Source organism: Dendrobates tinctorius, unplaced genomic scaffold (genome assembly GCF_039654945.1).
Source record: "Dendrobates tinctorius isolate UK_male_01 unplaced genomic scaffold, ASM3965494v1 ptg000017l, whole genome shotgun sequence".
In the NCBI taxonomy this organism is placed as follows: Eukaryota; Metazoa; Chordata; class Amphibia; order Anura; family Dendrobatidae; genus Dendrobates; species Dendrobates tinctorius.
The window spans coordinates 2,738,651-3,027,008 of record NW_027361685.1 but is presented as its reverse complement, the minus strand read 5'-3'; the positions used below and the strand labels follow the sequence as shown (position 1 = coordinate 3,027,008).

At 44.6% G+C, this 288,358-nt stretch overlaps 1 protein-coding gene, 1 long non-coding RNA gene, 1 other non-coding gene and 1 pseudogene across 3 annotated transcripts; 2 read left to right on the top strand and 2 right to left on the bottom strand.

The window, feature by feature from the left end:
- Nucleotides 1-19,519: 19,519 nt before the first annotated feature.
- On the bottom strand, nucleotides 19,520-64,260 carry LOC141082245 (uncharacterized; annotated as a pseudogene).
- Nucleotides 64,261-91,706: 27,446 nt separating this feature from the next.
- On the top strand, nucleotides 91,707-242,120 carry LOC141082384 (uncharacterized). The gene is made up of 6 exons (XM_073566323.1): nucleotides 91,707-92,063; nucleotides 92,193-92,370; nucleotides 92,453-92,576; nucleotides 92,660-92,757; nucleotides 232,555-232,645; nucleotides 238,410-242,120. The coding sequence occupies exons 2-6, from the start codon at nucleotides 92,347-92,349 to the stop codon at nucleotides 240,020-240,022; spliced, it is 1,950 nt and encodes a 649-aa protein (XP_073422424.1). The 5' UTR covers nucleotides 91,707-92,063; nucleotides 92,193-92,346; the 3' UTR covers nucleotides 240,023-242,120.
- TRNAL-CAG (transfer RNA leucine (anticodon CAG)) lies at nucleotides 126,078-126,160 on the bottom strand. Its single transcript has one exon. It is a non-coding gene; the product is annotated as a tRNA-Leu (tRNA).
- An 18,011-nt stretch (nucleotides 242,121-260,131) lies between the features above and the next one.
- LOC141082246 (uncharacterized) lies at nucleotides 260,132-260,721 on the top strand. Its single transcript, XR_012230479.1, has 3 exons — nucleotides 260,132-260,251; nucleotides 260,345-260,432; nucleotides 260,631-260,721. It is a non-coding gene; the product is annotated as an uncharacterized lncRNA (long non-coding RNA).
- The last annotated feature ends 27,637 nt before the right edge of the window (nucleotides 260,722-288,358 follow it).

Genomic DNA, 288,358 nt, shown 5'->3' with positions numbered 1-288,358 from the left:
TGCAGCATGCTGGTATAGGAAGATGGGAGTGTTCCTTCAGGTTGTGCACAGAAGCAGGTGTTAGGGCAGGAGATTAGCTCAGGCAGGAGAAGAAAAAAGAAAAAAAAATTCAGGAGACTGCTTTTATATATGATAAACATACACACAAAAGCAGCCTATTTTGAGGCCGGATATAATGTGACGGCCGTCTGCGGTTCTGGGCTGCAGTAAGACAACACCCCGAGTAACCCTGATACCCTTTACCCCTATACAGGGATCTGGATTTATAGCAGAGCCCAGGAGGTCGCCGTCTGAATAAGAGCAGTGGACCAGAGCAGGACGGTCGCCAGAGAGGTGTTCCAATACAGAACCAAAAACGTAGTGGGATCTGAGTCTAAACCAGGCGGGTAGCAATGGTACAAAAATGGCAGACAGTAGCAGAGTCAGATTCAGGCCAAGGTCAGAGTCATTTACCAGGAGGGCGGCAGAGGTACAGAATCATTAGGCAGAAGCAGAGTCAGAAATCCAAGCCAAGGTCAGAGTCATAAACCAGGAGGGCGGCAGAGGTACAGAATCATTAGGCAGAAGCAGAGTCAGAAATCCAAGCCAAGGTCAGAGTCATAAACCAGGAGGGCGGCAGAGGTACAGAATCATTAGGCAGAAGCAGAGTCAGAAATCCAAGCCAAGGTCAGAGTCATAAACCAGGAGGGCGGCAGAGGTACAGAATCATTAGGCAGAAGCAGAGTCAGAAATCCAAGCCAAGGTCAGAGTCATAAACCAGGAGGGCGGCAGAGGTATAGAATCGTTAGGCAGAAGCAGAGTCTTTTAGTACTTTTTAGTTCAGGATATTTGTGTTTTTTGCTTTCTGTTTTCTCTGGTTAATGTTCATGTGTTAATATGCACTTACATTGTGCATACACATTAACTTACTTTTTTCAGTTCCAATTCGTTTTTTATTCAGATGGTGATGCAGCAACCCCCTGACGACTGACAGAGGGGCGAAGCCTGCGCCCACCAGATGCCTGCGCAGGAGCCCCTTCTCTGTCACCACCATAACTCACGGGTGAACCATGGTGCCTCCTAGTGACCGCGACCGGAACAGCAGACCCAGAATCTAACGGTGATGTGACAGACAGGCGCCTCCTAGAGGCTAAAGCCGGGACAGTACGCCATAAGTCTGACGGCGACGTGACAGAACCACGGCGCCTCCCAGTGGCCGAGGCAGGAACAGCCGTTCCTGAGTCTGACGGCAAAGTGGCAGTCCAGCGCCTCCTAGTGGCCGTGACCGGAACAGCAGGCCTCAAGTCTGATGGCGACGTGACAGAGGGTAAAACAGTGTGGCAATGCTTTATTGAACCACAAAACAGGCAGATAACACATAGAACATGTTGTCCCAGCAAAATACCCAACAGAGTGCACATTACAGAGTCTCAGCCTTCAGCTGATTTGCTCCCAGGGTCGCTACCCCACCTGTGGCATGCACAGAGAGGAGGTAATGACAAGCGTAGGAAGATGACAATCCATTCAGTCCATACAAGGTAAAAAGCCAGTTGATGCGAGGATCACAACCTGGCTTCTCCAAACGTATCCATGGTTCAGCGATGGTCAATGGAGCAGATCTGTATTCTTCCAACCGATGCTGAAAACCCCTAGGTTGTTTCTTATAGAATGATAGATCTGCATCCCTCGTGATGTAAAAAGCATACGAAGTATATAGTTTGAAGTCTGGGATCTGCCTATATGTGGCTAGTTTTCTGACTGTTTCGGATAACATGATACATGATTTTAGTTTTTTTTTTTCGTTTAGTCTCGCTTGAATATAGGTCAACATTAAAGTCTCCTGATGAGTCGCCTTTGGTGAGGACGATGAAGCCCATAGAAATGAGAGGCTTGGAGAGTGAGTGTGTAAATGTCACCTCTCCCTATATACTGAGATGTGGGGTATATGTTTTTTTTTCTATTAGCCACCTTCTGACTAACCTTCAGGGGGTGAATTATGGGAATAGTTTTACATTTGGAATTAATAAAGTTTAGTTTTATCATTTTGTCAGCAAACATGAGGAATGACAAGAGACAACCCATTTAAGATTCAATTGTGGTTAAAACTATTCCAACATTATGAACATAAAAAAGGCTTCTCCCCTATGTGACGTCTCTGATGTTTATTGACAGTTGATTTCAAAGTAAAATATTTCCCACATTAAGAAAATGAAAAAGGCTTCTTGTCTGTGTGACTGCTCTGATGTCTAAGAAGAAGAGCTTTCCGGTTAAAATATTTCCCACATTCTGAACAGGAGAAAGGTTTCTCCCCTGTGTAAGTTCTCTGGTGAGGTGGCTCAGTGGTTGGCACTGCAGCCTTGCAGTGCTGTAGTCCTGGGTTCAACTCCCACCAAGGACAACATCTGTAAGGAGTTTGAATGTTCTCCCCGTGTTTGCGTGGGTTTCCTCCCACATTCCAAAGACATACTGATAGGGAATTTACATTGTGAACCCCATGTGTGCAAACTGTAAAGGGCTGCGGAATATGTCAGCGCTATACAAAAAAGAAAGATTATTATTAGTAAGATTCCATTTCTGGTTAAAACATTTCCCACATTATGAACAGGAAAAATGGCTTCTCTCATGTGATCAATATTTATTTTCCATTTAACATGAAAAAAGTTTCTCCCCTGTGTGAGTTCTCTGGTGCCTAACACAATCTGATTTAGTGCAAAAACATTTCCCACATTCAGAACATGAAATAGGCTTCTCTCCTGTGTGAATTCTCTGGTGTCTAGCAAAATATGATTTATGTGCAAAACATTTCCCACATTCTGAACAGGAAAAAGCCTTCTCCCCTGTGTGAGTTCTAAGGTGAGTAACTGATTGTGATTTCCAGTTAAAACATTTCCCACATTCTGAACATGGATAAGGCTTCTCCCCTGTGTGAGTTCTATGGTGATTAACCAAATATAATTTCAGTGTAAAACATTTCCCACGTTCTGAACAGGAAAAAGGCTTCTCCCCTGTGTGACTTCTATGGTGATTAACCAAATCTGATTTCTGGTTAAAACATTTCCCACATTCTGAACAGGAAAAAGGCTTCTCCTCCCCTTTCTGAGTTCTATGGTGATTAACCAAATCTGATTTCAGTGTAAAACATTTCCCACATTCTGAACAGGAAAAAGGCTTCTCCCATGTGTGAGTTCTAAGGTGAGTAACTGATTGTGATTTCCAGTTAAAACATTTCCCACATTCTGAACATGAATTAGGCTTCTCCCCAGTGTGAGTTCCATGGTGCTTAACCAAATATGATTTCAGTGTAAAACATTTCCCACATTCTGAACAGGAAAAAGGCTTCTCCCCTGTTTGAGTTCTATGGTGATTAACCAAATTTGATTTCTGGCTAAAACATTTCCCACATTCTGAACAGGAAAAAGGCTTCTCCTCCCCTTTGTGAGTTCTATGGTGATTAACCAAATCTGATTTCTCGTTAAAACATTTCCACATTCTGAACAGGAAAAAGGCTTCTCCCCTTTGTGAGTTCTATGGTGATTAACCAAATCTGATTTCTCGTTAAAACATTTCCCACATTCTGAACAGGAAAAAAGTTTCTCCCCTGTGTGAGTTCTTTGGTGTGCAAGAAAACGTGATTTCCACATAAAATATTTTTCACATACTGAACATGAAAATGACTTCTTTGCCTTAGGAGCAGTTTGTTTTCATAGGATCAGATGACAGATCTTTGCTGTGAATGGATGATGATATATCTGGAGTAATGGCATTCACTTCAGTTGTATCTTGTAGGATCTCAAGATCATCAGATTTCAAAATTGAAGATGTCAGCTGTCCCTCTGATCTCCTGGTACAGTCATCTGCTAAGATAAAGAAAAACAAATATTTTTTAATAAAATATCCTTGAATTTTATAATTTTGAACATTTCTCTTTAAACTGTCCATAAAAATGGCAAGCTATGTAAAAAAACTTTAATTATTTACCAAGACAATGCCAGTTCATAGTCTAATAGAAAACCTTGTTGGATGAACCAGTAGTGTGTGGTGTTCAACTGTTTGTTCATTCTGCCTCCCAAATATCAAATATAAAGAAACCAATCAATGTTATGTAGGCGAAAATAATACCAATTCTCATCTCACAAAAAACAAGTCCCCACTCAGGTCCATCATCTGTCAATGGAAAAACAGAGGTTCCTACACTATTAGTGGCTCAAAGGCTGCTGAAAAGCAACAGAGTTTTTATAACCCAATCCAGCAAAATCCGCTCTCACTTCGGAGTCTTGCAGTGTGCGCAAACAACATTTAGGATCCCTGTATTTAGTAATATTACAGTGAGAAGAATCCACTTAATTTGCGGTGTGTGTCTCCTGGAGCACAATCTGGGCACTATGTGCTGGGTAATAAAATGGCAAATGTGTAATTTTCACTTTCCAACATCCACTGCGTGTTAATTTCTGGAAAGAGACTCTGAGGAGTCAAATTATTCACTCCTCCTACACACATGGTTAAAGTTGTTGGTACCCCTCGTTTAATGACAGGAAAGCCCACAATGGTCACAGAAATAACTTGAATCTGACAAAAGTAATAATAAATCAAAAAAATCTATGAAAATTAACAAATGAAAGTCAGACATTGCTTTTCAACCATGATTCTACAGAATTTAAAAAAGTAAAACTCATGAAATAGGCCTGGACAGAAATGATGGTTCCTTAACTAAAATATTTTGTTGCACAACCTTTTGAGGCAATTTCTGCAATCAAATGATTTCTGTAACTGTCTATGAGACTTCTGCACCTCTCGACAGGTATTTTGGCCCACTCCTCAAGAGCAACTGCTCCAGTTGTATCGTGTTTGAAGGTTGCCTTTTCCAGATGACATGTTTCAGCTCTTTCCAAAGTGGTCATTAGGATTTAGGTCAGGGCTCATAGAGGCCACTTCAGAATAGTCCAATATTTTCCTCTTAACCATTCTTGCGTGTTTTTAGCTGTGTATTGTGTCATTATCCTTTTGCAAGACCCATGTCCTGCGACTGAGACCAAGCTTTCTGACATTGGGCAGCACATTTCTCTCTAGAGTCCCTTGATAGTTTTGAGATTTCATTGTACCCTGCACAGATTCTAGACACCCTGTGCCCAAAGCAGCATGGAAGCATGGCTGAAAAGCAATGTCTGACTTCCATTTGTTCATTTTAATAGATTTTTTATTTATTATTACTTTTGTCAGATTAAAGTCATTTCTGTGACCATAGTGGGTTTTTCTGTCATTAAACGAGGGGTACCAACAATTTTAACCATGTGTATAGATTATAACCTTCAGTGAATTAATTTATAAAATGGAATCACTTTATGGGGATTTCGACTATTCTGGTTTCCTGTCATTTAGTTATATTAGGGCTTCTGCATATGGTGTGTCCAATCTCATCTGGGATCTGTTCCTGCTGTCCAGCTGGAGTAATCTGCTCCCTACTTCAGCCAATTGGAAAGTACCACACCCTACTAAAGCGCAAAGCACATGGCCGGAATCTGCCAGATACAGCGTTGTTCTTCTCTGGTTCAGTCCTCTGGGCTCAGTTTGCGGATTGTGTATTTGCTTCCTGCTGTGACTGTGGCCCATTTACTGACTACTCTTGTGTCTTCTGATTCTGTATTCTATCCTTCTGGTTCTGACCCAGCTACCTGACTATTCTTCTTGCCATCTAACACCACAAAATAGCAGGTAACACCATGGTCCAAGCCTAGGGGTCCCTGTGTAAGTCCAGATCCATGTAACAGTGTTAAAGGGTGATGAGCAAGGCAATCCTTGGGATAAGGAAAGCAGATAAGATAGAGCCAAGCATGTTCAAGGTGGACATATTTTGAGCTGCCAGGTGACGCAATACATTGTGTCTAGCGATGAGCGAGTATACTCATTGCTTGGGTGTCCTCTGTTATGATTGAGTCACCGTAGGAGGCAGACACAAAAATAGAAGCTACGTCCAGAAAACCAGAGAAGTTGGCAACTATCAGATTGCAGACCCCTGAACCTATCAACACAACTAGCAGTAGCCGTGGGGGGTTCCTACGATGTCCTAGACCACTCGATCACAGCCGGAGAGATAAATAGCCTAAAGACAGAAAAGGAAATCTAAACTGCCCCAGAGCAGACCCCAAAGTAAAAGGCAGCCCCCAACATATAATGACGGTGAAGCAAGATGAAAAAACACTCACACAGATAGAAAGATAGGCTGAGCAAACGATGGGGCCCAAGCTAACTAAACAGAACAGGAAAGGAAGGTTGCTGTCTGCAATCTGCCAAAACCCTATCAAAGACATAAGCCAACAAGCTGATATGGAAAAAGACCCTGAAGCAGCTAGGCTTCAAAAACTAAATCAGCACTCAGGTATTTTCAGAAGACAGAGCTAAAGGAATTCAGCACACCCCAGCAGGGAATGGCAGAAATCCAGAAAAACAAAGCAAAACAAAGTCAAAGCACAAATGCAAAAAGCCGAGCAGAAAACTTAGCTTTAGAAGAGCAGGAATTCAGACTGGTCTCCAAAGATCCCACAGAGAAATCACCCGCAGGGCAGAAGGGCGTCGGCAGCCTTATATCCAGTCAGTAACTCCACTCAGCCAGTCATCATCATCAGACTCAGGTGTTTGATAATCAGGCTCACTACCTTTCTTTACCAGAAGAGTTCCTCGGGCCTCAGTAGTGAAGGGGAAAATGAACTCACAACAGTACCTCCCCCTTGAGGAGGGGTCACCGAACCCTCAACCACGCCACCAGGGCGATCAGGGTGAGCCCGATGAAAGGCACGCACCAATCTTTTGGCATGAATATCAGAGGCAGAGACCCAGGAATTATCCTCCTGACCATAACCCTTCCACTTAACCAAATACTGGAGTCTCTGTCTAGCCAGACGGGAATCCAGTACTTTCTCTACCTCATATTCCATGTTACCTTCAACCAATACAGGGTCTGGAGGTGCCACCCCCAGAACAACAGGTTCAACAAACCTCTTCAACAAAGATTTATGGAACACATTATGGATTTTAAATGTGACAGGAAGAGCCAAACGAAAAGAGACCGGATTAATAATCTCCAAAATCTTGTAAGGTCCAATAAATCTAGGTTTAAACTTAGGAGAAGCCACCTTCATAGCAATATTTTTTGATGATAACCACACCATATCACCAAACTTAAACTGGGGACCAATGGTCCTATGTCGGTTGGAAAACCACTGGGCCTTTTCCTGGGAGAGAGATAACTTATCCACCACTTGGTCCCAGATCTGGTGCATTCTCTCCACCACAGTGTCAACACCTGGGCAGGCAGAGGGCTCCACCTGCCCTGAAGAAAATCGAGGATGAAACCCAAAGTTACAAAAATAAGGTGACATCAAAGTGGCAGAACTAGCTCTATTATTTAAAGCAAATTCGGCCAAGGGCAAAAATGAAACCCAATCATCCTGATCAGCAGAAATAAAACATCTCAAATATGACTCCAAGGTCTGGTTTGTTCTCTCTGTCTGCCCATTGGTCTGAGGGTGAAAAGCAGAGGAGAAGGACAACTGAATTCCCATCTTGGAACAGAAAGTTCTCCAAAATCTAGACACAAACTGGACTCCTCTGTCAGATACAATGTTCTCAGGAATCCCGTGCAAGCGAACCACCTGTTGTAAAAACAGGGGCACCAACTCAGAGGAAGACGGCAACTTAGGGAGTGGTACAAGATGAACCATCTTAAAGAACCTATCACAAATCACCCAAATAACAGTCATCCTTTGAGAGACATGCATATCAGAGATGAAATCCATTGAAATATGGGTCCATGGCCTCTTGGGGACAGGCAAAGGCATCAACAACCCACTAGAGCGAGAACACGATTTAGACCGGGAGCACGTCCCACAGGACTGCACAAAATTCCTGACATCACGAGACAAGGAGGGCCACCAAAAAGACCGACTCACCAGATCTCTAGTACCAAAAATACCTGGATGACCAGCCAAAGCAGAGCAATGAACTTCAGACATCACTCTCTTCTTCCACTGGTCAGGAACACACAACTTTCCACTGGGACAACGCTCAGGTTTGTCCTCCTGGAACTCTTCCAGAGCACGTCTCAAATCGGGCGAGATGGCAGAAAGAACTACCCCTTCGCCTAAGATGGTAGCAGGCTTGGTCACCACAGGAGAATCAGCAAAGAAGCTCCTAGAGAGGGCGTCTGCCTTGACATTCTTAGTTCCAGGAAGAAAAGAAACCACAAAATCAAAACGTGTAAAAAACAAGGCCCACCTAGCCTGTCTAGGGTTCAAGTGCTTAGCCCACTCTAGGTAAATCAAATTCTTGTGGTCAGTGAGGACCACGACTTGATGCTTAGCTCCCTCCAACCAATGTCTCCACTCCTCAAATGCCCATTTCATGGCCAACAGTTCCCGATTCCCCACATCATAGTTACGTTCAGATGGAGAGAACTTTCGGGAAAAGAAAGCACAGGGAATCATTTTAGATGTTACAGGATCCTTTTGGGACAAAACAGCTCCTGCACATATCTCAGAAGCATCCACCTCTACCTGGAACGGAAGTGAGAAATCAGGTTGCCGCAAAATCGGGGCGGAGATGAATCTTCGCTTCAGCTCCTGAAAGGAAGAAACAGCCTCCTGAGACCAATTTAACACATCAGCACCCTTCTTAGTCAAATCAGTCAATGGCTTGGCAATACTAGAAAATTTTGCTATAAATTTCCGATAAAAATTAGCAAAACCCAAAAACTTCTGGAGGGCCTTCAAAGAAGTGGGCTGAACCCAATCGTAAATGGCCTGTACCTTGGACGGGTCCATTTCAATAGTTGACGGGAACAAAATAAATCCCAAAAAAGAAATCCTCTGTACTCCAAAAAGGCATTTAGATCCTTTGACATACAGGGAATTCTCCCTCAAGATCCGGAACACAGTCCGAATATGTTCCACATGAGAATCCCAATCCTTGGAGAAGATCAAAATATCATCCAGATAGATAATCAAAAATTTATCGACAAAATCTCGGAAAATATCGTTCATGAAGCACTGGAAGATAGAAGGGGCATTAGTGAGCCCAAAAGGCATCACCAGGTACTCAAAATGTCCCTCCGGAGTATTAAACGCCGTCTTCCATTCAGCCCCATGCTTAATGCGAATAAGATTATATGCCCCCCTGAGGTCAAGCTTGGTAAACCAGCAAGCACCTTTAACTCTGGAGAATAGATCAGAAATCAGGGGTAACGGATACTAATATTTAACAGTAATTTTGTTGAGGGCACGATAATCAATAAAAGGTCTTAATGATCCATCCTTTTTGGCTACAAAAAAAAACCCGGCACCTAAGGGTGATGAGGATGGTCTAATATGACCCTTCTCCAACGCCTCCTTAATATAGGATCGCATAGCCTCGTGCTCGGGTACAGATAAATTGAAGAGCCGACCCTTGGGAAATTTACACCCCGGGCTCAGTTCAATTGCACAGTCATAACTCCTATGAGGAGGCAGAGACGCAGACTCATTCTCACTAAATACATCATAAAAGTCTGCCAAATAATCAGGAACATCATGCGACTGAGGAGAGGTGGAAAACACCGGAGCCTCACTAAAGGCACACCGACAACCCCAACTCACCACAGACACAGATTTCCAATCCAAGACTGGATTATGAATTTGTAACCAGGGAAACCCCAGAACAATAGTATCATGCAGATTATGCAACACCAAAAATCTGCAATTTTCTTGATGGTCTGGGGTGACCCGCATTACCACCTGGGTCCAAAACTGAGGTTTATTTTTAGCCAAAGGAGTAGCATCAATCCCCCTCAAAGGGATAGGCGTCTGCAGAGGTGTCATCGGAAATCCACAACGTTTAGCAAAATCCAAGTCCATTAGGTTTAGGGCTGCTCCCGAATCCACAAAAGTCTTGGCGGAAAATGTGGACAGGGAGCAGATCAGAGTAATAGCCAGAAGAAACTTAGGTTGAACACCACCAACAGAAAACGTGTGTCCAAAGCGTTTCTCTCGTTTAGGACAGACAGAAATAATATGCGAGGCATCTCCACAGAAAAAACACAACTTATTACGCCTTCTGAACTCCTGACGCTGCTCTCTGGAAAAAACTCTATCACATTGCATAGGTTCAGACATTTGTTCAACAGGTGGCAACACCTCTCGTGCAGCTTTGCGTTCGCGCAAACACCAATCAACCTGAATGGCTAATGACATAGAATCGTCAAGACCAGAGGGAACAGGAAATCCCACCATAGTATCTTTTACGGCTTCTGACAACCCCTTCCGAAAGAGAGCAGCCAAGGCATTATCATTCCAGGTAGTAAGTACTGCCCACTTTCAGAATTTTTGACAGTACAATTCTGCAGAATCACGTCCCTGGTTCAATGCCAGCAGGGTCTTTTCAGCCTGATCAATGGCATTAGGTTCATCATACAACAACCCCAAGGCCTGAAAAAATGCGTTCACATTAGTCAGAATAGGATCATCTGGTTTCAAAGATAACGCCCAATCCTGGGGATCGCCACGCAGCAAAGAGATGACAATTTTAACCTGCTGCGCAGAGCTCCCTGACGAGTTAGGCTTCAAGGCAAAAAATAATTTACAATTATTTCTGAAATTCAAAAATTTAGACCGATCCCCAAAAAATACATCAGGTGTAGGAATCTTTGGTTCAGCAGCATGTGAATGAGCAAGGTAGGCGGAAATTCCCCGCACTTCCGCAGCGAACTGCTCCACACGATCAGACAATTGCTTTATCTCCATTGAGAGAAAAAAAAATTCCCCCTACGGCCTCAGAGATATAGAGGAAAAAATATACACCCTTTTTTTTTTTTTTAACAATTCTTTCCTGCTATTGAGTACTCTAGGATCTGCGGTATGGCGGGTGATTCTGCTATGATTGAGTCACCGTAGGAGGCAGACACAAAAATAGAAGCTACGTCCAGAAAACCAGAGAAGTTGGCAACTATCAGATTGCAGACCCCTGAACCTATCAACACAACTAGCAGTAGCCATGGGGGGTTCCTACGATGCCCTAGACCCCTCAATCACAGCCGGAGAGATAAATAGCCTAAAGACAGAAAAGGAAATCTAAACTGCCCCAGAGCAGACCCCAAAGTAAAAGGCAGCCCCCAACATATAATGACGGTGAAGCAAGATGAAAAAACACTCACACAGATAGAATGATAGGCTGAGCAAACGATGGGGCCCAAGCTAACTAAACAGAACAGGAAAGGAAGGTTGCTGTCTGCAATCTGCCAAAACCCTATCAAAGACATAAGCCAACAAGCTGATATGGAAAAAGACCCTGAAGCAGCTAGGCTTCAAAAACTAAATCAGCACTCAGGTATTTTCAGAAGACAGAGCTAAAGGAATTCAGCACACCCCAGCAGGGAATGGCAGAAATCCAGAAAAACAAAGCAAAACAAAGTCAAAGCACAAATGCAAAAAGCCGAGCAGAAAACTTAGCTTTAGAAGAGCAGGAATTCAGACTGGTCTCCAAGGATCCCACAGAGAAATCACCCGCAGGGCAGAAGGGTGTCAGCAGCCTTATATCCAGTCAGTAATTCCACTCAGCCAGTCATCATCATCAGACTCAGGTGTTTGATAATCAGGCTCACTACCTTTCTTTACCAGAAGAGTTCCTCGGGCCTCAGTAGTGAAGGGGAAAATGAACTCACAACAGTCCTCCGAGTATTTTGGCGTGCTCGGAGATTTATTTTTTGTCATCTCAGCTGCATGATTTGTGACTTATAGACAGGCTGAATACATGTGGGAATTCTAAACTAACGAAAATCTCCGAGCATGCCAAAATACTCGGAGGACACCCGAGCATGCTCAGGAAAACCCAAGCAACGAGTATACTCGCTCATTAATAATTGTCTCTGCGAATTATTCCAGCTAGATCTGCATTCCAATAGTTAAATGGCGCTCCTTCCCTTCTGAACACTGCCATGTGCCCAGACAGTAGTGTACAACCGTATATAGGGTATAGTGTGAAGCTGGAAAATAATTTGTAAGATCCATTTGTTTTCTATTATCCTTTGTGAATAATTTACCACCACATAAAGTGTACGGAGCAGAGTCGCATATGTACGAGGTGTACGGCGCGGAGCCATGTGTGTACGAGGTGTATGGAGCAGAGCCGCACGTGTACGAGGTGTACTGAGCAGAGCCGCACATGAGGTGTGCGGAGTGGAGCCATATGTGCATGGAGCGGAGCCGCGTGAATTCAGGGTGTACGGAGGGGAGCCGCATGTGTAGGAGGTGTATGGAGTGGAGCCGTGTTTGTACGAGGTGTACGGAATGGAGCCCTGTGTGTACAAAGTGTACAGAGCTGAGCTGTGTGTTTATGGAGCAGAGCCGCGTGTGTACGAGGTGTATGGAGCAGAACCGCGTGTGTACGAAGTATATGGAGCAAAGACGCATGTGTACAAGGTTTACGGCGTGAAGCCATATGAGTAGAAGGTTTACAGAGCGTGGCCGCGTGTGTACAAGGTGTACGGAGCAGAGCTGCATGTGTACGAGGTTTACCGAGTGGAGCCGTGTGTGCAAGGTGTATGCAGCGGAACCGTGTGTGTACGAGGTATACAAAGCAGAACTGTGTGTATGAGGTGTCCCGGATCCAGTGGGACAGTCGCGATTTTGATAGTCGGCCCCGGCCGGGAGCTTACTTTTCCCCGTGGACACAGGAGTACACGGCGGAGCCCCAAAGAGAACTTTAAAATTCACACGTGACATTCCACCGGAAGCGATGTGCTAGAAGCTGACTGGAAATGAGGTAATTTCGGGAGGAGACTGTGACGGAACCATGGAGGCACTTCAGGGAATGCTTCAGATCCACCACCATGTCCCCCTCCGATAGCATGGACAGCGGGATCACCTTGGACTCAGGGAAACCGGCCATGTGAGTGGATCATGATATGTCCTGCACCGGGAGGCTCAGGTGGGCATTACAATGGGAGCCAGGCTGCTATAGTATCTTTATAGAATCTTTCTTTCTCTGTTTCTTTCTTTCTCTTTAATCTTTCTTTCTTTCTCTGTTCTTTCTTTCCCCTCTTCCTTTCTCTCTCTCTGTTCTTTCTTTCCCCTCTTTTTTTTCTCTCTAATCTTTCTCTCTGTTCTTTCTTTCTTTTCTTTCTTTCTTTCTTTCTTTCTTTCTCTCTGTTCTTTCTTTCCCCTCTTCCTTTCTCTCTCTCTGTTCTTTCTTTTGCTATGTTCTTTCTCTCTCTGTTCTTTCTTTCCCCTCTTTCTCTCTCTCTAATCTTTCTTTCACTCTCTGTTCTTCCTTTCTCTCTCTCTGTTCTTTCCTATCTTTCTCTTTCTGTTCTTTCTTTCTCTCTGTTCTTTCTCTCTCTGTTCTCTTTCTTTTTCTTTCTCTCTGTTCTTTCTGTACCATCTTTCTTTCTTTCCCATCTCTCTCTGTTCTTTCTTTCTTTCCCCTCTTTCTTTCTCTGTTCTTTATTTCTTTCCTCTCTCTCCATTTTCTTTTCTCTCTCTCTGGTCTTTCTTGTCCTCAGTACCAGCTACTGTGCCCTCAGTACCAGTCTGTGTGATCAGCAGTGCCAAATGGGTGTGTTTTGGGCATGGACATGGGTGTGGCTAGTTGTGAAATGGGTGTGGTTGGGGCATGGCCTAAAATTTGCTGCAAGCCTTTGTCCCTCTTTCCCGTCTTCAAAAGTTGGGAGGTATGGTATAAGAGCAGGCCTCAAGGGGATCCTTGCCTAGTTTGGGTATGACTTTAATTTGTTTCTTTAGATCTTTCTGGTATGACCCTCGTTAAGTGAATGGTGTTGTAATAATTTGTTAGCAGAGGGGAGATATGCTCCCTGAGGGCCCTATAAAACTCCCCACTAAATCCGTCTGGGCCTGGTGCTTTCCCATTTTGAAGATGACTTATGGTTTGTTTCACCTCTCTTGTTTTTCTGCATTAATTACATCTTGTTCTTGTGTTAGCTCTGAAAGAGTGACTTGTTGGAGGAATTCTTTTGGTAAATTAGTATGGGAGGGTTTATATAATTCTTTGTAAAAGTTTTGTAGTGTTTCATTGATTTTTCTGGGGTCGGAGGTTACAGTTCCCTGGCCATCTCTTAATCTATCAATTGGATTCACCTGCAGACGCCCTTTTGCCAGCAATTTTCACGCTTTTTTCCTTTCATGAACTGGGGGTGTTTGGTTGCCTCTAGTTCATCATGAGATTTATTAGATCCCACTTTCTAGTTCCGGTTTGGAACTTGCAGCTCTCTGGCACCCCCCTTAACCTCAGTTCAGTCAGAGAACTACACCTAGGATAAGTAGTTGCCAGAAGGGCCGCCTTGCTGTGCACTGGCTATTGGGTACCCTGCAGTGAGGGTGCTATAACTATTCCCAGTCTCAGGCAGGAAATCCACTTATGAATCTCCGTCCATCACTGCCAGAGTCTCCCCAAAGCCCAGAACACTTTGCTGCCACCAGCTCCTGATTTTATGGTTAATAATGGGTCAGGAGCCAACCCAATCAGTAGCACTGACTTAGTCAGAGGTAGTGGCAATAATTTATTAGATAAAGGAAAACAAAGCTAGTAAATATTATAGCTTTTACTCCAAAAAGAAATAGGCAGTGTTTACAAAAGAATAAAGATATTACAAATGAGACAATTACAATATATACAGACAATTATAAAACAAAAGGGATTAAAGTGAAAACTTACATATTTCAGTTACTGACAAGCCATGTGGAGTGTGGGAGGGGAGACGTCCCAATGCATCAGGTCAGGTTGCACAGCCTCTGGCAGCTGACTTCCCAGGCAAAGACCCTGTCCTAAGTGAGCTTCAATATATTTATGCCCTCTGTCCATGACATCTCTGAGGTAGCGGAGCTATGGAATGTACTCCCCTTTTCCAAAGTTACTAAGAACTTACTAAAATCTCATAACCGTCATAACTTGGGCTGCTAGGCTCGTAGGATGACAGCAAGACTATCAGTTTTCCGAGTATGAGATTGGCGTTAATTTGAGCCCAAACATGAAGTAGTTGTATGACCCGGATCAGGAGAAATCCATTTCTTGGATTCTGCTGATCCCGGGGCATAGAAAACTCACTGGTGTGTAGTTCTACTGATGCACATTCCAAAAATGTAACTTTCACCACTATATCACTTAATCGGTGCCATTATATTTTAAGTTGAATGACACTGTCCAGAGACAAAGAAACAAGTGCTTCCGGGTAAACCGGATTTAGCTGGTCATAGAGCTATTCTTTGTGTGGCTGGCACACACTAGGGTCTCGCGTTACAGCTGTATACAGGGGAGAGTGAGGGAGGAGGAATTCTAGCAGGGAGAAAGAGGGGCTTGCAGACATGTGCCTGCAGGGCTTTGTGTGTGTCCTCTATGCAAACCTAATGGGGGCAGGGAAGCGTCTGTGTGCTGAGCTGGCATGTCATTTACAAAACCAAGAAGATGTAGCAGAGCTATGTGTGCGTGGCTAGCACAATAAAGAAAAAATAGATCATATTTCCTCAGTTCCCATATCTCAGCAATTCAACCTCCTGCCTAGAGTGGAACAGATGCTCCCTACTATCAATACACGCTTCAAACTCTTGTTTGGCCAGCTTCCATTGTCCCCAGTTTTGAGTTGTAGGGCTCTGCAAGAACTCTGTATACAGATTTCTAAGCTTTACACTAAAATCTGAGTATTTTTCCGCTATTCTTTTTCTTTAGTGAGGCCACAAACATCATAATTTTGCCTCTTAGCACCCTTTTTGCCATATTTGATCCTTGTTATCCCACTGAAATTCTTCCCTCCAGCCCCGTAATTAATTTGTCATTAAATCCCTCATCTTTTGTAAGTTAAGCTGGAAATTTAAATATGTAATGTGTTCCTTTTATCTGGTTATCCACCAATTCCATATCCTCCGGAGCATGGTCAGATATGACCAGGTCATGGATCTCCATTGACTTCATTCTCTTTAATAGTCTCTCCGAGATCAACAGATAGTCTATCTTTGACCAGGATTGGTGGGCTTGAGAGAAGTAGGTAAACTCTCTATCCTCTGGATGTTACCAACACCAAACATCTCTCAATCCAGTTTGTTCAAGGAAGGAGGGGAGAACAGTCTCTCTATTTGGAGGGATCAGACTCTGGCTTTTTCTGTCCTCCTCCTCATTGTGAACAGTATTCATGTCTTCCCCAGGAATTATCAAAGGGGAGTTGTCCAAGACAATTTTCCTCTCCAGGTAATTAAAGAAGACTTTGAACCATTAGGACCATATACATTGTAGATTGAATAGATTTCTCCTCCATGCTCTATGGTCATAGAATCATAGAGTTGGAAGGGACCTCCTGGGCCATCTGGTCCAACCCCCTGCTCAAAGCAGGGGGTTGGACCCAAACCCATCTCCCCTGATCATCACACTCCTGGGACAGCAGATTAAATGCAAAATTACGATGGAATAGTATCACTTCCCCTGCGTGTCTACCTTGAGCTGCCGAGCCCACTACTTTCCCCACCCACAACTTGCTGAGCCTAAAAAAATCCACACTAGCGTTTATACGACGCAGCGCTTGGCGCCACTAAGCCCCGCCCCTTCTGGTATCACCGCCTACTATCGCACATGCACGCATGCGATCGGCGCACCCTATCTTTAGCATAGGGTGCGCAGATCGTGTGCTGGCCGTGCGCTAGTAGGATTTCAGCATGCGCTGCGCACTTTTGAAAGTGTGCCGAGCACGCCAAAATGCAACATGGTGCGTTCGGCGCACACCGGCGCACCTTCAAAAGTGCGCAGCGCACGCTAAAATCCTACTAGCGCACGGTCAGCGCACGATCTGCGCACCCTATGCTAAAGATAGGGTACGCCGATCGCATGCGTGCATGTGCGATAGTAGGTGGCGATACCGGATGGGGCGGACAGGGAGCCGGCAGGGTGCGGGGCTTAGCGGCGCCGAGCGCTGCATCATGTAAACGCTAGTGTGAAACTAGCCTTAGATGGGTTTCTTGAAGCAATACAATATCTGGTGAGATATTCAGATGCCTCACTATACCACTAATAGCGTTGTGGACTTTGCTTTTTTCTGAGGAAGTAAGAACCACCAAAAATAAGGGGGTCTGAATACTTTCTGTACCCACTGCATAAATAGAGGGAAGTCTCCACAGGTTAATAGAATCTATGGTATATATGTACATCAAACACATGAGATCACTTATACACAGACACACTGTTCACTATAATTATATACAATATACTGTATATATTATAATTATAGTGAACAGTGTGTCTGTGTATAAGTGATCTCATGTGTTTGATGTACATATATATACGGTGGATTCTATTAACCTGTGGAGACTTTCCTCTATTTATGCAGTGGGTACAGAAAGTATTCAGACCCCTTTAAATTTTTCACTCTTTCTTTCATTGCAGCTATTTGGTAAATTCAAAAAAGTGCATTTTTTCTCATTAATGTTCACGCTGCACCCCATCTTGATTGAAAAAAACAGAAATGTAGAAATTTTTGCAAATTTATTAGCCCCTTAACCTCCAAGGGTGGTTTGCACGTTAATGACTGGGCCAATTTTATACAATTCTGACCACTGTCCATTTATGAGGTAATAACTCTGGAACGCTTCCATGGATCCCCGTGATTCTGACATTGTTTTCTCGTGACATATTGTACTTCATGTTAGTGGTAAAATTTATTTAATATAACTTGCGTTTATTTGTGAAAAAAATGGAAATTTGGCCAAAATTTTGAAAATTTCGCAATTTTCCAACTTTGAATTTTCATGCCCTTAAACCACAGAGATATGGCACACAAAATACTTAATAAGTAAAATTTCCCATATGTTTACTTTACATCAGCACAATTTTGGAACCAAAATTTTTTTTAGGAAGTTATAAGGGTTAAAAGTTGACCAGTGATTTCTCATTTTTACAACACTATTTTTTTTTAGGGACAACATCACATTTGAAGTCACTTTGAGGGGTCTATATGATAGAAAATACCCAAAAGTGACACCATTCTAAAAAACTGCACCCCTCAAGGTGCTCAAAACCACATTCAAGAAGTTTATTAACCCTTCAGGTGCTTCACAGGAATTTTTTGAATGTTTTTTGAAAAATGAACATTTAACTTTTTTTACAAAAAAATTAATTCAGGTCCAATTTTTTTATTTTACCAAGGGTAACAGGAGAAATTAGACCCCAAAAGTTATTGTACAATTTGTCCTGAGTACGCTGATACCCCATATGTGGGGGGAGCCACTATTTCGGTGCATGGCAGAGCACAGAAGGGAAGGAGCGCAATTTGACTTTTTCAACGCAAAATAGGCTGAAATTGAGATCGGACGCCATGTTGCGTTTGGAGAGCCCCTGATGTACCTAAACAGTGGAAACCCCCCACAAGTGACCCAATTTTGGAAACTAGACCCCCAAGGAACTTATCTAGATGTGTGGAGAGAACTTTGAATTTCCAAGTGCTTCAGAAGTTTACAGCCGTAAAATTAAAAAATCATATTTTTTCCACAAAAATGATCTTTTCACCCCCCAATTTTTATATTAACAGGACCCCAAAAGTTATTGTGCAATTTGTCCTGAGTACGCTGATACCCCATATGTGGGGGCAAACCACTGTTTGGGGCGCATGGCAGAGCTCGGAAGGTAAGGAGTGCCGTTTGACTTTTTCAACACAGAATTGGCTGGACGCCATGTCGCACTTGGAGAGCCCCTGATGTGCCTGAACAGTGAACCCCCCACAAATGAAACCATTTTGGAAACTAGACCCCCCATGGAACTTATCTAGATGTGTGGTGAGTACTTTGAACCCCCAAAAGCTTCACAGAAGTTTATAACGTACAGCCGTAAAATTAAAAAATCATATTTTTCAACAAAAATGTGCAAATTGCCTCTTCAGAGAAAAAGAGGACTTGAACTCTATAGTGCCACCTGTTGGTAGTAGCAATCCTGCAAGTCACAATCAAAACTTTAACGAGTCTTGTAATATGACTTAGGATAAAATGATCTTTTCACCCCCAATTTTTATTTTCCCAAGGGTAACAAGACCCCAAAATTTATTGTGCTATTGTCCTGAGTACGCTGATGTCACGATCCCGCCGCTGACACCATTAAGTCACGGACAGAGGGATGCGATGCACTGCCAACACACGATCACAGGCACAGTGGGGCTTATCTTAGTTATCCCACCGCTGTCACCATGTGATAAAAAAACAGCAAGCTAGGCTTGCCCTAACAATTTATCACATGGGGGTTATTTTGGTTGTCCCAACACTGCCCACAATACTTCACAAAACTTTTCAGTTCCACTTTGGAACTCGCAGCTCTCTGGTGCCCCTTACCCTCAGGTCAGCAAGGGAACTACACCTGGGATAATTTGTCACTGGCCGGCTGCTTCAATGAGGTCTGGCCACCCAGCATGCTGCAGTGAGGGAATTATAAAATGCTCTGGCCACAGCCACCCAATAGCTTATAAAACCCCTTCCGTCACTCTCAGCTGTACCCAGGGCCCAGATCACACCTTGCTGCCACCAGCTCCAAAGCTTCTCTGATTAAGTTATAAACTTAATAGAGGGGTTTGAAGCCAACCCAATTCAGTAGCAATTATCTTAAAGGCACGTGTTCGTTTTTAGAGCATGAAGACAGACTAATAAAGTTATCATTTATTCCCCAAAAGGGGGCAGTGATTACACAGATAAAAAAAGTTATAAATTTGAGACATTAGGTATGTATAATACAAATATAAATGGGATTAACATTGGGATCAACACTTACAGTTGCTTAATGGTCTTTAGGCTAACCATGTGGGGAGAGGCATAGCCACAAATCTCCCTGCATCTGGGGTCCTTTCAGCATGGGCTCTGCAGTTCGAATGCCTGATTTTTGGGAGGGAATACCTTATAGCTTTGAATTTGTGACATCATAAAAGAGGCGGTCTAGGGATGTTCTAGCTATAACTTTTATTTTTTTTGCTAATGACACTGTATGGCGGCTCATTTTTTGCAGGACAAGATGACGTTTTCAGCGTTTATTTATATCCATCTTTTTGATCGCATGTTATTCCACTTTTTGCTTGGCGGTATGATGATAAAGCATTCTTAGCCTTGTTTTTTTAATGGGTTCAATAAAGGGGTTAATTAGTGGGAGTTTTATAGAGCGGGTCGTTACGGACGTGGCGATACTAAATATGTGTACTTTTTTTATTTACATAAAGAAATGAATTTATTGAGGAATATTTTTTTCTTTATTTAGGAATTTTTAAAAAATTATTTTTACACATGTTAATTTTTTTTTTTACTTTTTCACTTTTTCCCAGGGTATAACATTACTATATAGTGTCAGAGTGTACGAGGCTTCTGACAAGCCACCTCCCTGCAGGACCCCGCGGCCATCTTGGACCCAGGGACCTGTAGGGAGGAGGCCCAAGGAACAATGTGATCATATTGCATTGGTCTGAGGGTCTCATGGAAGCACGCAAGGAACCCCTTCCCTGCGCGATGCTTCCCTATGTCACAGGAACACTGCGATCATGTTTGATCGCAGTGTGCCAGGGGTTAATATGACGGGAGCAGTCCATGACTGCTCCTGGCACATAGTGCCAGTTGTGATAATCAGTTGACACTCGGCTGCGATCAACCGCACTTTCTCTGTGAACGTGGCTGATCGCGTATGATGTACTATTCTGTCCATGGGAATGATCATTTCCGGTGACTACCTCTTGAAGCTCGCCAAGGTTGTGCAAAGCAGTCATCGAAGCAAAAGATGACTACTTTGAAGAACCTAGAATATAAGACATATTTTCAGTTGTTTCACACTTTTTTGTTAATTATATAATTCCACATGTGTTAATTCAAAGTTTCGATGCCTTCAGAGTGAATCCACAATTTTCATAGTCATGAAAATAAAGAAAACTCTTTGAATGAGGTGTGTCCAAACTTGGTCTGTACTGTACATCACCTCACTCTATACATTGAACTTTGGGGTACATGTTTTTTCTATTAGTCACCTATTGATTAACCTTAAGGGGGTGAATTATGGGTATAGTTTTATATTTGGAACTAATAAAGTTTAGTTTTATCCTTTTAGCAGCAAACATGAGGAATGACAAGAGACAACCCATTTAAGAAGATTCTATTTTGGTTAAAACTATTCCAACACTATGAACATAAAAGACTTTTCCCCTATGTGACATCTCTGATGTTTATTAACAGTTGATTTCCAAGTAAAATATTTCCCACATTAAGAAAATGAAAATGGCTTCTCCTCTGTGTGACTGCTCTGATGTCTAACGAGAATTGCTTTCCGGTTAAAACATTTCCCACATTCTGAACAGGTAAAAAGGCTTCTCCCCTGTGTGTGTTCTTTGATGGCAATCAAGATCTATTTTCCATTTAAAACATTTCCCACATTCTGAACATGGATATGGCTTCTCTGCTGTGTGAATTCTCTCATGTGTATCAAGACTTGAATTCTGAGTAAAACATTTCCCACATTCTGAACATGAAAAAAGCTTCTCTCCTATGTGAGTTCTCTGGTGATCAACCAAATTTGACTTCTGGTTAAAACATTTCCCACAATCTGAACAGGAAAAAGGCTTCTCCCCCGTGTGAGTTCTATGCTGAGTAACAAAATGTGATTTATCTGCAAAACATTTCCCACATTCTGAACATGAAAAAAGCTTCTCTCCTATGTGAGTTCTCTGGTGATCAACCAAATTTGACTTCTGGTTAAAACATTTCCCACAATCTGAACAGGAAAAAGGCTTCTCCCCCGTGTGAGTTCTATGCTGAGTAACAAAATGTGATTTATCTGCAAAACATTTCCCACATTCTGAACATGAAAAAGGCTTCTCTCCTGTGAGTTCTTTGGTGCTTAACAAGATCCCCTTTCTGGTTAACACATTTCCCACATTCTGAAGAGGAAAAAGGCTTCTCCCCTGTGTGAGTTCTATGGTGATTAACCAAATCTGATTTCTGGTTAAAACATTTCCCACATTCTGAAGAGGAAAAAGGCTTCTTCCCTGTGTGAGTTGTATGGTAAGTAACAAAATGTGATTTATCTGCAAAACATTTCCCACAGTCTGAATAGGAAAAAGGCTTCTCCCCTGTGTGCATTCTCTGGTAACAAAATAAGATTTCTTGTTAAAAAATTTCCCACAATCTATGATGTTTATTAACAGTTGATTTCCAAGTAAAATATTTCCCACATTAAGAAAATGAAAATGGCTTCTCGTCTGTGTGAGGTCTCTGATGTCTAACAAGAATCGCTTTCCGGTTAAAACATTTCCCACATTCTGAACAGGAAAAAAGGCTTCTCTCCTGTGTGCGATCTTTGATGGCGATCAAGATCTATTTACCATTTAAAACATTTCCCACATTCTGAACATGAATATGGCTTCTCTGCTGTGTGAATTCTCTTATGTGTAACAAGACTTGAAATCTGAGTAAAACATTTCCCACATTCTGAACATCAAAAAGGTTTTTCTCCTGTGTGAGTTCTTTGGTGCTTAGCAAGAACCCCTTTCTGGTTAAAACATTTCCCACATTCTGAACAGGAAAAAGGCTTCTCCCCTTTGTGAGTTCTATGGTGAGTAACAAAATGTGATTTATCTGCAAAACATTTCCCACATTCTGAACAGGAAAAAGGCTTCTCCCCTGTGTGAATTCTCTGGTGTTTAACTAAATTTGATTTCTGGTTAAAACATTTCCCACATTCTGAACAGGAAAAAGGCTTCTCCCCTGTGTGAGTTCTCTGATGTTTAACAAAATGTGATTTCCGGTTAAAACATTTCCCACAATCTGAACAGGAAAAAGGCTTCTCCCTTCTGTGAGTTCTCTGGTGTTTAACAAAATATGATTTCTGCTTAAAACATTTCCCACAATCTGAACAGGAAAAAGGCTTCTCCCCAGTGTGAATTCTATGGTGATCAACCAAATCTGATTTCTGGTTAAAACATTTCCCACATTCTGAACAGGAAAAAGGCTTCTCCCCTGTGTGAGTTCTCTGGTGTTTAACAAAATGTGATTTCTGGTTAAAACATTTCCCACAATATGAACAGGAAAAAGGCTTCTCCCCTGTGTGAGTTCTCTGGTGTCTAACCAAACTTGATTTCTGGTTAAAACATTTCCCACATTCTGAACAGGAAAAAGGCTTCTCCCCTGTGTGAGTTCTCTGGTGTTTAACAAAATATGATTTCTGCTTAAAACATTTCCCACAATCTGAACAGGAAAAAGGCTTCTCCCCTGTGTGAGTTCTCTGGTGTTTAACCAAATTTGATTTCTGGTTAAAACATTTCCCACATTCTGAACAGGAAAAAGGCTTCTCCCCTGTGTGAGTTCTATGATGATTAACCAAATCTGATTTCTGGTTAAAACATTTCCCACATTCTGAACAGGAAAAAGGCTTCTCCCCTGTGTGAGTTCTATGGTGAGTGGCAAAATGTAATTTATCTGCAAAACATCTCCCACATTCTGAACAGGAAAAAGGCTTCTCCCCTGTGTGCATTCTCTGGTGTGTAACAAAATGAGATTTGTTGTTAAAAGATTTCCCGCAATCTGAACAAGAAAATGAATTTTTTGCTTTAGGAGCAGTTTGTTTTTTAATGCCTCTTTTGTGACTTTGAGTTTCCTTAGTAGTCAGTAATGAATCAGAAGATGGGACCTGTTTCATAGGATCAGATGACAGATCTTTGCTGTGAATGGATGATGGTATATCTGGAGTAATAGCAATCACTTCAGTTGTATCTTGTAGGATCTCAAGATCATCAGATTTAAAAATTAAAGATGTCAGCTGTTCTTTTGAACTCCTGTTACAGTCATCTGCCAAGACAAAGAACAATTTTCTTTCATGAAATATCATTGAGTTTTATATTTTTGAACATTTCTACTTAAAGAAGTTGCCCACTACTGTAATTTTTTTTCATAAATCTTGTTATTATGTGCCACTAAAAACATCCACTGTGTTTATTTTAGCAATATTACCTTTTATGATGCTCTAGCAGCACAATTTCAGTGCTGGCTCCAGGTCTCATGGGCTTAATCGACAACTTCCTTTCTCCCAACTTACTGTGCTCTAATACTACAAGTTCCATGATGCATTGCACTGGCCTGTAAGCCAGCACCTAGCACACCCAAACCCCTCCCTCCTCTCTCTTCAATCTGAAGCATCTTATTGTAAGGGTCTGTGCACACGTTGTGGATTCTACTGTAGATCCGCAGTGGATTTGGCCCTGCGGATCCGCAGCAGATTCTCCTGCGTTGTACAGTACCATTATAGTCAATGTAAAACAAAAACCGCTGTGCACATGGTGCAGAAAAATCCGCAGCATAAACGCTGAGGGTTCATTTCTGCAGCATGTCAATTCTTTGTGCGGATTCCGCAGCGTTTTACACCTGCTCCATTATAAGAATCTGCAGGTGTCAAAAAGCAGGTGAAAGCCGCACAAAATCCACTATAAATCCGCAGGTGAAATGCCGGTCATTTTACCTGCGGATATAACAAAATCCACACAGAAAAATCCGCAGCACAATCCGCCACGTGTTCACATAAAACACATTGCAAGCATCATGAGCGCACACACACAGGAGCGTGCACAGACACAGACGTTCTTAATAATAAGTCCCCATGTACACACCGTTATAGTGCTGAGAGCTATAAGGCTGTGTGCACACCGGGCGGATTCCAGGGCGGATTATTCCAGACAGAATCCGCAGCTCTTGGCAGATAATGCAGGTGCGTTATTGATGCGTTTGTCATGTGTTTTTTCATGTTTTTCACATACAGATTGCTATGAGTTTTTGTAAGCCAAATAAAGGTATGTTATTTAACAAAAAATGATTTGTGATGTCATTTCTGTCCGACCTCCTCTTTTACATTTGTCCAACCCACACTCCATTACACACACAGATAGAGAGATATGGGATAGATAGATATGGCATTGATAGATAAATAAATAGATACAGATATGGGATAGATAGATATGGGATAGATAGATCCATATATCTATCTATCCATATATCTATCTATACTATCTATAGATATATCCATAGATATTTCCAGATATTTCTATAGATATTTCCATATCCATGTTTATTAATGAACAATGTTTCATTTTAAAAAATAAAAAAAAATGGCGTGGGCTACCACGCAATTTTCTGTGCCAGAGGGTGAAAGCCGACGGCCAGGGGACAATATTTGTAGCCTGGGAAGGGGATAATACCCATGGCCTTTTCCCAGGCTATGAATATCAGCCGGCAGCTGTCTTCATAGCCTTTACTGGCTATTAAAATAGGAGACCCCCCAAAAAATGACATGGGGTCCCACACAATTTTATAGCCAGAAAGGCTACGCAGACAGCTGCGGGCTGATATTCATAGCATAGGAAAGGGCCATAGATATTGGACCCCCCTGGCTACAAATACCAGCCCGCAGTCACCCCAGAAATGGCGCATCTATAAGATGCGCCAATTCTGGCACTTAGCCCCTCTCTTCCCACTCCCATGTAACGGTGGGATAAGGGGTAATAAGGGGTTAATGTCAGCTTGCTATTGGAAAATGGCCCGGTTAATAATGGAGAGGCGTCAATAAGACACCTATCCATTATTAACCTTATAGTAATAAAGGGTTAAAAAAACACACACACATAAGAATAAAGTATTTTAATGAAATAAAACACAACATGGAATTCATATTTTTTTTGCACACCCAGATCCAAGCGATGCCCTTGGTCTCCTGTAATAAAAAGTAATGAAATAAACAAGCAAACCGTATACTCCCTGTCCGACACAGTCCAATTAATAACAAGTGTCCCACGACAATCTCCCCTACAGAACAGTGACATCAGGTGAGTGGGCCTCCCAGTGATGAACTGACAGGAGACAATGGCTCCTGCAGTGCATCACTGAGGTTACATGAGTTCAGGCTCTCACTTTACAGCAATGCTGCATGAGAATTAGGATTATGGTTAGGGTTACGGGACCTCTTTCCCGGCGGCGGAGGGATACACAGCGGAGGATTACCTCTGCCTGTCATTTCATTGCTGGGGCCCCTGGAGAGCGGTCGTATCAGCTGATGCGACTGCTCTATATGGGAGATAGTCTTTGGACCCTCGTTATTACCTGGACTACAGCGGAAAGGTGAGTATAGGTTGCTTTATTATTTTATTTTTATTACAGGAGATCGATGGCTTCATGTAATTAGGTGATTGTACTCTGTTATGTGTTAAATGTTATATGTATGTTCTATATGTTGTATGTTCTGTATGTGTTTTTTTTTACATTCAACACATTAGCCGGAAGATGTGACTACTACTGTCTCATCATTGGCTAATGTGTCACTCACTGACAGTGTAGCAGGCATAACTCGATGGGACTTGTAGTCCCATCGGACAATGCCTGCCTGCATAAACACACATGCACACACACTCACACACACCCGCACAGCCCCGGCACCACCCGCACAGCACGCAGACCCCCCCGCACAGCCCTGGCAAAACCGCACAGCCTGCCCACCCACCCGCACAGCCGGCATAAAGCCCGCAGACCCTCACAAGGCCGGTCCACCCCTTGCACAGCCAGCAGACAGCCCGCAGACCCCCACATGGCCCGTCCACCCCCCGCACAGCTGGCAGACAGCCCGTAGACCCCCACATGGCCCGTCCACCCCCCGCACAGCTGGCAGACAGCCCGTAGACCCCGCACGGCCTGCCCACCCCCCGCACAGCTGGCAGACAGCCCGCAGACCCAAACATGGCCCGTCCACCCCCCACATAGCCAGCAGACAGCCTGCAGACCCTGACACGGCTCACCCACTCCCCCCCGCACAGCAGCCCGCAGAGCCCCGTGCAGCCTGTCCACCCACTGCATAGCCGACAGACAGCCTGTCCACCCCCTACACAGCCCTGTCCACACCCTGCACAGTCGCGTCACTCTAGATGGGTGAGAAGACAGATGCTGCAGAGTGACGGGGCTGTGACGTGTGGTGCAACACCGCCCACACACTGCTGTGACTCTTGATGAGTGACAGCAGTGTGTTGACGCTGGGTCACGCCTGCTGATGATGTCACATCAATTTCCAGAGTCAGGAAATTGACATGACATCAGCGGATGTTAGCGGCGGCTGCAGTCTGGGGGTCACGTGACCCGGAATCAGCTACCTGCATAACGCCGCTCACAGGCAGAATTGGCAACGCAAGGTAATTACAAAAATCATTAGGAGCCCCGGGGGATACAATGGGGGGTTACTAAAAAGTAAACTGTCCATAAAAATGGCAAGCTATGCAAAAAACTTTAATTATTTACCAAGACAATGACAGTTCACAGTCTAATAGAAAACCTTGTTGGATGAGCCAGTAGTGTGCAGTGTTCAACTGTTTGTTCATTCTGCCTCCCAAATATCAAATAAAAAAACAGATAAGGCAGGTTACAGTTAATGCTATAGTTAGGGTTAGTGTTGGGGCTAAAGTTAGGGTAACTGTTAGGCTAAACTTAGGGTTAGGGTTTCTTCTAAAGTTAGGGGTAGGGTAAAGAAATAGGTTTTACTCAATTGTCTGCCCAATAATTTGGTCACGTCAGTCACGTTGCAGTTTTGTATTTTTGAAAAAAAAATGAAAACTTATAAAATGGCCCTTCAGTTTTATAGTGGAGGAGGCTTATGCACTTTTATGTTCTGACAGCGAAGAAAGCATTGAAGAAAGCATACAGGATAGTATTACATACATAAGTATACATTAGAGTACAAATTATAATACTGTCCCCATTTTTTAATAAATGCAAATACACCAAACACATCCCTCCCCCTTCCCATAACAAGAACCCCCCCCAATCACGCATCTACACTCCTTATCCATGCATTACAATGTTGTACACTTTTTTATAACCCTAATATCCTATTTTTGATGAGTTCTGCGGAAGCCAATCCAGGAAAGTCCAACCAGCCCCCCCAGATATTCTCGTAGTGGTTCATCTTTTCAAGTAGACGCTTCGCTCCATAAGGATTACAAAATTAACTCTTTTTTACAAATTCCTTCCTAGTAGGAGGATTTTCATCTAACGCAGTGTTTCTCAACTCCAGTCCTCAAGACCCACCAACAGTTCATGTTTTCAGGATTTCCTTAGTATTGCACAGGTGATAATTTCATCACCTGCTCACCTGCTCAAGCATTAATAGCATCACCTGTGCAATACTAAGGAAATCCTGAAAACATGACCTGTTGGAGGGTCTTGAGGACTGGAGTTGAGAAACACTGATCTAACCAGTGCAGTGTGATAGTCTTCTTTGCAACATAAAGCAGTCTGGCTATTGCTGGCCTACCCCATTCATCCAACGCCACCTCCTCTACATGTCCTAAAATACATGTCAATGGATCTCGAGTAATATTTGCTTCCGTCACTCTTTCCACTAAATTTAGGACCCCAAACCAAAATGCCTGTAATCATGGACAAGACCATAGCATATGAAGGATATCAGCTTCATCCATCGTACATCTCGGACATTCAGAGTCTGCCCTTAGTCCAGCCTTTTTCATCCACACAGGTGTCCTGTATACCCCATGTATAGTGTATAACTGCGACCCCCTCCCAGATCCACTCATAGATATTCTAGGGACATATTGTAAAACCGACTCCCACTGCTCATCCGATATGTCTCCCAAATCCCTTGTCCATTTGGATCTAGCCATCAATGGGTGTCTATCCAAAAAAATATCCAGCAATCCCCTGTGAATTATCGATATAAGACCCCTAGTGCCCCTCTGGGGGCCAAGCGTATCCAACATACTGTCATTCTGTATCACTATCGGTGACTTTCTCCACTGTCTAGAGAATGCGTGTCGCAGCTGCAGATACTGGTAAAACATAGTATGCTCCAAAGGGAACTCTTCCCTAAGTGTTTCAAATGTTTTAAATGTCTCACCATCTAGCACAGCGGTGGGGAATCTTTTTTCTGCCAAGGGCCATTTGGATAATTATACCATCCTTCGGGGGCCGTACAAACTCTGCCCACAAAGTACATCCTGACTGTGGTACTGGCTTAATCTTTCATTGCATGCCCTTCAATGTTCAGTAGTGAACACTGCGTGTATGTGCTCACAGAGCAAGAAAAATTAATGAGCTTGTGGCAATCAAAATACAGCTCCCTGCCCAAGAATGTAGTCCCTGAGAATCTGCTCGGGGGGCCTGATAAAAGGTCATCGAGGGCCGTAAATGGCCCTGGGGCCTGAGGTTCCCCACCCCTGATCTAGCAACAGCGACACATACCATATACCTATTCTTCTCCACTGTCCAAAATTCCGTAGACTTAGCAGTTCAGTCAGCCGGGGGTCAAACCAAATGGCTTTGTATCTCGGGTATTCCCCTATACCCCTCCATAGCTTTATTTTTTTCCACAGTTTCAGATTTTGGCATTTTAACGACACTAGTCAATGCCTGCCCAGAAATGCCCCAGAACATGACAGACTATTCAAAATCAGACCCATCATCGAAGACTTGACAGAAAAGTTCTTAAAGCTTTACACCCTAACAGAAAACATTTCCATTGATGAGTCCCTTGTAAAATTCAGAGGAAGACTGCACCTCAAGCAATTTATTCCTTCTAAGAGGGCAAGGTTCAGAATAAAGTTCTATAAAATGTGCGAGAGTTCAACCGGATACACATCAGCTTTACACATTTATGAGGGGAAAGAAAGCCAACTAAACCCACCAGGATGCCCTACTTATCTGGGGACATCGGGAAAAATGGTTTGGGAGCTGATAACTCCATTTTTACAAAAAGGCTACAATCTGAATGTTGACAACTACTACACCAGCATACCCCTATTTAAAAGTCTGGTTGGAAATAACATAGGGGCTTGTGGGATCATTCACAAAAACCGTCAGGGGTTTCCACAATCATTGGTCAGCAAAAAGTTCCGAAAGGTGCAGTCAGGGGCTTTACACAATGGAGAGCTGCTTGCCATTAAGTATAAGGATAAAAAAGATATTTTTATCCTGAGCTCGATCCACACAGATGCCACAAGGGCCCCTGCAGACCAACAGGGATCCACTACTCCAAAACCTGTGTCTGTCATTGACTACAACAAATATATGGGGGTGTGGACCTTGCAGATCAGGTTCTACAGCTATACCAGGTATCAAGAGAATCATATACCTGTATATACTTGTGTACAAACCGACCTGTGTATAAGCCGACCCCCTTAATTTTGCCACAAAAAACTGGGAAAACGTATTGACTCTTATATAAAGGCCAAGTGATAATGGTGGTCCAAGAAGAAACTCCATAGATAAACCCCCCCATATGCTGCTGCACAAGGGTTAATGCTGCCCTATAAGATGCTCCATACATACCCCCATAATATGCTGCTGCACAAGGGTTAATGCTGCCCCATAAATGCCCCCCATATGCTGCACCACAAGGGTTAATGCTGCCCCATAAATACCCCCATATGCTGCTCCACAAGGGTTAATGCTGCCCCATAAATACCCCCATATGCTGCTCCACAAGGGTTAATGCTGCCCCATAAATACTCCCCATATGCTGCTCCACAAGGATTAATGCTGCCCCATAAATACCCCGCATATGCTGCTCCACAAGGGTTAATGCTGCCCCATAAATACCCCCCATATGCTGCTCCACAAGGATTAATGCTGCCCCATAAATACCCCCCATATGCTGCTCCACAAGGATTAATGCTGCCCCATAAATACCCCCCATATGCTGCTCCACAAGGGCTAATGCTGCCCCATAAGATACTCCATAAATCGCCCTTATTTGTTGCTGCAACTGCAATAAAAAAAAAAAAAACATACTCACCTCTCCGTCGCTGAGGGCCAGGTGCCGGTGTCCTGAGCCCCTGGCAGTGGCGATATTAGCCTGTCCCCTTTCCAAGCCGTGCCCCGCTGTGTCCCCTGGATCTCTGCATTGACAGCAGAGGGAGCGCACTGACTATGTCATCGCGCCTTCTGCCGTCACAGCAGGAGGACCCGGAGACACAGTGGTGCACGGCTTGGAATGGGGACAGGTGAATATCACTCTGCCCCCATCATACTCACCCCTCCTAGGGCAAGGTCTTCTCTACAGCGGCAGCCCCTGCGTCTCGCTCTGCCATCTGCTTCCTGCATTCAGATGGTCACATGGTACCGCTCATTAAATATGCGCATATTCATGAATTTAATGAGCGGTACCACGTGTCCGCTGAATGCAGGAAGCAGATGGCAGAGGGAGACGCAGGGGCTGCAGAGAAGTGCCAGGAGAGGTAAGTATGGTCTCTGACACCCCAGCTCCCCCTCCCCGCCCACTCCCCCGGTATATGATTCTGTCACGGGGGCTTAGTTCAACTAAGGCTGAAATACCCGGGGCCCCTGTGGTGTCCCTTTACTAGGGGAAACCCTGTCTGACCCTCAACCCAGGGTTTTTGCTGAAGGTGCAAATGCCTGAGCCTCCGACCTTTCCTTATCTCCTGCTCAGCCCTGCACTTAACCCTCCACCCTCCACCCAGTGAGAAGTCACCACCAAAGCTCCCACACAAATAATGACAGACAGGGAGAACTTAAACTGCACTGCGCCGCACACACACAGGAATAAACAGTAATGTGAACAGGGCACAACTAAACACAAATATGGGAAGGAGAAAGGATAACGACGGATCATACGACACCAGATATGAATCTCTCTCTCTTGAACACCTCCACTCCAGACCGGAACCACTTGGTATGAAACACAAGCTATAATCGGCGACGCCCATAGGCCAGCATGACTATTTAAAGACCGTGGGCGTGACTAACCATCCAACCTGGTCTCCAGCAGGATTAACCCCCGAGAGCCTGAAGATCAGGCCGGCGCCACTGAGGCTATAGTGGCTGGAGGTGGAACTACCTCTGCCTGCCGGATGCTGTGGTGTGAACAGCGTCCGACATGACAGTACCCCGTCTTCTACGAGGGACCCCAGGGCCCTCAAGACTCATAGGACCCGGCTTGTCCGGATGACAACGGTGAAAAGAACTGACCAGCCGATCCGCATGTATGTCTGAGGCTGGAACCCAAGACCTCTCCTCTGGACCATACCCCCGCCAGTGCACCAAATACTGAAGAGTACGGCGTACTACTCGAGAGTCCACTACCTTGGCGACCTCGAACTCTAACTCGCCATCCACATGACTGGAGGTGGCATCGGCGTCGTGTCCACCAAGCCTACCACCTTTTTCAATAAAGCCCTGTGAAACACGTTGTGTATCTTGTACACCGCGGGAAGTTCCAACCGATAAGCTACTGGGTTAATGATGGCAGAAATCCTAAAAGGCCCAATAAACCTTGGACCCAGTTTTAAAGAAGGGATTTTGAGTTTTATGTTCTTCGTAGCTAACCACACCCATTCACCCACACACAGGTCCGGACCTGGCACGCGTCTACTGTCAGCCACCCGTTTGTACCTGGCACTCATGCTCAACAAACGCTGTTTCACCCGCCTCCAGACTGATGACAATTGGGCTCCTAGCTGATCCTCCTCCGGGACACCCCCGGAGTCACCCTGACGTAAGGTACAAAACTGAGGATGTTGACCGTACACACCAAAAGAATGGAGACTCTCCTGATGACTCTTGGCGGTGATTATTTAATGCGAATTCGGCCAGAGGAAGGAAAGTAGACCACTCCTCCTGGTTGTCGGACACAAAGCATCGTAAATACTGTTCTAGATTTTGGTTCATGCGCTCAGTTTGTCCATTAGACTGTGGATGAAACGCCGATGAATGTGACAACTTGATCCCCAACCTTGAGCAAAAAGCTTTCCAAAACCTCGCCACAAATTGCGTACCCCTATCAGATACTATGTCAGACGGTACTCCGTGGAGTCTGACCACCTCCTTCACAAATACCTGAGCCAACGTCTTAGCATTGGGCAAAGAGGACAACGCCACAAAATGCGCCATCTTTGAAAAACGGTCAACCACCACCAGGATGACCGTGTTCCCTGCCGAGGCTGGCAAGTCAGTGATAAAATCCATGGAGATTTCTGTCCATGGCCTATTGGGTACCCCCAGAGGCTGTAGCGTGCCAGCAGGACGGGTTCGGGGTGACTTAGCCCTAGCGCACGTGATGCAAGCTGCCACGTACGAGACCACGTCCTGCCGGATTTTGGGCCACCAGAAACGACGCGATACCAGCTCTAAGGTGCCCTTCACCCCTGGGTGACCAGCCAGTACCGAATCGTGGTGTTCCTTCAACACCTTAGGCCGAAGATGCAGGGGTACAAATGATTTGTTGGCGGGAAGTCCTGGTGGTACCTCCTCTTGGGCCTCGGCAATCTCCGCCTCTACCTCAGTCGTGAGAGCCGAGACCACTACCCCTTTCTGGAGGATGGGTACCGGCTCTTCCCGAGGTTCTCCCCCCGGAAAACACCTAGACAAAGCATCCGCCTTGGTGTTTTTAGCCCCGGGACGGTACGTCACAAGAAAATTGAAACGAGTAAAAAACAATGCCCAGCGAGCCTGCCTAGGAGACAGACGCTTGGCCGACTCCAGGTAGAGCAGATTCTTATGGTCGGTGATAACTGTGACCTGGTGAGCCGCCCCCTCCAAGAAGTGTCGCCATTCCTCAAAAGCCAGTTTGATGGCCAACAACTCCCTGTTGCCGATATCATAATTCCGTTCGGCCGGCGACAACTTCTTGGAGAAGTAGGCGCATGGATGCATCTCGCTCAAGGACGAGCCTTGAGACAGTACTGCCCCCACTCCCACCTCCGACGCATCAACCTCTACCACAAAAGGTTTAGACACGTCTGGTTGCACCAGAATGGGGGCTGAAGCAAAACTATTCTTCAGACGCTCAAATGCACGTATAGCCACCTCAGGCCAGTTCGCCAGATCGGCACCCTTTTTTGTCATGTCCGTGAGCGGTTTGGCGACAGTCGAAAAGTGTTTTATAAATTTCCTATAATAATTCGCAAACCCAAGGAACCGCTGGAGTGCTTTCAGACTCTCCGGCTTCTCCCATTGCAACACCGCTTGCACCTTAGCGGTGTCCATTTTAAAACCAGCTGCGGACACAATATATCCCAAAAAGGGCAACTCCTGGACAAAAAATAAACATTTTTCCAGCTTAGCATAGAGCTGGTTCTCCCGGAGCAACTGTAACACCTGCCTAACATGCTGCAAATGAGTGTCCCGATCGCTAGAATAAATGAGGATATCATCCAGGTATACAATCACAAATCTCCCCAGGACATGAGCAAAGACATCATTAATAAAATGTTGGAAAACGGCAGGCGCGGTGGTCAACCCAAACGGCATAACCAGACTCTCAAAATGACCCTCAGGAGTGTTAAACGCCGTCTTCCACTCATCCCCCTGACGGACCCTTATGAGGTTATACGCCCCCCTGAGGTCCAGCTTGGAAAACCATTTTGCCCCCGCTACCTGGTTGAACAAATCCGGGATCAACGGCATTGGGTAGGGATCACGGATAGTAATCTGGTTTAACTCTCGGAAATCCAGACACGGGCGTAACCCCCCATCTTTCTTCTTAATGAAGAAAAACCCCGCGGCTACAGGCGAGGACGAAGGCCGGATGTGACCTTTGCTCAGACTCTCCGCGATGTAGTCTTTCAGAGCTTGTCTCTCAGGACCAGAAATATTAAACATCCTGGCCTTAGGTAATTTGGCCCCGGGTTTTAACCTAATAGCACAGTCATAGGCTCTATGTGGAGGCAGTTCTGAGCAACCCTTCTCAGAGAAAACATCCGCGAAATCCTGCAAAGCCTCCGGCAGGCTGGGCGTCACGGCGGACACACATGTGGCCAAGCAATTGTCTTGGCAGAAACCACTCCATTGTACTATGTCCTGAGTTTTCCAATCAATTACCGGGTTGTGCCTGGACAGCCATGGAAAACCCAGGACCATTTGAGCTGGGAGATTACGGAGGACCCTACATGTAACCGACTCAGAATGTAGGACCCCAATGTGGAGTTTCACCTCTGCCACAAACTCAGTAATCTCCCCTTGAGGGAGGGGAACAGCATTAATGGTCACCACCTGTATGGGGTGAGGAAGTTTTTCAATCTTAAACCCGGCGGTGTGTGCAAACTCCTCATCTATGAGATTGGTGGCGGAACCGCTATCCACAAACACTGATATAGGTAGCTCTCTGCCGGCGACAATAACCTTGGCAGGGAGCATACATTGAGATACCATCATGGAGGATATGCATACGCTCAGTTGGGTCTCCTCCATACCCTCTGAGCTTAACAGTTTTCCGCCGGTGTGACCCTCTTAGGTAGTACCGGGCAAACGTTAACATAATGACCTCCTTTACCACAGTAGAAACATGCTCCGGACTTCCGGACTCCCGGAGCGCGAGGCTGAACCTGTGCCACGCCAGCAATCTGCATAGGTTCAGGGGACTCATCTACTTCAACCACACCTGCACCTCTGTTTTCCCCCAGAGGTAGCGTCTCCTGTGCCCCCTGACGAAAACGGCGATCAATACGTATCACCAAACTCATGGCAGACTCCAATGATGCCGGAGTCTCATACATCAGGAGGGCTTGTTTCACCCTCCCTGATACCCCATGAATAAACTGGCTCCGCAGTGCTGGGTCATTCCACTGTGTGTCTACAGCCCAGCGGCGAAATTCCGAACAATAGTCTTCTGCCAAGCGCTCCCCCTGGCGGAGGGCGCGGATTTTAGATTCCGCTAGAGCCAGTCGGTCAGGGTCATCGTAAATGAGCCCGAGGGCAGAAAAAACATTATCGACCGAATGAAATGTAGCAGAGTCAGGTGGTAAGGAAAATGCCCATGCTTGGGGGTCACCACTCAGTAATGACAACACCAGCCCTACTCGCTGGGCCTCATTACCTGAGGATATTGGCCGCATGCGGAAGTATAATTTGCAGGCCTCCCGAAATACGACAAATTTGCTGCGATCGCCTGAAAATCGTTCTGGCAGCGGAAACTTCGGCTCTGCACCGATACCTGCAGATGCCGTTTGCACCTTTGCTACTACCAGGCCCTGCTGCTGAACTGCCCCATTCAACTCGGAGACCTGTATGGACAGCGCCGCCAACTGGCGGGTTATGGAATCCATGGGATCCATGGACTCCTGAAAAAATGTGGGCCGATTATAATGTCACGGGGGCTTAGTTCAACTAAGGCTGAAATACCCGGGGCCCCTGTGGTGTCCCTTTACTAGGGGAAACCCTGTCTGACCCTCAACCCAGGGTTTTTGCTGAAGGTGCAAATGCCTGAGCCTCCGACCTTTCCTTATCTCCTGCTCAGCCCTGCACTTAACCCTCCACCCTCCACCCAGTGAGAAGTCACCACCAAAGCTCCCACACAAATAATGACAGACAGGGAGAACTTAAACTGCACTGCGCCGCACACACACAGGAATAAACAGTAATGTGAACAGGGCACAACTAAACACAAATATGGGAAGGAGAAAGGATAACGACGGATCATACGACACCAGATATGAATCTCTCTCTCTTGAACACCTCCACTCCAGACCGGAACCACTTGGTATGAAACACAAGCTATAATCGGCGACGCCCATAGGCCAGCATGACTATTTAAAGACCGTGGGCGTGACTAACCATCCAACCTGGTCTCCAGCAGGATTAACCCCCGAGAGCCTGAAGATCAGGCCGGCGCCACTGAGGCTATAGTGGCTGGAGGTGGAACTACCTCTGCCTGCCGGATGCTGTGGTGTGAACAGCGTCCGACATGACAGATTCGCGTATAAGCCGAGAGGGGGACTTTCAGCCCAAAAATCTCGGCTTATACACGAGTATATACAGTATCTGGTATAAAAAGTTAGTCATGTATTTGTTTCAGGTGGCCACATATAATTCTTTTGTGTTATACAAAAAAGCCGGAAATGCAGATACTTTCCTTGATTATCAGGAAAAGGTCACTGAAAATCTTGTTTTTGAAATTTTTGTCCCCGCCAATCCTTTAGAATGTGAAGATGTTAGAAGACTCACTGAGCGACATTTTATTGCACTCATCCCAGTAACTGAAACAAGAAAGAACCCCAGAGAAGATGTCGTGTATGTTCCTAGAGAGGAATGAGGCATGATCCCCGCTATTATTACCCACAATGCCCATCATTGCCAGCCTTATGCCTCCATGACGGCTTTACAATCTTCCACAGAGAACCACGTTTTTGAACTGTTTTGACATTCAAGCATTTGGATTATTTAGTGACAGACACATTTGAGTAGAGCTGACGTAACAATTTCCGGGGGTAGGTGGGGGGAGGTCTCCAGAGACACAAGCTGGGCACAATATATTGGGAACTACAATGACATTTCTGCAATTTTTTCTAAACCTTCCACTACAAGTTTCTGGAAATTATCCTTGTAGTGAAAATGGTCGCTATATCCATAGATGAATTCCCAGTGGGGTGTCATTTCCAAAATGTGCACAAGAAATATAATTCACCGCACACTTTTCTTGGATATTATGTAAAATTAGTGAATTTTATTCAAAAACATCCAGTCCACAGAAAAAAAGTGCCAGAACAGAAAAATTAGTATATACAGCCTAGATTCCCATACCCAACGTTTCTATCCTCCCGGATCTTAGTAATGGGGTACTACAAAAACAGAGAGAGGACAATATAAGAAAACATATATGACAATATATACATATGACTAATACATAAAAACCATATATACAAAATGGTTATGTACAAAAGAGGGACTGCTAATACAAGATGAAGGGAAACCACGGTTTAACCAAGGATTTTTAGTGATAGAAATCCAGAATTTGTAAATATGGAAATAAATACAGCAACACAAATTATGGAGCATACGTAGAATGTATTGTATTGGTAAACGAACGCTGTAAGCTAAAGCACAAGGAAGAAGAAAAAAGCAAGAGGCGATTCTGTTACCTTGGTAACTGTTTGTCACTCATTGTTGGCAGTGGTGGGATAACTAAGATAAGCCCCCGGCCCATGTGATTGCTGTGTACTGGCCAAATGTCATACAACCCCTTTTCCTGACAATGTCTATAATATTGTGACTATTGTGAGGCTTAGAAAAAAATTGCATCCAGCAAAATGACACCATCGATGACGGCGCCTGCACAGTAGCGTCTATAAGTAAGACATAGAGGTTACTGGACAGAGGCCGCTGGTGACATTGTGCTGGATGTAATTGTTTTTCTAAGCCTCACAATAGCCAAAATATTATAGGCATTATCACCAATAATATCAATGCTATTATATGCATTATGTAATAATGGGGGGCAGGTCAGTGACCTGTCATAAGCCAACACAGATGAATATGTAATCAGAGCACCACATAAAGCCCCGCCCACAGCCCCACCCACAGCCCCGCCCCAGAGCACGAGAATCTCATTAACTGAAAACTACAAATACAGATTACACAACAGTAAACCAGAGTTGCCCTCATTTATGGTGGACCATTGGAGCTACTATGAATCCTGAGCAAAGATTAGAGAAAATAATATTGCTCCCCATTTCAGGAGAGATTGTACAGTAATCTGAATTCCTTAGGATCAAAAACAATGTAATTTATGACACGGAGTGAATCCATGAAACCAGGGCTTGAGCCATGCCAACACATCTCCTGCAGGCAGGGCCGTATTTGCCATTAGGCACTGGAGGGCCCGTGCCTAGGACAGGGCTTAGTGGTGTGGCAGCACCTGAGCGAGTGTTTTTTTTTTTTTGTTTAAATTTGGTCCGGTGTCGGCCCTTATCCTCGTTTACTCCCCCCTGCTCCATCCCCCCGCCATCATACTCACCTCCTCCAGGCTCCAGTGGCGTATGTTGCAGGCAGCTCCGATGGTCCTGCACGACTGCCAGGATGTCTGTCTTCTTCCTGTCTCAGCGTGCGGTCCAGGGGGAGAATGGGGGCCAGGGGGAAGACTGAGCAGCGGGGCGGGGGGCAATAAATGATCCGGGGGGAGAATGGCAGCCGGGGAGAAAACTGAGCAGCGGGGGAGGGGGGGATGAGCGCCAGGGGGGGCAATAAATGATCTAGGGGAGAGAATGGGGGTCTGGCGAGACTGAGCAGTGGGGAGGAATGAGCGGGGGAATGAGTGGGGGGGTTTAATGAGTGCCAGGGGGAGAATGGGGGCCAGGGGGAGACTGAGCAGATTTTTTTTAATACCTGCAGTAGCGGCAGCAGCAGTATATGGAGGCATAAACTGTGGGGCATCTTATTTGGGCAGCATATGGGGGCATAATCTATGGAGCATCTTATGGAGGCAGCATATGGGAGCATATTCAATGGAGCATCTTATGGGGGCATATTCAGTGGAGCATCTTATGGGGGCAGCATATGGGGCATATTCAATGGAGCATCTTATGGGGGGAAGCATATGGGGGCATATTCAATGGAGCATCTTATGGGGGCAGCATATGGGGCATATTCAATGGAGCATCTTATGGGGGCAGCATATGGGGGCATATTCAGTGGAGCACCTTATGTGGCATATTCAGTGGAGCATCATATGTGGGCATATTCAGTGGAGCATCTTATGGAGGCAGCATATGGGGGCATATTCAGTGGAGCATCTTATGGGGGCATATTCAGTGGAGCATCTTATGGGGGCATATTCAATGGAGCATCTTATGGAGGCAGCATATGGGGGCATATTCAGTGGAGAACCTTATGGGGGCATATTCAGTGGAGCATCATATGGGGGCATATTCAGTGGAGCATCTTATGGGGGCAGCATATGGGAGCATATTCAGTGGAGCATCTTATGGGGGCAGCATATGGGGGCATATTCAGTGGAGCATCTTATGGAGGCAACATATGGGGGCATATTCAGTGGAGCATCATATGGGGGCATATTCAGTGGAGCATCTTATGGGGGCATATTCAATGGAGCATCTTATGGAGGCAGCATATGGGGGCATATTCAGTAGAGCATCTTATTGGGGCATATTCAGTGGAGGATCTTATTGGGGCAGCATATGTGGGCATATTCAGTGGAGCATCTTATGGGGGCAGCATATGGGGGCATATTCAGTGGAGCATCTTATGGGGGCAGCATATAGGGGCATATTCAGTGGAGCATCTTATGGAGGCAGCATATGGGGGCATATTCAGTGGAGCATCATATGGGGGCATATTCAGTGGCGCATCTTAAGGGGGCATATTCAGTGGAGCAGCGTATGGGAGCATATTCAATGGAGCATCTTATGGAGGCAGCATATGGGGGCATATTTAGTGGAGCATCAAATGGGGGCATATTCAGTGGAGCATCATATGGTGACATATTCAGTGGAGCATCATATGGGTGCATATTCAATGGAGCATCTTATGGAGGCAGCATATGGGGGCATATTCAGTGGAGCATCATATGAGGGCATATTCAGTGGAGCATCTTATGGGGGCAGCATATGGGGGCATATTCAGTGGAGCATCTTATGGAGGCAGCATATGGGGGCATATTCAGTGGAGCATCTTATGGGGCAGCATATGGGGCATATTCAATGGAGCATCATATGGGGGCATATTCAGTGGAGCAACTTATGGGGGCAGCATATGGGGGCATATTCAGAGGAGTATCTTATGGGGGGCAGCATATGGGGGCATATTCATTGGAACATCTTTTGGGGCAGCATATGGGGGCATATTCAGTGGAGCATCTTATGGGGGCAGCATATGGGGGCATATTCAGTAGAGCATCATATGGGGCATATTCAGTGGAGCATCTTATGGGGGCAGCATATGGGAGCATATTCAGTGGAGCATCTTATGGGGCAGCATATGGGGCATATTCAGTGGAGCATCATATGGGGGCATATTCAGTGGAGCATCTTATGGGGGCAGCATATGGGGGCATATTCAGTGGAGCATCTTATGGGGGCAGCATATGGGGGCATATTCATTGGTGCATCATATTGGGGCATATTCAGTGGAGCATCTTATGGGGCAGCATATGGTGGCATATTCAGTGGAGCATCTTATGAGGGGCAGCATATGGGGGCATATTCAGTGGAGCATCTTATGGGGGCAGAATATGGGGGCATATTCAGTGGAGCATCTTATGGGGGAGCATATGGAAGCATATTCAATGGAGCATCTTATGGGAGCAGCATATGGGGGTATATTCAATGGAGCATCTTATGGGGCCTATTCTATGGAGCATTTTATAGGGCATAATCTATGGAATGTCTTATGGGGCCATAACCTTTATGGAGCAGCATATGGGGCATATTATTCCATGGAGCATCTTATGGGGCCATTATTAACCTCTGTGCAGCATTATATGGGGTGCATTTTGTATGGAGCATCTTATGGGGACATCATGAACTGTATGGAGCATTATATGGGGCTCCTGATTCAATATGGATATTCAAAACATGTAACCTACTGATGTTTCAATTAATTTTACTTTTATTGGTATCTATTTTTATTTTTGAAATTTACCAGTAGCTGCTGCATTTTCCACCCTAGGCTTATACTCGAGTCAATAAGTTTTCCCAGTTCTTTGTGGCAAAATTAGGGGGGTCGACATACTCGGGTCGGCTTATGCTTGTGTATATACGGGTAATCCTCCAATGTCTGCTGGACATGGTATGGGGATAGTTTATAGTTCAGTAAGTACAGGCACCATACTTCTTGCTGTTAACCAGTTAATGCTTTCTTGTCCACCACACTGCAGTGTCAAAAGAGGAAGACAGCGAGACAGGCAGCAACATCGCATCAGAGAGCTCGTGACCTCGAAATAGAAGATCCTCAGATCCTGGTATTGTGACATAATATTAAGAATAATATTTGTACATTGATATTGCGCTATTAAATCCACTGCCGGATCTGCCGTGAATGGCAAAAATCGCTGATGTGAAAGTAGCCCAAGTCACTGCTGACAGTGTCTGCATTAGTCATACTCGCCAATGGGGGGCAGCACAAAAAGCGCCTAGGGCAGCACAAACTCTAAATACGGCCCTGCCTGCAGGCGTGAATAAATGTATATTACAGCCATCAGCCACGCACAGCTTAGAGATATATTATGGCACAGGTGGAATGTTTGTCCTGTAGATTATCACAATCCTCCTTGAAGTTAGTTGGTTTTAATACAAATTGAAAAGTCAGGATAAAGGGAAACTCTGCTGTTATTGTACAGAAATTCACACTTGGTCTCACTGCACATTTACTGTTGTTGATCATAAAAGGGAAGTTTGGCCAGAAAGACTGGACCTGGTCTTGTAGGGACCATGAGACATTCAGCAGCACAGAAGGGAGAGAAGATTCATCCGATAAGATCTCAGGGATCTAGGAAGCCAACAGCATCATTACCCTCCGCTTTCTGTTACAGGCCCATCATAATACCTTTCTTCAAGTGATTTTGTAACTTGTCAGCACATTCTACGTACGCTATCATTTGGCTTTACAGTTACAGATCTGGGCAGGTAACGGTCAGCGTCTCCTAATGTGAAGGAGAGAATGGCTAATGAAATCAATTATTAAACCTTAAATAAGTCAGTTCAGATATGGTGTACCAAGATGGCGTCTGTGTCTTCAGACACCTTGGAAGGAATCCTTGGAATGCAGAAGCTAAGATACTGGATACAATATATGGAAGTGAAGTTGAAATGGACCTATCATAGACTGACACTGGCTACTCAGAAGATTGTGTGATGCCCATTTCCTGTCTCTTTGTCTTGAGAATAAACTTCAGTTGTGTGCGAGTCTTTGCTGAGAAAGGAGTAGACATCTAACTCTGTGTTCAGTGTGACTCTTTAAGAGCACACTGCCTATATTGGATCAGGTGCAAGCAATCATATAGATCTCTCTTTAAGGTATCACCCACACACTAATCCCAGGGGGTAGGTGGATCCTCCAGGTTGTAAGGTCTATAGAAAAGGGCTTTCAATGCCCAAAGTCATTTGAACAGTTTTGGTGGAGGAGAATGTTGTGATCTAGAGGCAAAATGGTGATCATGGTAATACGGCCGGACTACACCACCGATAAAGCAGCCACAGCCGGTGACTGAGAGGAATCTGTGACTTCTCTGCATTCAGTGGTTACTACTCACCTGGGTAGTCATATGTGGGAATCTCCTCTTTACACCGCTCATCACCCCTCACATATGTCTCTGTAGGATTAATATGGGTCAGATCTTCACCCTGAAACAAATATTGTAAAAGTCACTGACAGATGGAGAAGTCCCATCTATGATCAGCTCTAATCCTGCCATCTCCACCGTTCTCATTACACAAGTATAAAACATATAATACTGGTGGATAAAACAAGACTGAGCACAAGACCTTCACAGCCGTCTACACATCATAGGGGAGATCTCCTGACACCTTCTCTACATCTACCTGATGATCCTGAGGAGCACTGGGATCTTCTTGGTTACAGTCCTGTGGAAGAAGAAGACGAGGACATCTCTCTGGTGTTGTCCTCTTACTGGATAGATCTGGAGGAAACACACACAGGGACTGAATTCATTCTCTACATACAGATAATTATAGGCCGTGTGTATTTAGTCCTGTCTATTACCTGGTGATGTGAGGGGCTGGGGAACCTCCATTATGACGTCCTTGTAGAGATCGCTGTGTCCTTCTAAATACTCCCACTCCTCCATGGAGAAATAGACAGCGACATCCTGACATCTTATAGGAACCTGACATATACAATGATACCGTCATCCCCCCGATCCCTTCATAGTGTTACTGTATAATGTCCCAGTATTCCCAGCAGTGTCACCTCTCCAGTCAGCAGCTCAATCATCTTGTAGGTGAGTTCTAGGATCTTCTGGTCATTGATGTCCTCATGGATCAGGGGGTGAGGTGCAGGCCCCGTGATTGGGCTCAGGGGTCTTCCCCATCCCTCAGACATAGGGTCCTGACAGTGATCACTAGAGGTCTTCTTCACCACTGTGTAATCCTGGTTATGGAGAGACACATTAATAAATCTCACTCCAGACATTTCCAGAGTCCTCACCTCTCCAGTTCTGTCCATCTGTTCTTCCCATAGATAAGAATGATGTAATGTGACGTCATCAGAATCTCTCACCTCTCCAGTGAGATGGAAGAGGATCTCTAGGGTGAGGTGTAACATCCTCTCCGCCATCTTGTCTCTGTCCATATCCATCCTTGATGGGTAAATCAGGAAAATTCTCTTTTGTAGAAGATCTTCACTGAGAGGATCCGATATTGAAGAGACCTGAATGAGAAGAAGATGATCCGATGTAACATCATAAGAATCCTGTGTAATAATACAATTACTGGAGATAATAAGGGAAACATATGAGGAGATTTATTATCTTACAGGGTTTAGTTTTCTTCCCTGACATATACTAATAAAACCTATATATTTAGGCCACAGACAACAAGCAGTTTCCTCCTCGGAGTCGGCAGCTGAACACGTTCCTCATAGACTCATCTTCCATAACGCTAATTCTCGTCTCATTACCGACACTGGAATCGGCATTAGCAATACTGCAGGAGAGATTCATTACACGCGACATGAGAAATAACTACTTCATGTTGAGGACGACATCTTCATCTTCTACTGCGGCTCTAGAGACAGATGTGGCCAGAGTCGGTCACTGCCTCCATCCCCACCGGCCGTCTATATGAAGGTTTCCCGTCTTCCCCGCACTGGAATCTTCTATCACGTTAGATCTCAGCTCTGAGTCACACACAGAAGTTTGAGGCTTTTAGAAAAGATTTTTAGCTTCCACAATCAACGTGGACAGAAATGATCTGATCCCAAAGTCTCCATGTACAGTGATTTATGGGGATTATTTCTGGCCTTAGGCTTTCCTATATTACAAGAAAAACTCCAGAAAAAGCCAAAATTAAAATGTTTCTAAAGAAAAATTGGCTCCAACAATTCTTGTAAGAAGAAAAAATTATGCAAAAAGCAGAAGACACATTTTAGAATTTTTAACATGTTAAACTTTTATTAAAAAGAAATTAATCTGTTTGGGCCCCAGAACATAGATGTACACCGCAGGGACGGCACAGATGAGGCTTCAACAAAACCACTTGCTGCTGTGAAAAGCAAACATGACATCTAAGAAGGTGTGACAGAGTTTGGCTGAATGCCCCCCGCCTCCAAGTACTCAATAGTATGGGGCGGCCTAGTTACTACGATACTTACATGCCTAATAATGGGGTCTGGGCTGCAATGTATGAAGGTCTATTAGGCCGGGCCAGAGGCAGCGTCCAATAAGTTACCTTATAACGCCCCCATACACATTAGACTAAAGTTCCATGAAAACACTGATTTCGGGGGGTTTGGCCGACCATATAATGTATTTGGGGGCCTCCCGACAGATGATGTCAGGGCAGAGAAGGATCTGACATCCTGAATTTCAGAGGATAATCCGTTTGTTCTTCCTGTAGATAATCCTCCTCTAGAGGAGTCTGGAGGTGACTCTCTCATACAGACCACACGAAAGCTGGAATATTTGTGTGTATGGGGGAGTGGGGAGAGATCGCCGTCTGACAAATGACCATTCAGCCAACTCTGATCTCATGTGTATGGGGCCGTTAGCATTACACTGACAGGCAGTGATGATACACGTCACTACAGGAGTACAGGGCATCACCGGAGCCATCAGAGGCTTGTATGTTGTGTGATCGCACTGATCAGAGGGGTTTAAAAAAGGTTTAAAGGGGAAAAATATCACAGTTTCAGCAACAAGAAATATCCATCACTATATGGAAAGCAGAGTCACTGCACAATGTTAGTTACGTCACGTCCATAACTACTTTATTATACTCTATTATCCTGTACACAGTGGAGTAGATAGAAATCACAGATCCCACAGCAATAGCTGGAATTGGGCCCTCCAACGTAAAGAAAAAAAAATCTATCTATCTATATACACTGTTCAAAAAAATAAGGGGAACACTTAAACAACAGAATATAACTCCAAGTAAATCAAACTTCTGTGAAATCAAACTGTCCACTTATGGAAATTATTGGCAATTATCAAGACACCCTCAATAAAGGAGCGGTTCTGCAGGTGGGGACCACAGACCACATCTCAGTACCAATGCTTTCTGGCTGATATTTTGGTCACTTTTGAATGTTGGTTGTGCTTTCACACTTGTGGTAACATGAGACGGACTCTACAACACACACAAGTGGCTGAGGTAGTACAGCTCATCCAGGATGGCACATCAATGCGAGCTGTGGCAAGAAGGTTTGCTGTGTCTGTCAGCGTAGTGTCCAGAGGCTGGAGGTGCTACCAGGAGACAGGCCGGTACACCAGGAGATGTGGAGGGGGCTATATGAGGGCAACAACCCAGCAGCAGGATCTCTACCTCCGCCTTTATGCAAGGAGGAACAGGAGGAGCACTGCCAGAGACCTGCAAAATGATCTTCAGCAGGCCACAAATGTGCATGTGTCTGCACAAATGGTTAGAAACTGACTCCATTAGGATGGTTTGAGGGCCCGACATCCACAGATGGGGGTTGTACTCACAGCCCAACACCGTACAGGACGCTAGGCATTTGCCACAGAACACCAGGATTGGCAAATTCACCACAGGCGCCCTGTGCTCTTCACAGATGGAAGCAGGTTCACACTGAGCACATGTGACAGACGTGACAGAGTCTGGAGACGCCGTGGAGAGCGAACTGCTGCCTGCAACATCCTTCAGCATGACCGGTTTGGCAGTGGTCAGTAATGGTGTGGGGTGGCATTTCTTTGGAGGGTCACACGATGTTGGGCTGTGAGCACAACCCCCATGGAGACACAATTGTGCCTTTACCTGGAGATAAATTCCCAGTGGGGGGCAATTTCCAAAATGCAATAACTTAAGTGGGGAATTCAGCTCTTTTCGCACTTAAGGGATCTGTATACGGAGTCTACAAGCTACAGTGGGGGAAATAAGGATTTGTTACGCTGCCAATTTTGGGGAAAAGTCACATTTTTGTGAGGAAATAAAGTAAAATTGACATTTTTTCCTTCCACATTGCTTATATTCCTCTCACACTATCCGAATTCAGATATTGTCCTGTCAGAAATGAGAATACAGGGAGCGAAAGGGTTAATAGGACTCACAGGAGGAACCGGCCCAGAAAGCAGAAGATCCAGGAGTGTCTGCCACATATATGACTGCTCTGTGCACACAGGACCTGTGATGAGGTCACAGGAGGGGAGGAGTCAGGGGTCACATGATCAGGGGCCTCAGTGTGTGCAGGACTCAGTGTGCTGGAGCGCTCCCGATAATCAGCTGCGTGTGTCGCGCTGTGTGATAGTCACAGCACCTGCATGGAGGGCGACACATGCAGCTGATTATCGGGAGCGCTCCAGGGATCCGGGGTCCTGATGCAGCTATTCGGTAAGTGATATTAGCCAATAACAACTTCTCCGACGATATTCACTCATCTCTAGTAATAACAGCTCAAAGAAATTCACCAAACTTTTCATTAAGTTTAATAGTAAGACCCAATGAAATATTGAGCACCAGCGGGACGAAGCATTGACAGCGGCATGTAAAAGTGTGGGCGCCCCTGGTCAAAATGACCGTTATTGTGAGCAGTAGTAAGATGAAGATGAAATGATCTCTAAAAGGCCGAACCTCTAAGATGACACATGGCCTTTGTATTTTAGAGAAAAATAATAATAGAAAAAAAAAAAATATATATATATATATATATAGAGAGAGAGACTTTTTTACAATTTCATAATTGCAAAAAGGAAAAAGGGGCGATGCAAAATTTTAGGCACCCTTGGAGATTTGTGTACTGAGATCATTTTGATCAAGATTTCACAACTTAATTAGCTTGTTAAGGTTATGGTGAGATCACATGGTGACCAGGAGCTACAGTCTGAGGAAAGGGCTAAAAAGCCTTCACTAGACCCCTGTACAGCTGTATAATGAGGCCCAGGCTTTATAGTGAAGGGACAGGAGTGAGGGCCTGTTCCCAGGAGCTACAGTCTGAGGAAAGGGCTAAAAAGCCTTCACTAGACCCCTGTACAGCTGTATAATGAGGCCTAGGCTTTAAAGTGAAGGGACAGGAGTGAGGGCCTGTTCCCAGGAGCTACAGTCTGAGAAAAAGCTAAAAAGCCTTCACTAGACCCCTGTACAGCTGTATGATGAGGCCCAGGCTTTATAGTGAAGGGACAGGAGTGAGGGCCTGTTCCCAGGAGCTACAGTCTGAGGAAAGGGCTAAAAAGCCTTCACTAGACCCCTGTACAGCTGTATGATGAGGCCCAGGCTTTATAGTGAAGGGACAGGAGTGAGGGCCTGTTCCCAGGAGCTACAGTCTGAGGAAAGGGCTAAAAAGCCTTCACTAGACCCCTGTACAGCTGTATAATGAGGCCCAGGCTTTATAGTGAAGGGACAGGAGTGAGGGCCTGTTCCCAGGAGCTACAGACTGAGGAAAGAGCTAAAAAGCCTTCACTAGACCCCTGTACAGCTGTATGTTGAGGCCCAGGTTTTATAGTGAAGGGACAGGAGTGAGGGCCTATTCCCAGGAGATACAGACTGAGGAAAGGGCTAAAAAGCCTTCACTAGACCCCTGTACAGCTGTATAATGAGGCCCAGGCTTTATAGTGAAGGGAAAGGAGTGAGGGCCTGTGCCCAGGAGCTACAGTCTGAGAAAAGGGCTAAAAAGCCTTCACTAGACCCCTGTACAGCTGTATAATGAGGCCCAGGCTTTATAGTGAAGGGACAGGAGTGAGGGCCTGATCCCAGGAGCTACAGTCTGAGGAAAGGGCTAAAAAGCCTTCACTAAACCCCTGTACAGCTGTATAATGAGGCCCAGGCTTTATAGTGAAGGGACAGGAGTGAGGGCCTGTGCCCAGGAGCTACAGTCTGAGGAAAGAGCTAAAAAGCCTTCACTAGACCCCTGTACAGCTGTATAATGAGGCCCAGGCTTTATAGTGAAGGGACAGGAGTGAGGGCCTGTGCCCAGGAGCTACAGTCTGAGGAAAGGGCTAAAAAGCCTTCACTAGACCCCTGTACAGCTGTATAATGAGGCCCAGGCTTTATAGTGAAGGGACAGGAGTGAGGGCCTGATCCCAGCAGCTACAGTCTGAGGAAAGGGCTAAAAAGCCTTCACTAGACCCCTGTACAGCTGTATAATGAGGCCCAGGCTTTATAGTGAAGGGACAGGAGTGAGGGCCTGTGCCCTGGAGCTACAGTCTGAGGAAAGGGCTAAAAAGCCTTCACTAGACCCCTGTACAGCTGTATAATGAGGCCCAGGCTTTATAGTGAAGGGACAGGAGTGAGGACCTGTTCCCAGGAGCTACAGTCTGAGGAAAGGGCTAAAAAGCCTTCACTAGACCCCTGTACAGCTGTATAATGAGGCCCAGGCTTTATAGTGAAGGGACAGGAGTGAGGGCCTGTTCCCAGGAGCTACAGTCTGAGGAAAGAGCTAAAAAGCCTTCACTAGACCCCTGTACAGCCGTATAATGAGGCCCAGGCTTTATAGTGAAGGGACAGGAGTGAGGGCCTGTTCCCAGGAGCTACAGACTGAGGAAAGGGCTAAAAAGCCTTCACTAGACCCCTGTACAGCTGTATAATGAGGCCCAGGCTTTATAGTGAAGGGACAGGAGTGAGGGCCTGATCCCAGGAGCTACAGTCTGAGGAAAGGGCTGAAAAGCCTTCACTAGACCCCTGTACAGCTGTATAATGAGGCCCAGGCTTTACAGTGAAGGGACAGGAGTGAGGGCCTGATCCCAGGAGCTACAGTCTGAGGAAAGGGCTAAAAAGCCTTCACTAGACCCCTGTACAGCTGTATAATGAGGCCCAGGCTTTATAGTGAAGGGACAGGAGTGAGGGCCTGTGCCCAGGAGCTACAGTCTGAGGAAAGGGCTAAAAAGCCTTCACTAGACCACTGTACAGCTGTATAATGAGACCCAGGCTTTATAGTGAGGGGACAGGAGGAAGAAGAGCCGGACTGCCCATCACTAACCTGCAGAGCCGCACTCCACATATATGGCTGCTCTGTGCACAGGACCTGTGATGAGGTCACAGAAGGGGAGGAGTCAGGGGTCACATGATTTCCGGAGTGAAGACGCTCCATGGAGCCTTCTCCTCAGTCAGTGACATTCCCGCCATTATTTGCCCCTCACTACTGGCACAATTACCCCGCGCCGCCTTCTCTACACAGTGTTATGTGTGGAATGTGACGTGTGGTTTCTCTGGAGGGAAATAGACCCCACACAGGAGGGAATTATCACCAGTTACCGGCCGTCTACTATATGGCGGCATATGATTGTGCTATCGACTCCACTCCAGGAGCTAAAATGCCCAAATCTCGGTTATTTCCCCCCTTCCAGAGTCCGGCTGAGGCCGGGGTCACACTTGGGAGAAACTCGCCCGAGTCTTGCTCCTCAGTGCCCTTGTGGATTAGCCTCTGTAGGGGAAACGACACAGGCTGTCAGGGACAGGGGGCCCCAACATAAATCCAATATTCGTTGTAAGAAAACCCAACCTGATGCCGCCATTCGGGGTCACCAATGCTCCGGCAGTCTGTGACAATGTCAGTAATTATATTTTTCTCACTGATTGGTAGATTTGTGGTAATTTTCCTGGATGATATAGTGAGTTACTCGCGTCCTCTGGAGGAGCATGCTCAGCATGTCAGACAGGTTCTCCAGTTTCTACGTGACAACTATTTATTTGGTAACCTGGAGAAATGTCAATTTGTTTTTCCAGCAGTTCCAGTTCTCAGGACATGTGGCTTCTGCATTGGGGTCTCAGATGGACCCCGTTACGGTCCCAGCAGTCCCTTCATTGGTTTTATCCAAGTAACCTGAAAGTGTTACAGAGATTTCTTTTAGTCGAGATACTGAGGAACAAACAAGCGAAAAATAGGGTCTTACCTGATAACCAGATGTAATGAGAGTAGGGGAGTATTACACTCACCTGATGGAGCGGCTCCTTTACACCATGCTCAATGCATAAATCAGCTGCTGCAGGACCCGGGGCCAAAGACCGAGCAGAAGAGCTGATCCGGGTATAATGTGTCTGTACCTGCGCTGCTGATGGAGACGATCGGAGATGGAGATTTTCCTTAAAAATGTTTATTCACATAGTTTTTCAAAGTCAACGCGTTTCACAGTCACGCAGGATGTCTTCCTCAGGACGTAACCTGATAGCGGATAAACATGTCAAGCCTGGAACGTTTTATATGCAGTCTTTATAATAATAATAATAATCAGCGCCAACATATTCCGCAGCACTTTACAGTTTGCACACGTTATCATCGCTGTCCCCGATGGGGCTCACAATCTAAATTCCCTATCAGTATGTCTCTGGAATGAAAAAAGCCAACAAAGCACAAGATGTCAAAGTTCATGAGAAAGTCCGTCACACAAAGATAAATTATAGATCATGAGAAAACAGAACACACTTACATACAATAATTATATTATAAAGTGCCTATGAATGAAGTGAGGTCACCTAAAAGAATGAATAAAAATATACTGTATCTTCTGACTATAAGCCGCACCGGACCATAAGACGCTCCCCAAATATTCAGAAAGATAATAGGGAAAAAGTTAATGTGTCAAATGGGGGTCTGTCCCATAGTCCAAATTCAGTAAACCCGGGGGGGGATCGGCAGCGCTGGTGGAGACGGGTCACAGGAGGTGTTCGGGGATCCAGCGATGATCTGACTTATCCCAGGCTGGTGCAGCAGGAGCCTCTGTAACATCTGTAATCTCACTGAGCCCATTTGGAGTAAGGGGGTTTAGTTTATAAATCCAGAAGATTTCTTCCCGATGTAGTTGTCCAATGCGATTCTGATCCTGTGGGGGAATCTCCTCTGTGGGGAATATTCTGTTTTGTGGAATCTTTCTTGTGTTTGATGGTGCAGTGACGTGAAAGCCCATGTTGGAGAAAACCCTATGGAGTATTGGAGCGGTGTGAGTTCAGCCTTTTGGGGAGGGGTTGGGTCGTCCTTCCCACATATAATGTCTGGTATGAGCATATAATCACGTGTGTAACATAACTGGTGGGACATGACATGGGAGTTTTGATCGGGAAAGTTTCACCAGTAGAAATAAGGGTGAATTCAGAGAGACCATGGCAGATCGAGTCACAACAGAGGCAAGTTTTCAGATTGCATGTAATGAGTTTATTCGGGAGACAGGCGATTTTTAGCAAATCTTCCTCCTTTTTTATGTTTCTTGGTGCTAGGACATTTTTCAATGATGGAAGTCTTCAAAATGTCAAAAAGGGATTGCTGGGTAATGTTTTTCCCACTCCAGCTGTCTGACATGCTCATGATGCTCCTGCAGAGGATGTGAGTAACTCAATATATCATCCAGGTAAACTACCGCAAATCTACCCATCGGGGAGAAAAAAAATGACATTTTCAAAGACTGCTGGAGCATTGTTTAATCTGAATGGCATCACCAAATTTTCAGTATGACCCTCCGGTGTATTGAATGCGGCCTTTCATTCATCACCATTGTGTATACGTATAAGAGTAATCATAAGGAATTGAAAGAATTGTCACCCAGATCCTTCTTGCAATTTTATTCCATGGTGAAACGTGACATCAAACCATATTAGAGTGCGGCGTGCAGGTAGCAGGGAGCTATACAGATGAGAGAGCCTGACGGACTACGGCCGTTTCGCACTTGCTTAGCGCTTCTACCGGTCCATGCTTGTCAGGGGGTTACACTACTTCCTCTTAACAAGGGTTAGGGAATGGTTAACTGAGAAGTGCAAAACATTTACAGTGAGTACAGTGAGATGATTAATATAAAAAATGTAAAGAAATATAACATAGATCACAGCCACACAGACATATTCAATGTATCACTGAGGCCAAGGGGAACTTGTGCATCGCAATCCACCATCCATGCTGCTTCTCTTGTTAGTAGTAATCTATTCTGGTCACCGCCTTGTACAGGATAATCACCGGGCTCAATTCCTGCAGATCTCAGCACATTGGGGTCCGCATTATGGACCTCTCTTATATCATTAATGTCACAGATCCTTTTCCTGTGTAACTGAATGGAAATGTTCTCTGAGCCTGATGTGCCGCGGTCTAATAGTCTGGGCAATATAAGAATCGTCCTGGGCAGTATATGACATAAAGCGCTTGCTCTGTGCGGCCCGTGATTAGTTTATCTACCGTCATCACCCCGATCCTCAGATTTCTCCTGTAAGATGGAGATGACAGAAGGAGCAATCCCCACAATGGAAATGGCCTCTTGGACGTCTTCCATGTAACCAGGTGACTTTATTGTTCTTCTCCTGGAATCTTTCCTGTAGCGATAAGTCATCTAAGTCACCGCTTCTTCTAGAAGAAATCCAGGGTTGTTCTTTGCTGCTACGGCTAAATCTTCATCTCCTCACAAATGCCAATTCCTGTTTATCGCTGATTTTATTACATTCATATTGGGATTAGGTGTAAAAGTAACAATAAACCTTTTATTATCTCGTCCTTTTTTCTGCTCTTCCTCCTGGATCTTGTAACTAGACCCACATGGGTTCCTCCATCGCTCTAGCACAGTGTAATAATGTTGGCGGATGACCTCTGTGTAATAAGTCGTCTGTCAGGTCATTCGCTTGTTGTAGGAAACCTTCTTCTCTACTATTCATTGTTCTCAGCCTCAGATACCGGCTGTATGGTCGGCCTCTGTTAGTATGTTCCAGGTGCGCATTATTAGAATGGAGGGACATATTGGTGGCTGCAGGTTTTTATAGGTGCTGGTTATTATTCTACCATCCACTATTTTATTATTCATATCTGAGAAATCTAAGTTATTCTGTCCAAATTGTGAATAAATCTCATATTAACCTTATTCTCCTCGTTCATATATGTAATGAAATCATTAACCCCTTTCTGTCCCAGCCCACACCAGAAACACATCATCCATGTACCGGTGATCCACACGGAGGTGTCAGGTGGGGGTTTTACACAATAAATATATTTATTTCCAAAGTCTGGCAAGAACAAATTAGTGAAACGGCAGCATCCGGCGCCCCCATCGCTGTCCCCGTCATCTGGGTGGACCAGCTGCCCCCAAAAGAGAAGGCCTTATGGGACAATATAACATTCAGGCTTTCCAGGATGAATCCAATATAGTCATCTGTTTCAGCAGTTTTTTTCCATAGATTTTTTATTGCTTCCAGTCCTGTGATTTGTGGAATTCGTGCGTACAAGCTCCTGACGTCGATCAAAGCCAATTTATAACCCTCCTGCCAATCTATACCGGACACAGTTCTCTATAAATCTCCGGTGTCCTTGATGTGAGCAGGTGCTATTCTCAGTAATGGTCTCAGACACCGGTCTATAAATGTAGATAAAGATTCTGTTACTGATCCGACCCCGCACACTATCGGGCGGCCTGGTGGGGGCGCTGCGTCTTTGTGGACTTTAGGAATATAACACCAATGCGGCTTGTGTGGAAATTCAGGGAAGAGTTTCTCTGATATTAGACAATCGTCCCTTCTCTATGTGAAATCTCAGAGAAGATCTTAGTTGTTCCTTCTCGTTATTTGTGGGATCAGCGCTTGTTTTTCTCTGTGCTGCTCTCTGATCGCTGTCTTTCTGCTCCTTACTATATTGTCCATTGCTACTAACACTACATTATTGCCTTTATCGGCTTCTCTAATAACAGGATCTTGGCAGTTTTTATCTCCTTCGGTGCTCGCTGTTCTTTTCTGTTACATTATCTGTTGTTTTTGTACAGCACTGCCTGTGTGTCTTTTACCCCTCTGTAAAAAACATAAAAACAATTAACCCGATCAGTAAACACCGGAAATAGGAAAAATGTGAGAATGACAAAATTACGTATTTATGGATGGCACAATTCCACATAAAATGCTGTAACGAGCGATCACAATTGTACTAATAAAAACGTTATCTCGTCCTGCAGAAAATAATCCATCATACAGCTCCACCGGAGGAAAATAACAATGTTACGGGGCTCGGGAAATGGAGGAACTGCTCCAAAAATGTTTCTTTCCAAACCTCAGATTTTTTTTCTCCACTAAAAGAATAATAAAAACTGGACATGTTCGGTGTTGCCGTAATCATAGTGATGAGGAGAATCATATTACACGGTCAATTTTACCACAAAATGTACAAAAACAATTCACAATAAACAATGTCAGAATTGTTTTTTTCACAATTTCACCGCACTTGGAATTTTTTCCTCGTTTTTGAGTGCACTATGTGGTAAAATTATGGGAGTCATTGAAAAGTACAACTCGCCCCGCAAACATCAAGCCTCATATGTCTATGTGGACAGAGAGATAAAGAGTTATGGATCTGGGAAGAAGGGAGGGAAAAATAGAAACCAAAAAACGAAAATGGGCCGCAGCATGAAGGGGTTAATTGCGTCTTTCTGCCGCTTACAGGGAAAGTTAGAAATTAGTTGTGTCAGGTCAGCGTTATGTTCATGGCTTCTGATTTAGAGGAGTTGACTATAAAACACATACCTGTGATTCCAGCTTACTCCGTGTCTCTGGCACCGATAGGGTCCTGGTTACCAATAGGGGGCGACTGGGAAAAGATCTGGTCACAATTAGAGACTAAATGGATCCGGCAATTAAATCCCTGACATCCCAATGGTGTAGATGAAGTTCTCCGCTTCTCCCCTTTCCTATAGGGGGTTTGGTGGAATTCGTTCTCTACACTCTTTATTACATAGAACAGTTTTCTCTGATCTCAATGTGTCTTATTTGTTTCTTATTTCCCCATAATACAACGGTCACAAGATCGCCGATCTGCACTTTACTCTCCGATGGTGACGATCCTCTAGACATCCGGACAGTCAGGAGCATTGGACCCCATCTGTGTCTCCCCACTATTCTAACAATGGACGCTCTCTCCGCGATCATTTCCTCCTCTATACGGTTATTACGGGGAATGACGCTGTGATGACTTCTCTTCTGGGAGAGACACAGATCACATGTGACTAATATTGCAGTGTGAATAGAAACTTATATTTCCGGTATTTTTCTGTCCTTACATTGTGGGTTATGAGGTGTTTGGGGCTTGTTTTTTGTTCCGCCCTTTTCCCTTTGTTGTTATCTTTCCAGTTGGTAATTGGGATTCTAATATAAGCCCATATATCCCGGGAAGTGTCAGGTGCTGGGATCTCATTATATTATTAATAACAATTTCATTCCCGATTATTCCCGTCATTTATTGCTCATTACATTCTCTCTATATAATAACAGATTCCTCTTTGTTACACGTCCTAATACTGATCATTTATATCTCTATACTGTAGAGGAAACATTTCTAGGAGTGTATACACTTCACCACAAACACTTCCCATAGATTTTATTATCATCACTGTTATTAAGCTGCTTTTCTCTTTATATCTTTACCATATCACTGTTTATTCTCTTTTCTTACCCGTTGCACAGTTGCTCTCTCACTGGTCACTTGGTGAGGTCACATTTGGCTCTTTTCACCTGCATTGTTCTGTTTCCGGACCCCCCTCACTATCACTTCACCTGACTGATCGCTACCAGATGGCGCTATGCAGCATTATTCATCTTGGTCTTACCAACAGGTTTTCATCCTGAACCTCCTGCTTCACTGGGGAAGATGTGACCGGGGATCAGCCCCAATTCCTTTAGGAACACCCCCACTTTACCCCAGAATTACTCCCCTTGCCTGGATTAGTGCAGGACCTTGGTGTGGTGGAAACACTTATCCGTACCCTCTGAGGAAGCTGACGTGGCGAAACGCCCGTAAGAGGGAACAGTGGTGAATCTGCCATCTTTCTCTGTACACTCCCGGCATGTCGTCTGTAGGATCTGTAATCTCTTGTTAGGATGGTTCCTCCTTTACACTATATGGGCTGTGCTGTATTCCTGGGATATCCCATATAGCACTGGCTGCACTTTATATCTCCTCTCTGTACTCCAGGGATGTAATGCGCTGTCAGCTCTGTATTCTCTCACTATTTATACCCTTTGCTCTGTGTCCTCTCATTATATAAGCTATTCATCTATAAGTGCACAGGATCTATTCCCCTTATACACTGATATCCAGTGATAGATCTACAATCCGGTTACATATATCTATGGATGGATTTATCTTACACTCAATAAATACGGAGCACTTATCTCATCTCCACCTTGATAGTGATGCTCTTAGGATACATGTTACTCTATGATGGCACTTCTGCACATGGCCACTAGATGGAGCTATAACATTTGACATTTGCCTGAATTTTTATATCTACACATGGTTTACACAAATTATATTTTCTTGTGGTAACTCTATACTATTTACCATTAGAAGCTGTGTATTTCTGTAATTATTTCTATGTATACATGATTGATTACCACTTCTGTCTCTGTAAAAATTATCCCCTTTAACCCCTTTCTGACATCGGGTGTAAATGTACTTCCTCCCTTTGATGCGGGCTCTGGCAGTGAGCTCACATCCTTTCCGCAACATGTCAGCTGTATTGCACATCTGCCATTTGCCCCTAACAGCCTCTGACAGCGGCATTTAATGCGCACTTCCAGCAAGCACCGGAAATCCCGCCCATCAGTGACCCCGTCACATGATCATGGGTCACCGATAGGTTGGCATGAGAACCAGAGGTCTCCAGCAGACCTCTATGCTTGTCACTGCCGGAATGCTGTGAGCGCCGCCCGCTAGACAAAACCACATGGACCAGGGATCATCCTGCCGAACTCCAACTCTCCTTTTAACATGGGCAAAACACTACTCAGACAACACAGGGTGAGGGTAACACAGTGTGGGCAATGCTTTATTGTACCACAAAACAGGCAGATAACACATAGAACAGTCCCAGCACAGGACCCAAGATGGGGCACATGACAGAGTCTCACCCTCCACTGACCCACCAGGATAATAGCTTCTGTGACTTCATATATTCCAGGGTCACTACCCCACCTGTGGCACGCACACAGAGAGGAGGTAATGACAAGTGTAGGAAGATGACAGTCCATACAAGGCCAGTAGATCTGAGGATCACAGCCTGGCTTCATCTTCCAGGGTCGACTACTCCACCTGTGGCACGCACACAGAGATGAGGTACCAATAAGTGTAGGAAGATGACAGTCCATTGAGTCCATACAAGGTACAAGGCCAGTTGATCCGAGAATCACAACCTGGCTTCTTCAAACGTATCCATGGTTCAGTGATGGTCAATGGAGCAGATCTGTATTCTTCCAACCGATGCTGAAAACCCCTAGGTTGTTTTCTATAGAATGATAGATCCATGTCCCTTGTGATGATGTTGTGGCTGCTGTCCTGTCTCTTGTGCTTTGGATGTATAGATGTCTTGGCAGAATCTCTCTGGCTGTTTCTCTCAGTCTCTTTATACAGAGGCATGTAACCTATTTTTAGACTTAACAAGTGTCCCTCATTCAGTATTTACATAAAGGGTAAGAATGGAGATGAGATTATTATAGCATTACTTGATTATTTAAACTATTTACATAGTTTTTCCCTTTCTGCTTTAGAAGTCAACAAACTGGCTCCATAACACAATGTATAATTAGCATATCAGCAAACATCACCAGTGATCAAGGATAAGCGCACAATAAAAGTCAATATTCCAGGCTTACACAAACAAGTCTGTTTTCTTGACCAACTAGAAATCAACACTTAAATTTAAAGCCAACATACAGATAACATTCAATTATTCTTCATTTGCTAAAAAATAGTCATCTGGTTAATTAAGATACAATGCTGTATGTCTTCACAATGCCAAAAGTAAAAAAAAAAAATGTTTTAAAAAATATAAAAAAATATAAAAGTTCAAGTCACCCCCTTTCAAAATAAAACGGTGAAAAATCAGACAAACACATATTTGTTATAGCCATATTCAGAATATATCAATATAAAAAAGAATTAACCTGATCACTAAATGGCGTAATGAGAAAGAATTTCAAAACGCCAGAATCACTTTTTTTGGTCGCCGCAACATTGCATTAAAATGCAATAAAGGACGACCAAAAGATCGTATCTGCACCAAAATGGTATCCATTAAAATCATCAGCTCGGCACACAAAAAATAGTCTTTCACCCGATCCGAGATCATGAAAAATGGAGACGTGACGGGTATCGGAAAATGGTGCAATTCTTTTATACTTTACCTAATAAAGATCAGTTATTTTTACTGATACAGCGGGTACGGAAAGTATTCAGACCCCTTTATATTTTTCACTCTTTATTTCATTGCAACCGTTTGGTAAATTCAAATTCATACTATCTATTCCTGACACTGGAGTGGCTTATAAGCTTCCAAAGTATATAGTTTGAGGTGTGGGATCTGCCAATATGGGGCTAGTTTTCTGTTTCGGATAACATGATTCATGATTTTAGTTTTTTTTTTCTGATTTAGTCTCTCTTAAATATAGGTCAATATTAAATAGTCTCTTAATGAGTCACCTTTGGTGAGGACGATGAAACCCATAGAAATGAGAGTGAGTGTGTATATGTCACCTCACCCTATATACTGAGATGTGGGGTATATGTTTTTTCTATTAGTCACTTTCCGACTAACCTTCAGGGGGTGAATTTTGGGTATAGTTTTACATTTGCAATAAGGTTTAGTTTTATCCTTTCGTCAGCAAACATGAGGAATGACAAGAGACAACCCATTTAAGAAGGTGCAATTTTGGTTAAAACTATTCTAACATTATAACATTATGAACATAAAAAAGGCTTCTCTCCTGTGTGGATTCTCTGGTGCTTAAGACATTCTGATTTAGTGGTAAAACATTTCCCACATTCTGAACAGGAAAAAGGCTTCTCCCCTGTGTGGATTCTCTGGTGCTTAACACAATCTGATTTATTGCTAAAACATTTCCCACATTCTGAACATGAAAAAGGCTTCTCCCCTGTGTGAGTTCTCTTGTGGGTAAGAAAATGTGAATTCTGTCTAAAACATTTCCCACATTCTAAACATGAAAAAGGCTTCTCTCCTGTGTGGATTCTCTGGTGCTTAACAAAATCTGATTTAGTGTTAAAACATTTCCCACATTCTGAACAGGAAAAAGGCTTCTCCCCTGTGTGGATTCTCTGGTGATTAACACAATCAGATTTAGTGTTAAAACATTTCCCACATTCTAAACAGGAAAAAGGCTTCTCCCCTGTGTGAGTTCTCTGGTGGGTAACAAAATTTGATTTATGTTCAAAACATTTCCCACATTCTGAACAGGAAAAGGAAAAGGGCATATCCCCTGTGTGTGCTCTCTGGTGTCTATCAAGAACCGATTTCAGATTAAAACATTTCCCACATTCTGAACAGGAAAAAGGCTTCTCTCCTGTGTGGATTCTCTGGTGCTTAACACAATCAGATTTATTATTAAAACATTTCCCACATTCTGAACAGGAAAAAGGCTTCTCCCCTGTGTGAGTTCTCTGGTGAATAACAAAATTTGATTTCTGTGCAAAATTTTTCCCACATTCTGAACAGGAAAAAGGCTTCTCCCCTGTGTGAATTCTCTGGTGAGTAACAAAATGCGATTTCGATGCAAAATATTTCTCACATTCTGAACATGAAAATGGCTTCTTTGCTTTAGGAGCAGTTTGTTTTTTAATGCCTCTTTTGTGACTTTGATTCTCCTTAGTAGTCAGCATTGAATCAGAAGATGGGACCTGTTTCATAGGATCAGATGACAGATCTTTGCTGTGAATGGATGATGATATATCTGTAGTAATAGCAATCACTTCAGTTGTGTCTTGTAGGATCTCAAGATCATCAGATTTAAAAGTTGAAGATGTCAGCTGTCCCTCTGATCTCCTGGTACAGTCCTCTGCTAAGATAAAAAAAAAACTTTTTTAAAATAAAATATCCCTGAGTTTTTTATATTTTTGAACGTTTCTACTTATACCGCGCATAAAAATGGCAAGCTATGTATAAAACTTTAATTTTTTACCAAGACAATGACAGTTCACAGTCTAATAGAAAACCTTGTTGGATGAACCAGTAGTGTGCGGTGTTCAACTGTTTGTTCATTCTGCCCCCCAAATATCGAATATAAAGAAACCAATCAATGTTATGTAGGCGAAAATAATACCAATTCTCATCTCACAAAAAACAAGACCTCACTCAGGTCCATCATCTGTCAATGGAAAAACAGAGGTTCCCGCACTATTAGTGGCTCAAAGGCTGCTGAAAAGCAACAAGGTTTCTATAAACCAATCCAGCAAAATCCGCTCTCACTTCGGAGTCTTGCAGTGTGCGCAAACAACATTTAGGATCCCTGTATTTAGTAATATTATAGTGAGAAGAACCCACTTAATTTGTGGTGTGTGTCTCCTGGAGCACAATCTGGGCACTATGTGCTGGGTAATAAAATGGCAAATGTGTAATTTTCACTCTCCAACATCCACTGCGTGTTAATTTCCAGAAAGTGGCTGTGGAGTCAAAATATTCACTCCTCCTAAGGATTATAACCCTCAGTGAATTAATAACATGGAATCACTTTATGGGGATTTTGACTATTCTGGATTTCTGTCATTTAGTTATATTAGGGCTTCTGCATATGGTGTGTCCAATCTCATCTGGGATCTGTTCCTGCTGTCCAGCTGGAGTAATCTGCTCCCTACTTCAGCCAATTGGAAAGTACCACACCCTACTAAAGCGCAAAGCACATGGCCGGAATCTGCCAGACACAGCGCTGTTCTCCTCTGGTTCAGTCCTCTGTGCTCAGCTTGCGGCTTGTGTATTTGTTTCCTGCTGTGACCGTGGCCCGTTTACTGACTACTCTAGTGTCTTCTGATTCTGCATTCTGTCCTTCTGGGTCTGACCCAGCTACCTGACTATTCTTCTTGCCATCTAACACCACAGAATAGCAGGTAACACCATGGTCCAAGCCATGGTCCATGGTTCGTTCAACTGGACACCATGACCCCTAATGGACTCAATGAAGTTTTGAGCTTCGCCCCATTCCTATAGTCTTTGGGGATTTAACAATTATGCATCAATTGGTCCCGGATATTATTTTCTTTTTTGTTAATGGATTCCCAATGGGATGATTTGCATTATTCTCTTTATAGTATATTCCATATGGATATCTGGGTATATTTATAGGCATATAATATATAGGTAATGAGAATTCCTCCTGTCCTTTTTCCTCCACAGGTCTATATCACACTCCCTCCTTTTTTCTGGCAGTGTGTTGTTTTTATATTGTTTTTAATTTTTACTCTTTATTTTCACTAATCTTTTCTTGTATGTCAATAGTTTATAGTTAGTGACCTTGAGGACACCATATGTCTCCTTGGACCCTCACCCTGTACCATATCTATGTGAACCGCATCCAGCAGTCTCTACAGTTGTGGGAATCATGACCATATATTGTATTCTATGTATTTTATGTACTTAGTATGTGAGATTTTTTCACTGTTTATGTCATATACGATGTACATTTATATACATGTGATGACTTTTTTTACGGTCATGACCCGATTAGGATTATTGTCTGCATGGACCTTAGGGTTCTTCCCATGTATGGGATATAATTATGAGCATATTATATCAAACATGTGAATCGGATCTAGTGGCCTTTATAGTTGTATGTGTCATGACCATATATTCGTTTTATGCATTTGATGTATTTAATATACGAGATTCTTTATCGCCTAGGCTATATGTGATGTATATCCATGTATGTATGTGATGATTGTTATGTATGGCCATGACCCCTTTAAAAATCATTCATCTTCCCGGTATGGATTTTTGGGATTTCCATTTACCCTATATATGGGATACAATTATGGGCGGCTGTGCGCATCTCTCTGCGGTGGTAATTGTGCTGCTGACAGATGGGCGTCTTTATGTTGTACACGGGCGCCTTGGTCTTTTGACCGGTGTCCTGTGTTCAGCATGACGCCTGTTCTGTGCAGCGGTGCTTGCCGACCTCAGAGCGCATGCGCCGATGAGGCCGCGCTGATTGGTTGATCCCAGTCACGTGACCGCAGTCACAGGGTATATGAAGGTCCTGTGGAGATATGGTTACTATCTCCTTGATAAAGCGGCCTTTCTGCGCCGCGAAACGCGCGTTGGGGGTCACTGCCAGACGCTTCCCCTCTTCCTCCTGCATCCTCTGGTAAGATTTTGATCTGACATTTATTTCTGTCTTTCATTGGTGGTCGCCCTTGTTTATGTCCAGATTCAATGCACCCTAAGGACATTATATGTCTCTCCTCCTTACTTTTTGAGCTTTGCACAGGGGATTTACTTGAAGTAATCTGGGCCATATGGCCATTGATTTTTGTAGGGAGGTATTATATTTTGGGCTTCCACTTTATAGGCATGATGTCTAAAATACATATATGAGGACATTATTTCCATCTTGGATGGACGAGGGGATGGTCGGGTATGTGTTCATCTGCTTTATATTGGCACCTCATCATGATTTTGTGCACTTCTTTGTACGATATTTAACAAAAATTAATAATATTTTTGCAATCATTGTTTTGCTCCCTTTTTTCTCCGGTGTTTCCACGTTTATAGGAGCTGATGTGGCTTGTGCCTAGGGTGAACAAATTGTTTTGGTATCATCCATAGGCATTTTAGCATTTTACATGGGATTCTTGTTATTAATCCCAGGGGGTAGGTGGATCCTCCAGGTCGTAAGTTCTATAGAAAAGGGCTTTCAATGCCCAAAGTCATTTGAACAGTTTTGGGTGGAGGAGAATGTTGTGGTCTAGAGGCAAAATGGTGATCATGGTAATACGGCCAGACTACACCACCGATAAAGCAGCCACAGCCGGTGACTGAGAGGAATCTGTGACTTCTCTGCATTCAGTGGTTACTACTCACCTGGGTAGTCATATGTGGGAATCTCCTCTTTACACCACTCATCACCCCTCACATATGTCTCTGTAGTATTAATATGGGTCAGATCTTCACCCTGAAACAAATATTGTAAAAGTCACTGACAGATGGAGAAGTCCCATCTATGATCAGCTCTAATCCTGCCATCTCCACCGTTCTCATTACACAAGTATAAAACACATAATACTGGTGGATAAAACAAGACTGAGCACAAGACCTTCACAGCCGTCTACACATCATAGGGGAGATCTCCTGACACCTTCTCTCCATCTACCTGATGATCCTGAGGAACACTGGGATCTTCTTGGTTAAAGTCCTGTGGAAGAAGAGGACGGGGACATCTCTCTGGTGTTGTCCTCTTACTGGATAGATCTGGAGGAAACACATACAGGGACTGAATTCATTCTCTACATACAGATAATTATAGGCCATGTGTATTTAGTCCTGTCTATTACCTGGAGATGTGAGGGGCTGGGGAACCTCCATTATGACGTCCTTGTACAGATCTCTGTGTCCTTCTAAATACTCCCACTCCTCCATGGAGAAATAGACAGCGACATCCTGACACCTTATAGGAACCTGACACATACAATGATACCGTCATCCCCCGATCCCTTCATAGTGTTACTGTATAATGTCCCAGCATTCCCAGCAGTGTCACCTCTCCAGTCAGCAGCTCAATCATCTTGTAGGCGAGTTCTAGGATCTTCTGGTCATTGATATCCTCATGGATCAGGGGGTGAGGTGGAGGCCCCGTGATTGGGCTCAGGGGTCTTCCCCATCCCTCAGACACAGGGTCCTGACAGCGATCACTAGAGGTCTTCTTCACCACTGTGTAATCCTGGTTATGGAGAGACACATTAATAAATCTCACTACAGACATTCCCAGAGTCCTCACCTCTCCAGTTCTGTCCATCTGTTATTCCCATAGATAAGAGTGATGTAATGTGACGTCATCAGAATCTCTCACCTCTCCAGTGAGACGGAAGAGGATCTCTAGGGTGAGGTGTAACATCCTCTCCGCCATCTTGTCTCTGTCCATATCCATCCTTGATGGGTAAATCAGGAAAATTCTCTTTTGTAGAAGATCTTCACTGAGAGGATCCGATATTGTAGACACCTGAATGAGAAGATGATCCGATGTAACATCATAAGAATCCTGTGTAATAATACAATTACTGGAGAGAATAAGGGAAACATATGAGGAGATTTATTATCTTACAGGGTTTAGTTTTCTTCCCTGACATCTACTAATAAAACCTATATATTTAGGCCACAGACAACAAGCAGTTTCCTCCTCGGAGTCGGCAGCTGAACACGTTCCTCATAGACTCATCTTCCATAACGCTAATTCTCGTCTCATTACCGACACTGGAATCGGCATTAGCAATACTGCAGGAGATATTCATTACACGTGACATGAGAAATAACTCCTTCATGATGAGGACGACATCTTCATCTTCTACTGCGGCTCTAGAGACAGATTTGGCCACAGTCGGTCACTGACTCCATCCCCACCGGCCATCTATATGAAGGTTTCCCGTCTTCCCCGCAGTGGAATCTTCTATCCCGTTAGATCTCAGCTCTGAGTCACACACAGAAGTTTGAAGCTTTTAGAAAAGATTTTTAGTTTCCACAAACACAACGGACAGAAATGATCTGATCCCAAAGTCTCCATGTACAGTGATTTATGGGGTTTATTTCTGGCCTGAGGCTTTCCTATATTACAAGAAAAACTCCAGAAAAAGCCGATATTAAAATGTTTCTAAAGAAAATTGGCTCCAACAATTCTTGTAAGAAGAAAGAAAATATACAAAAAGCAGAAGACACATTTTATAATTTTTAACATGTTGAACATTTATTAAAAAGAAATGAATCTTTTTGTGCCCCAGAACATAGATGTACACCGCAGGGACGGCACAGAGGAGGCTTCAACAAAAACCCTGACAGTTTAACCACTTGCTGCTGTGAAAAGCAAACATGACATCTAAGAAGGTGTGACAGAGTTTGGCTGAATGCCCCCCGCCTCCAAGTACTCGATAGTATGGGGCGGCCTAGTTACTCTGATACTTACATGCCTAATAATGGGGTCTGGGCTGCAATGTATGAAGGTCTATTAGGCCGGGCCAGAGGCAGCGTCCAATAAGTTACCTTATAACGCCCCCATACACATTACACTAAAGTTCCATGAAAGCTCTGATTTCGGGGGGTTTGGCCGAAAATATAATGTATTTGGGGGCCTCCCGGCAGATGATGTCAGGGCAGAGAAGGATCCGGCATCCTGAATTTCAGTGGATAATCCGTTTGTTCTTCCTGTAGATAATCCTCCTCTAGAGGAGTCTGGAGGCGACTCTCTCATACAGACCACAGGAAAGCTGGAATATTTGTGTGTATGGGGGAGTCGGGAGAGATCGCCGTCTGCCAAATGACCATTCAGCCAACTCTGATCTCATGTGTATGGGGCCGTTAGCATTACACTGACAGGCAGTGATGATACACGGCACTACAGTAGTACAGGGCATCACCGGAGCCATCAGAGGCTTGTATGTTGTATGATCGCACTGATCAGAGGGGTTTAAAAAAGGTTTAAAGTGAAAAAAAATCACAGTTTCAGCAATAAGAAATATCCATCACTATATGGAAAGCAGAGTCACTGCACAATGTTAGTTATGTCACGTCCATAACTACTTTATTATACTCGATCATCCAAAAAGCAACAGGAAGCCATGTCTAAAATATAGCAATCTTTATTGAAATATAGTTAAAAAAGTTTTATGTAAAACTGACAATACGGGTATTAAAAGTGCGGGCACTACAAAAAATCACCACATCAAGAGGAAAACCGCACAAAAACATCCAAAATTTACATATGCAAAAAATGCTTGAATGGTTGCAAAATAAACAAGTGTTTATACATGGGACTTGTGACTTATTTCAATAAATTCCAGTGCATCTCAAAACAAATTTTTTATAAGTCAAAAAACTGCAAATGTGCAAAAATATAAAAAGGATTGAAGCATTGTATAATCAGCATATGAGTGTCTTTAAAAATGTGACAAAATAAGCAATCCAAAAGTATGCAGATTTGCATGAATGAGAATATACAATTAGGGGATCATATAGCCAGTGTGTGCCTGTGCAAAGTAAGGCAGCAAAAAAACCCTAAGAAGCATTTCCAAGCAGAAGGTAAGTATAAAATAAGACAATATGATCAGTGCATTTTACCTCAGGGTGCGGGCAGGAGGACCCCGACGCGCGTTTCGTGGCAGCTTTATCAAGGCACCCTCAATAAAGGAGTGGTTTTGCAGATGGGGACCACAGACCACATCTCAGTACCAATGCTTTCTGGCTGATGTTTTGGTCACTTTTGAATGTTGGCTGTGCTTTAATACTCGTGGTAACATGAGACGGACTCTACAACCCACAAAAGTGGCTCAGGTAGTGCAGCTCATCCAGGATGGCACATCAATGCGAGCTGTGGCAAGGTTTGCTGTGTCTGTCAGCGTAGTGTCCAGAGGCTGGAGGCGCTACCAGGAGACAGGCCAGTACACTAGGAGATGTGGAGGGGGTCGTATGAAGACATCAACCCAGCAGCAGGACCGCTACCTCCACCTTTGTGCAAGGAGGAACAGCAGCAGCACTGCCAGAGACCTGCAAAATGATCTCCAGCAGGCCACAAATGTTCATGTGTCTGCACAAACGGTTAGAAACTGACTCCATGAGGATGGTCTGAGGGCCCGACGTCCACAGATGGGGGTTGCGCTCGCAGCCCAACACCGTACAGGACACTTGGCATTTGGCACAGAACACCAGGATTGGCAAATTCGCCACTGGCGCCCTGTGCTCTTCACAGATGAAAGCAGGTTCACACTGAGCACATGTGACAGACGTGACAGAGTCTGGAGACGCCGTGGAGAGCGATCTGCTGCCTGCAACATCCTTCAGCATGACCGGTTTGGCAGTGGTCAGTAATGGTGCGGGGTGGCATTTCTTTGGAGGCCACACGATGTTGGGCTGTGAGCACAACCCCCATGGAGACACAATTGTGCCTTTACCTGGAGATAAATTCCCAGTGGGGGCAATTTCCAAAATGCAATAACTTAAGTGGGGAATTCAGCTCTTTTCTCACTTAAGGGATCTGTATATGGAGTCTACAAACTACAGTGGGGAAATAAGGATTTGTTACGCTGACAATTTTGGGGCTAAAGTCACATTATTGTGAGGAAAAAAAATAAAATTGTCATTTTTTCCTTCCACATTGCTTAAATTCCTGTCACACTATCCGAATTCAGATATTGTCCTGTCAGAAAGGAGAATACAGGGAGCGAAAGGTTTAATAGGACTCACAGGAGGAACCGGCCCAGAAAGCAGAAGATCCAGGAGTGTCTGCCACATATATGACTGCTCTGCGCACAGGACCTGTGATGAGGTCACAGGAGGGGAGGAGTCAGGGGTCACATGATCAGGGGCCTCAGTGTGTGCAGGACTCAGTGTGCTGGAGCGCACCCGATAATCAGCTGCGTGTGTCGCGCTGTGTGATAGTCACAGCACCTGCATGGAGGGCGACACATGCAGCTGATTATCGGGAGCGCTCCAGGGATCCGGGGTCCCGATGCAGCTATTCGGTAAGTGATATTAGCCAATAACACCTTCTCCGACGATATTCACTCATCTCTAGTAATAACAGCTCAAAGAAATTCACCGAACTTTTCATTAAGTTTAATAGCGAGACCCTATTAAATATTGAGCACCAGCGGGACGAAGCATTGACAGCGGCATGTAAAAGTGTGGGCGCCCCGGGTCAAAATGACCGTTATTGTGAGCAGTAGCAAGATGAAGATGAAATGATCTCTAAGAGGCCGAACCTCTAAGATGACACATGGCCTTTGTATTTTAGGCAATAATAAAAATAAAATATTTATATATATATATATAGACTTTTTTACAATTTCATAATTGCAAAAAGGAAAAAGGGCGATGCAAAACTTTGGGCACCCTTGGAGATTTGTGTACTGAGATAATTTTGATCAGGATTTTACATCTTAATTAGCTTGTTAGGGTTATGGTGAGATCACATGGTGACCAGGAGCTACAGTCTGAGGAAAGGGCTAAAAAGCCTTCACTAGACCCCTGTACAGCTGTATAATGAGGCCCAGGCTTTATAGTGAAGGGCCTGTTCCCAGGAGCTACAGTCTGAGGAAAGGGCTAAAAAGCCTTCACTAGACCCTTGTACAGCTGTATAATGAGGTCCAGGCTTTATAGTGAAGGGACAGGAGTGAGGGACTGTGCCCAGGAGCTACAGTCTGAGGAAAGGGCTAAAAAGCCTTCACTAGACCCTTGTACAGCTGTATAATGAGGCCCAGGCTTTATAGTGAAGGGACAGGAGTGAGGGTCTGTGCCCAGGAGCTACAGTCTGAGGAAAGGGCTAAAAAGCCTTCACTAGACCCCTGTACAGCTGTATAATGAGGCCCAGGCTTTATAGTGAAGGGACAGGAGTGAGGGCCTGTTCCCAGGAGCTACAGTCTGAGGAATGGGCTAAAAAGCCTTCACTAGACCCCTGTACAGCTGTATAATGAGGCCCAGGCTTTATAGTGAAGGGACAGGAGTGAGGGCCTGTTCCCAGGAGCTACAGACTGAGGAAAGGGCTAAAGAGCCTTCACTAGTCCCCTGTACAGCTGTATAGTGAGGCCCAGGCTTTATAGTGAAAGGACAGGAGTGAGGGCCTGTGCCCAGGAGCTACAGTCTGAGGAAAGGCTTAAAAAGCCTTCATTAGACCCCTTTACAGCTGTATAATGAGGCCCAGGCTATATAGTGAAGGGACAGGAGTGAGGGCCTGTGACCAGGAGCTACAGTCTGAGGAAAGGGCTAAAAAGCCTTCACTAGACCCCTGTACAGCTGTATAATGAGGCCCAGGCTTTATAGTGAAGGGACAGGAGTGAGGGCCTGTGCCCAGGAGCTACAGTCTGAGGAAAGGGCTAAAAAGCCTTCACTAGACCCCTGTACAGCTGTATAATGAGGCCCAGGCTTTATAGTGAAAGGACAGGAGTGAGGGCCTGTGCCCAGGAGCTAGTCTGAGGAAAGGGCTAAAAAGCCTTCACTAGACCCCTGTACAGCTGTATAATGAGGCCCAGGCTTTATAGTGAAGGGACAGGAGTGAGGGCCTGTGCCCAGGAGCTACAGTCTGAGGAAAGGGCCAAAAAGCCTTCACTAGACCCCTGTACAGCTGTATAATGAGGCCCAGGCTTTATAGTGAAAGGACAGGAGTGAGGGCCTGTGCCCAGGAGCTACAGTCTGAGGAAAGGGCTAAAAAGCCTTCACTAGACCCCTGTACAGCTGTATAATGAGGCCCAGGCTTTATAGTGAAGGGACAGGAGTGAGGGCCTGTTCCCAGGAGCTACAGTCTGAGGAAAGGGCTAAAAAGCCTTCACTAGACCCGTTTAGCTGTATAATGAGGCCCAGGCTTTATACTGAAGGGACAGGAGTGAGGGCCTGTTTCCAGGAGCTACAGTCTGAGGAAAGGGATAAAAAGCCTTCACTAGACCCCTGTACAGCTGTATAATGAGGCCCAGGCTTTATAGTGAAGGGACTGGAGTGAGGGCCTGTTCCCAGGAGCTACAGACCGAGGAAAGGGCTAAAAAGCCTTCACTAGACCCCTGTACAGCTGTATAATGAGGCCCAGGCTTTATAGTGAAGGGACAGGAGTGAGGGCCTGTTCCCAGGAGCTACAGTCTGAGGAAAGGGCTAAAAAGCCTTCACTAGACCCCTGTACAGCTGTATAATGAGGCCCAGGCTTTATAGTGAAGGGACACGAGGGAGAAAACTGGGGAAAGGAGCCAGAAGAGCCGGACTGCCCATCACTAACCTGCAGAGCCGCACTCCACATATATGGCTGCTCTGTGCACAGGACCTGTGATGAGGTCACAGGAGGGGAGGAGTCAGGGGTCACATGATCTCCGGAGTGCAGACCTCCATGGAGCCTTCTCCTCAGTCAGTGACATTCCCGCCATTATTCGCCCCTCACTACTGGCACAATTACCCCGCGCCGCCTTCTCTACACAGTGTTATGTGTGGAATGTAACGTGTGATTTCTCTGGAGGGAAATAGACCCCACACAGGAGGGAATTCTCACCGGTTACCGGCCGTCTACTATATGGCGGCATATGATTGTGCTCTCGACTCCACACCAGGAGCTAAAATGCCCAAATCTCTAATGTAACCGCTATAAGAGAAGATATAACAAATTTCCCCTAAACTCACACAGCGGAGGAGGCCTCACTTGGAGCAATGTGACTCGCGCACAGAAAATCTATTCCCGGTTCTGTGATAAGTTATCGGCCGACAGGAAGAAGAAAGGTCTGAATTACAGCCCAGACTGGAGGAGAAACTGCAGGAGTTAGAATTGGCCAATCAGCGCTCTTCACCCCTATACTTATCTACACAAATACAAGATATGAAATGACAATTAGACGCCATTCTCACCACCAGAACGGAGAGGCGCTAACTTGGAGTAAAGCCGCGTTTTATCACCATGCCAATAAGCCTAATAAGATGCCGCTCGTAGGCTCAGAATGAGAGAGTCACTGCATATAATCTCCTCTATAAAAGACCCTAAGGGTCAGACCTCAGCCCACCCCGATGTCATGTATAGCACTTATAATGAATACTCCCAGAGTTTGTATTCCCCCCACAATCACCCCCCCCCCCTCACTACTGGAGTCATTCCTTCACACACTACATCTACCTAACCTGACTGAGTCCGCGGCACAACAACTCCATTTACACATCTCTGAGGAGGAAATAGTTTCATCAATCAAAAAACTAAAAAGAGGAAAGGCCCCGGGGCCGGATGGTCTTACAGCAATATATTATAAAAAATGCAGCGATGTGCTGACACCACATATAAAAACCTCTGTAATTCACTACTAAATGGCTCACAGCTGCCCCCTGAGTTCTACGTGGCGCATGTAACCGTAATCCCTAATCCTAAGAAAGATCATCTCACAACAAATTATAGACCTATATCCCTCTTATACATTGACTTCAAAATCTTTACATCCATTGTGACAGGATCAATAAAATCCTCCCTCACCTCATCCATCGGGATCAGGGTGGTTTTATACCAGCGCGACAGGCCCCGGATAATATTAGGAGAGCGTTAAATATTATTCATACAACTAACCTACAGCGAAAGCGACTTCTCCTGCTTGCATTAGATACTGAGAGGGCTTTCGATTCGGCGTCCTGGACGTATCTCTTTACGGTTCTATCGGAAGTCGGATTCTCCCCTAAACTTATAAAGTGCCTCCAATTGTTATATGATAGCCCTATCGCTTATGTAAAACTCCCGTCACCACATCCCCCTCCAATTAATATTCAGAGGGTACCAGGCAGGGCTGTCCTCTATCTCCGGATCTTTTTGCACTTGCAATGGAACCCATTGGGGAAGCAATAAGGAGAGATCAGAATATCCTGGGCCCTGAGAATATGGGAGACCAATATAAAGTCAGCCTCTTTACGGATGATCTCCTGCTAACATTAATACGTCCCCACACTACACTCCCTCACTTGTTTTCTCTCCTTCACGAATTTGAGAAGATTTCAGGGTTAAAGATTAACATTGATAAATCCGAAGCATTATTTGTAAATTTTCCTAAGAGCAAACTAATATAGCCTCCCATTTTGGGTTTATACACAAAGAACATTATCTAACATATCTGGGTATCAACTTAACAGCCAACAGGTCACCTCTGTTTAGGAGGAATTACACTCCACTGATCCAAAACTTCCAGAGGGACCTGGATAGATGGGCTCCCTCAAAGTTACCCTGGCTCGGCAGAACACATGCATTAAAAATGGTGTCACTGCCTCGCTTCTTATATCTATTTAGGTCCCTCCCAATTATGGTACCAGCCATAACGATCACTCAGTTACACTCTATGATGTCTAAGTTTCTTTGGCTCGGAAAACAACCCAGAATTGTGCAAAAACTTATGTTCCGTCACAGAAAAGAAGGTGGTTTATCCCTCCCTAATTTTACACTTTATTACAAGTCGGCACAGATTGCTCCATTAATAAGTGCGTGTTCATATCCCAATAGTCCGAGATGGGTTATTCTGGAATCATTTCTCTCCAAACCATTCTCTTTATCAGGCCTAATGTGGACCACAGACCGACTTCCACGGGGGTTAATGAATGTGGCTCCTTTTACAGTCCACTCGTTGCTTCTTTGGAGGAAAGTCCGGTTTAAATATAACTTACAATCAAGCCCTTCTCCCCTGACAGCTATATTACAAAACCCCATGTTCCCGCCAGGCCTTGAGCCACAAATGTTTTCTGTCATTGCAAAATCAACTGTGTTGGCTGGATGCCATTTCAGCTGACTCCATTGATGAGAGAAGGAGCATTAGGCTAAGTGCACACGTTGCAGAAAATTTCTGCACAAAAACCTGAATCCCTTCCCAGAAACCGCACCTATTTTTCCGCGGCGGTTTTTGTGTGTTTTTTGCGCGGTTTTGATGTGTTTTTAATGCGTTTTTTTACCGCAGCAGTTTCTAAAAGCATGGGAGAAGCCTAAACCGCAGAAAAAAACGCAACATTAATATGCATGCTGCGGTTTTTACCGCGATGCGGTTTTTTCGCGGTAAAAAACGCATCAATGTGCACAAAAAGTGCAAAATGCATAGAAATGACTGTGCATCTTATTTTTAGCAGTTTTATAGCGGTTTTATAGTGAAAACCGCGATAAAAACCGCTAAAAAAAACGCTGTGTGTGAACACAGCCTTACGCTCCCTCTCCCATCATCCCCCTCTCATCAGCTTCTGATGTCACTAACGCCAACACTAACAGGGGGTCGCAATGACGTCACTACTCGGAGCCTACAGTCCGGAGATGTGCGGGAGCTCGCAGCAGTGAAGAAACCAGGAGGAAAGGTGAGTTTTGGATTTGTTTTTTATGAGGCTGCCTATGGGGTGCATTATATAAAGGGCTGCATTATTCTATAGGGTCTGCCTATGGGGAGTGCATTATACTATATTGAGGATTATAGTGAGACTTTTCTGGCACATTATACTATATGGAGGCTATCTAGCGGGCCATCATACAGTGTGGAGATTACAGTGTTGGAGCTATCAAACAATTTGGGGAATACTAAGCGGTCAGTGTATATACAGTGAGGGGGGATTAGATTGTGTATAAGAGAGCATCATACTGTGTATAGGGGAGCATCATACTGTGTATAGGGGAGCATCATACTGTGTATAGGGAAGCATCATACAGTGTATAGGGGAGCATCATACAGTGTATAGGGGAGCATCATACAGTGTATAGGGGAGCATCATACAGTGTATAGGGTAGCATCATACAGTGTATAGGGTAGCATCATACAGTGTATAGGGGAGCATCATACAGTGTATAGGGGAGCATCATACAGTGTATAGGGGAGCATCATACAGTGTATAGGGGAGCATCATACTGTGTATAGGGGAGCATCATACTGTGTATAGGGGAGCATCATAATGTGTATAGGGGAGCATCATACAGTGTATAGGGGAGCATCATACAGTGTATAGGGTAGCATCATACAGTGTATAGGGGAGCATCATACAGTGTATAGGGGAGCATCATACAGTGTATAGGGGAGCATCATACTGTGTATAGGGGAGCATCATACTGTGTATAGGGGAGCATCATACAGTGTGTAGGGGAGCATCATACAGTGTATAGGGGAGCATCATACTGTGTATAGGGGAGCATCATACTGTGTATAGGGGAGCATCATACTGTGTATAGGGGAGCATCATACTGTGTATAGGGTAGCATCATACAGTGTATAGGGGAGCATCATACAGTGTATAGGGGAGCATCATACTGTGTATAGGGGAGCATCATACAGTGTATAGGGGAGCATCATACAGTGTATAGGGGAGCATCATACTGTGTATAGGGGAGCATCATACTGTGTATAGGGTAGCATCATACAGTGTATAGGGGAGCATCATACAGTGTATAGGGGAGCATCATACTGTGTATAGGGGAGCATCATACAGTGTATAGGGGAGCATCATACTGTGTATAGGGGAGCATCATACTGTGTATAGGGGAGCATCATACAGTGTATAGGGGAGCATCATACAGTGTATAGGGGAGCATCATACTGTGTATAGGGGAGCATCATACTGTGTATAGGGGAGCATCATACAGTGTATAGGGGAGCATCATACTGTGTATAGGGGAGCATCATACAGTGTATAGGGGAGCATCATACAGTGTATAGGGGAGCATCATACAGTGTATAGGGGAGCATCATACAGTGTATAGGGGAGCATCATACTGTGTATAGGGGAGCATCATACAGTGTATAGGGGAGCATCATACAGTGTATAGGGGAGCATCATACTGTGTATAGGGGAGCATCATACTGTGTATAGGGGAGCATCATACAGTGTATAGGGGAGCATCATACTGTGTATAGGGGAGCATCATACAGTGTATAGGGGAGCATCATACTGTGTATAGGGGAGCATCATACAGTGTATAGGGAAGCATCATACAGTGTATAGGGGAGCATCATACTGTGTATAGGGGAGCATCATACTGTGTATAGGGGAGCATCATACTGTGTATAGGGAAGCATCATACAGTGTATAGGGGAGCATCATACTGTGTATAGGGGAGCATCATACAGTGTATAGGGGAGCATCATACAGTGTATAGGGGAGCATCATACAGTGTATAGGGGAGCATCATACAGTGTATAGGGTAGCATCATACTGTGTATAGGGGAGCATCATACTGTGTATAGGGGAGCATCATACAGTGTATAGGGGAGCATCATACAGTGTATAGGGGAGCATCATACAGTGTATAGGGGAGCATCATACTGTGTATAGGGGAGAATCATACAGTGTATAGGGGAGCATCATACTGTGTATAGGGAAGCATCATACAGTGTATAGGGGAGCATCATACAGTGTATAGGGGAGCATCATACTGTGTATAGGGGAGAATCATACAGTGTATAGGGGAGCATCATACTGTGTATAGGGAAGCATCATACAGTGTATAGGGGAGCATCATACAGTGTATAGGGGAGCATCATACAGTGTATAGGGGAGCATCATACTGTGTATAGGGGAGAATAATACAGTGTATAGGGGAGCATCATACTGTGTATAGGGAAGCATCATACAGTGTATAGGGGAGCATCATACAGTGTATAGCGGAGCATCATACAGTGTATAGTGGAGCATCATACTGTGTATAGGGAAGCATCACACTGTGTATAGAGGAGCATCATACAGTGTATAGGGGAGCATCATACAGTGTATAGGGGAGCATCATACAGTGTATAAAGGAGCATCATACTGTGTATAGGGGAGCATCATACAGTGTATAGGGGAGCATCATAGTGTGTATAGGGGAGCATCATACAGTGTATAGGGGAGCATCAAACTGTGTATAGGGGAGCATCATACTGTGTATAGGGGAGCATCATACAGTGTATAGGGGAGCATCATGCAGTGTATAGGGGAGCATCATACTGTGTATAGGGGAGCATCATACAGTGTATAGGGGAGCATCATACTGTGTATAGGGGAGCATCATACTGTGTATAGGGGAGCATCATACAGTGTATAGGGGAGCATCATACAGTGTATAGGGGAGCATCATACAGTGTATAGGGGAGCATCATACAGTGTATAGGGTAGCATCATACTGTGTATAGGGGAGCATCATACTGTGTATAGGGGAGCATCATACAGTGTATAGGGGAGCATCATACAGTGTATAGGGGAGCATCATACAGTGTATAGGGGAGCATCATACTGTGTATAGGGGAGAATCATACAGTGTATAGGGGAGCATCATACTGTGTATAGGGAAGCATCATACAGTGTATAGGGGAGCATCATACAGTGTATAGGGGAGCATCATACTGTGTATAGGGGAGAATCATACAGTGTATAGGGGAGCATCATACTGTGTATAGGGAAGCATCATACAGTGTATAGGGGAGCATCATACAGTGTATAGGGGAGCATCATACAGTGTATAGGGGAGCATCATACTGTGTATAGGGGAGAATAATACAGTGTATAGGGGAGCATCATACTGTGTATAGGGAAGCATCATACAGTGTATAGGGGAGCATCATACAGTGTATAGCGGAGCATCATACAGTGTATAGTGGAGCATCATACTGTGTATAGGGAAGCATCACACTGTGTATAGAGGAGCATCATACAGTGTATAGGGGAGCATCATACAGTGTATAGGGGAGCATCATACAGTGTATAAAGGAGCATCATACTGTGTATAGGGGAGCATCATACAGTGTAAAGGGGAGCATCATAGTGTGTATAGGGGAGCATCATACAGTGTATAGGGGAGCATCATACTGTGTATAGGGGAGCATCATACTGTGTATAGGGGAGCATCATACAGTGTATAGGGGAGCATCATGCAGTGTATAGGGGAGCATCATACTGTGTATAGGGGAGCATCATACTGTGTATAGGGGAGCATCATACAGTGTATAGGGGAGCATCATACTGTGTATAGGGGAGCATCATACTGTGTATAGGGGAGCATCATACAGTGTATAGGGGAGCATCATACAGTGTATAGGGGAGCATCATACAGTGTATAGGGAGCATCATACAGTGTATAGGGGAGCATCATACTGTGTATAGGGGAGCATCATACTGTGTATAGGGGAGCATCATACTTTGTAAAGGGGAGCATCATACAGTGTATAGGGGAGCATCATACAGTGTATAGGGGAGCATCATACTGTGTATAGGGGAGCATCATACAGTGTATAGGGGAGCATCATACTGTGTATAGTGGAGCATAATACTGTGTATAGGGAAGCATCATACTGTGTATAGAGGAGAATCATACAGTGTATAGGGGAGCATCATACAGTGTATAGGGGAGCATCATACTGTGTATAGGGGAGCATCATACAGTGTATAGGGGAGCATCATACTGTGTATAGGGGAGCATCATAGTGTGTGTATAGGGGAGCATCACACAGTGTATAGGGGAGCATCATACAGTGTATAGGGGAGCATCATACTGTGTATAGGGGAGCATCATACTGTGTATAGGGGAGCATCATACAGTGTATAGGGGAGCATCATACTGTGTATAGGGGAGCATCATACAGTGTATAGGGGAGCATCATACTGTGTATAGGGGAGCATCATACAGTGTATAGGGAGCATCATACAGTGTATAGGGGAGCATCATACTGTGTATAGGGGAGCATCATACTGTGTATAGGGGAGCATCATACTGTGTATAGGGGAGCATCATACAGTGTATAGGGGAGCATCATACTGTGTATAGGGGAGCATCATACTGTGTATAGGAGAGCATCATACAGTGTATAGGGGAGCATCATACAGTGTATAGGGGAGCATCATACTGTGTATAGGGGAGCATCATACTGTGTATAGGGGAGCATCATACAGTGTATAGGGGAGCATTATACTGTGTATAGGGGAGCATCATACAGTGTATAGGGGAGCATCATACTGTGTATAGGGGAGCATCATACAGTGTATAGGGGAGCATCATACTGTGTATAGGGGAGCATCATACAGTGTATAGGGGAGCATCATACTGTGTATAGGGGAGCATCATACTGTGTATAGGGGAGCATCATACAGTGTATAGGGGAGCATCATACAGTGTATAGGGGAGCATCATACAGTGTATAGGGGAGCATCATACAGTGTATAGGGGAGCATCATAATGTGTATAGGGGAGCATCATACAGTGTATAGGGGAGCATCATACAGTGTATAGGGGAGCATCATACAGTGTATAGGGGAGCATCATAATGTGTATAGGGGAGCATCATACAGTGTATAGGGGAGCATCATACAGTGTATAGGGTAGCATCATACAGTGTATAGGGGAGCATCATACAGTGTATAGGGTAGCATCATACAGTGTATAGGGTAGCATCATACAGTGTATAGGGGAGCATCATACAGTGTATAGGGGAGCATCATACAGTGTATAGGGGAGCATCATACTGTGTATAGGGGAGCATCATACAGTGTATAGGGGAGCATCATACTGTGTATAGGGGAGCATCATACTGTGTATAGGGAAGCATCATACAGTGTATAGGGGAGCATCATACAGTGTATAGGGGAGCATCATACAGTGTATAGGGGAGCATCATACTGTGTATAGGGGAGCATCATACAGTGTATAGGGGAGCATCATACAGTGTATAGGGGAGCATCATACTGTGTATAGGGGAGCATCATACAGTGTATAGGGGAGCATCATACTGTGTATAGGGGAGCATCATACAGTGTATAGGGGAGCATCATACTGTGTATAGGGGAGCATCATACAGTGTATAGGGGAGCATCATACAGTGTATAGGGGAGCATCATACAGTGTATAGGGTAGCATCATACTGTGTATAGGGGAGCATCATACTGTGTATAGGGGAGCATCATACAGTGTATAGGGGAGCATCATACAGTGTATAGGGGAGCATCATACTGTGTATAGGGGAGAATCATACAGTGTATAGGGGAGCATCATACTGTGTATAGGGAAGCATCATACAGTGTATAGGGGAGTATCATACAGTGTATAGGGGAGCATCATACTGTGTATAGGGGAGAATCATACAGTGTATAGGGGAGCATCATACTGTGTATAGGGAAGCATCATACAGTGTATAGGGGAGCATCATACAGTGTATAGGGGAGCATCATACAGTGTATAGGGGAGCATCATACTGTGTATAGGGGAGAATCATACAGTGTATAGGGGAGCATCATACTGTGTATAGGTAAGCATCATACAGTGTATAGGGGAGCATCATACAGTGTATAGCGGAGCATCATACAGTGTATAGCGGAGCATCATACTGTGTATAGGGAAGCATCACACTGTGTATAGAGGAGCATCATACAGTGTATAGGGGAGCATCATACAGTGTATAGGGGAGCATCATACAGTGTATAAAGGAGCATCATACTGTGTATAGGGGAGCATCATACAGTGTATAGGGGAGCATCATAGTGTGTATAGGGGAGCATCATACAGTGTATAGGGGAGCATCATACAGTGTATAGGGGAGCATCATACAGTGTATAGGGGAGCATCATACTGTGTATAGGGGAGCATCATACTGTGTATAGGGGAGCATCATACAGTGTATAGGGGAGCATCATACTGTGTATAGGGGAGCATCATACTGTGTATAGGGGAGCATCATGCAGTGTATAGGGGAGCATCATACAGTGTATAGGGGAGCATCATACAGTGTATAGGGGAGCATCATACTGTGTATAGGGGAGCATCATAGTGTGTATAGGGGAGCATCATACAGTGTATAGGGGAGCATCATACAGTGTATAGGGGAGCATCATACAGTGTATAGGGGAGCATCATACTGTGTATAGGGGAGCATCATACAGTGTATAGGGGAGCATCATAGTGTGTATAGGGGAGCATCATACAGTGTATAGGGGAGCATCATACAGTGTATAGGGGAGCATCATACAGTGTATAGGGGAGCATCATACTGTGTATAGGGGAGCATCATACTGTGTATAGGGGAGCATCATACAGTGTATAGGGGAGCATCATACTGTGTATAGGGGAGCATCATACTGTGTATAGGGGAGCATCATGCAGTGTATAGGGGAGCATCATACTCTGTATAGGGGAGCATCATACTGTGTATAGGGGAGCATCATACAGTGTATAGGGGAGCATCATACTGTGTATAGTGGAGCATAATACTGTGTATAGGGAAGCATCATACTGTGTATAGAGGAGAATCATACAGTGTATAGGGGAGCATCATACAGTGTATAGGGGAGCATCATACTGTGTATAGGGGAGCATCATACTGTGTATAGGGGAGCATCATACTGTGTATAGGAGAGCATCATACAGTGTATAGGGGAGCATCATACAGTGTATAGGGGAGCATCATACTGTGTATAGGGGAGCATCATACTGTGTATAGGGGAGCATCATACAGTGTATAGGGGAGCATTATACTGTGTATAGGGGAGCATTATACTGTGTATAGGGGAACATCATACTGTGTATAGGGGAGCATCATACAGTGTATAGGGGAGCATCATACTGTGTATAGGGGAGCATCATACAGTGTATAGGGGAGCATCATACTGTGTATAGGGGAGCATCATACTGTGTATAGGGGAGCATCATACAGTGTATAGGGGAGCATCATACTGTGTATAGGGGAGCATCACACTTTGTATAGGGGAGCATCATACAGTGTATAGGGGAGCATCATACAGTGTATAGGGGAGCATCATACTGTGTATAGGGGAGCATCATACAGTGTATAGTGGAGCATCATACTGTGTATAGGGAAGCATCATACTGTGTATAGAGGAGCATCATACAGTGTATAGGGGAGCATGATACAGTGTATAGGGGAGCATCATACTGTGTATAGGGGATCATCATACAGTGTATAGGGGAGCATCATACAGTGTATAGTGGAGCATCATACTGTGTATAGGGAAGCATCATACTGTGTATAGAGGAGCATCATACAGTGTATAGGGGAGCATCATACAGTGTATAGGGGAGCATCATACAGTGTATAGGGGAGCATCATACAGTGTATAGGGGAGCACCATGCAGTGTATAGGGGAGCATCATACTGTGTATAGGGGAGCATCATACTGTGTATAGGGGAGCATCATACAGTGTATAGGGGAGCATCATACAGTGTATAGGGGAGCATCATGCAGTGTATAGGGGAGCATCATACTGTGTATAGGGGAGCATCATACTGTGTATAGGGGAGCATCATGCAGTGTATAGGGGAGCATCATACTGTGTATAGGGGAGCATCATACAGTGTATAGGGGAGCATCATACTGTGTATAGGGGAGCATCATACTGTGCATAGGAGAGCATCATACAGTGTATAGGGGAGCATCATACAGTGTATAGGGGAGCATCATACTGTGTATAGGGGAGCATCATACAGTGTATAGGGGAGCATCATACTGTGTATAGGGGAGCATCATACTGTGTATAGGGGAGCATCATACAGTGTATAGGGGAGCATCATACTATGTATAGGGGAGCATCATACAGTGTATAGGGGAGCATCATACAGTGTATAGGGGAGCATCATACTGTGTATAGGGGAGCATCATACAGTGTATAGGGGAGCATCATACTGTGTATAGGGGAGCATCATACTGTGTATAGGGGAGCATCATACAGTGTATAGGGGAGCATCATACTGTGTATAGGGGAGCATCATACTGTGTATAGGGAAGCATCATACAGTGTATAGGGGAGCATCATACAGTGTATAGGGAGCATCATACCGTGTATAGGGGGGCATCATACTGTGTATAGGGGAGCATCATACAGTGTATAGGGGAGCATCATACTGTGTATAGGGGAGCATCATACAGTGTATAGGGGAGCATCATACTGTGTATAGGGGAGCATCATACAGTGTATAGGAGAGCATCATACAGTGTATAGGGGAGCATCATACAGTGTATAGGGGAGCATCATACTGTGTATAGGGGAGCATCATACAGTGTATAGGGGAGCATCATACTGTGTATAGGGGAGCATCATACAGTGTATACGGGAGCATCATACAGTGTATAGGGGAGCATCATACTGTGTATAGGGGAGCATCATACAGTGTATAGGGGAGCATCATACTGTGTATAGGAGAGCATCATACAGTGTATAGGGGAGCATCATACTGTGTATAGGGGAGCATCATACAGTGTATAGGGGAGCATCATACTGTGTATAGGGGAGCATCATACAGTGTATAGGGGAGCATCATACTGTGTATAGGGGAGCATCATACAGTGTATAGGGGAGCATCATACAGTGTATAGGGGAGCATCATACTATGTATAGGGGAGCATCATACTGTGTATAGGGGAGCATCATACAGTGTATAGGAGAGCATCATACAGTGTATAGGGGAGCATCATACAGTGTATAGGGGAGCATCATACAGTGTATAGGGGAGCATCATACTGTGTATAGGGGAGCATCATACAGTGTATAGGGGAGCATCATACTGTGTATAGGGGAGCATCATACTGTGTATAGGGGAGCATCATACAGTGTATAGGGGAGCATCATACCGTGTATAGGGGAGCATCATACCGTGTATAGGAGAGCATCATACTGTGTATAGGGGAGCATCATACAGTGTATAGGGGAGCATCATACTGTGTATAGGGGAGCATCATACAGTGTATAGGGGAGCATCATACTGTGTATAGGGGAGCATCATACAGTGTATAGGGGAGCATCATACAGTGTATAGGGGAGCATCATACTATGTATAGGGGAGCATCATACAGTGTATAGGGGAGCATCATACAGTGTATAGGGGAGCATCATACTGTGTATAGGGGAGCATCATACAGTGTATAGGGGAGCATCATACTGTGTATAGGGGAGCATCATACAGTGTATAGGGGAGCATCATACTATGTATAGGGTAGCATCATACTGTGTATAGGGGAGCATCATACAGTGTATAGGAGAGCATCATACAGTGTATAGGGGAGCATCATACAGTGTATAGGGGAGCATCATACTGTGTATAGGGGAGCATCATACAGTGTATAGGGGAGCATCATACAGTGTATAGGGGAGCATCATACTGTGTATAGGGGAGCATCATACAGTGTATAGGAGAGCATCATACTGTGTATAGGGGAGCATCATACAGTGTATAGGGGAGCATCATACAGTGTATAGGGGAGCATCATACTGTGTATAGGGGAGCATCATACTGTGTATAGGGCAGCATCATACTGAGTATAGGGGAGCATCATACTGTGTATAGGGGAGCATCATACAGTGTATAGGGGAGCATCATACTGTGTATAGGAGAGCATCATACAGTGTATAGGAGAGCATCATACAGTGTATAGGGGAGCATCATACTGTGTATAGGGGAGCATCATACAGTGTATAGGGGAGCATCATACAGTGTATAGGGGAGCATCATACTGTGTATAGGGGAGCATCATACTGTGTATAGGGGAGCATCGTACAGTGTATAGGGGAGCATCATACTGTGTATAGGGGAGCATCGTACAGTGTATAGGGGAGCTGTACAGGGGGGAGACTCATGACATTATTAAATGTAAAGTGGGCACTTATTGTTATAGGGAACTCAGGTAACTCTGACTGTCAAAGGGGCACAAATGGCGCTATTACTTTCTAGAGGACAAAATATGGGCACTGTTTTCGAGAGTTGCTTTAGAATTTAGAGGGCACAGAGAGCCACACAGCAGGTCCAGTTAAAGGGACACATACAGCAGCAGCGGCTCAGCATTGGGGTATCAGCAGGGTAAGGAGTTTGTGCAGGTAGGGAGTAGTCCCATTGGTGACAGTGCTGAAAATATGAGACATGAAATGGATCTTTGTTGTAATCTCTGCAGACGAGTCCTGGCTGGAAGAAGTTGTCATGTTGGTCTGGGTCAGAAAAAACGTCAGCTGTAAGTCACCATCTGTAACTGTGCTGTGATCTCTTATACGGTATGTTGTGTAGGACAGGTATCTACCACTCACTATATGGCGGTAATATCAATATTGGTCTTTATTTAGAAATTATATTCAGCAACAGCGCGGTCCTCTGCTGAGGTTCTCCTCCACTATTACTGGGCGTCACCGAGTTGTAATCAAGGTTACCTGGTTGGGGGCTCACTCAGAAGTTTTCCCCCCCTGAACCAAAACCCTAGCTACGCCTCTACTCATTGATCTACTATGCTATAAATTCTCCACAAAATGATAAAAAATTGAAGTATATGTTACAATGGGAGGAGGATTTGGGGGTTGAACAGTCAATTGATGAATGGTATCGTAGCTATGACACCATATCATGAGGCAGTCACCAGACTTCCCTTGTGGAGACCTCCTTAAAACTATTGCACAGAGTCTATTATGTACCAGAAAAAATTCACAGCATTTTTCCTAAAATCTCGGGAGACTGTTTTAGGGGCTGTGGAATATCTGGTGACATGAGACATATTTGATGGTCTTGTATGGTGGTTTCTGGGCTTTGGGAGAAGGTGAAGCGTCTGATAGCACAGATGTATGGTGGACCGGTTGATCTGGAACCTTCTACCCTTTTACTGGGAACCAGGCCTTCCCGGCTTCCAGAAAGCTTTCAGAAGCTAGTAAACTACTTATGTATGGCCACTAAAATCCACATTGTGGCAAAGTGGAAGTCGCCCTCACTGTCAATATCTATGGTGAAAGAGAAGATGAACGACATTATGTTATTCTCATTTGTGGCCCCAGCGTTTCTTGTAGAATAAATCCCTTTCTCACACAGTCCTGTAGTAATGACTTTGTTCTCACGTTTTGTAGGAGGGTTCGTCTGACTCCATCTTATGTTATCAGTATAAGTGCGAGAGATGAGAGACCGACGACCGCAGTTTTACCGTGTGTGTCCGGCGTCAGTTCTACAGTGTGAGAGATGCGGGGTCTGTGACCGAAGCTGGGGGTATACAGGTGTATACAGCATACACAGAGGGGTCTGTGACTGAAGCTGGGGGTATACGGGTGTATACAGCATACACAGAGGGGTCTGTGACTGAAGCTGGGGGTATACGGGTGTATACAGCATACACAGAGGGGTCTGTGACCGAAGCTGGGGGTATACGGGTGTATACAGCATGCACAGAGGGGTCTGTGACAGAAGCTGGGGGTATACGGGTGTATACAGCATACACAGGGGTCTGTGACCGAAGCTGGGGGTATACGGGTGTATACAGTGTACACAGGGGGGTCTGTGACCAAAGCTGGGGTTATACGGGTGTATACAGCATACACAGGGGTCTGCGACCAAACCTGGGGGTATACGGGTGTATACAGAGTACACAGTGGTCTGCGACCGAAGCTGTGGGTATACGGGTGTATACAGCATACACAGTGGTCTGTTAGCGAAGCTGGGGATATACAGGTGTATACAGTGTACACAGAGGGGTATATGACCGAAGCTGGGGGTATACAGCGTACACAGGGGGGTCTGTGACCAAAGTTGGGGGTATACAGGTGTATACAGCGTACACAGGGGTCTGTTACCAAAGCTGGGGGTATACGCGTGTATACAGCGTACACAGGGGGGTCTTTGACCAAAGCTGGGGGAATACAGGTGTATACAGCATACACAGGGGTCTGCGACCGAACCTGGGGGTATACGAGTGTATACAGCGTACACAGGGGTCTGCGACCAAAGCTGGGGGTATACGGGTGTATACAGTGAACACAGGGGGCTGTGACCGAACCTGGGGGTATACGGGTGTATACAGTGTACACAGGGGGCTGTGACCGAACCTGGGGGTATACTATTATTATTATTATTATTATTTATTGTTATAGCGCCATTTATTCCATGGCGCTTTACAGGTAAGGAGGGGTATACATAAAAACAAGTACAATAATCTTAAACAATACAAATCATAACTGGTATAGGAGGAGAGAGGACCCTGCCCGTGAGGGCTCACAATCTACAAGGGATGGGTGATAATACAGTAGGCGAGGGTAGAGCTTGTCGTGCAGCGGTTTGGTCAATCGGTGGTTACTGCAGGTTGTAGACTTGTCGGAAGAGGTGGGTCTTCAGGCTCTTTTTGAAGGTTTCGATGGTAGGTGAGAGTCTGATATGTTGTGGTAGAGAGTTCCAGAGTAGGGGTGATGCGTGAGAGAAATCTTGTATGCGATTGTGGGAAGAGGAGATAAGAGGGGAGTAGAGAAGGAGATCTTGTGAGGATCGGAGGTTACGTGCAGGAAAGTACCGGGAGACGAGGTCACAGATGTATGGAGGAGACAAGTTGTGGATGGCTTTGTATGTCATGGTTAGGGTTTTGCACTGGAGTCTCTGGGCAATTGGGAGCCAGTGAAGGGATTGACAGAGGGGAGAAGATGGGGAATAGCGGGGGACAGGTGGATTAGTCGGGCAGCAGAGTTTAGAATAGATTGGAGGGGTGCGAGAGTGTTTGAGGGGAGGCCACAGAGCAGGAGGTTGCAGTAGTCAAGGCAAGAGATGATGAGGGCATGGACTAGGGTTTTTGCAGATTCTTGTGTGAAGAATGAACGGATTCGTGAAATATTTTTGAGTTGAAGTCGGCAGGAAGTGGAAAGGGCTTGGATATGTGGTTTGAAGGAGAGATTAGCGTCAAGGATTACTCCGAGGCAGCGAGCTTGTGGGACTGGGGAGAGTGGGCAGTCATTTACTGTAATTTATAGGTTCGTAGGGGGGGTCACGTGAGATGGGGGAAAGATGATGAATTCTGCTTTGTCCATGTTGAGTTTCAGAAATCTAGCGGAGAAGAAGGATGAAATAGTGGACAGACATTGAGGGATTCTGGTTAGTAGGGAGGTGATATCTGGTCCAGAGATGTAGATCTGTGTGTCATCAGCGTAGAGATGATACTGAAAGCCATGAGATTCTATGAGCTGTCCCAGGCCAAAGGTGTAAATAGAGAACAGCAGGGGCCCAAGGACTGAACCTTGTGGGACTCCGACAGATAGGGGGCGAGGTGAGGACGTGGTGTGTGAGTGGGAGACGCTGAATGTCCGGTCTGTTAGGTATGATGAGATCCAGGATAGGGCCAAGTCTGTGATGCCGAGGGATGAGAGGGTCTGTAATAATAGGGAATGGTCCACTGTGTCAAAGGCAGCCGACAAGTCCAGGAGGAGGAGGACAGAGTAGTGTCGCTTGCTCTTGGCGGTTAAGAGGTCATTGGTGACCTTAGTAAGGGCAGTTTCAGTGGAGTGGTGTGACCGGAAGCCAGATTGTAAGCGGTCGAAGAGGGAGCAAGAAGAGAGATGGGAGGACAGTTCAAGGTAGACGTGCTGTTCCAGTAGCTTGGAGGCGTAGGGGAGAAGTGATATAGGGCGATAGCTAGATACAGAGGATGGGTCAAGAGAGGGCTTTTTGAGGATAGGTGTGATGGAGGCATGTTTAAAGCTTGAGGGGAAAACACCAGTTGTTAGTGATAGGTTGAAGAGATGGGTTAGGGTTGGGATGAAGACTGTGGTGAGGTTTGGTATGAAGCGGGATGGGATCGGGTCGAGTGCACAGGTGGTGAGATGTGATCTTGAGAGTAGAGTGGAGAGTCTATCTTCTGTAATGGTGGAGAAGTTGGTTTTGAAGGTGGAGGGCTGGGAAGTCGGGAGGAAGGGTTCTGGGGGTTGTTGACCAAAACTTTCTCTGATGTTATCAATCTTCTGCTTGAAAAATGAGGCAAAGTCTTCAGCTGAGATGAGTGGGGAGGGAGGAGGTGCTGGGGGGCAGAGGAGAGAATTGAAGGTGTTGAATAACTGTTTAGGGTTGTGAGACAGGGAGGATATGAGAGAAGAGAAGTAGGTTTGTTTAGCTGTGGCGAGTGTGGTCTTGAAAGTAGTGAGGGACTGTTTGAATGCGATGAAGTGCTCGTTGGAGTGGGATCTTTTCCATCTGTGCTCAGCAGCCCTGGAAGCTCGCCTCAGCTCTTTGGTCAGGCTGGTGTGCCAGGGCTGTCTGTTGATTTTGCGAGCTTTGATATGTGTAAGTGGGGCAACGGATTCCAAAGCTACAGCTATTGTGGTGTTATATAGAGCGGCAGCGTCATCTGCATTGTGTAAGGAACTTATATCTGTGAGAGGGAGAAGGGATTCAGAGAATGAGTGTAGGTCAAGGTGTTTAAGATTTCTGCGAGGGTGTGAAAGTTATACGGATGTATACAGCGTACACAGGGGACTGCGACAGAACCTGGGGGTATACAGGTGTATATAGTGTACACAGGGGTCTGTTACCGAAGCTGGGGATATACGGGTGTATACAGCATACACAGAGGGGTCTATGACTGAAGCTGGGGGTATACGCGTGTATACAGCGTACACAGGGGTCTGCTACCGAACCTGGGGGTATACGGGTGTATACAGCGTACACAGGGGTCTGCGACCGAACCTGGGGTTATACGGGTGTATACAGCGTAAACAGGGGTCTGCGACCAAAGCTGGGGGTAAGCGGGTGTATTCAGTGAACACAAGGGGCTGTGAAGCTGGGGGTATACGGATATATACAGCGTACACAGGGGACTGCGACCGAACCTGGGGGTATACAGGTGTATACAGTGTACACAGAGGTCTGTTACTGAAGCTGGGGATATACTGGTGTATACAGCATACACAGAGGGGTCTGACTGAAGCTGGGGGTATACGGATGTATACAGCGTACACAGGGGTCTGTTACCGAAGCTGGGGATATACGGGTGTATACAGCATACACAGAGGGGTCTGTTACCGAAGCTGGGGATATACGGGTGTATACAGCATACACAGAGGGGTCTATGACTGAAGCTGGGGGTATACGGGTGTATACAGCGTACACAGGGGGGCCTGTGACCAAAGCTGGGGGTATACAGGTGTATATAGTGTACACAGGGGTCTGTTACCGAAGCTGGGGATATACGGGTGTATACAGCATACACAGAGGGGTCTATGACTGAAGCTGGGGGTATACGCGTGTATACAGCGTACACAGGGGTCTGCGACCGAACCTGGGGGTATACGGGTGTATACAGCATACACAGAGGGGTCTGCAACCAAAGCTGGGGATATACATGTGTATACAGCATACACAGAGGGGTCTGTGACCGAAGCTGGGGATATACGGGTGTATACAGCGTACACAGAGGGGCCTGCAACCAAAGCTGGGGATATACGTGTGTATACAGCATACACAGAGGGGTCTGTGACCGAACCTGGGGGTATACGGGTGTATACAGCGTACACAGGGGTCTGCGACCAAAACTGGGGATATACGGGTGAATACAGGGGGCTGTGACCGAATCTGGGGGTATACGGGTGTGTACGGCATACACAGAGTGGTCTGCGACCAAAGCGGGGGGTATACAGGTGTATACAGCATACAAAGAAGGGTCTGTGACTGAAGCTGGGGGTATACGGGTGTATACAGCATACACACAGGGGTCTGTGACTGAAGCTGGGGGTATACGGGTGTATACAGCATACACACAGGGTTCTGAGACTGAAGCTGAGGGTATACAGCTGTATACAGTGTGAGACGCGGGGTCTGTGACTGAAGCTTGGGGTAAACAGGTGTATACAGTATACACAGGGGTCTGCGACTGAAGCTGGGGGTATATGGATGTATACAGTGTACACAGGGGTCTGCGACCGAAGCTGGGGGATATATGGGTGTATACAGTGTACACTGTGGGGTCTGCGACCGAAGCTGGGGGTGTACAGCGTACACAGAGGGGTCTGTGACTGAAGATGGGGGTATACAGAGTACACAGAGGGGTCCACACAAATACGGCTCCGCTCCGTACATCTCGTACACACACGGCTCCGCTCCGTACACCTCGTACACACGGCTCCGCTCCGTACACCTCGTACACACGCGGCTCCGCTCCGTACACCTCGTACACACGCGGCTCCGCTCCGTACACCTCGTACACACGCGGCTCCGTTCCGTACACCTCGTACACACGCGGCTCCGCTCCGTACACCTCGTACACACGCGGCTCCGCTCCGTACACCTCGTACACACGCGGCTCCGCTCCGTACACCTCGTACACACGCGGCTCCGCTCCGTACACCTCGTACACACGCGACTCCGCTCCGTACACCTCGTACACACGCGGCTCCGCTCCGTACACCTCGTACACACGGCTCCGCTCCGTACACCTCGTGCACACGCGACTCCGCTCCGTACACCTCGTGCACACGCGGCTCCGCTCCGTACACCTCGTGCACACGCGGCTCAGCTCCGTACACCTCGTGCACACGCGGCTCCGCTCCGTACACCTCGTGCACACGCGGCTCCGCTCCGTACACCTCGTACACACGCGGCTCCGCTCCGTACACCTCGTGCACACGCGGCTCCGCTCCGTACACCTCGTACACACACGGCTCCGCTCCGTACACCTCGTACACACACGGCTCCGCTCCGTACACCCCGTAGACACGCGGCTCCGCTCCGTACACCTCGTACACACACGGCTCCGCTCCGTACACCCCGTAGACACGCGGCTCCGCTCCGTACACCTCGTACACACACGGCTCCGCTCCGTACACCTCATACACACGGCTCCGCTCCGTACACCTCGTACACATGGCTCCGCTCCGTACACCTCGTACACACACGGCTCCGCTCCGTACACCTCGTACACACACGGCTCCGCTCCGTACACCTCGTACACACACGGCTCTGCTACATCCACCCTGTAAACCCCTCCTGACCCCACACATAAACTTCCCCTCATCCAGCACCATGACAACCAGCACAGCAGAGTCCTGCAGACGCTGAGGCCCCTGATCATGTGACCCCTGACTCCTCCCCTTCTGTGACCTCATCACAGGTCCTGTGCGCACAGAGCAGCTGTAGAAATCTCCGGCCTCGGGGGTCTCACCAGACTTCGCTCTTTTCTTGCAGGGGCCGCAGTGGATTTCATCCTGGATCCATAGAGCTGAATAGAGGAGCGATGTTCCTTCACTCTGATGGGAATTGATGGTGACGTTTGTCCAACGTCCACGTTACCGAGTAAATCCCCCCAGGACTGCAGCCGGTAAAGACCCCGATATCCACAGGTGTCCCCTCTAATTGGGGGAAAGGGACAGAAAAGCCTCTTATCCCGAGGGGAAACCCTGTACATGGAGACATCGGCCTCAGATCTCTCCTGTCCTGTTCTTCCAGAAAAGCCTCAAACTTCTGTGTGTGACTCAGAGCTGAGATCTAACGGGAGAGAAGATTCCAGTGCGGGGAAGACGGGAAACCTTCATATAGACGGCCGGTGGGGATGGAGGCAGTGACCGACTCTGGCCACATCTGTCTCTAGAGCCGCAGTAGAAGATGAAGATGTCGTCCTCATCATGAAGGAGTTATTTCTCATGTCGCGTGTAATGAATATCTCCTGCAGTATTGCTAATGCCGATTCCAGTGTCGGTAATGAGACGAGAATTAGCGTTATGGAAGATGAGTCTATGAGGAACGTGTTCAACTGCCGACTCCGAGGAGGAAACTGCTTGTTGTCTGTGGCCTAAATATATAGGTTTTATTAGTAGATGTCAGGGAAGAAAACTAAACCCTGTAAGATAATAAATCTCCTCATATGTTTCCCTTATTATCTCCAGTAATTGTATTATTACACAGGATTCTTATGGTGTTACATCGGATCATCTTCTTCTCATTCAGGTCTCTACAATATCGGATCCTCTCAGTGAAGATCTTCTACAAAAGAGAATTTTCCTGATTTACCCACCAAGGATGGATATGGACAGAGACAAGATGGCGGAGAGGATGTTACACCTCACCCTAGAGATCCTCTTCCGTCTCACTGGAGAGGTGAGAGATTCTGATGATGTCACATTACATCATTCTTATCTATGGGAATAACAGATGGACAGAACTGGAGAGGTGAGGACTCTGGAAATGTCTGGAGTGAGATTTATTAATGTGTTTCTCCATAACCAGGATTACAGTGGTGAAGAAGACCTCTAGTGATCGCTGTCAGGACCCTGTGTCTGAGGGATGTGAAAGACCCCTGAGCCCAATCACGGGGCCTCCACCTCTCCCCCTGATCCATGTGGACATCAATGACCAGAAGATCCTAGAACTCACCTACAAGATGATGGAGCTGCTGACTGGAGAGGTGACACTGCTGGGAATGCAGGGACATTATACAGTAACACTATGAAGGGATCGGGGGATGACGGTATCATTGTATGTGACAGGTTCCTATAAGGTGTCAGGATGTCGCTGTCTATTTCTCCATGGAGGAGTGGGAGTATTTAGCAGGACACAGAGATCTGTACAAGGACGTCATAATGGAGGTTCCCCAGCCCCTCACATCTCCAGGTAATAGACAGGACTAAATACACACGGCCTATAATTATCTGTATGTAGAGAATGAATTCAGTCCCTGTATGTGTTTCCTCCAGATCTATCTAGTAAGAGGACAACACCAGAGAGATGTCCCCGTCCTCTTCTTCCACAGGACTGTAACCAAGAAGATCCCAGTGCTCCTCAGGATCATCAGGTAGATGGAGAGAAGGTGTCAGGAGATCTCCCCTATGATGTGTAGACGGCTGTGAAGGTCTTATGCTCAGTCTTGTTTTATCCACCAGTATTATATGTTTTATACTTGTGTGATGAGAACGGTGGAGATGGCAGGATTAGAGCTGATCATAGATGGGACTTCTCCATCTGTCGGTGACTTTTACAATATTTGTTTCAGGGTGAAGATCTGACCCATATTAATACTACAGAGACATATGTGAGGGGTGATGAATGGTGAGTAGTAACCACTGAATCCAGAGAAGTCACAGATTCCTCTCAGTCACTGGCTTTGGCTGCTTCATCGGTGGTGTAGTCCGGCCGTATTACCATGATCACCATTTTGCCTCTAGACCACAACATTCTCCTCCACCCAAAACTGTTCAAATGACTTTGGGCATTGAAAGCCCTTTTCTATAGAACTTACAACCAATTACATTGTTTTTGATCCTAAGGAATTCAGATTACTGCACAATCTCTCCTGAAATGGGGAGCAAAACTATCTCTAATCTTCTGCTCAGGATTCATAGTAGCTCCAATGAGCCACCATAAATGAATGCAACTCTGGTTTACTGCTGTGTAATCTGTATTTGTAGTTTTCAGTTAATGAGATTCTCATGCTCTGGGCGGGGCTTTATGTGGTGCTCTGATTACATTTTTTTTTATTATTTATATAGCACCATTGATTCCATGGTGCTGTACATGAGAGGGGGTTACATACAAATTGCAGATGTCACAGTAAACAAGCTAACAATCACAGATTGATAGAGGGGAGAGAGCACCCTGCCCTTTAGGGCTTACATGCTACAGGATGGTGGGTAAGGAGACAGTAGGTTGGTGGGTCGTAGCAGTTCCGGTGTTGGTTGAGGTGATATCCCCGGTAGTGGTGAGAGAGAAGGAGGTAGCGGGGTCATTGCAGGCTGTAGGCTTTCTTGAAGAGGTGGGTTTTCAGGTTCCGTCTGAAGGATCCAAATGTGGTTGATATTTGGACTTGTTGGGGCAAAGAATTCTAGAGAATTGGGGCAGTTCGGGAGAAGTCTTGGAGGCAGTTGGGTGAGGAGCGAATAATTGTGGAGGTGAGGAGGACCAGAGATTACGTGAGGGAAGGTATCGGGAGATTAGTTCAGAGGCATATGGGGGAGACAGGTTATAGATGGCCTTGTAGGTCAGTATTAGTAATTTGAACTGGATACGCTGAGGGAGTGGGAGCCAGTGAAGAGATTTGCAGAGGGGAGAAGTGGAGGAGTAGCGAGGAGAGAGATTAATTAGTCGGGCAGCAGAGTTAAGGATGGACTGGAGAGGTGCGAGGGTGTTAGCAGGGAGACCACAGAAAAGAATTCTGCCGTAGTCGAGGCGGGAGATGAGGTCATGCACAAGTATTTTAGTAGGTTGAGGAAAGGACGGGTTCTTGAAATATTTTTGAGCTGGAGGCAAGAGGAGGTAGAAAGAGCTTGGATGTGAGGTTTGAAGCACAGGGCAGAGTCAAAGGTTACTCCGAGGCAGCAGACTTCTGTTACTGGGGAAAGCGTGATGTCATTAATCGTGATAGGTCAGGTAAGGAAGATCTGTGAGATGGAGGAAAGAAGACTTCAGATTTGTCCACATTGAGCTTGAGGAAGCGAGAGGAGATGGAGGAGGATATGGCTGATAGACACTCCGGGATTCTGTACAGCAGAGAGGTGACATCTGGGCCAAAATGTTGTACCCAAAATGTACCCACTCAGAGAGGTAGATCTGAGTGTCATCGGCATAAAGGTGGTACTGGAATCTGTGGGACTTTGAGTTGCCCCAGGCCAAGTGTATAGATTAAGAGTAGGGGTCCTAGAACAGAGGCTTGGGGGACTCCAACAGAGAGAGAGGGTGGGATGAGGAAGGTAGTGTGGGAGTGGGAGACGCTGAATGTGCGGTTGGAAAGGTATGCGGAGATCCAGGATAGGGCGATGTCTTTGATGCCAAAGGAGGAGAGGATATGTAGTAGGAGGCAGTGGTCAACTGTGTCGAATGCAGAAGACAGGTCTAGAAGCAGGAGTAGAGAGTATTGTCCATTTAATTTTGCTGTAATTAGGTTGTTAGTAATTTTGGTCAGGGCTGTCTCAGTGGAGTGATGGGGGCATAAATAAAGATTGTAGATTGTCAAAGAGCAAGTTAGATGATAGATGGGAAGAAAGTTCAGCGTGGACGTGCTGCTCCTGGAGTTTGGAAGCAAATGGGAGCAGTGATATTGGACGATAGCTGGACATTGCGGTTGGGTCGAGGGTTGGCTTTTAAAGGATAGGCGTGATTGTGGCATGTTTGAAAGCAGAAGGGAAGGTACCAGACGTTAGTGATAGGTTGAAGAGGTGGGTTAGGGATGAGATAAGTGTGGTGTTGAAGTTGGGGAGGGGATGGGATGTGGTCGAGTGCACAGGTTGTGAGGTGCGATTTGGAGAAGAGACAATTAAGCTCCCCTTCAGCGATGTTGGAGAGGGAGGTTATGGGGTTTGGGCAGTGGTCTGGTATACAAAGGGGTTGTGTTGGTTGAATGATGAAGACTTGGCTTGTTTGGTAGATCTTATTTTTGAAGTGTGTGCCAAATTCCTCGGCAGAGATAAGGGAGGTTGGAGGGGACAGTGGTGTGACCTTTGACCGCACACGGCTATCACATGTGCAGGGGGGCTTATCTTAGTCATCCCACTGCTGTCAACAATGTGATGAAAGCAGCAAGCTTGTCTTGCCCCAACAATTTACCGCAGGGGTTTATTGTAGATATCCCACTGCTGCCACAATATGTCACGAACTGCCGAGATTTATGTATATCCCACTTTCCAGTTCCACTTTGGAGCTCGCAGGCGCCCCCCCTTACCTTCAGGTCAGTCAGAGAACTGCACCTAGGAAGTCGCCGGACGGGCTACTTGTTGTGCAATGGCTATTAGGTCCACTTGCAGTGCGGGAATTATAAATGCTTTGGCCGCAGCTACACAATCTGCCTATAAAACCCGCTCAGTCACTACCAGCTCTACCCACCTAGCCAAAACACACCGCTGCCACCAACTTCTGATTCTCTATATTAATATTTAAAATTAATACAGGGGTTCCGAAGCCAACCCAAATAGTAGCGTAATTAGCTTATAGGCACGTGAATTCGTCACAGAACAAGGAGACGGAACTAATAAATTTTATATTTACTCCAAAAAGTAGGCACTGTTTACAGAGATATAAAAAGATCTTACAATGGGAGACAATTAAAATATGTACATGCCTATAATATTGTGGCTATTGTTGGGCTTATAAAAAAAATTACATCCAGCAAAATGTCACCGGCGATGGCGGCGCCTGCACAGTAGCATCTATATCAACTATATATATATATATATCAGCACAATTTTGGAAACAAATTTTTTTTCCTTAGGAAGTTATAAGGGTTAAAAGCTAAACAGCGATTTCTCATTTTTACAACAAAATTTACAAAACCATTTTTTTTAGGGACCACCTCACCTTTGAAGTGAGTTTGGGGGGGGTCAGTATGACAGGAAATACCCAAAAGTGACACCATTGTAAAAACTGCACCCCTAAAGGTACTCAAAATCACATTCAAGAAGTTTCTTAACCCTTCAGGTGCTTCACAGGAATGATTGGAATGTGTAAGGAAAAAATAAACATTTACTTTTCTTTCACAAAAATTTTCATGTAGACCTAATTTTTTTTTTACTTTTGCAAGGGTAACAGGAGAAAATGGATGATACGTTTTGTTTTGAAATTTCTCCTGAGCATGCTGATACCCCATATTTGGGGGAAATCTACTGTGTGTGCGCACGGCAGAGCTCAGAAGGGAAAGCGCACCATTTGACTTTTTGAATGTAAAATTTGCTGGAATAATTAGCGGTTGCCATGTCGCGTTTGGAGAGTCTGAATTCAGCTTACTGGGAGGGATCAGCAAAGGTGCATGAGTGGTCACAGACGTTCGGTGGTCAAGGCTGGTGCGGCGGCAGCGCTCTGTGCTGGTGCGGCGGCAATGCTCTGTGCTGGGGCGGCAGTGCTCTGTGCTGCGAGGGGCCTCCGCCACCATTTTGTCAAAGCCGGAGTCCCCACAGCTCCATTGCTGCGATGCGCCGCAGCATTTGTAAGTATATTCCGACTCTAAAAAATTTTTGGGAAAAAGTGCGTCTTATAGTCCGAAAAATATGGTACATTTTTACCGCTAAAATGTTGTTTTAAGCCCAGATTTTACATTGGAAAATAGGTAGATAAGTATATGGTCAACATAGGTAAAACTAAGGGTGTACATAGATGTGTTGTGAACTCTCTTAATCTTACTTTTGAGGCAGGGCTCCCTCTGGTGGATACTGCTGGTAGTGGAGCTGGTCAATTTGATGTTAATCCAACAGCTGCAGAGGATGATTGGAGAAGTGGGGGTAGAGACTGGGAGTACATAAGCGAGCAGACTTCTCTCAGTGGCTGCCGGGGATACTCCTGTCTGTGCATAGTGAGGATATCTGTCTCCTGCCTGATCCTGCATTTTCCAGCTAAGTGTCATTTGCTAAATCCTTTGCATCTGATTTTGCCTTGCTGTCAGGAGTCAGCTGGCTCCCCCTGGGGCTTCTGGCTCCTGCCCTGTATTTTTGTATCTTGTGTTTGTTTGCTCAGTCACCTGCTGTATTAGCCTGTTGCTAGCCTCCATTTCACACCTGAGTGCTGATTTAGTGGGGGCGAGGTTGTGCTAACCTCAGTATTTTTGTGCTTCAGTCATGTTGGAATTTGTAGGGTTTTTGCGTGATTGCAGACAGTGCCTTTTCTGTCCTATCCTATCTAGTCAGTGTGGGCCCCATCATTTGATCAGTCTATTTTCTGTCTGTGTCTCATCTTGTCTCCCCGACAATATATGTTTGGGGGCTGTCTATTCCTTTGGGGATCTGCTCTGGGGCAGTTTAGATTTCACCTTTCTGTCTTTAGGCTTAGTTAGTCCTCCGGCTGTGACGAGGCGTCTAGGGCATCGTAGGAACGCTCCACGGCTACTGCTAGTTGTGTTGTTAAGATCAGGGGTCTGCAATCCGCTGAGTGACCAACCTTTCTGGTGTTCTGGTGGCATAGCCTTTTGCGCTTTCCTCCTCGGTGACCCATTCATAACATAGATAAATTCGAGGAAGGGTGTCATTTCCAATTCCCAGAGGGGTGTCATTTCCAAAATGGGGTCACTTCAGGGGGGATTCTGCTGTTGTTGCCCTTTGGAGAGCCTCTAAGTGCCAGAACACCAGAATTTCCCCTGAAGTGATCCTTTTTGGAAATGACACCCCTCTGGGAATTCATCTATGGATATAGTGACCATTTTCACTACATGGATGATTTCCAGAAACTCTTAGAAGTTTCAGAGCAAAAATTGCAAAAATGTCATTGTAGTGCCCAATATATTGTGCCCAATTTGTGTCTCTGGAGACCTACCCCCGGAAAATGTTAAAAGGAACCTGTCACCCCTCTCAGGCGTTTTTAAGTAAAAGAGCCACCTCCTGTATTTTGTCAAGCAGTGCATGGAAGTCCATAAATTAGTTCCATAAGAATTGATATATCAGCGGTCACTTGTTTGACCTTTTAGATGTGCAGCAGCTGACTACTAATCATACATGCCTGATCTCTCCTGCAATAGGTGAGTGGATTTCTTTTATATTTATTATTAACCCAGATAAGACCCTATTTGTGCTTTTTTGTTCCTATAGTGTACTATATTGAAAGCTGTCATGGAGGCATAAGGCTGGCAATGATGGGCATTGTGGGTAATAGCAAGTATCATGCCTCATTCGTCTCTTGGAACATACACAACATCTTCTCTGGGTGTTCTTTCTTGTTTCAGTTACTGAGATGAGTACAATAAAATGTCGCTCAGTGAGTCTTCTGACATCAGATTCTAAAGGATTGGCAGGGACAACATTTTCAAAAACAAGATTTTCAGTGATCTTTTCCTGGTAATCAAAACCATTTTTCCAGATGTCCCCAGATAAGTAGGGCATCCTGGTGGGTTTAGTTGGCTGTCTTTCCCCTCATAAATGTGAAATGCTGATGTGTATCCGGTTGAACTCTCGCACATTTTATAGAGCTTTATTCCGAACCTTGCCCTCTTAGAAGGAATAAATTGCTTGAGGTGCAGTCTTCCTTTGAATTTTACAAGGGACTCATCAATGGAAATGTTTTCTGTTGGGGTGTAGAGCTGTAAGAACTTTTCTGTCAAGTATTCGATGATGGGTCTGATTTTGAATAGTCTGTCATGTTCTGGGACATCTCTGGGCAGGCATTGACTATTGACGTTAAAATGCCAAAATCTCATGAGCATTTCATAACGGGTCCTAGGAAGAATGGCAGAAAACATAGGGGTGGCTTGAACAGGGCGGTTGGACAAATAGGACTGAATGATCGTTTTTTAACAAGCCCCATAGCGAATGTAAGTCCTAAAAATGTTTTAATTTCTAGGATATTAGTTGGTACCATAAATTTGACCTAGCATAATAGGATCGTGGATTCTGGCTGATGAATTTGGACGCATATAAATTTGTAGGACAATATGCTCTTGCAAGCTATCTGTCATAAACAAATTAAAAAAATTAATTGGTCCAAAATTTTCCACCTCCACATTTATACCAGGAGTGGCATTAAAATTAGGGATGAATGGAGTAGCCGAATCCGAAGCCTCCCTTCTGAGAAATGCTACATCAAGAGGCAAAGCCCCTTGGACATTGGTGTGCGCCAATTCGCGAGCACTAGGGACAACGCTAGTACTGGGCATTGTTCCCTGAGTTGGTGACATTTCTCCAGAAGCGCTATTTGTCCTTCTTGTTGTACTGGTCCTTGTGTGTGAGGATGGACCAGAATCACTGCTCATTTCTGAGCTATCACTGTGGCTGCTAATAAAGCCCTCGCCATCCTCATCGCCATCTGACACTGCACTTTCTTCACTGTCAGAACATAAAAGTGCATAAGCCTCCTCTGCACTATAAAACTGACGGGCCATTTTATTCGTTTTTATTTTTTTTCCCGTAAGTAGAAAACTACGACGTGACTGATGTGACCTAATTATTGGGGAGACAATTGAGAAAAGCCTAATTCTTTAGCCTACCTGTTATGAACAGGTCACCGAGGAGGATGGCAGGAATAGGCTAGGCCACCAGAAAACCAGAAAGGTTGGTCACTTAGCGGATTGCAGATCCCTAGTCCTAACAACACAACTAACAGCAGCCGTGGAGCGTACCTATGATACCCTTGATGCCTTGGCACAGCCGGAGAGCTAGCAAAGCCTAAAGCAAGAAAGGTGAAATCTAAACTGCCCTGGAGTAGACCCCAAAGGAATAGATAGCCCCCAAACATATATCGTCGGTGAGACAAGATAAAACACAAACGCAGGCAGAAAATAGACTGAGCAAATAATGGGGCCCAAGCTGGCTAGATAGGATAGGAAAGGAAAGACACTGTCTGCAATCACGCAAAAAACCCTGAAAAATCCAACATGTCTGATGTACAAAAAAACACTGAGGTCTCACGACCTCGCCCCCACTATATCAGCTTTCTGATATGAACTGGAAGCAAAGCAAAAGAGACTAATATAACAGGGGATTGAACAAACTGACACAAGCTGTAACATATGGAGCGGTGGTCTCTTACAGCCCCCAGCAGGGAGCAAGCTGAACCCTCACAACAAGCAGAAAGAGACAAAACCAGATCAGATGCAAAGGATTAGCACATGAACAACTTAGCTGAACATTGCAGGATCAGGGCAGGAGACATCAGACCTCAGAATGCACAGGAAAGCAATCATCACCCAGGATTGAAGGAAGTCTGCTGACTTAAATACTCCAATCAGTAACCCCAGATCTCCAATCGTCATCATCATCAGGTGGCAGACCTCTGTCAATCCGGCCAGCTCCACTACCTCCAGTAACCACCAGAGGGAGCCCTGACCCAGAAGTAAGAGAATTCACAATACCTACCCCTAACTTTAGAATAAACCCTAACTTTAGCCCAACAGTAACCCTAACTTTAACCCTAACTATCCTATAAAGAGAGCACGGCACTCAGGAATAGTTTGGTTGTTGGTGCTCAAGTCGGATATCCAACCCATCAATCAAAAATGACAAAAATCTTGGCACTCATTATGTGAAATATTCAGACACTTTTATTTTGTGCATCCAGACAGAAAGGTTTAAACGTTTTCAGTCTTACACACAGGGCAGCCAGACCACGGACCAGGGCTTCACCAGTGCAATTCAATTCTAGAGGTTGTATAACCACTGCTATCAGTGCTGTCTTCACTCCTTATTTTAGTGACCCTAGAGGTCCTTTTTCTGAAGCCCTACGCTGTACAGCTGCCTGTTCTAATTTTGGACGGCTCAGTCCACATACGCTTTCCAGACGCCAGCCATTTAACATTTCCACTGGCCATCCAGGCTCTCTACTTTGTCCTTCTTTTGGCTACCATTGGAAGGATTTATTTATTTCAGTAAACGAGATTTTTCTGATGAAGGTCCTATGCTGGACTGAAAACGTTTAAACCTTTCTGTCTGGATGCACAAAATAAAAGTGTCTGAATATTTCACATATTGAGTGCCAAGATTTTTGTCATTTTTAACCCTAACTATAGCACTAACCCTAACCTGCCTTAGTTGTTTTTTTACTTTATAGCACAATCGCTGACTGACACAGCTGGTGCCAGCAGCACTTGTAACACTGTTTCTCCTCTAATCTCTCACTGACAGGAGATCTGAGGAGAAACAGTGTTTTTATGATGCAGATTGCCCGGGAAAGTTCGCTGCTACAACAAACTTTCCTAGTGATTTGTCTCGTTGCCTGGTGTGATGCTGACATCATAAGGACCTGAACCAACCAGGTCTCAATGAGGTCGAGGGTCACAGGATACGTTGTGCGCTGGAATCCCCTCGTTATAAGGTACATGGGGGCCTGATGAGCACAAAACCGCCGACCGTAGATAAACGTCAGTGCTGCACAAAGCCCTGCTAGCGCCGACATTTATGTACTATTGGTGGTCACAAAGCGGTAAAGTTAAAGGCACCATAATTTCTGTCCAGGCCTAATTCATGAGTTTTATTTTTTTTAAAGTACTGTGGAAGCATGGTTGAAAAGCAATATCTGACTTTCATTTGCTTCAAGTTATTTCTGTGACCATTGTGGGTTTATCTGTCAGTAAACGAGGGGTTCCAACAATTTTGACCACGTGTGTAGGAGGAGTGAATATTTTGACTCCACAGCCTCTTTCTGGAAATTAACACGCAGTGGATGTTGGAGAGTGAAAATTACACATTTGCCATTTTCTTACCCAGCACATAGTGCCCAGATTGTGCTCCAGGAGACACACACCAAAAATTAAGTGGGTTCTTCTCACTATAATATTGCTGAATACAGGGATCCTAAATGTTGTTGGCGCACACTGCAAGACTCCGAAGTGAGAGCGGATTTTGCTGGATTGGTTTATAGAAACCTTGTTGCTTTTCAACAGCCTTTGGGCCACTAATAGTGTGGGAACCTCTGTTTTTCCACTGACAGATGATGGACCCGAGTGGGGACTTGTTTTTGTGAGATGAGAATTGGTATTATTTTCGCCTACATAACATTGATTGGTTTCTTTTTATTTGATATTTGGGAGGCAGAATGAACAAACAGTTGAACACCGCACACTACTGGCTCATCCAACAAGGTTTTCTATTAGACTGTGAACTGTCATTGTCTTGGTAAATAATTAAAGTTTTTACATAAACTGTCCATAAAAATGGCAAGCTAAGTAGAAATGTTCAAAAATATAAAACTCAAGGATATTTTATTAATAAGTAATAATTGTTTTTATCTTAGCAGATGACTGTACCAGGAGATCAGAGGGACAGCTGACATATTCAACTTTTAAAGCGGATGATCTTGAGATCCTACAAGCTACAACTGAAGTGATTGCTATTACTCCAGATATATCATCATCCATTCACAGCAAAGATCTGTCATCTGATCCTATGAAACAGGTCCCATCTTCTGATTCATTACTGACTACTAAGGAAAATCAAAGTAAAAAAAGAGGCAATAAAAAACAAACTGCTCCTAAAGCAAAGAAGTCATTTTCCTGTTCAGAATGTGCGAAATGTTTTGCACATAAATCACTGCTTGTTACTCACCATAGAACTCACACAGGAGAGAAGCCTTTTTCCTGTTCAGAATGTGGGAAATGTTTTAACTAGAAAGGGAATCTTGATGATCACCAAAGAACCCACACAGGAGAGAAGCCTTTTTCATGTACAGAATGTGGGAAACGTTTTAACCGGAAATCAGATTTGGTTAATCACCATAGAACTCACACAGGGGAGAAGCCTTTTTCCTGCTCAGAATGTGGGAAATGTTTTAACCATAAAGGGAATCTTGTTAAACACCAAAGAATTCACACAGGCGAAAAGCCTTTTTCATGTTCAGAATGTGGGAAATGTTTTGCATGTAAATCACATTTTGTTAGCCACCAGAGAGCTCACACAGGAGAGAAGCCATATTCATGTTCAGAATGTGGGAAATGTTCTAAACGGAAAGCTCTTCTTGTTAGACATCGGAGCAGTCACACAGAGTAGAAGCCTTTTTCATTTTCTTAATGTGGGAAATATTTTACTTGGAAATCAACTGTTAATAAATATCAGAGACGTCACATAGGGGAGAAGCCTTTTTTATGTTCATAGCAGGGTGTTATGAATGAGTCACCGTAGGAGGCAAAAACAGAAATACTAGCCAAGTCCAGAAAACCAGAGAAGTTGGCAGCTATCGGATTGCAGACCCCTGAACCTATCAACAACAACTAGCAGTAGCTGTGGGGGGTTCCTACGGTGCCCTAGACCCCTCGATCACAGCCGGAGAACTAAATAACCTAAAGACAGAAAGGGAAATCTAAACTGCCCCAGAGCAGACCCCAAAGCAATAGGCAGCCCCCAACATATAATGACGGTGAAGCAAGATGAAAAAACACTCACACAGATAGAAAGATAGGCTGAGCAAATGATGGGGCCCAAGCTAACTAAATAGGACAGGATAGAAAAGCTGCTGTCTGCAATCCACCAAAACCCTATCAAAACAAGAGCCAACAGACTGATAGGGAAAAAAGCCCTGAAGACGCTAGGCTTCAAAAGACTATATCAGTACTCAGGTATTTTCTGAAGACAGAGCAAAAAGGAATTCAGCTCACCCCAGCAGGGAATGGCAGAATTCCAGAAAAACAAGGCAAAACAAAACCAAAACACAAATGCAAAAAGCAGAGCAGAAAACTTAACTTTTGAGGAGCAGGAATCAGACTGGTCTCCTAGAATCCCTCTGAGAAATCACTAGCAAGGCAGAAGGACGTCGGCTGCCTTATATCCAGTCAGCAATTCCAGCCACCCAGTCATCATCATCCTGCTCAGGTGCTTGGTAATCAGCCTCACTACCTTCCTTCACAGAAGAGGGAGTTCATCAGACCTCAATGGTGAAGGGGAAAATTAACTCACAACAGCAGGGCTGTTGAGTCGGTAAGCCAAACCTGCGACTCAGACTCCTCAATTTCCCTTACACCGACTCCAACTCCCACATATATTGCTTATATTTAAGTGAAAAATTTATTGTTGTACAATGTGAACAACAGACATTTAATCATTTCTATGATCCAATAATCAAGATATGTAGATAGAACATAATATCTATTTATTGGAATACAACTTTATAACACAAAAAACTAATAAATTGTAAATATGTAATACACTGTATACATGTATACGGTACAGACCAAAGTTTGGACACACCTCCTCATTCAAAGAGTTTTCTTTATTTTCATGACTATGAAAATTGTAGATTCATTCTGAAGGCATCAAAACAATGAATTAACACATGTGGAATTATATAATTAAAGTGTGAAACAACAGAAAATATGTCATATTCTAGATTCTTCAAAGTAGACACTTTTTGCTTTGATTATTGCTTTGCACACTCTTGGCATTCTCTTAATGAGCTTCAAGTGGTAGTCACCAGAAATGGTCTTCCAACAGTCTTGAAGGAGTTCCCAGAGATGCTTAGCACTTGTTGGCCCTTTGGCCTTCACTCTGTGGTCCAGCTCACCCCAAACCATCTCGATTGGGTTCAGGTCTGGTGACTGTGGAGGCCAGGTCATCTGGCGTAGCACCCCATCACTCTCCTTCTTGGTCAAATAGCCCTTACACAGCCTGGAGGTGCGTTTGAGGCCATTGTCCTGTTGAAAAATAAATGATGGTCCAACTAAACACAAACCGGATGGTATAGCATGCCGCTGCAAGATGCTGTGGTAGCCATGCTGGTTCAGTATGCCTTCAATTTTGAATAAATCCCCAACAGTGTCACCAGCAAAGCACCCCCACACCATCACACCTCCTCCATGCTTCACGGTAGGAACCAGGCATGTAGAGTCCATCCGTTCACCTTTTCTGCGTCGTACAAAGACACGGTGGTTGGAACCAAAGATCTCAAATTTGGACTCATCAGACCAAAGCACAGATTTCCACTGGTCTAATGTCCATTCCTTGTGTTCTTAGCCCAAACAAGTCTCTTCTGCTTGTTGCCTGTCCTTAGCAGTGGTTTCCTAGCAGCTATTTTACCATGAAGGCCTGCTGCACAAAGTCTCCTCTTAACAGTTGTAGAGATGTGTCTGCTGCTAGAACTCTGTGTGGCATTGACCTGGTCTCTAATCTGAGCTGCTGTTAACCTGCGATTTCTGAGGCTGGTGACTCGGATGAACTTATCCTCCGCAGCAGAGGTGACTCTTGGTCTTCCTTTCCTGGGGCGGTCCTCATGTGAGCCAGTTTCTTTGTAGCGCTTGATGGTTTTTGCCAATGCACTTGGGGACACTTTCAAAGTTTTCCCAATTTTTCAGACTGACTAACCTTCATTTCTTAAAGGAATGATGGCCACTCGTTTTTCTTTACTGCTTTTTTCTTGCCATAATACAAATTCTAACAGTCTATTCAGTAGGACTATCAGCTGTGTATCCACCAGACTTCTGCACAACACAACTGATGGTCCCAACCCCATTTATAAGGCAAGAAATCCCACTTATTAAACCTGACAGGCCACACCTGTGAAGTGAAAACCATTTCCGGTGACTACCTCTTGAAGCTCATCAAGAGTGTGCAAAGCAGTAATCAAAGCAAAAGGTGGCTACTTTGAAGAACCTAGAATATAAGACATATTTTCAGTTGTTTTATAAAAGGGGGGTTAAGAGAAGAAATAATACTCGCATGCATCTGTATTGGCTTATGACAGGTCGCTGATCCCTCACTGACCTGCCCCCATTATTACATAATGCATATAATAGCATTGATATTATTGGTGATAATTTATTGGTGATAATGCCTATAATATTGTGGTCATTGTGAGGCTTAGAAAAAAAATTACATCCAGCACAATGTCACCGGCGATGGCGGCGCCTGCATAGTAGTATCTATATCAACTATATATATATCAGCACAATTTTGGAAACAAAATTTTTTTCCTTAGGAAGTTATAAGGGTTAAAAGCTAAAGATAGGGTGCGCAGATCGCAAGCATCCATGTGCGATAGTAGGCGGTGATGACCGGATGGGGCGGGCAGGGAGTCGGCAGGGGGCGGGGCTTAGCGGCGCCGTGCGCTGCGTCGAATAAACTCTAGTGTGAAATTAGCCTTAGCCTGTTACTAGCCGCCATTTCACACCTGAGTGCTGATTTAGTGGGGGCGAGGTTGTGCTAACCTCAGTATTTTTGTGCTTCAGTCGTGTTGGAATTTTTAGGGTTTTTGCGTGATTGCAGACAGTGCCTTTTCTGTCCTGTCCTATCTAGTCAGTGTGGGCCCCATCATTTGATCAGTCTATTTTCTGTCTGTGTCTCATCTTGTCTCCCCGACAATATATGTTTGGGGGCTGTCTATTCCTTTGGGGATCTGCTCTGGGGCAGTTTAGATTTCACCTTTCTGTCTTTAGGCTTAGTTAGTCCTCCGGCTGTGACGAAGCGTCTAGGGCATCGTAGGAACGCTCCACGGCTACTGCTAGTTGTGTTAAGATCAGGGGTCTGCAATCCGCTGAGTGACCAACCTCTCTAGTGTTCTGGTGGCATAGCCTTTTGCGCTTTCCTCCTCGGTGACCCATTCATAACATAGATGAATTCGAAGAAGGGTGTCATTTCCAATTCCCACAGGGGAGTCATTTCCAAAATGGGGTCACTTCAGGGGGGGATTCTGCTGTTGTTGCACTTTGGAGAGCCGCTAAGTTCCAGAACACCAGAATTTCCCCTGAAGTGACCCTTTTTGGAAATGACACCCCTCTGGGAATTCATCTATGGATATAGTGACCATTTTCACTACATGGATGATTTCCAGAAACTCATAGAAGAAGTTTCAGAGCAAAAATGTCATTGTAGTGCCCAATATATTGTGCCCAATTTGTGTCTCTGGAGACCTACCCCGGAAATTGTTAAAAGGAACCTGTCACCCCCTTCAGGCGTTTTTAAGTAAAAGAGCCACCTCCTGTATTTTGTCAAGCAGTGCATGGAAGTCCATAAATTAGTTCCATAAGAATTGATATATCAGCGGTCACTTGTTTGACCTTTGGACGTGCAGCAGCTGACTACTAATCGTACGTGCCTGATCTCTCCTGCAATAGGTGAGTGGATTTCTTTTATATTTATTATTAACCAAGATAAGACCCTATTTGTGCTTTTTTGTTCCTATAGTGTACTATTTTGAAAGCTGTCATGGAGGCATAAGGCTGGCAATGATGGGCATTGTGGGTAATAATAGCGGGTATCATGCCTCATTCCTCTCTTGGAACATACACGACATCTTCTCTGGGGGTTCTTTCTTGTTTCAGTTACTGAGATGAGTGCAATAAAATGTCGCTCAGTGAGTCTTCTGACATCAGATTCTAAAGGATTGGCGGGGACAACATTTTCAAAAACAAGATTTTCAGTGATCTTTTCCTGGTAATCAAAACCATTTTTCCAGATGTCCCCAGATAAGTAGGGCATCCTGGTGGGTTTAGTTGGCTATCTTTCCCCTCATAAATGTGAAAAGCTGATGTGTATCCGGTTGAACTCTCGCACATTTTATAGAGCTTTATTCCGAACCTTGCCCTCTTAGAAGGAATAAATTGCTTGAGGTGCAGTCTTCCTTTGAATTTTACAAGGGACTCATCAATGGAAATGTTTTCTGTTGGGGTGTAGAGCTATAAGAACTTTTCTGTCAAGTCTTCGATGATGGGTCTGATTTTGAATAGTCTGTCATGTTCTGGGACATCTCTGGGCAGGCATTGACTATTGACGTTAAAATGCCAAAATCTCATGAGCATTTCATAACGGGTCCTAGGAAGAATGGCAGAAAACATAGGGGTGGCTTGAACAGGGCGGTTGGACAAATAGGACTGAATGATCGTTTTTTAACAAGCCACATAGCGAATATAAGTCCTAAAAATGCTTTCATTTCTAGGACATTAGTTGGTTCCATAAATTTGACCTAGCATAATAGGATCGTGGATTCTGGCTGATGAATTTGGACGCATATAAATTTGTAGGACAATATGCTCTTGCAAGCTATCTGTCATAAACAAATTCAAAAAATTAATTGGTCCAAAATTTTCCACCTCCACATTTATACCAGGAGTGGCATTAAAATTAGGGATAAATGGAGTAGCCGAATCCGAAGCCTCCCTTCTGAGAAATGCTACATCAAGAGGCAAAGCCCCTTGGACATTGGTGTGCGCCAATTCGCGAGCACTAGGGACAACGCTAGTACTGAGCATTGTTCCCTGAGTTGGAGACATTTCTCCAGAAGCGCTATTTGTCCTTCTTGTTGTACTGGTCCTTGTGTGTGAGGATGGACCAGAATCACTGCTCATTTCTGAGCTATCACTGTGGCTGCTAATAAAGCCCTCGCCATCCTCATCGCCATCTGACACTGCACTTTCTTCACTGTCAGAACATAAAAGTGCATAAGCCTCCTCTGCACTATAATACTGGCGGGCCATTTTATTCGTTTTTATTTTTTTTCCGTAAATAGAAAACTACGACGTGACTGACGTGACCTAATTATTGGGGAGACAATTGAGAAAAGCCTAATTCTTTAGCCTACCTGTTATAAACAGGTCACCGAGGAGGATGGCAGGAATAGGCTAGGCCACCAGAAAACCAGAAAGGTTGGTCACTTAGCGGATTGCAGACCGCTAGTCCTAACAACACAACTAACAGCAGCCGTGGAGCGTACCTACATTACCCTTGATGCCTTGGCACAGCCGGAGAGCTAGCTAAGCCTAAAGCAAGAAACGTGAAATCTAAACTGCTCTGGAGTAGACCCCAAAGGAATAGATAGCCCCCAAACATATATTGTCGGTGAGACAAGATGAAACACAAACACAGGCAGAAAATAGACTGAGCAAATGATGGGGCCCAAGCTGACTAGATAGGATAGGAAAGGAAAGACACTGCAATCACGCAAAACCCTGAAAAATCCAACATGTCTGATGTACAAAAAAACACTGAGGTCTCACGACCTCGCCCCCACTATATCAGCATTCTGGTATGAACTGGAAGCAAAGCAAAAGAGACTAATATAACAGGGGACTGAACAAACTGACACAAGCTGTAACATATGGAGCGGTGGTCTCTTACAGCCCCCAGCAGGGAGCAAGCTGAACCCTCACAACAAGCAGAAAGAGACAAAACCAGATCAGATGCAAAGGATTAGCATATGAACAACTTAGCTGAACATTGTAGGATCAGGGCAGGAGACGTCAGACCTCAGAATGCACAGGAAAGCAATCATCACCAGGGATTGAAGGAAGTCTGCTGACTTAAATACTCCAATCAGTAACGCCAGATCTCCAATCGTCATCATCATCAGGTGGCAGACCTCTGTCAATCCGGCCAGCTCCACTACCTCCAGTAACCACCAGAGGGAGCCCTGACCCAGAAGTAAGAGAATTCACAACACCTACCCCTAACTTTAGAATAAACCCTAACTTTAGCCCAACAGTAACCCTAACTTTAACCCTAACTATAGCACTAACCCTAACCTGCCTTAGTTGTTTTTTTACTTTATAGCACAATCGCTGACTGACACAGCTGGTGCCAGCAGCACTTGTAACACTGTTTCTCCTCTAATCTCTCACTGACAGGAGATCTGAGGAGAAACAGTGTTTTTATGATGCAGATTGCCCGGGAAAGTTCGCTGCTACAACAAACTTTCCTAGTGATTTGTCTCGTTGCCTGGTGTGATGCTGACGTCATAAGGACCTGAACCAACCAGGTCTCAATGAGGTCGAGGGTCACAGGATACGTTGTGCGCTGGAATCCCCTCGTTATAAGGTACATGGGGGCCTGATGAGCACAAAACCGCCGACCGTAGATAAACGTCAGTGCTGCACAAAGCCCTGCTAGCGACGACATTTATGTACTATTGGTGGTCACAAAGCGGTTAAGTTAACCCCTTCACTACCAAGGGTGGTTTGCACGTTAACTCCCGGGCCAATTTTTACAATTCTGACCACTGTACCTTTATGAGGTCATAACTCTGGAACGCTTTCATGGATCCCGGTGATTCTGACATTGTTTTCTCGTGACATATTGTACTTCATGGTAGTGGTAAAATTGCATTCAAATAACTTGCATTTATTTGTGAAAAAAACGGAAATTTGGCGAAAATTTTGAAAATTTCGCAATTTTCCAACTTTGAATTTTTATGCCCTTAAATCACAGCGATACGGCACACAAAAAACTTAATACATAACATTTCCCACATGTTTACTTTACATCAGCACAATTTTGGAACCCAAATTTTTTTTTGTTAGGAAGTTATAAGGGTTAAAAATTGACCAGCGATTTCTCATTTTTGCAACACCATTTTATTTTTAGGGACCACTTCACATTTGAAGCCACTTTGAGGGGTCTATATGATAGAAAATACCCAAAAGTGACACCATTATAAAAACTGCACCCCTTAAGGTGCTTAAAACCACATTCAAGAAGTTTATTAACCCTTTAGGTGCGTCACAGGAATTTTTTGAATATTAAAAAAAAAATGAACATTTAACTTTTTTTCCAAAAAAAATACTTCAGGTTCAATTTTCTTTATTTTACCAAGGGTAACAGGAGAAATTGGACTGCAAAAGTTATTGTGCAATTTGTCCTGAGTACGCTGATACCTGATATGTGGGGGGGAACCACTGTTTCGGCGCATGGCAGACCTCAGTAGGGAAGGAGCGCTGTTTGACTTTTTCAATGCAAAATTGGCTGGAATTCAGATCGGACGCCATGTCGCGTTTGGAGAGCCCCTGATGTACCTAAACAGTGGAAACCCCCCAAGTGACCCCATTTTGGAAACTAGACCCCCCAAGGAACTTATCTAGATATGTGGTGAGAACTTTGAACCCACAAGGGCTTCACAGAAGTTTATAATGTACAGCGGTACAATTAAAAAATCATATTTTTTCCACAAAAATGATCTTTTCACCCCCAATTTTTATTTTTCCAAGGGTAACAGGACCCTAAAAGTTATTGTGCAATTTGTCCCGAGTACGCTGATACCCCATATGTGGGTGTAAATGACTATTTGGGCGCATAGCAGAGCTCGGAAGGGAAGCAGCGCCATTTGACGTTTTTGGCTAGAATTGAGATCAGACACCATGTCGCGTTAGGAAAGCCCCTGATGTACCAAAACAGTAGAAACCCCCCACAAATGACACCATTTTGGAAACTAGACCCCCCAAGGAACTTATCTAGATGTGTGGTGAGCACTTTGAACCCCCCAGTGCTTCACTGAAGTTTATAACGTCCGGGCGTGAAAATAAAAAAAATCGTATTTTTTCCACAAACATGATCTTTTAGTCCCCATTTTTTTATTTTCCCAAGGGTAACAGGAGAAATTGGACCCCAAAAGTTGTTGTCCAATTTGTCCTGAGTACGCTGATACCTCATATGTGGGAGAAAACTACTGTATGGGCACACGTCGGGGCTCGGAAGGGAAGTAGTGACATTTTGGAATGCAGACTTTGATGGATTGGTCTGCGGGTGTCATGTGCGTTTGGAGAGCCCCTGATGTACCTAAACAGTGGAAACCCCCCACAAGTGACCCCATTTTGGAAACTAGACCCCCCAAGGAACTTATCTAGATGTGTGGTGAGCACTTTGAACCCCCCAGTGCTTCATAGAAGTTTATAACGACCGGGCGTGAAAATAAAAATATCGTATTTTTTCAACAAACATCATCTTTTAGTCCCCATTTTTTTTATTTTCCCAAGGGTAACAGGAGAAATTGGACCCCAAAAGTTGTTGTCCAATTTGTCCTGAGTACGCTGATACCTCATATGTGGGAGAAAACTACTGTATGGGCACACGTCGGGGCTCGGAAGGGAAGTAGTGACGTTTTGGAATGCAGACTTTGATGGATTGGTATGCGGGTGTCATGTGCGTTTGGAGAGCCCCTGATGTACCTAAACTATTGAAACTCCCCACAAGTGACCCCATTTTGGAAACTAGACCCCCCACGGAGCTTATCTAGATGTGTGGAGAGCACTTTGAACCCCCAAGTGCTTCACAGAAGTTTATAACGCCTGGGCGTGAAAATAAAAACATTTTTTTCCGCAAAATTATATTTTTGCCCCCAATTTTTTATTTTCCTAAGGGTAACAGGAGAAATTGGACCCCAAAAGTTGTTTTGTAATTTGTCCTGAGTAGGCTGATACCCTACATGTGGGGGTAAAACACTGTTTGTGCACATGGCAGAGCTTGGAAGGGAAGGAGCACCATTTGACTTTTTCAACGCAGAATTGGCTGGAATTGAGATCAGACGCCATGTTGCCTTTGGAGAGCACCTGATGTGCCCAAACAGTGGAAACCCCCAATTATAACTCCAACCCTAACCTCAACACACCCCTAACCCTAATCTGAGCCCTAGCCCTAACCCTAGCCCTAACCCTAACCCTAGCCCTAGCCCTAACCCTAGCCCTAACCCTAGCGGGAAAATGGAAATAAATACATTTTCTTTTAGTTTTATTATTTTTCCCTAACTAAGGGGGTGATAACGGGGGGTTTGATTTACGATTTATGGCGGTTTTTATGTTTGGCGGCTGTCGCACGCTAAAAGACGCTTTTTATTGTAAAAATAGTTTTTGCATCACCACATATTGTGAGCTATAATTTTTCCGTATTTTGACCCACCGAGTCATGTGAGGTCTTATTTTTTGCGGGACAAGTTGACGTTTTTATTGGTACCATTTTCGGGCACGTGACATTTTTTGATCGCTTTTTATTCCGATTTTTGGGGAGCAGAATGAACAAAAACCAGTGTTTCATGAATTTCTTTTGGGGGGGTGCGTTTACACCGTTCCGCGTGCGGTAAAATTGATAACGCATTTTTATTCTCCGGGTCGGTACGGTTACAGCGATACCTCATTTAGGTCGTTTTTTTATGTTTTGTCGGTTTTTTGCAATGAAAACTATTTTATATAAAAAATAATTATTTTTGTATCGCTTTATTCTGCGAGCTATAACTTTTTTATTTTTTTGTGGATGATGCTGTATGGTGGCTCGTTTTTTGCGGGACAAGATGACGTTTTCAGCGGTACCATGCATATTTATATCTGCCTTTTTGATCGCGCGTTATTGCACTTTTTGTTCAGTGGTATGATAATAAATCATTATTTTTTGCTTCGTTTTTTATTTTTTAAGGGGTTTGCTAAAGGGGTTAACTAATGGGACAGTTTTATAGGGCAGGTCATTACGGACGCGGCGATACCAAATATGTGTACTTTTATTGTTTTTGTTTTTTTTTATTTTGGAAAAATGGATTTATTGGGGAATATTTTTTTTTTTTTTACTAATTTATTTAGCGATTTTTTTTAAATTATTTTTAACACTTTTTTTTTTACTTTATTACCTTGTCCCAGGTGGGACATCACTGTCCTGTGACAGATCGCTGATCTGTCACATCACAGATCACTGTGACAGATCAGCGATCTGACACAGGCACTGCTGAAGGCTTCCTCATGCCTGCGCTTTGCAGGCACTGAGGAAGCCAGCTTCCTCAGGCCCCTGAAGGCCCCCGTCGCCATCTTGGATTCGGGGGCCTGGAGGAAAGGAGCCCCCCGCAGCAGCGCTGCACATTCCGCTGCCGTGGGGGGCTCAGGGAAGCACGGAGGGAGCCCCCTCCCTGCCGATGCTTCCCTTTAACCCCCGGTACACCGCGATCGCGTTTGATCGCGGTGTGCAAGGGGTTAACGTGTCGGGGGCGGTCCGTGACCGCCCCTGACACATTGTGCCGGGTGTCAGCTATGATAATTAGCTGACACTCGGCCACGATCAGCGGCGCTCACCACGTGGGCGCCGCTGATCGCGATGACGTAATATTCCGTCCATGGTAATTAGGTCCATGGTCACATGGACGGAATATTACGTCAATTGTAGGTAAGGGGTTAAAGGCACCATAATTTCTGTCCAGGCCAAATTCATAAGTTTTATTTTTTTAAAAGTACTGTGGAAGCATGGTTGAAAAGCAATATCTGACTTTCATTTGCTTCAAGTTATTTCTGTGACCATTGTGGGTTTATCTGTCAGTAAACGAGGGGTTCCAACAATTTTGACCACGTGTGTAGGAGGAGTGAATATTTTGACTCCACAGCCTCTTTCCGGAAATTAACACGCAGTGGATGTTGGAGAGTGAAAATTACACATTTGCCATTTTCTTACCCAGCACATAGTGCCCAGATTGTGCTCCAGGAGACACACACCGCAAATTAAGTGGGTTCTTCTTCCTATAATATTGCAAAATACAGAGATCCTAAATGTTGTTTGCGCACACTGCAAGACTCCGACATGAGAGCGGATTTTGCTGGATTGGTTTATAGAAACTCTGTTGCTTTTCAACAGCCTTTGAGCCACTAATAGTGTGGGAACCTCTGTTTTTCCACTGACAGATGATGGACCTGAGTGAGGACTTGTTTTTTGTGAGATGAGAATTGGTATTATTTTCGCCTACATAACATTGATTGTTCATTCTGCCTCCCAAATATCAAATATAAAGAAACCAAACAGTTGAACACCACAGACTACTCGTTCATCCTTCAAGGTTTTATGTTAGACTGTGAACTGTCATTGTCTTGGTAAATAATTAGTTTTTTTTACATAGCTTGCCATTTTTATGGACAGTTTAAATAGAAATGTTCAAAAATATAAAACTCAAGGATATTTTATTAAAAAAATAATTGTTTTTATCTAAGCAGATGACTGTACCAGGAGATCAGAGGGACAGCTGACATCTTCAGATTTTAAATCTGATGATCTTGAGATCTTACAAGATACAACTGAAGTGAATGCCATTACTCCAGATATATCATCATCCATTCACAGCAAAGATCTGTCATATAAGCCTATGAAACAGGTCCCATCTCCTGATTCATTACTGACTACTAAGGAAAATCAAAGTAAAAAAAGATTCATTAAAAAACAAACTGCTCCTAAAGCAAAGAAGCCTTTTTCCTGTTCAGAATGTGGGAAACGTTTTAACCGGAAATCAGATTTGGTTAATCACCATAGAACTCACACAGGGGAGAAGCCTTTTTCCTGCTCAGAATGTGAGAAATGTTTCAACCATAAAGGGAATCTTGTTAAACACCAAAGAACTCACACAGGGGAGAAGCCTTTTTCTTGTTCAGAATGTGGAAAATGTTTTGCATGTAAATCACATTTTGTTAGCCACCAGAGAGCTCACACAGGAGGGAAGCCATATTCATGTTCAGAATGTGGGAAATGTTCTAAACGGAAAGCTCTTCTTGTTAGACATCGGAGCAGTCACACAGAGGAGAAGCCTTTTTCATTTTCTTAATGTGGGAAATATTTTACTTGGAAATCAACTGTTAATAAATATCAGAGACGTCACATAGGGGAGAAGCCTTTTTTATGTTCATAGTGTTGAAATAGTTTTAACGGAAATTGGATCTTCTTAAATGGGTTGTCTCTTGTCATTCCTCATGTTTGCTGACAAAACTAAACTTTATTAATTCCAAATCTAAAATTGTACCCATAATTCACCCCCTGCAGGTTAGTCAGTAACATAGTAACATAGCTATTAAGGTTGAAGGAAGACTTTAAGTCCATTTAGTTCAACCCATATCCTAACCTAGCATGTGTGTGTGTGGGGATCAAGCAGAGAGTAGAGTGTGTGTGGGGGGTCAGGCAGAGAGTAGAGTGCGTGTGGGGATCAAGCAGAGAGTAGAGTGTGTGTGGGGGCTAGGCAGGAAGTGTCTGAGGTCTGGTTTTTAATTTTTTCCTAATTTTTTTTCCTGACTTTTTGGAGCTGAAACTAAAGTTTTTGAATTTTTTTTGTTCAATTTTTTCTTCAAAAACTCCTTGAGATACTCATCTTAAAGAAGTGGTGAAATCTTGCTCTTATTCTTCATGGCAGATTTCCATAAATTGGTAATACTGGAAGGGCATCTGTGTATGATTTGGGAGAAAGTTTAAAAAAAATAAAGAGACATGTAAAATAAAACAGCTTGATCTCTGCTTGTTGGTGTGAACAGCTCAGATGCAGCCCTATGGTAACAGACTAGAAACAAATCTGTGTAGTCAGAGTCTTCAGGCCACATTGGTTGAGAAATTACATCTTCCAGAAATCTTTAGATGCGTGGGCTGAGCAGTTCATTACATACTTGTAGATTGTGAGCCCTCGCGGGCAGGGTCCTCTCTCCTCCTGTACCAGTTATGACTTGTATTGTTTAAGATTATTGTACTTTTATTATGTATACCCCTCCTTACATGTAAAGCGCCATGGAATAAATGGCGCTATAACAATAAATAATAATAATAATAATAATAGTGGAATGTGTTGATAACAATAAAACATAATGATCAATGTAAATTACAGTATCCCACGGAGAGCTGGATTTGGAATGATGCTCAAAATCAAGGAGAAAAATCTAATTACAGGCTGGTCCAACTTCAGTGGAAAGTCCTCTAGAAAAAGAAATGATGCTCAGGAATGTGTGTGGCCTCCATCTGCCTGTATGACCTCCCTACAATGCCTGGGCATTCTCCTGATGAGGCGAATGTTCTCCTCAGGGATCTCATCCCTGACCAGGATTAATGTATCAGTTAACTCCTGGACAGTCTGTGGTGCAACGTGGTGGATGGAACGAGATACAAAGTCACAGATATGCTTGATTGGATTCAGGTCTGGGGAATGGGCACGTCAGTCAATAGCATCAGTGCCTTCATCATGCAGGAACTGATGACATTTCAGCCACATGAGGCCTAGCATTGTCATGCAGCAGAAGGAACTCCGGACCCACTGCACGGGCCCATGATCTCACAATGGGTCTGAGGGTCTCATCCCGGTACTTAATGGCAGTCAGAGTACCTCTGGCTAGCACATAAAGGGATGTGTGGCCCTCCAAAATAATGCCTTCCCATATCATTACTGACCCACTGCCAAACCGGTCATGCTGGAGGATGTTGCAGGCAGCAGAACTTTCTCCACAGTGTCTCCAGACTCACGTCTGTAACATGCTCAGGGTGAACCTGCTGTCATTCATGAAGAGCACAAGGCACCAATGTTGAATCTGCCAATCTTGGTGTTCTCTGGCAAATGCCAATCACCGTGCACAGTGTTGGGCTGTAAGCACAACACCCACTTGTGGACATTGGGCCCTCAAACCATCTTTATGGAGTCTGTTTCTGACAGTCTGAGCTAATTATGCAAATTGTCTCATCAGAGAGGAAGAGGACCAGAACTCTAGTGCCACCTATTGGAAGTAGCAATCCTAAAAGTCAATGTCGACCCTTTAACGAGCCTTGTTACATGACTTAGGATAAAAGCCAAGCCAGACAGTCTGAGCAGACACATGGATGTTAGTGGACTGCTGGAGGTCGTTTTGCAGGTCTCTGGCACTGCTCCTCATATTCCTCCTTGCACAAAGGAGGAGGTAGCAGTCCTGCTGCTGGATTGTGGCCCTCCTATGGCCCCCTCCATGTCTCCTGGTGTACTGGCCTGCTTCCTGGTATCTGCTCCATGCTCTGGACACTGCTGACAAACACAGCTACCGTTCTCGCCACAGCTCGCACTGATGTGCCATCCTGGAAGAGCTGCACTACCTGAGCAACTTCTATGGGTTGTAGATACTGCCTCATGCTACTGTACACGCTCTAGAGATGACAGCAATGACAAAACGCAAAAGTGACCAAAACAACAGCCAAGAAGGATGAGATCAGAGAAATGGTCTGTTGTCACCCCCTGCAGAATCCTCCTTTATAGGGTTGTCATGCTAATTGCCGATCATTTCTACCTGTTGTTTGTTCCATTTGCACAACAGCAGGAGGAACTGATTCACAATCAGTGTTGTATCATCACTGGACAGGTTATCTTACAGAAGTGATTGACTTTGAGTTACATCGTGTTGTATAAGTGTTCCCTTTATTTTTTTTGCGCAATATATTATAATATCTACTTAATAAACAGTGCCCTCATCGATATTCTACATCATAACGTATCCTTTCAATATCACATTCATTTGTTTGTCATAAATTACATTTATGTATTTTCTGATTAGTGATGAGCGAACGTGCTTGCTATTCCTCGTTACTCGCCTGAGTATCACTGTACTCGGCAAGCACAGTGCATATCCGGGACTACTCGGCGGGAAATGCTCCACCCAGCATTTTTGGCGGTCTTTAGAGACCCAATCACCATGCAGGGATTGTCTGCCAGGCACTGTAATGCCGCAGCCATCTTTGTTATGGTCGTGCAGTTATTGGCTGGCCACACAGCATCATCAAGGGTATAAGAGACCGGACACCACCCTGATCGGTGCATTCAACTCTGGATTGAGATAGTGTAGGGAGAGCTGCTGCAGAGATAGGGTCAGATTTGGGGAGTTATTAGTCAGTGTGGGGTCTACCATCCTAAATACTCACATCCAGCTAAACCAACAGTCCTTCTAAGGACTAATTCCGGAGTATATAGGTTGCAGTGTTATGTGGACAGGGGAGTGTACGTCGCTCTATACATATTAGTGCAAGGCCGGCAAGCACTCTATGTGTGTATATACATATCATATGCATACAAATTGTGGCAATTCTGGCCAATATTCCACTGTATTTGCTGTCAGATACCCTAGTCCTCTACACTATTTTGGGGTAAAAATACAGGCCACATATTGAACAGTGTGATATCTCGGTAAAAATACTTCTGTTTCAAGTCATTATGGCTGCTTCATGACTGTCTTAAATACTCCAACTACTACCACCATCATCTTTTGCCTAGAGGCATTCATTGCGCAGATAGAAAGTCTGAGGAGCAGAGGGTTAACGCTTGGGCGGTGTTGTACTCTGTCTCTGAATTTAAAGGCAAAATCTTCTAGATTAAATCATGACTGAAAGAGCCAGAGCAAGATCACGCGGAAGAGCAGGACTCGCAACTACTGAAGGCTGCTGTTCCTGGGCCGCAATCTGAAAATCCATTACCTACTAATACTGAACTGGTTGGATGATGACGTAAAAAAGGAGCCCCTGCACTTTCTGTAACGGAGATTTTGACATTTCGGCTGCATTTCAAGAGGTGTCAATTGGAGAGCGTGGTGGTCATAGATGTGACTTCTACACCACCACATGAGCTGCTGCCTCTCCACCAGCTGAGGCACCGCACCCTCGACCTTCTGTCTCATCCCCATTATCCTGTAGAATGTTAGTCCACAAGGACAAGGTCCTCTACTCTCTGTACCAGTCTGTCATTGTAAATTTGTTTACTGTAAACGATATCTATTACTTTGTATGTAACCTCTTCTCATGTACAGAACCATGGAATTAATGGCGCTATATAAATAAATAATTATAATAATACTATATGGGTGTTTCCACTAGACAAACCATCCAACATGTTATTGAATCAAAATCGTTTTTCTGACAACTCTGTTCAGCTGTGCACAAACTGTCAAATTGGTAGCTAGATCCCAGTGGGTCTTGGCACAGTGTCATGTTGACTACAGTCCACAGATGTTATCTAGATCACTAATCTCACCTCTACTTTACCAGCACGATGAATTAATAGGAAAAGCACGTGGTATTGATGGTGCTGTTGTTTTCTTGCCAAAGAAACTCAATAAGATCAATGAGGTGGTTAGCCGCACACGGAATGGAGAAATAGTAAAGATGACAATTCGTTTCACATTTGAGTTAAAACACACTTCACCAACTTGCTTTCACTTTTACATTAGATTCCGAAGCCTTTAAGAAAAAGATGAATATATTGTGAAGCAAATAGGTATGAATAATTATTATCACCCAAATGATGTTACATATGTCAGAACATACCCAGCCTATCAGTGGGGAAATGATTTACCACCGAAATTTTGAAGTATGAGACTAGTGTCATCTTGTGGATTGATATGAGCCACAAAGTCCTTCAAAGTGAAAGTGTTCTGGATGTAATGTACAATTTTCTCTTGAAAATTGGAAGAACATGCCTTCTATGATTTTTGCATTAAAGAACTGATTGGCCAGATATGTACGCAGTCAGGATGACCGTGCTGCGGGTACCTGTGCTGTGCCGGGTTCGGAACTGTCAAGGCTGCGTTTCCCGAGGGAAGTAATAGGGGAATGGACAGGCTCCATTACCCAGGAAGAGGGGGCATGTATAGACAGGGAACGTGGTCGGAAGCTGAGGGAAAAAAAACACAAAGCAGGAGTGAGTCCCCAGCTGTGAGCGTGTGAGCAGCAAGGGGGGTAGTGCACAATGCACTCGAAGTGCCAACGCTGCAGCGAACTGCAGCAGACAGACCCTGTGACCTAGAGGCAGGGGGCCAGCTTAAGAGAAAGGGCACGACAGCAGAGATTTTTGGTGTGGACAAGCAGCGCAGAGGAGGCTGAGCGGCGTGCTCTGTCCTTAGAGCACAGGCACCGCAAAGGACTTCCCGTCAGCTCCTGCCAATACAGTTGTGGCCAAAAGTATTGACACCCCTGCAATTCTGTCAGATAATACTCGGTTTCTTCCTGAAAATGATTGCAATCACAAATTCTTTGGTATTATCTTCATTTAATTTGTCCTAAATGAAAAAACACAAAAGAGAATGAAGCAAAAAGGAAAACATTGATCATTTCACACAAAACTCCAAAAATGGGCCAGACAAAAGTATTGGCACCCTCAGCCTAATACTTGGTTAGACAACCTTTAGCGAAAATAACTGCGACCAACCGCTTCCAGTAATCATCAATGAGTTTCTTACAATGCTCTGCTGGAATTTTAGACCATTCTTCTTTGGCAAACTGCTCCAGGTCCCTGATATTTGAAGGGTGCCTTCTCCAAACTGCCATTTTTAGATCTCTCCACAGGTGTTCCATGGGATTCAGGTCTGGACTCATTGCTGGCCACCTTAGAAGTCTCCAGTGCTTTCTCAAACCATTTTCTAGTGCTTTTTGAAGTGTGTTTTGGGTCATTGTCCTGCTGGAAGACCCATGACCTCTGAGGGAGACCCAGCTTTCTCACACTGGGCCCTACATTATGCTGCAAAATTTGTTGGTAGTCTTCAGACTTCATAATGCCATGCACACGGTCAAGCAGTACAGTGCCAGAGGCAGCAAAGCAACCCCAAAACATCAGAGAACCTTCGCCATGTTTGACTGTAGGGACCGTGTTCTTTTCTTTGAATGCCTCTTTTTTCTCCTGTAAACTCTATGTTGATGCCTTTGCCCAAAAAGCTCTACTTTTGTCTCATCTGACCAGAGAACATTCTTCCAAAACGTTTTAGGCTTTTTCAGGTAAGTTTTGGCAAACTCGTCTCGGGGTAAGAAGTGGGGTCTTCCTGGGTCTCCTACCATACAGTCCCTTTTCATTCAGACGCCGATGGATAGTACGGGTTGACACTGTTGTACCCTCGGACTGCAGGGCAGCTTGAACTTGTTTGGATGTTAGTCGAGGTTCTTTATCCAACATCCGCACAATCTTGGGTTGAAATCTCTTGTCTATTTTTCTTTTCCGTCCACATCTAGGGAGGTTAGCCACAGTGCCATGGGCTTTAAACTTCTTGATGACACTGCGCACGGTAGACACAGGAACATTCAGGTCTTTAGAGATGGACTTGTAGCCTTGAGATTGCTCATGCTTCCTCACAATTTGGTTTCTCAAGTCCTCAGACAGTTCTTTGGTCTTCTTTCTTTTCTCCATGCTCAATGTGGTACACACAAGGACACAGGACAGAGGTTGAGCCAACTTTAATCCATGTCAACTGGCTGCAAGTGTGATTTAGTTATTGCCAACACCTGTTAGGTGCCACAGGTAAGTTACAGGTGCTGTTAATTACACAAATTAGAGAAGCATCACATGATTTTTCGAACAGTGCCAATACTTTTGTCCACCCTCTTTTTTATGTTTGGTGTGGAATTATATCCAATTTGGCTTTAGGACAATTCTTTTTGTGTTTTTTCATTTAAGACAAATTAAATGAAGATAATAATAACAAAGAATTTGTGTTTGCAATCATTTTCAGGAAGAAACTGAGTATTTGACAGAATTGCAGGGGTGTCAATACTTTTGGCCACAACTGTAAAAGTGGTACTGCCATTTAGCGAGGTGCCGTGTGCCCAGTGACCGCCAGAGAGCGAGTCACCGTGCACTCCTTGACCATGAGTACAGCACACATGCGCAGTAGAGAGAGCCAGTTCATGCCACATGTTCAGTGTGTCTGTCTTCTAAAGCTAAGTTTTGCTCTGTTATTGTTCTATGAGATTTTGTCTGATTTGCTTAGTTTTGTGTTCAGGCAGCCCCGACTGGGGCTTTGCTGAATTTCCATTTTTGTCCCTGATCGGTTAAATCTCTTTTGCTCTGTCTTCAGAATATATCGGAGTGCTGATATAGGGATTTTGAAGTCTAGTGACTTCAGGGCCGTTTTTCCTATCAGACGTGTTGGGACATTTTTTGGTAGGGTTTTTGTGGATTGCAGCCAGCATCTTTTCTGTCCTTTCCTATCTAGTTAGTTGGGCCCCATCGTTTGCTCTGCCTTTCTTTCTGTCTGTGTTTGTGTTTTCACCGACAATACATGTTGGGGGCTGTCTATTGCTTTGGGGTCTGCTCTGGGGCAGTTTAGATTTCCCCTTTCTTTCTTTAGGCTTATTTAGTTCTTCGGCTGTGAAGAGGCGTCTAGGACCACCGTAGGAACGCTCCACGGCTACTGTTAGTTGTGAATAGGATCAGGGGTCTGCAATCCGCTAGCTACCAACCTCTCCGGTTTTCTGGACATAGCTTGCATTTTTGTTTTTTCCTCCGGTGACTCATTCATAACACATAAGTATCCATACAACCTCGGAGACCGGGCCCCGGCCTTGCGCTGAGAACCTATAGGCAGGGTTCCTCTTCCAACCCACAACTCCTCTCTGTTCTCTACTCCTTCGTTCCGTACTGTTCTTTCTCTCTCTAATGGAAGCTTAGGTTGCAGTTCTACATCTTTCTCCTTGTTCCTTTCCCATGCCAGCTGTCTCAGATCACTAAGGCAGCTGCAGCACTCCTTCTTCCTTCCCTCTTGGACCCATCCTCAGACTCTCCTGACTGACTGTCCTTCTTTTGCCTGACCTCCCGCCAGACTGACCTGTAATCCTACACTTTCCCACTCTTTTATGTATCTCAACTCCACCCACCTCCCAGCACATCTCGTGTTATAAAGCCAGGAACCACGAAAGGTGCTCTGCTACCCTCTAAGCATGAAGCCGCAATGTGGTCCTGCTGAACTATCGTGTGTGGGATGCAGGTGTTGGAGTGAGGAAAGGAGTTCCCAACTTACCTAGGCGGTGGGGCACTACACCTTAGGAGAAGGTGCAGTACCTCTGTGGCAACAGCCTCAGGGGCGCCACACTTGCGTTCCATGGACTGGGGTGTGGACAACTGAACGCTGCGGTGGGACAAGGATGTGGACGTGCTTGTTAATGGTGCTAGTTGAGTTTTTGTGCAACTACAGATGCAGTGAAATTTAGAATTAGCCTGCACACTGTGAGAATTAAAGTGAGGGGCTGGGGTAATGGACCATATAGGCCCTAGACCAGGATAAGGCCGGGGACACACATGCAAGAAACTCACGATTCTCGTGCGAGTCTCTCGCATGAACACCGGGCACTGCCGCCGACACTCGGACCAGAGTGTGCAGTATGTATTTCTATGCAGCCGCAAGCTCTGGTCCGAATGCCAGCGGCAGTGCCGGGTGTTCATGCATAAATAGAAAAGATTTATTGGGGTTTTCACAAGGGAGCGATAATTTACAATGTGAGGAAGCAACTACAGTTGTTGATGTTTTCACCCCGCCGGGGTCTTAATCATAATGTTGCTCCATCATAATTAATTATTATTTTTATCATTCTATTTTATGTTTTGATTATTTTTTGTTTTTTTTGTATATAGCATTGCAATTTACCCCTTGGGGCTGTGGTACTACCTTATATACACCGACCCGTGTATAAGCCGACCCCCCTAATTTTGTCACAAAAAAACTTATTGACTCGCGTATAAGCCGAGGGTGCACAGTGAGTGGCCCCAGATAATGCTGCACAGTGAGTGGCCCTAGTTATGCTGCACAGTGAGTGGCCCCAGATAATGCTGCACAGTGACTGGCCCCAGATAATGCTGCACAGTGACTGGCCCCAATTATGCTGCACAGTGAGTGGCCCCAGATAATGCTGCACAGTGAGTGGCCCCAGATAATGCTGTACAGTGAGTGGCCCCAGATAATGCTGCACAGTGACTGGCCCCAGATAATGCTGTACAGTGACTGGCCCCAGATAATGCTGCACAGTGAGTGGCCCCAGATAATGCTGCACAGTGGGTGGCCCCAGATAATGCTGCACAGTGAGTGGCCCCAGTTATGTTGCACAGTGAGTGGCCCCAGCTTTGCTGCACAGTGAGTGGCCCCAACATGTTGCTCCTGCCGCTGCCTCCGATACAAGAAAAAAAAACTGTATAGTCACCTACATAGTTACTACAGCCTGAGCCAAGTACTGCTGACTATCCAACAAGTTTGGGTATGTCAACTGAATGCAGGGAAAAAGAAACTAAACCAAAACTGAAACCAAGCTAGAAGTGTGGAATTAAAGGGGCAGTATGAACAAAATGTGGAGGCTATTAATAATTTATACAATTAAGACATGCTGCTTTTAAACACCTACCTATTGCCATATAGTAAAACAAAAAAGATTTTTACTTACTTTGGGGTCCCCCCCTCACCCTGGCGTTAGATCGTTGCCCCTACTTTCGTCCGTGTAACTATGGGCGCACATGCACACTGCTCTCACTTCTCATTTTAATCGTGATTTATATTAAAAAAAAACCTTTTGATTTAAATCAGTGATTTAAATCATGATTAAAATCATGATTTAAATCGATCCGATTTAAATAGAAAAAAATCTTTTGATTTAAATCGTGATTTAAATCATGATTTAAATCGGCGTGATTTAAATCAATCCACCCTGAGCAGCACCCTTGTTCGTTGGGTGAATTGACCTTTTAAGGGAGCCCGACGTACTCACTAAATTGTCCCTATACCTAAGTTTTTTTGGATGCAGATTGCTCTCACACAAGTGTTTTTTTGATTTGGAAAAGAAAGAAATGAGGATGGAGAATCAAAACTTTAAGGCTAAAAAATATACTCACACATATATACACCAACTGTATAGACACACATATAAATATTTATGGTGTATACATTAGGCTATAAGACCTGGAGACTGTTATTACACATGCTGCCACTAGGTTTATTTTCTTTTCTTTAAAAAAAAACAAAAAAAAAAAAACTGTCGCTGTCAGGAGTGGGATTCGAACCCACGCCTCCACGTGGTGACTGCAGACGCTGAACACGCTCCCTGGTGCACAACAGCTTGCACCTCCAGGGACCAGTACTGCTGCTGTCAAGGAGTGGGGTTTGAACCCACGCCTCCACATGTGGTGACTGCAGACGGTTAACACGCTCCCTGGTGCGCAACAGCTTGCACCTCCAGGGACCAGTACTGCTGCTGTCAGGAGTGGGATTCGAACCCACGCCTCCACGGGAGACTGTTATTACACATGCTGCCACTAGGTTTATTTTCTTTTCTTTAAAAAAAAAAAAAAAACTGTCGCTGTCAGGAGTGGGATTCGAACCCACGCCTCCACGTGGTGACTGCAGACGCTGAACACGCTCCCTGGTGCACAACAGCTTGCACCTCCAGGGACCAGTACTGCTGCTGTCAAGGAGTGGGATTTGAACCCACGCCTCCACATGTGGTGACTGCAGACGCTTAACACGCTCCCTGGTGCACAACAGCTTGCACCTCCAGGGACCAGTACTGCTGCTGTCAGGAGTGGGATTCGAACCCACGCCTCCACGGGAGACTGCAACCTGAACACAGTGCCTTAGACCACTAGGCCATCCTGACTGCTGACATTGACATGCTCCCTGGTGACACAAGAGTTTGCACCACCAGGGACTTCAGTACAGATCTGCTGTCCAAATCAGACATTGGGGCCCCTGGTGGGACTTCTGGCAAAGCCAGAGGGGACATTGGGATGTCATTTGAAAGCTAATTACCAGACTGAGGTGAGGGAGCAGTTCTTGGGGCTGTGTGGTGCTCTGTTGGGCATTTGTGCACCCTCAAGCCTGCACCACAAGGACCACTTTTATCCATGGACAGCCAGGCTCTGACCCCCTGAATTCAAATTCCATTTGAATTCAAATACAACACAAAAAACACAAAAAGTTGTGCATACAACTTATACCACAATGAACAGATTACTAATAAAACAATCCACCAGGAGTTAACAGTGGACATGTGGAGCTTTCATGTAGCCTCACTGTGCCCAGTAACATTGGCTGGTCACCCTACATGAGAAAAAATTGTAATATTCCAATATTCAAAACTCTGTCCCTGTCTAATTTCTTTGTAACAAGACATCAGATGATCGTAGATAAAGGCATTTTATTCAACTTTTCACAAAGTTAACAGAGAGGTTGTAAAAACATCAAGAGACATTTTTTGGCTTAAAAAAAAAAAAAAAAATGTAAACTGATGAATCAGCTGGTAAGTGTTTTTGGATGTACAGTGGTCAGATGGATTTGAGAAGGACGTTCTCTCGGCAGACGGGTGCCTGTTATACCCTATAGAATATATTCAGTGTACACGTCCTGGTGTGAAAAGAACCTAATATATATATTTTTTTTTTTTACTCCAAAAACAGAAAAAAAAACAGAGTGAAGGCCATCAGTTTCCACCAGACACAAACAAACCTAAGTTTGCTTCGGCCAGAAATCACTCGAAATAAAAGGGTTTCCAGGACCTTCAGGCCCCTGAAGCTTAAAACTAGTGAAGAGACTGGGGGGGTGAAAACTAAATTATATATATATACACACCACCTGCCCAGACTGGACTGATGACGACCCGACCAGAACCCATGTGAGGCCTAGTCGGCCCCGGTAACTGAAAAGGCCACTACTGTTATGCTTTTAATCCTTTCCCAGTCATATAAAAGAATTTAAAAAAAATGGCCGGAGAGTTGCTATATGGCGCAAGTTCCCCCCCAAAAAAAGTGTCTAACACATTCAGTTACAAATGTGTAATTTTCCTACATCTGAGGGGGGAAAAGGCCACCATGGAGGTGTGTGTAAGAAGGTATGGCCGCTCCCAGGGTCCTCCATCACATACAGAGGCCTAGAGACATCACCGGCCTCACACGGCCCGAACTACGCGCACAGACTGAAGAAGAAGGGGCTCCGCCATTACCGGAGGAGATTGTGCGCCTCCATGCTGCGGTTCTGGAGCACACCACGGCCACACGGAGCGGGGTGGACGGCATTATGGTATCAGGCCGCCGAGATCTCCCCCTCACGAAAACCTCCTGACTCGGCGGAGACACGGTGAGGAGGACCGCAGCCGCTGCTACAGATGGCGGCACTTCCGCCTGTGCTCCGCCACCACAGGAACTAAAATGGCGGCCGGGCGGGGAAGTGACGTGTGGTGAGGAGACGTGGGAGGCCGGACTGAGTCATGGAGGAGGCGACGGTGGTGTCGTAATGTTTGCTGTGGAGAGCGCGCAGCAGAGGAGCGGAGCTGTCAGCGGGGAAGAGCGCGGCACAACACAAAGCCCGGAGGAGGGGGCGGCGACACCCCGCAGAGGACAGAAGGGAGACGGTGTGTGGGGGGAGAGAGTGGGGGGAGCAGAGGCTGAGCATGGGGGGGAGCAGAGGCTGAGCATGGGGGGGAGCAGAGGCTGAGCATGGGGGGGGAGCAGAGGCTGAGCATGGGGGGGAGCAGAGGCTGAGCATGGGGGGGGAGCAGAGGCTGAGCATGGGAGGGGGGGAGCAGAGGCTGAGCATGGGGGGGGGGGGGGAGCAGAGGCTGAGCATGGGGGGGGAGCAGAGGCTGAGCAGGGGGGGGGGAGCAGAGGCTGAGCATGGGGGGGAGCAGAGGCTGAGCATGGGGGGGAGCAGAGGCTGAGCATGGGGGGGAGCAGAGGCTGAGCATGGGGGGGGAGCAGAGGCTGAGCATGGGGGGGGGGGGGGAGCAGAGGCTGAGCAGGGGGGGGGGGGGGGAGCAGAGGCTGAGCAGGGGGGGGAGCGCAGAGGCTGAGCATGGGGGGGAGCAGAGGCTGAGCATGGGGGGGGAGCAGAGGCTGAGCATGGGGGGGGGGAGCAGAGGCTGAGCATGGGGGGGGGGAGCAGAGGCTGAGCATGGGGGGGGAGCAGAGGCTGAGCATGGGGGGGGGAGCAGAGGCTGAGCATGGGGGGGGGAGCAGAGGCTGAGCATGGGGGGGGGGAGCAGAGGCTGAGCATGGGGGGGAGCAGAGGCTGAGCATGGGGGGGGGAGCAGAGGCTGAGCATGGGGGGGGGAGCAGAGGCTGAGCATGGGGGGGGGAGCAGAGGCTGAGCATGGGGGGGGAGCAGAGGCTGAGCATGGGGGGGGGAGCAGAGGCTGAGCATGGGGGGGGGAGCAGAGGCTGAGCATGGGGGGGGGAGCAGAGGCTGAGCATGGGGGGGGGAGCAGAGGCTGAGCATGGGGGGGGAGCAGAGGCTGAGCATGGGGGGGGAGCAGAAGCTGAGCATGGGGGGGGAGCAGAGGATGGTGCTTAGGGGGCGGAGCTGGAGTGTGGTGGACGGGAGATAAAACACAACCTTAGTATGTAGGGCTGTGGAGTCGGAGCTCATTTTGGTGGAGTCGGAGTTGGTATAATATGGACCGATTCCGACTCCTAAAATATATAATAAATTGGGTACAGTAGTTCAATGCAGAATGTGCTGAATATTTTTTCATAGGAATTTGGGAAAGTTATGAAATGTCCTATAAATGGCTGTTCTATTCCTGATCTAAGGCTACATTCACACACAGCGTTTTTGCTGCATTTTTTGAGGATACGTTTTTCAGTTGCAAAAGCAGATCAGCTTTTTCAAAACTGCATCACCTGAAAGGTTTTTGAGCTCATAGATAATGTTTTCAATATCAGAGCAGATTTCTAATCTGCTTTTATTTATATATCTGTCTATCCATATCATATCTGTACCAAAAAGAATGAAAGCCGGATAGCACACAGACTAACACTCCTTTTTTTTAGCACCAGTCAGGTCCACCTCATAGCTGCCCAAAAGGACGCCCAGGACAGGCATTGCTCGTCTTCAGTAACATCAACTGATAGTTGGAATAAATATACTGCATTCACCACCACATCTTCTTAAGGTGCAGGCTTTATTTTCAAGTGTAGGGGTGTGCAGTATGAGGTTCTGCCCCCCCCAGGTTTGATCCTGGCTACGCCCATGATGTGGATGTAGCCTGAGGATCTAGGCTTTGTCTTAGCCGAGATAAGTCATAGTATGTGTGTGTGTGTGTGTATATATATATATATATATACACACATACACACACACACACACACACTACAGACCAAAGGTTTGGACACACCTCAATCAAAGCGTATTCTTTATTTTCATGACTATGGTTTAATAAGTGGGATTTCTTGCCTTATAAATGGGGTTGGGACCATCAGTTGTGCAGAAGTCTGGTGGATACACAGCTGATAGTCCTACTGAATAGACTATTAGAATTTGTATTATGGCAAGAAAAAAGCAGCTGAGTAAAGAAAAACGAGTGGCCATTATTACTTTAAGAAATGAAGGTCAGTCAGTCCGAAAAATTGGGAAAACTTTGAAAGTGTCCCCACGTGCAGTGGCAAAAACCATCAAGCGCTACAAAGAAACTGGCTCACATGAGGACCGCTCCAGGAAAGGAAGACCGTGGGACTGGGAGAGGGAGGGAGCCTCGCCGCTGGAGCACAGCCAGATAACAAGGTAAGAAGAATTTTTTTTTTTTTTTTGAGAGCGGCTATCCAGGGAGCCTGGGGCAAAATGCTGGACATGGGGCATAATGCTGGACACTGGGGGCAGAATGGACATGGGGCAGAATGCTGGACGCTGGGGACAGAATGCTGGACGCTGGTGGCAGAATGCTGGATATGAGGGCAGACTGTGAGACGGGGCAGAATGCTGGACGCTGGGGCAGAATTCTGGACATGGGGCAGAATGCTGGAGACTGAGGCAGAATGCTGGACATGGGGGCAGGCTGTGAGCTGGGGCAGAATGTTGGATACAGATACTGCACAGTACCACTCATCCTGTATATATATACACTGCACAGTACCACTCCTGTATATGTATATACTGCACAGTACCACTCCTCCTGTATATATACACTGCACAGTACCCCTCCTCCTGCATATATGCACTGCACAGTACTACTGTATATATACACTGCACAGTACCACTCCTGTTCTGCATATATGCACTGCACAGTACCACTCCTCCTGCATATATGCACTGCACAGTACTACTGTCCTGTATATATACACTGCACAGTACCACTCCTGTTCTGCATATATGCACTGCACAGTACCACTCCTGTCCTGTATATATACACTGCACAGTACCACTCCTGTCTATATACACTGCACAGTCCCACTCCTGTATATATACACTGCACAGTACCACTCCTGTATATGTATATACACTGCACAGTACCACTCCTGTCTATATACACTGCACAGTCCCACTCCTGTATATATACACTGCACAGTACCACTCCTGTCCTGCATATACACACTGCACAGTACCACTCCTGTACATATACACTGCACAGTACCACTCCTGTATATACACTGCACAGTACCACTCCTGTCCTGTATATATACACTGCACAGCACCACTCCTCCTGTCCTGTATATATACACTGCACAGTACCACTCCTGTATATACACTGCACAGTACCACTCCTGTCCTGTATATATACACTGCACAGCACCACTCCTCCTGTCCTGTATATATACACTGCACAGTACCACTCCTGCATATACACACTGCACAGTACCACTCCTGTCCTGTATATATACACTGCACAGCACCACTCCTCCTGTCCTGTATATATGCACTGCACAGCACCACTCCTGTCCTGTATATATACATTGCACAGCACCACTCCTCCTGTCCTGTATATATACACTGCACAGCACCACTCCTCCTGTCCTGTATATATGCACTGCACAGTACCACTCCTATATATACACTGCACAGTAACCCTCCTCCTGCATATATGCACTGCACAGTACCACTCCTGTCCTGTATATATACACTGCACAGTACCACTCCTCCTTTCCTGTATATATACACTGCACAGTACCACTCCTCCTGTCCTGTATATATACCCTGCACAGCACCACTCCTGTCCTGTATATATACACTGCACAGTACCAGTCCTCCTGCATATATGCACTGCACAGTACCACTCCTGTCCTGTATATATACACTGCACAGTACCACTCCTGTCCTGCATATATGCACTGCACAGTACCACTCCTGTCCTGTATATATACACACTGCACAGTACCACTCCTGTCTATATACACTGCACAGTTCCACTCCTGTATATATACAATGCACAGTACCACTCCTGTCCTGCATATACACACTGCACAGTACCACTCCTCCTGTATATATACACTGCACAGTACCACTCCTGTATATACACTGCACAGTACCACTCCTGTCCTGTATATATACACTCCACAGCACCACTCCTCCTGTCCTGTATACATACACTGCACAGCACCACTCCTCCTGTCCTGTATATATACACTGCACAGTACCACTCCTGTCCTGTATATATACACTGCACAGCACCACTCCTCCTGTCCTGTATATATGCACTGCACAGTACCACTCCTGTATATATACACTGCACAGTACCACTCCTGTCCTGCATATACACACAGCACAGTACCACTCCTCCTGTATATATACACTGCAAAGTACCACTCCTCCTGTCCTGTATATATGCACTGCACAGTACCACTCCTCCTGTATATATACACTGCACAGTACCACTCCTGTCCTGCATATACACAGCACAGTACCACTCCTCCTGTATATATACACTGCACAGTACCACTCCTCCTGTCCTGTATATATGCACTGCACAGTACCACTCCTCCTGTATATATACACTGCACAGTACCACTCCTGTATATATACACTGCACAGTACCACTCCTGTCTATACACACTGCACAGTCCCACTCCTGTATATATACACTGCACAGTACCACTCCTGTCCTGTATATGTACATTGCACAGTACCACTCCTCCTGTATATATACACTGCACAGCACCACTCCTCCTATATATACACTGCACAGTACCCCTCCTCCTGTATATATACACTGCACAGTACCACTCGTGTCTTGTATATATACACTGCACAGCACCACTCCTCCTGTCCTGCATATATGCACTGCACAGTACCACTCATGCCCTGTATATATACACTGCACAGTACCACTCCTGTCTATATACACTGCACAGTCCCACTCCTGTATATATACACTGCACAGTACCACTCCTGTCCTGCATATATACATTGCACAGTACCACTCCTGCATATATACATTGCACAGCACCACTCCTGTATATACACTGCACAGTACCACTCCTGTCCTATATATATATACACTGCACAGCACCACTCCTCCTGTCCTGCATATATGCACTGCACAGTACCACTCATGTCCTGTCTATATACACTGCACAGTACCACTCCTGTCTATATACACTGCACAGTACCACTCCTGTCTATATACACTGCACAGTCCCACTCCTGTCTATATACACTGCACAGTACCACTCCTGTCCTGCATATATACACTGCACAGCACCACTCCTCCTGTGATGTATATATACACTGCACAGCACCACTCCTGTCTTGTATATATACACTCCACAGTACCACTCCTGTCCTGTATATATTCACTGCACAGTACCACTCCTGTCCTGTATATATTCACTGCACAGTACCACTCCTGTCCTGTATATGTACACTGCACAGTACCACTCCTGTCCTGCATATGTACACTGCACAGTACCACTCCTCCTTTATCTATACACTGCACAGCGCCACTCCTGTATATATACACTGCACAGTACCACTCCTGTCCTGTATATATGCACTGCACAGTACCTCTCCTCCTGTCCCGTATATATGCACCGCACAGTACCACTCCTATATATATATACACTGCACAGTACCACTACTCCTGTCCTGTGTATATACGCTGCACAGTACCAATCCTGTATATATACACTGCACAGTACCACTCCTGTATACATACACTCCACAGTACCACTCCAGTCCTGTATATATGCACTGCACAGTACCAATCCTGTATATATACACTGCACGACATCACTCCTCCTTTCCTGTATATATACACTGCACAGTACCACTCCTATATATACACTGCACAGTACCACTCCTGTATATATACACTCCACAGTACCACTCCAGTCCTGTATATATACACTGCACGACATCACTCCTCCTTTCCTGTATATATACACTGCACAGTACCACTCCTATATATACACTGCACAGTACCACTCCTGTCCTGCATATATGCACTGCACAGTACCACTCCTGTCCTGTATATATACACACTGCACAGTACCACTCCTGTCTATATACACGGCACAGTCCCACTCCTGTATATATACACTGCACAGCACCACTCCTCCTGTCCTGTATATATACACTGCACAGTACCACTCGTGTCCTGTATATATACACACTGCACAGTACCACTCCTCCTGCATATATGCACTGCACAGTACCACTCCTGTCCTGTATATATGCAATGCACAGTACCACTCCTGTCCTGCATATATGCATTGCACAGTACCACTCCTGTCCTGTATATATACACACTGCACAGTACCACTCCTGCCTATATACACTGCACAGTTCCACTCCTGTATTTATACACTGCACAGTACCACTCCTGTATATACACTGCACAGTACCACTCCTGTCCTGTATACATACACTCCACAGCACCACTCCTGTCCTGTATATATACACTGCACAGCACCACTCCTCCTGTCCTGTATATATACACTGCACAGCACCACTCCTCCTGTCCTGTATATATACACTGCACAGCACCACTCCTCCTGTCCTGTATATATACACTGCACAGCACCACTCCTGTCCTGTATATACACACTGCACAGTACCACTCCTGTCCTGCATATACACACAGCACAGTACCACTTTTCCTGTATATATACACTGCACAGTACCACTCCTCCTGTCCTGTATATATGCACTGCACAGTCCCACTCCTCCTGTCTATACACACTGCACAGTCCCACTCCTGTCTATACACACTGCACAGTCCCACTCCTGTATATATACACTGCACAGTACCACTCCTGTCCTGTATATATACACTGCACAGTACCACTCCTCCTGTATATATACACTGCAGAGCACCACTCCTATATATACACTGCACAGTACCCCTCCTCCTGTATATATACACTGCACAGTACCACTTGTGTCCTGTATATATACACTGCACAGCACCACTCCTCCTGTCCTGCATATATGCACTGCACTATCCACTCATGCCCTGTATATATACACTGCACAGTACCACTCCTGTCTATATACACTGCACAGTCCCATCCTGTCCTGCATATACACACTGCACAGTACCACTCCTGCATATATACATTGCACAGCACCACTCCTGTATATACACTGCACAGTACCACTCCTGTCCTGTATATATACACTGCACAGTACCACTCCTGTCCTGTATATATACACTGCACAGCACCACTCCTCCTGTCCTGCATATATGCACTGCATAGTACCACTCATGTCCTGTATATATACACTGCACAGTACCACTCCTGTCTATATACACTGCACAAACCCACTCCTGTATATATACACTGCACAGTACCACTCCTGTCCTGCATATATACACTGCACAGCACCACTCCTGTCCTGTATATATACACTCCACAGTACCACTCCTCCCCTGTATATATACACTGCACAGTACCACTCCTCCTGTATATATACACTGCACAGTACCACTCCTGTATATATACACTGCAAAGCACCACTCCTGTCCTGTATATATGCACTGCACAGTACCACTCCTGTCCTGTATATATACACTGCACAGTACCACTCCTGTCCTGCATATGTACACTGCACAGTACCACTCCTCCTTTATCTATACACTGCACAGCGCCACTCCTGTATGTATACACTGCACAGTACCACTCCTGTCCTGTATATATGCACTGCACAGTACCTCTCCTGTCCCGTATATATGCACCGCACAGTACCACTCCTATATATATATACACTGCACAGTACCCCTCCTCCTGCATATATGCACTGCACAGTACTACTGTCCTGCATATATACACTGCACAGTACCACTCCTGTTCTGCATATATGCACTGCACAGTACCACTCCTCCTGCATATATGCACTGCACAGTACTACTGTCCTGTATATATACACTGCACAGTACCACTCCTGTTCTGCATATATGCACTGCACAGTACCACTCCTGTCCTGTATATATACACTGCACAGTACCACTCCTGTCTATATACACTGCACAGTGCCACTCCTGTATATATACACTGCACAGTACCACTCCTGTATATGTATATACACTGCACAGTACCACTCCTGTCTATATACACTGCACAGTCCCACTCCTGTATATATACACTGCACAGTACCACTCCTGTCCTGCATATACACACTGCACAGTACCACTCCTGTACATATACACTGCACAGTACCACTCCTGTATATACACTGCACAGTACCACTCCTGTCCTGTATATATACACTGCACAGCACCACTCCTCCTGTCCTGTATATATACACTGCACAGTACCACTTGTGTCCTGTATATATACACTGCACAGTACCACTCCTGTCTATATACACTGCACAGTCCCACTCCTGTATATATACACTGCACAGTCCCATCCTGTCCTGCATATACACACTGCACAGTACCACTCCTGCATATATACATTGCACAGCACCACTCCTGTATATACACTGCACAGTACCACTCCTGTCCTGTATATATACACTGCACAGTACCACTCCTGTCCTGTATATATACACTGCACAGCACCACTCCTCCTGTCCTGCATATATGCACTGCATAGTACCACTCATGTCCTGTATATATACACTGCACAGTACCACTCCTGTCTATATACACTGCACAAACCCACTCCTGTATATATACACTGCACAGTACCACTCCTGTCCTGCATATATACACTGCACAGCACCACTCCTCCTGTGATGTATATATACACTGCACAGCACCACTCCTGTCCTGTATATATACACTCCACAGTACCACTCCTCCTGTATATATACACTGCACAGTACCACTCCTGTATATATACACTGCACAGCACCACTCCTGTCCTGTATATATGCACTGCACAGTACCACTCCTGTCCTGTATATATACACTGCACAGTACCACTCCTGTCCTGCATATGTACACTGCACAGTACCACTCCTCCTTTATCTATACACTGCACAGCGCCACTCCTGTATATATACACTGCACAGTACCACTCCTGTCCTGTATATATGCACTGCACAGTACCTCTCCTGTCCCGTATATATGCACCGCACAGTACCACTCCTATATATATATACACTGCACAGTACCACTACTCCTGTCCTGTGTATATACGCTGCACAGTACCAATCCTGTATATATACACTGCACAGTACCACTCCTGTATATATACACTCCACAGTACCACTCCAGTCCTGTATATATGCACTGCACAGTACCAATCCTGTATATATACACTGCACGACATCACTCCTCCTTTCCTGTATATATACACTGCACAGTACCACTCCTATATATACACTGCACAGTACCACTCCTGTATATATACACTCCACAGTACCACTCCTGTATATATACACTCCACAGTACCACTCTAGTCCTGTATATATACAGTGCACAGTACCAATCCTGTACATATACACTGCACGACATCACTCCTCCTTTCCTGTATATATACACTGCACAGCACCACTCCTCCTATATATACACTGCACAGTACCCCTCCTCCTGTATATATACACTGCACAGTACCACTCGTGTCCTGTATATATACACTGCACAGCACCACTCCTCCTGTCCTGCATATATGCACTGCACTATCCACTCATGCCCTGTTTATATACACTGCACAGTCCCACTCCTGTATATATACACTGCACAGTCCCACTCCTGTCCTGCATATACACACTGCACAGTACCACTCCTGCATATATACATTGCACAGCACCACTCCAGTATATACACTGCACAGTACCACTCCTGTTCTGTATATATACACTGCACAGCACCACTCCTCCTGTCCTGCATATATGCACTGCATAGTACCACTCATGTCCTGTATATATACACTGCACAGTACCACTCCTGTCTATATACACTGCACAAACCCACTCCTGTATATATACACTGCACAGTACCACTCCTGTCCTGCATATATACACTGCACAGCACCACTCCTCCTGTGATGTATATATACACTGCACAGCACCACTCCTGTCCTGTATATATACACTCCACAGTACCACTCCTCCTGTATATATACACTGCACAGTACCACTCCTGTATATATACACTGCACAGCACCACTCCTGTCCTGTATATATGCACTGCACAGTACCACTCCTGTCCTGTATATATACACTGCACAGTACCACTCCTGTCCTGCATATGTACACTGCACAGTACCACTCCTCCTTTATCTATACACTGCACAGCGCCACTCCTGTATATATACACTGCACAGTACCACTCCTGTCCTCTATATATGCACTGCACAGTACCTCTCCTCCTGTCCCGTATATATGCACCGCACAGTACCACTCCTATATATATACACTGCACAGTACCACTACTCCTGTCCTGTGTATATACGCTGCACAGTACCAATCCTGTATATATACACTGCACAGTACCACTCCTGTATATATACACTCCACAGTACCACTCCAGTCCTGTATATATGCACTGCACAGTACCAATCCTGTATATATACACTGCACGACATCACTCCTCCTTTCCTGTATATATACACTGCACAGTACCACTCCTATGTATACACTGCACAGTACCACTCCTGTATATATACACTCCACAGTACCACTCCAGTCCTGTATATATACACTGCACAGTACCAATCCTGTATATATACACTGCACAGTACCACTCCAGTCCTGTATATATACACTGCACAGTACCACTCCTGTGTATATATACACTCCACAGTACCACTCCAGTCCTGTATATATACACTGCACAGTACCACTCCTGTCCTGCATATATGCACTGCACAGTACCACTCCTGTCCTGTATATATACACACTGCACAGTACCACTCCTGTCTATATACACGGCACAGTCCCACTCCTGTATATATACACTGCTCAGCACCACTCCTCCTGTCCTGTAAATATACACTGCACAGCACCACTCCTCCTGTCCTGTATATATACACTGCACAGTACCACTCGTGTCTTGTATATACACGCTGCATAGTACCACTCCTATCCTGCATATACACACTGCACAGTACAACTCCTGTATATATACACTGCACAGTACCACTCCTCCTGTCCTGTATATATGCACTGCACAGTACCACTCCTGTATATATACACTGCACAGTACCACTCCTCCTGTCCTGTATATATACACTGCACAGCACCACTCCTCCTGGCCTGTAAATATGCACTGCACAGTACCACTCCTGTCCTGTATATTTACACTGCACAGCACCACTCCTGTCCTGTCTATATACACTGCACAGTCCCACTCCTGTATATATACACTGCACAGTCCCACTCCTGTTCTGCATATACACACTGCACAGTACCACTCCTGCATATATACATTGCACAGCACCACTCCAGTATATACACTGCACAGTACCACTCCTGTCCTGTATATATACACTGCACAGCACCACTCCTCCTGTCCTGCATATATGCACTGCATAGTACCACTCATGTCCTGTATATATACACTGCACAGTACCACTCCTGTCTATATACACTGCACAAACCCACTCCTGTATATATACACTGCACAGTACCACTCCTGTCCTGCATATATACACTGCACAGCACCACTCCTCCTGTGATGTATATATACACTGCACAGCACCACTCCTGTCCTGTATATATACACTCCACAGTACCACTCCTCCTGTATATATACACTGCACAGTACCACTCCTGTATATATACACTGCACAGCACCACTCCTGTCCTGTATATATGCACTGCACAGTACCACTCCTGTCCTGTATATACACGCTGCATAGTACCACTCCTATCCTGCATATACACACTGCACAGTACAACTCCTGTATATATACACTGCACAGTACCACTCCTCCTGTCCTGTATATATGCACTGCACAGTACCACTCCTGTATATATACACTGCACAGTACCACTCCTCCTGTCCTGTATATATACACTGCACAGCACCACTCCTCCTGGCCTGTAAATATGCACTGCACAGTACCACTCCTGTCCTGTATATTTACACTGCACAGCACCACTCCTGTCCTGTATATATACACTGCACAGTACCACTCCTGTCCTGCATATACACACTGCACAGTACCACTCCTCCTGTCCTGTATATATATGCACTGCACAGTACCACTCCTCCTGTATATATACACTGCACAGTACCTCTCCTGTATATACACTGCACAGTACCACTCCTGTCCTGTATATATACACTCCACAGCACCACTCCTCCTGTCCTGTATACATACACTGCACAGCACCTCTCCTCCTGTCCTGTATATATACACTGCACAGTACCACTCCTGTCCTGTATATATACACTGCACAGCACTACTCCTCCTGTCCTGTATATATACACTGCACAGCACCACTCCTGTCATGTATATACACACTGCACAGTACCACTCCTGTCCTGCATATACACACAGCACAGTACCACTCCTCATGTATATATACACTGCACAGTACCACTCCTCCTGTCCTGTATATATGCACTGCACAATACCACTCCTGTCTTTACACACTGCACAGTCCCACTCCTGTATATATACACTGCACAGTACCACTCCTGTCCTGTATATATACACTGCACAGTACCAGTCCTCCTGTGTATATACACTGCACAGCACCACTCCTCCTATATATACACTGCACAGTACCCCTCCTCCTGTATACACTGCACAGTACCACTCGTGTCATGTATATATACACTGCACAGCACCACTCCTCCTGTCCTGCATATATGCACTGCACAGTACCACTCATGCCCTGTATATATATATATATACTGCACAGTACCACTCCTGTCTATATACACTGCACAGTCCCACTCCTGTATATATACACTGCACAGTCCCACTCCTGTCCTGCATATACACACTGCACAGTACCAATCCTGCATATATACATTGCACAGCACCACTCCTGTATATACACTGCACAGTACCACTCCTGTCCTGTATATATACACTGCACAGCACCACTCCTCCTGTCCTGCATATATGCACTGCACAGTACCACTCATGTCCTGTATATATACACTGCACAGTACCACTCCTGTCCTGTATATATACACTGCACAGCACCACTCCTCCTGTCCTGCATATATGCACTGCACAGTACCACTCCTCCTGTATATATACACTGCACAGTACCACTCCTGTATATATACACTGCACAGCACCACTCCTGTCCTGTATATATGCACTGCACAGTACCACTCCTGTCCTGTATATATACACTGCACAGCACCACTCCTGTCCTGTATATATACACTCCACAGTACCACTCCTCCTGTATATATACACTGCACAGTACCACTCCTGTATATATACACTGCACAGCACCAATCCTGTCCTGTATATATGCACTGCACAGTACCACTCCTGTCCTGTATATATACACTGCACAGTACCACTCCTGTCCTGCATATGTACACTGCACAGTACCACTCCTCCTTTATCTATACACTGCACAGTGCCACTCCTGTATATATACACTGCACAGTACCACTCCTGTCCTGTATATATGCACTGCACAGTACCTCTCCTCCTGTCCCGTATATATGCACCGCACAGTACCACTCCTATATATATATACACTGCACAGTACCACTACTCCTGTCCTGTGTATATACGCTGCACAGTACCAATCCTGTATATATACACTGCACAGTACCACTCCTGTATATATACACTCCACAGTACCACTCCAGTCCTGTATATATGCACTGCACAGTACCAATCCTGTATATATACACTGCACGACATCACTCCTCCTTTCCTGTATATATACACTGCACAGTACCACTCCTATATATACACTGCACAGTACCACTCCTGTATATATACACTCCACAGTACCACTCCAGTCCTGTATATATACACTGCACAGTACCAATCCTGTATATATACACTGCACGACATCACTCCTCCTTTCCTGTATATATACACTGCACAGTACCACTCCTATATATACACTGCACAGTACCCCTCCTCCTGCATATATGCACTGCACAGTACCACTCCTGTCCTGTATATATACACTGCACAGTACCACTCCTGTCCTGCATATATGCACTGCACAGTACCACTCCTGTCCTGCATATATGCACTGCACAGTACCACTCCTGTCCTGTATATATACACTGCACAGTACCACTCCTGTCTATATACACGGCACAGTCCCACTCCTGTATATATACACTGCACAGCACCACTCCTCCTGTCCTGTATATATACACTGCACAGTACCACTCCTGTCCTGTATATATACACTCCACAGCACCACTCCTCCTGTCCTGTATACATACACTGCACAGCACCACTCCTCCTGTCCTGTATATATACACTGCACAGTACCACTCCTGTCCTGTATATATACACTGCACAGCACCACTCCTCCTGTCCTGTATATATACACTGCACAGCACCACTCCTGTCCTGTATATACACACTGCACAGTACCACTCCTGTCCTGCATATACACACAGCATAGTACCACTCCTCCTGTATATATACACTGCACAGTACCACTCCTCCTGTCCTGTATATATGCACTGCACAGTACCACTCCTCCTGTATATATACACTGCACAGTACCACTCCTGTCTATACACTGCACAGTCCCACTCCTGTATATATACACTGCACAGTACCACTCCTGTCCTGTATATATACACTGCACAGTACCCCATCCTCCTGTATATATACACTGCACAGTACCACTCCTCCTGTATATATACACTGCACAGCACCACTCCTCCTGTCCTGCATATATGCACTGCACTGTACCACTCATGCCCTGTATATATACACTGCACAGTACCACTCCTGTCTATATACACTGCACAGTCCCACTCCTGTCCTGCATATGCACACTGCACAGTACCACTCCTGCATATATACATTGCACAGCACCACTCCTGTATATACACTGCACAGTACCACTCCTGTCCTGTATATATACACTGCACAGTACCACTCCTGTCCTGTATATATACACTGCACAGCACCATTCCTCCTGTCCTGCATATATGCACTGCACAGTACCACTCATGTCCTGTATATATACACTGCACAGTACCACTCCTGTCTATATACACTGCACAGTCCCACTCCTGTATATATACACTGCACAGTACCACTCCTGTCCTGCATATATACACTGCACAGCACCACTCCTCCTGTGATGTATATATACACTGCACAGCACCACTCCTGTCCTGTATATATACACTCCACAGTACCACTCCTCCTGTATATATACACTGCACAGTACCACTCCTGTATATACACTGCACAGCACCACTCCTGTCCTGTATATATGCACTGCACAATACCACTCCTGTCCTGTATATATACACTGCACAGTACCACTCCTGTCCTGCATATGTACACTGCACAGTACCACTCCTCCTTTATCTATACACTGCACAGCGCCACTCCTGTATATATACACTGCACAGTACCACTCCTGTCCTGTATATATGCACTGCACAGTACCTCTCCTCCTGTCCCGTATATATGCACCGCACAGTACCACTCCTATATATATATACACTGCACAGTACCACTACTCCTGTCCTGTGTATATACGCTGCACAGTACCAATCCTGTGTATATACACTGCACAGTACCACTCCTGTATATATACACTCCACAGTACCACTCCAGTCCTGTATATATGCACTGCACAGTACCAATCCTGTATATATACACTGCACGACATCACTCCTCCTTTCCTGTATATATACACTGCACAGTACCACTCCTATATATACACTGCACAGTACCACTCCTGTATATATACACTCCACAGTACCACTCCAGTCCTGTATATATACACTGCACAGTACCAATCCTGTATATATACACTGCACGACATCACTCCTCCTTTCCTGTATATATACACTGCACAGTACCACTCCTATATATACACTGCACAGTACCCCTCCTGCTGCATATATGCACTGCACAGTACCACTCCTGTCCTGCATATATGCACTGCACAGTACCACTCCTGTCCTGCATATATGCACTGCACAGTACCACTCCTGTCCTGTATATATACACACTGCACAGTACCACTCCTGTCTATATACACGGCACAGTCCCACTCCTGTATATATACACTGCACAGCACCACTCCTCCTGTCCTGTATATATACACTGCACAGTACCACTCGTGTCCTGTATATACACACTGCATAGTACCACTCCTATCCTGCATATACACACTGCACAGTACAACTCCTCCTGTATATATACACTGCACAGTACCACTCCTCCTGTCCTGTATATATGCACTGCACAGTACCACTCCTCCTGTATATATACACTGCACATTACCACTCCTCCTGTCCTGTATATATACACTGCACAGCACCACTCCTCCTGGCCTGTATATATGCACTGCACAGTACCACTCCTGTCCTGTATATTTACACTGCACAGCACCACTCCTGTCCTGTATATATACACTGCACAGTACCACTCCTGTCCTGCATATACACACTGCACAGTACCAGTCCTCCTGCCCTGTATATATACACTGCACAGCACCACTCCTCCTGGCCTGTATATATGCACTGCACAGTACCACTCCTGTCCTGTATATATACACTGCACAGCACCACTCCTCCTGGCCTGTATATATGCACTGCACAGTACCACTCCTGTCCTGTATATATACACTGCACAGCACCACTCCTCCTGTCCTGTATATATACACTGCACAGTACCACTCGTGTCCTGTATATACACACTGCATAGTACCACTCCTATCCTGCATATACACACTGCACAGTACAACTCCTCCTGTATATATACACTGCACAGTACCACTCCTCCTGTCCTGTATATATGCACTGCACAGTACCACTCCTCCTGTATATATACACTGCACATTACCACTCCTCCTGTCCTGTATATATACACTGCACAGCACCACTCCTCCTGGCCTGTATATATGCACTGCACAGTACCACTCCTGTCCTGTATATTTACACTGCACAGCACCACTCCTGTCCTGTATATATACACTGCACAGTACCACTCCTGTCCTGCATATACACACTGCACAGTACCAGTCCTCCTGCCCTGTATATATATGCACTGCACAGTACCACTCCTCCTGTATATATACACTGCACAGTACCACTCCTCCTGTATATATTCACTGCACAGTACCACTCCTCCTGTATATACACACTGCACAGTACCACTCCTCCTGTATATATTCACTGCACAGTACCACTCCTCCTGTATATACACACTGCACAGTACCACTCCTCCTGTATATATACACTGCACAGTACCACTCCTCCTGTATATACACTGCACAGTACCACTCCTCCTGTATATATACACTGCACAGTACCACTCCTCCTGTATATATACACTGCACAGTACCACTCCTCCTGTATATATACACTGCACAGTACCACTCCTGTATATATACACTGCACAGTACCACTCCTCCTGTATATATACACTGCACAGTACCACTCCTCCTGTATATATACTCTGCACAGTACCACTCCTGTATATATACATTGCACAGTACCACTACTCCTGTCCTGTATATATACGCTGCACAGTACCACTCCAGTCCTATATATATTCACTGCACAGTACCACTCCTCCTGTATATACACACTGCACAGTACCACTCCTCCTGTATATATATATATATACACTGCACAGTACAACTCCTGTCCTGTATATATACACTGCACAGTACCACTCCTGTATATGTATATACTGCACAGTACCACTCCTCCTTTATATATACTCTGCACAGTACCACTCATCCTGTGTATATACACTGCACAGTACCACTCCTGTATATGTATATACTGCACAGTACCACTCCTCCTGTATATATACACTGCACAGTACCACTCCTATATATGTATATACTGCACAGTACCACTCATCCTGTATATATATACACTGCACAGTACCACTCCTGTATATGTATATACTGCACAGTACCACTCCTCCTGTATATATACACTGCACAGTACCACTCCTATATATGTATATACTGCACAGTACCACTCATCCTGTATATATATATATATATATACACTGCACAGTACCACTCCTGTATATGTATATACTGCACAGTACCACTCCTCCTGTATATATATACACTGCACAGTACCACTCCTGTATATGTATATACTGCACAGTACCTCTCCTCCTGTATGACTGTGTTGACATAGGGCTAAACAACCCCTTGGCGCATTTCCTCAGCCCCACTTAACCATACAAATCAAAACTCAGAGACCAAGTGATGGGTGAAGGTCAGTCACAGCTTTATTAAATGTTTTCTTACCAACCATTTGAAAAGGCACTTAGCTTTCTTAAAAACGCGCTCGCTGCCTAATGCCCTACTCCATATTCGCAGGCAAGTCAGCCAGCAAGCCGTAACTTATGTGCCATTACTTCTCCACCGCCACGGAGGATCCTGTTTCTCAAACAGGACTCCGACCCCCACCCATCAGTAGCAATGCCTGCTCTATGCCATCTTGGAGACCGGATAAGATATCGAGCCCGATATTGTTCAAGTGCACCCCGTCAGGTCTCAATAAAGCAGCATTATCCCCTTCCAGTTGTCTGTGTCTAACAACCAAACCTCTCACGCACCATCTTAGAAATACAGGCGTGTATGGTCCTCCTAGTGCGCTCAACGGCAATACCATCCCTAGCTCCTTGCCACACCGCCCTCGGGACAATCTCAGACCAGACTAGCACCAATTCCTGAAAAAAAAACCATGGAAACGTTCCATATCAGCCCGCATCATTGTGAGAAGCTCTGCCACCTTGTACGATCATAGATCATTCCCCCCCGCGTGCAGAATCCAAAATTATAGGACCCCTGGCTCCTCTTGCAATCGATACCACTTCCGGTAGAACTTGCGGCCATTGCAAGCCCCTGATGCCTCTCCACATGAAGGCCACGTCACGGAAACCTAGATGCCTCCCCCCAGGGCGGCACTCAGCTCGCTGTGCTGCTCAAAATATGTAGGAGTGTCCTAGTAACCAGACAGTCGGTCTAACGGCATCATAGGCTTGCCACGTAGACGAAGTCACCGACGAACGAACCAGCGACATCAAATGCTCGCGACCATCTCCTACAGATGCACCCGGGTCCGCTGATGGAGGAGGGACTCCATCCCCAGAATATTTATCGGGCAATGGGAGGCGGGTAACTGTCGGCGCAAGGGTGGACATGGACATATGTAAAATATCAGTATTTCTATAATATGGATTAATTCTCTCATACAGAATATAGTTAACAGGCTTTGCTTACTTTAGAGAAGTGACTGACTTATTCTGAGTGCCTTGGCTCACACAGCTGTCTCTCTTGTCAAATGTATAGGTCAAAATAGTCAAAGCTGTCAAAATGTGACTATTTAGAGATAATGAATGGTTCTAAAGATCTCAGACTTTAGGCTTAAATATCTCAGACTAAGGTAATGCATAAATAACTGTATGCATATTGTTTAAAATAACTAGGGTTCACTTAATATGGAAGAACTTATGAACATAGTGGCAAGCCACCATATGTGGTTGTAGTTTATAGGTCAGAATAGTATATAAAGCCGGCCTAACTCTTGTTCAGGAGATCTCATATCCCTTGAGACTCTCGAACACCCGGACAGCTGCTCAAGACTATATGTAAGAACAATGCTCGTTTTCTCTTCAAATAATTACTGCATGTCATGAACTTACTTTTCTTCATTTTTGTAATCACTTTTGGAAATGAACAATTAAAAACAAGATTTATTTTATCCTCAATTCAACATTGCCTTTACTTTTGATTCTCAACCGTGCAAGAAGATATATATATATATATTTTTCTACATTTTGGCGAGCCGTAGCCAGCCTGATCTTTTGTGCTAATTTTGGCTGGCATTCCTTCCTCGATTGTGCAAGGGGGGAGCACGAACTCTGCTAAAAAACCACCTGTTGTACAAGCTTCCTCAGGAATTCCACTATTTCACGGCACAAAGGATCACACTGAACCTGAAGACGACGGGTGAGGATCGTAAAGAGCTGCATGCGTCTCATCCAGACGGAGATCTGAGGATTGCATAAGGACACAGAGGACCATCCATTGACGGGAAAGACTCTCAATAGGTGAGAAAAAATATAATGGATTTTATACATGATTATGCTAAGAAAAGTAACATAGATTTCAAGTTTGTTCATAATCATACGGATGCCCAATTATGGTCTAGTTTGTATAATCAATGTGAGGCAGAAAATGTTAAAATTGACAAAAGGTTTTTCTCAGTAAGAAAATTACAAAGGAAACTTCAGAATGTTATGCAGCTAGTTCATGTGTATAATAGCTTAGTCTTTGAGAAAACTGAACCTAACACCTATAAAACATGCATTGTCACACAAGACATTAATCACACTGACACACCAGGTGACACACAAGAGTCTGACGGGGATTACTTTGATTGTCCAAATTGTTTGATTTTGTCAGAGCATATAGAACAATTGGAAGATCAAATAGATACCAGGACAGAGTTATTGTCTAAATTACGACAAGATATAAAAAGGGTTTCTGCTAACACAAGATCAACAGGTAAACAGGAGGACAGTGCTGCTGCGTCATCATTTGTACCAAATATGCAGGATCCAGATGCTTCAGTAGAGGAATTAGAGGCAGTAGAATTACAACGGAAAAAATTACATGACAGAGCAGCACGCATTAATCTGAAAATACACGATCAGCTAATGAAAATTGTAAAAGACATTCCAAATTACAATGATAAGATGGATGCCTTTTATAATGCGGACACTTTTGAATCAAACACAGACAAATACAATCTGAATGATGAGCAAAAGAATAAAATATTCAAAGTTTGGTTACCTTCACATATGGGAAAAAGATTACAGACCACACCCAGATTAAATGATGAGAATGAAATGGCACATAGTACAAAAGAAGACAGACTTAGACAATTAGTATTGTTTACAACTGGAGAAGACATGCCTACAGTTGATATTTTAGGGAGTTTACAAACAAATATTTCTGAAGACCCATTCTCTTTTTTGGTAAAGTTTGAACAGGCCTATAGGATGGTAATGGATCTCGGGCCTCACGAAGAGCCAGCATCCATGATCAAATTTTTTGTAAAGAAGTTCAAGTACTTAGATCCTGCCTCAGTGCAATTGGCTAACACTCAGCCATCATTGCAAGAAGCAACAGTTTTTATTGACAGAATAAGGAGATCCATGAAACAAAATCAGGTCAAGGCTAAAATAGCGGTAGTTCATGAGAAGGAAGACAGTCAACTGAAACCTAGAGCCACAGTAATCTCCAAGAGCAGGGATTACATTGAGCATAGAGGTAAAAATACTACACAAAGGAACAATGTCCATTGTTATTTTTGTGGTATACCTGGACACTTGAAGTGGCAGTGCAGGAAATTTTTGAGAGCAGAATCAGAGATGGGTACACAAGGAACAGGTAAGCTTGGAAGGGAAAATGGACTCATGCCAAAATCATACACCACACCTTCCGCACCTGCATTACAATTATCTGCACCTGCTCATACTGCCAACAGACAAACACAGTCACCATATGCACCATTAATCAGACAGATCAGAGAAATGACAGTGAAGGAAACAGAGTCAAGGGATAGAATTCCAAGGTCTTTTAAAAAGGACACTGGTCTTCTCCCATCTCCTTCATCTTTCTGACAATCACAGACTATTCCTGAACCACATCCATTGGAATTTGTGACTCGAGTTACATTGGATGACTGTGGAAGACCATTTATCAAAGTAAGTTTAGCAGGACAGAATGCTGTATTCCTCATTGACACAGGAGCTCAGTTAAGTGTTACAAACCTTGATTTGAAGCTAAACCCAGATTCACCAGTTTGTACAATTGTCGGTTTCAGTGGAAAAGGTGGAACTAAAGCAACCTTAGTTCCCAATGTGACATTGGAAATGCCTAGTTCTTTCAAAACAGAAATTGACATCTGGTATTGTCGTGATTCTGAAAATATACTTGGCACAGATTTTATGCAGAAATTCGGATGGGTAGTTGACCTAGGAAATCAAGTGATCTGGAAAGATTCCAATGGTTGTAAACCGGTAGTCATTGATCCTAATGATTATAGCCATGTTGGAAGTATTTGCTTGAATGATGTGGTGTCATCTGACCATTTGTGGCCTGACACTAATGATGACAAGGTATTGACAGAAATTGTACAGCTTTTTCCTTCTCTTTGGGCTCAGTTCAGGAATCAGGTTGGAACAATGAAGGAAGTTATCGTGAATGTGGAGGGGCGTGATCCCCCGCCACAGCGTCAGTATAAATTGCCTCCAGAATCAATTGATTCTATGTCAAAGATCATACAGGAATTGTTAGATCAAGGTGTTATCCGAAAGGCTAATTCTGTAAGTAACAATCCTTTGTGGTGTGTTTTGAAATCTGATGGTTCTTATCGAATGATATTGGATTTACGGATGTTCAATAAGCATACACCCAATGTGGCGCCAATTGTGGCAGATACTCATGACATGATGGCAAGGTTAAATGCAAAGGCGAAATACTTCTCTGTACTGGACATTAGCAATGGTTTTTTCAGTATACCTCTTGAAAAGAGTTGTCAGTATAAGTTTGCATTTACTTTCTTGGACGAGCAATATCTGTTTTGCAGGTTACCTCAAGGAGCACATTTGTCACCTAGTGTTTTTCATCAGGCATTGGCAAAGGTATTATCCAGATTTTCGAGGCCTGATTGCATTCTGCAATATGTGGATGATATTTTATTGTCTACAGAGGATAAAGAGACACATGTTTCTCTTCTGACAGAATTGTTTGAGTTGCTGCATGATGCAGGGTTGAAATTGAACACCAAAAAGGTCAAATTAATGCAGACTGAGGTCAGATTTTTAGGGGTGCTGTTGAGTCCAGGAAAAAGGCAGCCACTGCAGGAAAGAATTGAGGCAATTGCTTCCCTACCAATTCCGACATCACACAAGGCATTGAGACATTTTTTAGGTCTTATGAATTATTCAAGGGATTTCATTGAGAATTTTGCAGATAAGGCCAGACCTTTATATGATCTTTTGAAAGGTGAAAACAGTGATTACTTTGGTCCTTGGGGTGATGAACAGCAAACCTCATTTGAACAATTGAAAATGAATTTACAAAATGCACCTGCTTTGTCCACAGTAGATCCTTCGGCTCCATTTGCTTTGCAAGTGCATACATCAGGAACATCTGTTTCTGCTGTATTACTGCAATTACAGGGAGAAGAGTGGAGAATTTTGGGCTATTTTTCAAAACTTCTCTCACCTGTTGAAAAAGGTTTTGAGACCTGTGCAAGACACTTGGTAGGTGTGTACTTTGCAGTCAAAGCAACCGAACATATTGTCGGGTTCAACAAAATCATTTTGCAAACTCCTCATTCTACACTAAAACTTCTCTTTGAGAATAATATCCCAGGTGTGTCACATCAGAGATTTGCTCATTGGTTATTGTCATTGTCTCCCAAACAAATAGAGGTAGATTACAAGGCCAAATATGTTCTTCCTCAGCTGATGCAATATGAAGGACAAACTCATGATTGTTTACAGTCTTTTCAGGATCCAAGTCCATCACTTTTCAGACGGAAAGCAGAGGTGACAGACGAACCAATTTTTGTAGATGGTTCCAGATTCTATTCAGATGGGCACTATTATTCAGGATATGCCATTTTTTATCCCAACAGAGGACAGGTTGTGAAGCACAAATTACCGAGTCATTTTTCAGCTCAAAGAGCAGAGCTAGAAGCAGTAAAAATGGTACTACAGCTGAATGAAGCAGATGATCAGTGTCCCATTGTGATCTACAGTGATAGCTCTTATGTTGTAAGATCACTGACAGATTACTTGTCAGTTTGGGAAAAAAGAGGTTATGTAGATTCATCTAATAAGACTCTTGTTCACAGTGACACACTGAAGACAATTTTCAGGATACCATCAAAAAACCCTAATGGTTTTGCTATTGTCAAGGTTCCGGCCCATAAAAAATCTGATGATGAATTATCTGTTGGAAATGCAACCGCAGATATGCTAGCCAAAGAGGCAGCCCTGACAGGAGAAGAGGTGTTTGAACCTGAACCTCTCGAGGTTTCAGCAGTTCAAAGAACAGACACGCATATCCCTTCTTTTGCGGAAGAACAAGGAAAAGACTCATCTCTTGTTGCTTCCCGGGTTGATCCAAAACCTCCCTTTGTTTGTGAAAACGGGGTTTTGTGTCATGACTTAAACGGGGAGTTGCGTCCTGTTGTCCCAAGACATCTACAGGTTGAGTTCACAAAATACAATCATGAAAGTTTGGGTCATTTGGGCCAACAAAAATTGTTAGGCATTCTCAGAGAGAAATTTTACTGGGAAAAGATGGAAGAGACAGTGCAAAGTGTTGTTCAATCATGTCTCATTTGTGCCCAAATTAATCCAAGACCAAAAGGACAGAAACCGCCACTACTCCGAATCGCACCTGCAGATGGTCCATGGTCTACGTTACAAATCGACTACATTGGACCGTTACCATCAGGTAAAAATGGTCTCAGGTATGCATTGGTTGTGGTAGATGTTTTTTCTAAGTGGGGTGAAATTTTACCTGTCAGGAAAGATGATGCTTTGTCTACAGCTAGAGCATTAGTTAATCATGTCTTTTGTACTTGGGGGATCCCAAGAATGATCACCTCTGATCGAGGAAGTCACTTTACAGGAAAAATCATGCAAGCCGTTTGTGCTATTCTAGGGGTACGACAGCAGTTTCATGTACCCTACCATCCACAGTCTGCTGGTATTGTGGAAAGGATGAATAGAACAATAAAATCCAGAATTGCCAAGATGTTATTGGACAAAGGCAATACTTGGGTTGATGCTGTACCTTTTGTACTGTTGAGTGTAAGAGGAACAACCTCTGCCACAACTCAGTTTACTCCTTTTGAACTGATGACAGGAAGAAAAATGCCATTGATTTTTCCTCATGAACCATTTTTGTCTACACCACAAAAAGATGCTGTTGCAATTGTTGCAGGAAAATTTGAAAACGATTCTTCCACATGCTGCATCAAGAATGCAGAGAATGGAGCCACCATATGTATCCAAATTCAAGAAAGGGGCTCTAGTGATGATTAAAACTTTCAGGAAGAATGGACCTTGGGAAAGTAATTGGGAAGGTCCCTTTGAAATTATCGAAACCATGGGACAAGTGATGATTCTTATGCAACGAGCATCTAAGGTGGTTAAAAATACCCGCAGACAACAAAAATTGTGGGTACATGTTGATCAATGCAAACTGTATATTGCAAAATAATGATACTGCATTTCTTTTAGGAGGAATGGATTCCAATAAGAACTGGAATATGAAACTCCACGTCCTTGATGGAAGGGATTCAACACCAATCCTTCAGGAGGAAAAGACATTTCCCAGGAAAAGCTACTATCTGATGGGAATCACATTTCTGCTGTTTTGTACTGTTTCAACTGTGATCTACGCTGAAGATATTTCACACCATGGAACAAATACTAGTGAAGTGAAGGAACTTTTCAAAGGAACTTTACATCCAAGGAAACCAAGAGGAACGAATCTACAAAGCTTAATAGATGAGGACATACCGGACGATTCAGTAGATATTACTGGAAACATTTGCATGGGTTTTGGTGCAAAATGCTGTATTGAGCTACACTTCATACATGACACTGACATAATATTACATGCAGCCACAGGACCTAAGACGAAGTTCACACAGTTACAAGGAGATTATATACACAATAATAAGACAGGCACATGGGAATGTAGTCCTACAGATGTGTTATTCTGGAATATAGAGATAAGAGGTGAAGAGAAAGCTGTGTGGTCAGGAGATATTACAAATGAGATGATCGCAAAAGGGAAAGTTGAAACATCCAAAACAGATGCTTGGTTAAGAACACAACTTTTTGGGAAAGTTTTAGATCCTGCATTTCTTTCTATTACAGAAGGAGACGAGGATTGGGTAAAAACATGGAATTTTCAGATAACCAGTACAAGTACAGGTATCTGTAGTTTTTACAGTTTCAAATACTATAGCTCCAGAAGTAAGGGTTACACCACAAGCAGTATATAGTCAAGAAAATATGTCTCCTTTATTACTAAAATGCAGCACGAGGTTAGAGCTACCTTCAGAATCTTTGTTAATATGGACCAAAGATAAATCATTTTTGGGAAGTTTTTCAAATGGTCCAACAAATGTTATACACAGAGGTCAATCCGGTAACGTGAGATGGTTAAATAAGGATTTTATTTTTTCTGTAGATAATCCATCTCCTAAGGATTCTGGACTTTACCAATGTTGCATTTTAACGAAATATAACTACAAACAATGTAGAGATGTAAAGGTAAATATATGGTCAGCAGTAGATAATGTATGCACACAGACAAGATTTCAACCATCTACTCCTTTTCAGATCAATCAGTTCCAAATTAAACCTCTGTTACGAGATGGAGTGTTTCTGACCATGGTATGGACTTTTAACATGTCTAACTGGAAAATCTCTTCTAGATATCCCCAGTGTCAGTCACATCTCACTAACATGGAGATGGGAATAGAACAATGGTTTGGGAAAAGAACTTCAACACAGGTTAGAAGTAAGAGGGGAGTGTTTGAAGGTATTTTGGGGGGATTAGGAACAGTAGGAAGTTTAATTAACACTATGGACATTCATGCACTTAAATCAGATCTGGAAAATATTGGGTATATTGGAGGAAAAGGGGTAAAGATTCAGAAAAGTTTGAATCAAGTCCTTGAAAAGATGGTTTTGAACACTGCTACTGTATTGGGATCTTCTGTATCACATCTTCAGGATGCTACTTTAGCTTTAATGGAAAGTGAACAGGAATCTCAAGTGGCCAAAACATGTCTAGAAATTCAGATTGAATATTCCACCAATCTGAAAATGATTGCACAAGCCTTACAAAGTGGAATTACCCCTTTAGGGCTAATAAGAAATTTGCCCATAGAATATAACTTTGCGTTAAACCATACAGATTTGTGGGTAAATAAGTGGTTAGGATGTGAACAGAACATTTGTGTAGGAACATCATTGATTCCAGTGTCAGGAAGAGAAGAAACCCTGGTTCCTATAGGTGTTCTGGGAATTCCTGTCAGCCCTACACAATTGTTATATTATCAATTACAGTACACAGATTTTGCATTTGATGGTACAAACATTGAACAATTAGACATTTCGTCATGCTTAAATTTTGTTTCCAAGGTAATGTGCCTATCTGGACAGGATAAAGTCATTTATCATTCATGTTTCCATAATCATACCTCATGTCATGCCAGAGTTGAGAATGTCCACACGATACATGACTTGGTGACACCAGTAAGCGCTAACAAAACTTGTTTCCAAGTCATGTCAGGAAGAGAAGCAGTTTCTGCATTCTTCTCATCTTGTGTACATGTCGAAAATCTGACAATGGGTTTATATTGTATTGAGGGAAATGTTAAAACTCTCACAAAGAAGGAAGGAAGTATTAATATTACGTCAATAGGCTCAAGATGTCTGAAAATCCTTCCGATCCAGTTCAATTTGTCACAAGTCAATAAATTCCCTTGGGATTTGTGGACAAATGAAATAAAGAAAGACAAGGGTTTATTAAATCTGCTGACAAAACAATTAAAAGAAGCTGAAATTGTATTTAGACATGAACAAGGTAATCTAAATGATATTGAACATGAATGGACGAGTATGTCAGGCTCATCTTGGTGGAGAAATTTAGGAAAATCTGTAACTAGTTGGTCACAGTCTTCAGCGAAAATGGCAGCAGGAAATGTATTGTCTAATCCGATCGTTATTTTATTTATCATAGTTTTGCTGTGTATAATATATCAAATAATTATTATGTGTAAAATTAGGAGTATTTATAAGAATATAAAGATAGAAATGAAAAAGGAAGATGATATTTTAAGAGAGATGTTAAAACGAAAAAAAATATAACTCTCTGATCTAATTTTTGTTTTTACAATAGGTTTGAAAATTCAGATGACATTCAGGGCAGATGTGATACAAGGTTTTCAGAATAAAGAATGAATGTGATACGAATGGTGAGAGAATGAGTTAGGATTAATTATGATATTTCTCAGATCATAATCAGGGGGGACTGTAAAATATCAGTATTTCTATAATAAAAAATATATGGATTAATTCTCTCATACAGAATCTAGCTAACAGGCTTTGCTTACTTTAGAGAAGTGACTGAGTTATTCTGAGTTCCTTGGCTCACACAGCTGTCTCTCTTGTCAAATGTATAGGTCAAGATAGTCAAAGCTGTCAAAATGTGACTATTTAGAGATAATGAATGGTTCTAAAGATCTCAGACTTTAGGCTTAAATATCTCAGACTAAGGTAATGCATAAATAACTGTATACATATTGTTAAAATAACTACGGTTCACTTAATATGGAAGAACTTCTGATCATAGTGGCAAGCCACCATATGTGGTTGTAGTTTATAGTATATAAAGCCGGTCTAACTCTTGTTCAGGAGATCTCATATCCCTTGAGACTCTCGAACACCCGGACAGCTGCTCAAGACTATATGTAAGAACAATGCTCGTTTTCTCTTCAAATAATTATTGCATGTCATGAACTTACTTTTCTTCATTTTTGTAATCACTTTTTGAATGAACAATTAAAAACAAGATTTATTTTATCCTCAACATTGCTTTTACTTTTTGATTCTCAACCGTGCAAGAAGATATATATATATATTTTTCTACAAGGGCCTGTTCCCAGGAGCTACGGTCTGAGGTAAGGGCTAAAAAGCCTTCACTAGACCCCTGTACAGCTGTATAATGAGGCCCAGGCTTTATAGTGAACGGACAGGAGTGAGGGCCTGTTCCCAGGAGCTACAGACTGAGGAAAGGGCTAAAAAGCCTTCACTAGACCGCTGTACAGCTGTATAATGAGGTGCAGGCTTTATAGTGAATGGACAGGAGGGCCTGTTCCCAGGAGCTACAGTCTGAGGAAAGGGCTAAAAAGTCTTCACTAGACCCCTGTACAGCTGTATAATGAGGCCCAGGCTTTATAGTGAAGGGACAGGAGTGAGGGCCTGTGCCCAGGAACTACAGTCTGAGGAAAGGGCTAAAAAGCCTTCACTAGACCCCTGTACAGCTGTATAATGAGACCCAGGCTTTATAGTGAAGGGACAGGAGTGAGGGCCTGTTCCCAGGAGCTACAGTCTGAGGAAAGGGCTAAAAAGCCTTCACTAGACCCCTGTGCAGCTGTATAATGAGGCCCAGGCTTTATAGTGAAGGTACAGGAGTGAGGGCCTGTTCCCAGGAGCTACAGTCTGAGGAAAGGGCTAAAAAGCCTTCACTAGACCCCTGTACAGCTGTATAATGAGGCCCAGGCTTTATAGTGAAGGGACAGGAGGGAGGGCCTGTTCCCAGGAGCTACAGTCTGAGGAAAGGGCTAAAAAGCCTTCACTAGACCCCTGTACAGCTGTATAATGAGACCCAGGCTTTATAGGGAAGGGACAGGAGTGAGGGCCTGTTCCCTGGAGCTACAGTCTGAGGAAAGGGCTAAAAATCCTTCACTAGACCCCTGTACAGCTGTATAATGAGGCCCAGGCTTTATAGTGAATGTACAGGAGTGAGGGCCTGTTCCCAGGAGCTACAGTCTGAGGAAAGGGCTAAAAAGTCTTCACTAGACCCCTGTACAGCTGTATAATGAGGCCCAGGCTTTATAGTGAAGGGACAGGAGTGAGGGCCTGTTCCCTGGAGCTACAGTCTGAGGAAAGGGCTAAAAAGTCTTCACTAGACCCCTGTACAGTTGTATAATGAGGCCCAGGCTTTATAGTGAAGGGACAGGAGTGAGGGCCTGTTCCCTGGAGCTACAGTCTGAGGAAAGGGCTAAAAAGCCTTCACTAGACCCCTGTACAGCTGTATAATGAGGCCCAGGCTTTATAGTGAAGGTACAGGAGTGAGGGCCTGTTCCCAGGAGCTACAGTTTGAGGAAAGGGCTAAAAAGTCTTCACTAGACCCCTGTACAGCTGTATAATGAGGCCCAGGCTTTATAGTGAAGGGACAGGAGTGAGGGCCTGTGCCCAGGAACTACAGTCTGAGGGAAGGGCTAAAAAGCCTTCACTAGACCCCTGTACAGCTGTATAATGAGACCCAGGATTTATAGTGAAGGGACAGGAGTGAGGGCCTGTTCCCAGGAGCTACAGTCTGAGGAAAGGGCTAAAAAGCCTTCACTAGACCCCTGTACAGCTGTATAATTAGGACCAGGCTTTATAGTGAAGGGACAGGAGTGAGGGCCTGATCCCAGGAGCTACAGTCTGAGGAAAGGGCTAAAAAGCCTTCACTAGACCCCTGTACAGCTGTATAATGAGGACCAGGCTTTATAGTGAAGGGACAGGAGTGAGGGCCTGATCCCAGGAGCTACAGTCTGAGGAAAGGGCTAAAAAGCCTTCACTAGACCCCTGTACAGCTGTATAATGAGACCCAGGCTTTATAGTGAAGGGACAGGAGTGAGGGCCTGTTCCCAGGAGCTACAGTCTGAGGAAAGGGCTAAAAAGCCTTCACTAGACCCCTGTACAGCTGTATAATGAGGCCCAGGCTTTATAGTGAAGGTACAGGAGTGAGGGCCTGTTCCCAGGAGCTACAGTCTGAGGAAAGGGCTAAAAAGCCTTCACTAGACCCCTGTACAGCTGTATAATGAGGCCCAGGCTTTATAGTGAAGGGACAGGAGGGAGGGCCTGTTCCCTGGAGCTACAGTCTGAGGAAAGGGCTAAAAAGCCTTCACTAGACCCCTGTACAGCTGTATAATGAGGACCAGGCTTTATAGTGAAGGGACAGGAGTGAGGGCCTGATCCCAGGAGCTACAGTCTGAGGAAAGGGCTAAAAAGCCTTCACTAGACCCCTGTACAGCTGTATAATGAGGACCAGGCTTTATAGTGAAGGGACAGGAGTGATGGCCTGATCCCAAGAGATACAGTCTGAGGAAAGGGCTAAAAAGCCTTCACTAGACCCCTGTACAGCTGTATAATGAGACCCAGGCTTTATAGTGAAGGGACAGGAGTGAGGGCCTGTTCCCAGGAGCTACAGTCATAGGAAAGGGCTAAAAAGCCTTCACTAGACCCCTGTACAGCTGTATAATGAGGCCCAGGCTTTATAGTGAAGGTACAGGAGTGAGGGCCTGTTCCCAGGAGCTACAGTCTGAGGAAAGGGCTAAAAAGCCTTCACTAGACCCCTGTACAGCTGTATAATGAGGCCCAGGCTTTATAGTGAAGGGACAGGAGGGAGGGCCTGTTCCCAGGAGCTACAGTCTGAGGAAAGGGCTAAAAAGCCTTCACTAGACCCCTGTACAGCTGTATAATGAGACCCAGGCTTTATAGTGAAGGGACAGGAGTGAGGGCCTGTTCCCAGGAGCTACAGTCTGAGGAAAGGGCTAAAAAGCCTTCACTAGACCCCTGTACAGCTGTATAATGAGGCCCAGGCTTTATAGTGAATGTACAGGAGTGAGGGCCTGTTCCCAGGAGCTACAGTCTGAGGAAAGGGCTAAAAAGTCTTCACTAGACCCCTGTACAGCTGTATAATGAGGCCCAGGCTTTATAGTGAAGGGACAGGAGTGAGGGCCTGTTCCCTGGAGCTACAGTCTGAGGAAAGGGCTAAAAAGTCTTCACTAGACCCCTGTACAGTTGTATAATGAGGCCCAGGCTTTATAGTGAAGGGACAGGAGTGAGGGCCTGTTCCCTGGAGCTACAGTCTGAGGAAAGGGCTAAAAAGCCTTCACTAGACCCCTGTACAGCTGTATAATGAGGCCCAGGCTTTATAGTGAAGGTACAGGAGTGAGGGCCTGTTCCCAGGAGCTACAGTTTGAGGAAAGGGCTAAAAAGTCTTCACTAGACCCCTGTACAGCTGTATAATGAGGCCCAGGCTTTATAGTGAAGGGACAGGAGTGAGGGCCTGTGCCCAGGAACTACAGTCTGAGGGAAGGGCTAAAAAGCCTTCACTAGACCCCTGTACAGCTGTATAATGAGACCCAGGATTTATAGTGAAGGGACAGGAGTGAGGGCCTGTTCCCAGGAGCTACAGTCTGAGGAAAGGGCTAAAAAGCCTTCACTAGACCCCTGTACAGCTGTATAATTAGGACCAGGCTTTATAGTGAAGGGACAGGAGTGAGGGCCTGATCCCAGGAGCTACAGTCTGAGGAAAGGGCTAAAAAGCCTTCACTAGACCCCTGTACAGCTGTATAATGAGGACCAGGCTTTATAGTGAAGGGACAGGAGTGAGGGCCTGATCCCAGGAGCTACAGTCTGAGGAAAGGGCTAAAAAGCCTTCACTAGACCCCTGTACAGCTGTATAATGAGACCCAGGCTTTATAGTGAAGGGACAGGAGTGAGGGCCTGTTCCCAGGAGCTACAGTCTGAGGAAAGGGCTAAAAAGCCTTCACTAGACCCCTGTACAGCTGTATAATGAGGCCCAGGCTTTATAGTGAAGGTACAGGAGTGAGGGCCTGTTCCCAGGAGCTACAGTCTGAGGAAAGGGCTAAAAAGCCTTCACTAGACCCCTGTACAGCTGTATAATGAGGCCCAGGCTTTATAGTGAAGGGACAGGAGGGAGGGCCTGTTCCCTGGAGCTACAGTCTGAGGAAAGGGCTAAAAAGCCTTCACTAGACCCCTGTACAGCTGTATAATGAGGACCAGGCTTTATAGTGAAGGGACAGGAGTGAGGGCCTGATCCCAGGAGCTACAGTCTGAGGAAAGGGCTAAAAAGCCTTCACTAGACCCCTGTACAGCTGTATAATGAGGACCAGGCTTTATAGTGAAGGGACAGGAGTGATGGCCTGATCCCAAGAGATACAGTCTGAGGAAAGGGCTAAAAAGCCTTCACTAGACCCCTGTACAGCTGTATAATGAGACCCAGGCTTTATAGTGAAGGGACAGGAGTGAGGGCCTGTTCCCAGGAGCTACAGTCATAGGAAAGGGCTAAAAAGCCTTCACTAGACCCCTGTACAGCTGTATAATGAGGCCCAGGCTTTATAGTGAAGGTACAGGAGTGAGGGCCTGTTCCCAGGAGCTACAGTCTGAGGAAAGGGCTAAAAAGCCTTCACTAGACCCCTGTACAGCTGTATAATGAGGCCCAGGCTTTATAGTGAAGGGACAGGAGGGAGGGCCTGTTCCCAGGAGCTACAGTCTGAGGAAAGGGCTAAAAAGCCTTCACTAGACCCCTGTACAGCTGTATAATGAGACCCAGGCTTTATAGTGAAGGGACAGGAGTGAGGGCCTGTTCCCAGGAGCTACAGTCTGAGGAAAGGGCTAAAAAGCCTTCACTAGACCCCTGTACAGCTGTATAATGAGGCCCAGGCTTTATAGTGAATGTACAGGAGTGAGGGCCTGTTCCCAGGAGCTACAGTCTGAGGAAAGGGCTAAAAAGTCTTCACTAGACCACTGTACAGCTGTATAATGAGGCCCAGGCTTGATAGTGAAGGGACAGGAGTGAGGGCCTGTTCCCTGGAGCTACAGTCTGAGGAAAGGGCTAAAAAGTCTTCACTAGACCCCTGTACAGCTGTATAATGAGACCCAGGCTTTATAGTGAAGGGACAGGAGTGAGGGCCTGTTCCCAGGAGCTACACTCTGAGGAAAGGGCTAAAAAGCCTTCACTAGACCCCTGTACAGCTGTATAATGAGGACCAGGCTTTATAGTGAAGGGACAGGAGTGAGGGCCTGATCCCAGGAGCTACAGTCTGAGGAAAGGGCTAAAAAGCCTTCACTAGACCCCTGTACAGCTGTATAATGAGGACCAGGCTTTATAGTGAAGGGACAGGAGTGAGGGCCTGATCCCAGGAGCTACAATCTGAGGAAAGGGCTAAAAAGCCTTCACTAGACCCCTGTACAGCTGTATAATGAGACCCAGGCTTTATAGTGAAGGGACAGGAGTGAGGGCCTGTTCCCAGGAGCTACAGTCTGAGGAAAGGGCTAAAAAGCCTTCACTAGACCCCTGTACAGCTGTATAATGAGGCCCAGGCTTTATAGTGAAGGGACAGGAGTGAGGGCCTGATCCCAGGAGCTACAGTCTGAGGAAAGGGCTAAAAAGCCTTCACTAGACCCCTGTACAGCTGTATAATGAGGCCCAGGCTTTATAGTGAAGGGAGAGGAGTGAGGGCCTGTTCCCAGGAGCTACAGTCTGAGGAAAGGGCTAAAAAGCCTTCACTAGACCCCTGTACAGCTGTATAATGAGACCCAGGCTTTATAGTGAAGGGACAGGAGTGAGGGCCTGTTCCCAGGAGCTACAGTCTGAGGAAAGGGCTAAAAAGCCTTCACTAGACCCCTGTACAGCTGTATAATGAGGCCCAAGCTTTATAGTGAAGGGACAGGAGTGAGGGCCTCTTACCAGGAGCTACGGTCTGAGGTAAGGGCTAAAAAGCCTTCACTAGACCCCTGTACAGCTGTATAATGAGGCCCAGGCTTTATAGTGAACGGACAGGAGTGAGGGCCTGTTCACAGGAGCTACAGACTGAGGAAAGGGCTAAAAAGCCTTCACTAGACCCCTGTACAGCTGTATAATGAGGTGCAGGCTTTATAGTGAATGGACAGGAGGGCCTGTTCCCAGGAGCTACAGTCTGAGGAAAGGGCTAAAAAGCCTTCACTAGACCCCTGTACAGCTGTATAATGAGGCCCAGGCTTTATAGTGAAGGGACAGGAGTGAGGGCCTGTTCCCTGGAGCTACTGTCTGAGGAAAGGGCTAAAAAGCCTTCACTAGACCCCTGTACAGCTGTATAATGAGGCCCAGGCTTTATAGTGAAGGGACAGGAGTGAGGGCCTGTTCCCAGGAGCTACAGTCTGAGGAAAGGGCTAAAAAGCCTTCACTAGACCCCTGTACAGCTGTATAATGAGGCCCAGGCTTTATAGTGAAGGGACAGGAGTGATGGCCTGTGCCCAGGAGCTACAGTCTGAGGAAAGGGCTAAAAAGCCTTCACTAGACCCCTGTACAGCTGCATAATGAGGCCCAGGCTTCATAGTGAAGGGACAGGAGTGAGGGCCTGTTCCCAGGAGCTACAGTCTGAGGAAAGGGCTAAAAAGTCTTCACTAGACCCTTGTACAGCTGTATAATGAGGCCCAGGCTTTATAGTGAAGGGACAGGAGTGAGGGCCTGTTCCCTGGAGCTACAGTCTGAGGAAAGGGCTAAAAAGTCTTCACTCGACCCCTGTACAGCTGTATAATGAGGCCCAGGCTTTATAGTGAAGGGACAGGAGTGAGGGCCTGTTCCCTGGAGCTACAGTCTGAGGAAAGGGCTAAAAAGCCTTCACTAGACCCCTCTACAGCTGTATAATGAGGCCCAGGCTTTATAGTGAAGGGACAGAAGTGAGGGCCTGTTCCCAGGAGCTACAGTCTGAGGAAAGGGCTAAAAAGTCTTCACTAGACCCCTGTACAGCTGTATAATGAGGCCCAGGCTTTATAGTGAAGGGACAGGAGTGAGGGCCTGTGCCCAGGAACTACAGTCTGAGGAAAGGGCTAAAAAGCCTTCACTAGACCCCTGTACAGCTGTATAATGAGACCCAGGCTTTATAGTGAAGGGACAGGAGTGAGGGCCTGTTCCCAGGAGCTACAGTCTGAGGAAAGGGCTAAAAAGCCTTCACTAGACCCCTGTACAGCTGTATAATGAGGCCCAGGCTTTATAGTGAAGGTACAGGAGTGAGGGCCTGTTCCCAGGAGCTACAGTCTGAGGAAAGGGCTAAAAAGCCTTCACTAGACCCCGGTACAGCTGTATAATGAGGCCCAGGCTTTATAGTGAAGGGACAGGAGGGAGGGCCTGTTCCCAGGAGCTACAGTCTGAGGAAAGGGCTAAAAAGCCTTCACTAGACCCCTGTACAGCTGTATAATGAGACCCAGGCTTTATAGGGAAGGGACAGGAGTGAGGGCCTGTTCCCAGGAGCTACAGTCTGAGGAAAGGGCTAAAAAGCCTTCACTAGACCCCTGTACAGCTGTATAATGAGACCCAGGCTTTATAGTGAAGGGACAGGAGTGAGGGCCTGTTCCCAGGAGCTACAGTCTGAGGAAAGGGCTAAAAAGCCTTCACTAGACCCCTGTACAGCTGTATAATGAGGCCCAAGCTTTATAGTGAAGGGACAGGAGTGAGGGCCTGTTCCCAGGAGCTACGGTCTGAGGAAAGGGCTAAAAAGCCTTCACTAGACCCCTGTACAGCTGTATAATGAGGCCCAGGCTTTATAGTGAACGGACAGGAGTGAGGGCCTGTTCCCAGGAGCTACAGACTGAGGAAAGGGCTAAAAAGCCTTCACTAGACCCCTGTACAGCTGTATAATGAGGTGCAGGCTTTATAGTGAAGGGACAGGAGGGCCTGTTCCCAGGAGCTACAGTCTGAGGAAAGGGCTAAAAAGCCTTCACTAGACCCCTGTACAGCTGTATAATGAGGCCCAGGCTTTATAGTGAAGGGACGGGAGTGAGGGCCTGTTCCCAGGAGCTACAGTCTGAGGAAAGGGCTAAAAAGCCTTCACTAGACCCCTGTACAGCTGTATAATGAGGCCCAGGCTTTTTCTTCAGATAATACTTTTTTATAGCCAATTTTCTCATAAATAGTTTAATGCCTACAAAGGCCTGAAATTTATCGAACTTAGTACTAGGGGCATATTTCAATCCTTTATTCAATAAACTCAATTCATTTTGATTCAGAGCATGGTCACTTAAATTAAAAATCTTTTGGTCTAGGATCACTGGTTCCCCTGCTTGGTGTATTTGGTTGCTCTTTTTTTTGGTTGATTTCCCGCCCCTACATCCCCTTTTTCGTGTTTTTTTTTGGCCTACCTGTAAAAAAGGAAGATGACTCTGTTTAGTTTTCATTCTCAATGGCACTTTTCTCTGTTTATTCAGAGGTTTAAAACCCAAGCTGGTGCCTGGTTGTGAGTGAGTATGGTCCACCCTAGAATTAAGGGGAGTGGTCCCTAAGTTATCTAGTACAATAAATCTATTCTGAGTTACAGTTGAAGGAAGTGGGGTAGAAATAGATGGTGAAATTTCATCAATATTAGATTGCGCAGTGTTAACCATCAGACTGTTGCTATCAACGGTAGCACCCTTGGTCTGAGAGTACTCAACATCCGAAGTGAGATGGATTGAAAACCGCTCACTAGAAGTTAGTGAAGAGTTTTCCACCCCCTGCACCTCATCTATAGTAATCAGTGGACTTTGTGTCCTGGATGAATTTTGGTTCTCACTATGAAGGAAATCATCCTCCATTATATTTCTAGGCTCTGATGCTACAGATCCTATAGAGGGGTCACCCTTCAAGGGGACAAAGTCTCTCCCAAATTTCCTACGTTTCTTATCCATAATCTCTCTTTCCTTTGACTGTATCCTCTTCCGAATATTCGCTGACAAGTGTAAGATCTCCGGATGCAGTTCATAGGGCTTAATTTCCTCAAAAATATCAGAGATCACTTTCCTGATTTTCATTAATTCAGTCCTTCGTTTTTCAATAATAAAACCCACTGTTCGTTTAGAGAATTCCTTGAACATAGCATCCCACTGGGCCATAGTTTCACTATCGCCAATATCCCCTGTAAGGGGTTTATACACAACAAGACCCCTAGGTATACAGTCAAAGGATAGATATCTTTCCAGTGTGGCTATTTCCCATAGGTATCTCAGTTCTTTAATCAAATACTGTTCCAATTTCTTTAGAGATTGAATCACCACACTGAGATTTTCGGTACTAGCGGCTTGAGAGGTTTGTGGATGTGGTAAATGAAAGAACTTTTGAATGTTGTATATTCTTTCTTTCCTATCTGACCAAAGACCACTCATATTTGAGAATAAATAAAATAACTAAACTCCTAAAAAAGGGCGCACTGCAGAGAGGACGCACGTCTCCGGCCGGGACGAGCGTCCGCAACCTACAGCACTAAACCACCCTCCTCCTAACTTGGTGGCAATACTTTGGATTTTATTATTATTATCGCTGCCGCTCCATTTGGATCGTCCATGCACAGGACCTGGACTGCTAAGTACCATTAGTTCAAAGAAGTCTACCTCAAGGTAACTTTTTCCTCTCTTTATGGACAATTTCCTCTTCCTAGCCCCATGGTTAATGCTGTATGTGGCAAAATCTGAAGTATAAATTCCTCTATTATTTGATTTTCTATTATTGAAGTCTTTTCTAAAGAGTCAAGTAGGCGGTGCCTGACCCTCATCGCTGCTTGGAGGTTGCAATTCAGGTTGGCTACTTAGTTTTCTATAATTATTTATAGAGTGAGTTTAGTTTATTTAAAAGTCTATCTCTGAGCGCATATATTAAAACGTTTAATTATTTATTCATTTGGAGGAATTTTGTGGTATTATCCTAATATTTTGCAGCTGAGTAGACTATAGCGCTAGCGCTGTGGCTGAGACATCCATAGCTGTATAATGAGGCCCAGGCTTTATAGTGAAGGGACAGGAGTGAGGGCCTGTTCCCTGGAGCTACAGTCTGAGGAAAGGGCTAAAAAGCCTTCACTAGACCCCTGTACAGCTGTATAATGAGGCCCAGGCTTTATAGTGAAGGGACAGGAGTGAGGGCCTTTTCCCAGGAGCTACAGTCTGAGGAAAGGGCTAAAAAGTCTTCACTAGACCCCTGTACAGCTGTATAATGAGGCCCAGGCTTTATAGTGAAGGGACAGGAGTGAGGGCCTGTGCCCAGGAACTACAGTCTGAGGAAAGGGCTAAAAAGCCTTCACTAGACCCCTGTACAGCTGTATAATGAGACCCAGGCTTTATAGTGAAGGGACAGGAGTGAGGGCCTGTTCCCAGGAGCTACAGTCTGAGGAAAGGGCTAAAAAGCCTTCACTAGACCCCTGTACAGCTGTATAATGAGGCCCAGGCTTTATAGTGAATGTACAGGAGTGAGGGTCTGTTCACAGGAGCTACAGTCTGAGGAAAGGGCTAAAAAGTCTTCACTAGACCCCTGTACAGCTGTATAATGAGGCCCAGGCTTTATAGTGAAGGGACAGGAGTGAGGGCCTGTTCCCTGGAGCTACAGTCTGAGGAAAGGGCTAAAAAGTCTTCACTAGACCCCTGTACAGCTGTATAATGAGGCCCAGGCTTTATAGTGAAGGGACAGGAGTGAGGGCCTGTGCCCAGGAACTACAGTCTGAGGAAAGGGCTAAAAAGCCTTCACTAGACTGCTGTACAGCTGTATAATGAGGCCCAGGCTTTATAGTGAAGGGACAGGAGTGAGGGCCTGTTCCCAGGAGCTACAGTCTGAGGAAAGGGCTAAAAAGCCTTCACTAGGCCCCTGTACAGCTGTATAATGAGGCCAAGGCTTTATAGTGAAGGGACAGGAGGGAGAAAAGTGGGGAAAGGAGCAAGAAGAGCCGGACTGCCCATCACTAACCTGCAGATCCGCACTCCACATATATGGCTGCTCTGTGCACAGGACCTGTGAAGAGGTCACAGGAGGGGAGGAGTCAGGGGTCACATGATCTCCAGAGTGCAGACCTCCATGGAGCCTTCTCCTCAGTGACATTCCCGCCATTATTCGCCCCTCACTACTGGCACAATTACCCCGCGCCGCCTTCTCTACACAGTGTTATGTGTGGAATGTAACGTGTGATTTCTCTGGAGGGAAATAGACCCCACACTGGAGGGAATTCTCACCGGTTACCGGCCGTCTACTATACGGCGGCATATGATTGTGCTATCGACTCCACACCAGGAGCTAAAATGCACAAATCTCTAATGTAACCGCTATAAGAGAAGATATAACAAATTTCCCCTAAACTCACACAGCGGAGGAGGCCTCACTTGGAGCAATGTGACTCGCGCACAGAAAATCTATTCCCGGTTCTGTGATAAGTTATCGGCCGACAGGAAGAAAGGTCTGAATTACAGCCCAGACTGGAGGAGAAACTGCAGGAGTTAGAATTGGCCAATCAGCGCTCTTCACCCCTATACTTATCTACACAAATACAAGATATGAAATGACAATTAGACGCCATTCTCACCACCAGAACGGAGAGGCGCTAACTTGGAGTAAAGCCGCGTTTTATCACCATGCCAATAAGCCTAATAAGATGTCGCTCGTAAGCTCAGAATGAGAGAGTCACTGCATATAATCTCCTCTATAAAAGACCCTAAGGGTCAGACCTCAGCCCACCCCGATGTCATGTATAGCACTTATAATGAATACCCCCAGAGTTTGTATTCGCCCCCACAATCACCCCCCTCACTACTGGAGTCATTCCTTCACACACTACATCTACCTAACCTGACTGAGTCCGCGGCACAACAACTCCATTTACACATATCTGAGGAGGAAATAGCTTCAACAATCAAACAACTAAAAAGAGGAAAGGCCCCGGGGCCGGATGGTCTTACAGCAATATATGATAAAAAATGTAGCGATGTGCTGACACCACATATAAAAACCTCTGTAATTCACTACTAAATGGCTCACAGCTGCCCCCTGAGCTCTACGTGGCGCATGTAACCGTAATCCCTAATCCTAAGAAAGATCATCTCACCACAAATTATAGACCTATATCCCTCTTATACATTGACTTCAAAATCTTTACATCCATTGTGACTAACAGGACCAATAAAATCCTCCCTCACCTCATCCATCGGGATCAGGTTGGTTTTATACCAGCGCGACAGGCCCCAGATAATATTAGGAGAGCGTCAAATATTATTCATACAACTAACCTACAGCGAAAGCGACTTCTCCTGCTTGCATTAGATACTGAGACGGCTTTCGATTCGGTGTCCTGGACGTATCTCTTTACGGTTCTATCGGAAGTCGGATTCTCCCCTAAACTTATAAAGTGCCTCCAATTGTTATATGATAGCCCTATCGCTTATGTAAAACCCCCGTCACCACATCCCCCTCCAATTAATATTCAGAGGGTACCAGGCAGGGCTGTCCTCTATCTCCGGATCTTTTGCACTTGCAATGGAACCCATTGTGGAAGCAATAAGGAGAGATCAGAATATCCTGGGCCCTGAGAATATGGGAGACCAATATAAAGTCAGCCTCTTTGCGGATGATCTCCTGCTAACATTAATACGTCCCCACACTACACTCCCTCACTTGTTTTCCCTCCTTCACGAATTTGAGAAGATCTCAGGGTTAAAGATTAACATTGATAAACCCGAAGCATTATTTGTACATTTTCCTAAGACAGAGCAAAGTAATATAGCCTCCCATTTTGGGTTTATAGACAAAGAACATTATCTAACATATCTGGGTATCAACTTAACAGCCAACAGGTCACCTCTGTTTAGGTGGAATTACACTCCACTGATCCATAACTTCCAGAGGGACCTGGATAGATGGGCTTCCTCAAAGTTATCCTGGCCCGGCAGAACACATGCATTAAAAATGGTGTCACTGCCTCGCTTCTTACATCTATTTAGGTCCCTCCCAATTATGGTACCAGCCAGAACGTTCACTCATTTACACTCTGTGAGGTCTAAGTTTCTTTGGCTCGGATAACAACCCAGAATTGTGCAAAAACTTATGTTCCGTCACAGAAAAGAAGGGGGTTTATCCCTCCCTAATTTTACACTTTATTACAAGTCGGCACAGATTGCTCCATTAATAAGTGCGTGTTCATATCCCAATAGTCCGAGATGGGTTATTCTGGAATCATTTCTCTCCAAACCATTCTCTTTATCAGGCCTAATGTGGACCACAGACCGACTTCCACGGGGGTTAATGAATGTGGCTCATTTTACAGTCCACTCGTTGCTTCTTTGGAGGAAAATCCGGTTTAAATATAACTTACAATCAATCCCTTCTCCCCTGACAGCTATATTACAAAACCCCATGTTCCCGCCAGGCCTTGAGCCACAATTTTTTTCTTGGTGGAAGCTGAAAGGTATTCATATACTTAAACATTTGTGTTCCCCATTTAATATCTTACTTGACAGACAGGAATTTGTTCAAAAATTTGAACATCCAGTTAGGGAGGTAATGCGATTGAACCAGATCTTCCACTTTGCAAAGCAGATCCTCCCGAGCGGTACTACTCTCAGGGCAACCAGTTTTGAAAATAAATGTCTAAATGACCCTTTGGGCAGGGGAACGATCTCATTGATCTACTATGCTATAAATTCTCCACAAGATGATAAAAAATTGAAGTATATGTTACAGTGGGAGGAGGATCTGGGGTTTGAACAGTCAATTGATGAATGGTATCGTAGCTATGACACCATATCAAGAGGTAGTCACCAGACTTCCCTTGTGGAGACCTCCTTAAAACTATTGCACAGAGTCTATTATGTACCGGAAAAAATTCACAGCATTTTTCCTAAAATCTCGGGAGACTGTTTTAGGGGCTGTGGAATATCTGGTGACATGAGACATATTTGGTGGTCTTGTACGGTGGTTTCTGGGCTTTGGGAGAAGGTGAAGCGTCTGATGGCACAGATGTATGGTGGACCGGTTGTTCTGGAACCTTCTACCCTATTACTGGGAACCAGGCCTTCTCGGCTTCCAGAAAGCTTTCAGAAGCTAGTAAACTACTTATGTATGGCCACTAAAATCCACATTGCGGCAAAGTGGAAGTCGCCCTCACTGTCAATATCTATGGTAAAAGAGAAGATGAGCGACATTATGTTATTCTCATTTGTGGCCCCAGCGTTTCTTGTAGAATAAATCCCTTTCTCACACAGTCCTGTAGTAATGACTTTGTTCTCACGTTTTGTAGGAGGGTTCGTCTGACTCCATCTTATGTTATCAGTATAAGTGCGAGAGATGAGAGACCGACGACCGCAGTTTTACCGTGTGTGTCCGGCGTCAGTTCTACAGTGTGAGAGATGCGGGGTCTGTGACCGAAGCTGGGGTTATACGGGTGTATAGAGCATACACAGAGGGGTCTGTGACCGAAGCTGGGGGTATACGGGTGTATAGAGCATACACAGAGGGGTCTGTGACCGAAGCTGGGGGTATATGGGTGTATAGAGCATACACAGAGGGGTCTGAGACTGAAGCTGGGAGTATACAGGTGTATACAGAGTACACAGGGGTCTGCGACCAAAGCTGGGGGTATACGGGTGTATACAGAGTACACAGGGGTCTGCGACCAAAGCTGGGGGTATACGGGTGTATACAGCATACACAGAGGGGTCTATGACCGAAGCTGGGGGTATACAGGTGTATACAGCGCACACAGGGGTCTGCAACCGAACCTGGTGGTATACGGGTGTATACAGTGTACACAGGGGTCTGCGACCAAAACTGGAGATATATGGGTGTATAGTGAACACAGGGGGCTGTGACCGAATCTGGGGGTATACGGGTGTATACAGCGTACACAGAGGGGTCTGTGACTGAAGCTGAGGGTATACGGGTGTGTACAGCGTACACAAAGTGGTCTGCGACCGAAGCTGGGGGTATACGGGTGCATACAGCATACACAGAAGGGTCTGTGACTGAGGCTGGGGGTATACGGGTGTATACAGCATACACACAGGGTTCTGAGACTGAAGCTGGGGGTATACAGGTGAATACAGTATACACAGGGGTCTGCGACTGAAGCTGGGGGTATATGGATGTATACAGTGTACACAGGGGTCTGCGACCAAAACTGGGGATAAACAGGTGTACAGTGAACACAGGGGTCTGTGACCGAAGCTGGGGGTATATGGGTGTATACAGCATACACAGAAGGGTCTGTGACCGAGACTGGGGGTATACGGGTGTTTACAGCATACACACAGGGTTCTGAGACTGAAGCTGGGGGAATACAGGTGAATACAGTATACACAGGGGTCTGTGACTGAAACTGGGGGTATATGGGTGTATACAGCGTAAAGAGAGGGGTCTGTGATCGAAGCTGGGGATATACTGGTGTACAGTCATATGTTAAAGTTTGGGCACCCCTATTAATGTTAACCTTTTTTCTTTATAACAATTTTGGTTTTTGCAACAGCTATTTCAGTTTCATATATCTAATAACTGATGGACTCAGTTATATTTCTGGATTCAAATGAGGTTTATTGTACTAACAGAAAATGTGCAATCTGCATTTAAACAAAATTTGACCGGTGCAAAAGTATGGGCACCCTTATCATTTTCTAGATTTGAACACTCCTAACTACTTTTTACTGACTTCCTGAAGCACTAAATTGGTTTTGTAACCTCATTGAGCTTTGAACTTCATAGCCAGGTGTATCAAATCATGAGAAAAGGTATTTAAGGTGGCCACTTGCAAGTAGTTCTCCTATTTGATTTCCTATGAAGAGTGGCATCATGGGCTCCTCAAAACAACTATCAAATGATCTGAAAACAAAGATTATTCAACATAGCTTTTCAGGGGAAGGATACAAAAAGTTGTCTCAGAGATTTAACCTGTCAGTTTCCACTGTGAGGAGCATAGTAAGGAAATGGAAGAACACAGGTACAGTTCTTGTTAAGCCCAGAAGTGGCAGGCCAAGAAAAATATCAGAAAGGCAGAGAAGAAGAATGGTGAGAACAGTCAAGGACAATCCACAGACCACCTCCAAAGACCTGCAGCATCATCTTGCTGCAGATGGTGTCACTGTGCATCGGTCAACAATACAGCGCACTTTGCACAAGGAGAAGCTGTATGGGAGAGTGATGCGAAAGAAGCCGTTTCTGGAAGCACGCCACAAACAGAGTCGCCTGAGGTCTGCAAAAGCACATTTGGACAAGCCAGTTACATTTTGGAAGAAGGTCCTGTGGACTGATGAAACAAAGATTGAGTTGTTTGGTCATACAAAAAGGCGTTATGCATGGAGGCTAAAAAACACAGCATTCCAAGAAAAACACTTGCTACCCACAGTAAAATTTGGTGGAGGTTCCATCATGCTTTGGGGCTGTGTGGCCAATGCTGGCACTGGGAATCTTGTTAAAGTTGAGGGTCGCATGGATTCAACTCAGTATCAGCAGATTCTTGACAATAATGTGCAAGAATCAGTGACGAAGTTGAAGTTACGCAGGGGATGGATATTTCAGCAAGACAATGATCCAAAACACCGCTCCAAATCTACTCAGGCATTCATGCAGAGGAACAATTACAATGTTCTGGAATGGCCATCCCAGTCCCCAGACCTGAATATCATTGAACATCTGTGGGATGATTTGAAGTGGGCTGTCCATGCTCGGCGACCATCAAACTTAACTGAACTGGAATTGTTTTGTAAGCAGGAATGGCCACAAATACCTTCATCCAGGATCCAGGATCTCATTAATAGCTACAGGAAGCGACTAGAGAATGTTATTTTTGCAAAAGGAGGATCTACAAAATATTAATGTCACTTTTATGTTGAGGTGCCCATACTTTTGCACCAGTCAAATTTTGTTTAAATGCAGATTGCATATTTTCTGTTAGTACAATAAACCTCATTTGAGTCCAGAAATATAACTGAGTCCATCAGGTATTAGATATATGAAACTGAAATAGCTGTTGCAAAAACCAAAATTGCGGTAAAGTAACACGGGCGCTACCTATCCAGAAAACTCAGATGCAGCTGGTGAAGAGACAGGACTGTGTCGGCTCCTGTTATAAAGTCTGAGCGAACCGTATATTTGTGTGATTCACCGCACTATGCTGAGCAGATGTATACAAAAAAAAAAAATGGGGAAATAAATACTTAACAGCAGTTATACGTACTTACTTAAAAATGAAGTTGATGTAGAATATTCTGTGTAAGTTGAGATGTCTACGTGGTAAGTAGTTTGCAGGTTATCTGATGGTAGAGATCTCGTTTTTGATAGCTGCTGATCCTATTGGAACAATGATATATTAAGGTACCAATAAAACATACAAAAGGTCACACCACTCCTCGCATGTCCACCATACTCACTGGTTGTATCGTAACGTTTATATTCTCTTCGGGGTGTTCCCTTTATTGTGGATCAATTGATACAATACTAAATATGAAGAGAATTTCAATTACTAACAGTGACCACAACATTGACTTTGTCATTTTTTTCAACAGTGGATATCGTCCCTGCACCGGCTCTAAATAAAGCCAACAAAGACCATTAAAGGAGAGTCTATCAGGATTTACACCTGGGTAGCATAACAAATCCAGCACAAGTAAGTGCATATGTACCCCAGGAACTGGGACTGAATATCAAGGTTGTGGTCACTGTTAGTAATTGAAATTCTCTTCATATTTAGTATTGTATCAATTGATCCACCATAAAGGGAACACCCCGAAGAGAATATAAACGTTACGATACAACCAGTGAGTATGGTGGACATGCGAGGAGTGCTGTGACCTTTTGTATGTTGTATTGGTACCTTAATATATCATTGTTCCAATAGCATCAGCAGCTATCAAAAACGAGATCTCCCCCATCAGATAACCTGCAAACTACTTACCACGTAGACATCTCAACTTACACAGAATATTCTACATCAAATTCATTTTTAAGTAAGTACGTATAACTGCTGTTAAGTATTTATTTCCCCCTTTTTTTCTTTTTTGTATACATCTGCTCAGCATAGTGCGGTGAATCACAGAAATATACGGTTCGCTCAAAAACCAAAATTGTTTTAAAGAAAAAAGGTTAACATTAATAGGGGTGCCCAAACTTTAACATATGTCTGTATACAGCAAAAACACAGGGTTCTGAGACCGAAGCTGGGGGAATACGGGTGTATACCGCGTACACTGAGAGGTCTGCAACTGAAGGTGGGGGTATACAGTGTACACAGGGGTCTGTGACCGAAGATGGGGGTATACAGAGTACACAGAGGGGTCCACACAAACACGGCTCCGCTCCGTACACCTCGTACACACACGGCTCCGCTCCGTACACCTCGTACACACACGGCTCCGCTCCGTACACCTCGTACACACACGGCTCCGCTCCGTACACCTCGTACACACACGGCTCCGCTCCGTACACCTCGTACACACACGGCTCCGCTCCTTACACCTCGTACACACACGGCTCCGCTCCGTACACCTCATACACACACGGCTCCGCTCCGTACACCTCGTACACACACGCCTCCGCTCCGTACACCTCGTACACACACGGCTTCGCTCCGTACACCTTGTACACACACGGCTCCGCTCCGTACACCTCGTACACACACGGCTCCGCTCCGTACACCTCATACACACACGGCTCCGCTCCGTACACCTCGTACACACACGGCTCCGCTCCGTACACCTCGTACACACACGGCTCCGCTCCTTACACCTCGTACACACACGGCTCCGCTCCTTACACCTCGTACACACACGGCTCCGCTCCGTACACCTCGTACACACGCGGCTCCGCTCCGTACACCTCGTACACACGCGGCTCCGCTCCGTACACCTCATACACACACGGCTCCGCTCCGTACACCTCGTACACACACGGCTCCGCTCCGTACACCTCATACACACACGGCTCCGCTCCGTACACCTCGTACACACGCGGCTCCGCTCCGTACACCTCATACACACACGGCTCCGCTCCGTACACCTCGTACACACACGGCTCCGCTCCGTACACCTCATACACACACGGCTCCGCTCCGTACACCTCGTACACACGCGGCTCCGCTCCGTACACCTCGTACACACACGGCTCCGCTCCGTACACCTCGTACACACGCGGCTCCGCTCCGTACACCTCGTACACACGCGGCTCCGCTCCGTACACCTCGTACACACGCGGCTCAGCTCCGTACACCTCGTACACACGCGGCTCCGCTCCGTACACCTCGTACACACACGGCTCCGCTCCGTACACCTCATACACACACGGCTCCGCTCCGTACACCTCGTACACATGCGGCTCCGCTCCGTACACCTCGTACACACACGGCTCCGCTCCGTACACCTCGTACACACGCGGCTCCGCTCCGTACACCTCGTACACACGCGGCTCCGCTCCGTACACCTCGTACACACGCGGCTCAGCTCCGTACACCTCGTACACACGCGGCTCCGCTCCGTACACCTCGTACACACACGGCTCCGCTCCGTACACCTCGTACACACACGGCTCCGCTCCGTACCCCTCGTACACACACAGCTCCGCTCCGTACATTTCGTACACACACGGCTCCGCTCCGTACACCTCGTACACGCACGGCTCTGCTACATCCACCCTGTAGGTCTTTTTTATTATTATAAAATCCTTCACGACGTTACAAAATAGAACACAACAGAACAAACATAGAACAAAAACTCCAATCAGAAACAATATGACAAAATCAGACACAAACACAAAGAAATAAACAAGAAATGGAAACAATAAGGGAAATTCTCGACCTACAAAACGGGAAAAGAAAATTAAATTAAAGAAACAAGAAATTAAAAACTAAAAAAAAAAAAAACAAAAAAGGAACAAAATTACAATAATTACACCAGCACCCCCTTAAAATAATAAATAAATAAAATCATGTAAAACCCCCGACCCAGCTCCATTCACACTATTATATACACCCCATGAACTACATTTACACCGTCCTATATACAATACTATATACACTATATACAATATAAACATATGACACCAGTCCGAATATTGTACAAGACACACCTAATACCCTCTGGTCCCACTGCCTTACCTCACAGCCTCCCCCTTACACCGCCACATTCACACTTACGACAAACCTAATTACAAACATAGTATAGAAAATTAACAATATTTATATATTTTTCCTTTTATTTATTTTTTTCCTTTTTTTTTTTTTTTTTTTTTTTAACACTATATATAAAACACACATCTACTCTATCTATCCCACCACCCCTGATCCAGCTCTGGCCACAAAGTTCAGGATTTCTCCGAGCTAGGATCAGGCCCCAAAGTTTTTCCCCAGGCGGGGCCTGGACCAGGCCAGATCAGTCTCTTATCACCGCTGTTGAAAACCCCCCATCCCCCCAATCCCCCCACCCAACCTAACTAAGACCCTCTATTATACACAATATATACAATACATACTTTACGCTATATACAATATATACATAAACCAACATTACAGAACATAACCTACGTACTCACCACTTAAGGCTCAAGTTCGATGCTTGCAAACCTTCTATTCAGGAGACTGAAATTCAAAACAAAACTCTAGAGTGAAAAGGCATCAGCCCACCACCAGGATATAGGAGTACTAACGGACTAAGGCACCCCGAAGGAGAAACCCCTCCAGAGATGGGCCGCCCTCCGGGCACCCAGTCTTTCATACTCCAGAGAATGGACCTTAACATCCACCCTGTAAACCCCTCCTGACCCCACACATAAACTTCCCCTCATCCAGCACCATGACAACCAGCACAGCAGAGTCCTGCACACACTGAGGCCCCTGATCATGTGACCCCTGACTCCTCCCCTCCTGTGACCTCATCACAGGTCCTGTGCGCACAGAGCAGCTGTAGAAATCTCCGGCCTCGGGGGTCTCACCAGACTTCGCTCTTTTCTTGCAGGGGGCGCAGTGGATTTCATCCTGGATCCATAGAGCTGAATAGAGGAGCGATGTTCCTTCACTCTGATGGGAATTGATGGTGACGTTTGTCCAACGTCCACGTTACCGAGTAAATCCCCCCAGGACTGCAGCCGGTAAAGACCCCGATATCCACAGGTGTCCCCTCTAATTGGGGGAAAGGGATAGAAAAGCCTCTTATCCCGAGGGGTAACCCTGTACATGGAGACATCGGCCTCAGATCTCTCCTGTCCTGTTCTTCCAGAAAAGCCTCAAACTTCTGTGTGTGACTCAGAGCTGAGATCTAACGGGAGAGAAGATTCCAGTGCGGGGAAGACGGGAAACCTTCATATAGACGGCCGGTGGGGATGGAGGCAGTGACCGACTCTGGCCAAATCTGTCTCTAGAGCCGCAGTAGGAGATGAAGATGTCGTCCTCATCATGAAGGAGTTATTTCTCATGTCGCGTGTAATGAATATCTCCTGCAGTATTACTAATGCCGATTCCAGTGTCGGTAATGAGACGAGAATTAGCGTTATGGAAGATGAGTCTATGAGGAACGTGTTCAGCTGCCGACTCCGAGGAGGAAACTGCTTGTTGTCTGTGGCCTAAATATATAGGTTTTATTAGTAGATGTCAGGGAAGAAAACTAAACCCTGTAAGATAATAAATCTCCTCATATGTTTCCCTTATTATCTCCAGTAATTGTATTATTACACAGGATTCTTATGATGTTACATCGGATCATCATCTTCTCATTCAGGTCTCTACAATATCGGATCCTCTCAGTGAAGATCTTCTACAGAAGAGAATTTTCCTGATTTACCCATCAAGGATGGATATGGACAGAGACAAGATGGTGGAGAGGATGTTACACCTCACCCTAGAGATCCTCTTCCGTCTCACTGGAGAGGTGAGAGATTCTGATGACGTCACATTACATCATTCTTATCTATGGGAATAACAGATGGACAGAACTGGAGAGGTGAGGACTCTGGAAATGTCTGTAGTGAGATTTATTAATGTGTCTCTCCATAACCAGGATTACACAGTGGTGAAGAAGACCTCTAGTGATCGCTGTCAGGACCCTGTGTCTGAGGGATGGGGAAGACCCCTGAGCCCAATCACGAGGCCTCCACCTCACCCCCTGATCCCTGAGGACATCAATGACCAGAAGATCCTAGAACTCATCTACAAGATGATTGAGCTGCTGACTGGAGAGGTGACACTGCTGGGAATCCTGGGACATTATACAGTAACACTATGAAGGGATCGGGGGATGACGGTATCATTGTATGTGTCAGGTTCCTATAAGGTGTCAGGATGTCGCTGTCTATTTCTCCATGGAGGAGTGGGAGTATTTAGAAGAACACAGAGATCTGTACAAGAACGTCATAATGGAGGTTCCCCAGTCCCTCACATCACCAGGTAATAGACAGGACTAAATACACACGGCCTATAATTATCTGTATGTAGAGAATGAATTCAGTCCCTGTATGTGTTTCCTCCAGATCTATCCAGTAAGAGGACAACACCAGAGAGATGTCCCCGTCCTCTTCTTCCACAGGACTGTAACCAAGAAGATCCCAATGCTCCTCAGGATCATCAGGTAGATGGAGAGAAGGTGTCAGGAGATCTCCCCTATGATGTGTAGACGGCTGTGAAGGTCTTGTGCTCAGTCTTGTTTTATCCACCAGTATTATATGTTTTATACTTGTGTAATGAGAGCGGTGGAGATGGCAGGATTAGAGCTGATCATAGATGGGACGTCTCCATCTGTCGGTGACTTTTACAATATTTGTTTCAGGGTGAAGATCTGACCCATATTAATCCTACAGAGACATATGTGAGGGGTGATGAGTGGTGTAAAGAGGAGATTCCCACATATGACTACCCAGGTGAGTAGTAACCACTGAATGCAGAGAAGTCACAGATTCCTCTCAGTCACCGGCTGTGGCTGCTTTATCGGTGGTGTAGTCCGGCCGTATTACCATGATCACCATTTTGCCTCTAGACCACAACATTCTCCTCCACCCAAAACTGTTCAAATGACTTTGGGCATTGAAAGCCCTTTTCTATAGAACTTACAACCTGGAGGATCCACCTACCCCCTGGGATTAGTGTGAGGGTGATCCCTTAAAGCGAGATCTATGTGATTGCTTCTTCCTGACCCAATATAGGCCGAGTGCGTGCTTAAAGAGTTACACTGAATGCAAAGTTAGGCCGGGATCACACTACTGTGTGTGATGCAAGAAACTTGCACGAGTCTCTCGCATCAACACCCATCGCTGCTGCCGCTCATCGAGACTGGAGCTGCAGCTGCATAGAAATCCTAAAGTTTATTCTCCAGACAAAGAGACAGGAATTAGACAGGTAACGGCCAGAGCCTTCTAAACTATAAAGCCAAATGACAGCGTACGTAGAATGTGCTGACAGGTTAAAAAATCACTTGAAGAAAAATCTTATGCTGGGCCTGTAAGAGAAAGCGGAGGGTAATGATGCTGTTGGCTTCCTAGATCCCTGAGATCTTATCGGATGAATCTTCTCTCCCTTCTGTGCTGCTGAATGTCTCATGGTTCCTAGGGATGAGCGAGTATACTCGTTAGGATTTGGTACTCACGGTACTCGAATCCTGGCGAGTATTTCACAACTCTCCTCTCTAAGCTGTGCGTGGCTGAGGGCTGTAATATACATTTATTCCCGCCTGCAGGAGATGTGTTGGCTCCAGCCCCAGTGTCATGGATTCACTCCACATCATAAATTACATTGTTTTTGATCCTAAGGAATTCAGATTACTGCACAATCTCTCCTGAAATGGGGAGCAATATTATTTTCTCTAATCTTCTGCTCAGGATTCATAGTAGCTCCAATGATCCACCATAAATGAGGGCGACTCTGGTTTACTGTTGTGTAATCTGTATTTGTAGTTTTCAGCTAATGAGATTCTCGTGTTCTGGGGCGGGGCTGTGGGCGGGGCTTTATGCGGTGCTCTGATTACATATTCATCTGTATTGGCTTATGACAGGTCGCTGATCCCTCACTGACCTGCCCCCATTGTTACATAATGCATATAATAGCATTGATATTATTGCTGATAATGCCTATAATATTGTGGCTATTGTGAGGCTTAGAAAAAAAATTACATCCAGCAAAATGACACCAGTGGCCCCTGTCCAGTAACCTCTATCACTTACTTATAGATGCTACTGTGCAGGCGCCGCCATCGCCGGTGACATTTTGCTGGTTGGCACTATCTTCTCTGCTTTCCATATCCCAAAGATTGCCTTGCTCATTGCCCTTTAACACCCTCACATGGAATCTGGACTTACACTGGGACCCCTAGGCTTGGACTATGGTGTTACCTGCTATTCTGTGGTGTTAGATGGCAAGAAGAATAGTCAGGTAGCTGGGTCAGAACCAGAAGGACAGAATACAGAATCAGAAGACACAAGAGTAGTCAGTAAACGGGCCACAGTCACAACAGAAAACAAATACACAAGCCGCAAGCTGAGCACAGAGGACTGAACCAGAGGAGAACAGCGCTGTATCTGGCAGATTCCGGCCATGTACTTTGAGCTTTAGTAGGGTGTGGTACTTTCCAATTGGCTGAAGTAGGGAGCAGATTACTCCAGCTGGACATCAGGAACAGATCTCAGATGAGATTGGACACATTATATGCAGAAGCCCTAATATAACTAAATGACAGAAAACCAGAATAGTAGAAATCCCCATAAAGTGATTCCATGTTATTAATTAATTCACTGAGAGTTATAATCTATACACACGGGGTCAAAATTGTTGGTACCCCTCGTTTACTGACAGAAAAACCCACAATGGTCACAGAAATAACTTGAATCTGACAAAAGTAATAATCTATCAAAAATCTGTGAACAAATGAAAGTCAGACATTGCTTTTCCACCATGCTTCCACAGAATTAAAAAATAAATAAAACTCATGAAATAGGCCTGGACAGAAATGGTGGTTCCCTGAAAATAATGTGACAAAAGGGACATGATAAATCGCGGAGTGTCCACTAATTAGCATCACAGGTGTCTACAATCCTGGAATCAGTGAGTGGCCTGTAAAGAGGCTACAGATACTCACTGTGCTGTGTGGTGACATGGTGTGTATTACACTCAACATGGACCAGAGGACGTGAAGGAAAGAGTTGTCTCAGGAGATTAGAAAGAAAATTATACACAAACATGTTACAGGTAAAAGTTATAAGACCATCTCCAAGCAGCTTGATGTTCCTGTGACTACAGCTGCACATAATATTCAGAAATGTAAGCTCCATGGGACTGTAGCCAACCTCCCTGGACGTGGCCACAGGAGTCAAATTCATGGCAAATCAAAGAGATGGATAATACGGATGGTAACAAAAGAGCCCAGAAAAACTTCTAAACAAAAGGTGCACTTCAAGCTCACGGAACATCAGTGTCAGATCCCACCATCACAAAAATTTTCCATTAGACCTAATTTTTTTTACTTTCGCAAGGGTAATAGGAGAAAATGGACTATACAATTTGTTTTGCAATTTCTCCTGAGCATGCCGATACCCCATATGTTGGGGAAATCTACTGTTTGGGCGCACAGCAGGGCTCGGAAGGGAAGGAGCGCCATTTGATTTTTTGAATGTAAAATATGCTGGAATAATTAGCGGTTGCCATGTCACATTTCGAGAGACCCTCATGTGCCTAAACAGTGTAAACCACCAACAAGTGACACCATTTTGGAAACTAGACCCCTTAGGGAACTTATCCAGATGTGTATTGAGCACCTTGAACCCACAGGTGCTTCACAGAAGTTTATAATGTAGAGCCGTGGAAATAAAAAAAAATACAATTTTTCTTAAACAATATTTTTATTGAGGTTTTCAGAGTAATAAGCAAAAATGTAAGGCATACATTTATACAATCACATCCAAATGAATTTTGAGTGATGTAAAGCAATACATCACAGTGTAATGACATTACAATCTTATCAACACTTGAAATAAGTGCGGTAAACAATAAACATAATAATACAAAAAAAAAAAAAAGGAAGAAAAATAAAGAACCTTTACAAAAGTACACTAGGCACCTAGATATATGAAATTTTGGCACATCATGAATCAAAAAAAAAAAAAGAAAATAAAAGTTCAGGATATGAAATCTTCTATTTTGGGCTTGAGTTCCACCCATCTATACCACCTTTCATCAAATAACTTTATTGATATATTGTTAATGTAGTGAATCCTCTCATAAACACAGTGTTTATCTATCAGCATAATAAGCGTGACAATATCTGGAGGTTGCTTACTGTTCCAACCTTTCGCTATTAGGAAAGCTGCGGACATAAGAATGTGAGCGGCCAGGAACTTTTCCTTTTTAAGTCTGTGTATGTCTATGAGTAGCAAAGCTAAAGCAGGCTGTGGCTGAATACGCCAATTACATATGAGTGAAAGTAAGTCAAAAACTTTAAGCCAATATAGCTTCAATATAGAACATCCCCAAAAGACATGAAGTAAATCTGCTTGAGATCCACAACCACGCCAACACGTTCCAGAACCCCCCTCCAAAGTGCCTGAGTCTATTTGTGGTGAGGTAATATCTGTGAACTAACTTGTAGTGTGTTTCAAGTATGTTCATGCACCTCGTAGATTTAACCGCAATTTTAAGAGATGAAGTCCATTGAGGGATATATATCTGTCTCTGCAGAGTGGTTTCCCATTTCTCAAAGCATCCCTCATTAGTGAAGGTGTCCTTGCCAGTCAAGCTGTTATACAGAGGTCTGAGATAGCTCCCATGTCTGGGGGACGTGCTAAATAAAAAATTATAAATAGTGTGGTTAATCAAAACCACTCTGCAGAAGTATTTCTTATATTTATTGTATTCCTCCTTGAGCAAAAGATATTTCATGTATTCCGTATTAGGAATTCCAAATCTGGTCTTAACCAGCTCAAAGGGCATGACTCTGTTATTATCCAACAAGTCATCCACAAAAGTGATTGGAAACTTTGCCCAACTGTCGAACATAGGTCTTAAGGAAGTCCTGACAGGAGACAAAAAGGGGAGTCTCAATTTTTCAGTTGAAAAAGGGGAAACATTAGATTTTCCTTTACACAAGTGTGACCAACACAACATAGAGGCTCTGAGTATTGGATTATCTATATTCACAATCTCTTTTCTGTGCAAAAGAAAGTATGATATAAACAAAATTGGTTCCCTGTTGGGCATCATATCCCTTTCAATTTTTGGCCATTCCAGTTCAGTCTGTTCCGTGAACCAACTTTTTGTTAATTCAGTCACAGTGGCAAAATAGTATGCCTCCAGATCTGGAAGAGCTATTCCCCCATTTTCTTTAGATTTGAGTAATGTACGTTTCTTCACTCTAGGTTTCTGGTTATTCCAAATAAACTTATTCATCTGGTGGGTTAATTTTTGTATGGATTGTATGGATATGGGCAGAGGGACATTCCTATATAGGAACAGGACTTTAGGAAGGCAGAACATTTTGTATAACACTATTTTACCCATCCATGTGACCGGGGTTTTTGACAGTTCCCTCAACTTAAGGTCGAGAGACTGCAAAAGATGATCTATATTTGTCTCACTAATATGTGTGGGGTTACCTGTAAGCCAAATTCCTAAATATGGGATCTTAGCACTGTCCCAGTTAAAGGGATACTTGTCTCTTAATTGCTGTTTAATGGAAGCTGAAATAAAAAGTGATAAGACGTTAGTTTTCTTTGCATTAAGTTTGTAGTATGAGACAGAGCCAAACAAATCTATAATGTCCCAGATCTTTTTCAGTGAGTCAACTGGATTTGTTAGTGTAAGTATGATGTCATCTGCATAAAGATTTATCTTATGCTCTGAGCCTCTCAGCTGTACACCGTGTACCTCATCAGAGTCCCTTATCAATTGAGCCAAAGGCTCCAGACTCAGGATAAAAATAATTGAGGACAGAGGACATCCCTGTCTCGTCCCATTTGTTATGGAGAATTTGTCTGACATCGTGCTGTTGACCAGTACAGAGGCAGACGGCCGAGAGTACAAAGCTTGAATACTCCTCAACATCTCCTCACCAAAGCCCATCCTCTCTAATACTGTGAATGCATAGGCCCAGTTAATACGGTCAAAGGCCTTCTCAGCATCAAGTGCCACAAACAAGCTGGGAATTTTATTTTTGTTACATGAATGTATATGGTGCAGAACACTTCTAGAACTATCTGAAGTTTGTCTAGATTTTACAAAACCGACTTGATCGGGATGTATGAGGTATGGAATAACATCCTGCACTCTTTCTGCCAGTATTTTTGCATAAACCTTGATGTCTGCATTTAGGAGGGAAATGGGCCTATAATTTTCAATTTTGGTCGGGTCCTTGTCTGGCTTGGGAATCACCACTATTGTGGCTCTCAGCATGTCTGCATTGCACGTTCCTTTTGATTTTATAAAATTCAGGGCATTTGTTAAGTGTGGGATAAGATCCTTTTGAAATTCTTTATAGTACTCTATGGGAAAGCCGTCCGGACCTGGAGCTTTATCACTTTTAAGGTTGCTTACTGCAAAAGAGACCTCACCTTCAGAAAAGGGTGCATCAAGTGATTCCCTCTGCTCTAGAGACAAAGATCCCAATTTTACCTTTCCCAGGAAATTATTTATCATCTCTGCTGTAGGAGAGGGATGAGCTCCATTTTCTCCTATGTTGTATAACTTTGAATAATAATTCTCAAAGGCCAGGGCTATATCTTTTGGCTTTTCTATATTCCTTGAGTTTTGGATTATTTTTTTGATTAAATGTTTTTTGTTTATAGGTTTGAACCTATTTGCCATATTTTTTGAGGGTTTATTATTATTTACATAAAACCCTGCTCTATTAAACAGAGTCTTTTTCTCATATAAGTTTATGAGGAGATTTCTGAGTCCTAGTTTAAGGGAGTATAGTTCGTTATATTTAGCAAAATTTTTATCTGCCTTGGCTTGGTGTTCTAATTTTTGGATTTGCTCTAGCAATATTTTCTGTTGGCTCTCTCTTGCCCTCTTCTGTCTCGAGGCCATCTGAATTAAGTGGCCACTGATGACACATTTGTGTGCCAGCCATAATGTTTCAGGTGTGATCTCCTGGGAGTTATTCTCTTTAAAATAGTTTGTTAGGACATTCCTTGTTAATGATATATTCTCTGGGGAGTCTGCAACAAATTTGCTATATCTCCAATTGTATTGTTTTGGAGTCAATGAAGAAATACGTAAAGTCAGTAGAATTGGAGCATGATCTGACCATGTAATGGGGCCAGTTTGAAAATCTATGTACGAGTCCAGTAGTGAGAAGTTGGTGAATATATGATCTATTCTAGTATAAGATTTGTTATGTGGGCAAAATCGAGTGTACTCTTTTGAAGTAGGGTTCAATATTTTACAACTATCATGTAAATTGGAGTCTCCCAACCACTTTCCTAGATTCACGCTCCTATAATATGGAGCTGCAGATGAGCAATCTGTATCTGGGTTGACTATACAGTTGAAATCCCCTCCCCATATGATTTGCCCCCTACTGAAATTGGGTAATTTCTTTTTGACCTTATTGAGAAAGCTGATTTGTCTCACATTGGGTGTGTATACATTTACTACCATATACTCCACACCTTCCAAAGTAAAATTGATGGCAAGGTGTCTGCCTTTGTTATCCCTATATATATCTGAAATTACTACTGGCAAGTCTTTGTGGAAGGCAATGGCTACCCCAGCTTTCTTCCTTCCTTCATTATTAGAAAAGAAAATCTGAGGGTAGTCTATATTTTTGAATCTTATATTATCAATTTCTAGAAGGTGTGTTTCTTGTATCATTGCAATATTGGCCTTCAATCTTTTAATCTCCTTCCACAAAGCAAATCTTTTGAAAGGACTATTAATTCCATTTACATTAAATGACAGAACTTTCAACTCCATGCTATATCAGGAAGAAAAATATGCATTAAATAATTCAATGAAGTAGAGTATTTCACCTGAACATACATCCAAAAGGTATGAGATTTCTCTAGTGATTTTTTGTTAGTGCCTGGTGTGCCTGTGAATAAAAACATGTTACAACCTAGAACAGAACAAAACTTGTTAACAAGACAAATTGGATTTCTCAAAAGAAATGGTACCGAGAGAAGATCTCTCAGTTAGCACGTGGGGGGTGAAAAAGAGAGAGTTCAGGCCTAGAGCCAGGGTCAGTACCACCAAGTCCATTATCTTTTCTTTTGTATGGTCCAGGACTGGGAAAGGCGCCTCGGCTGCTGCGAAGGGTTGCTCCTCTCTTGATTGTAGGGTGATATTAATGATGGAGTCTCCAATGGAGGGATACCTAAATCTTGGAAAAATCTGTTACAATTATCAATGTTAGACAAGGCAAAAGTGGTGTTTCCCTTCATGACTAAAATTTTTGTAGGAAAGCCCCATCTATATAAAATCTTGTGTTTCCTCAAGTGTGCAGTAATTGGAAAGAAGTCTCTCCTCTTCTGCAAGGTAGCTTTTGAAAAGTCTGCAAAAATCCTAATATCCTCATATGGCCTTGGTAAGGTGGGTGATTGCTTACTTTTCCTCAGGATGTCCTCCTTTGTCAGGAAATAGTGGAAATATGCAATAACGTCCCGTGGGGCTCTATCTGGGGCATACTTGGACTTGGGTAGTCTGTGTATACGTTCCATTAAAAGATCCCCTTTGGTGGCCCCTGGGAGCATGGTATGAAGCAACTTTTGCACATAAGCATTAAGGTCTCTGTCTTTAACATTTTCAGGTATTCCCCTGAATTTAAGGTTATTTCTTCTACTTCTGTCTTCTTGCTCTATCAACCTTGATTTTAAGAAAGTAACCTCTTTTTCTAAGGCATAATGTTCGTCTATCAAGGTATTGTGGGATTTGACCATTTCCTCCATTTTGGACTCTAAGTGGTCCACTCTCTGGCCCAAGCTGTCTATATTATTTTGGAGGTTTGTATTGTAACCCTCCAGTTGTTTTTGGAATGTCTTTGCAAAAAGGCATAGCATATTTTTTATGAATAATTCTGAGGCTGCATTGCTGGTAGCCTCTACCTCTGTTAATACATGTAAAATGTTCTCTGGTATAGGGTCATCAGTGGGACAAGAGTCCTCCATTTGTATTTCCTGTTGCAGCTCAGCCGAGCTGCTACTAAATCTGCGGCTATTCAGTGAGGAGGGGGACAGTTCCCTCTGTAATGGCGTTAGAGGGGTGTCTGATATATTAGAAATGTCGGGGCAAGATGAGGAGCTCCTTATTATGTTTGTGTCCTCCATAGCAGCGGTCATCGTTGCTGCTGCACTAGATTTCACAGGCTGCGCAAGATTTGTGCTTAAGTTACGCAATTTGCGTATCTGCTGCATAGTCCCGTCTGTCCCCCGGTCAATCTCGCGGTATTTCGCTCCCCTCTCCTCAGCTCTGCTTTTATTGTAAAAATTGCCACTTTCTCTGGCCTGTAGAGCGGCGGTTTTAGCAGGGGTGGGTGTAGACTTACCCCCCGACTTGAACGCTGCATGTCTCAATCTCTGTGGTGTTCTCAGCTGCTGTGTGCCGCTCAGGCTGGGGCTGCAGGCTGTGGCTGCTGTGAGGCGGGCGCCATCTTGGCTCCTCAGCATGAGGGGAGAGCGCTCCAGCTTCTTTGCTTTTCCTGCTCTTTTACTGAGCGGATCTATAATGTGGGGGCACCGCTGGTATTTATGGAGGTTCCCACAAGTTTGCTGTTAGTCCTGGCTCATAAATCGCTTATTAATAGCGCTTGGTAGGCTGCCCTGGAGAGGAGCACAGAGCTCAGGCTTCCATACAGCTCAGACGCTGGCCACGCCCCCCCAAAAAAAAATAAAAATACAATTTTTCACAAATCTTTTTAGCTCCATATTTTGCATTTTCATAAGGGAAACAGGAGAAATTGCTCCATGCAATTTCTCCTGAACACGTAGATACCCCATATGTGGGAGAATACTACTGTTTGGGCGCATGGCAATGCTTAGAAGGGAAGGAGCGCCATATTGGAGAGCATATGTTGCTGGAATTGTTTGTGGGTGACAGTGGAAACCCCAACAAGTGACCCCATTTTTGAAACTAAAACCCTCCCCAAGGAACTTATCTAGACGTGAGGTGGGCACTTTGAACCCCCAAGTGCTTCACAGAAGTTAATTACATAGAGCCGTGAAAATAAAAAAAACATATTTTTTCCACAAAAAAATTGTTTTGCAATTTGTCTTGAGTATTCTGACACCCCATATGTGGGGGTAAACAACTGTTTGAGCGCATGGCAGAGCTCCGAAGGGAAGGAGGTCCGTATTGGAGAGCAGATTTTGATGGAATTGTTTGTGGGTGACATGTCACATTGTCAGAGCCCCTGAGGTGCCAGAACAGCATAAGCCACGAAATGTGACCGCATTTTACCAAAATACTTCCCTGAATGAATTCTAGTGATGCAGTGAGCATACTGACACCACAGCTGTTCCATAGAAAATTATACCATTGGGCAGTGAAGAAAAAATAATTACATTTTTACCACTAAAATGTTGTTTTATCTCCAGATTTTACATTGGAAAATAGGTAGATAGGTAAATGGTCACTACACCCAGAGATGAATTCGCAGAGGGGGGTCATTTTCAATTCCCAGAGGGGTGTCATTTCCAAAATGGGGTCACTTCAGGGGGATTCTGCTGTTATGACACTTTGGAGAGCCGCTAAGTGCCAGAACAAGAGAATCCTCCCTGAAGTGACCCCATTTTGGAAATGACACCCCTCTGGGAATTCATCTATGGATATAGTGACCATTTTCACTACATGGATGATTTCCAGAAACACGTAGTGGAAGTTTTAGAGCAAAAATTGCAAAAATGTCATTGTAGTGTCCAATATATTGTGCCCAGCTTGTGTCTCTGGAGACCTCCCCCCACCTACCCCCGGAAATTGTTAAGTCAGCTCTACTCAAATGTGTCTGTCACTAAATAAACCAAATGCTTGAATGTCAAAACAGTTCAAAAACGTGGTTCTGTGTGGAAGATTGTAAAGCCGTCATGGAGGCATAAGGCTGGCAGTGATGGGCATTGTGGGTAATAATAGCGGGGATCATGCCTCATTCCTCTCTAGGAACATACACGACATCTTCTCTGGGGGTTCTTTCTTGTTTCAGTTACTGGGATGAGTGCAATAAAATGTCGCTCAGTGAGTCTTCTGACATCTTCACATTCTAAAGGATTGGCGGGGACAAAATTCTCAAAAACAAGATTTTCAGTGACCTTTTCCTGATAATCAAGGAAAGTATCTGCATTTCTGGATTTTTTGTATAACACAAAAGAATTATATGTGGCCACCTGAAACAAATACATGACTAACTTTTTATACCAGATATATGATTTTCTTGACACCTGGTATGACTGTAGAACCAGATCTGCAAGGTCCACACCTCCATATATTTGTTGTAGTCAATGACAGACACAGGTTTTGGAGTAGTGGATCCCTGTTGGTCTGCAGTGGCCCTTGTGGCATCTGTGTGGATCGAGCTCAGGATAAAAATATCTTTTTTATCCTTATACTTAAGGACAAGCAGCTCTCCATTGCGTAAAGCCCCTGACTGCCCCTTTTGGAACTTTTTGCTGACCAATGATTGTGGAAACCCCTGATGGTTTTTTTGAATGGTCCCACAAGCCCCTATGTTATGTTCAAACAGACTTAAATAGGGGTATGCTGGTGTAGTAGTTGTCAACATACAGATTGTAGCTGTTTTGTAAAAATGGAGTTATCAGCTCCCAAACCATTTTTCCAGATGTCCCCAGATAAGTAGGGCCTCCTGGTGGGTTTAGTTGGCTATCTTTCCCCTCATAAATGTGAAAAGCTGATGTGTATCCGGTTGAACTCTCACACATTTTATAGAGCTTTATTCCGAACCTTGCCCTCTTAGAAGGAAAAAATTGCTTGAGGTGCAGTCTTCCTTTGAATTTTACAAGGGACTCATCAATGGAAATGTTTTCTGTTGGGGTGTAGAGCTTTAAGAACTTTTCTGTCAAGTCTTCGATGATGGGTCTGATTTTGAATAGTCTGTCATGTTCTGGGACATTTCTGGGCAGGTATTGATTATTGTCGTTAAAATGCCAAAATCTCATGAGCATTTTACAACGGGTCCTAGGAAGAACGGCAGAAAACATAGGGGTGGCTTGAACAGGGCCGTTGGACCAATAGGACTGAATGCTCATTTTTTTAACAAGCCCCATAGTGAATGTAAGTCCTAAAAATGTTTTCATTTCTAGGACATTAGTTGGTGTCCATAAATTTGACCTAGCATAATAGGATGGTGGATTCTGGCTGATGAATTGGGATGCATATAAATTTGTAGGCTAATATGCTCTAGCAAGATATCTGTCAGAAACAAATTAAAAAAATTAATTGGTGCAAAATTTTCCACCTCCACATTTATACCAGGAATGGCATTAAAATTAGGGATGAATGGAGTAGCCGAATCCGAAGCCTCCCATCTGGGAAATGCTACATCAAGAGGCAAAGCCCCTTGGACATTGGTGTGCGCCAATTCACGAGCACTAGGGACAGCGCTAGTACTGGGCATTGTTCCCGGAGTTGGAGACATTTCTCCAGAAGCGCTATTTGTCCTCCTTGTTGTACTGGTCCTTGTGTGTGAGGATGGACCAGAATCACTGCTCATTTCTGAGCTATCACTGTCGCTGCTACTAAAGCCCTTGAAATCCACATCGCCATCTGACACTGCACTTTCTTCACTGTCAGAACATAAAAGTGCATAAGCCTCCTCTGCACTATAATACTGACCGGCCATTTTATTTGTTTTTATTTTTTTTTTGTAAATAGAAAACTACGACGTGACTGACGTGACCAAATTATTGGGGAGACAATTTAGAAAAGCCTAATTCTTTACCCTACCCCTAACTTTAGAATAAACACTAACTTTAGCCCCAACACTAACCCTAACTATAGCACTAACCCTAACCTGCCTTAGTTGTTTTTTTACTTTATAGCACAATCGCTGACTGACACAGCTGTTCCCAGCAGCACTTGTAACACTGTTTCTCCTCTAATCTCTCACTGACAGGAGATCTGAGGAGAAACAGCGTTTTTATGGGGCAGATCGCCCGGAAAAGTTCATTGCTACAACAAACTCTCGTAGTGATTTGTCTCATTGGCTGGTGTGATGCTGATGTCATAAAGACCTGTACCGATCAGGTTTCGATGCGCGCGGGGGTCACAGGAAGCGTTGTGCGGCGGAATACCCTTGTTATAAGGTACATGGGGTCCCGATGAGCACAAAACCGCCGACCATAGACAAACGTCGGCGTTGCACAAAGCCCTGCTAGCGCTGATGTTTATCTACCATTGGCGGTCACGAAGTGGTTAAGTTAAAGGTACCATAATTTCTGTCCAGGCCTATTTCATGAGGTTTTTTTTTAAATTCTATGGAAGCCTGGTTGAAAAGCAATGTCTGACTTTCATTTGTTAATTTACATAGTGTGGTGTAGTGACCACTATATCCGCTAGGGGGCGCTGTGTGGGTGTCCCAGGACGGGCCTACAGACATATCCATTGTGGTAATGGGTATAGGATGCTGAATGACCGTTATGTATCCTAAGGTAGGTGGCCTTGGGATGGAAGCTGGAATATGTGTCTTGATCAGCAGAGGCACTGCTGAGCTGTTGTTACACTGTGTCAGCGAGAGCTACCTACAAACCCATCCAGGGGTGTGTTTAAGAGTGTTATAATAAAGTATATGTGTGGCTGTGTGTAATAGGACCTTTAGTGAGGTCATAGCCATGTGATCACCTGTGGGTGTGATTATGGACCATATAAGGTACCTGAGGTCTGGTCACATGAGAGAGAGCACATGGATCTGATTGGGTCATGTGTAAGGTCCCGGTAGGCCTAGGTGGAGGAAGGTGTGCTACCTTCCTGAAGACCACGTGCTGAGGCTGCTGACCCGGTGAGGCCTATGTATACTGGCTGTATGTGAGGAGGGATAAGCTGAGGCTCCAGGACTGAGCCTGAAGTAATGGACATTTTATGCTTGCTTTCGCCTGAGCTAAAGGCTATTCCTGTGTCTGGCTGCAGATAGAGCTCTGCTATGGACATTGCTCTGGCCTGTGTGGCCTGAGGTAACACAGCCCAACTAAGGACTGTTTATGTTGCTTTTGACTGCTGTGAAGGCTGGAAACCGTGTTTTGTTACTGTGAGGTTTATGGAGCAAATAAACCGAAAGGACTCGTTTTAACCCTGAATGTGCCAGTGTTTACCTCCAAGACCTGCAAAGTGGGTAATCCCCGTCCACTCACATGGTGGAACGTTACAATAGATTTTTGATTTGTTATTACTTTTGTCAAATTCAAGTTATTTCTGTGACCATTGTGGGTTTTTCTGTCAGTAAACGAGGGGCACCAACAACATTGACCACGTGTGTAGGAGGAGTGAATATTTTGACTCCACAGCAACTTTCTGGAAATTAACACGCAGTGGATGTCGGAGTGAAAATTACACATTTGCCATTTTCTTACCCAGCACATAGTGCCCAGATTGTGCTCCAGGAGACACCGCAAATTAAGTGGATTCTTCTCACTATAATATTGCTAAATACAGGGATCCTAAATGTTGTTTGCGCACACTGCAAGACTCCGAAGTGAGAGCGGATTTTGCTGGATTGGGTTATAGAAACCTTGTTGCTTTTCAACAGCCTTTGAGCCACTAATAGTGTGGGAACCTCTGTTTTTCCACTGACAGATGATGGACCTGAGTGGGGACTTGTTTTTTGTGAGATGAGAATTGGTATTATTTTTGCCTACATAACATTGATTGGTTTCTTTTTATTTGATATTTGGGAGGCAGAATGAACAAACAGTTGAACACCGCACACTACTGGCTCATCCAACAAGGTTTTCTATTAGACTGTGAACTGTCATTGTCTTGGTAAATAATTAAAGTTTTCTACATAGCTTGCTATTTTTATGGACAATTTAAAGGGGTTGTCTACTACTTTTTAGTAAACCGCCATTGTATCCCCCAGGGCTCCTAATGATTTTTGTAATTACCTTGCGTTGCCAATTCTACCTGTGAGTGGAGCTTTGCGGGCGGCTGAGTCCGGGTCACGTGACCCCCAGGCTGCAGCCGCCGCTAACATCCGCTGATGTCACGTCAATTTCCTGACTCTGGAAATTGATGTGACCCAGCATCAACACACTGCTGTCACTCATCAAGAGTCACAGTAGTGTGTGGGCGGTGCTCCCCAACACGTCACAGCCCCATCACTCTGCTTCATCTGTCTCCTCACCCATCAAGAGTGATGGGACTGTGTGGGGGGTGGACGGGGCTGTGCAGGGAGTGGACGGGCTGTCTGCCGGCTGTGCAAGGTGTGTACAGGCCATGCGGGGGTCTGCGGGCTGCTGTGTGGGGGGCGGGCCGTGCAGGGTTCTGCAGGCTATCTGTGCATGCCCTCATCATCTCCCGCCTCGACTACTGCAACATCCTTTTCTGTGGTCTCCCTGCTATTACCCTCGCACCTCTCCAGTCCATCCTTAACTCTGCCGCCCAACTAATTTATCTCTCTCCTCGCTACTCCTCCGCTTCTCCCCTCTGCAGATCTCTTCACTGGCTCCCATTCCCTCAGCGTATCCAGTTCAAATTACTAATACTGACCTACAAGGCCATCTATAACCTGTCTCCCCCATATGTCTCTGAACTAATCTCCCGATACTTTCCCTCACGTAATCTCCGGTCCTCCCAAGACCTCCTTCTCTCCTCCACACTTATTCGCTCCTCACCCAACCGCCTCCAAGACTTTTCTCCAGAATAGCCCCTATTCTCTGGAATTCTTTGCCCCAACAAGTCCGACTATCAACCACATTTGGATCCTTCAGACGGAACCGGAAAACCCATCTCTTCAAGAAAGCCTACAGCCTGCAATGACCCCGCTACCTCCTTCTCTCTCACCTCTACCGGTGATATCACCTCAACCAACACTGAAACTGCTGCAACCCACCAACCTACTGTCTCCCTCCCCACCATCCTGTAGCATGTAAGCCCGAAAGGGCAGGGTCCTCTCTCCCCTCTGTATCAGTCTGCCATTGTTAGTTTGTTTACTGTAAGTGATATCTCTAATTTGTATGTAACCCCTTCTCATGTACAGCACCATGGAATCAATGGTGCTATATAAATAAATAATAATAATCTGCTGGCTGTGCGGGGGGGTGGACGAGCCGTGCGGGGGTCTGCGGGCTGTCTGCCGGCTGTGCGGGGGGTTGGCGGGCCTGCGGGCTGTCTGCCGGCTGTGCGGGGGGTAGGCGGGCCTGCGAGCTGTCTGCCGGCTGTGTGCGGATCTGTGGGCTGTCTGCTGGCTGTGCGGGGGGTGGACGGGCCATGCGGGGGTCTGCCGGCTGTGCCGGGGGGTGGGCGGGCTGTGCGGGTGTAGCCAGGGCTGTGCAGGGGGGCATCTGCATTCTGTGCGGGTGGTGCCGGGACTGTGCGGGGGTGTGTGTTTACGTTCATGTGTATGCAGGCAGGCATCGTCCTATGGGCCTGCTACACTGTCAATGAGTGACACATTAGCCAATGATGGGCCAGTAGTAGTCCCATCATCCAGCTAATGTGTTGAATGTAAAAAAAAAACCCATACAGAACATACAACATATAGAACATACATATAACATACAACACATAACATAGAGTACATACTTACCAATCACCTAATTCCCCGAAGCCATCAATCTCCTGTAATAAAAATAAAATAATAAAGCGACCTAGACTCACCTTTCCGCTGTAGTCCAGATAATAATGAGGGTCCCACGACGATCTCCCGTGTAGAGCAGTCGCATCAGCTGATGCGTCCGCTCTCCAGGGGCCCCAGCAATGAAATACCAGGCGGAGGTAATCCTCCGCTGTGTATTCCTCCGCCGCCGGGACAGAGGTCCCGTAACCCTAGCCCTAACCCTAATTCTCATGCAGCATTGCTGTAAAGTGAGAGCCTGAACTCATGTAACCTCAATGATGCACTGCAGGAGCCATTGTCTCCTGTCAGTTCATCACTGGGAGGCCCTATAGAGCAGTGACATCACCTGATGTCACTGTTTTATAGGGGAGATCGTCGTGGCACACTCGTTATTAATTGAACTGTGCCGGACAGGGAGTATACCATTTGTTTATTTTTTTACTTTTTATTACAGGAGACCAAGGGCGTCGCTTGGATCTGGGCGTGCAAAAAAAATATGATATCCGTGTTGTGTTTTATTTTATTAAAATACTTTATTCTTATGTGTGTGTGTTTATTTAACCCTGTATTACTATAAGATTAATAATGGACAGGCGTCTTATTGACTGCCTCTCCATTATTAACCGGGCTTAATGTCATTTTCCAATAGCAAGGTGACATTAACCCCTTATTACGACATATCCCACTGCTACACTGGAGTGGGAAGAGAGGGGCTAAGTGCCAGAATTGGCGCATCTTATAGATGCGCCATTTCTGGGGTGGCTGCGGGCTGGTATTTGTAGCCTAGGGGGTCCAATATCCATGGCCCCTTCCTAGGCTATGAATATCAGCCCGCAGCTGTCTGCATAGCCTTTCTGGCTATAAAATTTAGGGGGACCCCCACGTCATTTTTTTGTGGGACCCCTATTTTAGTAGCTAGTAAAAGCTATGAAGACAGCTGCCGGCTGATATTCGTAGCCTAGGAAGGGGCCATGAGTATTGCCCCCTTCCCAGGCTACAAATATTGGCTTCCGGCCGTTGGCTTTCCCCCTCTGGCACAGAAAATTGAGCAGGAGCCCACGCCAATATTTTTATTTTTTAAAATGAAGCATATTGTTCATTAATAAACATCGATATAGATATACTGTATCTATAGATATATCTATAGATATATCTATGGAAATATCTATAGATCTATCTATGGAAATATCTATGGAAATATCTATAGATATATCTATGGATATACAGTGCCTTGCGAAAGTATTCGGCCCACTGGAACTTTTCAACCTTTTCCCACATATCATGCTTCAAACATAAAAATACCAAATGTAAATTTTTGGTGAAGAATCAAGAACAAGTGGGACACAATTGTGAAGTTGAACGAAATTTATTGGTTATTTTAAATTTTTGTGGAAATTAAAAAACTGAAAATTGGGGAGTGCAATATTATTCGGCCCCTTTACTTTCAGTGCAGCAGACTCACTCCAGAAGTTCATTGTGGATCTCTGAATGATCCAATGTTGTCCTAAATGACTAATGATAATAAATATAATCCACCTGTGTGTAATCCAGTCTCCGTATAAATGTACCTGCTCTGTGATAGTCTCAGGGTTCTGTTTGAAGCACTGAGAGCCTCATGAAGACCAAGGAACACAGCAGGCAGGTCCGTGATACTGTTGTGGAGAAGTTTAAAGCCAGATTTGGATACAAAATGATTTCCAAAACTTTAAACATCCCAAGAAGCACTGTGCAAGCGATCATATTGAAATGGAAGGAGTATCATACCACTGTACATCTATCAAGATCTGGCGGTACCTCAAAACTTTCATCTCAAACAAGAATGTCTCAAGTGGGGTACCACAGGGCTCTGTCCTGGGCCCTGTATTGTTCAACATCTTTATCAACGATTTAGATGAAGGAATTGAGGGTAAACTGATTAAATTTGCTGATGACACAAAGCTAGGAGGGATAGCTAATACTAGAGAAGAGAGAGAGAGGATTCAAAAAGATTTAAATAAACTGGAGAAGTGGGCAGCAACTAACAGAATGGTTTTTAACAGGGAGAAATGCAAAGTACTACATCTGGGCAATAAAAATGAAAAAAGCATATATAGAATGGGAGGAATATGGCTAAGTGACAGCACATGTGAAAAAGACTTGGGTATACTAATAGATCACAGACTGAATATAAGTCAACAGTGTGATGCAGCAGCAAAAAAGGCAAATGCAATTCTAGGATGTATTAACAGAAGCATACAGTCTAGATCACGTGAAGTCATTATTTCCCTCTACTCCTCTTTGGTCAGACCTCATCTGGAATATTGTGTCCAGTTTTGGGCACCACATTTTAAAAAAGACATCAACAAACTGGAGCAAGTTCAGAAAAGAGCGACCAGAATGGTGACCGGTCTGCAAACCCTGTCTTATGAGGAAAGGTTGCAGGATTTGGGAATGTTTAGTTTGCAAAAGAGAAGACTGAGAGGAGACTTAATAGCTGTCTACAAATATCTAAAGGGCTGTCACATTGTAGAAGGATCAACTTTATTCTCATTTGCACAAGGAAAGACTAGAAGCAATGGGATGAAACTGAATGGGAAGAGACAGATTAGATATTAGAAAAAACTTTTTGACAGTTAGAGTGATCAATGAGTGGAACAGGCTGCCACGAGAAGTGGTGAGTTCTCCTTCAATGGAAGTCTTCAAACAGAGGCTGGACAGACATCTGACTGGGATGATTTAGCGAATCCTGCTTTGAGCAGAGGGTTGGACCAGATGGCCCAGGAGGTCCCTTCCAACTCTACGATTCTATGATTCTATGATTCATCAGATATGCAGTCAAGAGGCCCATGATCTCTCTGGATGAACTGCAGAGATCTACAGCTGAGGTGGGATAGTCTGTCCATGGGACAACAATCAGTCGTACACTGCATAAATCTGGCTTTTATGGAAGAGTGGCAAGAAGAAAGCCATTTCTCAAAGATATCCATAAAAAGGTGTTGTTTAAAGTATGCAACAAGCCACCTGGGAAACACACCAAACGTGGAAGAAGGTGCTCTGGTCAGATGAAACCAAAATCCAACTTTTTGGCAACAATGCCAAGCGATATGTTTGGCGTAAAGGCAACACAGCTCATCACCATGAACACAACATCCCCACTGTCAAACATGGTGGTGGCAGCATTATGGTTTGGGCCTGCTTTACTTCAGCAGGGACAGGGAAGATGGTTAAAATTGATGGGAAGATGGATGGAGCCAAATACAGGACCATTCTTGAAGAAAACCTGTGGGAGTCTGCAAAAGACTTGAGACTGGGACGAAGATTTGTCTTCCAACAAGACAATGATCCCAAACATAAAGCAAAATCTACAATGGAATGGTTCACAAATAAACATATCCAGGTGTTAGAATGGCCAAGTCACAGTCCAGACCTGAATCCAATCGAGAATCTGTGGAAAAAGCTGAAAACTGCTGTTCACAAACGATCTCCATCAAACCTCACTGAGCTCGAGCTGTTTGCCAAGGAAGAATGGGCAAGAATTTCAGTCTCTCCATGTACAAAACTGATAGAGACATACCCCAAGCGACTTGCAGCTGTAATCGCAGCAAAAAGTGGCGCAACAAAGTATTAAGTTACAGGGGCCGAATAATATTGCACGCCCCACTTTTCAGTTTTTGAATTTCCACAAAAATTTAAAATAACCAATAAATTTCGTTCAAAATATATGGATCTATCCCATATCTATCTATCCTATATCTATTTATCTATCTATCCCATGTCTATATATTTATCTATCCCATATTTATCTATCTATCTAACCCATATCTATCTATCTATCTATCCCATATCTATCCCTTATCTATTTATTATTATTTATATAGCGGCATTAATTCAATGGTGCTGGTCATGAGAAGGGGGGTTACACACAAAGTTATATATATCGTTAACAGTAAACAAATTTACAATGACGGACCGGTACAGAGGGGAGAGGACCCTGTCCTTGCGGACTTACATTCTACGGGATAGTGGGGAAGAGACAGAAGGTCGGGGGTGCAGCAGCTCTGGTGGTAATGAGGTGGCAGCTCGGGTGGTGGTGAGGTGGTAGAATGGTTATTGCAGGCTGTAAGCTTTCCTGAAAAGATGGGTTTTCAGTTTCTGTTTGAAGGAACTGAGGGTGGTGGATAATCGGACGTGTTGAGGCATGGCATTCCAGAGGATGGGGGATATTCGGGAGAAATCTTGGAGGCGGTGAGGAACGATTAAGTGTGGAGGAGAGTAAGAGGTCTTGGGAGAATTGAATATTACATGAGGGAAGATATTGGGAGATTAGTTCAGAAATATAGGGAGGGAACAGGTTGTGGATGGCTTTGTAGGTCAGTGTTAGTAGTTTGAACTGGATTCGTTGGGGAATTGGGAGCCAATGGAGTGATTTGCAGAGGGGAGAGACTGGGGAGTAGCGGTGGATTAGTCGGGCAGCAGAATTGAGGACAGACTGGAGTGGTGCAAGAGAGTTAGCAGGGAGGCCACAGAGGAGAGTGTTGCAGTAGTCAAGGCGGGAGATGATGAGGGCATGTACAAGAGTTTTAGTAGATTGAGTAGACTTTACACGTCTTTGCTCAAAAAATTTGTTGCTCCTGTGGAACCGTAACCTACACCGCCACCAGTTATTGTTGATGGCAATTTAGAACTTTAGGTGTCAAAAATCATTGATTCCTGTATGGTTTGCAACTCTGTACAGTACCTGGTACATTGTAAGGGATAAGGTCCAGAGGAGAGGATGTGTGTGCCCTCATCTGAAGTTTTATTTTCACGTCCGAGCGTTATAAAATTCTGTGAAGCACTTGGTGGTTCAAAGTGCTCACCACACATCTAGATAAGTTCCGTGGGGGGTCTAGTGTCCAAAATGGGGTCACTTGTGGGGAGTTTCAATAGTTTAGGTACATCAGGGGCTCTCCAAATGCACATGACACCCGCAGACCATTCCATCAAAGTCTGCATTCCAAAACGTCACTACTTCCCTTCCGAGCCCCGACGTGTGTCCATACAGTAGTTTTCTCCCACATATGGGGTGTCAGCGTACTCCGGACAAATTGGACAACAACTTTTGGGGCTCAATTTCTCCTGTTACCCTTGGGAAAATAAAAAAATTGGGGACTAATTGATCATGTTTGTGGAAAAAATACGATTTTTTTATTTTCATGCCCGGGCATTATAAACTTCTGTGAAGCCCTTGGGGATTCAAAGTGCTCACCTCACATCTAGATAAGTTCCTTAGGGGGTCTAGTTTTCATAATGGGGTCATTTGTGGGGGGTTTCCTCTGTTTAGGTACATTAGGGGCTCTCCAAAGGCAACATGACACCCGCAGACCATTCCATCAAAGTCTGCATTCCAAAACGTCACTACTTCCCTTCCGAGCCCCGACGTGTGCCCATACAGTAGTTTTCTCCCACATATGGGGTATCAGCATACTCAGGACAAATTGGACAACAACTTTTGGGGTCCAATTTCTCCTGGTACCCTTGGAAAAATAAAAAAATGGTGACTAAAAGATCATGTTTGTGGAAAAAATACGAATTTTTTATTTTCACGCCCGGGCGTTATAAACTTCTGTGAAGCACTGGGGGGTTCAAAGTTCTCACCACACATCTAGATAAGTTCCTTGGGGGGTCTAGTTTACAAAATGGTGTCATTTGTGGGGGGTTTCCACTGTTTTGGTACATCAGGGGTTTTCCAATCGCGACATGGTGTCCGATCTCAATTCCAGCCAAAAACGTCAAATGGCGCTGCTTCCCTTCCGAGCTCTGCCATGCGCACAAATAGTGGTTTACCCCCACATGTGGGGTATCAGCGTACTCAGGACAAATTGCACAATAACTTTTAGGGTCCTGTTACCCTTGAAAAAGTAAGAATTGAGGGTGAAACGATCATTTTTGTGGAAAAAATATGATTTTTTAATTGTACGGCTTTATGTTATAAACTTCTGTGAAGCCCTTGGGGGTTCAAAGTTCTCACCACACATCTAGATAAGTTCCATAGGGGATCTAGTTTCCAAAATGGTGTCATTTGTGGGGGGTTTCCACTGTTTTGGTACATCAGGGGTTTTCCAATCGCGACATGATGTCCGATCTCAATTCCAGCCAAAAACGTCAAATGGCGCTGCTTCCCTTCCGAGCTCTGCCATGCGCCCAAATAGTGGTATACCCCCACATGTGGGGTATCAGCGTACTCAGGACAAATTGCACAATAACTTTTAGGGTCCTGTTACCCTTGGGAAAATAAAAATTGGGGTGAAAAGATCATTTTTGTGGAAAAAATATGATTTTTTAATTGTACTGCTGTACGTTATAAACTTCTGTAAAGCCCTTGTGGGTTCAAAGTTCTCTCCACATATCTAGATAAGTTCCTTGGGGGGTCTAGTTTCCAAAATGGGGTCACTTGTAGGGGGTTTCCACTGTTTAGGTACATCAGGGACTCTCCAAACGTGACATGGAATCCGATCTGAATTCCAGACAATTTTGCATTGAAAAAGTCAAACAGCGCTCCTTCCATTCTGAGCTCTGCCATGCGCCGAAACAGTCGTTCCCCCCCCACATATCAGGTATCAGCGTACTCAGGACAAATTGCACAATAACTTTTGCAGTCCAATTTCTCCTGTTACCCTTGGTAAAATAAAAAAAATTGAACCTGAAGTACTTTTTTTGTGAAAAAAAGTTAGATGTTCATTTTTTTTTTTAAATATTCAAAAATATTCCTGTGACGCACCTAAAGGGTTAATAAACTTCTTGAATGTGGTTTTGAGCACCTTAAGGGGTGCAGTTTTTAGAATGGTGTCACTTTTGGGTATTTTCTATCATATAGACCCCTCAAAGTGGCTTCAAATGTGATGTGGTCCGTAAAAATAAAATGGTGTTGTAAAAATGAGAAATCGCTGGTCAACTTTTAACCCTTATAACTTCCTAACAAAAAAAAATTTTGGTTCCAAAATTGTGCTGATGTAAAGTAAACATGTGGGAAATGTTACTTATCAAGTTTTTTGGGTGCCATATCTCTGATTTAAGGGCATAAAAATTCAAATTTGGAAAATTGCAAAATTTTCAAAATTTTCGCCAAATTTCCATTTTTCTCACAAATAAACGCAAGTTATTTGAATGAAATTTTACCACTAACATGAAGTACAATATGTCACGAGAAAACAATGTCAGAATCACCGGGATTCATGGAAGCGTTCCAGAGTTATGACCTCATAAAGGTACAGTGGTCAGAATCGTAAAAATTGGCCCGGTCATGAACGTGCAAACCACCCTTGGGGGTGAAGGGGTTAAAGTCCACAAAGTTAAATGCTTCTGAAACACAAAAAACCAATCCCTTTGAAAGAACAGACACGTGTGAGCTATTCAGAGCATGATCAGTTAAATTCAACACCATGTTATCACAAGAGTCTGTTGCTGTTTCTGCCTCCTTTTCCACTGGCGTCCGGATCCTTCTTCCCTTCACCCCTCTGCGCGTTCTCCGCCTAAAGGGGGCGCCGGAGCGGAATCTGCTGCCTTAGCATAAGTCCTTTCTGAATAGCCTGGTGAAGTGAGGGATTCTTCTTGGGCACTTGAGTCAGACTCTGTTGTCAGATATTCATTCCTATATTTCTTGCCACCATGTTTCCTCTTATTTCTCTTGTAATGAAAGAACCTTTGTGGTTTCCCACTCTCATGTTCATTCTTATTTTTATTCCATGAAAAAATGCGGTTGGAGTCATAATCACCTTTGTCACGGATACATTTGTCCCTTTTGACCTGTCTCACATTCGCCTGAATGGTCATCAATTTAGGGTCCTTTTCTTATTCAGGGATAACCACTGTGGATCCGTTAGTCTAGATTTGACCTCATCCTTGGTTTTTTTAATATCCCACTCCAATTGAGTGTCACTTTTCATATTAAACTCATAAACCAATTTCAGTAATTTTTCTGAACATTCCAAAAATATTTTTTGCCATTCAGCCAAAAATAACGGCTCCTCTCTGAAATGTGATGCTCTTTAAAAATCCTTACGCCTCGCGGGACTCTGCCTGCTTCCACATAAGATTGAAGAGAATTGTGAGTCCAGAACAGTCTGACCTCTTTTTCTGTCAGATTGAACAATTTGCCGATGTTTTAAAGAAATAGAATAAAGCAGATTTTAACCCGGTGAGTGCCATCTGTATTTCTCTTTTCCTTTTTGGTGAAGCCACTTGAAATAATATCTTCCCCCTGCATCGGTGTTTCAGAGGTCTCCAGAATGGTTTGCATATTCCCCGCAGTTTTTATTGGTGAACAATTAGATATTTCTGTTGGTACTGTATGATTGCCAGACCCTCCCTCATTCCTATTGCTATTTTTCCTCTTATTACCTTCAGTGCTAGTCCCATCCTTCCCATTCCAGTTTGTATTAATCCATTTTGTATTTCTTTTACTCAAACCATTAATCAGTTTGCTCCTCTGTTCCTCAGAGTGAGCCCTTTGTTTTTCAGATGTTAAAATAGAAAAGGATTCTTCCTTCCTGGCATCTTTACAGTATAATTTTTCTCCTCCTTTTTTTCATAATTATTATTAATGCTTAATGATTGATTACCATTTCCCCCCTCGGATATCATAAATTCACCAGTATCCATAGCCTCTGCTTTTTCAGGACTTTTCCCACTCCCTGAGTTCTCCTTCCTATCCCTCCATAGTTTGCCAGCTTTTCTCTTTATTAGATCTTCCTCAGATTTATTCAGTTTGGTTCTCAATCCTACATCATAAGTCCTAAATTCCGATGACAAAGACAAAAGCTCCAAATTTTCCCTCAGGTGTCTGGCGCCCTCAAGTGCTATTTCTGCCAGGGAATCTCTCTTAGATATCGATAATTTAAGGAAACCCATAGAGCAGTTGAGGGAGTGTCCCATAGAATATTGATGAGGCTGAATGTCATAACCTGAAAATGTATAATGATTGTTTAACGAATGTTTTTTTTACAATGTTTTTATTGGGGATGTAAGGGTTAACGCGCAATACCAGGGGGAGGTCGCATAGGATTGTGGGTTGTTCCAACTAGGGCTACCTACAAAGGCTGTAATAATTCATGCTTCCTTCATTCCACCTGAGGAAGACGGCTGTGACCGTAGAAACGCGTTGTGGGTAGTGTTGAGCATTCCGATACCGCAAGTATCGGGTATCGGCCGATACTTGCTGTATCGGAATTCCGATACCGACTTCCGATATTTTTTCAATATCGGAATTCGGCATCGGAATCGGAAGTTCAGTTGATTGACGGCCTGACGTCATCATGATGCGCGGTGTGTGCGCATCATGATGCGCCGTCATTTCGGGCCTTCCGGGGGTCTCTGCCGGCCTGCCGGGGGGCTGTGTGGACTGCCCGGGGTCTCTGCCGGCCTGCCGGGGGGCTGTGCCGGCCTGCCGGTGGTCTGTGCACCCTGTGGGGGTCTGTACCGGCCTGCCGGGGGGCTGTGCCGGCCTGCCGGGGGGCTGTGCTGATGTCCGGGGGTCTGTGCAAGCATCGTCCGATGGGACTACAAGTCCCATCGGGCGATGCCTGCTACCATGACAGTGATTGACACATTAGCCAATGATGGGACAGTAGTAGTCCCATCATCCGGCTAATGTGTTAAATGTTAAAAAAAAAAAAAAATACTACATACATACTACATGCATGCTACATACATACTACATGCTACATACATACTACATATATACTACATGCATGCTACATACATACTACATGCTACATACATACTACATGCTACATACATACTACATATATACTACATACATACTACATACATGCTACATACATACTACATGCATGCTACATACATACTACATATATACTACATACATACTACATACATGCTACATACATACTGCATGCTACATACATACTACATACATACTACATACATACTACATGCATGCTACATACATACTACATGCTACATACATACCACATACATACTACATGCATGCTACATGCATACTACATGCTACATACATACCACATACATACTACATACATACTACATATATACTACATGCATGCTACATGCATACTACATGCTACATACATACCACATACATGCTACATACATGCTACATACATACCACATACATACTACATACATGCTACATATATACTACATGCATGCTACATACATACTACATACATACCACATATATACTACATACATACAATACATACATAGACATACAGTACATATAACATAGAGTAACATACTTACCAATACTTGTCACATTGTTCCCCGAAGCCATTGTCTTTCCGGAATAAATATTAACATAACAAACCACAAAAATACTCACCCACGATCCGAAGCAGTCCACGAGTGTGTCCCACGACGATCTTGGGTAGAGAACTGCAGCATCAGATGATGCTGCCGTTCTCTACGGGCTGCAGGAATCCAATGACGGAAGGTAGGTATTCCTCTGCCACTTAAAAAAAAAAAAGTCCCTAGTCTCACTTTATGCCATTGCTGCGTGGGAATTTCCCACACAGCAATGGCATAAAGTGAGACTAGGGACTTTTTTTTTTTTAAGTGGCGGAGGAATACAGTGCGGAAGGATACCTACCTTCCGTCATTGGATTCCTGCAGCCAGTAGAGAACGGCAGCAACAGCTGATGCTGCAGTTCTCTACCCAAGATCGTCGTGGGACACACTCGTGGACTGCTTCGGATCGTGGGTGAGTATTTTTGTGGTTTGTTATGTTAATATTTATTCCGGAAAGACAATGGCTTCGGGGAACAATGTGACAAGTATTGGTAAGTATGTTACTCTATGTTATATGTACTGTATGTCTATGTATGTATTGTATGAATGTATTGTATGTATGTAGTATATATGTGGTATGTATGTAGCATGCATGTAGTATATATGTAGTATGTATGTAGCATGCATGTAGTATATATGTAGTATGTATGTAGCATGCATGTAGTATATATGTAGTATGTATGTAGCATGCATGTAGTATATATGTAGTATGTATGTAGCATGTAGTATGTATGTAGCATGCATGTAGTATATATGTAGTATGTATGTAGCATGTAGTATGTATGTAGCATGCATGTAGTATATATGTAGCATGCATGTAGTATGTATGTAGCATGCATGTAGTATGTATATGGTATGTATGTAGCATGTAGTATGTATGTAGCATGCATGTAGTATATATGTGTTATGTATGTGGTATGTATGTAGCATGCATGTAGTATGTATGTAGCATGCATGTAGTATGTATGTAGTATATATGTAGTATGTATGTAGCATGTAGTATGTATGTAGTATGTATGTAGCATGCATGTAGCATGCAGTATGTATGTAGCATGCATGTAGTATATATGTAGTATGTATGTAGCATGTAGTATGTAGCATGCATGTAGTATATATGTAGTATGTAGCATGTAGTATGTATGTAGCATGCATGTAGTATATATGTGTTATGTATGATGCATGTAGCATGCATGTAGTATGTATGTAGCATGCATGTAGCATGCAGTATGTATGTAGCATGCATGTAGTATGAATGTAGCATGTATGTAGTATGTAGTATGAATGTAGCATGTATGTAGTATGCATGTTGTATGTATGTAGCATGTAATTTTTTTTTTTTTTTTTTTTTACATTTAACACATTAGCCGGATGATGGGACTACTACTGTCCCATCATTGGCTAATGTGTCAATCACTGTCATGGTAGCAGGCATCGCCCGATGGGACTTGTAGTCCCATCGGACGATGCCTGCACAGACCCCCGGAGCCTGCACAGCCCCCCGGCAGGCTGGCACAGCCCCCCGGAGCCTGCACAGCCCCCCGGCAGGCCGGCACAGCCCCCCGGAGCCTGCACAGCCCCCCGGCAGGCCGGCACAGCCCCCCGGCAGGCCGGCACAGCCCCCCGGAGCCTGCACAGACCACCGGCAGGCCGGCACAGACCACCGGAGCCTGCACAGACCCCCTGGCAGGCCGGCACAGCCCCCCGAAAGGCCCGTACAGACCCCAGAGAGGCTGTACAAGGGCAGGAAAGGGTTTTTCTTATTCCGATACCGGAAGTCCCATAGACTTGAATGGGACTTCCGGTATCGGAATCGGCGATACCGATACTTTTTTTAAAGATCGGCCGATACCATCCGATACGATACTTTGAAGTATCGGACGGTATCGCTCAACTCTAGTTGTGGGTATTGGAGGAAGAATAAAAGCTGAGATTTTATGTCACCACCGGCCCCTGTCCAGTAGCCTTTATCTCTTACTTATAGAGGCTACTGTGCAGGCGCTGCCATCACCGGTGACATTGTGCTGGATGTAATTTTTTTCTAAGCCTCACAATAGCCACAATATTATAGGCATTATCACCAATAATATCAATGCTATTATATGCATTATGTAATAATGGGGGGCAGGTCAGTGAGGGATCGGCGACCTGTCATAAGCCAATACAGATGAATATGTAATTAGAGCACCACATAAAGCCCCGCCCACAGCCCCGCCCCAGAGCACGAGAATCTCATTAACTGAAAACTACAAATACAGATTACACAACAACCACAAGACGGATTTCATCACCAGGTATCATTGTAATCAGTATAACGGCGCTGACCTGACAGTGTCTGTAGGTTACTGAGCACAATCCTGCTGACAGGTTCCCTTTAAGACATCTCAGCTCTGCACTATTATACACAGTTCTCTATAAATGTGTAATATTTCTTCTTGAAACTCATCTGACAGAAAATATTGGACCTGACGATAGTTTAGATTGTGACGTCACCGAGCCCCATACTCTAATTACCCCAGAGAGGTTTCACCACTAGCTGCTCATTTATTACTGATGGAGACTGTGGAGTTTGATCATTTCAGTAGATGTTATTGTCTATAGTCACAGTGTTTGATTACAGTAGTGTCTAAAATCCTCTGATTTAACCTCTTCCCGCAGCCAGTTTTTTTTAATATCTGACGTGTGTCACTTTATGTGGTGATAAATTCTTCACAAAGGATAATAGGAAACAAATGGATCTTACAAATTATTCTCCAGCTTCGCACTATACCCTACATACGGTTGTACACTACTGTCTGGGCACATGGCAGTGTTCAGAAGGGAAGGAGCGCCATTTAGCTATTTGAATGCAGATCTAGCTGGAATAGTTTGCAGACACAATGTATTGGGAGCACTGTTCATGGTCACCTGGCAGCTCAAAAGATGTCCACCATGAACATGCTTGGCTCTATCTTCTCTGCTTTCCATATCCCAAGGATTGCCTTGCTCATCGCCCTTTAACACCCTCACATGGAATCTGGACTTACACAGGGACCCCTAGCCTTGGACCATGGTGTTACCTGCTATTCTGTGGTGTTAGATGGCAAGAAGAATAGTCAGGTATCTGGGTTAGAACCAGAAGGACAGAATACAGAATCAGAAGACACAAGAGTAGTCAGTAAACGGGCCATGGTCACGGCAGGAAACAAATACACAAGCCGCAAGCTGAGCTCAGAGGACTGAACCAGAGGAGAACAGCGCTGTATCTGGCAGATTCCGGCCATGTGCTTTGCGCTTTAGTAGGGTGTGGTACTCTCCAATTGGCTTAAGTAGGGAGAAGATTACTCCAGCTGGACAGCAGGAACAGATCCCAGATGAGATTGGACACACCATATGCAGAAGCCCTAATATAACTAAATGACACAAAACCAAAATAGTCGAAATCCCCATAAAGTGATTCCATTTTATAAATTATTTCACTGAGGGTTATAATCTATACACACGTGGTCAAAATTGTTGTTACCCCTTCTACAGATTTTTTTTTTTTTTTTAAATAAAACTCATGAAATAGGCCTGGACAGAAATGATGGAACCCCTGAAAATAATGTGATAAAAGGGACATGTGAAATCACGGTGTGTCCACTAATTAGCATCACAGGTGTCTACAATCTTGGAATCAGTGAGTGGCCTGTATAGAGGCTACAGATACTCACTGTGCTGTGTGGTGACATGGTGTGTATCACACTCAACATGGGCCAGAGGAAGCGAAGGAAAGAGTTGTCTCAGGAGATGAGAAAGAAAATTATAGACACCTGTTAAAGGTAAAAGTTATAAGACCATCTCCAAGCAGCTCGATGTTCTTGTCAGTACAGTTGCACATATTATTCAGGAATGTAAGCTCCATGGGACTGTAGCCAACCTCCCTGGACGTGGCCGCAGGAGGAAAACTGATGACAAATCCAAGAGACGGATAATACGAATGGTAACAAAAGAGCCCAGAAAACTTCTAAACAGATTATAGGTGAACTTCAAGCTCCAGAAAGATCAGTGTCAGATCGCACCATCCGTCGTTGTATGAGCCAAAGTAAACTTTATGGGAGACGACCAAGGAGGACACCATTATTGAAAATAATCATAAAAAACCAGACTGGAATTTGACAAACTATATGTTGACAAGCCACAAAGCTTCTGGGAGAATGTCCTATGGACAGATGAGACAAAAATGGAACTTTCTGGCAAGGCACATCAGCTCTATGTTCTCAGATGGAAAAATGAAGTATATCACGAAAAGAACACTGTCCCTAATGTGAAACATGGAGGAGGTTCTGTTATGTTCCGTGAATACTTTGCTGCATCTGGCACAGGGTGTCTAGAATGTGTGCAGGGAACAATGAAATCTCAAGACTATCAAGGGATTCTAGAGAGAAATGTGCTGGCCAGTATCAGAAAGCTTGGTCTCAGTCGCAGGTCATGGGTCTTGCAACAGGATAACAACACAAAATACACAGCTAAAAACACGCAAGAATGGCCAAGAGGAAATCATTGGACTATTCTGAAGTGGTCTTCTGTGAGCCCAGACCTAAATCCTATTGAGCATCTTTGGAAAGAGATGAAACATGCCGTCTGGAAAATGCAACCTTCAAACACGAGACAACTGGAGCAGTTGCTCTTGAAGAGTGGTCCAAAATACCTGTCGAGAGGTGCAGAAGTCTCCTTGACAGTTGCAGAAATCATTTGATTGCAGTGATTGCCTCAAAAGGTTGTACAGCAAAATATTTCAGTTAAGGAACCATCATTTCTGTCCAGGCCTATTTCATGAGTTTTATTTTTTTTAAATTCTGTGGAAGCATGGCTGAAAATGTCTGACTTTCATTTGTTAATTTTCATAGATTTTTTATTTATTACTTTTGACAGATTCAAGCTATTTCTGTGACCATTGTAGGTTTTTTGTCATCAAACGACAAGTACCAACAACTTTGACCACATGTGTAGGAGGAGTGAATATTTTGACTCCACAGCCACTTACCGGAAATTAACACGCAGTGGATGTTGGAAAGTGAAAATTACTCATTTGCCATTTTATTACCCAGCACATAGTGCCCAGATTGTGCTCCAGGAGACACACACCACAAATTAAGTGGGTTCTTCTCAGTATAATATTGCTAAATACAGGGATCCTAAATGTTGTTTGAGCAAACTGCAAGACTCCGAAGTGAGAGCGGATTTTGCTGGATTGGTTTATAGAAACCTTGTTGCTTTTCAACAGCCTTTGAGCCACTAATAGTGTGGGAACCTCTGTTTTTCCATTGATAGATGATGGACCTGAGTGGGGACTTGGTTTTTTGTAAGATGAGAATTGGTATTATTTTCGCCTACATAACACTGATTGTTCATTCTGCCTCCCAAATATTGAATAAAAAGAAACCAAACAGTTGAACACCACACACTACTGGTTCATCCAACAAGGTTTTCTATTAGACGGTGAACTGTCATTGTCTTGATAAATAAAGTTTTTTACATAGCTTGCCATTTTTATGGACAGTTTAAGTAGAAATGTTCAAAAATATAAAATTTGGATATTTTATTAAAAATAATTGTTTTTTATCTTAGCAGATGACAGTACCAGGAGATCAGAGGGACAGCTGACATCTTCAATTTTTAAATCAGATGATCTTGAGATCCTACATGATACAACTGAAGTGAATGCCATTACTCCAGATATATCATCATCCATTCACAGCAAAGATCTGTCATCTGATCCTATGAAACAGGTCCCATCTTCTGATTCATTACCGACTACTAAGGAAAATCAAAGTCACAAAAGAGGCAATAAAAAACAAACTGCTCCTAAAGGAAAGAAGCCATTTTCATGTTCAGAATGTGGGAAATATTTTACATGGAAATCACATTTTGTTACTCACCAGAGAACTCACACAGGGGAGAAGCCTTTTTCCTGTTCAGAATGTGGGAAATGTTTTGCACGTATATCACATTTTGTTACTCACCATAAAACTCACACAGGGGAGAAGCCTTTTTCCTGTTCAGAATGTGGGAAATATTTTGCACGTAAATCAAATTTTGTTACTCACCAGAGAACTCACACAGGTGAGAAGCCTTTTTCATGTTCAGAATGTGGGAAATGTTTTAACCAGAGATCACATTTTGTTACTCATCAGAGAACTCACACAGGGGAGAAGCCTTTTTCCTGTTCAGAATGTGGGAAATGTTTTGCACGTAAATCAAATTTTGTTACTCACCAGAGAACTCACACAGGGGAGAAGCCTTTTTCATGTTCAGAATGTGGGAAATGTTTTAATCAGAAATCAGAACTTGTTACTCACCAGAGAACTCACACAGGGGAGAAGCCTTTTTCTTGTTCAGAATGTGGAAAATGTTTTGCACAGAAAACAAGTTTTGTTTCCCACCGGAGAACTCATACAGGGGAGAAGCCTTTTTCCTGTTCAGAATGTGGGAAATGTTTTGCACATAAATCACATTGTGTTAAGCACCAGAGAATTCACACAGGAGTGAAACTTTTTTCCTGCTCAGAATGTGGGAAACGTTTTGCAAGTAAATCACATTTTGTTACTCACCATAGAACTCACACAGGGGAGAAGCCTTTTTCCTGATCATAATGTGGGAAATGTTTTAACCAGAAATGGAATCTTAATAATAATAATAATAATAAGCTTTCTTTCTATATAGTGATAACATATTCCGCAGCCGTTTACAGTTTGCACACATTATCATCGCTGTTCCCAATGAGGCTCACAATGTTAATTCCCTGTCAGTATGTCTTTGCAATGTGGGAGGAAACCCACGTAAACACGAGGAGAACATACAAACTCCTTGCAGATGTTTTCCTTGGTGGGAATTAAACTCAGAACTACAGTGCTGCAAAGCTGCAGTGCTAACCACTGAGCCACCTCACCAGAGAACTCACACAAGAGAGAAGCCTTTTTCCTGTTCAAAATGTGGGAAATATTTTAACCAGAAAGTGATTCTTGTTAGACATCAGAGCAGTCACACAGAGGAGAAGCCTTTTTCATTTTTTTATGTGGGAAATATTTTACTTGGAAATCAACTGTTAATAAACATCAGAGATGTCACATAGGGGAGAAGCCTTTTTTTATGTTCATAATGTTGGCATACTTTTAACCAAAATTGAATCTTCTTAAATGGGTTGTCTCTTTTCATTCCTCATGTTTGCTGACAAAAGGATAAAACTAAACTTTATCAATTCCAAATATACACTATACCCATAATTCACCCCCTGAAGGTTAGTCAGAAGGTGACCAATAGAAAAAACATGTACCCCACATCTCAGTATATAGGGTGAGGTGACATATACACACTCACTCTCCAAGCCTCTCATTTCTACGGGTTTCTTTGTCCTCACCAAAGGTGACTTATCAGGAGACATTTAATATTGATCTATATTCAAGCGAGACTAGACTAAAATACTTAAATCATGTATCATGTTATCCAAATCAGAAAACTAGCCACATATTGGCAGATCCCAGACTTCAAACTATATACTTCGTATAGTTTTTACATTATGAGGGACACAGATCTATCATTCTACAGGAAACAACCTAGGGGTTTTCAGCCTTGGAAGAATAGAGATCTGCTCCATTCACCATCGCTGAACCATGGATACGTTTGGAGAAGCCAGGTTGTGATCCTCCGATCAACTGGCCTTTTACCTTGTATGGACTGTATGGATTGTCATCTTCCTACACTTGTCGTTACCTCCTCTCTGTGCGTGCCACAGGTGGGGTAGCGACAATGGGAGTGAATCATCGGAAGGCTGAGACTCTGTAAAGTGCACTCTGTTGGGTATTTTGCTGTGACTGTTCTATGTGTTATCTGCCTGTTTTGTGGTAAAGCCTTCAATAAAGCATTGCCACACTGTTTTACCCTCACTGTGTGTTGTCTGAGTAGCGTTATGCCCATGTTAAAGGGAGAGCCGGCGTTCGGTGGGATGATCCCTGATCCATGTGGTTTCGGCCAGCGGATCGGGGTACACGCTGACCACCCAATGTCTCCACAGGCATGCTTCAATAGTCTCAATGGGAGGCTAGAAGCTGCTATAACCCGATCGGCTCTGCTACATACAGGCAATGCTCAGATCACCTGCATGTAGCAGAGTTGCTCACTTGCTATGAGCGCCAACCACTGGGCAGCACTCATAGGATCCAGCAGTGACAACCATAGAGGTCTGCTGGAGACCTCTGGTTGTCATGTCAACCCATCGGTGACCCGCGATCACGTGACGGTCACTGAAGTGCGGGGTTTATGACCTATCATGTGCGAGAAAAGATGTAGGCTCAGCGCCGGGGCTCACATCAAAAGGAGGGAGTCCGACATCAGCATACATTTACACCCGATGTCAGAAAGGGGTTAAAGGGGATTGTTTTTACAGAGACAGAAGTGGTAATCAATCATGTATACATACAAATAATTACAAAAATACACAGCTTCAAATGTTAAATAGTATAGAGTTAAGACAAGAAAATATAATTTGTGTAAATCATGTGTAGATATAAAAATTCAGGCAAATGTCAAATGTTCAAAAACAGCAAAAAGCAGAGATGCTGACCTGCCCAGACCTCCAAACAAATGCACTATCAGGGTGAGTGCGCCCATATAGTTAGGATGGGGGCAACACAGGTGCAAGAATACCGATGAGACAACTACTCACAACCTACCAATGTATGGAGGGACGGATGCTTGTTATATTAATGCACAATGAAGGCTTGAATGCGGCGCTGTTCACACAATGGGAATGCACATCATCCAGGCCAACAGCCTATTAGTTACGCCCATACTATTAGATTAGGCGGGCTGCCTAGCGCCATCCAAATGCATCCAATGTGAACAGACACCACAGTTTACAAGACTGAATGGGCCCAACTGCACCCTAAAAAATAAAGTGCAAAAACATATAAAAAATATGAGAGGTATTAGTTAATATTTTGGGTAAAATACGTAAGCAAGTAACCCACGTCATGCGTTGGCCTAAAAAAGTGTCAAAGGACTCACAGAAATTGCTTCTTCTACTTTCACCACTGCTGCTGCTAATGTTTTGGCGTTGAAGAATTGACGGTCCGGAGGTTGGAAGTCTACAGCTGCGATGTGAACGATGTGATTCACTGCTGTCTTGGGGAAAAGCTCTCTTAAGGTTGTGTAAAGGCGTGTTTTGATACTCCAGCATTCACTGTTCCCTTTCTAGGGCAGGGATCATCTGGCAAAATTTGTTTTTATAATGTGGATCTAATAAAGTGGCAACCCAGTAGTCAGCAATATTCCTAATCATAACTATACGGGGATCATGTTGCAGATAATACTGCAAGAAGGCGCTCATATGTCGGGCTCTACCATGAGGTCCAAGCCCATGCTGTGTTGGTGGCTGGGTAACAATGAGGCTCGTTTCCTCCATCCCATCCCGCCAACCACAAACAACAGAGAAGGGAGGATTATCCTCTTCATCTGACAGTTAATCGCCCATCACCTCTTTCTCCTCCATTTGTTCCTTGGATCTTGCCCCTTCAATAACAACTTGTCTGTTATCACCAGCCTTCGTCGATCACACTACTCCACCCTCCCTTGGCACCCACCTGTGTGGCGACAGTCTTGAACTTAAAGACAATATTATCCCTTCTGCATCCTCCACTGCTTCCTCCTCTTCTGGGACCACCATCTCTTCCCGCTGGCTATTCAAAGTCTTCTCCAGCATATAGATGACCAGAATAGTGATGCTGATGATGGTGGCATCAGTGATAACCATCTCAGTAGCCATTTCAAAACTGTGCAGAAGGGTGCAGAGGTCCTTAATCTGTGTGCACCCTGTAAATGTGACATGCGCCATGTCCATACTGTGTTGGCCCAGGCTATACGACATGACATACTGCATCAGGGCTTGTTGCTGCTGCCACAGTCGCCGCAACATGTGCAGGGTGGAATTCCACCGTGTATCAATGCAAGTCGATGAGGACAGGGATGCGAATGGCGGAAATGAGCACACAACTTGCGTGCTTTCTGGAGCAGCTCACCCAGGCCAGGATAGTGGCTGAGAAAACACTGTAACACCAGGTTGAGGACATGAGCCATGCAAGGCACATGTGTGGACTTGCCTTGCCATAGGGCCGCCACCAGGTTTGCACCGTTATCACCTTCCCGGCATGCAGGGTCAGCGGAGACAGCAATTGATCAAACTGAGCCTGGAGAACTGTCCACAACTCTTCAGCTGTATGACTGCGAACTCCAAGACATCAATTTTAAGACTGCCTGATTGCAGAGAGCCCTGGCTGAGCTGTACAGAGGTGGTGGGGGTTTTCACCGCATTTGGAATGCGTGTCTCGTTAAGGCAGAGGTTGAGGGCACAGGTGGAGGCCCTAGAGGAGATAGAGGAGGCAGAAGCAGTGGAGGAAGTGTTAAATGTAGAGGTTTGTCCTGCAAGCCTTGGGGATTCCAAGACTTGTGGAGCAGCACCTGTTCCCACAGCCACCAGAGTCACCCAGTGCCCAGTCAGCGAGATGTAATGCCCTTGGCCATGCTTACTCGTCCAAGTGTCTGTGGTGAAATGCATTCTGGCAGGCAGCGATTTTGTCAAGGAACGGGTGATGTCTGCGACATGCTGGTGTAGCACAGGCACAGCTTTCTTAGAAAAGTAATAGCAACTGGGTAATTGGTACTGGGGGACTGTGACGACTATCCGCTTTCAGAAAATGTCTGTATCTATTAGGCAGAAAGGCAGCATTAACGTGGCCAACAAATTGGAGATGGTGGAGTTCAACCTCTTTGTTTCCTCCTATGCATGACAAAGCTATCTTTTACGTGACCACAACTGCGGAACCATGGGCTGCCTGCACTGCTGAGAGAGGGCGGAGAACGATGAACCGGACAAACTGCTGGACCATGAGAGAGTTGCAGGCAGAGATGTTAATGTGGATTGAGAAACTTGTGGTGTGATCGTTCTCTCTGATCAGTCAAAAAAAGCAGGCTTGTCCGGTTCCTTTACAGCTGAAGACAGCATCTCGGTCACCTTGACTGGAGCAGGCAAAGTATGCAAAGAAAGGTTGCACTCTATCATGCTAAAGCATGTCAATGTGGAATATGTCAAATTTCACATATTCCACATTGACATGCTTTAGCATGCTAGAGTGCAACCTTTCTTTGTATATTGTATATGAGGGTAGCTCCTCTTGGTATACACCTATTCACACTAGTCTGGATGTGCCAGTCAGTTTTTTTGTCTTTTGTATGTTGGCTTACTGACCGAGCACTCTGCCCTCCACCAGGTGGTGATTTTAATTACAGCAGCTCCCTACTTACCCATAAATGCAGGCATTGCTGACAGAGGTGTCCACATTCACCCAGGAATTCAGACATCAGCCTTAGAGAGGTATTCACACAGATCAGGGATAGGGATTAGTGAGTAGCTCCTAATACTCGGGTACTCATAGTGTCCAATGTAAGTCTAAGGGGCAGAGAATGTGTGTGACGGAGGTGGTCTGTGGGGCTGTATCTGTGTGCAGTGGTCTGTGGGGCTGTATCTGTGTGCAGTGGTCTGTGGGGCTGTATCTGTGTGCAGTGGTCTGTGGGGCTGTATCTGTGTGCAGTGGTCTGTGGGGCTGTATCTGTGTGCAGTGGTCTGTGGGGATGTATCTGTGTGCAGTGGTCTGTGGGGCTGTATCTGTGTGCAGTGGTCTGTGGGGCTGTATCTGTGTGTGGCGGTCCGTGGGGCTGTGTGTATGTGTGCAGTGGTCTGTGGGGCTGTATCTGTGTGCAGTGGTCTGTGGGGCTGTATCTATGTGCAGTGGTCTGTGGGGCTGTATCTGTGTGCAGTGGTCTGTGGGGCTGTATCTGTGTGCAGTGGTCTGTGGGGCTGTATCTGTGTGCAGTGGTCTGTGGGGCTGTATCTGTGTGCAGTGGTCTGTGGGGCTGTATCTGTGTGCAGTGGTCTGTGGGGCTGTATCTGTGTGCAGTGGTCTGTGGGGCTGTATCTGTGTGCAGTGGTCTGTGGGGCTGTATCTGTGTGCAGTGGTCTGTGGGGCTGTATCTGTGTGCAGTGGTCTGTGGGGCTGTGTGTATGTGTGCGGGGCTGTCAAACTTTTTGCAATTAAATTTCTTTTTTTATATGTGCCTTAGGTTTTTTATCACCACAGCACTGAATGACAAGGTGGGATAGAGCAGGCTGTTTAATATTTTGTCACTAGCTACATGTGAATTAGAATACAATACTCGTGCATGGAGCACAATAGAAGCCGTGCACAACACGTGATCGGCTGGATTTGTTTGTGGACCTCTGTAATGTCCAAAAAAGAAAAAGAAATGCGAGAAGGTAAATGTAACAGCCGCACTGGCCGTAGCTACCTGCAGTATCTGACTGATATACAACCACCTCGCTAACTAGCTACAATGTGGATACGGCAGGCTTTATCACATTTACCTACTGATATAATCTTATTTAGAATGCTATAGTCGTGCATGGAGCACTATAGAAGCAGTGCACAACACACTTGTAGGACATGTGCTCCTGGCTTTGTCTGTGGACCCTAGTAATGGCCCCCAAAAAATAAAATATTCCGGAATGTAAATTTTACAGCCGCACTGGACACTATCTAGCTACACGATCTCAATATGGAAGAGGCCAGGAGCCATTTGGTGAGCTGCATTTCTTGCTACATGTTCACAGACTTACAAGTGGAAAAGCCAAACTTGACATGCCACAAATGCAAGCTTGTGTCCCTGTTGGAGGAAAAGTTGCAAAATCTCGAAGAGAGGTTAGCTACGTTGAAGATCATTAAGGAAGGTGAAGAGTTCTTGGACAGAGCAGAATTATCTCTTCATGTTACAGAAAGAGAAGAAATTTGAAGTGCACCTGAAGAAACAGAGGAATGGAGACATGTGACCCAAAGAATCAGGAGGATCAGGAGGCAGTCAGCACCCATACTTCTCAGGAACCAGTACCAGGCTCTCACGCAGGAAAACGATGAAGAAATACATCAGGATAAGACTTTGCCAACAAACAGCAACCTTGTACGCCTTCAGAGTCCTCCTGGATGGAGAAAGAAAAATGTTGTGAAGAAGAAGCGGAGAGTGGTGGTCATGGGGGATTCCCTATTGAGAGGAACAGAGGCCGCTATCTGCCGACCGGATATAACTTCAAGAGAAATGTGCCGTCTTCCAGGTGCAAAAATTAAAGATGTGTCTGACAGGATATCAGGACTCTTCAGACCTACAGATGACTACCCATTCCTGCTACTACATGTGGGGACAAATGACACCGCAAGAAATGACCTGGAAACCATCTGCAGAGACTTTGAAGACTTAGGCAAGAAAGTGAAAGAACTGGGAGCGCAGGTGGTCTTCTCTTCCATCCTCCCAGTGGATGGCCATGGAACAAGGAGGTGGAATAAGATTCTGCAGGTGAACAACTGGCTACGTCGATGGTGCCGTCAGCAACGATTTGGATTTATGGATCACGGAGTGAATTACCTTTACGATGGACTACTTGCCTGAGATGGGGTGCACCTTACGAAGACTGGAAAACATATTTGGAAGTCGCCTTGCTACACTTGTAAGGAGAGCTTTAAACTAGAACAACATGGGAAGGGAAGCAAAAGACCAGAAAAAGCCATACATCTGAAAAATGCTATTGAGAACTCTGCTATTAGAAGTGGAAAGGAAGAACAAAGACAAAAGAATCTAATTAATAAAAATATTGGAGAAGGAGAAACCAATCACAAACTAAAATGTTTCTATACTAATGCACAAAGCATGGGCAACAAACAAGGAGAATTGGAACTACTAACACAGGAAAAGAAATATGATGTCATTGGAATCATTGAAACTTGGTGGGACGATACACATGATTGGAATACAAGACTAGAAGGATACAACTTATTTGCAAGAAACAGACTTGATAAACGAGGAGGAGGTGTCGCATTGTATGTTAGAAACGCGTATATCTGCACAGAGATTGAAGCTTCAGAGACTGGGAGTTCTGTGGAAACTGTTTGGGTAAGAATACAAGGACAGAACAATGGAAAGGACACCATTTTAGGCATTTACTACAGGCCGCCTGTGCAAGCTGAAGATATGGATGAACTCTTTATGCATCAAATGGCCAAGTTCTCTAAAAAATATGACATAGTTGTCATGGGAGATTTCAACTATCCAGACTTTTGTTGGGAATCTCTCTCAGGCAAAACTAACAGGTCAAGGAAATTCTTATCCTCTCTTGCTGACAACTTTATCTTCCAAAAGGTAGGGGAGAAAACAAGGGGAACTGCTACCTTGGATCTAATCCTTATAAACAGGGAGGAAATGGTTGAGGAGGTAAAAGTGGCTGGGACCCTAGGAGGTAGCGACCATGCTATTTTAGAATTTTGGATAACTAGAGGAGGAAGACCTGTGAAGACTCAGACGTCAAGGTTAGATTTCAGAAAGGCAGATTTTAAGGGATTCAGAAAGAGAATTGGAGAGAGCCAATGGCTGGATATCCTTAAAAACAAAAATGCCCAGGAAGGATGGGAAATCTTGAAAAATGAAATTCTCAAAGCACAATTGTTAACAATTCCGAAAAGAGGGAAGAATAGGAAGCATTTAAGGAAACCAGGATGGATGAACACAGAACTTAAGCACATGCTAAAAAGGAAGAAAAAAATGTTTATAAAATGGAAAGAGGGAGGCATATCTAAAGAAGAATATAATGCTGTCTGCAGAACCTGCAGGGCACAAATCAGATTAGCTAAAGCTGAAAATGAATTGAGGCTTGCAAGAGATGTCAAAAGCAATAATAAAGGATTTTGGGGATATGTCAAAAGTAAAAGAAAAGTCAAAGATGCTATAGGATTTTTACAGGATGAAAATGATGAAATGGTAAGACAGGATGTTGAGAAGGCCGAACTTTTAAATTCCTATTTTGCATCTGTTTTCTCTCAGAAAGGAAATGTAACATCAACTGTTCTTCACTGTCCTATTAAGGGAATAGAAGAATCCAGGATATCTATAAACAGAAAGATAGTGAGGAAACACTTAGCTAACCTAAATGAATTCAGCAAAGCATTTAACAAAGTATCTCATACAATCCTTATTGAAAAAATGACTAAGTATGGAATGGACAAGGCAACTGTTAGGTGGATTCATAACTGGCTTAGTGATCGGACCCAAAGAGTGGTCGTAAATGGCTGCACATCCAGTTGGAAGAATGTCTCAAGTGGAGTACCACAGGGCTCTGTCCTGGGCGCTGTATTGTTCAACATCTTTATCAACGATTTAGATGAAGGAATTGAGGGTAAACTGATTAAATTTGCTGATGACACAAAGCTAGGAGGGATAGCTAATACTAGAGAAGAGAGAGAGAGGATTCAAAAAGATATAAATAAACTGGAGAAGTGGGCAGCAACTAACAGAATGGTTTTTAACAGGGAAAAATGCAAAGTACTACATCTGGGCAATAAAAATGAAAAAAGCATATACAGAATGGGAGGAATAGGGCTAAGCAACAGCACATGTGAAAAAGACTTGGGCATACTAATAGATCACAGACTGAATATGAGTCAACAGTGTGATGCAGCAGCAAAAAAGGCAAATGCAATTCTAGGATGTATTAACAGAAGCATACAGTCTAGATCACGTGAAGTCATTATTGCCCTGTACTCCTCTTTGGTCAGACCTCATCTGGAATATTGTGTCCAGTTTTGGGCACCACATTTTAAAAAAGACATCAACAAACTGGAGCAAGTTCAGAAAAGAGCGACCAGAATGGTGACCGGTCTGCAAACCCTGTCTTATGAGGAAAGGTTGCAGGATTTGGGAATGTTTAGTTTGCAAAAGAGAAGACTGAGAGGAGACTTAATAGCTGTCTACAAATATCTAAAGGGCTGTCACATTGTAGAAGGATCAACTTTATTCTCATTTGCACAAGGAAAGACTAGAAGCAATGGGATGAAACTGAATGGGAGGAGACACAGATTAGATATTAGAAAAAACTTTTTGACAGTTAGAGTGATCAATGAGTGGAACAAGCTGCCACGAGAAGTGGTGAGTTCTCCTTCAATGGAAGTCTTCAAACAGAGGCTGGACAGACATCTGACTGGGATGATTTAGCGAATCCTGCTTTGAGCAGGGGGTTGGACCAGATGGCCCAGGAGGTCCCTTCCAACTCTACGATTCTATGATTCTATGACTGATATACAACCGCCTAACTAAATAGCTGAAATCTTGCTGTAAACAGTGGCAGCGTCTGGAACAGCCTCTCTGCGCTGTTACAATGTACAAATGGCGCTAAAACAAGATGTCCGCTATTTATATGGAGAGCGACATGTGATTTCAGCAGCCAATGACACAAGCCTTAGTGTCAGGACGTTGTGTTTCCTGCACCCTGATTGGCTGACTGTTGTGCTTACAAGAACGCCGCGCCTCTGAGCTCTGCACACCCCTCCCCTCATCAAACATCTGCCAAACGCTCATGATACACCACCATTATCGTTACTAAAGTGCTGAAAATATTTTTGTGGCAACGCAAATATTTTCCTGCACTTTGTACCGAATGTTACCGATTTCTCTTGATTTTTTTTTTAAATTTTTCTTGGGTTTCCGATCACAAATCCGAATGCACCATATTTGTGCCGAATTTCTGTTTGGCAATCATTTTTCAGACAAATTTACTCATCACTAGTTGTTACCCACAGATTTTTAGACCGGCTTCACATCTATGTTGCATAGAGTAAACCAACTTCTGGCCCCTGTCAGCTGTTATTCCAGCCCAGGATGCTCGGACTACATCCCACACAATTTTTTGGCATTTGTTGGCTTTGCCTCAGAAACGGCATTTTTGATGTCGCCCCACAAGTGTTCTATCGGACTGAGGTCCGGGATTAGGGCTGGCCTCTCCATAACCTCAATTTTGTTGGATGGGATCCAAGATTTTGCTCGTTTACTGGGGTGTTTAGGGTCGTTGTCTTGGTGAAACACTCATTTCAAGGACATATCCTCTTCAGCGTAAGGCAACGTGACCTCTTCAAGTATTGTAATATATACAAACTGGTCCATGATCCCTGGTGTGCGGTAAATAGCTCCGGCACCATAGTAAGAGACACATGCCCATATCATGATGCCAGCACCACCATGCGTCACTGTCTTCAGAGTGTGCCGAGGCTAGAATGCAGAGTTTGGAGATGTCTGATGAACTGTCTGCGGCCCTTGGATCCAAAAAGAACAATTCCACTTTCATCAGTCCATGAAATGTTTCTCCATTTCTCTTTAGGCCAGTTGATGTGTTCTTTGGCAAATTGTATCCGCTTCCGTACATGTGTTTTATTAACAGTGGAATTTTGCGGGGACTTCTTGGTAAGAGATTACACACAAGCGTCTTCTGTCACAGTCCTTACAGGTAACGTGAGACTGTCTGTGGTCATCCTGGAGCTGGTCATTGGCGGAGCCTCTGCCACTCTGGCTATTCTTCCATCCATTTGAATGGTCGTCTTCCAATTTCTTCCATGTCTCTCTGGTTTGGCTTTCCATGGTAAAGCATTGGAGATCATTTTAGCTGAACAGCCAATCATTGTCTCCTCTTCTTTATAAGTTTTATCTTCTGCAATCAACTTTTTAATCAAAGTACTCTGTTCTTCTGAACAATGTCTTGAATGACCCATATTTCTCAGGGTTTCAAGGAGAAATGCATGTACAACATGTCCTGGCCTCACCCTTAGATAAGGGCCACCGGATTCCCACCTGTCTCTTCACAGAATGATTGCCCTCACTGAGTGATCTCCACACAGCTATTATTGTGATCACCGCCTTTCAATTATTCTAATACACAGACTCAAAAACCCGCAGATCACGAATGCGGAGTCTGGGGGTTTTCTTAGAATTTACTGCACCAACTGGTAAATTGTGTGACACGTAATTTAATTTACACCAAAAAGAGGGATTAATCGGGTTAGTTATACTGGACTGCTGTTATATTGGACACTACTGTAGCTAGTGTAACACAAGAGGAGGTCGCCAGCATCTGAGCAAACTGAACAGTGGCAAATCCCCCGGCCCAGATGGCATTCACCCATGGATATTGAGGGAATTGAGCTCAGTAACTGACAGATCTACTGTATCTCATCTTCTTACACTCACTTGTACTTGTATTTTCACTTTTTATTTTATTCTTATTTTTCATTCATTTTCGCTTTTTCACATACTTTAATTTTTTCTTCTCATTATTTCTCCCTTTGTCCTGACCCTTTCACACAGTGTCAGTATTTGTTCATTTAGATATTATTTGCAAATATTTCCACAAGTCCTTACCATAATGTATGTGCACATTAATAACTTTTATTCACCGACTCTGGCACTCAGCACTTTGTACAATTTTTGTTACATATAATCCTTTTGATTGGTGCCTGATAACAGCTTTCTTTCTGTTCCCTCCCCATTCCTTCAAGTCTGTTTTTTCTTACGATGCGATTCCATGCCTTTTATACCAGAACATTGTCCTTATACATGGCTGTTTCCAGCTGAATTCTTAAAAATGGCCGCCAATGTGCGCATGCACGCTGCGCTCCTGTTCCTTTCTGCACTGTCAGGTCATCTGTTATGTGACTCATGCGTGTCTATGGCGTCACTGGGTTTGATTTACCCGACATTCATGCCGCTATGATGGTGGTGGGTAGAAGCAAATCATAATGACGCGGGCAACAGTAACCAAGCTCCACTTTAATTGGCAGATGAGATTATCATATAAATAGCTAATGGGACAGGACTCCAATGGCAATTCCTCTTGAGAAAGATAATACGCTAAACGTGCGTCGGGGGAGCGTGGTAGGTTTATCTTATCCTCCCTTACTATGGGTAAGCATTGCAACATTATTGAACTGGACATGTCCACATTGGTTATGGCTAGTGATGGGCGAGCACTAAAATGCTCGGGTGCTCATTGCTCAGGTCGAGCAAATTGGAATACTCGGGTACTTGGACAGAACAACGAGCCCAATGTAAGTCTATGGGAGACCCGAGCATTTTTACCACGATCCCCCCGGGGGTCCTTTTAAGGTCTAAAAACATCTGAAAATGATAGAAAACACTGCTCAAATGACATGGGAACATCATGGGGAAGACCCCTGGAAGCATTTGTCACTCCTAGGTCACAGCTGTAAACAATGTTGTCAGAGTTTCTTGCCATTTTTACAGGTTCACCAATAAACGTACAAAAACGAAACCAAAATGGATTTTGCTGGGAAATATGTTAAGGTGCATCCTTTCCAGGTTAATGACTTTTATATAAGGCAAAATAATTAACCCCAGACCAAAATCTTCCTCCACCACTTGGGTTATGTTCAGACGCAGCGTTTTTTATGCGTTTTTCAACTTTAACATTGCTTTCAACAAATACAAATGCATTCACTGGGAAATGTCATTGGAACATTTACTAACCCTAGCTGGCCATGGGGGGGTAGTACCAGATGTATTATTAGGAATGTTACTGGCCCGGCCCATCTCCCTACAATGGCATACAGAAGATTCCAACGCCCTGGAGAAATCACAGTGGGATGATTTATGAAACCTGCTCTATATGTTATTTCTCACTCTAGGAGGACTGTTGTTTCTGTTATAGAGTGTTCTCTTTGGTGGTGGCATGGCTCTCCTAGTATATTCCCGGCGAGCTCCCACCACCGATTTGTAAAGTTAGCTATGTTTATTTTTTATTGTTCTCTGTTACCTCTATCCTCTTGTGTTTCCCCCTTCTTAGATCAGACACCAATGGATACGGGACCCACCTTTAATACCTGTTCATGCCTGCGGCTTCCTGGGACCGAATGGGAAGGACACACCGTACTACTATACACCGCACTGACCTCGCCCTGGGACCCAGGATAAGTATATCCCACACATCATATTCTGACACCCAAAAAAACACGTCTCCTGAAGAAAAATCACATCTGGTCGGAATCACTTTAGGCGTATTAGAACTGTTTTGCATTTAAGGGTGGTGTTAAGGCCCGCCACGTTCCATGGCAAGAACAATGTGTGGTGAGGTGTAAATGGTAAAAACACATTTGAAAGGTTAACTCACAAAAACCCTGACTAATGCACTAGCAGGATGCAGCAGACCTCCATTGATAAAGGCTGGGGCAGCACAGGTGCAAACCACTGATGAGACCAGCCAGTAACCCAATATGGTCTGGCTGCCTAGTGGAAAAATTTTGGGGAACTTTTTCCTTATGTGCGCTGTTCAGATTTAGTGTTAGGGACTCACATATCTGGGGACCCTTGAAATTGGGTTGTGAGCTAATCTACTTTGGCCATAATAGTAACTAATACCCCATATCTTTTTATCTTTTTGCACTTTTTATCATTTTTGCAGGATGCAGCTAGACCTCTTCTTGTTGGCTTGGTTTTTTCTGTGTGATGCATATATATAGTGCTGAGCAGCCCACCTGCTAATACTATGGGCGTCATTAATAGGTTGTTCAGACACTTTGCACCACACTTATCTGTGTGACTACTGTCCTATGCAATCCCTATTTGTGTGCATTTTTTTCCACTAGGCAGCCAGACCATATTGGGTTACTGGCTGTTCTCATCAGTGGTTTGCACCTGTGCTGCCCCAGCCTTTATCAGTGGAGGTCTGCTGCATCCTGCTAGTGCATTAGTCAGGGTTTTGGTGAGTTAACCTTTCAAATGTGTTTTTACCATTTACACCTCACCACACATTGTTCTTGCCATGGAACGTGGCGGGCCTTAACACCACCCTTAAATGCAAAACAGTTTTAATACACATAAAATGATTCCGACCAGATGTGATTTTTCTTCAGGAGACGCACTATTGCCACAGTCTTATCGCCAACTCTCACTCCTCAACCACGACTATAAACTCTTGGCGAGGATCCTGGTGAAGTGACTGCAGATGCTGCTACCTGGCCTCCTATGTGAGGCTCAAACAGGATTTAGTCAGGGACAGAGCAGTGTGGCAAATATTCGCATGGCAGTCACAGCCACGGTCCTGGCTCAAGATGTATTGAGGCCACCTGCAATGCTGATCAGTCTCGATGCCGAAAAGGCCTTTGACAAAGTGTCATGGCCTCTTCTATACAGAGTCCTGGATAGGGAAAATCTCAGCCCGAAGTTCTTACAATATGTTCACTACCTCCATGCAAACCTTATACTCAGGTGTCAGTCAATGGATACGATGCGCCATCAATTGATCTTTTTCGGGGAGTTAAACAAGGATAATATTTTGGAAAATTGATGTCATATCTTGGAATATTTTGAAGTACTCGCTCGTTAGACCGTCGGGGCCGGGGGACTTATTATTTTTCATCCCTCTAATTGCTGTATTTCTGTTTGGGATATTGGTTGATTCAACATGTGTAATAAAAACATGAGAATAAGTCAGTGTCACAAATAACATTCACATCCAGGTACCTTATAGATGACGTCGTCTCTGGACTTGTTCTTCTTTTCTTCTTGTCCAGACCCCATGATGAGTTTTCTCATCCACAGCCGTCTCTGCAGACGTCCATCTTCTCCGGTCTTCTGCAGCAAATCTCTACATAAAGATAGAAGTGTCATTATAATGCTCCTGAATAAAAATGTCTGCAATATACTGTCGCCTCACACTATTCCCCTCCCTCCTCATACTGTCTCCTCTAATATCCCACCTGTTCACCATACTGTCTCCTCATATATTTACCCCCTCACTCTCTATACTGTCTGCTCACACATACCCCTGACTCCCCATACTGTGTCTGCACACATCCCATCACCCTCACTCCCCATACTGTATCCACATACATTAACCAGTTTGCTCCCCATAGTGTCTGCACCCATCCCCCATACTGTTTCCTCATACATACACTGTCATTTTGTGTCCTCAAATCTCCACACACACATTAAATCCCCCCATCCCCAATCCCCAACACACTAAGAGGACCCCCATCCCCACTCCAAGTCCCCCCACACATTAAATCCCCCATACCCACTCCAAGTCCCTCACACACATTAAATAACCCCCATCCCCACTCCAAATCCCCACACACATTAAATAACCCCCCATCCCCACTGCAAATCCCCCCACACATTAAATAACCCCCATCCCCACTCCAAATCCCCCCACACATTAAATAACCCCCATCCCCACTCCAAATCCCCACACACATTAAATAACCCCCCATCCCCACTCCAAATCCCCCCACACATTAAATAACACCCCATCCCCACTCCAAATCCCCCACATTAAATAACACCCCATCCCCACTCAATAACCCACCGTTCCTACTCCCAAATCCCCCAACACATTATGTACCCCCATTCCAAATCCCCCCACACATTAACCCCCATCCCCACTCATTAACCCCCCCAAACATTAACCCCCATCCCCACTCATTAACCCCCACACACACTAACCCCCATCCCCACTCATTAACCCCCACACATTAACCCCCATCCCCACTCATTAACCACCCACACACACATTAACTCCCATCCCAACTCATTAACCCCCCCACACATTAACCCCATCCCCACTCATTAACCCCCATCCACACATTAATTCCCATCCCAACTCATTAACCCCCATCCCCACTCATTAACCCCCTTCCCCACATTAACCCCCCACTCATTAAACCCCTTCCCACCTCATTAACCCCCTTCCCCCCTCATTAACCCCCTTCCCCACAGTAACCCCCATAATGTCCTCAGGTTTCCCCCTCCTCCCTCCATATGTTCCTCATCTTTCTTCACCACACCACATGAATATGTCTACACCCTGGCCTTGCTCCGAGTCCTCACACACTGTCCTCGGTAAATTTACTCTCCCTGCTCTCTCCCTATCCATTCTATGAGACTCTGCAGCCATCCCCCAATCTTCCCTTGCACAGTTGCTGGTGTCTTCAGCTCCATTACCTGTCTGGAGCACTTACCGCACCAACCGCAACGCTGCCTCACTGCCCGAGTCTTCGCCTCTGAAGATCCGGTGTGTGACGTCAGCAGCGTGATCATGTGACCTGATCACGTTGCTGGCGCATGCGGAAGTGCCGGCGGCGGTGAGGCACCGCTGGCAGTGGTGGCACAGCGACGCTTACACCTCTCCAAGTGAGTCAGACACTGTATGTACTAGTACACAGATGCGCAGCACTTTCTCTGCTCCAGCTGTCAATGGGGAATCTCCTCTTTGGACCGCCGCATCAGGCAGCCCGATGGCGCCCCCTGTCAGCTGCGCCTGGGGCAAATGCCCCGGCTGCCCCCCCTGGATACGCCCCTGGTGTCCTACATCAGTTCTACAGTGTGAGAGATGCGGGGTCTGTGACCTAAGCTGGGGGTATACGGGTGTATACAGCATAAACAGGGGTCTGCAACCAAAGCTGGGGGTATAAGGGTGTATACAGTGTACACAGGGGTCTGCGACTGAAGCTGGGGGTATACAAACTACACAGAGGGGTCCGCATAAAAACGGCTTTGCTCCGCACACCTCGTACACACACGGCTCTGCTCCGTACACCTCGTACACACACGGCTCTGCTCCGTACACCTCATTCACACACGGCTCCGCTCCATACACCTCGTACACACACGGCTCCACTCCGTACACCTTGTACACACACGGCTCTGCTCCGTACACACACGGCTTCGCTCCGTACACACACGGCTACGCTCCGTACACCTCGTACACACACGGCTACGCTCCGTACACATACGGCTTCGCTCTGTACACCCTGTACACACGCGGCTCTGCTCCGTACACCTCGTACACACAGGGCTCTGCTCCGTACACACACAGCTTCGCTCCGTACACCTTGTACACACGCGGCTCCGCTCCGTACACCTCGAACACACGTGGCTCTGCTCCGTACACCTTGTACAGACATTGCTCCACTCCGTACATCTCGTACACACACGGCTCCGCTCTGTACACCCCGTACACACACGGCTCTGCTCCGTACACCTCGTACACACACGGCTCCGCTCCGTACACCTCGTACACACACGGCTCCGCTCCGTACACCTCGTACACACATGGCTCCGCTCCGTACACCTCGTACACACGTGGCTCCGCTCCGTACACCTCGTACACACGCGGCTCCGCTCCGTACACCTCGTACACACACGGCTCCGCTCCGTACACCTCGTAGACACGGCTCTGCTCCATACACCTCGTAGACACGGCTCCGCTCCATACACCCCGTACACACGCGGCTCCGCTCCGTACACCCCGTACACACGCGGCTCCGCTCCGTACACCTCGTAGACACGGCTCTGCTCCATACACCTCGCACACACACGGCTCCGCTCCATACACCTCGTAGACACGGCTCCGCTCCTTCCACCTCGTACACACACGGCTCCGCTCCTTCCACCTTGTACACACACGGCTCCGCTCCTTCCACCTCGTACACACACGCTCCGCTCCGTACACCTCGTACACACGCGGCTCGGCTCCGTACACCTCGTACACACACGGCTCCGCTCCATACACCTCGTACACACGCGGCTCCGCTCCATACACCTCGTACACACACGGCTCCGCTCCGTACACCTCGTACACACACGGCTCCGCTCCGTACACCTCGTACACACACGGCTCCGCTCCTTACACCTCGTACACACACGCTCCGCTCCGTACACCTCGTACACACACGGCTCCGCTCCGTACACCTCGTACACACAGGGCTTTGCTCCGTACACCTCGTACACACACGGCTCCGCTCCATACACCCCGTACACACGCGGCTCCGCTCCGTACACCTCGTACACACACGGCTCCGCTCCGTACACCTCGTAGACACACGGCTCCGCTCCGTACACCTCGTACACACACGGCTCCGCTCCGTACACCTCGTACACACACGGCTTCGCTCCATACACCTCGTACACACGCGGCTCTGCTCCGTACACCTCGTACACACACGGCTCTGCTCCGTACACCTCGTACACACACGGCTCTGCTCCGTACACCTCGTACACACACGGCTCTGCTCTGTACACCTCGTACACACACGGCTCTGCTCCGTACACCTCGTACACACACGGCTCTGCTCCGTACACCTCGTACACACACGGCTCCGCTCCGTACACCTCGTACACACGGCTCCGCTCCGTACACCTCGTACACACACGGCTCTGCTACATCCACCCTATAAACCCCTCCTGACTCCACACAGAAACTTCCCCTCATCCAGCACCATGACAACCAGCACAGCAGAGTCCTGCACACACTGAGGCCCCTGATCATGTGACCCCTGACTCCTCCCCTCCTGTGACCTCATCACAGGTCCTGTGCGCACAGAGCCGCCATATATGAGGCAGACACTCCTGGACCTTCCGCTTTCTGGGCCGGTTCCTCCTGTGAGTCCTATTAACCCTTTCGCTCCCTGTGTTCTCCTTTCTGACAGGACAATCTCTGAATTCGGACAGTGTGACAGGAATTTCAGCAATGTGGAAGGAAAAAATGACAATTTTACTGTTTTCCTCACAGAAATGTGACTTTCCCCCCAATGTATCATTGTCCTACAGGTGACAGGAGCGCTGAGGCCGCACAGTGCGCCGTGTCTCCTGAGTGCCGATACCCCACAGGCTCGGGAGGGAAGGGGCGCCATTGTGGCGGGGATAGACGGCGGACGCCGTGTGACGTGTGAAGAGCTCTGACACCAGAACAGCAGAGACCCCACAAGTGGCCCCATGTTACCCCCTCCACCTCTGGGGGGCTCATACTTATATCATCATTGGGCAGAAAAGTCTTCACATCCATCTTGTAATATAGGAAAGCCTAAGGCCAGAAATAATCCCCATAAATCACTGTACATGGAGACTTTGGGATCAGATCATTTCTGTCCGTTGTGTTTGTGGAAACAAAAAATCTTTTCTAAAAGCCTCAAACTTCTGTGTGTGACTCAGAGCTGAGATCTAACGTGAGAGAAGATTCCAGTGCGGGGAAGACGGGAAACCTTCATATAGACGGCCGGTGGGGATGGAGTCAGTGACCGACTCTGGCCACATCTGTCTCTAGAGCCGCAGTAGAAGATGAAGATGTCGTCCTCATCATGAAGGAGTTATTTCTCATGTCGCGTGTAATGAATATCTCCTGCAGTATTGCTGATGCCGATTCCAGTGTCGGTAATGAGACGAGAATTAGCGTTATGGAAGATGAGTCTATGAGGAACGTGTTCAGCTGCCGACTCCGAGGAGGAAACTGCTTGTTGTCTGTGGCCTAAATATATAGGTTTTATTAGTAGATGTCAGGGAAGAAAACTAAACCCTGTAAGATAATAAATCTCCTCATATGTTTCCCTTATTATCTCCAGTAATTGTATTATTACACAGGATTCTTATGATGTTACATCGGATCATCTTCTTCTCATTCAGGTCTCTACAATATCGGATCCTCTCAGTGAAGATCTTCTACAGAAGAGAATTTTCCTGATTTACCCATCAAGGATGGATATGGACAGAGACAAGATGGCGGAGAGGATATTACACCTCACCCTAGAGATCCTCTTCTGTCTCACTGGAGAGGTGAGAGATTCTGATGACGTCACATTACATCATTCTTATCTATGGGAATAACAGATGGACAGAACTGGAGAGGTGAGGACTCTGGAAATGTCTGGAGTGAGATTTATTAATGTGTCTCTCCATAACCAGGATTACACAGTGGTGAAGAAGACCTCTAGTGATCGCTGTCAGGACCCTGTGTCTGAGGGATGGGGAAGACCCCTGAGCCCAATCATGGGGCCTCCACCTCACACCCTGATCCATGAGGACATCAATGACCAGAAGATCCTAGAACTCATCTACAAGATGATTGAGCTGCTGACTGGAGAGGTGACACTGCTGGGAATGCTGGGAGATTATACAGTAACACTATGAAGGGATCGGGGGGATGACGGTATCATTGTATGTGTCAGGTTCCTATAAGGTGTCAGGATATCGCTGTCTATTTCTCCATGGAGGAGTGGGAGTATTTAGAAGGACACAGAGATCTCTACAAGAACGTCATAATGGAGGTTCCCCAGCCCCTCACGTCTCCAGGTAATAGACAGGACTAAATACACACGGCCTATAATTATCTGTATATAGAGAATGAATTCAGTCCCTGTATGTGTTTCCTCCAGATCTACCCAGTAAGAGGACAACACCAGAGAGATGTCCCCGTCCTCTTCTTCCACAGGACTGTAAACAAGAAGATCCCAGTGCTCCTCAGGATCATCAGGTAGATGGAGAGAAGGTGTCAGGAGATCTCCCCTATGATGTGTAGACGGCTGTGAAGGTCTTGTGCTCAGTCTTGTTTTATCCACCAGTATTATCTGTTTTATACTTATGTAATGAGAGCGGTGGAGATGGCAGGATTAGAGCTGATCATAGATGGGACTTCTCCATCTGTCGGTGACTCTTACAATATTTGTTTCAGGGTGAAGATCTGACCCATATTAATACTACAGAGACATATGTGAGGGGTGATGAGTGGTGTAAAGAGGAGATTCCCACATATGACTACCCAGGTGAGTAGTAACCACTGAATGCAGAGAAGTCACAGATTCCTCTCAGTCACCGGCTGTGGCTACTTTATCGGTGGTGTAGTCCGGCCGTATTACCATGATCACCATTTTGCCTCTAGACCACAACATTTTTCTCCACCCAAAACTGTTCAAATGACTTTGGGCATTGAAAGCCCTTTTCTATAGAACTTACAACCTGGTAGATCCACCTACTCCCTGGAAGTCAAATGACAGCGTACGTAGAATGTGCTGACAAGATAGAAAATCACTTGAAGAAAAATCTTATGCTGGGCCTGTAAGAGAAAGCGGAGGGTAATGATGCTGTTGGCTTCCTAGGTCCCTGAGATCTTATCGGATGAATCTTCTCTCCCTTCTGTGCTGCTGAATGTCTCATGGTCCCTACAAGACCAGGTCCAGTCTTTCTGGCCAATCTTCCCTTTTATGAGCGACACCAGTAAATCTGCAGTGAGGCCAAGTGTGAATTTCTGTACAATAACAGAGTTTCCCTTTATCCTGACTTTTCAATTTGTGTTAAAACTATCGTATTTTTCGGACTATAAGACGCACTTTTTTCCTTCAAAAATGTGGAGGAAAATGGGGGGTGCGTCTTATAGTCCGGATGTACTGGCTCTGGCTGTGGTGGGGAGGTGGGGGAATGGCATCGGCGGAGCAGCGGGTTACACGAGGCTGTAGCTGGTGGCTGCTGCTAACTCCTGTTCTTGCTGCTAAAGAGAAATGAATATTCACCGCATTCCACTCCCATGGGCTTTTAAGGCAATGAATATTCATTTCTCTTTAATAATAGTATCTTGATATAATTAGCCTCCAACCCCGGTCCTGGTATGCAGGGCCCCATCCTTATAATTGGCCCACACCACCATCCCCATTCCTATCCTTGTATGCATGGCCCCTTCAGAAAACATTAAAAAACAAACCATTACACTTACCTACCCCACGCTCCCTCACTGCGTCCTGCTCCAGTGCCAGCAACTGCTATATGCTTGTAAGCAGCGCATGGCAGGGATGTCATGTGCTGCTCACAAGCAAAGCACAGCTGCCAGGCCTGTGCACGCAAAGGGCAGTGAGTATTCATTGCTCTTCAGTAGCGCGCAGTGTCAGCCACCGGCTTCCCGCTGCTACCTGCGGTCACGTGTGCCGCTACTTAAGAGAAATGAATATTTGTGAATACTCACTATTATCAGCGCTGCTTACAAGCTTAAAGCAGTTGCTGGCACCGGAGCAGGACGCTGCAAGGGAGCGCCGGGAAGGTAAGTGTAATGGTTTGGGTTTTTTTTATATTTTCTGTTGGGGCCATGCATACCAGGATAGGAATGTGGGTGGGGGCCACTTATAAGGATGGGCCCCTGCATACCAGGACGAGATGGGGCCCTGCATACCAGGACGAGATGGGGCCCTGCATACCTGGACGAGATGGGGCCCTGCATACCAGGACGAGATGGGGCCCTGCATACCAGGACGAGATGGGGCCCTGCATACCAGGACGAGATGGGGCCATGCATACCAGGACGAGATGGGGCCATGCATACCAGGATGAGATGGGGCCCTGCATACCAGGATGAGATGGGGCCCTGCATACCAGGACGAGATGGGGGCCCTGGATACCAGGATAGGGATGGGACCATTCATACCAGGATAGGGATGGGACCATCCATACTAGGATGAGATGGGGACCCTCCATACCAGGGTAGGGATGGGGCCATGCATACCAGGATAAGGATGAGGTGGCCATGCATACCAGGATAAGGATGAGGTGGCCATGCATACCAGGATAGGGATGAGGGGGACATGTGTATCAGAATGGGGAGGAGGGGGCCATGCATACCAGGGTAGGGATGAGGGGGCCATGCATACCAGGATGGGGATGAGGTCATGCTTACCAGGGTAGGGATGAGGAGACCATGTATACCAGGATAGGGATGAGGGGGCCATGTGTATCAGAATGGGGAGGAGGGGGCCCTGCATACTAGGATAGGGATGAGGGGGCCATATATACCAGAATAGAGGATATTAAGTACAGAATTGACCACATTTTTTGTTCAATTTTTTTTCCTAATTTCCTTTAAAACCTAGGTGCGTCTTATGGTCCAAAAAATACAGTAATTTCAAGGAGGATTGTGATCATCTACAGGACAAACATTACACCTGTGCCATGATAGATCTCTAAGCTGTGCGTGGCTGATAGCTGTAATATACATTTATTCCTGCCTGCAGGAGATGTGTTGGCTCCAGCCCTGGTGTCATGGATTCACTCCACGTCATGAATTCCATTATGTTTTCCATCCTAAGGAATTCAGATTACTGCACAATCTCTCCTGAAATGGGGGTGCTAATACTTTCTCTACTCTTCCGGTCAGGACTCATAGTGGCTCCAATGGTTCACCATAAATGAGGGCAGCTCCAGTTTAGTGTTCTCCCCTCGTACATACGTTGTTGTTGGGGATGTAACATATTTTTTTATTCTGTCTTTTTTTTTACCTATTCCTTCTGTATGATAGTTTGATTGTGGTGGGATCGGCCTTCCTGCCTAATGTGAGTCTGTAACTCCCTGATAGTCTTGAAAAAAATATCTCCATTGCCACTTCCAAATGCCTAAGATCTAAATTTAAAGGGAACCTGTCAGCAGGATTGTGCTCAGTAACCTACAGACACTGTCAGGTCTGCGCCGTTATACTGATTACAATGATACCGTGGTTGATGTTTAATCTGTATTTGTAGTTTTCAGTTAATGAGATTCTCGTGCTCTGGGGCGGCACTGTGGGTGGGGCTGTGGGCGGGGCTTTATGTGGTCTGATTACATATTCATCTGTATTGGCTTATGACAGGTCGCTGATCCCTCACTGACCTGCCCCCCATTATTACATAATGCATATAATAGCATTGATATTATTGGTGATAATGCCTATAATATTGTGGCTATTGTGAGGCTTAGAAAAAAATTACATCCAGCAAAATGTCACCGGCGATGGCGGCGCCTGCACAGTAGCATCTATAAGTAAGAGATAGAGGCTACTGGACAGGGGCCGCTGGAGTCATTTTACTGGATGTAATTTTTTTCTAAGCCTCACAATAGCCACAATATTATAGGCATTATCACCAATAATATCAACACTATTATATGCATTATGTAATAATGGGGGGCAGGTCAGTGAGGGATCAGCGACCTGTCAAAAGCCAATACAGATGAATATGTAATCAGCACACCTCTTAAAGCCCCGCCCACAGTCCCGCCCCAGAGCACGAGAATCTCATTAACGGAAAGCTACAAATAAAGATTTCATCACCAGGTATCAAAGTAAGACACCTATCCATAACTAATCCTATAGTTATATGATAAATAAAGATGCAGCCAGAATAAAGTCTTTTATTAGAAATAAAACAAAACGCAGGGCAAGTGGGAAGAGCCGGGCAAAGCACCAGAATTGGCGCCTCTAATAGATGTGCCTTTTCTGGGCAGCTGCAGGCTGCTATTTTTATGCTGGGGGGTCAATATCCATCGCCCTTTACAAGCCTGAGAATACCAGCCCCCAACTGCCAGCTTTAGCAAGGCTGGTTGTCAAAAATGGGGGGGACTCCATGCCATGTTTTTAAATTATTTCTTTATATAATTAAAAAAACAGTGTGAGGACCCCTCTATTCTTGATAACCAGCCTTGCTGAAGCTGACAGATGAGGGTTGCAGCCCCCAGTTATGAGTTTTCCCAGACTGGTTATAGAAAATACAGGGGAATCCACACCGTTTTTTTTCATTCATTTATTTAGTTATAGCGCAGGCAGTGAGGAATACTCCCATCATCCACTCCTGCTGTCACTGTTCTTGGCAGCAGCAGGTGTAGGTTGATGGGAGTAATAGTCCCAAATGCCCGCACCTACTATCATCATTCTCACTTTAATATAGCTCTCATCAATCTCCCTGCCGGCAGAGCAGGGGAGAATGATGAGAGCGTCTTCAGCACCCGCCACCGGGGAACAGCGATTAATGTAGCGCTTCTTCCCTGACGGCCGTCCATGTGGTACGGATGCTGACATAGTTGTCACACGTGTGCCACAAGTATTACACACACGGACATCTCCGGTACCGGAAATATCAGGACGTGTGAAACCGGCCTTATACACAGTTCTCTTTAAATGCCTAATATTTCTTCTTGAAACTCATCTGACAGAAAATATTGGAGCTTAGGATAGTATAGATTGTGACGTCACCGAGCCCCATACTCTAATTACACCAGAGAGGTTTCACCACTAGTTACTCATTTATTACTGATGGAGACTGTGGAGTTTGATCATTTCAGTAGTTCCTAATCAGGCCCCATTATTAATATCTGACGTGTGTCACTTTATGTGGTGGTAAGTTTGGAATTCTTCACAAAGGATAATAGAAAACAAATGGATCTTACAAATTATTTTCCAGCTTCGCACTATACCCTACATACGGTTGTACACTACTGTCTGGGCACATGGCAGTGTTCAGAAGGGAAGGAGCGCCATTTAGCTATTTGAATGCAGATCTAGCTGGAATAGTTTGCAGATACAATGTATTGGGAGCTCTGTTCATGGTCACCTGGCAGCTCAAAAGATGTCCACCATGAACAGGCTTGGCACTATCTTCTCAGCTTTCCATATCCCAAGGATTGCCTTGCTCATCGCCCTTTAACACCCTCACATGGAATCTGGACTTACACTGGGACCTCTAGGCTTGGACCATGGTGTTACCTGCTATTCTGTGGTGTTAGATGGCAAGAAGAATAGTCAGGTAGCTGGGTCAGAACCAGAAGGACAGAACACAGAATCAGAAGACACAAGAGTAGTCAGTAAACGGGCCACGGTCACAGCAGGAAACAAATACACAAGCCGCAAGCTGAGCACAGAGGACTGAACCAGAGGAGAACAGCGCTGTATCTGGCAGATTCCGGCCATGTGCTTTGCACTTTAGTAGGGTGTGGTACTTTCCAATTGGCTGAAGTAGGGAGCAGATTACTCCAGCTGGACAGCAGGAACAGATCCCAGATGAGATTGGACACACCATATGCAGAAGCCCTAATATAACTAAATGACAGAAAAGCAAAATAGTCAAAATCTCCATAAAGTGATTCCATACTATAAATTAATTCACTGAGGGTTATAATCCTTAGGAGGAGTGAATATTTTGACTCCACAGCCACTTTCTGGGAATTAACACGCAGTGGATGTTGGAGAGTGAAAATTACACATTTGCCATTTTATTACCCAGCACATAGTGCCCAGATTGTGCTCCAGGAGACACCGCAAATTAAGTGGATTCTTCTCACTATAATATTGCTAAATACAGGGATCCTAAATGTTGTTTGCGCACACTGCAAGACTCCGAAATGAGAGCGGATTTTGCTGGATTGGTTTATAGAATCCTTGTTGCTTTTCAACAGCCTTTGAGCCACTAATAGTGTGGGAACCTCTGTTTTTCCAATGACAGATGATGGACCTGAGTGGGGACTTGTTTTTTGTGATATGAGAATTGGTATTATTTTCACCTACATAACATTGATTGGTTTCTTTTTATTTGATATTTGGAAGGCAGAATGAACAAACAGTTGAACACCGCACACTACTGGTTCATCCAACAAGGTTTTCTATTAGACTGTGAACTGTCATTGTCTTGGGAAATAATTAAAGCTTTTACATAGCTTGCCATTTTTATGGAGAGTTTAAGTAGAAACATTCAAAAATATAAAACTCAAGGATATTTTATTAAAAAATAATTTTTTTTATCTTAGCAGATGACTGTACCAGGAGATCAGAGGGACGGATGACATCTTCAATTTTTAAATCAGATGATCTTGAGATCCTACAAGATACAACTGAAGTGACTCCAGATATACCATCATCCATTCACAGCAAAGATCTGCCATCTGATCCTATGAAACAGGTCCCATCTTCTGATTCATTACCGATTACTAAGGAAAATCAAAGTCACAAAAGAGGCAATAAAAAACAAACTGCTCCTAAAGCAAAGAAGTCATTTTCATGTTCAGAATGTGGGAAATATTTTGCACAGAAATCACATTTTGTTAGGCACCAGAGGACTCACACAGGGGAGAAGCCTTTTTACTGTTCAGAATGTGGGAAATGTTTTGCACAGAAATCACATTTTGTTAGACACCAGAGAACTCACACAGGGGAGAAGCCTTTTTCCTGTTCAGAATGTGGGAAATGTTTTAACAATAAATCAGATTGTGTTAAGCACCAGAGAATCCACACAGGGGAGAAGCCTTTTTCCTGTTCAGAATGTGGGAAATGTTTTAACACTAAATCAGATTGTGCTAAGCACCAGAGAATCCACACAGGGGAGAAGCCTTTTTCTTGTTCAGAATGTGGAAAATGTTTTAACACTAAATCAGAATGTGTTAAGCACCAGAGAATCCACACAGGAGAGAAGCCATTTTCATGTTTAGAATGTGGGAAATGTTTTGGACACAAATCACATTTTCTTTCCCACAAGAGAACTCACACAGGGGAGAAGCCTTTTTCATGTTCAGAATGTGGGAAATGTTTTAGGAATAAATCAGATTGTGTTATGCACCAGAGAACTCACACAGGGGAGAAGTCTTTTTCATGTTCAGAATGTGGGAAATATTTTGCACATAAATCAGATTTTGTTACCCATCAAAGAATTCACACAGGGGAGAAACCCTTTTCTTGTTCAGAATGTGGGAAATATTTTGCACAGAAAGCACATCTTGTTGTCCACCAGAGAATTCACACAGGAGAGAAGCCTTTTCCCTGTTCAGAATGTGGTAAATGTTTTAACACTAAATCAGATTGTGTTAAGCACCAGAGAATCCACACAGGGGAGAAACCTTTTTCATGTTCAGAATGTGGGAAATGTTTTGATACTAAATCACATTGTGTTAAGCACCAGAGAACTCACACAGGAGAGAAGCCGTTTTCATGTTTAAAATGTGGGAAATATTTTGCACATAAATCACATTTTGTTACCCATCAAAGAATTCACACAGGGGAGAAACTCTTTTCTTGTTCAGAATGTGGGAAATGTTTTGCACAGAAAGCACATTTTGTTGTCCACCAGAGAATTCACACAGGAGAGAAGCCTTTTCCCTGTTCAGAATGTGGGAAATGTTTTAACAATAAATCAGATTGTGTTAAGCACCAGAGAATCCACACAGGGGAGAAGCCTTTTTCATGTTCAGAATGTGGGAAATGTTTTAACACTAAATCACATTGTGTTAAGCACCAGAGAACTCACACAGGAGAGAAGCCGTTTTCATGTTTAAAATGTGGGAAATATTTTGCACAGAAATCACGTTTTCTTACCCACCAGAGAACTCACACAGGGGAGAAGCCTTCTTCCAGTTCAGAATGTGGGTAATATTTTAACCAGAAAACGCTTCTTGAACGCCATCAGAGCAGTCACACAGAGGAGAAGCCATTTTCATTTTCTTAATGTGGGAAATATTTTACTTGGAAATCAACTGTTAATAAACATCAGAGACGTCACATAGCGGAGTATACTTTTATATGTTCATAGTGTTGGAATAATTTTAACCAAAATTGCATCTTCTTAAATGGTTTGTCTCTTGTCATTCCTCATGTTTGCTGAAGAAAGGAAAAAACTAAACTTTATTAGTTGCAAATGTAAAACTATACCCATAATTCACCCCCTGAAGGTTAGTTGGAAAGTGACTAATAGAAAAAACATATACCCCACATCTCAGTATATAGGGTGAGGTGACGTATACACACTCACTCTCCAAGCCTCTCATTTCTACGGGTTTCATTGTCCTCTCCAAAGGCGACTCATCAGGAGACTATTTAATGTTGATCTATATTCAAGCGAGACTAAACGGAAAAAAAAAAACTAAAATCATGTATTATCCGAAACAGTCAGAAAATTAGCCCCATATTGGCAGATCCCAGACCTCAAACTATATACTTCGTAAGTTTATAAGCCCCTCCCGTGTCAGGAATAGATAGTATGAATTTGAATTTACCAAATGGCTGCAATGAAACAAAGAGTGAAAAATTTAAAGGGGTCTGAATACTTTCCGTACACACTGTATCAGTAAAAATAACTCCTCTTTATTAGGTAAAGTAAAAAAGAATTGCACTATTTTCCGATACCCGTCGCGTCTCCATTTTTCATGATCTTGGGTTGGGTGAGGGATTATTTTTTGTGTGCCGAGCGGATGATTTTAATGAATAACATTTTGGTGCAGATACGATCTTTTGATCATCCTTTATTGCATTTCAATGCAATGTTGTGGCGACCAAAAAAAAAGTAATTCTGGGGTTTTTACTTTTTTTCTCGTTACGCCATTTAGCGATCGGGTTAATTCTTTTTTATAGTGATAGATCGGGCGATTCTAAATGCCGCTATAACAAATATGTGTATGGTTGATTTTTTATTGTTTTATTTTGAAAAGGGGTAATTTGAACTTTTTTTTTTATATATTTTTAAAAACATTTCTTTTTTTACTTTTGGCATTGTGAAGACATACAGCATTGTATCTTAATTAACCAGATGACTATTTTTTAGCAAACGAACGAAGAATAATAGAATGTTATCTGTATGTTGGCTTTAAATTTAAGTGTTGATTTCTGGTTGGTCAAGAAAACAGACTTTTGTATAAGCCGGTAATATTGACTTTTATTGTGCGCTTATCCTTGATCACTGGTGATGTTTGCTGATATGCTAATTATGCATTGTGTTATGGAGCCAGTTTGTTGACTTCTAAAGCAGAGAGGGAAAAACTATGCAAATAGTTTAAATAATCAAGTAATGCTATAATAATCTCATCTCCATTCTTACCCTTTATGTAAATACTGAATGAGGGACACTTGTTAAGTCTAAAAATAGGTTACATGCCTCTGTATAAAGAGACTGAGAGAGAGAAATAGCCAGAGAGATTCTGCCAAGACATCTATTCATCCAAAGGACAAGAGACAGGACAGCAGCCACAACATCGTCACAAGGGACATGGATCTATCATTCTATAGGAAACATCCTAGGGGTTTTCAGCCTCGGTTGGAAGAATACAGATCTGCTCCATTGACCATCACTGAACCATGGATACGTTTGCAGAAGCCAGATTGTGATCTTTGGATCAACTGGCCTTGTACCTTGTATGGACTCAATGGACTGTCATCTTCCTACACTTGTTGTTACCTCGTCTCTGTGTGCGGGCCACAGGTGGAGTAACCGACCCTGGAATATGAAGCCAAGTTATGATCCTCGGTTCAGCTGGCCTTGTATGGACTGTCATCTTCCTACGCTTGTCATTACCTCCTCTCTGTGTGCGTGCCACAAATGGGGTAGTGACCCTGGAAGATCTGAAGTCACAGAAGCTATTTTCCTGGCGGGTCAATGGAAGGGTGAGACTGTAATGTGCCCCATCTTGGGTATTTTTCTGACACTGTTCTATCTGCCTGTTTTGTGGTACAATAAAGCATTGCCATACTGTTTACCCTCACCCTGTGTTGTCTGAGTAGCGTTTTGCCCATGCTAATAGGAGAGCGGGAGTTCGGCAGGATGATCCCTGGTTCATGTGGTTTTGGCTACCGGATGGTGCGCATAGCATTCCGGCAGTGACAAGCATAGAGGTCTGCTGGAAACCTCTTTTTGTCATGCCCACCCATCCGTGACCTATGGTAATGTGACGGGGTCACCAATGGGATGGATTTCCAGTGTGCTTGCTGGAAGTGCGCATTAAATGCTGCTGCCAGATGCTGTTAGGGGCAAATGGCAACTGTTCAAAATGGCTGACGTGCCGGAAAAGATGTAAGCTCACCGCCTGAGCCCACATCAAAGAGAGGAAGTACATTTACGCCTGATGTCGGAAAGGGGTTAAAGGGGATTGTTTTTACAGAGAAAGACGTGGTAATCAATCATGTATACTGCTTATAATGTTAAATAGTATAGAGTTAAGACAAGAAAATATAATTTGTGTAAACCATGTGTAGATATAAAAATTCAGTCAAATGTTGAAACAGAACAAGAAAACACACAATGACAAATTTGCAAAAATACTCTGCAGTAAAAAAAATGACAGTAATCAGCAAGTGCTGGATAACAAATACAGGGTATTTAGTCAATACATTTATTGCAAAAAGTGTATAGCAAGCTGCTCCACCACGTCACGGTAACCCTTCACGGAGCAGTCCCTATCTAATGTATTTAAAACCTGAACATGTGAACAGTGTCTAAATGAACAGGATACAGACAGGCGCCCCCCAGTATGAGCTCGTGGTGCAAGGCAACTCATGTGCATGTCACACAAGAGAGGGGTGGGGTCTCCCAAACCATGCTAAGCAAGGAAAAAATGGATTAAAAACATATGTGACATGCACAAGTGTGAACAAATCGGTCAGACAGTGTTCACGCCACCCACTGGCTGTAACACAACAAGAAAACACAAAATGACAAATTTGCAAAAATACTCTGCAGTAAAAAATATGACAGTAATCAGCAAGTGCTGGATAACAAATACAGGGTATTTAGTCGTTACATTTTTTGCAAAAAAAATTGTCATTTTGTTTTTTCTTGTTGTGTTTCAGTTAGTGGGTGGCGTGAACACTGTCTGACCGACTTGTTCACACTTGTGCATGTCACATATGTTTTAATCCGTTTTTTCCTTGCTTAGCATGGTTTGGGAGACCCCACCCCTCTCTTGTGTGACATGCACATAAATGAGCTGCCTTGCACCACGAGCCCATACTGGGGGGCGCCTGTCTGTATCCTGTTCATTTAGACACTTCACATGTTCAGGTTTTAAATACATTAGATAGGGACTGCTCCGTGAAGGGTTACCGTGACGTGGTGGAGCAGCTTGCTATACACTTTTTACAAAAAATGTATCGACTGAATACCCTGTATTTGTTATACAGCACTTGCTGATTACTGTCATATTTTTCACTGCAGAGTATTTTTGCAAATTTGTCATTTTGTGTTTTCTTGTTGTGTTTCAGCCAGTGGGTGGCATGAACACTGTCTGATCGACTTGTTCAAACTTGTGCATGTCACATGTGTTTTTAAATGTCAAATGTTGTAGCTCCATCTAGTGGCTATGTGCAAAAGTGCCACCATAGAGTAAAATGTATCCTAAGAGAGCATCACTATCAAGGTGGGGATGAGATAAGTGCACCGTATTTATTGAGTATAAGATAAATCCATACATAGATATATGTAAACGGATTGTAGATATATCACTTGGTATCAGTTTATAAGGTGAATAGATACTGTGCACTTATAAATGAATAGCTTATATAATGAGGACACGGGGGCGTGTCTGGATGAGGAGCTGAGCGGGCACAGGGAACGCTAGCTGCATGCCCCAGCAGCAACTAACGGTCAGGGAAACCCGCAATTCCACTCACCACGACCTCAGACGGGGTCCGGGCACTGATGGGGCAGGCAACGAGGAGCAGGGGAGCAGCGCTGGTCAGGATACCGGTCTTTGTGCCAGCGCCCGAGAAAATCCAAGATGGCCACCGCAGCATTCACCATGCAGCCAGCGGCTGTGTGGAGCGCTCTGGGGGTGTCTGATCTCCTGACACTGGATCAGACCTCACCGGAGAGGGGCATGAGTGCAGTGGAGCAGGCACAGGAGAGATTGGGCAGCTCTTCATCCAGGAGCCCGGAGAAGCAGAGCAACAAATTGCAAGTATGTGCACCTGATACAGGGCACCCCTCCACCTCCATCACTGAGGCCACACTGAAGTCCCTGTTCGGAGATCTAAAGCAGGCTATAGATAGTGACATTACCTCAGCCCTCACTGCACTACAGAAAGACATTGGGCACATAAGGGATAGAACAGCCCATATTGAGGAGAAGCTGGAGGAATTCACCACAGCCCACAACCATTTAGTGGACTCTGATTATGAGGCAGATGAGGAGACCACCACCCTAAAACTAAAGCTGGTGGATTTGGAGGACCGCTCCAGGCGCAACAATCTGCGCTTCAGGGGGATACCGGAAAGCGTTGCTGCGGACGCGTTGTAGGAGTTCCTAACAGATTTCTTTACCGCACTAGTTCCTGAGGCGGAGCAGCGAGACCTCATAATAGAGCGCACAGGATCTCCAAAACCTAAAAGTGCCCCCGCCTCTGTGCTCAGGGATGTAATTGCCAGGCTTTATTTTTATCATTTTAAAGAAGCCATTAGCAAAGCTGCAGCGGGTGGACCGGAGCTCCCAGAGGTTCAAGAACATCATGGTGTTCACTGACCTATCCGCCGTGACCCTGAACAGAAGGCGGAAGTTCTCCACAGCCACCAAGATCCTACAGGACAACGGGATCACGCACAAGTGGGGCTACCCGGTGATCTTCACCAAGAATGGGGTCACACAGGTCCTGACTTCCCCCTGAGAGGCCATGCCTCTTCTGCAGAAGTGGTCGCTGACGACGGTGGATGAGGATACCAGCTCCCCGCTGAAGAAGATGCCACCCACCCTGATGAAGGAGTGGACATGAACAAAAGAAGAGAATACAAGACTATTTTTCACCATGGCCTGCGGAGGCACGAGAGGAGAGGTTTTTTTGTTTCTCTTCACCCCCCCACTATATACTGGATAGAGGAGCATATCAGCCCCCAATGCCCCCACTATATACTGGATAGAGGAGCATATCAGCCCCCAATACCCCCCACTATATACTGGATAGAGGAGTATATCAGCCCCCAATACCCCCCACTATATACTGGATAGAGGAGCATATCAGCCCCCAATGCCCCCACTATATACTGGATAGAGGAGCATATCAGCCTCCAATGCCCCCACTATATACTGGATAGAGGAGCATCTCCAGGAGGTTCACTTAGAACCAAACTCTATTTTTGAAGCTGTTACAGTTTTTTCACAAAATTAAAATTTGCTTTTTGTTATTCCCCCATTTTTTCCTAATTGTCTAGTGGTGACACATAGATTGTATCTGTAATCTGTACATGGTTCTTCACATTTCTAGCATTAATGTAAAGGGACAGAATAGTCCATTCAGAAGATCCCTTCTATGGAAAGAGGCCAAATCCCTAAAACCAGATGTATTGTGCATTCAGGAAACCCACCTAAATAGCACTGACGTCCATAGATTGCAGAATAGAAATTTCCCAAATGTCTTTCATTCCCCTGCAATTGACAAAAAAAGAGGAGTAGTAATCGCGATATAGAACACCGTCACCTTCCAGCTAATCACCAGCCTAGTGGACGACGAGGGCAGATACGTCATCCTAGTCTGCACTATAAATAACGAGACCTACACAATTGTCTCTATTTATGCCCCTAACTCCAAGCAGATTTCATTTCTTAAAGGTACCCTGGTGGTAGTAGCAAAGGTTAAAAAAGGCGCCCTGTTAGTCTGCGGGGACTTTACCATCACCTCCGAGCGGGATTACACCTTCTATTCACACTCCCATAGAGGTGACTCCAGAATTGACCTAATGGTCAAAGATAAATGGTTATTACAGGACATCCAAAAGGCCACGATAGGGAACATAACCTGGTCGGACCACGCCCCGGTCTCCCGGACCCAAAGAGTGGTCGTAAATGGCTGCACATCCAGTTGGAAGAATGTCTCAAGTGGGGTACCACAGGGCTCTGTCCTGGGCCCTGTATTGTTCAACATCTTTATCAACGATTTAGATGAAGGAATTGAGGGTAAACTGATTAAATTTGCTGATGACACAAAGCTAGGAGGGATAGCTAATACTAGAGAAGAGAGAGAGAGGATTCAAAAAGATTTAAATAAACTGGAGAAGTGGGCAGTAACTAACAGAATGGTTTTTAACAGGGAGAAATGCAAAGTACTACATCTGGGCAATAAAAATGAAAAAAGCATATATAGAATGGGAGGAATAGGGCTAAGTGACAGCACATGTGAAAAAGACTTGGGTATACTAATAGATCACAGACTGAATATGAGTCAACAGTGTGATGCAGCAGCAAAAAAGGCAAATGCAGTTCTAGGATGTATTAACAGAAGCATACAGTCTAGATCACGTGAAGTCATTATTTCCCTCTACTCCTCTTTGGTCAAACCTCATCTGGAATATTGTGTCCAGTTTTGGGCACCACATTTTAAAAAAGACATCAACAAACTGGAGCAAGTTCAGAAAAGAGCGACCAGAATGGTGACCGGTCTGCAAACCCTGTCTTATGAGGAAAGGTTGCAGGATTTGGGAATGTTTAGTTTGCAAAAGAGAAGACTGAGAGGAGACTTAATTGCTGTCTACAAATATCTAAAGGGCTGTCACATTGTAGAAGGATCAACTTTATTCTCATTTGCACAAGGAAAGACTAGAAGCAATGGGATGAAACTGAATGGGAGGAGACACAGATTAGATATTAGAAAAAACTTTTTGACAGTTAGAGTGATCAATGAGTGGAACAGGCTGCCACGAGAAGTGGTGAGTTCTCCTTCAATGGAAGTCTTCAAACAGAGGCTGGACAGACATCTGACTGGGATGATTTAGCGAATCCTGCTTTGAGCAGGGGGTTGGACCAGATGCCCAGGAGGTCCCTTCCAACTCTACGATTCTATGATTCTATGATTCTATGATTCCTGTTAAATTACAGAGGGATACAACTATCCGACATATTCCCTATGGAGAGTAAATAACTACTGAATCACATCCCATAAAATTAGGCCCCAATTGCAGGAAGCATTATCAGAATATTTCACAATTAATATCACACCTGATGTGTCCGTATCTACAGTATGGTGCGCCCACAAGGCCGACATCCAGGGTAAAATAGCGTCCCAGAATAAAAAAGCGACACTACACCAAATAGAGAAAATTAATCAAAACATAGCGCACTAGAAGAGGCACACAAACGTAGTCACACAAACAATCCTCCAAACATTACAGAAACTAAGGTATGAACTATACCAACTGCTCCAACACAAATACGAGCACAATCTACGGAATAGTAAAGCCAAATATTACTGGCAGGGAAACAAACGGGCAAAATTTTAGCATAAGTGAAGAGTCTCCGCGAGCTCAACGATCACTGGATTTTGTCCATTGCAGCTGAAAAGAGGAAATTAGCAAACCAGGGGAAGAGTCCTGAGGAGAGAATTTGCATATTCCCAGTGCCTTCTGGGATAAGTGAAGAGTCTCCGCGAGCTCAACGATCACTGGATTTTGGCCGTTGCAGCTGAAAAGAGGAAATCGGTAAATTTTGGCTAATTTTTCATTGCTTTGAAATCTCTTTAACAATAACAATATGGAAGAGGCCAGGAGCCATTTGGTGAGCTGCATTTCTTGCTACATGTTCACAGACTTACCAGTAGAAAACCCAAACTTCACATGCCACAAATGCAAGCTTGTGTCCCTGTTGGAGGAAAAGTTGCATAATCTCGAAGAGAGGTTAGCTACATTGAAGATCATTAAGGAAGGTGAAGAGTTCTTAGACAGAGCAGAATTATCTCTTCATGTTACAGAAAGAGAAGAAATTCGAAGTGCACCTGAAGAAACAGAGGAATGTAGACATATGACCCAGAGAAGCAGGAGGATCAGGAGGCAGTCAGCACCCATACTGCTCAGGAACCAGTACCAGGCTCTTACGCAGGAGAATGATGAAGAAATACATCAGGATAAGACTTTGCCCACAAACAGCAACCTTGTACTCCTTCAGAATCCTCCTAGATGGAGAAAGAAAAATGTTGTGAAGAAGAAACGGAGAGTGGTGGTCATGAGGGATTCCCTGTTGAGAGTAAGAATACAAGGACTTACTTACTGTTTGGGTAAGAATACAAGGACAGAACAATGGAAAGGACACCATTGTAGGCATTTACTACAGGCCGCCTGTGCAAGCTGAAGATATGGATGAACTCTTTATGCATCAAATGGCCAAGTTCTCCAAAAATATGACATAGTTTTCATGGGAGATTTCAACTATCCAGACATTTGTTGGGAATCTCTCTCAGGCAAAACTAACAGGTCAAGGAAATTCTTATCCTCTCTTGCTAACAACTTTATCTTCCAAAAGGTAGGGGAGAAAACAAGGAGAACTGCTACTGTACCTTGGATCTAATCCTTATAAACAGGGAGGAAATGGTTGAGGAGCTAAAAGTGGCTGGGACCCTAGGAGGTAGCGACCGTGCTATTTTAGAATTTTGGATAACTAGAGGAGGAAGACGTCAAGGTTAGATTTCAGAAAAGCAGATTTTAAGGGATTCAGAAAGAGAATTGGAGGGATCCAATGGCTGGATATCCTTAAGGACAAAAATGCCCAGGAAGGATGGGAAATCTTGAAAAATGAAATTCTCAAAGCACAATTGTTAACAATTCCGAAAAGAGGGAAGAATAGGAGAAACATTTAAGGAAACCAGGATGGATGAACACAGAACTTAAGCACATGCTAAAAAGGAAGAATGAAATGTTTATAAAATGGAAAGAGGGAGGCATATCTAAAGAAGAATATAATGCTGTCTGCAGAACCTGCAGGGCACAAATCAGATTATCTAAAGCTGACAATGAATTGAGGCTTGCAAGAGACATCAAAAGCAATAATAAAGAATTTTGGGGATATGTCAAAAGTAAAAGAAAAGTCAAAGATGCTATAGGATTTTTACCGGATGAAAATGATGAAATGGTAAGAAAGGATGATGAGAAGGCCGAACTTTTAAATTCCTATTTTGCATCTGTTTTCTCTCAGAAAGGAAATGTAACATCAACTGTTCTTCACTGTCCTATTAAGGGAATAGAGGAATCCAGGATATCTATAAACAGAAAGATAGTGAGGAAACACTTAGCTAACCTAAATGAATTCAAGTCTCCAGGTCCAGATGAACTACACCCCAGAGTACTGAAGGAGATAGTAGAAGAAATTTTTGAACCCCTCTCCATAGTATTTGAAAATTCTTGGAGTACAGGAGAAGTCCCAGAAGACTGGAGAAGAGCAAATGCTCCTATCTTCAAAAAGGGGAAGAAGGTGGACCCAAGCAACTATAGGCCGGTGAGTCTGACTTCTATACCAGGAAAGATCTTTGAACAAATTATTAAAAAACATGTATGTAAGTACCTGGATAAGAATGAAGTGATTAAACAGAGTCAGCATGGGTTTGTAACTAACAAGTCATGTCAGACTAACTTAATTTCCTTCTATAACAGAATCACTGATTGGGTGGATCAGGGAAATGCTGTAGATATAGTATATCTTGACTTCAGCAAAGCATTTGACAAAGTATCTCACACAATCCTTATTGAAAAAATGACTTGGTATGGAATGGACAAGGCAACTATTAGGTGGATTCATAACTGGCTTAGTGATTGGACCCAAAGTGTGGTCGTAAATGGATGCACATCCAGTTGGAAGAATGTCTCAAGGGGGGGTACCACAGGGCTCTGTCCTGGGACCTGTATTGTTCAACATCTTTTTCAACGATTTAGATGAAGGAATTGAGGGTAAACTGATTACATTTGCTGATGACACAAAGCTAGGAGGGATAGCTAATACTAGAGAAGAAAGTGAAAGGATTCAAAAAGGTATAAATAAACTGGAGCAGTGGGCAGCAACTAATGGAATGGTTTTTAACAGGGAAAAATGCAAAGTACTACATCTCGGCAATAAAAATAAAAAAGCATATACAGAATGGGAGGAATAGGGCTAAGCAACAGCACATGTGAAAAAGACTTGGGTATACTAATAGATCACAGACTGAATATAAGTCAACAGTGTGATGCAGCAGCAAAAAAGGCAAACGCAATTCTAGGATGTATTAACAGAAGCATACAGTCTAGATCACGTGAAGTCATTATTGCCCTCGACTCCTCTTTGGCCAGACCTCATCTGGAATACTGTGTCCAGTTTTGGGCGCCACATTTTAAAAAAGACATCAACAAACTGGAGCAAGTTCAGAAAAGAGCGACCAGAATGGTGACCGGTCTGCAAACCCTGTCTTATGAGGAAAGGTTGCAGGATTTGGGTATGTTTAGCTTGAAGAAGAGAAGAATGAGAGGAGACTTAATAGCTGTCTACAAATATTTCAAGGGCTGTCACATTGTAGAAGGATCATCTTTATTCTCATTTGCACAAGGAAAGACTAGAAGCAATGGGATGACACAGATTAGATATTAGAAAAAAACTTTTTGACAGTTAGAGTGATCAATGAGTGGAACAAGCTGCCACGAGAGGTGATGAGTTCTCTTTCAATAGAAGTCTTCAAACAGGCTGGACAGACATCTGTCTGGCATGATTTAGTGAATCCTGCTTTGAGCAGGGGGTTGGACCAGATGGCCCAGGAGGTCCCTTCCAACTCTACGATTCTATGATTTCTCCAAGATGGTGCACCTGGTGCCACTCTCGCGGCTACCTTCTGCACAAGACCTGGCAGCGTTGTTAAACTTGTCTTTCGTTTGCATGGAATGCCAGACAAGATAGTCAGTGACCGGGGTCCCCAGTTTGCGTCTCGATTCTGGAGAGAACTCTGTAGTCTGCTCAGCTTTGAGCTAAATCTCTCTTCGGCCTATCATCCCGAGACGAACGGGTTGGTAGAGAGAGCCAACCAGACCATGGTCACATACCTATGAAATTTTATCTCGGCCAGGCAAGATGACTGGGCATCCCTGCTACCATGGGCGGAGTTTGCTTTGAACAATGCTGTGGCCGATTCCACCGGCTAGACCCCATTCCTCCTTAATTATGGCCAGCTTCCGCGCGTCCCTGTCCCTATGCCCGTGTTGTCCACCAATTCCAGGGTGGCAGACTGGGTGGTGGAGGCTCGTGAAATTTTTTTTGATTCCGCTCAGGATGCCCTCCAGGCCTCCAAGGAGAAAATGTGGGTCTCCGCTGACATGCACCGGCATGCTGCTCCGACCTTTGCTCCTGGTGACTTAGTGTGGCTCTCTGCCCATAACATCAGGCTGCGGGTCGAGTCCACTAAGTTCGCACCTTGCTACATTGGCCCTTTCAAGGTCCTTGAGCAGATCAACCCTGTGGTCGACCGTCTGGCCCTTCCGCCACACTTGGCTATCACTGACACCTTCCACGTGTCCCTTATTAAGCCTGTCCACATGTCCCGGTTCTCCGAGTCATCTGCCGGGACATCAGACTTGTCCTCGGACGAGTTTGAGGTTAATGCCATCGTGGGATGCAGGGTGGTACTTGGAAAAAAGTTTTATCTGGTGGACTGGAAGGGTCATGGCCCAGATGATCGAACCTGGGAGCCAGTGGAGAACATCCGCGCTCCCCATCTCATTGTGGCATTTGAACATAGCGAGGCTCAGGGAGGAGGGGGCGGTAATGTTAGGCATCAGGTTCCTGCTGCTGCATAGGAGGAATCCTGAGCCTTGCCTTCTGCGGTCTCCCATTACTCTCCTACCACAGAGGAGGCTGCTCACCAGGGTCGTCAATCCCAGTGCCCTGCTCAGATTAGCACTGTGGGTTTGGTTGCTGCTGCCACCTCTGGTCCAGCTATAGCAATGCATGCTGGTCAGCAGCGAGCTACTCCAGGGACTAAGTCCTCCTTTCGTTCCACTGAGAATGCCTGTGGGACGATCTCTCATTGAAGATTGGAGGTCACATGCTTAGGTCCAGCTCCTGCTCTGATTCGACCATCAGGAAGGTCCCGGAAGGTCGTGGCTATAAAAGCCTCACATGGCCGCCCCGCTATGTGGTTTGATAGAGATTAATTCTTATTGTTATAGTGGTGTATGTGATGATGGCTGTATGAGACAGGTGAATGACTCATTATGACTCCCCTCCCTCGGTTGTGTATGAGTTAGGGTCACAGAGTTAGAGTCAGCACCTAGTACTGGTACTGCCTAATGCCGCAGTGCATTCAGCTCTCTCATCCGTTAGTGCCAGTCAGCACAGGCATCACAGTACCGCTTGTGTAGCAGTGTCCGTCTGTACGGCGCCGTGCACAGATAGTGTGCTTTCCAGCACCAAGCTCAGGCTGGTTAGTGGCGACTGTAAGTGCAGAGGCAGTACATGCTCAGAGCGGCAGTCTAATGTGTGCTGCGCCCTGTGACGGTTAACAGGGCACAGCGTTCCAGGGGGAACCTTCCCTGGCTCCGCAGTAGCGGTTCCGGGGTAATGGGTCTAGAGGGGCAGGCTTCCCGTGTCTCGGAAGCAGTGTCCTTTGCCCTCACGCTAGTGCTCCTCTAGCCATAGTACACATAGTACTGACACTATTAGTCACTGACATCTATAAATCTAATGGTTCTGCAATGGTTTATTGTATGTAAACTATGTCTCCTATCCTGTCGGGTTCTGTAATGATTTTACAGAATTATCGGCGATTCTGCCATCTATATCTGTATGAACTATAAAGACCTATAATATTTCAGGCCATGGATCAGTGAAATGTCCATTCTGCAGTAAAATCTCTCCACACGGACACTTTGATGTGAGGAGATCGCATCCTCGCTCTGCACATGGAGGACACACGGATCACTGATCAGGGAACATTTCTGTGATTCTCGGCCCTGAAACACCGACCGATTTTTTATACATTATGTGTGACCCCGGCCTCAGCCGGACTCTGGAAGGGGGAAATAACCGAGATTTGGGCATTTTAGCTCCTGGTGTGGAGTCGATAGCACAATCATATGCCTCCATATAGTAGACGGCCGGTAACTGGTGAGAATTCCCTCCTGTGTGGGGTCTATTTCCCTCGAGAGAAATCACACGTTACATTCCACACATAACACTGTGTAGAGAAGGCGGCGCGGGGTAATTGTGCCAGTAGTGAGGGGCAAATAATGGCGGGAATGTCACTGACTGAGGAGAAGTCTCCATGGAGGTCTGCACTCCGGAGATCATGTGACCCCTGACTCCTCCCCTCCTGTGACCTCATCACAGGTCCTGTGCACAGAGCAGCCATATATGTGGAGTGCGGCTCTGCAGGTGGAGGTATGTGGAGATTCCCCCCATTACTGAGCGCGGGGGGGACATTAACCCCTTCTGCACTGAGACTCTTTATAAGAATCATCACGTTTCTGTGCTGTTTCCTGTAATAGATACATACGACCCCACTATGGAGGACAGGCAGTGAGGAGACGGAGTGTTCCCATAGTACAGGGCCCCTTTCTTGGCCCCACACAGTGTAATGCCCCCATTATGCCCCTGTAAGCAGCGTTCTGCCCCACAACCAGCTGACTCGGGCACTTTACCATGGCCGGTACCTCAGATTCCTCCCCGCACCCCTTTTCTTTGTCATGCTGCCGCCATCTGCCCCTGTCATGCCACCGCCTCTCCCTGTCACACCTCTCTATATAATATAATGCACTCCCCATAGGCAGAGTCTATAGTGTAATGCATCCCCATAGGCAGCCTCTATAGTGTAATGCATCCCCATAGGCAGACTATATAGTATAATGTATCCCCATAGGCAGACTCTATAATGTAATGCATCCACATAGGCAGCCTCTATAGAGTAATGCACTCCCTATAGGCAGCCTCTATAGTGTAATGCACCCCCATAGGCAGCCTCTATAGTATAATGCACCCCCATAGGCAGACTCTATAGCGTAATGCACTCCCCATAGGCAGCTTCTATAGCGTAATGCACTCCCCATAGGCAGCCTCTATAGTGTAATGCACCCCCATAGGCAGCCTCTATAGCGTAATGCATCCACATAGGCAGCCTCTATAGCGTAATGCACTCCCCATAGGCAGCCTCTATAGTGTAATGCACCCCCATAGGCAGCCTCTATAGTGTAATGCATCCACATAGGCAGCCTCTATAGTATAAATCACCCCCATAGGCAGCCTCTATAGTGTAATGCATCCCCATAGGCAGCCTCTATAGTGTAATGCATCCCCATAGGCAGCCTCTATAGTGTAATGCATCCCCATAAGCAGCCTCTATAGTGTAATGCATCCCCATAGGCAGCCTCTATAGTGTAATGCTTCCCCATAGGCAGCCTCTATAGCGTAATGCATCCCCATAGGCAGCCTCTATAGTGTAATGCATCCCCATAGGCAGCCTCTATAGTGTAATGCACCCCCATAGGAAGACTATATAGTATAATGCACCCCCATAGGCAGCCTCTATAGTGTAATGCATCCCCATAGGCAGCCTCTATAGTGTAATGCATCCCCATAGGCAGCCTCTATAGTGTAATGCTTCCCCATAGGCAGACTCTATAGTGTAATGCTTCCCCATAGGCAGCCTCTATAGTGTAATGCTTCCCCATAGGCAGACTCTATAGTGTAATGCATCCCCATAGGCAGCCTCTATAGTGTAATGCTTCCCCATAAGCAGCCTCTATAGCGTAATGCATCCCCATAGGCAGCCTCTATAGTGTAATGCATCCCCATAGGCAGCCTCTATAGTGTATTGCATCCCCATAGGCAGCCTCTATAGTGTAATGCATCCCCATAAGCAGCCTTTATAGTGTAATGCATCCCCATAGGCAGCCTCTATAGTGTAATGCTTCCCCATAGGCAGCCTCTATAGCGTAATGCATCCCCATAGGCAGCCTCTATAGTGTAATGCATCCCCATAGGCAGCCTCTATAGTGTAATGCACCCCCATAGGAAGACTATATAGTATAATGCACCCCCATAGGCAGCCTCTATAGTGTAATGCATCCCCATAGGCAGCCTCTATAGTGTAATGCATCCCCATAGGCAGCCTCTATTGTGTAATGCTTCCCCATAGGCAGACTCTATAGTGTAATGCTTCCCCATAGGCAGCCTCTATAGCGTAATGCATCCCCATAGGCAGCCTCTATAGTGTAATGCATCCCCATAGGCAGCCTCTATTGTGTAATGCATCCCCATAGGCAGCCTCTATAGTGTAATGCTTCCCCATAGGCAGCCTCTATAGCGTAATGCATCCCCATAGGCAGCCTCTATAGTGTAATGCATCCCCATAGGCAGCCTCTATAGTGTAATGCACCCCCATAGGAAGACTATATAGTATAATGCAACCCCATAGGCAGCCTCTATAGTGTAATGCATCCCCATAGGCAGCCTCTATAGTGTAATGCATCCCCATAGGCAGCCTCTATAGTGTAATGCTTCCCCATAGGCAGACTCTATAGTGTAATGCATCCCCATAGGCAGCCTCTATAGTGTAATGCTTCCCCCTAGGCAGCCTCTATAGTGTAATGCTTCCCCATAGGCAGACTCTATAGTGTAATGCATCCCCATAGGCAGCCTCTATAGTGTAATGCTTCCCCATAGGCAGCCTCTATAGCGTAATGCATCCCCATAGGCAGCCTCTATAGTGTAATGCATCCCCATAGGCAGCCTCTATAGTGTAATGCACCCCCATAGGAAGACTATATAGTATAATGCAACCCCATAGGCAGCCTCTATAGTGTAATGCATCCCCATAGGCAGCCTCTATAGTGTAATGCATCCCCATAGGCAGCCTCTACAGTGTAATGCATCCCCATAGGCAGCCTCTATAGTGTAATGCTTCCCCATAGGCAGACTCTATAGTGTAATGCATCCCCATAGGCAGCCTCTATAGTGTAATGCATCCCCATAGGCAGCCTCTATAGTGTAATGCATCCCCATAGGCAGCCTCTATAGTGTAATGCATCCCCATAGGCAGCCTCTATAGTGTAATGCTTCCCCATAGGCAGCCTCTATAGCGTAATGCATTCCCATAGGCAGCCTCTATAGTGTAATGCATCCCCATAGGCAGCCTCTATAGTGTAATGCACCCCCATAGGAAGACTATATAGTATAATGCACCCCCATAGGCAGCCTCTATAGTGTAATGCATCCCCATAGGCAGCCTCTATAGTGTAATGCATCCCCATAGGCAGCCTCTATAGTGTAATGCATCCCCATAGGCAGCCTCTATAGTGTAATGCATCCCCATAGGCAGCCTCTATAGTGTAATGCATCCCCATAGGCAGCCTCTATAGCGTAATGCTTCCCCATAGGCAGCCTCTATAGCGTAATGCATCCCCATAGGCAGCCTCAATAGTGTAATGCATCCCCATAGGCAGCCTCTATAGTGTAATGCACCCCCATAGGAAGACTATATAGTATAATGCACCCCCATAGGCAGCCTCTATAGTGTAATGCATCCCCATAGGCAGCCTCTATAGTGTAATGCATCCCCATAGGCAGCCTCTATAGTGTAATGCTTCCCCATAGGCAGACTCTATAGTGTAATGCATCCCCATAGGCAGCCTCTATAGTGTAATGCTTCCCCATTGGCAGCCTCTATAGTGTAATGCTTCCCCATAGGCAGCCTCTATAGCGTAATGCATCCCCATAGGCAGCCTCTATAGTGTAATGCATCCCCATAGGCAGCCTCTATAGTGTAATGCACCCCCATAGGAAGACTATATAGTATAATGCACCCCCATAGGCAGCCTCTATAGTGTAATGCATCCCCATAGGCAGCCTCTATAGTGTAATGCATCCCCATAGGCAGCCTCTATAGTGTAATGCATCCCCATAGGCAGCCTCTATAGTGTAATGCATCCCCATAGGCAGCCTCTATAGTGTAATGCATCCCCATAGGCAGCCTCTATAGCGTAATGCATCCACATAGGCAGCCTCTATAGTGTAATGCATCCCCATAGGCAGCCTCTATAGTGTAATGCACCCCCATAGGAAGACTATATAGTACAATGCACCCCCATAGGCAGCCTCTATAGTGTAATGCATCCCCATAGGCAGCCTCTATAGTGTAATGCATCCCCATAGGCAGCCTCTATAGTGTAATGCTTCCCCATAGGCAGACTCTATAGTGTAATGCTTCCCAATCGCCTCTGCAAGGCATAAAAATGACCTCTCATTATACTCACCAAGGGCGCTCACCAAGGCATAGCTGGTCTTGACTTAAGATCGCCATTCTCCTTAACTGCATCATCTGGATGACACGTCCTTAGTCATCCACACAGTGTCACCCATTGTGCTCCTGTGCAGGCGCACTTTTCTCTGGGCTGCTGAAAGCAGAGCTAAGTACTGTAGTGCGTATGCGCTGGGAAAGGCTAAAGGGCGCTGATGACCTGGAAGTAAAGCCGGCGCATGCGCACTACAATACTGTGCTCTGACTTCAGTAGGGCAAAGATAAGTGCGCCTGCACAGGAGTGCGCTAGAGGACACTGAATGCATGATGTAGGACGCATCCTCCACACGAAGCAGGACAGCGATCACAAGAAGAGGGTAGGCACCGGATCAAGACTAGAGATGCCCAGACCGCGCCGTCTGTGAGTATAATAAAAGCTCTTTTTTGTGCCTTGCATAGAGGATTGGGGACATATAGAGAGCATTCTAGAACACTGTATGTGAGGGCGATGCTGGCCGGACCTTATATGGGGACAGCATGCTGAAAGGCTCCCTTTAATCTGTAAGACCTGTAGCCACCGCCTTTTAGCCACATTTAAAAAGCCATCCTGCAAGATTCCAGCCGCTCGCAAACTTAAGAAAATAATCATTCTCCTTCTCGTAAGCTAATCGGCAGCGTCCAGTCGGATGAGTGTCTATGGTCCCTGCTCAGCGCCTCCTCTGACCCCACAATTGCCATCCTCCTGCCTTTACTGACGTGGCTGACGCCTCCTATGTCATCCAGTCTGTTGCGCTGCGCAGCTCCTGTTCCCTCCTGTGCAGGTGCGAGAGCTGGACAGACAGTGGATGACACAGGAGACGTCAGCCATGTCAATCAAGGCAGGAGAGACGGTGAATCAGGCCCATAGTGAGCAACAAAAACCGCTGTGCACATGCTGCGGAAAATTCAGAGCGGAAACACAGCGGTTTATTTTCTGCAGCATGTCAATTCTTTGTGCGGATTCCGCAGCGTTTTTACACCTATTCCATTATAGGAATCCGCAGTGTAAAAACGCAGATCAAATCTGCACTAAATCCGCAGGAACCCGCAGGTAAAACACAGGTCGCTTTACCTGCGGATTCTGCAGAGTCCATGCAGAAAAATCCACAATGGAATAAGCAGCGTGTGCACATACCCTTAGTCTCTGTCCAGCTTGCAGGATAATCAAGACATAAAAGTTTAAAGGGGTTGTCCACTACTTTAAATTAACCCCCAATGTATCCCCCCGGGGCCCCTAATGAATTTTGTAAATACCTCATGTTGCCTATACTGCCTGTGAGTGGTGTTATCGCTGGCCGCTCACAGGCAGCACGTAACCCAGCGCTGACGTCACAAGTGAGGCGTGACTCAGCGCTGGGTCCCGCAGTGGCTGCTGGGTTGTGGGCGTGGTTACCCCCGAGGTCACACCCAGCATCCACTGCACGCTTTATCAATGAATGGGCGCTTGGTAGATGCCGGGTGTGACGCGGGGGGATATCCCCGCCCACAGCCTGGCAGACAGCGCGGAAGGAGGAAGATGGACCCCCGGCTGCTGCCAGCACTTGTCGGGACGTCAGCGGAAGCAAGAGCCGGCTGCAGCCAGGGGTCATGTGCTGCCTGTGAGCGGCCAGCGATAGCGACGCTCACAGGCAGAATAGGCAACATGAGGTATTTACAAAAATTCATTAGGGGCGCCAGGGGGATACATTGGGGGTTTAATTTAAAGTAGTGAACAACCCCTTTAAGAACCTTCATTGCTTTATATATCTGTATGTATATATTCGACCAACAGATTAGACATATCAAATAGTAAATGACATGTGCCAAGATACTCATCAGTCCTCATGCTGTGTCCAGTGTGTCCCTGGTCCTCGGTGCTGCTCCTAGCCTCCTTGGCTGTCAGGCTCCTTCCAGGCAGAAGAGTGCAGACAGTGAGCTCAGCTCACAGTCACAGGCAGAGCAAGCCCCGCTGCGTCCAGGCGTTTGGGGCTGATGACTTCTCTGCATCAGGGAGCTTTGAAGGAGAGCGTGCTCATCCTGGATTGCGTGGGTGACCTTCCTTCCCCCTCTCCTCCACAGACTGAAGAGCGGTCACATGACTCACTCCCTGCACTCTGATACATGTGAAGTACAAACGCCAGCCCTGACAGTAGCTCCAGGTGGGCCCGCTCTCAAACACAGTGTTACATCGCATCATCTTCTTCTCATTCAGTTCTCTACAATATCAGATCCTCTCAGTGAAGATCTTCTGCAAAAGAAAATATTCCTGATTTACCCATCAAGGATGGATATGGACAGAGACAAGATGGCGGAGAGGATGTTACACCTCACCCTAGAGATCCTCTTCCGTCTCACTGGAGAGGTGAGAGATTCTGAAGACCTCACATTACATCATTCTTATCTATGGGAATAACAGATGGACAGAACTGGAGAGGTGAGGACTCTGGAAATGTCTGTAGTGAGATTTATTAATGTGTCTCTCCATAACCAGGATTACACAGTGGTGAAGAAGACCTCCAGTGATCGCTGTCAGGACCCTGTGTCTGAGGGATGGGGAAGACCCCTGAGCCCAATCACGGGGCCTCCACCTCACCCCCTGATCCATGAGGACATCAATGACCAGAAGATCCTAGAACTCATCTACAAGATGATTGAGCTGCTGACTGGAGAGGTGACACTGCTGGGAATGCTGGGACATTATACAGTAACACTATGAAGGGATCGGGGGGATGACGGTATCATTGTATGTGTCAGGTTCCTATAAGGTGTCAGGATATCGCTGTTTATCTCTCCATGGAGCAGTGGGAGTATTTAGAAGCACACAAAGATCTGTACAAGAATGTCATAATGGAGGTTCCCGAGCCCCTCACATCACCAGGTAATAGACAGGAATAAATACACACGGCCTATAATTATCTGTATGTAGAGAATGAATTCAGTCCCTGTATGTGTTTCCTCCTGATCTATCCAGTAAGAGGACAACACCAGAGAGATGTCCCCATCCTCTTCTTCCACAGGACTGTAACCCAGAAGATCCCAGTGCTCCTCAGGATCATCAGGTAGATGGAGAGAAGGTGTCAGGAGATCTCCCCTATGATGTGTAGACGGCTGTGAAGGTCTTGTGCTCAGTCTTGTTTTATCCACCAGTATTATATGTTTTATACTTGTGTAATGAGAACGGTGGAGATGGCAGGATTAGAGCTGATCATAGATGGGACTTCTCCATCTGTCGGTGACTTTTACAATATTTGTTTCAGGGTGAAGATCTGACCCATGTTAATACTACAGAGACATATGTGAGAGATGATGAGTGGTGTAAAAGGAGATTCCCACGTATGACTACCCAGGTGAGTAGTAACCACTGAATGCAGAGAAGTCACAGATTCCTCTCAGTCACCGGCTGTGGATGCTTTATCGGTGGTGTAGTCCGGCCGTATTACCATGATCACCATTTTGCCTCTAGACCACAACATTCTCCTACACCTAAAACTGTTCAAATGACTTTGGGCATTGAAAGCCCTTTTCTATAGACCTTATGACATGGAGGATCCACCTACCCCTCTGGGATTAGAAGACACTGACCGTTACCTGCCCAGATCTGTAACTATAAAGCCAAATGACAGCGTACGTAGAATGTGCTGAAAAGTTAGAAAATCACTTGAAGAAAAATATTATGCTGGGCCTGTAAGAGAAAGCGGAGGGTAATGATGCTGTTGGCTTCCTAGATCCCTGAGATCTTATCGGATAAATCTTCTCTCCCTTCTGTGCTGCTGAATGTCTCATGGTCCCTACAAGACCAGGTCCAGTCTTTCGGGCCAAACTTCCCTTTTATGAGCGACAACAGTAAATGTGCAGTGAGGCCAAGTGTGAATTTCTGTACAATAACAGCAGAGTTTCCCTTTTTCCTGACTTTTCAATTTGTGTTAAAACTACCATATTTTTCGGACTATAAGACACACTTTTTTCCTTCAAAAATGTGGAGGAAAATGGGGGGTGTCTTATAGTCCAGATGTACCGGCTCTGGCTGAGGTGGGGGAACGGCATCGGCGGAGCAGCGGGTCACAGGAGGCTGGAGCAGGTGGCTGCGGCTAACTCCTGTTCCCGCTGCTAAAGAGAAATGAATATTCACTGCATTCCACGCCAATGGGCTTGGAGGGCAATGAATATTCATTTCTCTTTAATAATAGTATCTTGATATGACTGGCCCCCAACCCCGGTCCTGGTATGCATGGCCCCATCCTTATAATTGGCCCACACCACCATCCCCATCCCTATCCTGGTATGCATGGCCCCTTCAGAAAACATTAAAAACAAACCATTACACTTACCTACCCCGCGCTCCCTCGCAGCGTCCTGCTCCGGTGCCAGCAACTGCTATATGCTTGTAAGCAGTGCATGGCAGGAACGTCATGTGCTGCTCCCAAGCAGAGCACAGCTGCCAGGACTGTGCACGCAAAGGGCAGTGAGTATTCTTTGCTCTTCAGTAGCGCGCAGTGTCAGCCACCGGCTTCCTGCTGCTACCTGCGGTCACGTGTGTCGCTACTTAAGAGAAATGAATATTTGTGAATACTCACTGTTATCAGTGCTGCTTACAAGCATAAAGCAGTTGCTGGCACCGGAGCAGGATGCTGCAAGGGAGCGTCGGGTAGGTAAGTGTAATGGTTTGGTTTTTCTTATGTTTTCTGTTGGGGCCATGCATACCAGGATAGGAATGTGGATGGGGGCCACTTATAAGGATGGGGCCCTGCATACCAGGATGAGATGGGGCCCTGCATACCAGGACAAGATGGGGCCATGCATACCAGGACGAGATGGGGCCCTGAATACCGGGATAGGGATGGGACCATGCATACCAGGATAGAGATGAGACCTTCCATACTAGGATGAGATAGGGACCCTGCATACCAGGGTAGGGATGGGGCCATGCATACCAGGATAAGGATGAGGTGGCCATGCATACCAGGATAGGGATGAGGGGGGGGATGAGGCCACAATTTTAAGCGTGCCCTGAAAACACAATTATTCAGACTGGCCTACCGCCTCAACACATTAACCTAATCTATCCCTATGTGGCACAGCCAAAAGTTTTTTACCATAACCAGGTTCCCCTCATCATGTTCCCACATGCTTTATGCATCCATTAGCCCTCTGTGTCTGTACTGTTACACACTTAACATTATGGCTGGTCCATACAATCAGGGCAATTGTTACCACCCACCTTTCGTGTCTCCCCTTTTTTTCCTCATAGATTGTAAGCTTGCGAGCAGGGCCCTCATTCCTCTTGGTATCTGTTATGATCTATGTGATTATTGTTATGCTGTAATGTCTATTGTCTGTACAAATCCCCTCTGAAATGTAAAGTGCTGTGGAATATGTCGGCGCTATAGAAATAAAATTTATCATTATTATTATTATTATTATTATTATGAGGGGGCCATGTGTATCAGAATGGGGAGGAGAGGGCCATGCATACCAGGGTAGGGATGAGGGGGCCATGTGTTTCAGAATGAGGATGAGGGGGCCATATATACCAGGATAGGGGATATTAAGTACAGAATTGACCACATTTTTTGGTTCAATTTTTTTTCCTTATTTCCTCTAAAACCTAGGTGCGTCTTATGGTCCAAAATATACAGTAATTTCAAGGAGGATTGTGATAATCTACAGGACAAACATTACACCTGTGCCATGATAGATCTCTAAGCTGTGCGTGGCTGATGGCTGTAATATACAGTTATTCCCGCCTGCAGGAGATGTGTTGGCTCCAGCCCTGGTTTCATAGATTTACTAAACGTCATGAATTCCATTATGTTTTCCATCCTAAGGAATTCAGATTACTGCACAATCTCTCCTGAAATGGGGAGAACAAATACGTTCTCTGCTCTTCTGCTCAGGATCCATAGTGGCTCCAATGGTCCACCATAAATGAGGGCAACTCCAGTTTAGTGTTCTCCCCTCGTACATACGTTGTTGTTGGGGATGTAACATATTTTTTTATTCTGTCTTTTTTTAACCTGTTCATTCTGTATGATGGTTTGATTGTGGTGGGATCGGCCTTCCTGCCTAATGTGAGTCAGTAACTCCCTGATGATCTTCAAAAAATCTCTCCATTGCCTCTTCCAAATGCCTAAGAGCTAAATTTAAAGTGCCCCTGTCAGCAGGATTGTGCTCAGTAACCTACAGACACTGTCAGGTCAGCACCGTTATACTGATTACAATGATACCTGGTGATGAAATCCGTCTTGTGGTTGTTGTTTAATCTGTATTTGTAGTTTTCAGTTAATGAGATTCTCGTGCTCTGGGGCGGGGCTGTGGGCGGGGCTTTATGTGGTGCTCTGATTACATATTCCTCTGTATTGGCTTATGACAGGTCGCTGATCCCTCACTGACCTGCCCCCATTATTACATAATGCATATAATAGTGTTGGTATTATTGGTGATAATGCCTATAATATTGTGGCTATTGTGAGGCTTAGAAAAAAATTACATCCAGCAAAATGTCACCGGTGATGGCGACGCCTGCACAGTAGCATCTATAAGTAAGAGACAGAGGCTACTGTGCAGGCGCCGCTGGTGACATTTTACTGGATGTAATTTTTTTCTAAGCCTCACAATAGCCACAATATTATAGGCATTATCACCAATAATATCAATGCTATTATATGCATTATGTAATAATGGGGGGCAGGTCAGTGAGGGATCAGCGACCTGTCATAACCCAGTACAGATAAATATGTAATCAGACCACATAAAGCCCCGCCCACAGGCCACCACAGCCCGGCCCCAGAGCACGAGAGTCTCACTAACGGAAAGCTACAAATAAAGATTTCATCGCCAGGTATCAAAGTAAGACACCTATCCATAACTAATCCTATAATTATATGATAAATAAAGATGCAGCCAGAATAAAGTCTTTTATTAGAAATAAAACAAAACGCAGGGCAAGTGGGAAGAGCCGGGCAAAGCACCAGCATTGGCGCCTCTAATAGATGTGCCTTTTCTGGGCAGCTGCAGGCTGTTATTTTTATGCTGGGGGGTCAATATCCATGGCCCTTTACAAGCCTGAGAATACCAGCCCCCAACTGTCAGCTTTAGCAAGGCTGGTTGTCAAAAATGGGGGGACTCCATGCCATGTATTTAAATTATTTCTTTATATAATTAAAAAAACAGTGTGAGGACCCCTCTATTCTTGATAACCAGCCTTGCTGAAGCTGACAGATGAGGGTTGCAGCCCCCAGTTGTGAGTTTTGCCAGACTGGTTATAGAAAATACAGGGGAACCCACACCGTTTTTTTCATTCATTTATTTAGTTATAACGCAGGCAGTGGGTGAGGAATACTCCAATCATCCGCTCCTGCTGTCACTGTTCTTGGCAGCAGCAGGTGTAGGTTGATGGGAGTAATAGTCCCAAACGCCCGCACCTACTATCATCATTCTCACTTTAATATAACTCTCATCATTCTCCCTGCCGGCAGAGCAGAGGAGAATGATGAGAGCGTCTTCAGCACCCGCCACCGGGGAACAGCGATTAATGTAGCGCTTCTTCCCTGACGGCCGTCCATGTGGTACGGATGCTGACATAGTTGTCACACGTGTGCCACAAGTATTACACACACGGACATCTCCGGTACCGGAAATATCAGGACGTGTGAAACCGGCCTTATACACAGTTCTCTTTAAATGCCTAATATTTCTTCTTGAAACTCATCTGACAGAAAATATTGGAGCTTAGGATAGTATAGATTGTGACGTCACCGAGCCCCATACTCTAATTACACCAGAGAGGTTTCACCACTAGTTACTCATTTATTACTGATGGAGACTGTGGAGTTTGATCATTTCAGTAGTTCCTAATCAGGCCCCATTATTAATATCTGACGTGTGTCACTTTATGTGGTGGTAAGTTTGGAATTCTTCACAAAGGATAATAGAAAACAAATGGATCTTACAAATTATTTTCCAGCTTCGCACTATACTCTATATACGGTTGTACTCTACTGTCTGGGCACATGGCAGTGTTCAGAAGGGAAGGAGCGCCATTTAGCTATGTGAATGCAGATCTAGCTGGAATAGTTTGCAGACACAATGTATTGGGAGCACTGTTCGTGGTCACCTGGCAGCTCAAAAGATGTCCACCATGAACATGCTTGGCTCTATCTTCTCTGCTTTCCATATCCCAAGGATTGCCTTGCTCATCGCCCTTTAACACCATTACATGGAATCTGGACTTACACAGGGACCCCTAGGCTTGGACCATGGTGTTACCTGCTATTCTGTGGTATTAGATGGCAAGAAGAATGGTCAGGTAGCTGGGTCAGAACCAGAAGGACAGAATGCAGAATCAGAAGACACAAGAGTAGTCAGTAAACGGGCCACGGTCACAGCAGGAAACAAATACACAAGCCACAAGCTGAGCACAGAGGACTGAACCAGAGGAGAACAGCGCTGTATCTGGCAGATTCCGGCCATGTGCTTTGCGCTTTAGTAGGGTGTGCTACTTTCCAATTGGCTGAAGTAGGGAGCAGATTACTCCAGCTGGACAGCAGGAACAGATCCCAGATGAGATTGGACACACCATATGCAGAAGCCCTAATATAACTAAATGACAGAAAACCAGAATAGTCGAAATCCCCATAAAGCGATTCCATTTTATAAATTAATTCACTGAGGGTTATAATCCTTAAGAGGAGTGAATATTTTGACTCCACAGCCACTTTCCGGAAATTAACACACAGTGGATGTTGGAGAGTGAAAATTACACATTTGCCATTTTATTACCCAGCACATAGTGCCCAGATTGTGCTCCAGGAGACACCGCAAATTAAGTGGGTTCTTCTCACTATAATATTGCTAAATACAGGGATCCTAAATGTTGTTTGCGCACACTGCAAGACTCCGAAGTGAGAGCGGATTTTGCTGGATTGGTTTATGGAAACCTTGTTGCTTTTCAACAGCCTTTGAGCCACTAATAGTGCGGGAATCTCTGTTTTTCCAGTGATAGATGATGGACCTGAGTGGGGACTTGTTTTTGTGAGATGAGAATTGGTATTATTTTCACCTACATAACATTGATTGGTTTCTTTTTATTCGATATTTGGGAGGCAGAATGAACCAACAGTTGAACACCGCACACTACTGGTTCATCCAACAAGGTTTTCTATTAGACTGTGAACTGTCATTGTCTTGGTAAATAATTAAAGCTTTTACATAGCTTGCCATTTTTATGGACAGTTTAAGTAGAAATGCTCAAAAATATAAAACTCAAGGATATTTTATTAAAAAATAATAGTTTTTTTATCTCGCAGATGACTATAACAGGAGATCAGAGGGACAGCTGACATCTTCAACTTTTAAATCTGATGATCTTGAGATCCTACAAGATACAACTGAAGTGAATGCTATTACTCCAGATATATCATCATCCATTCACAGCAAAGATCTGTCATCTGATCCTATGAAACAGGTCCCATCTTCTGATTCATTACTGACTACTAAGGAAAATCAAAGTCACAAAAGAGGCAATAAAAACCAAACTGCTCCTAAAGCAAAGAAGTCATTTTCATGTTCAGAATGTGGGAAATGTTTTACATGGAAATCACATTTTGTTACTCACCAGAGAATTCACACAGGAGTGAAACCTTTTTACTGTTCAGAATGTGGGAAAAATTTTGCACAGAAATCACATTTTGTTAGACACCAGAGAATTCACACAGGGGAGAAGCCTTTTTCCTGTTCAGAATGTGGGAAATATTTTGCACAGAAATCACATTTTGTTAGACACCAGAGAAATCACACGGGGGAAAAGCCTTTTTCCTGTTCAGAATGTGGGAAATGTTTTAACAATAAATCAGATTGTGTTAAGCACCAGAGAACTCACACAGGGCAGAAGCCATTTTCATGTTCAGAATGTGGGAAATGTTTTAACACAAAATCAGATTGTGTTAAGCACCAGAGAATCCACACAGGAGAGAAGCCTTTTTCATGTTCAGAATGTGGGAAATGTTTTGGACAGAAATCAAGTTTTCTTTCCCACAAGAGAACTCACACAGGGGAGAAGCCTTTTTCATGTTCAGAATGTGGGAAATGTTTTAGGAATAAATCAGATTGTGTTATGCACCAGAGAACTCACACAGGGGAGAAGCCTTTTTCATGTTTAGAATGTGGGAAATGTTTTAGGAATAAATCAGATTGTGTTATGCACCAGAGAATTCACACAGGAGAGAAGCCTTTTTCATGTTCAGAATGTGGGAAATGTTTTAACAATAAATCAGATTGTGTTAAGCACCAGAGAATCCACACAGGGGAGAAACCTTTTTCATGTTCAGAATGTGGGAAATGTTTTAACACTAAATCAAATTGTGTTAAGCACCAGAGAACTCACACAGGAGAGAAGCCTTTTTCATGTTTAAAATGTGGGAAATATTTTGCACAGAAATCACATTTTCTTACCCACCAGAGAACTCACACAGGGGAGAAGCCTTCTTCCAGTTCAGAATGTGGGAAATATTTTAACCAGAAAGCGCATCTTGAACGCCATCAGAGCAGTCACACAGAGGAGAAGCCATTTTCATTTTCTTAATGTGGGAAATATTTTACTTGGAAATCAACTCTTAATAAACATCAGAGATGTCACATAGGGGAGAAGCCTTTTTTATGTTCATAGTGTTGGAATAGTTTTAACCAAAATTCCACCTTCTTAAATGGGTTGTCTCTTGTCATTCCTCATGTTTGCTGACGAAAGGAAAAAACTAAACCTTATTAATTGCAAATGTAAAACTATACCCATAATTCACCCCCTGAAGGTTAGTTGGAAAGTGACTAATAGAAAAAACATGTACCCCATATCTCAGTATATAGGGTGAGGTGATGTTTACACACTCACTCTCCAAGCCTCTCATTTCTACGGGTTTCATCGTCCTCACCAAAGGCGACTCATCAGGAGACTATTTAACATTGACCTATATTCAAGCGAGACTAAACGAAAAAAGAAAAAAACTAAAATCATGTATCATGTTATTCGAAACAGTCAGAAAACTAGCCCCATATTGGCAGATCCCACACCTCAAACTATATACTTCTGAAGTTTATAAGCCGCTCCAGTGTCAGGAATAGATGGTATGAATTTGAATTTACCAAATGGCTGCAATGAAACAAAGAGTGAAAAATTTAAAGGGGTCTGAATACTTTCCATATCCACTGTATCAGTAAAAATAACTCCTCTTTATTAGGTTAAGTATAAAAGAATTGCACCATTTTCTGATACCCGTCACGTCTCCATTTTTTATGATCTCGGGTTGGGTGAAGACTTATTTTTTGTGTGCCGAGCTGATGATTTTAATGAATACCATTTTGGTGCAGATACGATCTTTTGGTCATCCTTTATTGCATTTCAATGCAATGTTGTAGCGACCAAAAAAAAGTAATTCTGGCGTTTTGACCTTTTTTCTCGTTACGCCATTTAGCGATCGAGTTAATTATTTTTTATATTGATAGATCAGGCGATTCTGAACGCCGCTATAACAAATAAGTGTATGTTTGATTTTTTATTTTATTTTGAAAGGGGCGAAAGGGGATAATTTGTACTTTTATTATTTTTTATATTTTTAAAAACATTTCTTTTTTTACTTTTGGCATTGTGAAGTCATACAGCATTGTATCTTAATTAACCTGATGACTATTTTTTAGCAAACGAAGAATAATAGAATGTTATCTGTATGTTGGCTTTAAATTTAAGTGTTGATTTCTGGTTGGTCAAGAAAATAGACTTTTGTTTGTGTAAGCCTGGAATATTGACTTTTATTGTGCGCTTATCCTTGATCACTGGTGATGTTTGCTGATATGCTAATTATGCATTGTGTTATGGAGCCAGTTTGTTGACTTCTAAAGCAGAGAGGGAAAAACTATGCAAATAGTTTAAATAATCAAGTAATGCTATAATAATCTCACCTCCATTCTTACCCTTTATGTAAATACTGAATGAGGGACACTTGTTAAGTCTAAAAATAGGTTACATGCCTCTGTATAAAGAGACTGAGAGAGAGAAATAGCCAGAGAGATTCTGCCAAGACATCTATTCATCCTAAGGACAAGAGACAGGACAGCAGCCACAACATCATCACAAGGGACATGGATCTATCATTCTATAGGAAACAACCTAGGGGTTTTCAGTCTCGATTGGAAGAATACTGATCTGCTCCATTGACCATCACTGAACCATGGATACGTTTGCAGATGTCAGATTGTGATCTTTGGATCAACCGGCCTTGTACCTTGTATGGACTCAATGGACTGTCATCTTCCTACACTTGTTGTTACCTCCTCTCTGTGTGCATGCCACAGGTGGAGTATCCGACCCTGGAATATGAAGCCAAGTTATGATCCTCGGTTCAGCTGGCCTTGTATGGACTGTCATCTTCCTACGCTTGTCGTTACCTCCTCTCTGTGTGCGTGCCACAAATGGGGTAGTGACCCTGGAAGATCTGAAGTCACAGAAGCTATTTTCCTGGCGGGTCCATGGAAGGGTGAGACTCTGTAATGTGCCCCATCTTGGGTATTTTTCTGAAACTGTTCTTTGTGTTATCTGCCTGTTTTGTGGTACAATAAAGCATTGCCACACTGTTTTACCCTCACCCTGTGTTGTCTGAGTAGCATTTTGCCCATGCTAATAGGAGAGCTGGAGTTCGGCAGGATGATCCCTAGTTCATGTGGTTTTGGCTAGCGGGCAGTGCTCATAGCATTCCGGCAGTGACAAGCATAGAGGTCTGCTGGAAACCTCTGGTTGTCATGCCAACCCATCCGTGACCTATGATAATGTGACGGGGTCACCGATGGGCGGATTTCCGGCGCGCTTGCTGGAAGTGCGCATTAAATGCTGCTGTCAGAGGCTGTTAGGGGCAAATGGCAACTGTTCAAGACAGCTGACGTACCGGAAAAGATGTAAGCTCACTGCCGGAGCCCACATCAAAGAGAGGAAGTACATTTACGCCTGATGTCGGAAAGGGGTTAAAGGGGATTTTCTTTACAGAGAAAGAAGTGGTAATCAATCATGTATACAACTTATAATGTTAAATAGTATAGAGTTAAGACAAGAAAATATAGTTTGTGTAAACCATGTGTAGATATACAAATTCACCCAAATGTCAAATGTAGAAACACAACAAGAAAACACAAAAAGACAAATTTGCAAAAATACTCTGCAGTAAAAAATATGACAGTAATCAGCAAGTGTTGGATAACAAATACAGGGTATTTAGTCGATACATTTTTTGTAAAAAGTGTATAGCAAGCTGCTCCACCACGTCACGGTAACCCTTCATGGAGCAGTACCTATCTAATGTATTTAAAACCTGAACATGTTAACAGTGTCTAAATGAACAGGATACAGACAGGCACCCCCCAGTATGGGCTCGTGGTGCAAGGCAGCTCATTTATGTGCATGTCACACAAGAGAGGGGTGGGGTCTCCCAAATCATGCTAAGCAAGGAGAAAACAGATTAAAAACATATGTGACATGCACAAGTGTCAACAAGTCGGTCAGACAGTGTTCACGCCACCCACTGGCTGAAACACAACAAGAAAATACAAAATGACAAATTTGCAAAAATACTCTGCAGTAAAAAATATGACAGTAATCAACAAGTGCTGGATAACAAATACAGGGTATTTAGTCGATACATTTTTTGCAAAAAGTGTATAGCAAGCTGCTCCACCACGTCATGGTAACCCTTCACGGAGCAGTCCCTATCTAATGTATTTAAAACCTGAACATGTTAACAGTGTCTAAATGAACAGGATACAGACAGGCGCCCCCCAGTATGGGCTCATGGTGCAAGGCAGCTCATTTATGTGCATGTCACACGAGAGGGGTGGGGTCTCCCAAACCATGCTAAGCAAGGAAGAAACGAATAGAAAACAAACCAGGGGAAGAGTCTTGAGGAGATCATTTGCATATTCCCTGTGCCTTCTGGGATAAGTGAAGAGTCTCCGCGAGCTCAACGATCACTGGGTTTTGGCCGTTGCAGCTGAAAAGAGGAAATCGGAGAAACCAGGGGAAGAGTCTTGAGGAGATCATTTGCATATTCCCAGTGCCTTTTGGGATAAGTGAAGAGTCTCCGCGAGCTCAACGATCACTGGGTTTTGGCCGTTGCAGCTGAAAAGAGGAAATCGGAGAAACCAGGGGAAGAGTCTTGAGGAGATCATTTGCATATTCCCAGTGCCTTCTGGGATAAGTGAAGAGTCTCCGCGAGCTCAACGATCACTGGGTTTTGGCCGTTGCAGCTGAAAAGAGGAAATCGGAGAAACCAGGGGAAGAGTCTTGAGGAGATCATTTGCATATTCCCAGTGCCTTCTGGGATAAGTGAAGAGTCTCCGCGAGCTCAACGATCACTGGGTTTTGGCCGTTGCAGCTGAAAAGAGGAAATCGGAGAAACCAGGGGAAGAGTCTTGAGGAGATCATTTGCATATTCCCAGTGCCTTCTGGGATAAGTGAAGAGTCTCCGCGAACTCAACGATCACTGGGTTTTGGCCATTGCAGCTGAAAAGAGGAAATCGGAGAAACCAGGGGAAGAGTCTTGAGGAGATCATTTGCATATTCCCAGTGCCTTCTGGGATAAGTGAAGAGTCTCCGCGAGCTCAACGATCACTGGGTTTTGGCCGTTGCAGCTGAAAAGAGGAAATCGGAGAAACCAGGGGAAGAGTCTTGAGGAGATCATTTGCATATTTTGGCTCATCTTTTATCTTTTTAAGAAATCTCAAGATGGAACAGGCCAGGAGCCATTTGGTGAGCTGCATTTCTTGCTACATGTTCACAGATTTACCAGTGGAAAAGCCAAACTTCACATGCCACAAATGCAAGCTTGTGACCCTGTTGGAGGAAAAGTTGCAAAATCTCGAAGAGAGGTTAGCTACGTTGAAGATCATTAAGGAAGGTGAAGAGTTCTTGGACAGAGCAGAATTATCTCTTCATGTTACAGAAAGAGAAGAAATTCGAAGTGCACCTGAAGAAACAGAGGAATGGAGACATGTGACCCAGAGAAGCAGGAGGATCAGGAGGCAGTCAGCACCCATACTGCTCAGAAACCAGTACCAGGCTCTCACGCAGGAAAACGATGAAGAAATACATCAGGATAAGACTTTGCCAACAAACAGCAACCTTGTACGCCTTCAGAGTGCTCCTGGATGGAGAAAGAAAAATGTTGTGAAGAAGAAACGGAGAGTGGTGGTCATGGGGGATTCCCTGTTGAGAGGAACAGAGGCCGCTATCTGCAGACCGGATATAACTTCAAGAGAAATGTGCTGTCTTCCAGGTGCAAAAATTAAAGATGTGTCTGACAGGATATCAGGACTCTTCAGACCTACAGATGACTACCCATTCCTGCTACTACATGTGGGGACAAATGACACCGCAAGAAACGACCTGGAAACCATCTGCAGAGACTTTGAAGACTTAGGCAAGAAAGTGAAAGAACTGGGAGCGCAGGTGGTCTTCTCTTCCATCCTCCCAGTGGATGGCCATGGAACAAGGAGGTGGAATAAGATTCTGCAGGTGAACAACTGGCTACATCGATGGTGCCGTCAGCAACGATTTGGATTTCTGGATCACGGAGTGAACTACTTATACGATGGACTACTTGCTAGAGATGGGGTGCACCTTACGAAGACTGGAAAGCAGGTATTTGGAAGTCGCCTTGCTACACTTGTAAGGAGAGCTTTAAACTAGAACAACATGGGAAGGGAAGCAAAAGACCAGAAAAAGCCATACACCTGACAAATGCTACTGAGAACTCTGCTATTAGAAGTGGAAAGGAAGAACAAAGACGAAAGAATCTAATTAAAAAAAATATTGGAGAAAGAGAAATCAATCACAAACTAAAATGTTTCTATACTAATGCACAAAGCATGGGCAACAAACAAGGAGAATTGGAACTACTAACACAGGAAAAGAAATATGATGTCATTGGAATCACTGAAACTTGGTGGGACAATACACATGATTGGAATACAAGACTAGAAGGATACAACTTATTTGCAAGAAACAGACTTGATAAACGAGGAGAGGGTGTCGCATTGTATGTTAGAAACGCGTATATCTGCACAGAGATTGAAGCTTCAGAGACTGGGAGTTCTGTGGAAACTGTTTGGGTAAGAATACAAGGACAGAACAATGGAAAGGACACCATTGTAGGCATTTACTACAGGCCGCCTGTGCAAGCTGAAGATATGGATGAACTCTTTATGCATCAAATGGCCAAGTTCTCCAAAAAATTTGACATAGTTGTCATGGGAGATTTCAACTATCCAGACATTTGTTGGGAATCTCTCTCAGGCAAAACTAACAGGTCAAGGAAATTCTTATCCTCTCTTGCTGACAACTTTATCTTCCAAAAGGTAAAGGAGAAAACAAGGGGAACTGCTACCTTGGATCTAATCCTTATAAACAGGGAGGAAATGGTTGAGGAGGTAAAAGTGGCTGGGACCCTAGGAGGTAGCGACCATGCTATTTTAGAATTTTGGATAACTAGAGGCGGAAGACCTGTGAAGACTCAGACGTCAAGGTTAGATTTCAGAAAGGCAGATTTTAAGGGATTCAGAAAGAGAATTGGAGGGATCCAATGGCTGGATATCCTTAAAGACAAAAATGTCCAGGAAGGATGGGAAATCTTGAAAAATGAAATTCTCAAAGCACAGTTGTTAACAATTCCGAAAAGAGGGAAGAATAGGAAGCATTTAAGGAAACCAGGATGGATGAACACAGAACTTAAGCACATGCTAAAAAGGAAGCAAAAAATGTTTATAAAATGGAAAGAAGGAGGCATATCTAAAGAAGAATATAATGCTGTCTGCAGAACCTGCAAGGCACAAATCAGATTATCTAAAGCTGAAAATGAATTGAGGCTTGCAAGAGATGTCAAAAGCAATAATAAAGGATTTTGGGGATATGTCAAAAGTAAAAGAAAAGTCAAAGATGCTATAGGATTTTTACAGGATGAAAATGATGAAATGGTAAGACAGGATGTTGAGAAGGCTGAACTTTTAAATTCCTATTTTGCATCTGTTTTCTGTCAGAAAGGAAATGTAACATCAACTGTTATTCACTGTCCTATTAAGGGAATAGAAGAATCCAGGATATCTATAAACAGAAAGATAGTGAGGAAACACTTAGCTAACCTAAATGTATTCAAGTCTCCAGGTCCAGATGAATTACACCCCAGAGTACTGAAGGAGATAGCAGAAGAAATTTTTGAACCCCTCTCCATAATCTTTGAAAATTCTTGGAGAACAGGAGAAGTGCCAGAAGACTGGAGAAGAGCAAATGTTGTTCCTATCTTCAAAAAGGGGAAGAAGGTGGACCCAGGCAACTATAAGCCGGTGAGTCTGACTTCTATACCAGGAAAGATCTTTGAACAAATTATTAAACAACATGTATGTCAATACCTGGATAAGAATGAAGTGATTAAACAGAGTCAGCATGGGTTTGTAACTAATAAGTCATGTCAGACTAACTTAATTTCCTTCTATGACGGTATTACTGATTGGGTGGATCAAGGAAATGCTGTAGATATAGTATATCTTGACTTCAGCAAAGCATTTGACAAAGTCTCTCATACAATCCTTATTGAAAAAATGACTAAGTATGGAATGGACAAGGCAACTGTTAGGTGGATTCATAACTGGCTTAGTGATCGGACCCAAAGAGTGGTCGTAAATGGCTGCACATCCAGTTGGAAGAATGTCTCAAGTGGGGTACCACAGGGCTCTGTCCTGGGCCCTGTATTGTTCAACATCTTTATCAACGATTTAGATGAAGGAATTGAGGGTAAACTGATTAAATTTGCTGATGACACAAAGCTAGGAGGGATAGCTAATACTAGAGAAGAGAGAGAGAGGATTCAAAAAGATTTAAATAAACTGGAGAAGTGGGCAGCAACTAACAGAATGGTTTTTAACAGGGAGAAATGCAAAGTACTACATCTGGGCAATAAAAATGAAAAAAGCATATATAGAATGGGAGGAATAGGGCTAAGTGACAGCACATGTGAAAAAGACTTGGGTATACTAATAGATCACAGACTGAATATGAGTCAACAGTGTGATGCAGCAGCAAAAAAGGCAAATGCAATTCTAGGATGTATTAACAGAAGCATACAGTCTAGATCACGTGAAGTAATTATTTCCCTCTACTCCTCTTTGGTCAGACCTCATCTGGAATATTGTGTCCAATTTTGGGCACCACATTTTAAAAAAGACATCAACAAACTGGAGCAACTTCAGAAAAGAGCGACCAGAATGGTGACCGGTCTGCAAACCCTGTCTTATGAGGAAAGGTTGCAGGATTTGGGAATGTTTAGTTTGCAAAAGAGAAGACTGAGAGGAGACTTAATAGCTGTCTACAAATATCTAAAGGGCTGTCACATTGTAGAAGGATCAACTTTATTCTCATTTGCACAAGGAAAGACTAGAAGCAATGGGATGAAGCTGAATGGGAGGAGACACAGATTAGATATTAGAAAAAACTTTTTGACAGTTAGAGTGATCAATGAGTGGAACAGGCTGCCACGAGAAGTGGTGAGTTCTCCTTCAATGGAAGTCTTCAAACAGAGGCTGGACAGACATCTAACTGGGATGATTTAGCGAATCCTGCTTTGAGCAGGGGGTTGGACCAGATGGCCCAGGAGGTCCCTTCCAACTCTACGATTCTATTATTCTATTCTATTATTCTATTAAATGTGACATGCACAAGTGTGAACAAGTCGGTCAGACAGTGTTCACGCCACCCACTGGCTGAAACACAACAAGAAAACACAAAATGACAAATTTGCAAAAATACTCTGCAGTAAAAAATATGACAGTAATCAGCAAGTGCTGGATAACAAATACAGGGTATTTAGTCGATACATTTTTTGCAAAAAAATTTGTCATTTTGTGTTTTCTTGTTGTGTTTCAGCCAGTGGGTGGCGTGAGCACTGTCTGACCGACTTGTTCACACTTGTGCATGTGACATATGTTTTTAATCCGATTTTTCCTTGCTTAGCATGGTTTGGGAGACTCCTCCCCTCTCTTGTGTAACATGCACATAAATGAGCTGCCTTGCACCACGAGCCCATACTGGGGGGCGCCTGTCTGTATCCTGTTCATTTAGACACTGTTCACATGTTCAGGTTTTAAATACATTAGATAGGGACTGCTCCATGAAGGGTTACCGTGACGTGGTGGAGCAGCTTGCTATACACTTTTTGCAAGAAATGTATCGACTAAATACCCTGTATTTGTTATCCAGCACTTGCTGATTACTGTGATATTTTTTACTGCAGAGTATTTTTGCAAATTTGTCATTTTGTGTTTTCTTGTTGTGTTTCAGCCAGTGGGTGGCGTGAACACTGTCTGACCGACTTGTTCACACTTGTGCATGTCACATATGTTTTTAAATGTCAAATGTTGTAGCTCCATCTAGTGGCTATGTGCAAAAGTGCCACCATAGAGTAAAATGTATCCTAAAAGAGCGTCACTATCAAGGTGGAAATGAGATTAAGTGCACCGTATTTATTGAGTATAAGATAAATCCATACATAGATATATGTAAACGGATTGTAGATATATCACTTGGTATCAGTTTAAAAGGTGAATAGATACTGTGCACTTATAAATGAATAGCTTATATAATGAGGACACAGGGGGCGTGTCTGGATGAGGAGCTGAGCGGGCGCAGGCAACACTAGCTGCATGCCCCAGCAGCAACTAACGGTCAGGGAAACCAGCAATTCCACTCACCACGACCTCAGACGGGGTCCGGGCACTGATGGGGCATGCAATGAGGAGCAGGGGAGCAGCGCTGGTCAGGATACCGGTCTTTGTGCCAGCGCCCAAGAAAATCCAAGATGGCCACCGCAGCATTCACCATGCGGCCAGCGGCTGTGTGGAGCACTCTGGGGTGTCTGATCTCCTGACACTGGGTCAGACCTCACCGGAGAGGGGAGTAATGTACTGTAAAGATGTTTCTAGAAACTTCTAGAAGTCTCCCCTTTTCTTATCAGGACATTGCAGCCTGCTGTGTAGCTGCAAACGCCCCTTCTCTTCCCCCCATACACACCAGTGTCTTCATTTGCACAGCTCTATGAAACCTGAAACCGTCCATTTCCTGTGAGCTAGGAATGTTAATTAGCTAAGTGAAAAGATGGTCCTTTGTTTAAAACCAAAGGCTGGTTACACGTATAGGAAATATTAAAAGAAGCCTAGCTCGTACTCCGCTCATGACAGAGATATAATAGTGATATTTCCGTTATCTGAGTGGACCCAGCTTCGCTACGGTGCCTCTGGTGAAGTTCTCGGACCTCCAGAAACCGAGATATGGATTGCTCCCAAATGGAATGTCGTAATTATTGCATGCTTGGAGTTGTTTCACTCTATTCTATGAGCTACAACCAATGATACCATATATGTGTTTGTGCAGGCTCCCCTCGCTAAGATATGATCCTCATAAGTTTTGTAGCCAAATCATAACTTAAAGAGAGGGAGGGTGGTCCTCTCCAGACCGCCCCTTTCATGAGGTCACAAACCCTAGTCTATAAGCATTCCCTACCATATCCCATGCCACTTGGAGCTGAGTTTTGATGCTGAACAGACCTAACCCCCATTTCTTGAGATGTTTGGTTGCCGCCCCTCCCCCAAGCCACATGGGATGCCTAAAGAGTCATAAGCAACCGTGAGTGTACTTTCTGTTTTCATCCATTTTTGTTTTATACTTGTACATATTTTATATCTCAATTTTATAACAACTTTTATCTATATAATCACTGCCCTCATTTTGGGGAATAAATGATATAATAATTCAGTCTGTCTTCATGCTCTTAGAAACGATCTATACGCCTTGTTTAGATAATCGCTACTAATTCAAGGGGCTTGCCGCGGACCCTCTTAATTAACTCTTTGATTAAATAAACCGTGGATGGTGGCAGCGTGGTGTGTGTGATTGATTAGGCTAGTTGGCAGGACAGAAGGGTCTTATATTGCTAAAGGGGGGCTGCGGCCACAGCATTGATAATTCCCTTACTGCGGTAGCCTAATTGCCCGTGCACAACAAGCAGCCCGTCCGGTGACTAATTATCCTAGGTGCAGTTCCCTGACTGACCTGAGGGTAAGGGGATGCCGGAGAGCTGCGAGTTCCAAAGTGGAACTGAGAAAGTGGGACATACATAAATCCCCGCAGTTCTTAGAAGGTTGTTAGCAGTGGTGGGGCACCCAAAATAAACCCCCCCTGCGGCAAATTGTTAGAGCAAGGTTAGCTTGCTGCATTTTTGTCACATGGTGCCAGTGGTGGGATAACTAAGATAAGCCCCCACTGTGCCTGTGATAGCCGTGTGCCGCATCCCTCCGTCCGCTGATACACCCGTGTCAGTGGTGTGATTGTGACATATTGGTGACACAGGGTCCACTGTCCGTCACGCTTTGGTGGCAGCGGGTCTCCCGTTCATCACATATTGGTGGCAGCGGTGGGATTGTGACATATTGGTGAAACAGGGTCCGCTGTCCGTCACGCTTTGGTGGCAGCGGGTCTCCCGTTCGTCACAAGGGGCATGAATGCAGTGGAGCAGGCACAGGATAGATCGGGCAGCTCTTCATCCAGGAGCCCGGAGAAGCAGAGCAACAAATTGCAAGTATATGCACCTGACACGGCACCCCTCCACCCCATCACTGAGGCCACACTGAAGTCCCTGCTAGGAGATCTAAAGCAGGCTATACATAGTGACATTACCTCAGCCCTCACTGCACTACAGAAAGACATCGGGCACATAGGGGACAGAACAGCCCGTACTGAGGAGAAGCTGGAGGAATTCACCACAGCCCACAACGACTTAGTGGACTCTCATTATGAGGCAGATGAGCAGATCACCACCCTAAAACTAAAGCTGGCGGATTTGGAGGACCGCTCCAGGCGCAACAATCTGCGCTTTATGGGATACCAGAAAGCGTTGCTGCGGGTGCGTTGTAGGAGTTCCTAACAGATTTCTTTACCGCACTAGTCCCTGAGGCGGAGCAGCGAGACCTCATAATAGAGCGCACAGGATCCCCAAACCCAAAAGTGCCCCCGCCTCTGCGCCCAGGGATGTAATTGCCAGGCTTTATTTTTATCATTTTAAAGAAGCCATTAGCAAAGCTGCAGCGAGTGGACCGGAGCTCCCAGAGGTTCAAGTGCATCATGGTGTTCACCGACCTATCCGCCGTGACCCTGAAAAGAAGGCGGGAGTTCTCCACAGCCACCAAGATCCTACAGGACAACGGGATCACGTACAAGTGGGGCTACCCGGTGATTGTCACCAAGAATGGAGCCACGCAGCTCCTGACTTCCCCCCCGAGAGGCCTTTCCTCTTCTGCAGAAGTGGTCGCTGGCGTCGGTGGACGAGGATACCAGCTCCCCGCTGAAGAAGATGCCGCCCACCCTGATGAAGGTGTGGACATGAACAAGAGAAGAGAATACAAGACTACTTTTCACCATGGTCTGCGGAGGCACAAGAGGAGAGTTTTTTCTTTCTCTTCACCCCCCCACTATATACTGGATAGAGGAGCATATCAGCCCCCAATGCCCCCACTATATACTGGATAGAGGAGCATATCAGCCCCCAATGCCCCCACTATATACTGGATAGAGGAGTATATCAGCCCCCAATACCCCCCACTATATACTGGATAGCGGAGCATATCCAGGAGGTTCACTTAGAACCAAACTCTATTTTTGAAGCTGTTACAGTTTTTTCACAAAATTAAAGTTTGTTTTTTGTTAGTCCCCCATTTTTCCTAATTGTCTAGTGGTGACACATAGATTGTATCTGTAATCTGTACATGGTTCTTCACATTTCTAGCATTAATGTAAAGGGACTGAATAGTCCATTCAGAAGATCCCTTCTGTGGAGAGAGGCCCAATCCCTAAAAGCAGATGTATTGTGCATTCAGGAAACCCACCTATACAGCACTGACGCCCATAGATTGCAGAATAGAAATTTCCCAAATGTCTTTCATTCCCAAGCAATTGACAAAAAAAGAGGAGTAGTAATCGCGATAAAGAACACCGTCGCCTTCCAGCTAATCACCAGCGTAGTGGACGACGAGGGCAGATATGTCATCCTAGTCTACACCATAAATAACAAGACCTACACAATTGTCTCTATTTATGCCCCTAACTCCAAGCAGATCTCATTTCTTAAAGGTACCCTGGCGGTAGTGGCAAAGGTTAAAAAAGGTGCCTTGTTAGTCTGTGGGGACTTTACCATCACCCCCTGTCCTAACATTGATAAATCGGTACCCCTCAGAAGAAAGAAAACACCCAATCACTCTCTCAGACCTTCCTAGAGGAAGAACTCTACGATGTCTGGCGGGCACTACATGCCTCCGAGCGGGATTACACATTCTACTCACACTCCCATAGAGGTGACTCCAGAACTGATCTAATGGTCACAGATAAATGGTTATTACAGGCCATGATAGGGAACATAACCTGGTCGGACCATGCCCCGGTCTCCGGTCAAATTACAGAGGGATACAACTATCCGACATATTCCCCATGGAGAGTGAATAACTACCTAATCACATCCCATAAAATTAGGCCCCAATTGCAGGAATCATTATTAGAATATTTCACAATTAATAACACAACCGATGTGTCCGTATCTACAGTATGGTGCGCCCACAAGGCCGACATCCGGGGTAAAATAGCGTCTCAGAATAAAAAACCAACACTACACCAAATAGAGGAAATTAATCAAAACATAGCCACACTAGAAGAGGCTCACAAACGTAGCCCCACAAACACAATCCTCCAAACATTAGAGAAACTAAGATATGAACTATACCACCTGCTCCAACCCAAATACGAGCACAATCTACGGAAAAGTAATGCCAAATATTACTGTCAGGGAAGCAAAGCGGGCAAAATTTTAGCATAAGTGAAGAGTCTCCGCGAGCTCAACGATCACTGGATTTTGGCCGTTGCAGCTGAAAGGAGGAAATCAGTAAATTTTGGCTCATTTTTCATTGCTTTGAAATCTCTAACAATAACAATATGGAAGAGGCCAGGAGCCATTTGGTGAGCTGCATTTCTTGCTACATGTTCACAGACTTACCAGTAGAAAACCCAAACTTCACATGCCACAAATGCAAGCTTGTGTCCCTGGCGGAGGAAAAGTTGCAAAATCTCGAGGAGAGGATAGCTACATTGAAGATCATTAAGGAAGGTGAAGAGTTCTTAGACAGAGCAGAATTATCTCTTCATGTTACAGAAAGAGAAGTTAAAAGTGCACCTGAAGAAACAGAGGAATGGAGACATGTGACCCATAGAAGCAGGAGGATCGGGAGGCAGTCAGCGCCCATACTGCTCAGGAACCAGTACCAGGCTCTTACGCAGGAGAATGATGAAGAAATACATCAGGATAAGACTTTGCCCACAAACAGCAACCTTGTACGCCTTCAGAGTCCTCCTGGATGGAGAAAGAAAAATGTGAAGAAGAAACGGAGAGTGGCGGTCATGGGGGATTCCCTGTTGAGAGTAAGAATACAAGGACTTACTTACTGTTTGGGTAAGAATTCAAGGACAGAACAATGGAAAGGACACCATTGTAGGCATTTACTACAGGCCGCCTGTGCAAGCTGAAGATATGGATGAACTCTTTATGCATCAAATGGTCAAGTTCTCCAAAAATATGACATAGTTGTCATGGGAGATTTCAACTATCCAGACATTTGTTGGGAATCTCTCTCAGGCAAAACTAACAGGTCAAGGAAATTTTTATCCTCTCTTGCTGACAACTTTATCTTCCAAAAGGTAGGGGAGAAAACAAGGGGAACTGCTACCTTGGATCTAATCCTTATAAACAGGGAGGAAATGGTTGAGGAGGTAAAAGTGGCTGGGATCCTAGGAGGTAGCGACCATGCTATTTTAGAATTTTGGATAACTAGATGAGGAAGACCTGTGAAGACTCAGATGTCAAGGTTAGATTTCAGAAAGGCAGATTTTAAAGGATTCAGAAAGAGAATTGGAGGGATCCATTGGCTGGATATCCGTAAGGACAAAACTGTCCAGGAAGGATGGGAAATCTTGAAAAATGAAATTCTCAAAGCACAATTGTTAACAATTTCAAAAAGAGGGAAGAATAGGAAGCATTTATGGAAGCCAGGATGGATGAACACAGAACTTAAGCACATGCTATAAAGGAAGAAAAAAATGTTTATAAAATGGAAAGAGGGAGGCATATCTAAAGAAGAATATAATGCTGTCTGCAGAACTTTCAGGGCACAAATCAGATTATCTAAAGCTGACAATGAATTGAGGCTTGCAAGAGATGTCAAAAGCAATAATAAAGGATTTTGGGGATGTCTCAAAAGTAAAAGAAAAGTCAAAGATGCTATAGGATTTTTACCGGATGAAAATGATGAAATGGTAAGACAGGATGTTGAGAAGGCCGAACTTTTAAATTCCTATTTTGCATTCGTTTTCTCTCAGAAAGGAAATGTAACATCAACTGTTTTTCACTGTCCTATTAAGGGAATAGAGGAATCCAGGATATCTATAAACAGGAAGATAGTGAGGAAACAGCTAACCTAAATGAATTCAAGTCTCCAGGTCAAGATGAACTACACCATAGAGTACTGAAGGAGATAGCAGAAGAAATTTTTGAACCCCTCTCCATAATATTTGAAAATTCTTGGAGTACAGGAGAAGTCCCAGAAGACTGGAGAAGAGCAAATGTTCCTATCTTCAAAAAGGGAAGAAGGTGGACCCAGGCAACTCTAGGCCGGTGAGTCTGACTTCTATACCAGGAAAGATCTTTCAATAAATTATTAAACAACATGTATGTAAGTACCTGGATAAGAATGAAATGATTAAACAGAGTCAGCATGGGTTTGTAACTAATAAGTCATGTCAGACTAACTTAATTTCCTTCTATGACAGAATCACTGATTGGGTGGATCAGGGAAATGCTGTAGATATAGTATATCTTGACTTCAGCAAAGCATTTGACAAAGTATCTCATACAATCCTTATTGAAAAAAATGACTTGGTATGGAATGGACAAGGCAACTGTTAGGTGGATTCATAACTGGCTTAGTGATCGGACCCAATAGTGGTCGTAAATGGCTGCACATCCAGTTGGAAGAATGTCTCAAGTGGGGTACCACAGGGCTCTGTCCTGGGCCCTGTATTGTTCAACATCTTTATCAACGATTTAGATGAAGGAATTGAGGGTAAACTGATTAAATTTGCTGATGACACAAAGCTAGGACGGATAGCTAATACTAGAGAAGAGAGACAGAGGATTCAAAAAGATATAAATAAACTGGAGAAGTGGGCAGCAACTAACAGAATGGTTTTTATCAGGGAAAAATGCAAAGTACTACATCTGGGCAATAAAAATGAAAAAAGCATATATAGAATGGGAGGAATAGGGCTAAGCAACAGCACATGTGAAAAAGACTTGGGTATACTAATAGATCACAGACTGAATATGAGTCAACAGTGTGATGCAGCAGCAAAAGAGGCAAATGTAATTCTAGGATGTATTAACAGAAGCATACAGTCTAGATCACGTGAAGTCATTATTTCCCTCTACTCCTCTTTGGTCAGACCTCATCTGGAATATTGTGTCCACTTTTGGGCACCACATTTTAAAAAAGACATCAACAAACTGGAGCAAGTTCAGAAAAGAGCGACGAGAATGGTGACCGGTCTGCAAACCCTGTCTTATGAGGAAAGGTTGCAGGATTTGGGAATGTTTAGTTTGCAAAAGAGAAGTCTGAGAGGAGACTTAATAGCTGTCTACTAATATCTAAAGGGCTGTCATATTGTAGAAAGATCATCTTTATTCTCAGTTGTACAAGGAAAGACTAGAAGCAATGGGATGAAACTGAATGGGAGGAGACACAGATTAGATATTAGAAAAAACTTTTTGACAGTTAGAGTGATCAATGAGTGGAACAGGCTGCCACGAGAAGTGGTGAGTTCTCCTTCAATGGAAGTCTTCAAACAGAGGCTGGACAGACATCTGACTGGGATGATTTAGTGAATCCTGCTTTGAGCAGGGGGTTGGACCAGATGGCCCAGGAGGTCCCTTCCAACTCTACGATTCTATGATTCTATGATTCATATTGCATGGTCAGTTTTACCACAAAATGTACACCGTAAAAACAATTCACAAAAAACAATGTCAGAATTGCTTTTTTCAGAATTTCACCACACTTGGAATTTTTTCCTCGTTTTTGAGTACACTATGTGGTAAAATTAAGGGAGTCATTGAAAAGTACAGCTCGCCCCGCAAACATCAAGCCCTCATATGTCTATGTGGCCAGAGAGATAAAGAGTTATGGCTCTGGGAAGAAGGGAAGGAAAAATGGAAACAAAAAAACAAAAATGGGCCGCAGCATGAAGGAGTTAATTGCGTCTTTCTGCCACTTAAAGGGAAAGTTAGAAATTAGTTGTGTCAGGTCAGCGTTATGTTCATGGCTTCTGATTTAGAGGAGTTGACTATAAAGAAACATACCTGTGATTCCAGCTTACTCCGTGTCTCTGCCATCAATAGGCTCCTGGTTACCAATAGGGGGCGACTGGAAAAAGGTCTGGTCACTAGCGATGGGCGATCCCGAACTGTAAAGTTCCGACCCTGTACCAAACATATACTGCTCGGTCATAAGGTCCTGAACATGGATTTCCATGGGAAACCCGTGTTACAGTTCGGGTCCAGGGCCTGTAATAGCATAAAATTAATAATAAATATTATACTTACCTGTCCGGCGATGTGTCCTCCCATCCCGCTGACTCCCGGCCACATTTGCTTCCGGGGCCGCGCATTATCTTCCGGCGGTATTCACTGCTCTCGGCAGTCTTTGGCTTTTTCCTGCAGTGTTCGTGTGGTGATGTCAGGGTTCATCCCAGTTCATGGGTCGGGCCATGACGTGGGGTGAACCCTGATGTAACCGCATGAACACCGCCGATGCCGGCTGAAAATTGCCGAGCAGTGGAGTGAATAACCCGGAAGTTAATGAGCGGCCCCGGAAGTAGATGGGCCGGGAGACAGCGGGACGGGAGGACGCGTCACTGGACCAGTAACTATAATTATAATGTTTATTATTAATTTTATGCTTTGTTTCACAGCCCCCCGCCCCATTCCATATCTGTAAAGTCCAAGCTCGGGGTTCGGATGCAAGTTCTCGTCATCTCCGGCCCCAAGCTCAAAGTTTACAAAAAAACTCGGGTGAACCCACCGATCCTGATCATCGGGGATACGCCCATCACTACTGGTCACAGTTAGAAACTAAATGGATCCAGCGATTAAATCCCTGACATCCCAATGGTGTAGATGACGTTCTCAGCTCCTCCCCTTTCCTATAGGGGGTTTGGTGGAATTCGTTCTCTGCACTCTTTATTACATAGAACAGTTTTCTCTGATCTCAATGTGTCTTATTTGTTTCTTATTTCCCCATAATACACCGGTCACAAGATCGCCGATCTGCACTTTACTCTCCGATGGTGACGATCCTCTAGACATCCGGACAGTCAGGAGCATTGGACCCCATCTGTGTCTCCCCACTATTCTAACAATGGACGCTCTCTCCGCGATCATTTCCTCCTCTATACGGTTATTACGGGGAATGACGCTGTGATGACTTCTCTTCTGGGAGAGACACAGATCACAGGTGACTAATATTGCAGTGTGAATAGACACTTATATTTTCCGGTATTTTTCTGACCTTACATTGTGGGTTAAGAGGTGTTTGGGGCTTGTTTTTTGTTCCGCCCTTTTCCCTTTGTTTTTATCTTTCCAGTTGGTAATTGGGATTCTAATATAAGCCCATATATCCCGGGAAGTGTCAGGTGCTGGGATCTCATTATATTATTAATAACAATTTCATTCCCGATTATTCCCGTCATTTATTGCTCATTACATTCTCTCTATATAATAACAGATTCCTCTTTGTTACACGTCCTAATACTGATCATTTATATCTCTAAATTGTAGAGGAAACATTTCTAGGAGTGTATACACTTCACCACAAACACTTCCCATAGATTTTATTATCATCACTGTTATTAAGCTGCTTCTCTCTTTATATCTTTACCATATCACTGTTTATTCTCTTTTCTTACCCGTTGCACAGTTGCTCTCTCACTGGTCACTTGGTGGGGTCACATTTGGCTCTTTTCACCTGCATTGTTTTGTTTCCGGACCCCTCTCACTATCACTTTACCTGATTGATCGCTACCAGATGGCTCTATGCAGCATTATCCATCTTGGTCTTACCAACAGGTTTTCATCCTGATCCTCCTGCTTCACTGGGGAAGATGTGACCGGGGAACAACCCCAATTCCTTTAGGAACACCCCCACTTTACCCCAGAGTTACTCCCCTTGCCTGGATTAGTGCCGGACCTTGGTGTGTTGGAAACACTTATCCGTACCCTCTGAGGAAGCTGACGTGGCGAAACGCCCGTAAGAGGGAATAGTGGTGAATCTGCCATCTTTCTCTGTACACTCCCGGCATGTCGCCTGTAGGATCTGTAATCTCCATCTCTTGTTAGGATGGTTCCTCCTTTACACTATATGGGCTGTGCTGTATTCCTGGGATATCCCATATAGCACTGGCTGCACTTTATATCTCCTATTTGTATCCCAGGGATGTAATGCGCTGTCAGCTCTGTATTCTCTCACTATTTATACCCTTTGCTCTGTGTCCTCTCATTATATAAGCTATTCATCTATAAGTGCGCCTTCTGTATGTGAAGACGCACATAGTTGTTCATCCCCTGATTTTCATTTTGTGGTTTCCACACATTCAGTGTGGTTTCTTCTGCGCACTTTTGGTTAGATTATGTGCGTCTTCACAATTTTTATTTTATATTGACTATTGTTGTGTCACTTCATTTGTATATTATTATATACACAACATTCATATATATTTTATACCTCACTATATATTTTTTCTTTGCATTTTTTTATCACCTTTTTATCTTTGGGGTCTATATAGAAATATACAACTATTACCTGTTTATTATTGAGCCTGTTTCTATATTTTTACATGGTTATATATCAAGCTTCATGCTATAACATATTATATTATGACACCGTGTACATGCCTGGTATGTCTTTCTTTTAATTGTTTTATGTGTATACCCATATTTTAATAAAGGGTATTTTAATTATAACCACACTTTGTTGCATATATTTTATTTATTTTCACCTGCCACCTTGCCGGTTTTTCTTCCCCCATATTCAGTGTGTATAGTCACTCTCTCCGGATGGTCTGCCATCCATAGTTTCAGAGGGGTGTTCTAACTTGGATTTTATTTTATTATATTTCATTATAGTGCTCTATTAAGTATTGAATTTATTAAGTTCATCACCCTTTTTGTTTTCATCTATAAGTGCACAGGATCTATTCTCCTTATACACCGATATCCAGTGATAGATCTACAATCCGGTTACATATATCTATGTATGGATTTATCTTACACTCAGTAAATACGGTGCACTTATCTCATCTCCACCTTGATAGTGACGCTCTCTTAGGATACATGTTACTCTATGATGGCACTTCTGCACATGGCCACTAGATGGCGCTACAACATTTGACATTTGCCTGAATTTTTTTATCTACACATGATTTACACAAATTATATTTTCTTGTGGTAACTCTATACTATTTACCATTAGAAGCTGTGTATTTCTGTAATTATCTGTATGTATACATGATTGATTACTTCTGTCTCTGTAAAAACAATCCCCTTTAACCCCTTTCTGACATTGGGTGTAAATGTACTTCCTCCCTTTGATGTGGGCTCCGGCGGTGAGCTTACATCTTTTACGGCACATGTCAGCTGTACTGAACAGCTGCCATTTGCCCCTAACAGCGGCATTTAAAGCTCACTTCCAGCAAGCACGCCGGAAATCCCACCCATCGATGACCTCATCACATGATCATGGGTCACGGATGGGTTGGCATGAAAACCAG

What these genes read in the sequence shown, in the direction of transcription:
- LOC141082384 (XM_073566323.1), top strand. Translation starts at nt 92,347, where the DNA reads ATGATGGAGCTGCTGACTGGAGAG. An exon ending in CCAGCCCCTCACATCTCCAG is followed by an intron (nt 92,577 to 92,659) that starts GTAATAGACAGG and finishes TGTTTCCTCCAG; the next exon opens with ATCTATCTAGTAAGAGGACA. An exon ending in TCCCACATATGACTACCCAG is followed by an intron (nt 232,646 to 238,409) that starts GTGAGTAGTAAC and finishes TTTTTATCTTAG; the next exon opens with CAGATGACTGTACCAGGAGA.